Source organism: Dryobates pubescens, chromosome 14 (genome assembly GCF_014839835.1).
Source record: "Dryobates pubescens isolate bDryPub1 chromosome 14, bDryPub1.pri, whole genome shotgun sequence".
NCBI lineage: Eukaryota > Metazoa > Chordata > Aves > Piciformes > Picidae > Dryobates > Dryobates pubescens.
Window position 1 is genome coordinate 27,074,457 of NC_071625.1, and position 282,265 is coordinate 27,356,721.

The 282,265-nt window shown below is 50.3% G+C and overlaps 6 protein-coding genes across 7 annotated transcripts; 2 read left to right on the top strand and 4 right to left on the bottom strand.

The window, feature by feature from the left end:
* The first annotated feature begins 17,201 nt into the window (after positions 1-17,201).
* Positions 17,202-26,720, top strand: TP53INP1 (tumor protein p53 inducible nuclear protein 1). 2 transcript variants are annotated; one of them, XM_054167385.1, is made up of 4 exons: positions 17,202-17,313; positions 20,476-20,759; positions 21,295-21,643; positions 26,436-26,720. In XM_054167385.1, the coding sequence occupies exons 2-4, from the start codon at positions 20,648-20,650 to the stop codon at positions 26,683-26,685; spliced, it is 711 nt and encodes a 236-aa protein (XP_054023360.1). In that variant the 5' UTR covers positions 17,202-17,313; positions 20,476-20,647; the 3' UTR covers positions 26,686-26,720. The 2 variants fall into 2 exon arrangements, with proteins under 2 accessions (XP_054023360.1, XP_054023361.1); XM_054167386.1 differs by lacking the exon at positions 26,436-26,720 and adding an exon at positions 22,724-22,920.
* Positions 26,721-43,235: 16,515 nt separating this feature from the next.
* On the top strand, positions 43,236-54,505 carry CCNE2 (cyclin E2). Its single transcript, XM_054167312.1, has 11 exons — positions 43,236-43,353; positions 43,447-43,555; positions 43,720-43,779; positions 45,687-45,838; positions 47,134-47,269; positions 48,611-48,757; positions 50,096-50,191; positions 51,521-51,655; positions 52,384-52,495; positions 53,175-53,329; positions 54,148-54,505. The coding sequence occupies exons 1-11, from the start codon at positions 43,340-43,342 to the stop codon at positions 54,247-54,249; spliced, it is 1,218 nt and encodes a 405-aa protein (XP_054023287.1). The 5' UTR covers positions 43,236-43,339; the 3' UTR covers positions 54,250-54,505.
* Positions 54,506-55,419: 914 nt separating this feature from the next.
* Positions 55,420-93,943, bottom strand: INTS8 (integrator complex subunit 8). The gene is made up of 27 exons (XM_054167355.1): positions 93,805-93,943; positions 91,908-92,082; positions 89,401-89,541; positions 88,342-88,413; positions 86,914-86,965; positions 84,412-84,594; positions 83,404-83,511; positions 82,420-82,575; positions 81,720-81,820; positions 80,276-80,417; positions 76,193-76,263; positions 75,833-76,008; positions 73,630-73,763; positions 71,920-72,030; positions 70,610-70,811; positions 69,787-69,908; positions 68,389-68,573; positions 65,003-65,036; positions 63,664-63,720; positions 62,830-62,891; positions 61,678-61,796; positions 59,927-60,030; positions 57,106-57,156; positions 56,410-56,483; positions 56,272-56,336; positions 56,128-56,171; positions 55,420-55,646 (listed from the first exon to the last, which is right to left on the bottom strand). The coding sequence occupies exons 1-27, from the start codon at positions 93,932-93,934 to the stop codon at positions 55,530-55,532; spliced, it is 2,988 nt and encodes a 995-aa protein (XP_054023330.1). The 5' UTR covers positions 93,935-93,943; the 3' UTR covers positions 55,420-55,529.
* Positions 93,944-100,769: 6,826 nt separating this feature from the next.
* Positions 100,770-159,884, bottom strand: LOC104302451 (neural-cadherin-like). Its single transcript, XM_054167391.1, has 32 exons — positions 159,687-159,884; positions 158,075-158,300; positions 157,348-157,552; positions 156,998-157,109; positions 153,792-154,041; positions 151,684-151,826; positions 150,013-150,185; positions 149,494-149,662; positions 148,079-148,249; positions 143,568-143,740; positions 143,275-143,442; positions 141,952-142,201; positions 139,801-139,928; positions 139,532-139,718; positions 138,800-138,943; positions 135,453-135,736; positions 129,954-131,571; positions 128,308-128,401; positions 126,446-126,630; positions 124,970-125,202; positions 115,293-115,570; positions 113,869-114,083; positions 112,605-112,732; positions 111,365-111,492; positions 111,106-111,238; positions 110,845-111,025; positions 107,908-108,074; positions 106,521-106,785; positions 104,863-105,043; positions 103,277-103,530; positions 101,836-101,990; positions 100,770-101,203 (listed from the first exon to the last, which is right to left on the bottom strand). Exons 1-32 carry the CDS (start codon positions 159,817-159,819, stop codon positions 100,802-100,804), a joined length of 7,533 nt encoding a protein of 2,510 aa, XP_054023366.1. The 5' UTR covers positions 159,820-159,884; the 3' UTR covers positions 100,770-100,801.
* A 3,445-nt stretch (positions 159,885-163,329) lies between these two features.
* LOC128897785 (protocadherin-16-like) lies at positions 163,330-169,424 on the bottom strand. The gene is made up of 4 exons (XM_054167208.1): positions 168,224-169,424; positions 167,855-167,942; positions 167,627-167,736; positions 163,330-163,382 (listed from the first exon to the last, which is right to left on the bottom strand). Exons 1-4 carry the CDS (start codon positions 169,422-169,424, stop codon positions 163,330-163,332), a joined length of 1,452 nt encoding a protein of 483 aa, XP_054023183.1.
* Positions 169,425-176,501: 7,077 nt separating this feature from the next.
* On the bottom strand, positions 176,502-232,443 carry DPY19L4 (dpy-19 like 4). The gene is made up of 19 exons (XM_054167378.1): positions 232,245-232,443; positions 226,693-226,800; positions 224,945-225,069; positions 222,129-222,219; positions 221,271-221,392; positions 220,288-220,433; positions 215,209-215,332; positions 214,521-214,655; positions 211,358-211,489; positions 211,170-211,268; positions 208,454-208,527; positions 204,333-204,491; positions 199,489-199,608; positions 196,708-196,828; positions 194,122-194,178; positions 186,329-186,411; positions 182,150-182,282; positions 180,444-180,602; positions 176,502-176,703 (listed from the first exon to the last, which is right to left on the bottom strand). The coding sequence occupies exons 1-19, from the start codon at positions 232,381-232,383 to the stop codon at positions 176,539-176,541; spliced, it is 2,292 nt and encodes a 763-aa protein (XP_054023353.1). The 5' UTR covers positions 232,384-232,443; the 3' UTR covers positions 176,502-176,538.
* Positions 232,444-282,265: the final 49,822 nt, after the last annotated feature.

Consider the following 282,265-nt stretch of genomic DNA (forward strand, 5'->3'; position numbering starts at 1 on the left):
AAATTTGCTGATGACTGCCTCAACCCCCTCATCCAGATCATCAATGAAGATGTTAAAGAGGATGGGGCCCAGCACTGATCCCTGGGGGATGTCACTGGTGACTGGCCGCCAGCTGGATGTGGCACCATTCACCACCACTCCCTGGGCTCAGCCCTCCAGCTGTAATGATCTGTGCTGCAAAACACTCTTGGAGGATAGAGTTAATAAAATAAGCAGCTATTAAGCATTGAGTCTTTAATTTAATTTTAGTGTGTGGAAAGAAGCATACTTCTCTTGCATGAGAAAGGCACTGCTGTTGTCTGGAAAGTTTCCATAGAGCTCTGCAGCTTTCAGATTGCTCCAGTCAAAGCAGTCAGTCACTGGCTGCACTTTCACTGTTGTTGAGTTGTACATGGAATCACAGAATCATAGAGTGGCTCTGGTTGGAAAGGACTTCACAGATCATCTGCTCCAACCCCCTTGCCATGGTCAGGGACACCTCTCAACTACACTTGGTTGCCCAAGGCCTCATCCGACCTGGCCTGGAACACCCCCAGGGAGAAGGCATCCACAACCTCCCAGGTGCAGCCTATTCCAGAGTCTCACCACCCTCATCCCGAAGAACTTCTTCCTCAGCTCCAGTCTAACCCTGCTCTCCCTCAGCTTCAAAGCATTCTGCCTTGTCCTTTTGCTAGACACCCTTATGAGAAGTTCCTCTGCAGCCTTCCTGCAGTCTGCCTTGAGGTCTTGGAAGGCAGCTCTAAGGTCCCCCTAGAGTCTTCTCTAGATGTGCATCTCCATGTATGGCATAGATTGGTTTTATCTGTAAAGTATGTATAGCTGTAAGGCAGTAGTCATTCACCTGGCAGTGTTTAGCTGCAAACTATTGATCAATAGTCTGGTTACACACTGGGTTTGCATTCTCAGTTCCTTTGTCTTGATTTGCAAGCAAAATGCAAGCTCACTTTTTGTTCCCTCTGGTCCAGAGATGCATTTCAGAAGCTGCCTCTTGTGCTGCTTTCCACTGAGAAGCAAGCAAACCTGCCTGGCCCAACAAGGCACTGCAGTGCTCCTCGCTGGCCATAGCCAACACAATGACACCAGAAGGCAGTTTAAAATCATTTCATCATTGTTTGGAGCATGAGGTTCATCTTCAGCTAGACTCAGACTGTGCTTTCCACAGCACTTGGATCACTGAGCTGCTCTTATCCAAGCCTAATTGACACCATTACAAGAATGACTCCTTATAGATGTGTGTTGCTGTAGCAACCTGTGAGGAGGGCAGCCTAAGTGCCCTCCATGTTTAGCAAAATAATATTAATCACAATAGGTAGAAGCACCTTATCCTCTTTATGAGGCACTTGCTCAGGAGCCAAGTGCCTTAGCTTGTTGCAACAAGGATCCCTGTAATGGGGAGCTGAAATCATTTGAGAGCAAGCTAAAATTCTCTCAGTAATAACCAAAATTACATGGAGACAGAAACATAGGCAAATGGTGCCCAAATCCCCCCAGACACAGGAAGCAGGATTCAAGGCTAGGATTCTGCTGCTGGAAGAAAACCACCAAAGATATCTGTGGAACAATGAGGAGGCCTAAATCTCTGCACTTGTCTCAGGTTTATCCTACTCAAGGTCCCAGTCATCCAGTGAGAACAGAGTAGGCACCCCTTAAATCCACCTGCCACCTCCTTTGTGTTAGAGAGAATCCCAAGTGGCACTGTGTTGTAGGCACTGCTTATGGATGCAAGTGTGGATGGGCAGCTGCAGTGTGCTGGAATGCTCACAGAATCACAGAGTGTTAGAGGTTGGAAGGGACCTCCAGAGATCAGCCAGTCCAACCCCCCTGCCAGAGCAGCATCACCCAGGGCAGTCTGCACAGCAATGCATCCAGGTGGGTTTGGAAAGTCTCCAGAGAAGGAGACTCCACAACCTCTCTGGGCAGCCTGCTTCAGGGCTCTGCCACCCTCACACCAAAGAAGTTTCTCCTCATGTTGAAGTGAACCTTCTCTGTTCAAGTTTGTCTCCATTGTTCCTTGGCTTACTGCTGTGCACCACCCAAAAGAGCTTGGCCCCCTCCACTTGACACCCAGCCCTCACATATTGGTAGACATTGATCAGTTCCCTCGCAGCCTTCTCTTCTCCAGACTAAACAGCCCCAAGGCTCTCAGTCTCTCTTCACAGGGGAGATGCTCAAGTCCCTTAACCATCCTTGTGGCTGTCCCTTGGACTCTCTCCAGCAGGTCTCTGTCTCTCTTGAACCAGGGAGCCCAAAACTTGACACAGTATTCCAGGTGTGGTCTCAGCGGGGCAGAGTAGAGGGGGAGGAGAACCTCCCTAGCCCTGCTGGTCACAATCTTCTTGCTGCACCTCAGGATGCCCTTGGCCCTCTTGGCCACAAGGGCACTTTGCTGTCCCATGGAGAACTTGCTGTCCTCCAGGACTCCAAGGTGTGTCTAACATGGAGCTGCTCTGTCTCCTGCTTCCCTTGTAGCCCACTGCAGCAGGGACAGCTGCTTTGCAGAGTGGATCCAAATGGGTTTTCTCCTGACTCTGTCTTGCCTGCCCCGGTAAACTTGCACATTTCATCCAAGCAGCATAGTCTCTTTGAAGTGTCAAAAGGACCAGGGGAATTAGCTGAGACTCACAACTTAGGACTTGTTTTCAGGAGACCTTTTGATTTGAAGCCAGTGATAAATGTTTTGCCTGCTGTGATTGTGGCTTCAAAGTTATTATTTTAACTGACAACGTTTTAAACTGTGTCTTGATGTCTTTGCAGCTTGAGCAGTCACATTGTGTTGCCACAGAGTACAAGAAAAACCTGAAGTCAGTGCTGACTGGGGTTGGATAATGGGATTTCCATTTCCAAGATGAAGAAACCAGTGAATAGCATGAATAAACAAGCAAGCCTGAAAAAAACAACCAAGACACCCAAACACTCATCTTTTGGAGGATCAGGGAAAATAGGGATCAAAAGAGATCTCAAGAAGTCATCTCTACCATCCCACTCCCTTCAGATGGGTGAGTTTTACCTCTGTCATTCCCAAGTTTTATCTGATCTCTTTTCAAAACAGCTTTACAATCCCCAGGCAATCTAGCTCCATGCATTAGCAGCCTTGTTTTGAGAAGGTTTTTCCTAATGCCTACCCAAGGGCTGCTCCTGCTGCCATGGAATGTCTCCTTAATCTGCAATAACTTTATTGCTCTCAGGTTGTGCTTCACTACAGCCAGCAGCCCCTATTTCTCCAATCTTCCCATCTAAGTTGTGCTTTTCTAGACCTCTGATCACACACACTGCTCTCTTCTGCAGCCTGATGAATGCTTTATCTCTCCCAAGGATCACGCCCCAAGCCAGGCTCACTGAGCTCCAGCTGAGCTTTGCCAATACTGAGAAAAGTGGAAGAATGACTTCACACATTTTACAGCCTCTATTTATATTTGTACTCCCAGTGTGTAGTTTGTCTTCTTGGAAAGTGCAGGCAGCTTCCAGAATACTTCTGCAGGGCTGCTCCCTACTCACTTGCTCCTCAATCTGTCTTGACCAGAGTGAAAATCTTGGATTTCCTATTCTCAAACAGCATTTTATTTTTCTCCACTTGTAATCTCAGCTATGTAGTTAACTAATGTGACATTGCTCACTTAGACAGTAAGCTCCCATCACTGCCAACTTGCTTTCTAATTTTTGGAAGCTCTGTCGTGCTGGTTTGTGCCTGGGATTCACAGATTCATGGATTCGTGGAATGGTCTGGGGTGGAAGGGACCTGAAAGATCTAGTTCCAACCCCCCTGCCACAGGCAAGGACACCACCCCCTAGGACAGGTTGCTCAAGGCCTCATCCCACCTAGCCTTGAACACCTCCAGGGAGGGGACATCCACAGCCTCCCTGGGCAACTTGTTCCAGTGTCTCACCACCCTCACTGCCAAGAATTTCTTCCTAATCTCCAGTCTCAATCTGCCCTCCTCAAGCTTCAATCCATTCCCTCTCATCCTATCACTACAAGCCCTTATTAAATGTCCCTTCCCTGCTTTCTTATAGTCCTCTTCAGGTACTGGAAGGCTGCTCTAAGGTCTCCCTGGAGCCTTTTCTCTTCTTCAGGCTGAACAGCCCCAGCTCCCCCAGTCTGTCCCCACAGGGGAGGTTCCTCAGCCCTCTGATCATTTTGGTGGCCTCCTCTGGACCTGCTCCAGCAGCTCCCTCTTATGCTGGAGGCCCCAGAACTGGAGGCAGTGCTGCAGATGGGGTCTCATGACCTATAAACCTTCAACTTTGCTTTGAGGATAGTTCCAGAGCTCAGGTTCATGTGCAGCCTGCACGTGGCCCCTTCTCTTAGCCTGTTGCAGTTATGGTGGCATGATTGTAGCTGTTTGACCTGTTGCACCATTGGGAGCTCAGCTCGTCCTGATAATAGTGCAGCTATGTTTACTGTCCTTGCAGCTCTGGCAATTACATCTCATTACACCACCTTAATTATTCAAGCACTGACTTTTGAGTGATAATCTGTCTTAAACTCAGGCAGAGAGAGAAACAGGGTTCTTTCAACTTGGGTGTCTCTTGTTCAGCTCTCCTTGAGCTGCCTGGTTCCTCACAACACATTCCTCCCTCTGTCACCACCAGTCATGATCTTTTTCCAAAAGCCCTGGAAGACACTCTAAGGCCCTGCTTCTGCCAGGAATTTTTTAATAGAGAACATTTCTAATATGTGAGCACTTTCCCCACAGCAGGATGAAAGGCTTCTCTTTTATAGTGGAGCAGGTACCATGGTGTGAAGCACTGGCACAGGTAGGTAGGCAAAGGGCTTTTAGCACAGCAGCTGGCGGAGCTGGGGGTTACCAGGTGCTGGGAGACTGGTGAGTTGTCACATTCTGTCACACTGTCACTCATAGCCAAGAAACTGCTGTGCTGGTGGTAGTGTGTGTATTTAGGAACTGAAGCATATAGAGAACCAACCCCCACCTGGCTACAGCCTCCCTTCAGGTAGTTGTAGGCAGCAGTAAGGTTTCCTCCAAGCCTCCTTTTCGCTGGGTTGCTTAGCCTGGAGAAGAGGAGGCTCAGGGGAGACCTTCTTGCTCTCTACAGCTGCCTGAAGGGAGGTTGTAGCCAGGTAGGGATTGGTCTCTTCTCCCAGGCAAGCAGCATCAGAACAAGAGGACACAGTCTCAAGCTGTGCCAGGGGATGTTTAGGCTGATGTTAAGAAGAAATTGTTCACAGAGAGATTGGCCATAGGAATGTGCTGCCCAGGGAGGTGGTGGAGTCACCATCCCTGAAGGTGTTTCAGAGGAGCCTGGATGAGGCACTTGGAGCCATGGTTTAGTTGATTAGATGGTGTTGGGTGAGAGGTTGGACTTGATGATCTCAAAGGTCTTTTCCAACCTGGTTAATTCCATTCCATTCCATTCTATTCTATTCTATTCTGACTTTCTGTAGGTTTGGGTAGTTCTTGGTTTGGGGAGTCCCTTCACACCAACTGGGTTTGGGAAATTCCTTCATGCCAATTCTTTCCACACCTACCTCTTTCCTTCACACCCCAGGAGCACCTCTACTTCTCCTAATCCAAGAACCTTTCCAGCACCTTACTGCTATTTGAAAAGTGCTTAGACAGCCCAGAGTCAAAAGGGTTAAGTGCAAACAACTCTCTTGCCTCATCCCTGTTGAGTTCTTGACCCCCTGACCACATCCTACATATGAGGAACTGGGGCAGAGTTAGGTAGTGTGCCCAAAGTCACTCAGACTGAAGCTCTGATGGCTGGACAAGACAGCCTTGCTGGCAAGTTCCACTCAAATCTTTGCTGTCAGCTGGGGAGTTGTATTGCCATACCTTGCTGTGAACTCCAGAGTTTTCCAGACTGGAAGTGCATGTGGCAGGATCAGTCTCTTGCCTGCAGGTTTCATTAGCACAGACCTTGCAGAGACTGAGACCTCATGAAATTGTCACTGTGCAGAGCTGGTTTTTAAGTGCTGTCTGAAAAGAGCTCTTCAGATGACTGCAATGCCAGATTCTGAGCTGCAGCCATTCCAGTGATGAGGCTTGCACCTGGCTTCTATGCCCTGCTTAGCCCAACAGACAAGCCCTCCCATGCTATTGATTCATGCAGAAGAGCTCAGCTGGCACAGAGTGCTGGCAGTCATCATGTCTGACCAGAGCACGAGAGGGATCCTGTCTATAAGCCCTTAAGATCCCAAGTCCATTCCTCCATCTGTAAACTACCTGGGCATACACACATACTGCAACACACTGTATACATCAGTGAGGAAACAGACAGACACACAGAGATGCTAGATATACACCCTGCTGAAATGAGGTTTGAACATGCAACCCAAGGACCTTGTGAAGTATTGATTGCCCTGGTAACCGATGCAGTGCCTGAGACCTGGGAGCAGGAGAGATCATTTCTTTTTTAATCCACTGGGATCACCTCAGCCCTCACTGCAGCAGACATTATTGGATCTTCTCTCAGAAGTATTAAAAACAAACAAAAAAAGGCTGTTGGGCTGATCTGATCCATGCCAAGAAATGTCAGCCTCAGTGCTTGCAGGAAACATCCATGGCTGAAAAGAGCAGCGGTGCAGAGTCGTGGTGGGTGGGTTGGTGCCCTGCAAAGCCTGAGAGAGCTTTCCAAAACAACAGGAATTTGTGGTTGGATGGAGTCTTACAGTTGAGATCCAAACATATGATGTGATTCATATTACTTGGTGCTAACCTGATGGTGCTAATTCTTTCCTAACTCATCACACCAGAGCAAAGATAGTGCTCACTATTTTAGGAAGCGTGTGAGCCAGTGGGAGAGACCAAAGGAGGCAAAGGGTGAGACTAGAACGGCCTCAGAGATATGAGCAGTGTGTCTGCTGACTCTGCAGTTGGGCAGAAAGATTCAAGGGAGGGTTTTAAGTATGGCTAGCCACACACCAAAACACACTTTGGGCTGACAACTTCAGGAGGAAGCTCTCTTGCACACTGTCTGTAGTTCCTGCATGATTGAAAGCACAGATATGCCACAGACACAGAAGCCTACTTAGCATCTCACTCAACATTGACTGACAGGGATAAAGCCACCATAGGAAAATAAGTCGTGGCACCAAGAGCAGTTCCTCCTCAAGGTAACCTGTAACAGTTGCTCAAGCAGATTTGCCTGTGTGTTGACTAAAGGATGCCCATCATCCTGACATTGCCACTGAAATAACAAATCCTGAGGAGGGTTAATAACCATCAAGCATCTGAAGGGTGTAGGGAAGTCATCAATGTGACAAATGCAGGTTCAGTGCTGTGGTCAAAAAGTCACAGCTCATCTCTCCTTTGGATGATCGAAGACTTCACTGGAATGTCCTAGTTGGGAGGTGTGCTCCTGGGAAGCCTCTCTAATCACAGGGCAAAGAAGGAAACCACAGAAGAGCACAACTCCTGGTTGTACCCACAGCTGCAGCAGGGGATTTTAGTGCTGAGTGCTGAAGGAGAGGACAGGTTCAGGCAAGAGCAGGGAAAATATGCTGGACTTTTCCTGGTACAAGAGACAACCTGATCTAGTGTGAGGTGTCCTGCCCATGGCAGGGCGTTAGAATTGGATGCTCTTTGAGGTCCCTTCCAACCCTGACAATTCTTTGATTCTGTGAACTGTGAAAGAGGACAGATAATCCCTATGGAAAATGTCTGGTGCAGCCCTCTGGGTTCAGGAGAAAAATCACTCAGAGTCACACAATAAGGGGCATCTGCCTTTGGCTCTCTGCTGGCTGTCACTGCAGTGTGGCACTACCTGCTGAGGCGCCCAACACGCTCCAGCCCAAGCTGACGACTCAAGGGCTGTCACTGAAGGTGTGCTAGAGAAAAACCAGAGTTATTCGGAGCATGGAAAGCTGCAGTGACTTCTGAGAGGAGTTTTATTTAGATGGAAGGGAGGAAAAGAGCTCAATGTGTGGGTTGCCATTATTTTTTTCTAATCTGGCTATGATTTACAGTGGCTTCCTGCCAGGGGCAATCTGAAGAAAGAATTATACCTGGGTTTGCTCCTGAACAATATGAAAAACAGGAATTGCATTTTGACAGTTTCTAAGGGAAACAAAGGGGGGTTGGGGAGGGAAGAGGTGTTTTTTTTTTCTAACCAAGGACTCTTTTCTGAAGAGGACAACAGCTTTAACTTGTGAAGACAACGGCTGTTCCACAGAAAATTGAATCCCCCTCCCCTCCAGCTCTTTCAGTCTGGTCTGGAGGATCATACCCAGTAATTTCTGCTTGCTTGGATCTGGCTCAGACAAATCATGAGGCTCCTCGTCACGTCAAAATGGGATTCTTGAATTTGCTGAGTTCATGCTCTAGCAATACAGAACCAAGGCTCTAACACCTGTTTTGCATGAAAGTCTGGGAAGGCCTGCTCTGAGTCAAAACTTGAACTTGCTGTTGGGGAAAATAGCATCAGAAACTTGTGATTTACAGCAGGAGCAATCCATCTGGCATCTTCAAGCCAAGGCTGCAGAAAGCTTTGCACTAACTACAGTCAGAGGAAGAAAAGCAGGAAAGGAAGGGCCCATTTGCACTGAAGCTGGTGTTTAAACCTGGAAGTTCACAGTCAAAAAAAAAAGAGATGGACATCTGTCTGAGGACTCAAATGTCAGGCTGTGCTTTTCTTTTAAGCTGTTCAGACTGCTCATGGTTTTAAACAAGAGGTTTGAAGTGTTTGCATCTAAATTTGGCCAGAAAAGCTTGGGCTTTGGAACAGCAGCCACAAAAAGAAGAAGTATTTCATTATGGTTGAATCATAAGCTTGAGACATTTTTTAAATGGCAAACCCCCACTCTTTCTGAATATTGCATTCAGCAGGCCAGACCAAGAGCTATCTGACAGCAATCATCCTGCAGGGGCACACAGAATCCCTTGCTATACAGCACAGGACTTTCAAGAGGACACAGTCTCAAGCTGTGCCAGGGGAGGTTCAGGCTGGAGGTTAGGAAGAAGTTCTGCCCAGAAAGAGAGATTGGCCATTGGAATGTGCTGCCCAGGGAGGTGGTGGAATCGCCATCACTGGAGGTGGTTAAGAGGAGCCTGGATGAGGTACTTGGTGCCATGGTTTAGTTGATTAGATGGTGCTGGGTGATAGGTTGGACTTGATCTCAAAGGTCTTTTCCAACCTGGTTAATTCTATTCCATTCCATTCTATTCTATTCCATTCCATTCCATTCCATTCCATTCCATTCCTTTCCATTCTATTCTATTCTATTCTATTCTATTCTATTCTATTCTATTCTATTCTATTCTATTCTATTCTATTCTATTCTATTCCATTCCATTCCATTCCATTCCATTCCATTCCATTCCATTCCATTCCATTCCATTCCATCTTCCACAGAATCATAGGATGCCCTAGGTGGGATGGCCTTTAAAGGCCATCTAGTCCAACCTCCCCTCTGCAGTGGGCAGGGACATCTGGGGCACCTCCAGTGCTGGGTGGGAGGCAGCAGCTTTTTGAAGGCATGCAGGGGTTTGCAAGCCCCACTCAATATCTGTGTGGGTCCAAAAGACATGCTGTCCCTTTCTTGCTGGATTTGGGGAACCTTTATGGAGGGTGTGTGTTACCTTCTTTAAATGAACCTACCTTGGCAGGGGGCTTGGACTCAGCGGAGCAGAAAACACCAGACTTGGTGTTAACCACAATTAGCTTCATCTGCTTGTAACTGAGCATTAAACTGAAACCTTGGTTTTGGTAGCTGTGCTATAGGGACCTTAAGCCAAGGACACACATATCAGCTGAGGTGGGTGGTGTGGAGGTTCCTGTACTGATATGCCAGGTTCACACTGCATGGGAAGGATGGATTTGTTCATGCAAATCACTCGGAGTGCTGTAAGGAGGCTTGGAAGGCATCATTTGGAAAGAAGGATTATTTCTCTTTGTGTGCTGCATGTATCTTCTCCAAAGCTCAGAGGCAGTTTAGTCAGAGGGCTGTTTGGTCTTGCAAGGAGAAGGCTGAGAGGGGATCCTATCAACATCTATCAGCATCTGAGGGGTGGGTGTCAGGATGGAGGCAATGGTCATCATAGGATCACAGATCACAGGATGTTAGGGGTTGGAAGGGATCTTCAAAGTTCATCAATTCCAACCCCCCTGCCAGAGCAGGACCATAGAATCCAGCTCAGGTCACACAGGAATGCATCCAGACAGGGCTGGAAAGTCTCCAGAGAAGGAGACTCCACAACCTCTCTGGGCAGCCTGTTCCAGGACTCTGTGACCCTCACAGTCAAGAAGTTCCTCCTCATGCTGAGGTGGAACCTCCTGTGCTGGAGTTTACATCCATTACTCCTTGTCCTATCATCAGGGCACAAGTGAGCAGAAGCTGTCCCCTCCCTCTTGACCCCCAGCCCTCAGCTATTGATAGACGTTGATCAGATCCCCTCTCAGCCTTCTCCTCTCCAGACTAAACAGCCCCAGGGCTCTCAGCCTCTCCTCACCAGGCAGTGCTGCAGTCCCTTCAGCATCCTGGTAGCCCTCCCTTGCACTCTCTCCAGCAGATCCCTGTCCCTCTTGAACTGGGGAGCCCAGAGCTGGATGCAATATTCCAGGTGAGGTCTCAGCAGGGCAGAGTAGAGGGGGAGGAGAACCTCCCTGGCTCTGCTGGACACACTCCTCTGGATGCAGTCCAGGATCCCCTTGGCCTTCTTGGCCCCCAGGGCACATTGCTGTCCCATGCAGAACTTGTTGTCCACCAGCACTCCCAGGTCCTCCACAGGCCTGCTCTTCAGGAGATCACCTCCTAACCTGTAGTGCTGCAGTTTATTCTTCCTTCCCAGCTGCAGGACTCTGCACTTAACCTTGTTGAACCTCAGCAGGTTCTGCTCTGCCCAGCTCTCAGTCTGTCCAAGTCTCTTTTTGGTGGTGCTCAGTAATAAGACAAGGAACAATGGGTACAAGCTGGAACACAGGAGGTTCCACCTCAACATGAGGAGAAACTTCTTTACAGTGAGGGTGGCAGAGCCCTGGAGCAGGCTGCCCAGAGAGGTTGTGGAGTCTCCTTCTCTGGAGACATTCAAACCCCACCTGGATGCGTTCCTGTGTGACCTGCCCTGGCTGATCCTGCTCTGGTAGGGGAGTTGGACTGGATGACCTCTGGAGGTCCATTCCAACCCCTAACATTCTGTGATTCTGTGGATGTGTTCCTGAGCAATCTGCCCTAGGTGATGCTGCTCTGACAGGAGGGCTGGACTGGATGATCTCTGGAGGTCACTTCCAACCCCTACCATTCTGTGACTGAGTTCATTTCTCACTCTGTGCAAGCTCTCTGTGGTGCTACTCAGCATTTCTAACGCAGAGGTGGAGCTGCATTCTCACCTGCCATTTAAACAGGCACATCTGCAAAGCAGGGCCCCTCCAAGAGGCACAGCACGTGGCAGGTTCTTTGTTGTAAGCTCCATGTGCTCATTGTAAGTGTCAGATCTTGTGCTAGCAGGGTCAGTGTCTCTCTACTCCATTGTGCCTGCTAAAGGCTGCTGCAGTCTCTGGTGGCAGTGGGAACCCAGACAATAGGTCATGTCCTGCATCAGTGCGTAGGATCTTGACAAATCAATACAGGTCAAACAAGAGGGGACAGCTGTCCCTGTGCTCCTATGTCAGACAGAGCACTCTGGACACACAGGGCAGTCTCTGCAGGCACAGCATTGGCTGTGCCATTAAGCTGTCACTAGGCACACAAGAAGTACAAGACACTCTCTGCTAACTCCTACCAGTAACTCTGATCCATGCAAGGGCACCTGATTGGGAACACGAATGGTTCTTCTAGTCCAGAGGTCTCCTCAGAAATGTTTACCCATACAAAAGTCAAATTCCTGGAGGTTCTCCTCCCCATCTACTCTGCCCTGGTGAGGCCACATCTGGAACATTGTGTCCAGTTCTGGGCCCCTCAGTTCAAGAAGGACCACAGGGAACTGCTTGAGAGAGTCCAGCGCAGAGGCACAAAGCTGCTGCAGGCAATGGAACATCTCCCTGTGAGGACAGGCTGAGGGAGCTGGGGCTTGGAGCTTGGAGCAGAGCCTGAGGGGTGCCCTCATTGTTGTGCAGGGCAGTTTGGGGAGGACAGAGCCAGGCTCTGCTCAGGGATGTCCAAGGAGAGGACAAAGGTCACTGGGTGCAAGCTGGAGCAGAGGAGGTGCCACAGGAACAGAAGGGGAAACTTTGTCACTGTGAGGGTGGCAGAGCCCAGGAGCAGGCTGCCCAGAGAGCTTGTGGAGTCTCTTTCTCTGGAGACATTCAAAACCCACCTGGATGCATTCCTGTGTGCAGGTGATCCTGCTCTGGCAGGAGGGCTGGACTGGGTGATCTTCCAAGGTCCCTTTCAACCCCTAACATTCTGTGATTCTGACTCAGCTGTTGTGTCCAGCAAGACTCAGATCAAAGTGACAGTATTTCTCTGGCTCGAAGGCTTGAGCTAACCATTGGAATCAACTGAAAGGACAACTGATTTGAAAAACTTTGGATAAAGCATCCAAGGCCACAGCCTGCACCACTGCAATCACCAGAAAATGTGGTGTTGACCTCAGTGAGTGCAGGATGAAATACCTGGGCTTGTGGTCAGCAGACACTGAAATCCACACGATTTCTTTCATTTGAAACCATTCATATGCCCAAGTCAGGTCTGGAACAACAGCATGCTGGTTGCCAGGCTAAGAGAGATACCTGTCAGATCTGCCCCTCTCCTACCAGCAGTGACATGACTTGGGGGATAAAATAAGCAAGCCCATGGTTTCCAGCATTTGATAGGGAATGAAGGAATAAGATAGCTGAAAGGAAGCAGTGGTGTCCCTCAGGGGTCAGCACTGGGACCAGTGATGTTGAACATCTTTGTCAGCAACATGGGCAGTGGGATTGAGGCACCCAATGGATGACACCAGGCTGTGTGGTGTGGTTGACAGGCTGGAGGGAAGGGATTGCATCCAGAGGGACTTGCACAGGCTTCAGAGGTGGTCCCAAGCCAGCCTCATGGAGTTCAACAAGGCCAAGTACAAGGTCCTACACCTGGGCTGGGGCAGTCTCAAGCACAAGTACAGGATGGATGAGGAGTGACTTAAGAGCAGTCTGGAGGAGAAGGACTTGGGGTGTCAGTTGATGAAAAACTCAATGTGAGCCAGCAGTGGTCCCTGGCAGCCCAGCAGGCAGCTGTGTGCTGAGCTGCAGACAAAGCAAGGAGAGCAGCAGCACAGGGAGGGGATTCTGCCCTTCTGCTCTGCTCTGCTGAGACCTTGCCTGCAGCACTGCCTCCAGTTCTGAGCCTTCCAGCATAACAGGGACATGGAGCTGCTTGAGAGGGTCCCAAGGAGGCCAGCAAAATGATCAGAAGCTGGAGAACCTCCCCTATGGGGGCAGGCTGAAAGAGTTTGGGCTGTTCAGCCTGGAGAAGAGAAGGCTCCAGGGAGATCTTAGAGCAGCCTTCCAGTACCTGAAGGGGGCTACAAGAAAGCAGGGAAGGGACTTTTGACAAGGGCTTGTAGTGATAGGATGAGAGGGAATGGATTGAAGCTTGAGGAGGGCAGATTGAGACTGGAGATTAGGAAGAAATTCTTTCCAGGGAGGGTGGTGAGACACTGGCACAGGTTGCCCAAGGGAGATCATGGATGTTCCCTCCCTGGAGGTGTTCAAGGCTAGGTTGGATGAGGCCTTGAGCAACCTGGTCCTAGTGGAAGGTGTCCCTGCCCATGGCAGGGGCGTTGATCCTGCCAGTGACAGGATAACCTTTGAGGTCCCTTCCAACCCAAACCATTCCATGAACCTATGAAATGCAGAGCAACACTACAAGAGGAGGAGAGCTTCTAAGCCTTTAATTACTTCTCAGGGGACTTAAAATATATATATATATATAAACAGTGGCCTTTTAATTTCATTAGGAGTCTGTCTCAAACACAACCCAAGCCTCCCTAGGGCTTGCCTCCTCTGATAAAAAGCATTATGCTAATTGATTAATGCACAATGCTTAACAGGACAGTCAATACAAACAAGGACTACTATGCTTAACATTCTGCTTTTGCTGTCAGCCCAAGGTAACCCAGCTGCCAAACATGACAGTTCTTGCCTCCACTAAGTGCTTTGTATCACCTTAATTAACGTGTTCTAGCAGAAGGTAATTTTGCAATACAGATAAATCCTTTGAGGCATTTATTCTGCACAGTTAATTGTCTGTCTCACCCATCTTGACTTTGCAGACAAGGGCTGCTTCTGCCATCTCACATCATCCCTTCGAGCTTGGAGCCACTCTTGTTGAAAGTCAGAGAGGCTCTGTAAACTCATAAGCTGGACAGGCTGGACAGCTGGGCAAAGGTGAACCTGATGAAGTTCACCAAGGGTAAGTGTAGAATCCTGTACCTTGGGGGGAACAACACAGAAACCAGTACAGGTTAGGGGCTGACCTGCTGGAGAGCAGCTCCTCAGAGAAGGGCCTTGGGGTCCTGGTTGATAGTGAATTCTCCATGGGACATCAATGTGCCCTGGTGGCCAAGAAGGCCATTGGCATCCTGGGGTGCATTAAGGAGAGTGTGCACCGAGGGTCGAGGGAGGTTCTCCTCCCACTCTGCTCAGCCCTAGTTAGATCACATCTGGAATGTTCTGTCCAGTTCTGGGCTCCCCACTTCAAGAGGGACAAACTGCTGGAGAGAGTTCAACAGAGAGCTATGAGGATGGTTAAGGGACCGTCTCTTATGAGAAGAGGCTGAGAGCCCTGGGGCTGTTTAGATGGGGAAGAGAAGGCTGAGAGGGGACCTGATCAATGTCTACAAATACCTGAAAGGTGGCTGCCAGGAGGATGGATCCAGGCTCTTTTCAGTGATGGCCAGGGATAGGATGATGGGCAATGGACACATGCCTCAACATGAGGTGAAAACTTCTTTGGAGTGAGCGTTCTGGAGCCCTGGAGCAGGCTGCCCAGAGAGGCTGTGGAGTCTCCTTCTCTAGAGGCTTTCAAAACCTTGCTGCTGCCTCTGGGGAAAGCAATTCTGACAGAAGCAGAAGTCTGATCACAGTAGAGATCTGATTCAGCTTCTCACATAGACATCAGAGTTATACTTAGGCCCCTGCTCTAGAGATCTGCTCTAGAGACACTGCTGTGTAATTCAACAGAGCAGTGCTTCTCCCTGTCTGTCCCTGGCAGCACTGAGATCCACACGGATCCCATTGCCTCTGTATTCTCCCTGAGTCCCTTACAGGCTTTAAATTCTACCCACCTACCAGACTGCTGCCTCTAGATTTCTGCTAGGGTTTGATCCTAGTCCAAAACTGCTCCTTGTTCCTGTGTGACCTGCCCTAAGTGGCCCTGATTTGCAGGAGGGTTGGACTTGATGATCTCTGGAGGTCCCTTCCAGCCCCTAACACTCTGATTCTGAGAACACACAAGTTCATGCCCCTCACTGTCTTTATGTCCATGTTATAAAAATGAACTTGATCTCATGAGTCAGGAAAGGTTACTTCCAGCCTAGAAAAGCATCATCAGATACCAGGCACTGGTAGCTTCTGCAAAAGCACTGCAAATCAGGCAGCCAGGAAGTTTGTCAGGGCCATTACACAGCCTGTGCCCAGCCACAGGAAGACACTTTGCAGCAGTTTTCCAAAATTTGCTTTCTCCATTCTGTTCCACACAGAAAAGCTTTGTCCTTACAAGGGGAAAAAAAAGGAAAAAGAAAGAAAAAGGAATGAATTTACAGAGCAGAGATTATTAAAGGCCGAGCTTAAAAGATCAAGGCCTTTATCTGGACTTCAGCAACTGTAACACGCTTGTGTTGCACACCTTGTTGCTGTTGCTTGCTACAAACCAAGTTACTCACTGAAACCATGATAAAACCTGAATTCTTCACAGTCTCAGCATGCAGTCAGCATGCAGTCTGGAGTGGCTGGGAGCACTCTGGAATGTGTAGAGTTATATTAAGTGACTGGAGATGTGCAGCGTGGCTACAACACTGTAACTTACTGGAGTGTTACTAACTTCATCACCTCGAAATTCCTTTCCTTTCAGCTGCTCATCTCTCTCGGCAGGGCATTGCATTTATGTTCGTCTGTTTCTTCACTGCAAGGGTCACTGGGCACTGGAACAGGCTGTCCAGGGAAGTGCTGGAGCCACCATCCCTGGAGGTGTTTAAAAGATGTTTGGATGAGGTGCTCAGGGATGTGGTCTAGCAACTGTGTACAGGGAGAAGATAGCTTATGGTTGGACTTGCAGAATCACAGAATGTTAGGAGTTGGAAGGGACCTTGGAAGATCATCACCCCCCCCTGCCAGAGCAGGGTCACCTAGAGTAGATCACACAAGAACATGTCTAGGCAAGTTCTGAATGCCAGCAGTGAAGGAGACTTCACAACCTCTCTGGGCAGCCTGCTCCAAGGCTCTGGCTTTTTAACAGGGAAAAGGTTTTCCCTTCTGTTCCTGTGGCACCTCCTCTGCTCCAGCTTGCCCCCAGTGCCCCTTGTCCTGTCCTTGGACATCCCTGAGCAGAGCCTGGCTCTGTCCTCCTGACACTGCCCTGCACATCTTTATCACCAGCAATGAGGACATCCCTCAGGCTCCTCTGCTCCAAGCCCCAGCCCCCTCAGCCCGCCCTCACAGAGAGATGTTCCACTGCCTTCAGCAGCCTTGTGGCTCTGTGCTGGACTCTTGATCTTAAGGTTTCTTCCAATCAGGAGATTCTGTGATCACCTCATGTTTGTTTGGTTTTGGTTTTGTTTTTTTTCCTTGAAGGAAAACAAGGAACGACCTGCTAAGTGACCTTGGTGAGTGCCCTGCTATGTGACCTAATGTACAAGTTTTATAGCTTCAGGTGTGTGACTTGGAAACTTTACAGCTAAGTTAAGATGCTTCAGCCTAATAACTGTTGAGGGAAGCGATTCTCCCCCTCTGCAGTGCTCCTGTGATTCCCCACCTGGAGTCCTGCACCAAGTTCTGGGGTATAAGAAAGTCAGGGACATGTTGGAGCAAGCCCAGAGCGGGGCTGGAGCACCTCTGCTGTGGGGACAGGCTGAGAGAGTTGAGTCCAGCCTGGAGAAGAGGGGGCTGCGGGGAGTCCTCACTGTGGCCTTTCGGTGCTTAGAGGAGGCGTACAAGCAAGGCTCGATTTGCCCAAACTCCGCCGCTCTACCCCAGCCCCTGGCTCCGGTAGCAAGGGGGCGGGGGCGGGGCGGGGCGGGGGCGGGGCGGGCCCGGGCCGCGTGCCTGCCCGCCTGTCACGTGCGTTAGCGACAGCCGGCGGCGGCGCCCATTGGCGGCGGGGCGGGAAGGGGCGGGAAGGGGCGGCCGGGCCGTCAGCTGCGCGCCGCCGCTATAACAACAAAGGAGCTCCGCGGGGCGCGCAGCGGGCGCGGCGGCGGCGCCGGGAGCAGCACGGCCACCTGGGTGAGTGTAGCTGGAGGGGCTGGGGTCTGAGCGGCGCCGCCGCCGCCGCTTGTGTCCCGGTCCGCGCACGGCCGGGCTGTTGGTGGTGTCCTGTGGTCGGAACGCCCGGGCGGGGCGGCGGCGAGCAGCGGCGGAGCTCCCGTCTGCGCCGCTCATCCAGCGCGGTCTCTCGCTCCCCGGGAAACGCCGAGGACAGGAGGGTATTCCCGTTCCTTCGGCTGTCGGACAGCCGGCGGTCGCGTCCCTCCCCACCCCCTCCGCTCGGCCGGGAAGGTGCGCAGCTGCCGCGGGCTGTGCCGGGTCACTCGCCGGCCCCGCCGAGAGCAGCTCTTGGGAGCCTCCCGGTGGCAATGGAAAAGCTGCGAGCCGCCTCCCGTGGGGGTCAACAGCCAAACTCCCAACAGCTACAGAAGGGATTTTTGAGGGGCTGTGGTGCTAGGTTTTTTTGGTGGTGGTTTCTTCCCCAGTTGTTTTTGTCTTAGCCTGAATCCCACCTCCTGTGCTACTATAGGAAAACCCACGCAAACCAACAGAACACCCCAAACAAAAACACCTCTCTCTCTCTCTTTTTTTTCCTTTTCCCTTTCGTTATGTAGCAATCCACCGTTGTTGACATGCATCGGGTGTGTTATCTGTGACTGCCTCTTAATCACTGCTGTAGCTGAGTCAGTTGTCCCCAGTCTTTCCTTGCAGCTGGTGATTCCCAAGAGCTGGAGCACCTCTCTTCCAACCTCAGTCTCATCGGCCTCTCCCAAGGATGGTCCTTGATAACAAAATCCCTTCTTGGTCCCCATCTAACTCGCACAATAGCGTTTTTAAAGGCACTTGTCCAAAAGGATGTCAAAACATCAGCCGGTTTCAAAATGATTCAGATCGGGTTGTTTTTTTTGTTTTGGATTCTTCTGGGGGGTTGGGAGAAGGGGAAAACGGGACAAAGTGCTTTTGATGTACAGGGAGGCACTTAGGGGTCAGAAGCTGTAGTTTGTGTAGCTTACATTCTCAGGAATTGCAGTCTTTCACATGCTTGTTAGAGAATAGTTACTTGATGTTGCTGTGATGCCTGTGGAGCATTAAGGTTAGGAGTGTGAGCTCTCCTCTTGCTCCACTCTGTGCACAGAACAGAAAGACATCCTCAGCCTGAAGATCTGGGAAAGAGGCAACACATGTGTGTGGGAGTACAGGGTTAGCCAGTGCTGATCAGCAATTACATTATGGCTTGCTAGTTAGCCTAAAGAAAAGCTCAACTCTGTTGTTCCTAGGCCTTGTGCCAGAAGAGGGTTAGGGGTGGATGTGGAAGATAACTGAGAAGCTACAAACTTAAAGCTTTCACTTAGAGTCCATTTCCTTATCCGTGACAAGCCCTGTTTGTAGCTGAAGCACTCAGACCTTCTCAGGAAGGTGCTTGGGAAAGCTGTGGCCATTTGGCATTTCCTTAGGTAACCCATTCAGGGCTTAGCAGCCTTAATGGTTAAAAGTGTTTCCTGCTGGCAACCACTGAAAACTGAACTTTGCTGCAGTCAAAAGCCACGTCTGCTTGCTCTGATTGTAGAAAGGAACAAATGTTTAGCTTTCCTTACAGAGCCGACTGCTGTTTACACACACACACACACACACCCCCTCCCTTCTTTCCTTTAAAAACTTGTCATTTCTGACATGGTATCACTTTCCTTTAGGCTTACCATCATTCTTCTTGCTCCCTTAGAGTGAGCCCAGATGTTTCATTTTCAAGTGTGGTTCTTAAACCCTGCCCTTTCTGGTTACTGCAGCTGAGCCAGTTGTTCCTGGTCTCAGCTTTGCCTGCAGCTGATAGTTCCTGCTGACGAACTAGAACGCATGACTTCTTGAGTTACACTGTCCCTTTTTGTGTTGCTTCTGAAGACTGCTTTAAATTCCAGTCCTATCCTTTTGAATAAGGAGGTGGCTGCCATCAACGCCTGTTGCAAGCAGTTGCTCGTCCTTGCATTGACTAAGTAGGCAATGGTGGTGTCTGGTGTCCTGGGGTAAAATGATGTAGGAGGCCAAAATGACCCCTGAGTGTGGCCTGAGAGTTGGTGGGTGAAGCAGGGTATGCTGGCCTTAAATAATACTCTTTATGGGTTATATCTTCTTCTAATGGCTGAGTTTTTCTAGTGGAGTGTGTCTTACTCCCTTTCTCTTTCTGAGTGCAGGCTCGTGCCCTCTTACATGCATATCTTCTTCCCTATTTAATTATTGAGCAGGCATTTAATCTGTAATAATCCTGACATGCTGAGATAATTTAAGTATCAGTCTGGTGACATTTACCTTGTAAGTTACATTGACTATTTTCCCCATCCTTTTCCAGCTGCTTTAGTGGCAGCTATTTGTTGTCTCAGGTATGAATACTGAGAGGCTGTAAGCAGGCTGATCTGAGGCGGTTGAACATTCAGCTTCTTGGCACTACAGGGATTTTTCATCTTAATTACCAGATGTAGACTTCAGGCTTATGGTGGCTAATTATGTGTGCATTTAGGGAAGTATATTGAGAAATAAACATTGGGTTTAATTGTCTGAGTTACTTTTCCTTGGTAGTTAGACTTAACCATGCATGAGTAGTTGGGCACTGGCTGTGAAAATGATCCCACTGGTAACTCTCTTTGAACGTGGAGATGGGATGACCCTTCAGTAGGAAGTGTTGACTTGCAGGCAATGGCTCTGAACTGTGTGTAAAGAGGAAAAAAATGCCACCTTGGGCACCTCTGGGAGCCCTCAGAGGAGTCTCTTGGAGTTGGTGAGGCTGTCAACAGAGGAGATGTGCTGTCTGGAGCCAAAAAAAGGCACTTGCCCTTTCACATCTCTCTCTGACCAGGAGGAAGTTGGGCAGGGAGCTGAGGGAGGACCTTGGTGAGCATAGGCACAAGAGTCTTTCCCTTCCATAGGGGAAGGTGGGAACTGACAGTTGAACAGACCTTTGTACAGCAAAGGGGCTTGAGAGGAAGGCACTCGGCTCCAGGGAGAGACTTTGGCTTTTTGTGTATGTATCTAGCTGGCAGGGAATGGTGAATGCCAGTGAAGCTGCCTCTCTTCTTAAGGAACAATTTTCACTGGTACCTGCAAGCACACTAATGAGAGCATTTTTAATTTGTTCCCTAGGGATGTTTCCTGTTGCTGTCTCATTAAGACCCTTGTCATATTGTTTTGCAGGTTTTGCATAAACTGTTTACCAGTCATGCCTCTGCGTGTCCCACGTCTGAGCTGATAAAACACCTATGCACTTTAATCTCAAGTCTGTGCCACTCTGCTAGTACAGTGTGAGCTGTGCCTTGAACCTTGGATATAAAGACCTGCCAGCCAAAGTCTTCTTCCTGCCTTAGTAATGTTCCAGAGGTTAAATAACATGCTCATGGGAGAGATTGATAGCCTGTCCAGCCAAGAGCCAGAGTTCAGTGAGAAAGAAGATGATGAGTGGATTCTGGTTGACTTTATAGGTAAGAGATTTGTGAAGTGTAAAGCCCTACCTCTGTCCTTCTCTGGCCCTTAATTCCATGTCAAGAAGCCAGTAGCTCAGGTGAAACTTTACCTGAGCACAAGCTAGTGTGGGTAAGACTGCAGGGTGCTTTCCAAACAGATGTAGCAAAACGTGGTGCGTAAACCGAGGAGAAAAAGGGTCAGGTTTGTACACCTGACACGCGCTCCAGCAGAGCCCCTTGCACAAATGAAATGTTTGACTTCTTGCACAACTGTATTGCTTTACTGATAACAGATGTTTTACATGTCTAGCAGGGCTTATCAGGGAACTCCCTTTTCTCCTCCCCTTGCTTAAAAAAAAAAACAGAGGAAGACTTCAAGTTTGTGTACATGCTAACAGGGTTCTGTTTCTCTTTCTTTCTTGTTTTGTTTGGTTGGGGTTTGTTTTTTTTTTTTGGTCCATCTGGTTTCTGGCTCCGTGCCACCTTGTGTTGGTCCTGATCTGCTGCACTCACCAACACCCGTGGGCTCCTCTCCGCTGGCCACCTGCACCAGACGCTTGCACTAACTGCGCCGGGGAGGAAGCGAACGCGGCGGAAGCGGCGGCCGCGGACGGCTCGCCGGTCTTCTCCTGTCTGCCATCTCCCTTGGAACACTTGCCAGAGGCCAGCGAGTCCTGCTTCATCCAGTTCGAGTCGTGCCCTATGGAGGAGAGCTGGTTTATTACCCCTCCCCCATGTTTTACTGCAGGTGGATTAACCACTATCAAAGTGGAAACCAGTCCGATGGAGAACCTCCTGATAGAGCATCCCAGCATGTCTGTGTACGCTGTCCATGACACCTGCCACAGCCTTAATGAAACTGGATGTGGAGATGAGGAGTTTCACAGCCCAGGTAGTCCCAGGTATGTCTGGTTTCACCTTGCCAGGGAGCTGAAAATACTTGGTTTCTACTTGATCACATTAGACACCACATACTGAGTTTTCTGGCTTCCTTCAGAGCAAGTGAACAAAGCATGAATACTGCAGAAGGTGGGAAGGGTGGTCAGGGCCACCTGCCTGCTTAGCAAGGTGTTACTTAGGGTGACCATGTTGGGAAAGAGCTGGGAATGCTAGTCTGACACTGCAATGGATATTTATGGAGCCTAGGTATTCCTTTTGCAGAACATGCTCCAGTCCTGTTGAAACTGGTGGCACTTAACTGTGTAGCTGGTGACACAGATTTGACAGCACTTTGCCCCCTTCATAGCTCTGTGTATTTCTCATAACTGTTAGTCAGCAGCCTTTTAGTCACCTCCTGTGATGAAAAACACTGCTGTGATGACCCTGACAGGGAAGTCTGGGTTGGTATCTTGTTTGTTTTGCTTGGTGTGGGTTTGTTTTCATTTTGTTGTTGTCGCTCATAGATTAGGACAGGATTAATTTTCTCCACAGATACCTTGTGGAGCAAAAGCAAACTGGGAAATATTCCACACAACCTCCTTTTTTGAGGTAAAAATCTGTGCTGCAAACTTCTACCTGTTTGTAAGGTGAAGGTGGTGATGTGCTTTTTGCTTTGGGGTCCTAAGGCTCTGGCCAAGCAGGATTATTGCAGAGGCTCATTTGCTGTGCACTGCTTTGGTGTTAGCTGTCCAGTACGTGCAGCTGTACCAGTGTGGTGTAGGGAGATGTATACAAATAGAGTATCTCTTTGCCATCACGATTCAGCACTTGCAACACACTTCAGCTGTTTTAATATGTGAGGAAGCTAAAGGTGTGGTGTTGCGAGGTTAAGCTTCTTCAGGCCGATTTCTGCGCTGTTGCTTCGTCAGAGAACCGAAGCTGTTGTGTAGGTTATTTAGGGTGGCAGCGCTAGGAGGAGGCAAGTTTACAGCTGAGGTCAAGTAGAGAAGCTGGGACCATCAATTGCACTGATAATGCACTGAGTTTCAAAAGCTATTTTGCAGTCTCCAGTGGTTTAATGGTTGGCCGTTTAACATTTGTAGGGCCAAGAAAAGCTGCTTAAGGCACAATGGCACAGTAAGTACTCCTGTGTTGGGATATTTTTGATCAGGCTGCTGGCAATGCTGCTTCCTCTAGAGCCTTGTCTGCCAAAACAATCCTAGTTCTAGGACTAACCTTTGTGCCAAATGATGTTACTTGATCAAGCCTAACTACATCTGCTTTAACAGCCCAAAATGCTAAGCGCAAACAAAATGACTTCAGTATTAACTGGGACAGGGTCTGAAGCCTTTTATGTTTCTTGTGAGGTCTGGCTTGACAGCACAACTAGCAGGACACTTAAGCTTTCCAGCAGCCATCTGGCTTTAGGCACAGCCCCTCTAAAATTACACTTTGACAATATTGGTAGAGGCTCATCAGCCCTGTTCTTTTGGTGCCCAGGGCTCTCGAGTGCCAGGTTACCAAAGGCATCCACTGAGATCCCCAAATGCTACATTTTGGAAGAGTCTGTGGCCTTTCAGCTAACACAAACCACCTCTGCTATTGCAGTTTCACTTAAGATGACAAGTAGAAGAGCCTTGGTTTGGAAGCCAGTGTTGGAAGGGTATTTGAAAGAAGGGAGAAAAGCTTAAGTATCTTCAGCCATCAGTTTTAAACTTTCTTCTGTGGAGGAAACCTATTTGCTCTTTTCAAAGCCCTCTCAAAGCAGAAGGATGTTAGGAGGGCTCTGCAGAGGGACCTTGCCAGGCTGGACAGATGGGCAGGAGATTGAACACATCCAAGTGCCAGGTTCTGCACATTGGCCACAGCAACCCCAGGCAGAGCTACAGGCTGAGGTCAGAGTGGCTGGAGAACAGCCAGGCAGAGAGGGACCTGGGGGGACTGGTTGACAGCAGCAGAACATGAGCCAGTAGTGTGCCCAGGTGGCCAAGAAGGCCAATGGCATCCTGGCCTGGATCAGGAACAGTGTGGCCAGCAGGAGCAGGGAAGTCATTCTGCCCTGTGCTGAGCACTGGTTAGGCCACACCTTGAGTCCTGTGTCCAGTTCTGGGCCCCTCAGTTTAGGAAAGATGTTGAGCTGCTGGAAGGTGTCCAGAGAAGGGCAATGAGGCTGGGGAGGGGTCTGGAGCACAGCCCTGTGAGGAGAGGCTGAGGGAGCTGGGGTTGTTTAGCCTGGAGAAGAGGAGGCTCAGGGGAGACCTTGCTGTCTCCAACTCCCTGAAGGGAGGTTGTAGCCAGGTGGGGCTTGGTCTCTTCTCCCAGGCAACCAGCACCAGAACAAGAGGACACAGTCTCAAGCTGCACCAGGGGAGGTTTAGGCTGGATGTTAGGAAGAAATTCTTCCCAGCAAGAGAGATTGGCCATTGGGATGTGCTGCCCAGGGAGGTGGTGGAGTCACCATCCCTGGAGGTGTTTAGGAAGAGCCTGGATGGGGTGCTTGGTGCCATGGTTTAGTTGGTTAGATGGTGTTGGGTGATTGGTTGGACTCAGTCATCTGAAAGGTCTTTTCCAACCTGGTTAATTCTGTATTCTCCCTGTTCATCAGGTTAGTTATATTTTTCTGTAACCAACCACAACATTCTCTGTTATCAGTTGATGCCCTTTGCTACCTAATGACATGCAGCAGGGGCACACTTAGGAAACGTGGGTTCTGATAATTGATGTGGCTTCCTAGTTCCTTATGGCCTGCCCCAGAAAGGCTTCACTTGGGAGTTCCACCTCCAGCACTGTTGAGTGTGTTAGAGTATCCCCATTAGAAAAAGCCAAACAGTAGCCCTGTGTTTGCAGACACCCTCATGTAAATAAAGGTGGTGTCATCTGCAGAGAAAGTACTTGCAAGGCACTGAATTTCCTTGTGCTGGGCTGTGTTAATCCCTTGTTTCACATTCCAAGTGCTGAGTTTAGGACAATATCCAGCAAATAAACAGGGAAACCAGAACGTCACACGTGGCTTTTCTGGAGCCTGTAGGCCTCAGAGTCCTACCAAGCTACCCCAGGAGGCAAAAGCAGGTAGAGGTGGATATTTGGAAGGAAAAAAGGGAGGGAGTATTCCCTTGTTGCCAGAGAGTATTTCACTGCAGTGTGGAGTAGGGGGAAGTGGAAGAGCTCACTTCTGTGGCAGGCACCTGCAGCCCCCCAAGAGCAAGGCTACCACGGGCACAGCAGAGCAGACTTGTGTCTCCAGAAACATCCTACAATAAATGGAAGTTACACTCCTCAAGAAGAGAACTGATTATAGTCATGCTAGTGCTGAAAAGCAGACTTCCCAAGAGACCTCTTGCTCATGCCTGAGTAAGCTCTTGGCCTTGCAGACATTTCTTGTGGGCACCACCGAGCTGACGGCTAGTTGTTGGGTCCCTTGTGGGGAGAGGCAAGCAGCTCCAGTGCCCTTGGCCCCACACCAGCTGTGGCACTGGCTGGGGATTTTGCTTTGCTTTTAAAACTGCCAGGCTAATTTTAGCTTGGCTCTGGAATTTCCAGGAAACATCAGTGATTGTTCTGTCAAGTAGGGAAGTCCTTTTGAGATTAAGATTTGTCAGTCCCTGCTTGCATAGGCTGCTGGGGTTTTTTTGTTTGGGTTTTTTTTTCACCTAGTGCATGATGGAGTAAGGGTTTGCCAAAACTGCTGACTCTCTGCTCCTGAAATCTAGAGGGCTGGTTGTGGAATGATCCTTCTGAGTTATTTCCTGTGTGTGTCACAGCTGCTCTGTCTTTTCCATTCCTCTGTGTGAGCATTGTTTGGATCTACTTGTGTGGCTGGCTAGCCAAACACACCTTCATTACTGGGCTTCTGTTTCCACGCTGAACCACCTGTGTCCAAGGTGATTTTTAACCAAACTTTGCCTGGTGGGTAGCTCAACTCTTTCAGGGGCTTGGAGCAGTGTGACACACATTGCAATGCATTTGTGAGCTATGGTGCATCTTGGGCTGTGGGAGGTGGGGTGGTGAAGGAAGGGTGCAAGAATAGACACCAAAAGCCCAAAGGCTAACTCACACACAGTGAGGTAGCAGCACTAGGCAACATGGTTTTCCTAAACTGCCTTGACCTCTCCTCAGCCCACATGTCTACCAGTAAAATAAGGATGCCCTTTTGCAATGTTGGGTGTGGATGCCCATGTTCTGCCCTTTACAGTGTCATAGAATGGTTTGGGTTGGAGGAAACCTGCAAAGGTCATCTGATCCAACTCCCCTGCAGTCAGCAGGGACATCCTCCACTAGATCAGGTTGCCCAGAGCCCTCTGGAGCCTGACCTTGAATATCTCCAAAGGTGGCTCCTCAATGACTCCTTAGGCAACCTGTTGCAGTGTTCCACCACCCTCATGGTGCAGAACTTGTCCCTAACATCCAATCTAAATCTGCCCTTCTCTAGTTTGAAGCTGTTGCACTTCATCCTGTCACTGCAGGCCTGTGGGAAGAGTCCCTCTGCAGCCTTCTCACAGGCCCCTTTCAGATACTGGAAGGCTGCTCCCTGGTCTACCCTGAAGCCTTCTCTTTTCCAGGCTAAACACTCCCAGCTCCCTCAGCCTGTCCTCATAGCAGAGCTGCTCCAACCCCCTAATCATTTTCACGGCCCTCCTCTAGACCCTCTCCATCAGGTCCATGTCCTTCCTGTTTTGGGTGGCACCAGGGCTGAGCACAGTACTGCAGTTGAGGTCTAGGCAGAGCAGAGCAAAGTGGCAGAATGGCCTCTCCTGCCCTGCTGCTGGTCTGCGTGCTCCCTCGGGACTGACCGCTGGCCGCCTGTTGCGTTCGCAGAGCGGAGGCCCCAAGTGACGCTGGGCAGCGCCTTCACTGCTACGTCGCCGCTCTGGCCGCCGGTTCAGCTGCTCTGGAGAAAAGCAAGAGCCTGCGTCCTGCCCACTGGATCAGGGAGCACCACGAGAGGCACCACCCCGGCAGGAGCGGGCTGCGGCGCCACAACCTCGCCAGGGACTGCCACCCGCGGCCGCTCAAGCACAGCGGACTCTTTGTTCACCAGCCTTGCCAGCGGCCCTTCAATTACTGAGGCCTCTCCTGGGTTTAATCTAGGGGCTAAATCATTGGGGGGTGGGGTGTGTGTGTGTTGTTTGTTTGTTTGTTTTCCACTTTGCTCTTGTTTTCCTGCCTAGGTAAGTGTGGTCAATCTGCAGGTGGTCCTCAAACACAATCCCAACCTAGCCTTGAGCTCTTCTGAGACGCCACCAAAACGTCTCCCAACACCTCGCAGCGAGTCCTGGGCGTTGGTGTGAAATATCACAGCCTGTCAGGGTGATAGTTTGTGTGCTGGTTTTGTAAACTATGATGTAGGGATGGGATTGTTTGCTTTTTTTTTTGTTGGTTGTTTTTTGTTGTTGTTTTTTTAGTTGGTGTTTTTAAAGCAACTGAACTGAGATGGAAATCAGTTTGCATTAATCACAGTGGAGTTAGGAAGCGTTGAGGTTAGCCATGTGCTTTAATGCCCAGTGCTTGACAGCTTGTGTATCCCTGCCTGTGTTCAGCACAGATGATTCCCTGCTAACAAAGACATACTCTGGCTGCCAGGGGATGTTCTAGATTCTGTGCTCAGCTGTCATGAGGAGGACATCTAAGCTGCCCAGCACCTACTTGTGTTAGTGGAGTCTGTGTAGGTGTGTTGGGCACGGGGGAAATTATTGTTGCAGCACGATGTGGCACTGGTGTTACAGATGCAGTACCTCACAGTGGAGTGGAAGGAAAAGTGGACCTATGGATTATGTGCAGCTGCACAACCCAGAGAGCTGAGCTGGGTTTTACTTGGTACAGTTCAAGTTCTTACTCCCTTTAACTCTTCCTGTCTCTGAAACATGTATTTCCCTTACCCTATTTCATGTAATCCCTATTTAAAAGAAAGGGGTGGTGGATCCACCATTCTTTTAATCTCATCAGCAGCTGACTGCTCTTTGAAGAAGTTGGGCTGATGGATGGCTGTTTCTGAGCTGCTAATTGCTGTTAGATTCTCCTATTCACAGGTTGAATAGCTCCAAAGTAGCCGGAAGGAAGCCTTTATTAGAAGTTCTCCTAGCTCTCTTTTTTAATCTATGAAGATGAAGTCTGTGTTTAATTGTGACTGGAAATGAAGGGCAGTGTGTGGCAGGGAGAAAAGGATGCCGAAAAACAGTCTTAGAGAGCTAAACACAGTGATGACAGGGTCTCTAAAAGGTGAGATCCATCAGCAGTGGTTGATCTCCCGGCATAGCAGAACAATAGCAGTTCTGTGGGCCAAGAGGAAAAGAAAAGCCATTCAAAACTAATGAGCAGGGTTGTTTTAAACAGGGAGCAAAGTTGGCTTGGAAGTCGGCAAGCACTTAACAACAACTAAAGCTCACCTGGAAACAGTGCAGCCACATGACATGCCAAACCCTGATAGCTCAATCTGGGAAGTAGATGAAATGGCTATGGAGGGGAGGAGGAAGAAATCTGCACTGAAAGAAAGGAGGAAATGTAAGTGTTATTCCCCTTCCTGTCAGTGCTCAATGTGACACTGTGTTTTCCCTTGTGTTTAGTGCCTAGGGCATTCAAATGTTAACATTACACTCAACTATGTCTTCCAGTAGTCCTTATACAGAAATTAGTGTGAGGAGTCTTTGAAATTAGGCAGGATCAATAATGTGAATTATGCCAGACCTATGGAGTGTGTGTTTTAAATCCAGCCAAATGCTTCAGTGTCCCTGAAGCAAAACCCCAAGGGTTTGGACTGACCTTGCTGTGGGTTGGTACTGTTGTACATTCTGCAGCTGGAGCTGTGGAACATGTTTAGGGTCCAGGGAACAGCATTTCTAACCTCAGTTTCCCCATGGCTGTGCTGCTCCACTGGGATGAGTTAGGGCTGTCGAAACTGTATGAAAGCAAGAGGTGCTTTCCTGGATGCACTACTGTGTGTTTGCTTTTGAAGACACATTGACTTCATGTGGACAGGGGAAGGAAAACAAAATTGGTCACATGATGAGTTTCCAAACCAGATTTTGTTACTACTCTTCTTCAGCAGTACATGACTGTGTTCCTGCAGCAGTTCTTCTGTGGTCCAAATACTCTGCTTTGTGTGCAGACAGCTGCAGTTTCACCAGTTTCTCATCTCTTCATAGAATCACCTGAGTTTGAAGGGTCCTCCAAAGGTCATCCAGTCCAATCTAGTGTGGGGTGTCCCTGCCCATGGCAGGGGGGTTGGAACTAGATGATCCTTGTGGACCCTCCCAACCCTGACTGATACTGTGATACTATGAATCCCCTCTGCAGTCAGCAGGGTCATCCTCAACTAGATCATAGAATGGTCTGGGTTGGAAGGGATCTCCAAAGCTCATCCAGTCCAACCCCTTCTGCAGTCAGCAGGGGCATCCTCAAGTAGATCATAGAATGGTCTGGGTTGGAAGGGATCTCCAAAGCTCATCCAGTCCAACCCCCTCTGCAGTCAGCAGGGACATCCTCAACTAGATCATAGAATGGTCTGGGTTGGAAGGGATCTCCAAAGCTCATCCAGTCCAACCCCTTCTGCAGTCAGCAGGGGCATCCTCAACTAGATCATAGAATGGTCTGGGTTGGAGGGGATCTCCAAAGGTCATCCAGTCCAACCCCTTCTGCAGTCAGCAGGGGCATCCTCAACTAGATCATAGAATGGTCTGGGTTGGAAGGGATCTCCAAAGCTCATCCAGTCCAACCCCCTCTGCAGTCAGCAGGGACATCCTCAACTTGCTCATAGAATCATAGAATGGTCTGGGTTGGAAGGGATCTCCAAAGGTCATCCAGTCCAACCCCTCTGCAGTCAGCAGGAATATCCTCAACTAGGTCAGGTCACCCATCCCTGTCAAGCCTCACCTTGAAGATCTCCACTCTTACTTCCCTCACGTTGTCTACTTTTATCACTCCAACTTTTTGCCAAGCTTAAACTTCCTTCTCCTCACTGCCAACTTCTCTAGCTCAGGAAAATTCTGTGCTTTCCTGTATTTCTTTATATAAAAAGTAACTACTTTTCTTTCCTTCAGCTTTAATTTTCTTAAAGTGAAATGAAGGAAGATGGAGCCTCCACCTCCCCACGTTGGAAGGATGGCAGAAATCCTTTCACTCTCAAGAGGGAGATGGGGCTGTGAGTGTAAGGCTCCCAGGCAGTACAGTGAGAGCCTTGGTCAGTTCTTCTCAGCAGGCAAGTAAATGCAAGTTTAGACTGCTCCTAGCATTGGGAGAGACTGATCTGTTGTTGTTTTTTTTAATACTACATTACTAGATGACTTTCTGGTGATGAAAACCTATATCTTTCAGGATATAAACATTATTGTGTTGCACAAAGCTGTGCTTCTCAAGTTGTAATATTGGAAACCATGTTACTGTGTGAGATGAGTACTGCAGCAATGGCTTTTGTGGGGCTGCTTTGCTTTTTTTTTTTTACTACATTTGTTTTACACATTTGCTGTTGGTCTAGCCCTGTTGTCCTGCCTGGAGCTGCTGGGCAAATTAGATTGGGGTTTGGTTTTGCTGTTTTGGTAGTGAGCTGTGTGGCTTTTTATATGGTTTGCTTCTGGTTGGGGTTTGGGGTTTGTTTTTGGAGCTGTATTCAAGTGTGTGTGTGTGTTCCTTGTAAAAGTGGAGGCCTTGCACTGTCTCATACTGATTGATTATCAATGAATCTTGCTGAAACTGTATTTTCTTATGTATTGGTCAATAGACAGATTTTAGGGGGTGTGGGGGGAGGGTTGGGTTTGGGGTTGGTTTGTTTTGCATTTTAAAACTGTGCCTTCTACACAGCAAACTTGAAGATTCAAAAGGGACATTTCAGTAAGGATCAATACTGTACATCAGTCTATGCATACATGGCAGCTTCTCTCCAGAGCCACTTCTCTCTTTGTAGCAGTCCTTTGGATAATGGAAGAATGTCTGGCTCTTGGGTGGGGTGGGTTTTATTTTTTTTTGGTTTAAATAGTTGAACACAAGCTGGAAACAGACAAAATACAGCACTTTGCCAAAAAAAAAAGTAGCATTGCTTAACCAGTCTGTATTTACTAAAGCAGTCCTCTGTACTTGGGTTTCATGGTGTGCTCTGTGCACCCCAGGGAGATACCATCTGAGCTCTCAATAAAACAAAAAATGGCCTATTCAAAGCTCTCACTCTCTCTTCTTTTGGGGGCTTGGGTCAGTCTCAGTCCTGATGCCCAAGCACCCCATGCAGGTGGGGTAGGTACAAGTACTGAGAATCTGGAATGTTGGAGGCTGGAAGGGACCTGGGGGTGCTGATTGACAGCTGCCTAAACATGAGCCAGCAGTGTGCCCAGGTGGCCAAGAAGGCCAATGGCATCCTGGCCTGCATCAAGAATAGTGGGGGCCAGCAGGAGCAGGGAAGTCATTGTGCCCCTGTACACTGCACTGGTTAGGCCACACCTTGAGTCCTGTGTCCAGTTCTGGGCCCCTCAGTTTAAGGAGGACATTGAGATGCTGGAAGGTGTCCAGAGAAGGGCAATGAGGCTGGGGAGAGGCCTCGAGCACAGCCCTGTGAGGAGAGGCTGAGGGATCTGGGGTTGCTTAACCTGGAGAAGAGGAGGCTCAGGGGAGACCTTCTTGCTCTCTCCAACTACCTGAAGGGAGGTTGTAACCAGGAGGGAGTTGCTCTCTTCTCCCAGGCAACCAGCACCAGAACAAGAGGACACAGTCTGAAGCTGTGCCAGGGGAAGTTTAGGCTGGAGGTGAGGAGAAAGTTCTTCACTGAGAGAGTTGTTCGTCATTGGAATGGGCTGGAAGAGAGTGAATGTCCTTCCCATCTACAAGAAGAATAGGGGGAACTACAAGATGGCCTCCCCTGGTTACATGGGAAGGGGGTGGAGAAAATGGTCCTGGAAACCGTTTCCAAACATGAATAAGAAAGAAGGGGGTTAAGAGTTAGCCAGAATGGGTTCAGGCAAGGGAAAGCATGGCTGACTACCCAGTGATAGCCTTCTGCAATTCCATGGTTGGCACAGTGGATGAGGGGAGAGCAATGATTAATACCTTAACCTCCAGGCACTGGAATGAGCTGTCCAGGGAGGTGGTTGAGTTGCCAAGCCTGGATGTGTTTCAAGGTGGTTTGGATGTGGTGCTTGGGGCTATGGTGTAGGGGTGACCCTTGTAGAGTAGGGTTAATGGTTGGACTTGGTGATCCTGAGGGTCTTTTCCAACCTGACTGTTTCTGTGATCCTGTGACTGCAGCAAGGTTTTTCAAGCTGCCCCAGTAGCATCCTTCCAAGATGATGAATGCAAACAGATGGTGGAGCACTTGTGGTGAGAACTGACTCCAAGGTTGTGATCAGTTGTGTGAGGCCTAGCTGGAGGCTGGTTGCTGCTTTTGTCCCCTATCAATGCCACATCTCACACTGTTCAAAACCTTTGTTAGTGACCTGGATCCTGGGGCAGACTGCACAATCAGCAAGCCTGCAGAAGACAGGAGCTGTTTATACACCAGAGGGCTGGGTTGCCCCTCAGAAGGACCTCAGCAGGGCTCACAGGAACTTCATGGAATTCAACAAGGGGAAAAGTGGAGTCTAGTACCTGGAGGATAAATAACCTTAGGCCAACGGGTGGAAAGCACCAGCCAGAAAATGCCCTGGGGGCTGTGGTGAGCACCACGCCGAGCCAGCACTGCACCCTTGTGGCCTCGTTAAAAGCTTCCTGGCCTGCAGGAGGAAGGGTGCTGCCAGCAGGCACAGGGAGATGAGCCTGCTTCACTGTGCTGGTGTGACACATCTCGATGCTGTGTGCTGTGCTGAGCTCCTCGGTACAGGAGACACAGATGTGTCTGAAGACTGAAACAACTGGGGGAGGCTAAGGCTCAGAGGTGATCTTCTCAGTGTATAAGCATCTGATGAGGCACTAAAGAAGAGAGAACTGTTTGTTTTTTGTCTAGTGGTGCCTCATGGAAAGAGAAAAGGCAATAGGTGCAAGCTGAAATGTTTGAGATTCCATTTAAATGGAGGGAAAAGGTTCACTGCTCTTCTCCAAGTTGTTCTTTTGGCTTTTTCTGAAACTCTGTGGGTTTTGTTTTGTTTTCCTCTAGGCACCAGAGATTTTGATCTCTGGCTTTTCAAAGATCATGGAGAGTGGCCTTGCACAGGCACTGGATGCAGACTTGCTGGGCTCAGTTGTTGCAAGTAGTCCCTGACTTGGTTTTCACCCACTGAAGAAACTGGTTGACAAAATGAGCTATTTGACTGGCAGTGAGGAAAAAGAATTTGTGCAAGAAAGCTTCCACCTTCCCAGAGTGAGCACTGAGCAAGCCCTGTCCTTGTCAAAGGCAGCTTTTGTGACCTGTGCATTTATCAAAGCAGCAAGCCTGCGCTGAGAGCCGTGCAGGATGCTGCAGGAGAATGTTTAGCCAATTATGTCTCTATAATCTTATCCTTACAGATAAGCTAACATAGCTCCACTGATAGTGCTCCTTCTGGGGGTGTTTAGTTCAGGCTTAATGCAGCTTTTTAATTTGGGCTGGACATTTTCCAAAGCCTCCTTGACTAGGGCTTTTTAAAACCTCCTCAGAGCCAAAGCAAAATATGCCTTTAAAGGCTCAAATCAGTGTGAACACACTGGGGAACTCTCACTCTAACAATCCAAACCCCTAACCATTACAGCCTAACCCTAAAATCTAACCCTAAACCTAAGGCCTAACCATAACTCCTAAACCTTAACAGCCTAACCTTAGTGACCTAAGCCTAATAACCTAACCCTGCCCCAAACACTGCTCCTAACCCTTGTGTTGTCTATAATCCTAACCTTAAACTCTACTCTAGCCCTAACTGTAGTGGCCTAACTCTTAATAACCTAGCCCTACCCTAAATCCTAATCCTCACCCTGAGGTTGTCACTAACCCTAACCTTAAATCCTAAAACTAGCTCTAACCCTAAAGGCTTATCCCTAATAACCTAACCATACCCCAAACCCTATTCCTAACCCTAATATTGTCACTAACCCCAACCCCAACAATAATTCTGACCTTAAACCCTAATACTGCCCCAAACCCTAATGGCCTAACCATACTCCAAATCTTAATGTTGTCCCTGATCTTAAATTGTAATACTAGTCCTAACCCTTACCTTAATGACCTAACCATAATAACCTACCCATATCCCTAACCCTAATGTTGTCACTAACACTAACCCCAACCCTAATTCTGACCTTAAACCCTAACACTAGCCCTAACCTCTTACCTTAATGGCCTAACCCTAATAACCTACCCCTATCCCTAACCCTAATGTTGTCACTAACACTAACCCCAACCCTAATTCTGACCTTAAACCCTAACCTCTTACCTTAATGGCCTAACTCTAGTAACCTAACCATACCTCAAACTGTAATCCTAACCCTAATGTTGTCACTAAACCTAACCTTAAACCCTAATACTAGCCCTAACCATAACCCTAATGGCTTAACTCTACCCCAAACGCTAACCTTAATGGCCTAACCCTAAAGCCTAACCATAACCCCTAACCCTACCCCATGTTGGCAAGCCATGAGGAAGGTGCATCTTGTTATTTCTTTGAGCTGCAGCCAGGAGATCCAACATCTGGGCAGGTGAAGGCAGACTCAAAGCTTGGCTGTTAGTCCCTGGTGCTATTTGTCACTGCAGAGATGCTGTCCTTAGCCCAGGGTGTGACTGTGAGCTTTGCTCAGGAGATCAACCCTAAGGTTGTACTGTAAAGGTGAAGCCCTTTGGTGTGTGGAATGTGGGATTTTAAATGTTCATGTAGAGGAAAGGCTGTGGCTCTCTTGACAGGACATGGATAAGGTGTTTCCTGCGTAGAAGAACTGCCAGGACAAGCCAAGCCATGGTTTGTGCCAAGCTCCTTACTGCTGAGAAAGGTACTTCACCTCCAGGAGATGTAAAGAGGATACTCACAAGAGCCAGAAGGATGTGGTCTCTTGCTTTGCTTCATGACTGCTGGGGAGTGATGGCATCTGCAGAATGCAGCTCTAAAGGTTGGTAACTCATCCCCAGCTCAAGGGCAGGGAACTGCTTGAAAGAGTCTGGCACTGAGCCATGACAGTGATGAAGGCAGTCAACATCTTCCTGATGAGGAGAGCCTGAGGGAGCTGAGGGCTCTGTAGCTTGGAGAGGAGGAGCCTGAGAGGTGACCTCATTGCTGTTGATAAAGATGTGCAGGGTGAGTGCCCAGAGGCTGGAGCCAGGCTCTGCTGGGTGATGCCCAAGGACAGCACAAGGGGCAGTGGTGGAAGCTGAGGCAGAGTAAGTGCCATGGAAACAGGAAGAGAGATTTTTTTCCCTGTGAGGGTGACAGAGCCCTGGAACAGGCTGCCCAGAGAGTCTCCCTCTACAGATATTCAAGACTCTTCTGGATGAGTTCCTGGGTGACCTGCCCTGGGTGATCCTGCTCTGGCAGGGAGGCTGGGCTGGATGGTCCCTTCCAGCCCCTAACATTCTGTGATTCTGCTTCTCCCTGGCCCTGTTTTAAGAGCCAAAGGAGAAATCCTTGTATCGTGCTACATGATTGTAGCCCTGACTCTGCAGACTGTAAGGGGTATTACATTAATTTACTCTTGACATCGACTTGATGTTTTCTTCCTCTGTTATAGAACTGTTAGAACTGTTTGATCTGATTATCATACAGGCTGCTTATCAACAGCTGGTCATTGCCTATGCTCTCTGTTGCTGATATTAACCTTAGAAAAGCATATTCACAAGCTTGTGACTAAAAGGTTTACTCTATGCTATATTTTAGCTAATAGGTTCTTCACAGAATCACAGCAAGAATCACAGAAACATTCAGGTTGGAAGAGACCCTCAGGGTCACCAAGTCCAACCAAGAACCCTATTCTACAAGGTTCACCCCTAAACCATTTGGGAGCAGATGTTGGTCAGTTAGAGGGCAGAAGGGCTCTGCAGAGGGACCTCGACCGACTGGACAGATGGGCAGAGTGCAACAGGATGGCATTCAACAAGTCCAAGTGCCAGGGGCTGCACTTTGGCCACAACAACCCCAGGCAGAGCTACAGGCTGGGGTCAGAGTGGCTGAGAGCTGCCAAACAGAGAGGGACCTGGGGGTGCTGATTGACAGCTGCCTAAACATAAGCCAGCAGTGTGCCCAGGTGGCCAAGAAGGCCAATGGCATCCTGGCCTGCATCAAGAACAGTGAGGACAGCAGGAGCAGGGAAGTCATTGTACCCCTGAACTCTGCATTGGTTAGGCCACACCTTGAGTCCTGTGTCCAATTCTGGGCCCCTCAGTTTAGGAAGGGCATTGAGACACTTGAACATGTCCAGAGAAGGGCAACAAGGCTGGGGAGGGGTCTGGAGGAGAGGCTGAGGTATCTGGGGTTGCTTAGCCTGGAGAAGAGGAGGCTCAGGGGAGACCTCATTGCTGTCTATAACTCCCTGAAGGGAGGTTGTAGCCAGGTGGGGGTTGGTCTCTTCTCCCAGGCAACCAGCACCAGAACAAGAGGACACAGTCTCAAGCTGTGCCAGGGGAAGTTTAGGCTGGAGGTGAGAAGAAAGTTCTTCATGGAGAGAGTCGTTCATCATTGGGATGTGCTGCCCAGGGGGGTGGTGGAGTCCCCATCCCTGGAGGTGTTCAAGAGGAGATTGGATGTGGCACTTGGTGCCACAGTTTAGTCATGAGGTCTGTGGTGACAGGTTGGACTTGATGATCTTTGAGGTTTCTTCCAACCTTAGTGATCCTGTGATACCATATCCCCAAGCACCACATCCAGACCACCTTTAAACACATCCAGGCTTGGGGACTCCACCACCTCCCTGGGCAGCACATTCCAATGCCTGACCACTCTTGCCATGAAAAAACTGTTCCTACTGTCCAGTCTAAACCTACCCAGTGGCAGCTTGAGGCCAATCCCTCTTGTTCTTGTTTACCTGTGAGAGGAGACCAGCACAACCTCTCCACAAGGTCCTTTAGGACATCTAGGCTCTCTCCACACCAGATCAGAAAACAGCCCCCAGAGTAGTCACTCCTGTAAGGTCTTCAAAATATGAATGCTTCTTAACTGGAGCATGCCCTTGTTTCAAAAATCTCTGAAATGAAACAAGTAGGAAAGTAGCAGAATATTACAGGCTTTAACAGAAACCAAAGGTTTTGAACTCCTGGGGTTCCAAGTTATCCCATGCTGTTCAATAGGGGGGGGAAAAAAAGGTTAAAAATAGTAACAATTTAAAAGTATATCTATAAAGTTTGGGAAGGGTGCAACTTCCTCTGTAGTGGGGTATAAAGCTCTAACAGTGCTTTGCTTAGGCGGTGTAGCTGGAGCCTTTCTGCAATAAATAGGCTTAGAACTCCTCTTCATTGTTTTCACAATGAGGCTCACAGAAACATTCAGGTTGGAAAAAATCCCTCAGGGTCACCAAGCCCAGCAATTAACCCTACTCTGCAAGGTCCACCCCTAAACCATAGCCCCAAGCACCACATCCAAACCACCTTTAAACATATCCAGGGTTGGTGACTCAACCACCTCCCTGGGCAGCTCATTCCAATGCCTGACCACTCTTGCTGGGAAAAACTTTTCCTACTGTCCAGTTTAAACCTCCCCAGTCACAGCTTGAGGCCATTTCCTCTTGCTCTATCACTGTGAGAAGAGACCAGCAGCAACCTCTCCACAAGGTCCTTTCAGGTAGCTGTAGACAGCAATGAGGTCTCCCCTCAGCCTCCTCTTTTCCAAACTAACCATCCCCAGCTCCTTCAGTCTCTCTTCACAAGATTTATTCTCCAGGCCCTTCTTCAGCTTCCTTGCCCTCCTCTGCACTGGCTCCAGCACCTCCATGTCTCTCTTGTATTGAGGTGCCCAAAATTGGTCCCAATACTCAAGGTATGGCCTCACCAGAGCTGTTCATCCTGGAGCAAGCCTTTCCCTTCCCCTAAGCCACAGAACAGCCCTGACAACACGGTTGTGAGTCAAAAGGACAAAGCCTAACAGCATAAGCAAACAGTGATAGCAAAATATTTACTGCAACAAAGTAGGAGTGCAGAGTGTGATCTTCTGTGCTATTTTGTGCCTGGATCACAGCGGAGCTGTGCTGCAAATGTTCGTGCTGAACTACTGCTCCTATCCTTGGGAACAACCAGGTGGATGCAGAAGCTCTGGGAGAAGAGCAGTGTAAAGTACACTCAGTAAGTAGATTGATTCGTTTTAGGTTGGACTTGATGATCTCAAAGGTCTTTTCCAACCTAGTTCATTTGGTGGTTCTGTGATCCTCATGGCTTTCAATCTATGCTTTATAGATCCCTGATAGATGCTGGGTTACTTCACAGGGATCCGTGACAGGATAACCAAGAAAAAGGACCTCAGCTGTGTAAACCTGTGAGGAAGGCTCTGTAATTCCCACCTTCTTTTCCCTCTGTAATGTATCTGAGAGTGGTAATTACAAAAAAAGGGGAACAAACTAAACCAAAGCAAAACCACCAACCAAAGAAGCCCCAAAGCCACCACCCCCTGACTAACAAGACAAAAGCAAACAAATGAGATCCACTGCTCTAAAAGAACTGACTAGATCCCAGCCCAAATACTGCTCAGCAGTTGCAGTGTATTTTTAGGAGCTCTAAAAAACCCCCACACCTCCCTTTTGTACTCATCCCCCCTCAGGAGGCATCCACATAATGGAAGAGGATGTCCTGTGTGTCAGCTGGGTTGGAAGTGTCCCGGTGTGGACTAAGTCACTTCAATTTTGTCACCACATCCAAAGGGCAGCGTGTTAGTTTGCACTCAAATCCTAATTTCATTGTCTGCAGCTGAATTTTTACTGCACACCAGCTTCTGGGCAATTCTGGGTTTATTATTTATTACTGTTGTTGTTTTCTGTGCTGATGAAAATTTATGGAAGTTGCTGTCGGGGCAGAGAGTACTTGAGGGACCTGCTGCAGGACCTGGGGGAATGGTTGACAGCAGCTGAACATGAGCCAGCAGTGTGCCCAGGTGGCCAAGAAGGCCAATGGCATCCTGGCCTGCATCAGGAACAGTGTGGCCAGCAGGAGCAGGGAGGTCATTGTGCCCTGTGCTCAGCACTGGTTAGGCCACACCTTGAGTCTTGTGTCCACTTCTGGGCCCTTTCTGAATGCCTCCAGGGAGGGGGACTCCACCACCTCCCTGGGCAGCACATTCCAATGGGAATTCTTGCTGGGAAGAATGTCTTCCTAACATCCAGCCTGGACCTCCCCTGGCACAGCTTGAGACTGTGTCCTCTTGTTCTGGTGCTGGTTGCCTGGGAGAAGAGACCAAGCCCCACCTGGCTACAACCTCCCTTCAGGGATTTGGAGAGAGCAAGAAGGTCTCCCCTGAGCCTCCTCTTCTCCAGGCTAAGCAACCCCAGCTCCCTCAGCCTCTCCTCACAGGGCTGTGCTCCAGACCCCTCCCCAGCTTTGTTGCCCTTCTCTGGACACCTTCCAGCATCTCAACATCTTTGCTAAACTGAGGGGCCCAGAACTGGACATGGGATGCTTAGCAGAGCTGAAGAGGCTGGGTAACTGCAGTGTCTATCTTGCACATCTGCAGTGCAGGAAGTTTGCATGATGTGATTCTGTACACGGCACTCGTGAGGTCTCACCTCCAGCACTGTGTGCAGCTCTGGGCCCTCACTGCAGGAAGGATCTTGAGGTGCTGGAGCAGGCCCAGAGGAGTGTGATGAGACTCAGGAAGGGGCTGGAGGGAAAGTCTGATGAGGAGAGGCTGAGGCAACTGGGGGTGTTCAGCCTGGAGAAGAGGAGACTCAGGGGGGACCTTATCACACTCTACAACTACCTGAAGGTCAGGTGGGGGTCAGACTCTGCTCCCAGGCAACTTGTGACAGGATGAGGGGGCAAGGCCTGAAGCTGTGCCAGGGGAGGTTTAGGTTGGATGTTAGGAAGCACTTCCTCAGGGAAAGGGGAATTAGAGACTGGAATAGACTGCCCAGGGAGGTGGTGGAGTTGCTGTCCCTGAAGGTGTTTAAGGACAGATTGGATGTGGCACTTAGTGCCATGGACTGGTCAAGGTGGTGCTGTTAGGTCATAGGCTGGACTGGATGATCTCAGAGGTCTATTCCAGCCTCAATAATTCTGTGATTGCTCCCAGTCCATCAGGTTCTGTAAACATCCATGGTCAAGAGATGACCCTTGCTGGCCAAATCTTGTGACCTATTAAACAACTGTTAGTGACCATACAATAACTTCTCTGCCTGCATTGTTTTTTCTCTTGCCTTTTAAAATGGCAAAGCTATGAGAAGCTAATCACCCAAAAACCTGGTTTATCATGCTTAATGACTATAATTCATATCTGGAGGGGGGAAAAAAACCCAAACATGTTTACATGTTAATAGCATTACATTTGGGAAAAGAAAAAGCAGAAGTGAAAAAGAAACAACAGTGAGGGTGAGGTAAGTTTGCTTGAAGGCAGCTGTAGCTTCTCTGGGTGCTGTTTTGCAGCACTGTGCCCTGCACTGCAGGAGAGGGGAGGGAAAGTAGAAGTTGTTTCTCATCAGCAAAGCAGCTGCAGGTGCCCTGCCTTGAGCTGAGGAGCTAGCTGCCTGCCTCCATGTGGGTGTTGTAAAGAAATCAAGTGTGTGCTGGCAGCATTGTAAGTGCCTGGTGCTGTGGGGTTTGGTTGCATTTGGGGGAGTGTGGATTTGTTTGTTCACTTTTTAGGATATTTATTAAGCAAACTCCACATGACCCTTGATCTAGTCGAGGATGTCCCTGCTTACTGCAGAGGATGTTGGGCTAGGTGACCTTTGGAGGTCCCTCCCAACCCAGACCGCTCTGTGACGTTACTGGTGACCAAGGTGTGCCTGGCACTTTGGGCAAGCTTCAGCATCCTCTCTTGATTCAGAAAGGGAAGGTGAGGCAGTGGGCACTGCTGTTCTGGGCTCCAGAGGGCTGGCTGTGAGCATGGCCGATGTGGAAAGCTACCGGGCAGGGGACAGGGCCACCCGTGGGAGGCTATGGAGGCTGTGCTCTACGGAGTCTTGTTTTCCGCTGGGATGAATTTCTGTTTGGTTAAATACGCTGCAAAAATGGAGGCAGAAAGAGAAGGGTTTGGAGGGGGAGGTTTTAGAGGGGGAGGCCCATCCCCTTTCTTTCCCCCCGCAGATCTGTGTGCCTTTGGGGGCCATCCTTGTGCGCGGAGATGTGTGATACCCATCAGGCGGCGGGCTGAGGCGGGCTGGCACGGAACTGCTCCTACAGCAGTGGGGCGCGGGTACGTCAGGAGGCCGGTGCCAGAGGGTACAAACGGGATGGCGCCGAGGGGCTGAGAGCCGACACCCGCGCCCGCCAGGGGTAGCGGTGGGGGCGGGGGAACGCGTGCCGGCTGACAGGGGCTGCCGGTAGCGACCCCGGCCCGGCCCGGCGGCCGGCTACCCTGAGGCTGGCGGGCGGCAGCAGCCGGCCCGCGCCGGGGCCGGGGCGGGGCGCGCGTGGCGGGGCCGTGTTTACATTCCACCGCCCGCTGCACGTTGCCGCGGAGTGGCGCCCTCCCATTGGCGGCGGCGGCCGCCGGCCCCGCCCCGGGGCGGGCCGGCGGCGCTCTGCCGGGCGCGCGGCGTGCGCGGCGCGTGCGGCTGCCCCGGCGGAGCGGCTGCCCCGGCGGAGCGTGGGCCCGCGGCTTGATGCGGCCGATCGGGATGACTGTGGCGGAGGTGCTCCGCCGGCGAGGGGACGGCGGTGAGGGGAAAGCGGTCGGGGCAGCGGGCGGGCTCTCTCTGCATGCTGGCAGCGCTCCTGCCGGCACTGCTCTCCGCTCTCTCGGGACGCCTCCGCCAAGGAAACCTGAGTGGGCAGGTGGGACGAGGGGGGTGTCCGGTGGCGGGCGGGATTGCCGGTTTCTCTGGGGCGGCCCCGCGGCGAAGGGGCGGCGCTGGGGCGAGCGGGGCGCGGGCGCTGGCGGAGGGCGGGCAGGGGAGCTGTCTGCCGCCCTCGCACATGCGCAGCGCGGGCCCGGGCCGCGCTATATAGCGACTTGGCGCCGGCGCCAGCTGAGCAGCGCGGCCCGGGCGGCAGCGGCAGAGGTGCGCGGGGGTGGCGGGAGAGGGTCCTGTTAGTGAGAATGGGGGGCGGCGGCGGTGGCAGCAGCAGCAGCGATGGTAGCGATAGTGATGATGATGGTAGCAGTAGTGGTATTGGCAGTGGTGGGGATGATGATGATGATGGTGGTGGCGGTGGTGGTGGCGGTGGTACCGGTAGATTCATTGCCGGTATGAGGGGTGCAGTCGCGTTGAGTTATGAGGTGGCGCGGGGCGGCGGGCGGGAGCGGGGAGGCCGGCTGCCCGCCCTGGCAGTTTTGGAGGGAGAGTGGCTGAGGAGGGTTGTGGGTGAGTGTCCGCGCACAGCTTCATCCGTCCCTGCGGTGCCCTCCCGCCGGGGGCAGGGAGCTGTGCGGGAAGCCACTGCGAGGGGAGATGGTCCGGGCGGGCACCGCTGGCGGAAGGCAGCGCGGCGGGCTAGGGTGTCGGCGGGAACCTGCCATCGCCTCCCCCCCTATCCCGCCACCCCACCTCGGGGCCGCCCGGCGGCCGGCAGCCCCGTGGGGGTGGCGGGGGGCGGGCTGCCAGGTTTTGGAGGGAGCCGGGCACGGTGGGGGTGGGGAAGCCGGGGCTGAGCCGCTTGGCGGGCTGACCCCGATTGCCGGCCCGCGCTCACCCCACCCCGGCGGGTCCCGGCCGCCCCCGCCCCGGCCTTCAGGGCAGGGGCTCGGTGGGGAGGGTGCCTGGCGTGGACCCCCCAGCCCTCTGTCCTTGCACTGCCCCCGTCCCAGCCCGCGCTGGAGGGAGTCTCCCGTTGCGGGATTGCTCCCGACTGAGGGAGGGTGTCCCTGTGTGCCAGGGTTCCCCCGCGCCTTTTCCCCCAGGTTTTGGAGGGAGCCTGGCTCGCAGCAAGGCGGGAGCGCGGGGGAGGGGGCACCGCGATCCTGCCCCGCTCCCTGCCCCCTCACGCATCCCCTCAGCACCCCCCGACCGTGAAGGGGAGTGGGACAGGAGGCTGCTCGGCCCCTTTGGGAGAGTAGGGCGAGGGCGGGCAGCGGCGCTGCCCCCAGCCCGGGCTGACCTCCGCTGCGCCCCGAGGCGTCCCGCCGGCCGGGCGCAGCGCAGGCCGCCGCCTCCCCGCTCTCTGCAAATTGGCGCGGAACCCGCGCGGCGGGAGCGCGGGAGGCGGCGGGCGGGCGGGCCCGGCTCTGCGCGGCCCATCCCGGCAGGTGTGGGGGGCTGCCGCCGAAATCCCCCCAGAAGGAGCTGCTGCACTGGCAAAACGCGTGTCTGTGGGGGGTGCCCGGTGTCTGCGGTGTGCTGGATGTAGAGGGAGTGTGTGGGGGGATTAGGGCCCTAGGGAACCCACACCCCACCCCCACCACATCCTCTTGCTTTTGAAATCTCCCTCTACGGCTTCCTCCCGCCCCCTCACTGCTCTCCTCTTGGTCAAGGTGAGCCCAGCTACCCAGAGCCAAACTGAGCGCTAGCATACACGGACATCTCTCTGTAATCCTCTTTAGCAGTGTAAACCCCCACAGGACGTAGAGCTGCCTGTGGTTATGTACCACAGATGTCCTCTACTCAGGTGTTCCTCACACCAGTAGAATACCTGTGCCCTTCTCTTTCATCTGCATAAACCATGCTGCTCTTTGTGGTGTCTCATGCTGCCAGGTGCAGAACTTGGTTCTAGCTTCTTGAGAGTACATTAACTGAGCTTATCTTTATTCCTCTGATCCAGGTAGAGCTCTTGCAACCCAAAGATGTCAAGGCGCAGGTAAGCTGTTGGCATCATCATACACTGAGCTTATTTGTGTACATCTAACAACTGCTGCTCTCCTAATGCCCAGTCTCATGTTGCTCTTTGCAGTAGCCGTTTGCAAGCCAAGCAGCAGCAGCCACTGTCATGCCCAGAAGAGTCCCCACAAGAGCTGCAGGCACCAGAACATCTCCAAACCAGGAAAAAGAGAACGGCAGAGGTGATCACTTTGGGCAACTTGAAAAGTTTAATAACATGGAGAGTTCTCCAGTGCATTTGGGTGGGAGAAGATTGACTCTGCTGAGTTAGAAAGTGGGGGGCAGGAGCAGCAGTAAGGGTGTGCTGGTCGTTGGCAGTGTTACTGATGAGTGTCTCTCTTCTCAGCAGGAGATTAAGAAAAGAGAAGATGGGAAAATAGCTAAAAAACATCAATATGAGATTAAGGTAATTCAATCCTGAATGCTGGTTCAAACTAGGTGAAAGGAGTCTGTCTGGGTTTATGCTGATGGGTGTGAAGCTGTGTGTTCCACTCCAGAAAGCACTGAAGAGGGGAAGTGTCTCCCTTTGGTCAGTGGGAGCTCAGCCCTTTAGCATCCTTTTGTCTGTTTCTTTATGTGTTTCCACGCATGGCTTTGTTGCAGATAAAGTGCCTCTTCCCTGTGGAAACCACTGCAGGGTGAGGTTAGGTATAAGAGCATGAATAAACCCAAATGTTTCAGAATCATTTCATACCCAGAGCAGGTAAGGCCTAGAGGCAAGTTGAAACAAGATCATTGCACTTGTTACAACTCAGGGTGTGGTTTCACAGCCATTTAGCCAGGACGACTCATCCCTGTGTAGGCCTTCTTTAATGTAACAGTCCTTTTGATTACTGGAATTGGCTTTGGAATCTGTTTTAACTGATATAAGCTACTCCTAAACGAAGTGAGGGGTTTTACAGTTGTTTATTTTAGAGTGGATTAGTGAAATGATGTGACTGGCCTTTGCAAACCGTCTGGCTTGCAGCTTTGCTGTGTGTAAAGCAGGTGAGAGCACCGGCCATGGTGAAGCAAAACTCTCCTGACTGAAGTTAGTTGGCTCTGCAACCTCTGTGTGGGGGAAAAATGCCATGTAGAGTCAGTCAGCAGCTGTGCTTGGGGTGAAGCTGTGTCTCACAACCTAGCTTTTGCTGAAGGGGAGAAACCCTGCTCCTCTGTCTTTCCTTCCTTGATAGCTGGCTGTGCATTCCATGCCCTGTGTTGTTCCAGTTTCGGCTCTCACCCAGGGAAGCAGTATGCAGGTTTAACATGTAGCAAAAGTTAATGTTCTGCCAGGTTAGAGAGTTGAATTGACTCAGCAGAAGGTCCAACAAGCATCAAAGCTGACAAAAGCAGTGAGGAGTGGGACTTGGCCCGTGAGGATCAGAGGAGAGGAGCAGCAAGGTCTTCCTCTCCTCCTAGGTGTGTGCTGTTAAGATCAGTTCTGCTGGAACATCTAACATCAGCCTTGGGGTACTTTGGCTATAAATAGGTTTGGATACACTGAGGAAATCATTGGTTGTTTACCTTGTGGAGCAGATACAAGAAGAGTGTCTGTGCTCAGGGGCAGATGTTGCCATTCTTTGTGAATGGGATCCCCCTCTGACTCCACAGAGCAGAGAGTTCTGTGTCACCATTTTGAAGGCTGGCAGCCATTACAGTGCTGCGTGTGCTCCATGCATTTGATACCTCCTTACTTGTGTTGGTTGTGTACAGCCAAGTAAGTGTTAGCAAGTCAAGGTGCAGAGTTAACTAACATCCTCTAGGATTGCTTCTCTGAAGCTTGCTGCATGAGCTTTGTGCACTTCTCCTTTGGAGTCATCGCATCCCATACTTGGCACTGGCAAGCTGAGAGAGAGTTCACAGCTGTTGCTCAGTGGGTATCTAGCTCTGGAGCCGAGGTGGGTGGCTCCTCTCTGGAGTGCTTAGCTGGAAGATAACAAGTTGCTGAATTTCCACTGAGATACAGCAGAACCTCCACCCTCTCCTTTCTTTTCCCTTTGAGAAGATAAGTAGATAGGACCAGCAACCTAGTGTGCTGTGGTGGTGAGTACCTCTGCCTTATGTACTGAGCAGCTCCAACAGTGGATGGGTGACTTGTGGGTTCATAGAGACAGCTGCCTGTTTATCAGATTTGTTTCTTCCTGCTCCATCTTGACTGCAGAAGGCTTTGCTGGTATTTAATCTCTGTCTTGGTTTCAGTACTTGAAGGGATGCTGAGCTCCAGAAGGGCTCTGATAGGTTACATTTGCTGTTGTTACTGTAATCCCCTTCTTGGCTTTCCTGTTCCCTCCATAAAATCAGCCCTGAAGAGATACCTTGTTCTTGTTGCAGAGCTGTTGGCCACCCACAATAACAGGAGGCATCTCACCTTGCATCATTATTGAAACTCCTCACAAGGACCCAGTCACCACTGACTTCTCCAGGTTCAAAAAATACAGGTTCAGAAACCTCTTCATAAATCCATCACCTTTGCCAGAGCTCAAGTAAGTTTACCATTTGCAGCAGTTGATTGTGCTTTAGCAAATGTGCTGAACTACTGTAGTCAAACCTGAAGCTGTGTGGAGTTTAAGTGTGCAGCACTCAGCCCATGCCTCTACTTGTATCTTCATCCCACACAATTTGATGTCCAAACAGAGATGCAAGTTCTGTGGCTTCCCCCTGCCCCATTCCTGTTAAACACACCACAGAGGCACAGAAGGTTAAGGGTTGGAAGAGACCTCTAGAGATCACTGAGTCCAATCCCCCTGCCACAGCAGGATCACCCAGGGCAGGCCACACAGGAATGCATCCAGGTGGGTTTTGAAAGTCTCCAGAGGAGACTCCACAACCTCTCTGGGCAGCCTGCTCCAGGGCTCTGTCACCCTCACAGGAAAGAAGTTTCTTCTGTTGAGGTGGAACCCCCTGTGCTCTAGATTGTACCTGTTCTGTTGTTCCTTGTCTTATCAGTGAGCACCACTAAAAAGAGATCGCCTTCATCCTGACACCCACCCCTCAGTTACAGACATTGATCAGATCCCCTCTCAATCTTCTCCAGACTAAACAGCCCCAGGTCTCTCAGTCTTTCTTCACAGGACAGATGTTCAAGTCCCCCAATCATCCTCCTAGCTCTCTGTTGGACACTCCAGCAGATCCCTGGCTCTCTTGAATTGGGAAGCCCAGAACTAGACACAGTATTCCAGGTGTGGTCTCAGCAGGGCAGAGTAGAGGGGGAGGAGACCCTCCCTACCCCTTCTGGCCACACTTTGCTTGGTGTGCACCCCAGGATGCCCTTGGCCCTCTTGGCCACAAATACACATTGCTGTCCCATGCAGAGCTTGCTGCCCACCAGGACTCTGAGGTCTTTCTCTGGAGAGCTGCTTTCCAGCAGATAATTCTTGCCTTTCAGAGCTGCCCTTTTATGGCAGAGACTCTTAAGTGCTTCAGAGGTTAAACTAAAAACCTCTTTCAGTGCTACTGAAAGTGAGAAAGTTTTCTCTAAGAACTTGGAAGTGTACAAATAGGCAAACAAGAGTGTGGTGATCTTGCAGGGCAGGTAACTTGCTAGCACCAACACAGTGTGCTTGGTGCAGTCACACTTGGAGAAGGTTTCCCTTCTGCAGAGGGAGGGAGGGAGGGAGGGAGCTGACCCAAGCAGCTTTTTCTCTTTCTGCTTCCCTTAGCCATTTGGGTGCTTTAGATGAGTACCTTGGCTGCTCTCTGTAGCAGTGCTGGTTTTCTCCTCCTTTTGGTGAGGGGGCATGTCAGCTTAACAGTAGCTTTGTGTAACTTCCTTCCATAGCTGGGGAAACTCCAAAGATGTCTGGCTCAACATCCTGAAGAAGGAGAACAGATACGCTCACTGCAAACACTTCACGTCGCTCCACTCCAGCCTGCAGCCTCACATGAGATCAATCCTGTTGGACTGGCTCCTGGAGGTGTGTTCTCTTGCTGACTGTGCTGTGTGTTATGCTGGTGATGGAGCAGAGCCCAGCTTTTCATGAGGGTCTAACAGCAAAATGCACAGGGGTGACAAACGGCCAAACTAGTTTGCAGCAAAAGGCTTCCAGGCTACTGCTCTTGGGTGAGCTGCAGGCAGGCCTCCCCTGGCAGGGGCTGCTGAACCTTCCACCCAGGGCAATGAGCAACAGTACTGGATTTTTGCACTTGGAAGGAAGCACAGAATTGTTTAGCTTGGAAAAGCCCTTGCAGGTCATCCACTCCAAGCAATCGAGGCTGGGGCTAAACTCAGCACCACATCTCTGCCTCTCTGACACCCCTGCAGGGCTGGGGCTTCAGCCACCTCCCTGGGGAGCTTGTGCTAGTCCTTCACAACGCTTCCAGGGAGGGATGTTCTTTTAAGATCCAACCTAAACCTCCCTTGGTGCAGCTTGAGGCTATCTCCTCTTGTCCTGTCACTTGTTACTAGGGAGAAGAGACCAACCCCCTACCTCCTTTTGGGTAGCTGTAGCGAGTGATGAGGTCTCCCCTCACTGAGAGGGGAGGCCTGAGGAGGAGAAGGCTACCCCTGCATTTACCAGCAGGCTGGAGAGCACTTTCACCATGTGCTTTCTTAAACTGAGATGGTCTGGAAGAGATGGCCCCTGCAAGAACTGCTGAAGGCAGGCACTGCTAGCTCATGAAGCATACTGGGCTGGGAGGTCTCACTGACTGTGGGCCCTCTGGGACTTCTAAGAGCACCCTCATCTTCCCAGGGTCTCCAGCAGCAGCTCTGCAATCCTGGGGTGGTGCTGTGTTCTGTAGGTGAACCTGTAAGAGACCTCACTTGCCACAGTACTCAGAGGGAGGGAGAGGAATCTCTTTGAGACATCTGTATTGCAATTGCTAGAGACTGATTAGGTTTGGAGCTCTGAATTCACAGCTCTGTGTATTCACTGGGCTTACCAGCCTGGCCCTGTCTGATGGCAAGAGCTCTTAAAGGTCAGCCCCTGATGCTGTTGCTGATTTACTAGTGACTTTTTGTAATGAAAAGAGTAGAAGCAAGTCCTGCATCATTGGCTGGCAGCTGAAGGGTCTTGATGTGGACCCTTGGAAAGGGTTACAAATGCATCACATCCAATCTGTGCTTAGTTGGGAGGATGGGGAAAAAGCTTCTTCCAGTCTCATGATGCTAACCACAGCATCCTGACACAGCCAGCTGTGCAGCACTGGGTGTGTGCAGCAGAGGAAAAACTGTGTTACTGTTCCAGCCTGAATGCCTCCATGTGTGCACACAGGCCTTGGGTAGAGCAAACTGCATTCTCTTTGTCCTCCTGCAGGTATGTGAGGTGTATGCACTCCACAGGGAAACCTTCTACCTAGCTCAAGACTTTTTTGATAGATTCATGCTGACACAGAAGAACATTAACAAGAGCATGCTCCAGCTCATAGGAATTACCTCATTGTTCATTGCTTCCAAACTGGAGGTAAGAAGCTCTGCTATGGGGGAGGAGGCTGTGAAGTTTGGAGTCTCTAAAGAGGCAGTGCTGACATTTCACAGCATCACAGAGCCTTACTTCTGCTGCCTGAGTCTGCTGAACTCAGTGGTGGTCATGCAACACTTAAGGCCAGAAGGGGAAATTGTTATCATAGAATCAACAAGGTTGGAACAGACCTCAGAGATCATCCAGTCCAACCTATCACCCAGCACCTCCTGACTAACTAAACCATGGCTCCAAGTGCCACATCCAGTCCCTTTTTGAACACCTGCAGGGATGGTGACTCCACCACCTCCCTGGGCATCCCAATGGCCAATTACTCTTTCTGGGAAGAACTTTCTCCTCCCCTCCAGCCTGAACCTCCCCTGGCGCAGCTTGAGGCTGTCAATTTCTTGGTGTGCAGTCCCTGTCCTCCCTTTGCTCAGCAGCAGGGAAGGAGACAGCATGAACTTCAAAGGCATGCAGGTGTGCCAGGGAGAGCTGGGTTTGTTTTGTCTTCTTGCAAGCACGCAGCAGTTGTTGGTAAACAGCCTCAGGAGTGGGTGTGAACAAAAGCAAGCCCCGGCCTCCCTCCGCTGTAGGCCAGGCTGACATTGCAGTAAACCCAGAGTGGTCTCCTCTGGAAGTGCAGTGATGCTGGTGGGTGACAGTGTGCTGCACCTACAAGCCAAGAGTGGGCCTCTGTGTGGAAGGCCAGGCTGAGAGGGGAATCTGGGGTACTCCATTTTCATGCTTGGAATCCCACCCCAGCTGGCTGCTGCTCCTACAGCCAAAGCAGTGTGCAGTTGCCTGGCCTGTGAAAGTGCACAGGCTGTCAGCAGAGGAGCAGCTAGGTGGCCCCAGCTGGGAAAGGTCTTTAACCCCTTCTTCCCCATGGCTTCTGCCAGCTGCAGTGGGAGTTTCCCTCAGCATTGCTCTGTCTTCTGAAAGAGAAGGAATCTGTGCCAGCAGCACTGGCACTACAGGTGCCTGGGTCAGCAAAGCCACTTCTGACAGCAGTGGGCTCTGGGAGAGTTGGGACCATGTCTGCTCCCCATCAGATGGGATGGCTGAGCAGGAAGCAAGGTGTTCTGCTTGGCTGCTCAGCATTTGTCTCCCCCAAAGCTGAGAGCCACAATCAGCCTGACCTGTCCTGCTGCAAGTAGCTTGGCTTGAGTTGCTCCTCGCCTTGTGAGTTTCAAGTCCTTCATGGGCAAACCCCTCTGCTAGCATAGGCAATGTTAGCATTTCACTATGGACTGAAAAGTGTTTGCCAGTGATCTTTTCAGGCTTGCTTAGGGTTGCAAGGACCTCTGAGCTTCACTTCTCCTCTCCCTCTCTCCAAAGGAAATCTATGCTCCTAAAATACAGGAGTTTGCCTATGTCACTGATGGTGCTTGCAGTGAAGATGACATTGTGAGGATGGAGCTCATCATGTTAAAGGTAATACCTCTGCTCAGCTTGCTGCTTGAAAGCCTGCCCAGCTGAGCCTTTCACTTCAATGTCACCCACTTGCTTTAGAAAGGATGGGAAGGACATGGGGGTGTCAGTTGATGGAAAACCTCTCTCCATGAGTCAACAATGGTCCCTGGCAGCCCAGCAGGCAGCTGTGTGCTGAGCTGCAGCCAGAGCAGGGAGAGCAGCAGCACAGGGAGGGGATTCTGCCCCTCTGCTCTGCTCAGACCCCACCTGCAGCACTGCCTCCAGCTCTGGTGTCCCCGGGATAAGAGGGACCTGGAGCTGCTGGAGCAGGTATAGAGGAGGGTCACGAAGATGATCAGAGGGCTGCAGAACCTCCCCTGTGGGGAGAGGCTGAGAGAGTTGGGGCTGTTCAGCCTGGAGAGGAGAAGGCTCCAGGGAGACCTTAGAGCAGCCTTCCAGTACCTGAAGGGAGCCTACAGGAAAGCCAGGAAGGGACTTTTGACAAGGAGTTGTAGTGATAGGATGAGAGAGAATGGATTGAAGCTTGAGGAGGGCAGATTGAGACTGGAGATTAGGCAGAAATTCTTTGCAGTGAGGGTGGTGAGACACTGGCACAGGTTGCCCAAGGGAGGTTCTGGGTGCCCCCTCACTGGAGGTGGTCAAGGCCAGACTGGATGAGGCCTTGAGCAACCTGGTCTGGTGGGAGGTGTCCCTGCCCGTGGCAGGGGGGTTGGAACTGGGTGATCTTGAAGGTCCCTTCCAACCCAAACCATTCTATGAATCTCTGTCCTTGTTTCTGCCAAAGATCCAAGCCTTCACTGTATGTGCAGTGCAGTGCACTGCATGTGCACTTCACTGCAGCCCCTGTCTGAGGAGAAGGGCTTTCTCCTGTGGGGCAGACCAGAAAGCAGTCACTGTAATGTACTGCCCTTGCCAGGGTCCTTTGCTGCCCAGGAAGCCTGCAGGGGTGGCACTACTCAGTGGAAGGGGTCCATCTTTCCTCTCACAGAACTCCTTCCACTTGTAGCCTTCCTTAAGAGAGCTGAGCTAGCCTGAAGGCTTGGGGAAAGGCTCTCATTTCCCAGCTTCTGAAAGCACAGAGTCTGCATCTGTGCAGTGGCATCCTCCAGGGGTACCTGTTTGTGCTGCCTGGAGTTACAGGCTGCTGAAAGAGCAGGCAGGGTGCACTCTGCAGTGACTCTCCTTGAAACTGCACATACTCCTCAGGGTCTCTTGAGGAGCTGTGCAATAAGCTGAGCAAACTGGCAAGGGGAGGAGTGGGGAAACAGTTTGGAGCACAGAACTACCCTTGCATGGTTTCAGGTCCTTAACTGTGTTTACTATTTGCAGGCTTTAAAATGGGAGCTGTGTCCAGTGACAATTGTCTCTTGGCTGAACCTCTACCTTCAGGTGGATGCTCTGAAGGACATTCCAGAAGTGCTGCTACCTCAGTATTCTCAGGAACAATTCATTCAGATAGCACAGGTAGGTGGTGAACTGCATCAGGAAGTGGGTTTGTGGAGTGGCTGCAGCACAACTGAAGGTCCCCAAAGCCACTCCAGGCTGCTTGTCCTTGTTTCACCTCACCTGTTAACTTTGTTAAGGAAAGGGCAAGCTTGACTCTGCCCCAGAGCTTCATGCTCCACTGCAGGGGGGGAACCCATCTGCTGCTTCTCTCCTTGCTCTTGCCTGCTTGAAGGCTTTTTTGGACACTGGAATAATAAATCTCTCTGGGTGATTTTATTTGCCTAATCAGAGTTCTGCACACAGCTGCAGAGAGCCTCTGGACAGCTGGCTGCTTTCTACCCCCACTGTCTGCAACTGTGTCTTGTGTAGCTCCCCAAGAGCCTGAGCAGAGTTTTGACTGTGTAGAAACTGCTGTGGTTCTGCCTTTCTTTGTAGGAGGGTGCTGTGTGTCCAGCCTCAGAAAGGCTTCCTGAAGAGTAGGCTGGTGTCAGCCACTGAGCTGCTGGCTGATGCTTTAAGACAAGAGCTTCCTGGTGTGCTTCAGTCTGTGCAGGCAGAGTGCTTTGTGTGTTGCTCACAAAGTGGTTTGCAGCACCTCTCTGAGACCCACTGGTGCAAAAGTTAAAGCAGGGCCATGCCATTTCTGCCACCTTCTCCTGGAGGAGGGCTGCTGTAAGCACTGCCCTGGGAGTATCCTCTTGCTAAAGCCTGTAATGCTCATTTCCTCCACCCTTCTGTGTCCCCAGCTTTTAGACCTGTGTATTCTGGATGTGAACTCTTTGGACTTCCAGTACAGGACACTAGCTGCTGCAGCCCTCTGCCACTATACCTCAATTGAAGTAGTCAGGAAAGCTTCAGGTAAGAAGCCTTTGTATAGCTTGGGTCTTGCCAGGCAGGGAGCTCTGGAAGCTGTTAACTGTCTGAGGCTGCTGGGAGTGCCCTGGTTTGCTGCAGGAGCACCAGCAGTGCCTTCTGTTCTGGGCTTGGGTTTGGCCTGGCCAATTTCACTTCCACCGTTTGGGGTGTTACAAAGATGCAGGAAAGAAGGAAGCTGCTGGGGGAGCCCGGGGAGGGGCAGGGGCAGAGCCTTGGTTCAGGAAATGCAGCACATTCATTTACCCTTCTTGCTTTGGGGCTCACACTGCTCTAGGCCTCCCAGTTGTCTTGGGGATCATTAGCTGCCTTTTCCCCTAAGTGTTACCAAGCAGTCAGCCCTGGCTGTCAGCAGCACTCAGCCTTGGTGCTGTTTTCTACCAGCCTTAGAAAGCAGGGAAAAACCCCTAATAATAAAGCCCAAACAATCAAGCTCAGCCCTTGTGTGTTGCCTGAGGTACTACACTGCTGTCCCAGTCCTTTGGGGTCTGTGACCCAAACTATGACTCCCTTCATCCTCCCCTGGTAAGCAGCAGTCTCTGGGAGGGAGCTCCTGAATTCTTCCCTGCAGCATTGCTCAGTGTTGGGTCTAAAATGGTTTCTTGTTGACCACTCTGCACCTCCAGGATGGCTAAAGACAAAAGTCCTGTGCTCTACCCTCCAGGTTTAGATTGGGACAGCATTTCAGAGTGTGTAGAATGGATGGGTCCCTTTGTGAACGTGGCAAAGAAAGTCCCTGTGAAGCTGAAGAGCTTCAAGAAGGTTGCAGCAGAAGACAGACATAACATCCAGACCCACACAAATTACTTGGACATGCTGGTAAGTGCTTTGGGTGCTTGCTGTTGAGGCAGAGGACGGCACTGCACACTCTTCCTCCCCAGGTGCTGAAGGGTGGCCAAGCATCTTCCTACTCCTCCAGCTCTGGGCACCCCAGTTCAAGAGGGACAGGGAGCTGCCAGATGGAGTCCAAAGGAAGGCTGCAAAGATTATGAAGGGACTGGAGCACTGCCTGATGAGGAAAGGCTGAGACCTGGGACTGTGTAGTCTGGAGAAGAGAAGACTGAGAGGGGATCTGATCAATGTCTGAGGGCTGGGGGTCAGGAAAGGACAGGGACAGGCTCTGCTCAGTTGCACCCTGGGACAGGACAAGGGGCAATGGTTGTAAGCTGCAGCACAGGAGGTTGCACCTCAACATGAGGAGGAACTTCCTCACTGTGAGGGTCACAGAGCCCTGGAGCAGGCTGCCCAGAGAGGTTGTGGAGTCTCCTTCTCAGGAGCCTTTCCAGCCCTGTGTGACCTGTGCTGGATTCTAGCTCTAGCAGGGTGGGGTGGACTGGAAGATCTCCAGAGGTCCCTTCCAACCCCTAACATCCTGTGATGGTGGTCTGGCTCACCTCAAGCAGTGTGGTCAGTGGCTCTGGCTCCTGCTTGGTCTTGCCATAACCTAAATGTGCTTTACCAGGCCAAGACTGGGAGGAGCAGTACTGGTGATGTCTCAAAGGCCCTGGCACCTTGGTTTGTTACTCAGTATCCCACATCTGCAGCACCTGAACTGTGTGAGCAGAGAAAGCACTGCTGCATGCTGGTGGTTGTCAGCACAGGTATTAACTGTTGTCTTCTCCCCCCCCACTACACAGGAAGAAGTGAACAGTGGAGTAACCCCCACTGCCCCAGGTCAGTTATCACCTGTGTCAACAGGAGGAATAATAACCCCTCCCAAAAGTACAGAGAAGAAATGAAAGCTGGCCCCACAGCCACGATGAACAGTGCCAGAGACAGGACTTGGTGCTTCAGAACAAGACCACACTAAAGGTGACCTCATGCTCTTTACTGCTATTCAAGGCTTAGGCAGTAGAAGACTCAGCAACCAGAGCAGCAGCTGGAAATGGAGACTGGTGTCCTCCTGACAGACTTGATGAAAAAGACCAAGTCCCTCCCTGCTAGCACAGGAGTCTGGACTACTTTGGCCCATTCTCAGACACAACTCAGTCCAAGTCTGACCCTTCCTCACTCACAGAGCTCAAGAACTTTCCAAACCACAGCCTCGTGGCAGAGTTTGTCCACTCGGCTTCGGTGGCAAACCTGGGCCAGCCCTCCAGGTGACCTTCATGGCAGCTTGTGTTACCTCCTCTTGTTTCCTTTCCTTGTTAAGGTTAGAGCTGAAAGGCAGACAGCCCCAGGGAGCTCAGGTGCAGCAGCACAAAGGTCAGGGGCAAGCAGCTGCCTTTCCTGAAACCACTCAGCCCTTGCAGCCAGCCCTGCAGCCACATCTGGCTCCACAGCAGGCTGCTGCATTTCAGGTGGCCCTTTGAGGGCTGCCATAAAACTTCAGCTCTAGTGTCTTGCTGACCTCAAGTGAGAGCACAGCCACAGGCCCTGCAGCTGAAGCATCCATAACTGGAAGCAGCAGCACAGCCCTGAAGGAGGAGTTCTGCTTTGTAAGCCCAAGCTAGCAGGAATGGACATGAGAGCTGGGGAACAGGTGAGCCACTGGTGCTTCCCAACCACTCCCACCCTAGGAGCAGTATTGAAGTGTGGAGCTGTGCTTTGGCAGTGCTCAGAACCAGCATCAGCTAACTACTCTTTGCCTTGCAATGTTCACTACCTCTGCCTCACTTCTGTGGTGAAGGGACAAGCCCTGGCTTAAGATGGGCATTGGTCTTCCTCTTTTGAGCTGCTCCTCCCTGTGCCCCACAGCCAGGGAGATGATTTCCAGGAGCTTTGAGCAGTGCATGGAGCTGCACTTGGAGCAGCAGGTGCCACCCACACCTCCCCCTCCCAACTCTGCACACTTGAATTCTTTACACAAGCCATGGTGGAAGGAGCTGAAGTTGCTTGCAGCCTTCTGTACAGTGTGTAAAAAGAAGGTTTATGGGGAGAGTTCCTCTCTTGCTAACAAAGAAAGAGACTTAGCCTGTAAATGTTGTACAAAAGTTTAAATGAATTGAAAAAATAAAGCCTGGAGGCTTGGGGTTTGTTTTTTCCACTTTCCCCCCAGTTTGAGTCTCTCAGCAGGAGCCTAGAAGTAAAGTTTTGCCATTGCTTGGAGAAACTTCTTTTTCCTCCTCTGGGCAGCAAGCTGGAGGACTTCCTCAGGGTTACTGGCATTCAGCTCTGTCTGGCCAATGGCTTTTATCTGGGGACACAAGAGGAGACCTCTTGAGCAGCAGTGGTGGCAGTGCAGCCAGCCTTGCCTGGCTCATGACCAGGCCCTTGCAGCTCTACTTCAAGGGCTGGATTGATTTCTGTCAGGGGCTGTGCACCCCACCCCTGCCCCAACCACTTCCCCATAGCACCCAGGCACTGAGCCCTGCACAACAGAATCAAGACTGCAAGGGGGAATTCCTTCCAAGGAGGGCTGGGGCAAGGGGTGGGAGCTGGAGCAGAGGTCTACCTCCACCTGGAGGGAAACTTCCCACTGGGAGGGTGACAAAGCCCTGGAGCAGGCTGCCCAGAGAGGCTGGCCAGTCTCCTGGAGACCTTCCCAACCCACCTGCAGGCATTCCTGTGCAACCTGCCCTGCTGACCCTGACTGGCTGATCTCTGGAGGTCCCTTCCAGCCCCTAGCAGTCTGTGGCTGTGTGAGGGAAGGCCCCCAGCAGCCTGCGCTCACTCACCGCTATCTGCCGCTTGTCTGTCTCTCCTCTCTTGTGGTGGAGATCTGAGGCTGAGTCAAGGGAAGCCACTGGGGGACAAAATGGACTTTTTCTAGGCCCAAAGCTGAGCCTGAGCTGTGGGGTGGCATTCCAGTGAAAGGATACAGGTCAAATACTCCAAGATGGTGACATCCCAGATGTACTCGTAGTACGAATCCATGGCATCATGGCTGGAAGAGAGCAGAGGTTCTGTACCACCACCCCTGGGCCCTGCCTACTGCTCAGCCTCCTCCTCCCCTTTACCTGTTCTGTTCCTGCAGTGCCTTAAAGGCTGTTTTGTAGTCGACTTCTCTGAGGAACTGGCACAAAATAGCCACCTGTAAAACAGAAGAGCTGGCAGAAACCCAGAAATAGCTACCTGCCCCTCGGAGCTACCCCCCAGCCTTAACCCCAGGCAGCCCCCCAGCAGCCCCCCTGCTCCTAGAGCTCAGCAAGTGCTTGTTCCCAGAGTGAGCAAGCTGAGAGCTGTGCACCTCCTGCTGAAATACCACCTGTAGCTGAAGGGGGGCTGCACTAAAACCTGGAGAGGCTGACTCAGCACCCAGGTTTCTGAATGCATTTGGTAGCTCTTAAGAGGGTGCTCAAGCTAAGCCCTGCTCCTTCTGGGAGGATGAGCAATCCCCCTCCCCAGGGGGCACAGTGAACACCAGGCTGGCTTCCCAGCACCAGCCCACAGCTACTCTGACCTCTACAGAGCATAAAGAAAGGAACATCTGTCTCCTGAGAGAAAGGTGGGACAAGCTCCCCCTCCAGCTGCTGTTTGCAGCATCTCCAAGCTCAAGCTTGTTTACTCAAGGATTTTGTCTCTCCTGGTGTCCCAGAGGCAGCAGGGAAAGGTTCCCTGCAGGGAAAGCTGCCTTCATGTTCCACTTGAGAAGGTTCTCCCCCTTCCCTTACAAACACCTACACATGCATGCTTCACCTCATACCCCCTCTCACCTGGGTGTGACAGTTGAGCAAAGAACAACACTTGATCATTCTTTTTATCACCTGCAGAATGAGAACGATGGAAAAAGAGGAGGAAAAAAGAGAGCAGCAGTGAAATGGTTGCACAGGAGCACACACACACACAGAGCCACCTCTCAGGTGTGGGTTTGGGTTTCTTTAGCTAGCTGTCTGCATGCTCTGACCCCCCCCCCCAGCTCATGGGGTTTAGCACAGCCACTGCTCTCCTTCCCAGGGGTATCAGGTGTGCTACACAGCAAGGTGCTGGCTTTGGTGAACGCTTCACTGCTTATCTCATAGCCAGCAGGGCCAGGGAGGGGATTCTGCCCCTCTGCCCCACTCTGCTGAGAGCACACCTGGAGCTCTGTGTCCAGTTCTGGAGCCTCTAGCACAGGAAGGACCTGGAGGTGCTGGAAGGTGTCCAGAGAAGGGCCATGAGGATGAGCAGAGGGCTGGAGCTGCTCTGCTATGAGGACAGACTGAGGGAGTTGGGGCTGTGCAGTCTGGAGAAGAGAAGGCTCCAAGGAGACCTAACTGTGGCCTTCTACTATCTGCAGGGGGCTCCAAGAAAGCTGGGGAGGGACTTTTGAGGGTGTCAGGGAGTGATAGGACTGGGGGGGATGGAGCAAAACTAGAAATGGGGAGATTGAGCTTGGATGTTAGGAAGAAGTTGTTCCCCATGAGGGTGGTGAGAGCCTGGCACAGGTTGCCCAGGGAGGTGATGGCAGCCTCCTGCCTGGAGGTGTTTGCAGCCAGGCTGGATGTGGCTGTGAGCAACCTGCTGTAGTGTGAGGTGTCCCTGGCCATGGCAGGGGGGTTGGAACTGGCTGAGCCTTGAGGTCCCTTCTGTGACTCCTATCACCCACAGAAAAGGCTGGGCAGGGCAGGCAGCAGCACAGCCCCTGGGCTCCATCCAGAAGCTGGCCAGCCTGGCAGGCACAGCCAGCACTGGCCCAAGGCACAGCTTCAGCTCAGCTGTGAACAGTCAGGACCCCAGGGAGTGCCTGAAGCTCTCCCCTGCCACGTGGACAGGGATGTGGAAAGAGCAGCAGCTGGACAGGGCAGGTAAATAACCCTCCCCCTTCCCTGGGCCAGACAGCTCCTTCCTCTGCCCTACTTCAATGCAGTCTGCAAGCAACACAGCTGCTTCCTGCTGAGCAAGGCAATGCCTGGAGAAAGGCTGAAGTGACCAAGCTGTCACCAGAGCATGTGGCTGGCACTGGAGATACCCCAACACACACAGTGAAGGGGTTCTCCTCAGGGCACCTTTGCAAGTGACAAGCCACTTGCTACACCACCTTGCATGCACAGAGGGTCATGGTGTGTGCAGTGCTGTACCTCTGGCACCCTTCACAGCAGTAAGTTACAACTGCACCCATCTCCAGGGCACCCTGCACAGTGCTCAGCTCTGCCCTCTGCCAGAGTCTGGGAAACACACCAGTGTGTGAGGAGGAGCTGATGGCTGGGTCTCACACACTCACAGATAGCAGTGGGTTGGAAGGGAGCCTCAAAGGGCATCTTGTCCACCCCCCCTGCAGGGAACAGGGACACCAACTACAGCAGGCTGCACAGGGCCACATCCAGTCTCATCTTAAATGTTTCCAGGGATGGAGCCTCAACCTGTTCCAATATTTCACCACTCTCATTCCTGATGTACAACCTAGCTCTGCCCTGCTCCAGTTTCAAACCACTGCCCTCATCCTATCACCCCAAGCCCTTCTGAACAGTCCCTCCCCAGCCTTCCTGTAGGTCCCCTGCAGATACTGAAATGTAGCTCTAAGGTCCTCCTAGAGCCTTCTCAGCAGGCTGAACAGCCCCAGTCTCTCAGCCTGTCTTCACAGCAGAGGTGCTCCAGCCCTCTGGGCATCTTGGTGGCTCTCCTCTAGATCTGCTCCAGCAGGTCCATTTCTCATGCTGGAGGCTCCAGAGCTGGACACAGCTCTCCCCAACTCACTGCTCTTGTGTCAGCCAGAGCTGGCAGTACTGCAGAAGAGTTTAGACAATGCCCTCATGTTCAGCTGCACCATGGCTGGAGGCAGGCAGGCTCCAGCTGTGCCACCAGCCCCAGCTGGGTGTCTTCCCCAGCTGGAGGCTGAGGCCAGCACTGCACAGGGTGGGTGAGGCAGATCCTGTGCTGCTCTGCTGTCCTGAGGCAGGGGCTGCACTGAGTCCAGGACCAGCACTTCCCAGCTGGCAGCACTGCACATTCCATCCCTACAGTCTCACAGCAAAGGGTTCTCTGCTTCAGCAACTGAGAAGCTTCAGATTTCCCCTGGCCTTTGAGCAGCAAGGATTCAAATCCCTCAGTGCATCAAGAGAGGCTGAGGGAGCTGGGGCTGCTTAGCCTGCAGAAGGGGAGGCTCAGAGGAGACCTTATTGCTGTCTACAACTCCCTGAAGGGAGGTTGTAGCCAGGTGGGGGTTGGTCTCCTCTCCCAGGCAACCAGCACCAGAACAAGAGGACACAGTCTCAAGCTGTGCCAGGGGAGGTTTAGGCTGGAGCTGAGAAAGTTCTTCCCAGCAAGAGAGACTGGCCATTGGGATGTGCTGCCCAGGGAGGTGGTGGAGTCACCATCCCTGGAGATGTTGAAGATGGGATTGGATGTGGCACTTGGAGCCATGGTTTAGTAGTCATGAGGTCTGTGGTGCCAGGTTGGACTTGATGATCTCTGAGGTCTCTTCCAACCTTGGTGATTCTGTGAGGATGCAAAGTCTTACAGGCTGCCAGGATGGCAGCTTTGCCTCTCTGTAGAACCAGGCTGCTTGCCTGAACCCAAAGAGGTATTTTCCTGCCTCTAAATCCCAGCAGAACTCACCTGGTCTGTGTACACATCTGGAGGTACCATCTTATTGAAGAAGTCTGAGCACACAGCTCCTGCCTGCAGGTAATAGTGAAGGGCTGCTGAGTACTGATTTGTTGCTGCATAGAAAAAGAAAAAGGCAAAACAAGGTCTTAGAAGCAAAGCCAGCAGCTCCCTCCAGGCCTCACAGCAACTACTCCATTGTGCAGATACTTGTCTCTCACAGCAGAATTTTACTGGGACAGTGACCTGCATGGCACTGTTGAAAATGCACAGACACACAGGAGGGGATGAACCTGAAACACAACCATAGAATTAACCAGGTTGGAAAAGAGCTCAGAGGTCATCAAGTCCAAGCTGTCACCCAGCACCTCCTGACTAACTAAACCATGGCTCCAAGTGCCACATCCAATCGCCTCCTGAACACCTCCAGGGATGGGGACTCCACCACCTCCCTGGGCAGCACATCCCAATGGCCAATCTCTCTGTCTGGGAAATCCTCCTGTGGCCAGCAGGAGCAGGGAGGTCATTCTGCCCTGGACTCAGCACTGGTTAGGCCACACCTTGAGTCCTGTGTCCAGTTCTGGGCCCCTCAGTTTAAGAAGGACATCGAGACACTTGAAGGTGTCCAGAGAAGGGCAATGAGGCTGGGGAGGGGTCTGGAGCACAGCCCTGTGAGGAGAGGCTGAGGGAGCTGGGGTTGCTTAGCCTGGAGAAGAGGAGGCTCAGGGGAGACCTTCTTGCTCTCTCCAACTCCCTGAAGGGAAGTTGTGGCCAGGTGAGCACCAGAACAAGAGGACACAGTCTCAAGCTGCACCAGGGGAGGTTTAGGCTGGAGGTTAGGAAGAAGTTCTTCACAGAGTGATTGCCCATTGGAATGTGCTGCCCAGGGAGGTGGTAGAGTCACCATCTCTGGAGGTGTTCAGGAGGAGACTTGATGGGGTGCTTGGTGCCATGGGTTAGTTGATTAGGTGCTGTTGGATGATAGGTTGGACTTGATGATCTTGAAGGGGTCTTCCAACCTGGTTTATTCCATTCTATTCTCCCAAGGACTAACTGCACTAACAACAATGACTTAAAGTTCACCTGGCCCTACAACCACCACAGCTCAGTCTCTGTGTGAGCTCAGACAACCTCCACCAACTCTACTGCTTGGAAAGGTGACAGAACCACACAATGCTAGGGGTTGGAAGGGCCCTCCAGAGATTAAATTCAACCCTCCTGCCAGAGCAGGATCACCCAGGGCAGGCCACACAAGAACACATCCAAAAGGGTTTTGGAAGGCTCCAGAGGAGGAGACTCCACAACCTCTCTGGGCAGCCTGCTCCAGGGCTCTGGCAACTGTAGCATAAAGAAGCTTCTCCTGATGTTGAGGTGGAAGCTCCTGTGTTCTAGCTTGTACCCAGTGTGCCTTGTCCTGTCCCTGGGCACCACCAAAAAGAGACCATCACCTTCATCCTGACCCCCACCCCTCAGATATTGATAGACATTGATCAGATCCCCTCTCAGCCTTCTCTTCTCCACACTAAACAGCCCCAGGGCTCTCAGTCTTCCTTCACTGGACAGATGCTCAAGTCCCCTAAGCATCCTCCTGGCTCTCCCTTGGACTCTCCCCAGCAGGTCTCTGTCTCTCTGGAGATTTTAAGTTCCTGCATCACTTCAGCTTCTTCTCATCAGAGGAAATACAACAAGGAGGCTTAGGCCAAGCAAATCTCAGAGGAGCCAGGTCCCCCCACCTGCAGAACACAGACATGGGTTTCACTTACCAAAATAAATATCTGCCTGAATGATTAACCAGAAGTGGTTGTTGGCATTGATAGTCAGGGCATAGCTCACCAGCTCTTTTACTGTGACAGCCACAGCTTCAAAGTCCACTGATTGAAGACTGCAGGCAAAAAAAACACAGAAGAAAGAAAACCCAGTTCCCAGGTTGTTGTTTTGTTTGTGCTTTGTTGTTTGGTTGGGTTTTTTTTACACCAAGATGATTTCCTCTCTAGGTTAAGGCCCAAGCCCCTTGCATTATTAAGTGTCACTCAAAAACCAGCTCCAGGAAACAGTTCCAGGAGCACTGCTGAATTGTTTCAACGCAGCAGAAGTGGCAGAATCCAAATACCCTTCTCAGGCTTGGGCAGAAAGTCAGAACTTCATCTGTGTCTGACCCCATAGAAGAGTTCTGCTCAAGCACACAGAGGGTCTCAGTTGTAACAAGTGAGGGCCACACCTGAAACCACTACAGACTGATCAGAGCTCCTGCATCCATGAGCAGACAGCAATCTCTGGAGCCTTGTGGAACTGGCTGGGAATGCTTTGGAGAGCCCCTCCATGTGGAATCTCCAACCTTACACTTGCTTCTTCTCACCCTGCTGCTAAGTTCTGCTAACACTGAGAACAACTTTCTTCTGCTTGGTCTTGGACCATACACTGAAGCTTGTACCAGTAACAAGGAGGCTGCTCAGCCAAGCCAGGGAAACACCAGTTAAGCACAGCAGGCACTGCACACTCACCCAATGCACCCAAACCAGTGAGGATGTAGCCTCACAGAGCTGGAGATACACAGCTCAGTCCTGCCAGAACAAGGCAACACACCCCCTGTGCCACTCAGAACCTGGGCAACTGTTCAAACCCTCCTCAAAATAATGAGGGCTTGTTTTGTTAATGGTTCACATAGCTGCATACAGCTCAGTACAGCTCACAGCCATAAAAACCAGTTTCTTGTACCTGCATCTCCATCAAGACCATCAAATGAGCAGCAAAACCATTCATGGCAGCAGGGCAATCTGCCCACAGAGGGAAGAGGGGGCAGTGACACCCTCACCTGGCAGAGATGTCACCAACACTGGGCCACTAGCACACAGCACCTGGAACCAAACCAGCCACATCAACACACAGTTTGACAGTTCTAGTTCTGATTGTCTTACTTGGGGATGGATGAGGGCCAGATGGAAATGTGCTCTGCTGCAATATCATTCACAATATCTTCCTGGGAAGGGAAAGATGGTGTGAGAAATGACAGTGGGAAACACTTCAACAAACCCCAGTAAGATGTTTGAGTCACAGAGAGGTTCAGGTTGGAAGGGACCTGAGAGATCATCTGTTCCAACCTCCCCACCATGAGTAGGGACACCTCTCAGCTAGATTCAGCTGCTCAAGGCCTCATCCAAACCTGGCCTTCAACACCTCCCTGGGCAATCTGTTCCAGAGTCTCACCACCCTCATGCTGAAGAACTTCTTCCTAAGCTCCAGTCTAACCCTGCTCTCCCTCAGCTTCAAACCATTCCCCCTTGGCCTGTCTCTAGACACCCTCAGGCTAAGTCCCTCTGCAGCCTTCCTGGAGGACCCCTTCAGGTCCTGGAAGGCAGCTCTAAGGTCCCCCCAGAGTCTTCTCTTCTCCAGGCTGAACACCCCCAGCTCCCTCAGCCTGTCCTCACAGCAGAGGTGCTCCAGCCCTTCCATCATCTTTGTAGCCCTCTGGACTCATTCCAGCAGCTCTGTGTCCTCCTCCTGCTGGGGACACCAGAACTGGAGGCAGGATTTGATGTGGGGGTCTCAGCAGAGCCAAGGGGCAGAATCCCCCTCTCTTGCCCTGCTGCCCACACTCCTCTGGCTGCAGCCCAGCACACAGCTGCCTGCTGGGGAGCTTCTCATCAATCAGCACACCCCTGTCTCTTACTACAGGGCTACTGTCAGCCCACTCTGCACCCAGCCTGGATTTGTGGCTGGGACTGCTCTGACCCAGTCTGTTCTGTACTCACCCGAACGTTGTGGAGCTTGACAAACAGGGACAATATTGTGGTTAAAACCAATGGCTCCTGCAAGATAAACACATCCACATCAACTACCAACACTCCACCTTCCTCCCTAGGCTGCTGACCATCATCATTCCTGCTGAAATCAGGCAGGGAAGGATCCTGCAGCACAAGGATGCTGTGATAAAGTTTCTGCAGGAAGCCCTTTTATTACTGCAGATCCTCCTGAAGAGCTCCTTGGATAGAACCTTCAGAGCTTTAAACCTCTTTATGTTGTTTCTGCAGCTAGAGCCTAACCTTCAGCTAGGCCTACAACTTCCTATGCATTCACAGAGCCACAGGCTATAAACAATTTCCAGCACTCTGACTTCTGCTGCTTAGTAATGATGCAAACAGAGCCTCCAAGAGGGATGCTTTGCTTCCTGACAGCTGCAACAAGCCCCACTCCTGATGGGAACAGACCAAGCCTGCAACTCTGGCAGGGAAGTTCCCTAAGCTACCTGCAATGAAACCCACTCCTGATGGGAACAGACCTAGCCTGCAATGCTGGCAGGGAAGCTCCCTAAGCTACCTGCAATGAAACCCACTCCTGATGGGAACAGACCTAGCCTGCAACTCTGGCAGGGAAGCTCCCTAAGCTACCTGCAATGAAACCCACTCCTGATGGGAACAGACCTAGCCTGCAACTCTGGCAGGGAAGCTCCCTAAGCTACCTGCAATGAAACCCACTCCTGATGGGAACAGACCTAGCCTGCAATGCTGGCAGGGAAGTTCCCTTTCTAAGCTACCTGCAATGAAACCCACTCCTGATGGGAACAGACCTAGCCTGCAATGCTGGCAGGGAAGCTCCCTAAGCTACCTGCAATGAAACCCACTCCTGATGGGAACAGACCTAGCCTGCAACTCTGGCAGGGAAGTTCCCTTTCTAAACTCAATAAACCTCACTGCTCATTGGAACAGATCTACCCTGATTTCTGGCAGGGAAGTTCTCTTTCTGGGCTGCCTGCAATTAAGTCTCACTCCTGATGGGAACAGATCTACCCTGAGTAATTCTGGCAGTGGAAGTTCTCCCTCCAAGCTACCTGCAGTAAACCCCACTCCTGATGGGAACAGATCTGCCCTGAGTAATTCTGGCAGTGGAGGTTTTCTGCAAGCTATCCCACGCTGCTTTGTAGAGGGTGTAGCGAACTCAGAAGTTCCTCAGCCATACAAACTACCTCCACAGCTGGTAGATTGTCTGGATTTTAAGAGGATTGTCTGGAATTTAACAGGGGAAGCCCAGCAAAAGACTTAATCAAAGGGAGCAGCGGTTGTAGACACATTCTGAAGACCCTTGACAACTCACCCGAAGCTTTTTGATGAAGGACAGCAATTCACTCCTAAGTGAGAGAGACAAACACCACACCCAGTCAGTGATCATCCACAACAAGGAACGCAGGCAAGCAACACACTGGGAACGGGAGGCAGCAAAGCAAGCTCTTCACCTGCCAAAACACTCCTTCACCTCTAAGCTGACAAATGCAGGCTAAAGGAGCTGAAGTGCTCAGGCAGGTCGTTCACTTTTAATGGCCCACTAGCAAGTGTTACATTTAAAACAGGTTGGGCAAGGGGCAGCTGTTACTCATCAGGCTCTAAAAGGCAGGAAAACCACTTCCAAGTGAAGCCAGCCACTGACTCTAGAAGGGAAACCAACTGAACTGTGATTCCCCCGAGCTAGGACTGCAACACTGACCCTATGGGCTCACAGAGGAGCGTCCCCAGGGATCACTTGTAATGCACACTGCAGTCTTTCCTCATGCCACAGGAGAAACTGTCACCGTAAGACACGCAGAGTCTGTTTGGAAAAGGTTTCACTGCTTCTCTTCCATAGCAGTAACAGGCTCCCTGCCCTCCACTGCTTGAATCAGAGGGGTCAGGAAAGGCTCAGTGGCTGAGAGTGCACCTGGACTGCTTCCTCTTCCTGAAGTCTGCAGGCAGCAGGCACCCTCCCAGCCACGTCCCGCAGCAGTGCAAGCACAGGCAGCTGCCTTTCAGGCACACCTTAACCTGGCCAGCTCCAGCAAGGCAAAGGAACAGGCAAGGATACCTTTCCCAAGTTCTCATCACAGTATCAGTCAGGGCTGGAAGGGACCACAAGGATCATCTAGTTCCAACCCCCCTGCCATGGGCAGGGACACCCCACACTAGATCAGGCTGGCCAGAGCCTCATCCAGCCTGGGCTTAAACACCTCCAGGGACAGGGCCTCAACCACCTCCCTGGACAACCCATTCCAGGGCTCCACCACTCTCATGGGGAAGAACTTCCTCCTCACCTCCAGCCTGAATCTCCCCACCTCCAGCTTCATGCCATTCCCCCCAGTCCTATCACTCCCTGAGATCCTGAGCAGTCCCTCCCCAGCCTTCTTGGAGCCCCCTTCAGATACTGGAAGGCCACAATGAGGTCACCTCAGAGCCTTCTCTTCTCCAGACTGAGCAGCCCCAACTCCTTCAGTCTGTCCTCACAGGAGAGGTGCTCCAGCCCTCTGCTCATCCTCCTGGCCTTTCTCTGGACACCTTCCAGCACCTCCAGATCCCTCTTGGAACAGGGGCTCCAGAACTGGAGGCAGGACTCCAGCTGTGGTCTCAGCAGAGCTGAGCAGAGGGGCAGAATCCCCTCCCTTGCCCTGCTGGCCACACTTCTCTTGCTGCAGCCCAGGATCTGGTTGGCTCTCTGGGCTGCAAGTGCACACTGAGAGCTCCTGGTGAGCTTCTCCTCCCCCAGCACCCCCAAGGCTCTCTCCTCAGGGCTGCTTTCCAGCCAGTCCCTGCCCAGCCTGGATTTGTGCCTGGCATTGCCTCCACCCAGCTGCAGGACCCTGCCCTTGATCTTGTTGAACCTCCTGAGGTTGGCTTGTGCCCACCTCTCCAGCCTGTCCAGCTCCCTCTGGATGGATCCTTCCCTCCAGCCTGTCTGCTGCCCCACACAGCTTGGTGCCATCAGCAAACCTGCTGAGGCTGCACTCAATGCCACTGTCCATGGCACCCACAAAGGTGTTGAACAAGCCTGGTCCCAGGACTGATCCCTGAGGGACTCTGCTTGTCCCTGGCCTCCCCTGGGACATGGACCCATGGACAGCCACTCTTTGGCCATCAAGCCAGCTCTGTATCCATCTAGTGGTCCCCCCCATCTTTAACAAAAAAGCTGTCCAATATAACCACACAACCCAGAATTTACCATGGCAGGCAACTCACAATGGAGCTTAAGAAAAGGCTGAGATCCCTGACTTGAGTGGACAAATAAAGCCAAGGTAAGTGACAGGGCAATTACTCCATTCAAGAATATTTCCTTCCTCTCCCCATTTGAAGCAGAATTCCATTTCAGTATTGACTAACACTTAGCCTCAGGTTTCTGAGCCCAAAGCTAAGTACAGGGATTGGTGCTGGGCCCCATCCTCTTTAACATCTTCATTGATGATCTGGATGAGGGGGTTGAGTCAGTCATCAGCAAGTTTGCAGATGACACCAAGCTGGGAGCAGATGTTGGTCAGTTAGAGGGCAGAAGGGCTCTGCAGAGGGACCTTGACCGACTGGACAGATGGGCAGAGTCCAACAGGATGGCATTCAACAAGTCCAGGTGCCAGCTGCTGCACTTTGGCCACAACAACCCCATGCAGAGCTACAGGCTGGGGTCAGAGTGGCTGAGAGCTGCCAAACAGAGAGGGACCTGGAGGTGCTGATTGACAGCCGCCTAAACATGAGCCAGCAGTGTGCCCAGGTGGCCAAGAAGGCCAATGGCATCCTGGCCTGCATTAGGAATAGTGTGGCCAGAAGGAGCAGGGAAGTCATTGTGCCCTTGTGCTCTGCATTGGTTAGGCCACACCTTGAGTCCTGTGTCCAGTTCTGGGCCCCTCAGTTTAGGAAGGACATTGAGACACTTGAAGGTGTCCAGAGAAGGGCAACAAGGCTGGGGAGAGGCCTTGAGCCCAGCCCTGGGAGGAGAGGCTGAGGGAGCTGGGGTTGCTTAGCCTGGAGAAGAGAAGGATCAGAGGTGACCTCATTGCCCTCTACAACTACCTGAAAGGTGGTTGTGGACAGGAAGGGGTTGGTCTCTTCTCCCAGGCAGCCAGCACCAGCACAAGGGGACACAGTCTCAAGCTGTGCCAGGGGAGGTTTAGACTCGAGGTGAGGAGAAAGTTCTTCACAGAGAGAGTCATTCGCCATTGGAATGTGCTGCCCAGGGAGGTGGTGGAGTCCCCATCCCTGGAGGTGTTCAAGAGGGGATTGGATGTGGCACTTGGTGCCATGGTCTAGTTGTGAGGTCTGTTGGGACAGGTTGGAGTTGATGATCCTTGGGGTCTCTTCCAACCTTAGTTACTGTGATACAGACACCTATGCTGTGAGCTGTGCTTACTACAGCTGTACAAGTCAGTCACTGACACAGTCAATGGAGCCTGCAGAGCAATTCTCTTCAGTGCAGAGCACACCCCCCCAGTCCTCAGCTGTACTGGCCCTGGATGCTGCTGCCTTTACTGCAGACCTACACTAAGGGCAGCACAGACATCAGTGCTTTGGTGTCTGTGTGCTCACCTGAATCCCATACACTCCTTTCCTCTCTCTGCAAACGAGTCACCACCTCATTGCTAATCCCCACCACCCCCCAACTGCTCACTCAGAGATCTTCAGCTGCTGCCCCCACCCCAGCCCATTTTTGAAGGGAATGTGGGGTCAAACATACAACTGTGACAGCCATACCTGTACATAATGCCCAGGGTAGACTCCCTGTGTTTTATCAAACTGACTCTGCCATCATTCCCACGTTTGTGCTGGTTGGAGACACTGCAGATTTGCACCACCACTTCCCAAAGGTCTTTAGCTGTTCTTCTGCTTTCTTTGGGACCTGGAAGCTCTTTGCATGTAGCAGCCAGTAACTGTCCCAGCTATGAAATGCAAGAGGGGGGAAAAAAAAAGAAAGAAATCAAGCACTACAGCTTCTCTGAATGCTGAGTACAGCAATGGAACTGCTGGCAGCTGAAATGGCTAAGCAAGTGGTTCCGAGTTACAGACTGCAAAGGAAAGTGACTGCACATCAGACTGGTTGTGAGGAGGAAGTTCTTCCCCATGAGAGTGGTGAAGCCCTGGAATGGGTTGTCCAGGGAGGTGGTTGGGGCCCTGTCCCTGGAGGTGTTTAAGGCCAGGCTGGATGAGGCTGTGGCCAGGCTGATCTAGTGTGGGGTGTCCCTGCCCATGGCAGGGGGGTTGGAGCTAAATGATCCTTGTGTTCCCTTCCAACCCTGACTGATTCTATGATTCTAAGCTTTGCAGCAGGAGGAACCTGGAGGACAGGAACTACACAACAGATGGTTTTTCTCTTTATTAGTTTCCTTAGGGTGTTATTTCCTTATTACATGCTCCAGAAACCAAGCTTTACACTCTACTGAAATAATACTGCTTGAAACCCAAACCCCATCAAATGCAGTTTTACACAGGCTGGCTCCTTAGAAGTCCCTTTCATACACCTGCACTGCAAGTGGCATCCTCTGCCACAGAGGAAAAGCTGAACCTCACAAGGGAAATTAGGAAATTCCACAGGCAAGCAGGGCAGGCCCAGAATGAGTCTGTCCTGGATTCTGATCCACATTCAGCCTCCTTGCCTGACTCTGAAGCAGAAAGGTTGCTGCCAAACCATTTTGAAAGCCAAGTTCCAAACCAGGCAGTGCTGGGTTAGAAACTGGAACCATTACAGTGCATGTGGTGGGGGAAAGTCTTAGGAACAGAAAACACCAAGCAGCCATGAAGCCTGAGATCTGTCCACTTTTCATACAAGGATCTAGTCCAAGTTCCAGCTGAGAGATGAGTCCTCTATGGAAGAGCTACAGAGTTTCAGTCAGCTTATGGACCACAACCACATGCTCATGGAACAAAGCTCAGCTGGCAGTCAGCAAGGGCCTTATAAAACACAGTCTGTTCATCTCTTCTTGTGGCACAGCCTGCAGGCCTCCTGTCACTTAGCCCTGCTGTCTCCTACACCAAACTCAACTCTTCACAGCACCACTCTCGAGACACAAGGCAACGTGCTTTTAAAGGTACAGAAGACTTCAGGAGGGAAAAGGGAATTACAGCTGGCAAGCTTTGAGACTGAGCACTCCTTACCTTCACATAAGGATTAGTCTGAACCAGAGGCAATGGAACTTGCATGGTCAAATACTCATTCTCACACCAGTTTAACAGGAAGGCAACACATTCTTCAGCTATCACTTGTCGGAGAGGAATATCTGGAAGAAAAGAGGTCCCTTGCTTAAACCTTTGGTTTCCCCCCCCCAGAGACAAGAGTTAGATGAGCACAAGCAAAACCCATTCCCTCTCATCAGCCATTTCTGTTCCATAACAATCCCACAATCCCCTGGGTTGGAAGGGACCTCCAAAGGTCATCCAGCCCAACCCCCTCTGCAGTCAGCAGGGACATCCTCTACTAGACCAGGCTGCTCAGAGCCCTGATGAGCCTCACTTTGAGTGTCTCCAGCAATGGGACCCCAACCACCTCCCTGGGCAACCTGTTCCAGTGTTCCACCACCCCCCCAGTAAAGAGCCTGTTCCTAACATCCAATCTAAACCTGCTCTTCTCTAGTTTGTACCAGCCTCACTTCTTAAAGTCAGAAGCAACACCAGCTTCCCCTAACCACAACATGACTCCCCCAGTGTGAAGCCATGCAGACTGCTTTACCAACTGCTGAGCTTCATAGGCAGGAAGGTAGACATCTTCACCCTGTTCAAGTCCTTCAAATGGCACTGTCAGTGTTTTGCAGTATGTAGGCATCATTGTGCTGCTGCTCCCTGAAGACTCACTGAAACCAGTGCCAAACTCCACTCCTTTTCTGGCAAACAGTGAATCTCCAACACAAGGTTGGTTTCTCTCCTCTCTCCCTCTGAAGCTTTGTACTTCCCTGTGTCTCAGGCAGGACAGCAATGCACTTACCAGGCACTCTCATTTCCAAATAGCCACGGACTCTGCTGATAAGGTCAGAGGGAGGACGCTCCCCAGAAGCACCAGGCCCAGCTTCATGAGTGTAAATGTCCAGGAGCAGCATCTCATTCAGCATCACCTGGCGGAGCTTTGGAGAGAACTCCGTCACCAGCTCTAAGCAAGCAGCAAAAAGCTGCTTTGCATGGACAAAATCCTGCAGTGGCAAAGGATGTGCAAGAATGAGTCCCAGTGGATTCACAAAGGAAAAGCCTAAGAGCTCAAGTGCCCTATCCTGGCTGAACAAGCCTCCACACCCATCATCAGAACTGCTCAGGGATCTCACAGTTACTGTCTATATTGTTGAGTCCTTTGAACAGTTCACAGAACCACAGAAACAGTCAGGTTGGAAAAGACCCTCAGGGTCACCAAGCCCAACCACTAACCCTACTCTATGAGGTTCACCCCTGAACCACATCCCCAAGCACCACAGACAAACCAACCTTAAACACATCCAGGCTTGGGGACTCCACCACTGCCCTGGGCAGCTCATTCCAGTGCCTGACCACTCTTGCTGGGAAAAAAATTCTTCCTGCTGTCCAGGCTAAACCTCCCCTGGAGCAGCTTGAGGCCATTGCCTCTTGCTCTATCACTAATTACCTGTGAGAAGAGACCAGCAGCAGCCTCTCCACAACCTCCTTTCAGGTAGCTGTAGACAGCAATCAGGTCTCCCCTCAGCCTCTTTTCCAAACTAACCATCCCCAGCTCCTTCAGTTGCTCTTCATCAGATTTATTCTCCAGGCCCTTCACAGCTTCCTTGCCCTCCTCTGCCCTGGCTCCAGCACCTCCACAGCTCTCCTGTACTGAGGTGGCCAAACCTGGGCACAAGACTCCAGGTGTGGCCTCCCCAGAGCTGAGTACCAGGGGACAATCAGCTCCCTGCTCTTGCTGGACACAACATTTCTAATCCCAGCCAGGCTGCCTTTGGCTTTCCTCAGCCACCTGGGCACACTGCTGGCTCCTGTTGTGTTGCCTGTCCATTAGACAGTTTCAGATTGAACAGGGAGCTTTAAGCAGTTTCAGACTGAGCATGAAGTTTACACAAACCCATAGGAGAAGCAGCCACTGGCACTGGGTGCAGTTTGGTTTGCCTTGCAGTTTAGCAAGCTCCAGTATTGCCAGTTACAAGGAAAACAGAGCAGCGAGACAGACAACCAGAGCAGCACTTCACACCACTTCTCCAGCAGGCTTTTCCATCCATTCAGTCTTGTTTAAAACCCACTTGTCCCAACTAACTCACCAGTAAGGTCAGGTGGCTTGCTCACCTTAATGGCACAGCAGTGCAATCCCTTGGCCATGAGGATGTAGACCAAATCCCTAGTCAGACTGTCTTTGATTCCTAAAATAACATTGCCGTAAACATTTGGTACTTCCCACTGGGAGAGAAATACACACAGGACATTTGCACAGGAACAGCTTTTAGAATCCACATTCACTGCTTCAAATCCTACAAACAAAACTCAAACATTGAAAAGTGACTGACAGTCAGGAGGCAGCCCTTGCACCTAAGCAGAGGTTTAACGTGTCGCTTTGTGTAGTGGCACAGCAACGGCAGCGGCTACCCTGATTTGCTCTTACTCTGAATGTACAACAGGTGTGAGGGGGGGAAAAACACAGTGGGGGAGGAAAAAACCAGCAAGAAATAAACAAACAATGAAGCCTGATTTCATTAAAGAAAAAAGGAAGAATCTTTCTGCTCCCAGCTTTTAATGACAACAATTAAAACTGACCCTGCCGGCCGGGCGGCCGCCCGAAATTTAAGCTAATTTTGCCTACTAATCAGAATACTGAAAGAAATTTGAGCTGGTTTTGCTAACTAGTCAGAAGACTAATTAGAATAGAATAAACCAGGTTGGAAGAGACCTTCAAGATCATCGTGTCCAACCTATCATCCAACACCACCCAATCAACTAAACCATGGCACCAAGCATCCTGTCAAGCCTCGCCCTGAACACCCCCAGCGACAGCGACCCCACCACCTCCCTGGGCAGCCCATTCCAGTGGGCAATCACTCTCTCTGGGTAAAACTTCCTCCTAGCCTCCAGCCTTAACCTCCCCTGGCACAGCCTGAGACTGTGCCCTCTTGTTCTGGTACTGGTTGCCTGGGAGAAGAGACCAACCTCCGCTTCACTACAACCCCCCTTCAGGTAGTTGTAGAGAGCAATAAGGTCTCCCCTGAGTCTCCTCCTCTCCAGGCTAAGCAACCCCAGCTCCCTCAGCCTCTCCTCACAGGGCTGTGCTCCAAACCCCTCACCAACTTTGTTGCCCTTCTCTGGACTCGTTCCAGCAAGTCAACCTCCTTCCTAAACTGAGGGGCCCAGAACTGGACACAGGACTCGAGGTGTGGCCTAACCAGTGCAGTGTACAGGGGCAGAATGACCTCCCTGCTCCTGCTGGCCACACTGTTCCTGATGCAGGCCAGGATGCCATTGGCCCTCCTGGCTGCCTGGGCACACTGCAGGCTCATGTTCAGCCTACCATCAACCAGCACCCCCAGGTCCCTCTCTGCCTGGCTGCTCTCAGCCACTCTGACCCCAGCCTGTAGCTCTGCCTGGGGTTGTTGTGGCCAATGTGCAGAACCTGGCACTTGGATGTAGCTAATTTTGCCAACTGTCAATAGACCAACAGAAATTTCAGCTGATTTTGCCTACCCATCAGAATACTGCAAGAAATAAACTGGTTTTGCTAACTAGTCAGAAGACTAACAGAAATTTAAACTGGTTTTGCTAACTGAAAGCAAAAGCTACAGAAGTTTGTCATCTCCCAAGGGAAGCTGGTGATGCATCCACCAATTCCTTTAAGCAGAGGCTCTGGGTTGGCTTTAGGCAAGTATCTTGCTTATTACACAACCATTAAGCAGGGTGGGGAAGGGGGAGGGGAAGTCACACTGAGGATCTATGACAAAGCTTTGACTCTTCATTGCAGCTAACCAGTTGTTGAAGCCCTCTCCCTCATTAGCAGCTGGCATGGATTACCTTGTTTGAAACAGTCCAGAACTGGCGCTCGGAAGTCATCCCGTGCAGCTCGATCAGGATCTGGCGAATCCTCCGGGGGTCTACTGACAGGATCAGCTGATGCTCAAGCTGGCCAATATTGACACTGGCTGAAGCTAAGAGCAAAAGCAAAGCAGGTCTCCAGTGCACTCTTTCAGAATACAATGCTTACATTTCTTTAGTATGTAACATAGGAGGCCCTGAGGAGACCTTCTTGTGGCCTTCCAGTATCTGCAGGGGGCTCCAAGAAAGCTGGGGAGGGACTTTTGAGGGTGTCAGGGAGTGATAGGACTGGGGGGGATGGAGCAAAACTAGAAATGGGGAGATTGAGATTGGATGTTAGGAAGAAGTTGTTGCCCATGAGGGTGGTGAGAGCCTGGCACAGGTTGCCCAGGGAGGTGGTGGCAGCCTCCTGCCTGGAGGTGTTTGCAGCCAGGCTGGCTGTGAGCAAGCTGCTGCAGTGTGAGGTGTCCCTGCCCATGGCAGAGGGGCTGGAACTGGCTGAGCCTTGAGGTCATTTCCAACCCTGACAATTCTATGATTTTAAATGTAACAATGCCAACAGCAGATACAGCAATGCCTTCCTGGGCCTTGTACAACCTTTTATGCCCTTCCACAAACACCCTGTGCTAGCTTCTTAGCTCCCCCAGCCTAAAGGGCTGCTTGCAAGGCCCCTTCCTTTTCTCACATCAGCACCTCTAAGTATTCCCTTACTCTTGTTACAGTAAAGCAATAGGTTTAAGATCTGCACCACAAAGTCTTCCTATACTGCTACAGTGAAAGTATTAACTGGTTTAAGTCAATGCAAGACTGTGTTAGAGCTGGAAAGGGAAGCTCTTTCCAGCTTCAGTCACCACCTGGCACCTCTTCTGTCAGCTTTGACTTGTGCAGCTGCACAGCCAGCCAGCTGCACTGGGAAGTTAACTGGCCACCTTGGTAGGTTTAAAACTTCACCCAGATGGCACTCCTGGTCCAGCTCACCACACAGTCACAGAAACCTCAGTGCTGGTGTAAGTCCAGAGGCAGGGGGCTCCTTTCTGTGAGCAGCTGCCACAGCCAGACTTGGTTCAAACCAACTGCCACAACCTCTCTCACTTGGTCAACTAGGACACATTCATTTCAGCTTATCCATTACAGTCAGTTGAGAGATAAACAAAACACAAGCAAGGAAGAGCCAACCTCTTGAACAAGTGTGACATTCACCAACTAAAAATGGGAAGGAACAAGTTCTTTACTTAGGAACAAGTTCTTTACCATGAGGGTAGTGGGAATATTGGAAGAGGTTGCCCAGGGAGGTGGTTGGGGCCCCATCCCTGGAGATATTCAAGGCGAGGCTTGAGAGAATAGAACAGAATAAACCAGATTGGAAGAGACCATCAAGATCATCGAGGCCAACCTATCATTCAACACCACCTAATCAACTAAACCATGGCACCAAGCACCCTATCAAGTCTCCTCCTGAACACCTCCAATGATGGTGACTCCACTACCTCCCTGGGCAGCACATGCCAATGGGCAATCACTCTCTCTGTGTAGAACTTCTTCCTAACATCCAACCTAAACCTCCCCTGGTGCAGCTTGAGACTGTGTCCTCTTGTTCTGGTGCTGGCTGCCTGGGAGAAGAGACCAACCCCCACCTGGCTACAACCTCCCTTAAGGTAGTTGTAGAGAGCAGGATGCTTGGTTGTATGGTTTAGTTGATTAGGTGGTGTTGGATGATAGGTTGGACATGATGATCTCGAAGGTCTCTTCCAACCTGGTTAATTCTATTCTATTCTATAAGGTCACCCCTGAGTCTCCTCCTCTCCAGGCTAAGCAACCCCAGCTCCCTCAGCCTCTCCTCACAGGGCTGTGCTCCAAACCCCTCACCAACTTTGTTGCCCTTCTCTGGACACACTCCAGCATGCCAACATCCTTCCTAAACTGAGGGGCCCAGAACTGGACACAGTACTCAAGGTGTGGCAGAGCTCTGGGCACCTGAACTATAGGTGAGGATGTCCCTGCTGACTGCAGAGGGGGTTGGACTGGATGACCTTTGGAGGTTCCTTCCAACCCAGACCACTCTGTGCTAAGTATTCTTCTCTCTAAAAATATTCTCTTCTAAGCTCTGAGAACAGAGCTGCACATAGCATGGAAACAGGTGAACTGCCTGCCTACAGGTTACTGGGAGTGCTGTGAAGATCACCTGGGATGTCATAAAAAGAGGTGACAGGTTTTGTGCACAGGTTGATTCGAGGAGATCTCTTCCGCATCTGATCCACCAGCAGCTTCCGTTCGTCATCTTTCAGCAACTTCATGAACAGCTCATGAGATGAAACCATGAAGACAAGCTGAAGGTCTTCCAAACCCAAACACAAGTTTCTAAACACATCAAAGAAAAGGGGGAAAAAAAAAAACAAAGGAGAAAAAAAAGAGTAAAAAATTAGTATGAGAGCAGGACAAAACCAACCAATGAAGCAAGTAATGAAGCTCTCGAAGCGTTTCTTGTGCTTCGTCAGATGGCTCTCACAGGGGAAGCTGAAGCTCTCTTCAGCTGGGTACATACTTGAGAAATGCTGCCATTTTCCTCTTCAGTTCTTCAGAAGCATTTTCCAAGTCTATTGATCTTGAACAAACCTGGGAAAGAATGCAGAAAATAGTTAAGAAGCCCCTCAGAACTCCCTCAAGTATTTCGCTCCAGAGAGTGCTAGGGCCCAGGCCTCTGACTGCCAATTAGTCTCCACCAGAAGCCCTCTCTCTCAAGGGAGGCAACTAAGTTACCTGTAGCTATCACAGATGGGTCATAGAATCATACAACCATGGAATCAATAAGGTTGGAAAAGAGATCATCAAGTCCAACCTATCACCCAACACCTCGTGACTGACTAAACCATGTGCCACATCCAATCCCCTTTTGAACACCTCCAGGGATGGGGACTCCACCACCTCCCTGAGCAGCACATTCCAATGGCCAATCTCTCTTTCAGGGAAGAACTTTCTCCTCACCTCAAGCCTAAACCTCCCCTGGTGCAGCTTGAGACTGTGTCCTCTTGTTCTGGTGAGGAGAGACCAACCCCCACCTGGCTACAACCTTTCAGGGAGCTGTAGACAGCAATGAGGCCTCCCCTGAGCCTCCTCTTCTCCAGGCTAAGCAACCCCAGCTCCCTCAGCCTCTCCTCACAGGGCTGTGCTCCAGACCCCTCCCCAGCCTTGTTGCCCTTCTCTGGACAAGTTCAAGTGCCTCAAGATCTTTCCTAAACTGAGGGGCCCAGAACTGGACACAGGACTCAAGGTGTGGCCTAACCAGTGCTGAGCACAGGGCACAATGGCCTCCCTGCTCCTGCTGGCCACACTCTTCCTGATGCAGGCCAGGATGCCATTGGTCTTCCTGGCAACCTTGGGCACACTGCTGGCTCATGTTCAGCTGCTGTCAACCAGTCCCCCCCAGTCCCTTTCTGCCTGGCTGCTCTCCAGCCACTCTGACCCCAGCCTGCAGCACTGCATGGGGTTGTTGTAGCCAAAGTGCAGCACCCAGCACTTGGACTTGTTGAATGCCATCCTGTTGGACTCTGCCCATCTGCCCAGCCTGGCAAGGTCCCTCTGCAGAGCTCTCCTGCCCTCTAACAGATCAACTCCTGCCCCTAGCTTGGTGTCATCTGCAAATTTACTGATGATGGACTCAATCCCCTCCTCCACATCATCAATAAAGATACTGAACAGGATTGGGCCCTACACTGATCCCTGGGGCACACCACTGGTGCCTGGCTGCCAGCTGGCTGTGGCACCATTCACCACCACTCTCTGGGCTCAACCCTCCAGCCAGTTCCTAACCCAGCTCAGAGTGCTGCTGTCCAAGCCAGGGGCTGACAGCTTGGTCAGTTTCTGTCAACCAGCACTCAAAAGCAGCAGCTTCAGACAACTGTGACCTCCCCACCCCCCCCAGCACAATGCACACTCCCTCTTTCCTGTTCCTCTGATACTTAGGTGCTGCTGATGCTGGGTGTCTCAGTGTCAGCCAGCCTCACAAGATCATTAAGGACACAGTAACAAAGCACTTCTGTGTGAGCTTAAGAACGAGCCAACGCTGAAGTGCAAAGCAGTGAGGTTCACCAGGGATTCAAGTTGTGGTTTGGGTTCTAAAAAGCAGCAGTTGAAAGGCAATGAGATAGCTGAATGTAATTGCCAGCTTGCTAGGAGCCTTTTTGAGAAACCTGTTCCAGTCCCAGGATGGACTAGCATGGAAACAGCTTCTACTTACTCTGAAGGAGAGCACTGTCAGCCAGTTTTTGTCACACACTTGAGGAGACAAGCAAAAGAGAAGGCACAGATTTGGAAGAGAATGCTAGAATGGCTTAGCTTGGAAAGGACCCCAGAGATCATCTACTGCAACCTTCCCACCATGGGCAGGGATGCCCCTCAACTAAACTTGGCTGCTCAAGGCCTCATTCAACCTGGCCTTCAACATCCCCCCAGGGAGGAGGCAGCCACAACATCCCTGGGCAGCCTGTCCCAGAGTCTCACCACCCTTGGATTGAAGAACTTCTTCCTAAGATGCAGCCTAAACTTACTCTCCCTTAGCTTCAAACCATTCCCCCTTGTGCTGTCTGTAGACACTCTAATGAAAAGTCCCTCTGCAGCATTCCTGTAGGATCCCTTCAGCCATTGCAAAGCAGCTCTAAGGTCCCCCCCTGATCTTCTCTTCCCCAGGCTGAACACCCCAAGCTCCCTCAGCCTGTCCTCACAGCCTTTGGATCATCCTTGTGGCCCTCCTCTGTGCCCTCCTCCTGCTGGGGACACCAGAACTGGAGGCAGGATTGGAGGTGGGGTCTCAGGAGAAGATGTGAACACAACAGCAAAGCAACAGGAGCAGGAAGCTTAGTTTGAGCAGTAGCAGTTTCCTACAAAGCTTCACTGAGAGTAAGAATTCAGGTGTCTCACACACACCACCCCAGGGTCATTCCACAACAACTTAACTTTTACAACAAAGCTCTCCTTTTTTCCTAGTATCTCTCCCCATCTTGGAGATTTTTTTCCTCTGTTCCTTGAAAGCACACTTTCCATAGTACCTGTGACATGCAGTGATGGCAGCAGCAGCAATCTCAAACCCAAGCTGCACCACAAGCCAACACCAGCTCCTCCCCCCACAAGATGGAAGTGGAGCTATGCAAACAGACATGAGGCACTACTGACTCAGAAGAATAGGGAAGAGGTGATTTGGAACAGTCAGCAGGGCTTCACCAAGGGCAGATCCTGCCTGACCACCCTGGTGGCCTTCTCTGAACAGGTGACAACATCAATAGCTGAGGGGCAGCAGCTGATGTCCTTTCCCTGGGCCTGAGCACAGCCTTTGACACTGTCTCACAGCACAGCCTGCTCTCCAGGCTGGTGACACATGGGGTTGATGGGTGACCACTAGATGGATACAGAGCTGGCTTGATGGCCAAAGAGTGGCTGTCCATGGGTCCATGTCCCAGGGGAGGCCAGGGACAAGCAGAGTCCCTCAGGGATCAGTCCTGGGACCAGTCTTGTTCAACATCTTTGTGGGTGCCATGGACAGTGGCACTGAGTGCAGCCTCAGCAGGGTTGCTGATGGCACCAAGCTGTGTGGGGCAGCAGACAGGCTGGAGGGAAGGGATCCATCCAGAGGGAGCTGGACAGGCTGGAGAGGTGGGCACAAGCCAACCTCAGGAGGTTCAACAAGACCAAGGGCAGGGTCCTGCAGCTGGGTGAAGGCAATCCCAGGCACAAATCCAGGCTGGGCAGGGACTGGCTGGAAAGCAGCCCTGAGGAGAGAGACTTGGGGGTGCTGGGGGAGGAGAAGCTCAACAGGAGCTCTTAGTGTGAACTTGCAGCCCAGAAAGCCAATCAGAGCCTGGGCTGCAGCAAGAGAAGTGTGGCCAGCAGGGCAATGGAGGGGATTCTCCCTCTCTGCTCAGCTCTGGGGAGACTCCACCTGGAGTACTGCCTCCAGTGCTGGAGCCCCTATTCCAAGAGGGATCTGGAGGTGCTGGAAGGTGTCCAGAGCAGGGCCACGAGGATGAGCAGAGGGCTGGAGCAGCTCTCCTGTGAGGACAGACTGAAGGAGTTGGGGCTGTTCAGTCTGGAGAAGAGAAGGCTCCCAGGTGACCTCATTGTGGCCTTCCAGTATCTGAAGGGGGCTCCAAGGAGGCTGGGGAGGGACTGCTCAGGATCTCAGGGAGTGATAGGACTGGGGGGAATGGCATGAAGCTGGAGGTGGGGAGATTCAGGCTGGAGGTGAGGAGGAAGTTCTTCCCCATGAGAGTGGTGAAGCCCTGGAATGGGTTGTCCAGGGAGGTGGTTGGGGCCCCATCCCTGGAGGTGTTTAAGGCCAGGCTGGATGAGGCTCTGGCCAGGCTGATCTAGTGTGGGGTGTCCCTGCCCATGGCAGGGGGGTTGGAACTAGATGATCCTTGTGGTCCCTTCCAACCCTGACTGACACTATGATCCTATGATCAGATTAATTGTGCTAACTGCAAAGACACTGAATGCAGTTGGAGAAGTTACCTCTCCCAACTATTTTTCTGTGCTTCAGAAGCCTGAGCACTGCTTGCAGCAGTAATACAGTTGGGATGGGGAAGGAGATCTCCCTAAAGCCCATTTCCCCTTCTAACTTCAGAGGGTGTCTTACCTCGAGGAGGAAATCTATTTTCTCCTTGTTGGGTCTCAGGAACAGCTGGCAAAACCTGACATCGATTATTTCCCCCTGCAACACATCACAGACTGTGTTGCACACACAGACCTTGAAACAAACTTCCTCCAGAGCATCACTCCTGCATGGACACAAAAGCAGAGACGACAGAATGTCTCTGAGGAGCAGAGTCGGTGCCAGAGCCCCACCCAAGCCTGCAGCACATGCCTCTGTCCTCACTGACGTTTTACTCAGGCTCTAATTCAGTTTACCCACTTCCTTGGAAAGAAGATTCCCTCCCTGCCCACAGCTCTGGTTCACAAGCACATTTCACTATCACTTCAGCCTGGGCACAGGAATTCTAAGAGGAGCAGTATGACTGACACACAGTTGCATGGCTTCTTGCCAAGCATGCCCTGAGCATGGCTGTCAGCCCAGCAGACTTGAAGAGTATTTATGCATTTCACAACACCACTCCTTGGACTAAAATCAAGACAAATAACCACAAACCATGGCTTAATCCTTCTCTGTTTGTCTTGACTAGATTGCAGAGTCACACTCCACCCTTCTCTGCCCAGTACTCCTCACTGAAGGTGCTCCACAAGAGCCACACCAGAGATGAACACACCCACACGCAGTGCTAAGCTACACCCTCTAAGATCCTCTTCTGAGAGATATTTGGCTCCTTCCTGACTGAAGTGAAAGCTGAACTCAAGCTCTTACACAAGAAGCTGTCACCACTGAGCCTTCTTTTTCCTCACCCAAGCATCTGCAAAACTCAGGCTCTCTCAAGACCTGCAGGCACTTTCCCTTCAAAGAATGATTACCATCACTACTACCTGCAGAGGTTATCCATGGAGCCCTGATTCAAGTGCCTAAGCCCCAGAGAAGGTTGAACTTCTGATGCAGCCACATCATTAGCATTCCTCAGGTGGAAGCCATCCACAAGCTGCCCTTGTGATGTGCCTAATTCTTTTCACTTACTAGAATTATTGTTTTAATGAATGTCCCATCCTAATGCTTCAGCCCTGGGCTGGTTCAGTTCAGCAGGACATAAGGCTCCTAACCACAGGTATGTACATTCTGGGTGTACCCAATGAAGTACATCTCCTGCAATACAATAGTATGGTCAGCCTGACCAGCTTTGGCTTCAAGGTTTAGAAGCCTCCAAAGAGGCATTAACCAGCAGATCCTTATCTTGAACTGGGGAGCCCAAAACTGGACACAGTACTCCAGGTGTGGTCTCAGAAGGGCAGAGCAAAGGGGCAGCAGAACCCCCCTAGCCCTGCTGGCCACACTTTTCTTGCTGCACCCCAGGATGCTCTAGGCCCTGTTGGCCACAAGGGCACTTTGCTGTCCCATGCAGAACTTGCTGTCCACTAGGGGCTGCAAGGCCTTTCTCCATGGGGCCCCATTTAATGACTCTATCTATTTAATGACTCACCCCTGCTGAGCTCTTCGGAAGAGTTCTCTCTGCACCGATTGCCTGAACTGAACAGGTAAACTGAGGGTTACATTATCCTCAAGGAAGATCTTCACCAAGTCCTGTAACACAACCACAGCTGGATACTCAGTGGATAATCAAAAAGACAAGAGATGAAGTAATTTTGTCTGGTGAAATGGAGCAAACTGTCAGAAGCAGCTTGTCAGTAACACTGACATTCATCAACCCACCAGAAAGGGACCACAAGCAGTGAAAGAGTTCATCAGAGAAGCACAGAGTCAAACCACAAACTTGCCTCTCTCAGCAGCAACTGTCCCTGAAACCTAAAGGGTTGGATTCTGCCTGGAAATTCTACACATTGGCTAGCAGGAATTATTCACACTGTATATATTCTGAGATGTTTAAATCCAATGCCCAATCCTACACACATGTGCTCTGAAACAGTGTGTTAATGGTTAACTGGTGCCCTTACATCTACTAAAATCCCATACAATGGTCTGGGTCAGAAAGGGCCTCCAAAGGTCTAGCAGTCCAACCCCCTCTGCAGTCAGCAGCAGCTAGATCAGGTTGCCCAGAGCCCTGTCAAGCCTCACCCTGAGTATCTCCAGGGATGAGGCCACCACCACATCCATCATCCACCTGGAAGGACAACCCCACCACCACCCCCTCAAGTACATGTGAGTCTACTTAAGCATCCTACCTGATAGTTGCCAGACTTCATACAGCTATGGATTTGACTGTAAGGAGTTGCCTGTTGAGATGCATCATCAGAAGATGAGGTAAGAATTCCACAAGCTTGACAGTACCCAGCCAACCTTTCTTCATCTATGGTGAAGTGAAGTGATGAAGAACCATTCTGGAAAGTTAAAAGAGTGAACCAAATTTGAGTGGCCAAAACCACCACAAAACATCAGCTTAAATCAGAACCACAAATGGAGACTCTCAGTTTCCCCAGGTAACAGAGTACAGAATTAACCAGGTTGGAAAACACCTCAGAGATCATCCAGTCCAACCTATCCCCCAACACCATCTGATCAACTCAACCATGGCACCAAGTGGCTCATCCAGGCTCTTCCTAAACACCTCCAGGGATGGTGACTCCACCACCTCCCTGGGCAGCACATTCCAATGGCTAACAACTCTCTCAGTGAAGAACTTTCTCCTCACCTCCAGCCTAAACTTCCCCTGGCACAGCTTGAGACTGTGTCCTCTTGTTCTGGTGCTGGTTGCCTAGGAGAAGAGACCAACCCCCTCTTGGCTACAACCTCCCTTCAGGGAGCTGTAGAGAGCAAGAAGGTCTCCCCTGAGCCTCCTCTTCTCCAGGCTAAGCAACCCCAGCTCCCTCAGCCTCTCCTCACAGGGCTGTGCTCCAGACCCCTCCCCAGCTTTGTTGCCCTTCTCTGGACACCTTCAAGTGTCTCAATGTCCTTCCTAAACTGAGGGGCCCAGAACTGGACACAGGACTCAAGGTGTGGCCTAACCAGTGCTGAGCACAGGGCACAATGACCTCCCTGCTCCTGCTGGCCACACTCTTCCTGATGCAGGCCAGGATGCCATTGGCCTTCCTGGGCACACTGCTGGCTCATGTTTAGGCAGCTGTCAATCAGCACCCCCAGGTGCAGCTCTAATTCAGGCAAGTATTTCTAAGAGAGGTGAAGAGAGATGCTGGCAAGAGGCTCCTTACCTTTGCAACCAACTCCTTTGTTTTGAAAAACTTTTCTTTGGCATTTTGATGAACAGCTGCATTTGTAGATCCTTGTTGAAAATAGATTGCACCCAAGTCATAGCAAACCTGCAAATGGCATGGATAGAAATATGCAAGAAAATCTGGTTTAAGGCAAGACTGAGTGTTTCAGGTCAAGCTTTCCATGTACTTTAAACCACCCCTAGTTTTATCTGATGTACTGACATGCTGCATAGCTGTATACATGTACTTCATAGAATGGCTGAGGTTGGAAGGGAGCTCAGAGGTCATCTACTCCAAAATCCCTGCCATGGACAGGGACACCTCTCAATTAGGTTTGGCTGCTCAAGCCCTCAACCAACCTGATCTTGAACACCCTCAGGGAAGAGGCAGCCACAGCCTCCCTGGGCAGCCTATTCCAGAGTCTCACCACCCTCACACTGAAGAACTTCTTTGCCTAACCCTGCTCTCCCTCAGCTTTAAACCACTCCCTATGTCCTGTCTCTGGACACCCTCATGAAAAGTCCCTCTGCAGCCTTCCTGGAGGATCCCTTCATGTATGGGAAGGCAGCTCTAAGGTCCCCCCAGAGTCTTCTCTTCTCCAGGCTGAACAACTCCAGCTCCCTTAGCCTATCCTCATAGCAGAGGTGTTCCACCTTCAGTTGTTTCCTCTTTAACTGCAACCCCAGGGTGAGTTCAATTTGCACAGGCATCACCAAACTGCAGAAGCATTTCCACAAAGAACAATGCCATAAGCTGACCTTGCCATGGTTTAATCCAGGGGCAGGGAAGAGTGAGAGGCTGGAGATGGAAGGAAGCAACAATATTTACACTGCTGAAAGAAGTTCTAATAATGTAGGGACCAAATCAGTAATGTCTCACTGCATTAAAGAGAACACATGAAATGGACACAGAAATCACTGCAGTTTATCTCCAAAACATTACCTAACACTTCAGATAAAAAGAGAGAGAGAAAAATTGACAAAATCAGTACAGGATGTGAGCTACCTGGCACTGTATCTCCTCTGCAGTGATTTTCAGCCCAGCTGTGGAACTCTCTGTTTCTCCATTCACCATACCAGGCTCCATGGCTAGTAAATCCAGAGTTCTTATAGTGTGAACATAAAGATCCTTGTTTAATTTAAGTGCTCCTTCTAGGACCAGGATGGAATCAGCAGCCTGCTCCTTCAACTGGAAGAGTTCAAACACATGGAAGAGAAAAAAAATCACCTTTTAGTTTTGAGTTTATTCTGGGTTTAAATGAATACTGGAAATGCAACAGTACACTACAAAGAAAGGGAAAAACAGTAATCCACCTGTTTTAATGCTATGGACAAGCTGCCCCTGCACTTTATAGAATGGCTCAGGTTGGAAGGGACCTCAGAGATCATCCACTCCAACCCCCCTGCCATAGGCAAGGACACCTCTCAACCAGACTCAGCTGGCTCAAGGCCTCAGCCAATCTGGCCTTAAACACCCCCAAGGGAGGAGAAATCCACAACATCCCTGGGCAGCCTATTCCAGGGTCTCATCACCCTTGAACTGAAGAACTTCTTCCTAAGTTTGGACTAGATGATCCCTGGTGACCTGGTATTCTATGAAGATCCAGTCTAACCCTGCACCAGTCTAATTCCTTCAGCTTCAAACCATCCCCCCTTGTCCTGTCTCTAGACAGCCTTAGGAAAAGTCCCTCTGCAGCTTTCCTCTAGGACCCCTTCAGCTATTGGAAAGCAGCTCTGAGGTCCCCCCTAGAGTCTTCCCTCCTCCAGGCTGAACACCCCCAGCTCCCTCAGCCTGTCCTCACAGCAGAGGAGCTCCAGCCCTTGGATCATCTCTTGTACAACAATGAAAATGGTGATTTCTTCTTCAGCTACTCTAAGGACAAAACCCTTTCAGCTAAACCAAACATTTTTGTGTTTCATCTACACCTCTCTGGCCACTTCTGGAGCATGCAGCAGCCATATTGTGACTGCTGAGTTGTTTCCCAGCTGAAACCAACCCAGCTTCCACAGCAGGATTTTATAGTCAGAATTTTGGAAATTGGCTGCTAGAAAAATACTAACAAGCAAAAGGAGAGGCTGAGAGCCCTGGGGCTGTTGAGTCTGGAGAAGACTGAGAGGGGATTTAAGTGTCTATAAATATCTGAGGGCTGGGGCTCAAGAGGAAAGGGACAGCCTCTGCTCAGCTGCACCCTGGGATAGGGAAAGGGGCAATGGACATAAACTCCAGCACAGGAGGTTCCACCTCAACATGAGGAGGAACTTCTTCACTGTGAGGGTCCCAGAGCCCTGGAGCAGGCTGCCCAGAGAGGTTGTGGAGTCTTCTTCTCTGGAGCCTTTCAAGGCTCATCTGGATGCATTCCTGTGCGACCTGTGCTGGATTCTATGGTCCTGCTCTGGCAGGGGGGTTGGACTGGATGACCTTTAGAGGTCCTTTCCAACTCCTAACATCCTGTAATCCAAGTAGTACAAAAGGAGGGAAGTGAGCTAGGCTCCTTACAGAATAGAATTAACCAGGTTGGAAAAGACCTTTGAGATCACTGAGCCCAACCTCTCACCCAACACCATCTAATCAACTAAACCATGGCACCAAGTGCCTCATCCAGGCTCCTCCTAAACACCTCCAGTAGACAGCTTGTTCTTCCTCTTCCTTGTCTCTCAAAGGAAAGGCTTTAGGCACAACTGGCATCCTACTGAAAGCTACACAGAAACCACTTAGCTACTAAATCCTTTTACAACAGACAATGTCTTTGGTGCCATATGATTTCACTTTATTACTAATCATAGAATCAATAAGGTTGGAAAAGACCTCAGAGATCATCAAGTCCAACTTGTCACCCAACCCCTCCTGACAACTAAACCATGGCACTAAGTGCCACATCCAATCCCCTCTTGAACACCTCCAGGGATGGTGACTCCACCACCTCCCTGGGCAGCACATTCCAATGGCCAATTAGTCTTTCTGGGAAGAACTTTCTCCTCACCTCAAGCCTAAACCTCCCCTGGCATAGCTTGAGACTGTGTCCTCTTGTTCTGGTGCTGGGTGCCTGGGAGAAGACACCAACCCCAACCTGTCTACAACCTCCCTTCAGGGAGTTGTAGAGAGCAATGAGGTCTCCCCTGAGCCTCCTCTTCTCCAGGCTAAGCAACCCCAGCTCCCTCAGCCTCTCCTCACAGGGCTGTGCTCAAGGCCTCTCCCCAGCCTTGTTGCCCTTCTCTGGACACCTTCAAGTGTCTCAATGTCCTTCTTAAACTGTGGGGCCCAGAACTGGACACAGCACTCAAGGTCTGGATGTGTAGAGGCTGGATGTGTACAAGCTTGCCCTATTCAAGGATGGGTGGATGAAGGAATATTTCTATCACACAAAACAACCCCCAGTGCAGAGAGAACAGCATCCAAAACAAGGAGTGGAACGCTGGCAAGTATAAACTGACTGAATTCAACAACCACTTCCTGTCCATTCCTATTTGCATGTAAATTCAAGCAAAAAGAGGAGGGGGGAACACTCACCACTTTCAGAATATTTTCAGTTAGTTCCTTTTCTTGCTGCATTTGGCTCATCCTGGGAAACAGAGTGGAGAGGTGAAGATTTCAGTTACAAAGCAAACCTGTCTGTTATTTTACTTTATGATCTAGAGCAAAGCCAATTCATTCATAGGGAGTTTTAGTGGCATTTTAAACATCATTATGCTGGAGAACTGAGCTGTCTCTAGCTGAAACACAAGAGTTACAGAATGAAGAGGTGGTTTGGGATGAGACTGTAACTTTGCAGAGGGACCCTGCCAGGCTGGACAGATGGGCAGAGTCCAAGGGCATGAGACTTAACACATCTAAGTGCCCAGAGCCCTCTTGAGCCTCACCTTGAGTATCCCCAAGGATGGGGCCCAACCACCTTCCTGGGCAACCTTCCAGAGTTCCAGCACCCTCAAAGTGAAGAGCCTCTTCCTAACATCCATCTAAATCTGCTCTTCTGTAGTTAGAAGCCATTGTCCCTGTCCTGTCCCTGCAGGCCTTTGCAAACAGTCCCTCTGCAGCCTTCTTGCAGCCCCCTTCAGGTCCTGGCAGGCTGCTATTAGGTCTCCCCAGAGCCTCCTCTTCTCCAGGCTGAGCACCCCCAGCTCCCTCAGCCTGTCCTTGTAGCAGAGCTGCTCCAACCCCTGATCATTTTTGTGGTCTCCAGCTCCATCAGCTCCATGTCCTTCCTCTATTGAGTGCTCCAGACCTGCACACAGTACTGCAGGTGAGGTCTCAGCAGAGCAGAGCCAAGTGTCAGAATCCCCTCTCTGGCTCTGCTGGCAGTGCTGCTTTGGATGCAGCCCAGGCTGTGATTTGCCTTCTGTGCTGCAAGCTCACACTGCCTGCTCCTGTCCAGCTTCTCACCCATGAGCATCCCCAAGTCCTTTTCCTCAGGGCTGCTTTCTCTCTCCTCATCCCCCAGTCTCTATTGACAGTGAGGATTGTTCCAGCCCAGGTGCAGAACCCTGCACTTGCTCTTGTTGAACCTCATGAGGTTCACCTGAGTTCACCTCCCCAGCCTGTCCAGGTCCCTGTGGTGTATCAACAGCACCACTCAGCTTGGTGCCATCTGCACACTTGCTGATGGTTCCTTCAATCTCACTGCCTATAGCACTGATAAAGATATTAACCAGCACAGGTCCCAGTACAGACCCCTGAGGGACACCACTGCCACTGCTCTCCATCTGGACTTCAAGCCATTGAGCTCATGGAGATTACAACATGTTGAAAGATTGGAGTGACAAGAAAGTACACACATTACCAACTGTGTCTGATAGGAAAAGAAGAAGATACTCCACATAAATCAAGTTTTCCATGCTACAAGTAGCTACTTCAAGCAACTCCATGTTATTAATGTGACTTAATCCACTTAGAAATTACATTTCTGATCACAACAATCCAACTGCAGTATCTGTAACTTACACATTTAGCTGAGGTGGACCAGGTTTCACTTGCTTTACAGGAAAACTGCTTTGAACAATTGTCCTTATGGCCCTACAGAGAGAAGAACATTCAATGAAAGAACAGTATTAGCCTTGCAAGTATAATAATCAGGCTACAGACCTCTTCATAATAACAGTTTGCCATTTCAGCTACATTATGCCATGAAAATACATCCTCAAGAGAAAATCTGTTACTTCAGAAATGCTCTTATTGCCATCAACAGCTAAAAGACAGCATCAGGAACAGTGTGGCCAGCAGGAGCAGGGAAGTCATTCTGGCCTGTACTCAGCACTGGTTAGGCCACATCTTGAGTCCTGTGTCCAGTTCTGGGCCATTCAATTTAAGGACATTGAGACACTTGAAGGTGTCCAGAGAAAGGCAACAAGGCTGGGGAGGGGTCTGGAGCACAGCCCTGTGAGGAGAGGCTGAGGGAGCTGGGGTTGCTTAGCCTGGAGAAGAGGAGGCTCAGGGGAGACCTTCTTGCTCTCTACAACTCCCTGAAGGGAGGTTGTAGCCAGGTGGGGTTGGTGTCTTCTCCCAGGCAACCAGCACCAGAACAAGAGGACACAGTCTCAAGCTGTGCCAGGGGAAGTTTAGGCTCTAGGTGAGGAGAAAGTTCCTCCCAGCAAGAGTAATTTGCCATTGGAATGTGCTGCCCAGGGAGGTGGTGGAGTCCCCATCCCTGGAGGTGTTCAAGAGGGGACTGGATGTGGCACTTGGTGCCATGGTTTAGCTAGTCATGAGGTGTTGGGTGATAGGTTGGACTTGATCTCTGAGGTCTTTTCCAACCTTATGGATTCTATGATTATCTTCATAAGAAGGCATCTCAAACTACTACCTTGACTTTTTTTTGTTAAGGAATAAAACCAGCTATAACATAGCTTTCCAGACTCAACTCCTCACTAGAACCCCCTTACAGCCCACAAATTCATTATGACTCTTAGCTTCTTTCTCCTTCTATGTGCAAGCATATAGGCAGAAGAAAACACTGATTTGTTGTATCATGATTTCAAGATCAGTGCCTTAAAGCAGCTTTACCATCTGTTGTAGAGTATTATTGCCATTGCAGTGGTTGGGGGTAAGCTGGACAAGTCCACATCCACATGTTTAGTTCCTGGGGGAACCTTGCTGATACACAGCAGTTCATTCAGCAGCATGTTCAACACAGGAACTGACAAGCTGTTGAGAAAGAAAGGAAAGAGTGAATCAGATACTTCCTACTTTAATCCTACTTCTGGCATGTTCAGCTAGGACTGAACCTTCCCTGAGACAACAAGAAGGCATGCAGGCTAGACTGCATCACTCCAAACCAAGAATAATTGCACTCAATTACTAATTTAGCCATCATTGGAAATTTGAAGTGATCAGCTCCTGCCTGAGTGCTTTGGCTCTTGTGAAGTATCTGCATTCTCTGCAGCCAGCACTGAAAGCAGGCAGGGAAACAAAGGTCATTTGGATGTGGTGCTTGGGATTTAGAGGTGAACCTTGCAAAGTAGGGTTAATGGTTGGACTTGGTGATCCTCAGGGTCTGTGGCAGTTTGGGCTGGGTGCCTCCTGCTGCTGCCACACAAGATACACCTCTGGTGCCCCAGGTGTCCAGCCCAGGGTGGACACAGGAAGCTGTGTATTTCATACCCACAACATCCTGCACCCTATAAACCTATCAGCAAGGTCTCACACTTCCTCTTGCTTCCCTTGCTGCTCCTGTGGGAGATGCTCCCTATCTGCTAATGGAAGGGGAGTTATCTCAAGGCCTCTTGAGCCTGGCTAGGCCTCATGCCAAGAGGTGAAGGGCAAGCTCAGATCTGGCCAGCTGAGATTAGCCTAACAGTGGAGGGGGGAAGAAAGAGCCATGGGGATTTTGGGTATACCCTCAGGCAGGGAGAAGGGGAGCACTGGGAGGCTTCTGGGTATGCTATAAGGAACTTTGTATGCTTTGGGTTTGTCACTGTGTAAAACATTCACTGCTTTTCCATCTAAACTTTCCATCACTTTTGCAACCCATTTAAGTGAGTCTCATTTTTCTGCCCTGGTGAGAGGCAGGAGAGGATCTGCCTGGCCTTCTAACCCAGGACAGGGTCTTTTCCAAGCAGAATGTTGCTGTGAAACCATACTTTCAGCAACTAAAGCCAGAATTCCTGGTTAGCAGAATTTAGTTCCTGTGTCACACCAAACCACCAGGAAAAACTCTGTGTGTTAGTTGAAAAACATGTGAGGCCCAGTAATTTTGTTTTCAGTGGCAAGAGTGGACAGCAGCTCAAGCTGTTATTTCACTCTCTTTTAACTACCATGAGTGAACCTCTGGGTACAGTCAGTTAAAAAACAAAAGCATGTTTCTGAATTTAAAACAATCTCAGGCATCATGAGCTAAGAGAACAGGGACTACTATACAGAGATGCTAAATCACAGCATGTTAGGGGTTGGAAGGGACCTTGAAACATCATCCAGTCCAACTCCCCCTACCACAGCAGTATCAGCCAGGGCAGGTCACACAGGCACACATCCAGACAGGCCTTGAAAGCCTCCAGAGAGACCTCTCTCAGCAGCCTGCTCCAGGGCTTTGCCACCCTCACAAAGTTTTTCCTCATGTTCACATGAAACCTCCTCTGCTCCAGCTTGCATCCATTGCCCCTTGTCCTATCCCTGGACATCACTGAGCAGAGCCTGGCTTCAACCTCCTGACACTTGCACTGTAGATATTTATGAACATTAGTGAGGTTAATGAATGAGTTGAAATGGCTTCAGACTGGCTCTCAGTAAAACACCACAGGTGGACAACACTATTGCTATCAAAACCCACAACTAGTTCAACAGGCACAGAGCAGGGCTGATCAGGATTCTACCACATGGTTCAGTGGTGAACTTGACAGTGTTGGGTCAATGGCTAGAGTCCATGATCCTTAGAAGTCTTTCCCAACCTAAATGGTTCTAGGATTCTACTGAAGTTACAGCCAGAGCAAGACTGCCCCACTAAGATTTTACACTGCTGAAGTGCAGCTGCTTAATGTGCTTAGCACTGCCAGAGTAAAGAAGTTTCCAATTGTTCTACCTCAAGCTATTCAGCAGCCAAAATTATTTGGGTTTAAGAAATCCAAAGGATAAATGCAAAAGTGAAGTTTATGTTTCAACCTCAGTCTGTTGAATAGTCTAGTTCATAGATGTACAGAGAGCTCTTTACATCACCAAAAATGAAGCAAGACCTCCAGCTTGGGGCATATCAGAATGGGGAAACTTAAGCTAGTTTTGTCACTGCAGGAAATGTAACCTAAAATCCACCTTCATCCAGTTTAGATGTGCACATCTTACCAAGATCCACTACTCTGCTCTTCCTTTCTACGTTATAAATAGCATTGAGTTACTCACAGACATTGCCTTCACCGAACCCCTTTCCTAACTCAGATTAAATCCAACTCGATTTCAGTTGTTACACCCAAGATGACCTTTGAGGCTGCCTTCCAATCTGGTGCCATCTGTGAATCCCCCTTTGTTAAAACAAAGCTCTCAAGCCACTCAATTTAGCAATTTCAGCATGAAGATGTACAGACCTTTTCTCTAGCACATCCAAATCCCACCTCAGGTGAGCAGCAACTTTCAGGGCGAGAAGCTTCAAGATGCGGTTCCTTTTGTTATCAGGTGGTGGCTGGACTTGGTTCTGTTCGTTCACTGATGGCTTTGAAGCTTGCTCCAAGAACTGGACAATCAGCTGCACTGGTGGGGGATCTGCAAGAAACCACAGCCATGCTTCAAATTCTTTGTAAGCAGCTACGAACAGCCCTTGTCTGGTGGGTTGAAAGTCCTCCCCCACCACCCCATGCCCCAGCATTAACTTTGCCAGACCAGCTCAGTTGGAAGCAAATGGAAGCTGCATTTACAGGCAAAACTACAAGCTACAGGGGAATGCAATGAAGATGTACAAAATATACAGGATTTACAATTAATGAACAGCACAAGGAACCCTCCCCCCCAGCCAAGGAGCAGGGGAAGCTACTAGCTTCTCTCTCCTTGCCTCCCCCTTGACCCCTTGCACACTAAAGAGCAGAGGAGTTAGCACCAGTCACAACAAAGGCAGTGCAGCCAAGGTCAAGCAGAAGCAAGTTAGTATCTCTCCCAGAGCAAAGAAGAGAGAGAAGAGAAATTGGTTTGGTACAGCTAGTTTTAGTTCCTTATCTCTTCCAAGGGATCATTTAAAATCATCATCATTTTCCTTTTTACACCAAATAGTGATTTGTTTACATTTTATTACTTTTCTGCTCAAGATCTTTAAAGGCATAGCCTAAAACTATCACACCTTGGCATTGGTACAGCTGACACTTGCCAGAGTCTATTCACCCGATTCACACTATCAACCTCTCTTTAATGCTCAAGTCTACCTGACCACGGTAACCATATCCCCATAATTCTATCTTTGAATGAAACAGAATCAACCAGGTTGGAAAAGACCTTCGAGATCACCCAGTCCAACCTATCACCCAACACCATCTGATCAACTAAACCATGGCACCAAGTGCCTCATCCAGTTGCTTCCTAAACACCTCCAGTGATGATGACTCCACCACCTCCCTGGGCAGCACATTCCAATGGCCAATCTCTCTTGCTGGGAAGAATTTCTTACCACCCAGCTTAAACTTCCCTGGCACAGCTTGAGACTGTGTCCTCTTGTTCTGGTTGCCTGGGAGAAGAGACCAAGGCAGACTCGGCTTCTATTCATTCATTCCAGCTCTACGGCTGCGCAATTTCAGCCTTTACATCTCTTAGTTCCTGCCGCTAGCAAGACCTTAGGGGGAGAAAGCCAACTGCAAGCTGTAATGGTCCTTTTACGACCACCAAAAATAAACAACGCACTACCTTTCCATAAACACAAACTCACACGCCCATGGCGGAAAACAGATTAAACAACGACGTTCACCAGGGAAAGATAACGCTAAAGGAGTGAAACACGCCGTTTGCGTTAACCAGCTCGGCCGCACATCCACCGGGCTCGCCGTCCCCGTCTCAACCTGCGCACACACCGCGACCTCCCCACCACCGAGCCGCCGCCACCGCAGCGAACAGACTGCACACCGCCCCTCATCACCACCCCCTGAGGCTCCTCCTCGCCCCAGCCTGCCCTCCCAGCGGGCTGGCGACCGAGCTACCAGCGCCGGGGCAGCAGAATCCGGCGGCGCCTATCCGGGGGGCAAAGCCAGAAGCGAGGGAGGGAGCGGGGCCGGCCGCGGCAGGGCGGGCACAGGGGAGGCGCTGCGCGGCCGCCAGCAGCAGGCCCCGGGAAAGCGGAGGCAGCGGCCCAGCTGCAGGCCGCAGCGGCGAGGAAAAGACCCCGCAGAGCAACGAGCGGGCATTTCTTCCCCGGGGCCCCGGGAGGAGCCGGGGAGCGACACGCCAGGCTGCGCTCAAAGCCGAGGCGGGACGGCGGCCAGCAAGGCAAGGCCGCGCCGCACGCACCGGGAGAGGGCTTCTGCAGGTGCTGCTCCAGCAGCTCCTCCTCCAACAGGAACTCGAACCAGGAGGTCTGCGGCGGCGTGCAAGGCCGGCTGGAAGTGGCGGCTTCCCGGTCCGCCGCTTCGGCGCTCATCGCTGCTGCTGCTGCCTGCCCCGAAGGCGGCCGCGCAAGTCGCACCCTGCAGAACGGCGGCGGCACCAAGATGGCCGCGGCCGCCGCCCCCGTGGCGCAGCAGAGGGGAGGAGCCCCGCAAGGGCGGGGCGGGGCGGGGAGGAGCCCCGCAAGGGCGGGGCGGGGCGGGGCGGCGGCCGGCATGGCGGGGAGGGGAGCTGGGGAGAATGAGCCAGCAGTGTGCCCAGGGGGCCAAGAAGGCCAGCGGCATCCTGGCCTGCATCAGGAATAGTGTGGCCAGCAGGAGCAGGGAAGTCATTCTGCCCTGTGCTCTGCATTGGTTAGGCCACACCTTGAGTCCTGTGTCCAGTTCTGGGCCCCTCAGTTTAAGATGGGACATTGAGACTCTTGAAGGTGTCCAGAGAAGGGCAACGAGGCTGGGGAGAGGCCTTGAGCACAGCCCTGTGAGGAGAGGCTGAGGGAGCTGGGGTTGCTTAGCCTGGAGAGGAGGAGGCTCAGGGGTGACCTTACTGCTCTCTACAACTATCTGAAAGGTGGTTGTAGGAAGGGGTTGGTATCTTCTCCCAGGCAACCAGCACCAGAACAAGAGGACACAGTCTCAGGCTGTGCCAGGGGAGGTTTAGACTCGAGGTGAGGAGAAAGTTCTTCACCGAGAAAGTCGTTCATCATTGGAATGTGCTGCCCAAGGACGTGGTGGAGTCCCCATCCCTAGAGGTGTTCAAGAGGGGATTGGATGTGGCACTTGGTGCCATGGTCTAGTCATGAGGTCTATGGTGATAGGTTGGACTTGATGATCTTTGAGGTCTCTTCCAACCTTAGCGATACTGTGATCCTGTGAGAAGGCAAACGAGCACCAGCTGGTAGCTTCAGCACCCCCGCACCGCCGCTGCCTTCCTTCCACCTGAGTCCCCACAGTGGAATTCAGCGCTGAGTCCCAGCCCCGCCTGCAGAGGTGGCTTTTGCTACCCACACTCCCGGCAGCAGCCCGCAGGCTCCTAAACCCTCCCTTTTCTTACCGCTCCCAGCTTCCCTGCCCCTGCTGCTGCTTAATTAAATAAAGGTAAAGGATGGGTTTATGTTTGTGGTGAGCTGCAGCTAGCTGCAGAAGGGAGCAAGGAGGGAGTGCCCAGAGCTGGCCCTTGCAGTGGTCGGAGCAGGCTCCTGCAGCTCAGCCTAAAGTAAAACTCAAGCTGCCCCAGGGGAAGTTTAGGCTGGAAGTGAGGAGAAAGTTCTTCCCAGAAAGAACCATTGGGATGTGCTGCCCAGGGAGGTGGTGGAGTCACCATCCCTGGAGGTGTTCAAAAAGGGATTGGATGTGGCACTTGGAGCCGTGAGGTAGTGGGTGATAGGTTGGACTTGATGATCTCTCAGGTCTTTTCCAACCTTATTGATTGTTTGAAAACGGCTAAACCTGCCCCCTCCTCCTGCCCACACATACCTTAATGCTTCGTGAAAAGGCAAAGACCTCGATCCATGAAGAAGGGCAGACTCAAATCCAGTGGCAGAAGCAGCTACTTCCACTGTTGTCAAGATGTCCACATTTACACAGCTCCTATCTTTGTCTATGCTGCTCTAAGCTGCAACTTAGCCAGGAGCTGTTTCTCAAGCTTTTCAGATATCCTCCTTCCTAAGACATTAATGTCCAGGGGGGAAGGAAGATGATCAGCAGAAGCTTTTAACTGTTTCAGTCATTTGGCTGAATTCCTCAAATATTGTACCCAGAAGAGTTCATGAAGGCTGCACAGCAAATTTTCAGTGCAGATACACGTTGCAGATCCAAAGCAAATCTCTTTTGCCCCAGCCATTGCTGTAAGCAGCTAGGTTGGTTTTCCTTTCCTACAGGCAACCACAGCTTCTGCAGCAAGCAAAGCTGGGGATGCTGCATCAAACTAGTGCCTGGTGTGGCCCTTTCTCAGCCTCAGTCCACCTAACTATGTAGCTAGATAGTGACCCAACAGCCAGAAACATTCTGCACTTCGCTCTAAGGGGTCTAGGACACAGAACTGTTCTCTTTCTTGTTTTCCATGTAGCCCACTACACGATTTCACCACAATGCAATTTATCTTCTGTTGTGCAAAGAATCGTTGAATGATTCTCAAGCATTCTCAAGAATGAGTCTCAAGCTGTGCCAAGGGAAGTTTAGGCTGGAGGTGAGGAGAAAGTTCTTCCCAGAGAGAGTAGTTTGCCATTGGAATGTGCTGCCCAGGGAGATGGTGGAGTCCCTGTCCCTGGAGGTGTTCAAGAGGGGATTGGACTTGGTGCCAGGGGTGGCACTTGGTGCCATGGTTTAGTAGTCATGAGGTCTTGGGTGACAGGTTGGACTTGATGATTTTTGAGGTCTTTTCCAACCTTATTGATTCTATGATTCTATGATAGAATGGCTTGGGTTGGAAGGGACCTCCAAAGGTCATCTACTCCAAATTCCTCTGCAGCGAGCAGGGGCATTCTTAACTAGATCAGGTTGCCCACAGCCCTGTCGAGCCTCACCTTGAATATCTCCAGGAATAGGGCCCCAGCCACCTCCCTGGGCAACCTGTTGCAGTGTTCCAGCACCCTCATGGTGCAAAACTTGTTCCTAACATCCAATTTCAATTTACTCTCCTCTAGTTTGAAGCCATTGCCCCTTGTCCTATCAATTCTTCACTGTCTTCAGCTATTTGATGGGAGAAGATTAACTACTGCTTCAGCTTTCCTGAGTTTAATTCACCCATAGGTAACATGTTCAAGCTTCAGAATATGAATGACAAGATAGTCCTGTGGGAGATGGCAGTGAGCTTGTTGGCATTATTTGTAGCACATTGTTCAAATGAGTCTCTTTTGGAAGGGACAGTTTACCAATAACTAAGCTAAGCTTCACTTGCTACCAAATTCAGAAGAGGCAAGAGTAATAAAAATTACATACATTTTGTGCCAGCATACTAAGAGTCCAGGACTCAGAACAGTGGTGTTAATGAAGCTCTGGGCCTCAGCTGTTTTCACCTGCAGCAGCCACATTTGTAACATCCCCAGCTGTAAGAGACTTTCTAGGTTCTTACCACACATCTTTAGAGAGGAGGAAACCTTTACACCGAGCAAGATGTGGCTAGAGGTTAATGCAGCCTTTGTTTCTTTAATGAGTTTGCAAGACCAGTCGATTCCCAGCCACGAAGGAATGGCTCATCCTGACTCTTTGCTCCAAATCTCTCTCAGAAATATTGCTGCTTTGGTATCACATTATTTTTTTTCAGTGTATCACAGTAATTTTAGGGAGTGGATGCAGCTTGTTTATTCAGTTTACAGGCTGGCTTTGTTCAATCAGTTTTCAGTGCAAATTGTATTTATTCTGAGAGGATCAAAACCACAGAATTGTCAGGGTTGGAAGGGACCTCAAGGATCAGCCAGTTCCATCCCCCCTTGCCATGGGCAGGGATGCCTTCCAGTAGATGAGGTTGGCCAGAGCCACATCCAACCTGGCCTTAAAAACATCTCCTAAAACCATTTTGCACTTTTTATGCTAAGTAAAATGATGAATAGTGAAGAAAGATCTGATTTTAAAGCAGTATTGATAAATAAAATGATGTGTCAGCTCGTGGCATGGAGAGAAACACTCTGAACTGGGTTAGGAACTGGCTGGAGGGCCAAGCCCAGAGAGTGGTGGTGAATGGTGCCACAGCCAGCTGGAGGCGAGTCACTAGCGGTGTGCCCCAGGGATCAGTGCTGGGCCCCATCCTCTTTAATGTCTTCATTGATGATCTGGATGAGGGGGTTGAGTCAGTCATCAGCAAGTTTGCAGATGACACCAAGTTAGGAGCAGATATTGGTCAGTTAGAGGGCAGAAGGGCTCTGCAGAGGGACCTTGACCGACTGGACAGATGGGCAGAGTCCAACAGGATGGCATTCAACAAGTCTAAGTGCCAGGGGCTGCACTTTGGCCACAGCAACCCCAGGCAGAGCTACAGGCTGGGGTCAGAGTGGCTGAGAGCTGCCAAACAGAGAGGGACCTGGGGGTGCTGATTGACAGCCCCTAAACATGAGCCAGCAGTGTGCCCAGGTGGCCAAGAGGGCCAATGGCATCCTGGCCTGTATTAGGAATAGTGTGGCCAGCAGGAGCAGGGAAGTCATTGTGCCCTGTACTCTGCACTGGTTAGGCCACACCTTGAGTCCTGTGTCCAGTTCTGGGCCCCTCAGTTTAGGAAGGACATTGAGAGACTTGAATGTGTCCAGAGAAGGGCAACAAAGGTGGGGAGAGGTCTGGAGCACAGCCCTGTGAGGAGCGGCTGAGGGAGCTCCTCAGCCGCTTAGCCTGGAGAAGAGGAGGCTCAGGGGAGACCTCATTGCTGTTTACAACTCCCTGAAGGGAGGTTGTAGCCAGGTGGGGGTTGGTCTCTTCTCCCAGGCAACCAGCACCAGAACAAGAGGACACAGTCTCAAGTTGTGCCAGCGGAAGTTTAGGCTGGAGGTGAGGAGAAAGCTCTTCACTGAGCGAGTCATTCATCATTGGAATGTGCTGCCCAGGGAGGTGGTGGAGTCCCCATCCCTGGAGGTGTTCAAGAGGGGATTGGATGTGGCACTTGGTGCCATGGTCTAGTCATGAGGTCTGTGGTGACAGGTTGGACTCAATGATCTTTAAGGTCTCTTCCAACCTTGGTGATTCTGTGATTCTGTGTGATTCTTGAACACTTCCAGGGATGGGGAATCCACCACCTCCCTGGGCAGCCTGTTCCAACCCCTCACCACTCTCTCAGTAAAAAAGCTTTTCCTAATGTCCTCTGGCACAAGTTAAACCCATCTCCTCTCATCCTATTGCTGGTTACTTGGGAGATGAGAGCAACACCAGCCTCATTCCAACCTCCTTTCAGGAAGTTGTATAGAACAATGAGGTCTTCCCTCGGCCTTTTCCAGACTAAACAGCCCCAGCATACAAGGGTATGACAACCTCCAAACCTCTCACCAGCCTCGTTTCTCTTCTCTGACTTGTCCTGATTCAGTCCCAGCTTTGGCCTGGATGACATTCTAGCTTCTTTGCAATACCTGCTGTCAGCTCTTCTGTTTTCCAGCTGCAGACTTTGAAGAAGGCTTTCAAGTGAAAAGCAAAGCTGGAAATAAAAGCTTACTGAATAGAAACTTTTTCCAGGTCTTACAACTGCTTTTGAGAGGGTAAAACTCACAGCAGCCAAGTGCTACTCACAGCTAGGATCTTTCTACTCTTTTCACAGGCTCACAGGATGGCAGGGGTTGGAAGGGACCTAAAGAGATCATCGAGTCCACCCCTCCTGCCAGAGCAGGACCATACAGTCTAGCTCAGGTCACTCAGGAACACATCCAGACAGGCCTTGAAAGGCTCCAGAGAAGGAGACTCCACAACCTCTCTGGGCAGCCTGCTCCAAGCCTCTGTGACCCTCACAGTAACGAAGTTGCCCCTTGTGTTGAGGTGGAACCTCCTGTGCTGCAGCTTACATCCATTGCTCCTTGTCCTGTCCCAGGGAGCAAGTGAGCAGAGCCTGTCCCCTCTCTCCTGACCCCCAGCCCCCAGATATTTATAAACATTTATTAAATCCCCTCTCAGTCTTCTCCAGACTGAACAGCCCCAGGGCTCTCAGCCTCTCCTCATCAGGCAGTGCTCAGTCCCCTAATTATTCTCGCAGCCCTCTGCTGGACTCTCTCCAGCAGATCCCTGTCCCTCTTGAACTGGGGAGCCCAGAACTGAATGCAAGCAATTAGAATAGAATAGAATAGAATAGAATGGAATGGAATGGAATAGAATAGTGTAGAATGGAATGGAATGGAATGGAATAGAATAGACCAGGTTGGAAGAGGCCTTCAAGATCATCACGTCCAACCCATCAACCAATCCAACACCACCCAAACAACTAACCCACGGCACCAAGCACCCCATCAAGTCTCCTCCTGAACACCTCCAGTGATGGTGACTCCACCACCTCCCTGGGCAGCACATTCCAATGGGCAATCACTCTCTCTGTATAGAACTTCTTCCTACCCTCCAGCCTAAACCTCCCCTGGTGCAGCCTGAGACTGTGTCCTCTTGTTCTGGTGCTGGGTGCCTGGGAGAAGAGACCAACATCCATCTGTCTACAACCTCCCTTCAGGTAGTTGTAGAGAGCCATAAGGTCACCCCTGAGCCTCCTCTTCTCCAGGCTAAGCAACCCCAGCTCCCTCAGCCTCTCCTCACAGGGCTGTGTTCCAAGCCCCTCACCAACTTCATTGCCCTTCTCTGGACACCTTCCAGCAAGTCAACCTCCTTCCTAAACTGAGGAGCCCAGGACTGGACACAGGGCTCGAAGAGTCAGACAGAGAAAGCCTCACCTGTCTGGGCAGCCCTTAATGCTGAGTGAGGTGGTGTGTGTGCTGTCAAGACAAAAGCTGACGAGACAACTAGAAACTTGAAGTGTTTTGTACTTAACATTTGCAGTAATTATTCCATGACTGCAATTAAAAAATAATTAAATAAAGGCCCTACCCCTTGCAACCCACCTGATGGGATTCATAGTCATGCTAGGGAGAAAAGAATTCAAGTTCTTGCATCCAGGATAACTCTAGTAAGTCACACAAAGAACAAGGCATGCCATAACGCTATTGTCTACAAATCCTACGTCCCAGAGTTTCCCAGAAGATTCATGCTTCAAAAGGCCTCTGCACTTCTACCATGAAACAACAGTTTGTCCAGTGAATACAAAAAGAGGCTGCAGATGATTGCTCCTGGGAAAAGTGAGAATATTGTACTACTGGAACTAGCAACTTGCATCAAGTAAGTTCCTTGATGTACCTTAGATAAATACATATATATATATATATATATATAAAAAAAGGGGTATTCTTAGAAGTAGTGTCCATATGTCATGGCAATGTGTCAAGTTCCTTTAGATCCTGTTACAAGTGCTCATTTGAGACCTTATAGAGTTCTTTAAGCATGTCAAACTTTGAGCCCCACTCTTGGAGGCAATCATAATTCAGATCTTCATCCCCACTAGCGGAGTCTAAGGAACTAAGGCTCCCTGCTAGAGAGCATTGCCCTTCCAAGCAGTAAAAATGAATAGTGTCAGCTGGAAGATTCTGTAGAGCGTTGTCTGCATCCCAGATGATTTGAGACACATATTCCTTTAAGTCTGGGATGCTGGAAGCAGCTGATGGTGATGGGGTTTGATGTGCATGTTTTGGAAGCGAGTCTCTTTCGGAGCCAGTGGGTGTCCTGGAGTGTGGAGCAGCTGCGCTTGAGGAGAAGTGGGGGATGGTATGGAGAGGTTTCTTCAGTTCATCTATATCATAAGCATTCTGGAGAAAACAAACACACACACCCCAAAACAGGGCAGGGTAAACATCAAGAGAAACAACACAAAAAGAAGCAGGCTTAAAAACAAACAAACAAAAGTTATAAAACTCAGTGCAGGACCAAAGCGGATTCTGTGAGCTCTCTACAAGCTGAAGAGAGGGCATCGTTCAGAGGGCCAAGTTTTGATCATACCATTCTGGTCATTCTGACCATCTGCATAATGACAGTCTTCATAAGATTCATAGAATGATTCATAGAATGGGTTGGGTTGGAAGGGACCTCCGAGATCATCTGGTTCCACCCCTCCTGCCATGTGCCACTCGATCAGGTTGCTCAGAGCCACATCCATCCTGGCCTTAAACATCTCCAGGCAGGGGGCATCCACAACCTCCCTTCAGCTAAATCAAAAATGCTGTGTCCAGAGCAGCCCCATCACAGGTGGCTACAGCTGAGCAGCATCGAGAGAGGCACAGACTGGGTTAAACCAGAAGCTTCCTACTCAAGAGTACTCCGGGTTAAATTAAATCAAACCAGCAAAGCCAGTTGGGTAAGGACAATACATTAAATAAAGGTCTTGGAAAGGAAAGTGAGAAGAGGATGGATTTTCAAAGACCACACTGAAGCTGCACCATACCTGGTCATGTTCTCCACCTCCTTCTTCATTATAATTGAAGACATTTTCTCTAACATCCTCCCAGCTCTCACGTTCCTCAGGGATGTGGTAAATTCCTCCCTTCCGAAACCCTGAGCTTCCCCACTGACTCCACACTGTGTAAGAGACCAAGAGTGCTGGAAGAAATAAGGACACATAGTTGTTTGAGGTGACAAAGCCTAATGCATGGTAAACAAGTACTTATATGACTTCTGAGACATTAAATTAACTCTTAATGGGACAACCAAATTCCCAGGTAAGAAATGAGCCATTGTTAACACAACAAGCAATTTCTACTCAGCAATGTAAAGAATCAGCTATGGATATTACTTCATAAACTTCATTAAAAGGGTATTTTACTTACCTAAAGGAATCCATTTAAATAGAAGGCATTTTGGCCAATCTCTGGCCTTTCACCAATCCTGAGTAAATAAGATACCCAAAGTAAGTAAAACACTGTTTTAATGAAGGTTACCAGCGTAAAGAAACTGCAGAGTCTTTACTATTCTGAGAGGTGTCTGCAGGGTTTTATGGCGTTAGTAACTTTCCAACCAAGGTGCAGCTGAAACCTGACATGCTGTGGACATCTCTTTCTGCCCCACAATCTTAACTGAGGCTTGCCTGTTCAGATCAGAAATGTCTAGATGAAGATCTCTTCCTCCCCAGAACACAAATGGCAGGTACTAGCTGCAGGTCATAGAATGGTCTGGGTTGGAAGGGACCTCCAAAGCTCATCCAGTCCAACCCCCTCTGCAGTCAGCAGGGACATCCTCCACTAGATCAGGTTGCCCAGAGCCCTGTTGAGCCTCACCTTGAATATCTCCAGGGATGGGACCTGCACCACCTCCCTGGGCAACCCGTTCCAGTGTTCCACCACCCTCAAAGTGAAGAAGCTCTTCCTAACATCCATCTAAATCTGCTCTTCTGTAGTTTGAAGCCATTGTCCCTCATCCTGTCACTCCAGGCCTTTGCAAACAGTCTCTCTGCAGCCTTCTTTCCAGTGTTCCACCACCCTCATGGTAAAGGTCCTACTATTACAAATGGGGGGGCTCAGGGCAGGTGGGATTTCAGTTGGATGCGGCTGCACAAAGATTTGCACACAGAGATGGAAAGCTGTCACTTCAGAATCACAGTATCACAGAATCACCAAGGTTGGAAGAGACCTCCAAGGTCATCAAGTCCAACCTGTCACTACAGACCAAGAAGGACTGCAGAAAAGTGATTCTAAAAGAAGTCCTCAAACTACTAGAACTGGCCTCAGCTAGTGTGTGCTGATGCCTGTCCCTTAGCACCCTCAAATGAGCTCCCAGCTAGTGATCTCCAGAAAAAAAGTGAAACACTGATCACAAAATCCAAGGGGAAAGCAGACTTGAGTCAATGCAGCAAGGTATGAAAGAAAGAAATAATGTACTGGTTTTCCTACCTAGGAAGACAAGGAGGCACATGCTAATTGCCAGAATAGAGCCAGAGCTGAGTCCAACTGGTCTTGCAGCCTTCACCTGGCTTATTTCACACCATCTGCCTCTGTAACCTTCAGGGCACTGACAGATTGTCTTGTCTTGGGATTGAGCCACACAGGTACCCCCATTTCTACAGGTCCAGTGCCCACAAGGTGATGAGGTACAGTGTCTGAGCCCTGTAAGGTTGTCAGTCACTTCTACTTTCCCAGCTGGACACCTGAATAACAGAAGAAGATGACATCTTTTAGGCAAGCAGGGCACCTTGTAGCCCCCTTCAGGTACTAGAAGGCTGCTCTAAAGTCTCCCTGGAGCCTTCTCTGCTCCAGGCCGAACAGCCCCAACTCTCCCAGCCTGTCCCCACAGCAGAGGTTCTCCAGCCCTCTGATCATCTTGGTGGCTCTTTTCTGGACCTGCTCCAGCAATTCCATGTCCCTCTTATGCTGGGGGGCACCACAACTGGAGGAAGTGCTGAAGGTAGGGTCTCAGCAGAGCAGAGGGGCAGAATCCCCTCCCTGTGCTGCTGCTCTCCCTGCTTAGGATGCAGCTCAGCACACAGCTGCCTGCTGGGCTGCATGGGACCATTGCTGGCTCCTGGGGAGTTTGTCATCAGCTGACACCCTCAAGGCCTTCTCCTCCAGACTGCTCTTAAGCCATTCCTCACCCAGCCTGGGTTTGTGCTCAGGATTGTACTTGGTCTTGTTGAACTTCATGGGGTTGGCTTGGGGCCACCTCTCCAGCCCGTCCAAGAATGACCCATCTTGGTTTTTAGGACTGCAGAGACCAAGTGGTTTCTTCCAATAGGTAATTGAACAGAAATGGCCATATTTTAGCTGAGCTGAAGGAATTCAAGTGGCTCCTCCTCTCAGTCCTGCATGTATATCTGGGGGGTTCCAAACAGAAATACCTATGTTTTGATTTGCATGTTTTAACATACATTTTGGACATTTTCTTTAGAGAGTGGATCTTAGAATCATAGAATTGTTAGGGCTGGAAGGGAACCTCAAGGATCAGCCAGTTCCAACCCCCCTGCCATGGGCAGGGACACCTCACACTACAGCAGGTTGCTCACAGCCACATCCAGCCTGGCTGCAAAAACCTCCAGGCAGGAGGCTTTCACCACCTCCCTGGGCAACCTGTGCCAGTCTCTCACCACCCTCATGGGGAAGAATTTGTTCCTAACATCCAAGCTGAATCTACCCATTTCTAGTTTTGTTCCATTCCTCCCAGTCCTGTCACTCCCTGACACCCTCAAGAGTCTGCAGGAAGCAAACAAAGAGTTTTGACTGCTTGCAGTAGTGATACCGTAAGATATGAAATAGGTGAGGGAAACATTAGACACTACTGAAGTAAACCTGGCTGAGGGTTATGTTTCCTTAATCAGCATCTGCAACCAGAATTCTGGAAGAAATCTACTACTGGAGAGTCTTCAGTGTTTTTTTGCCCCTCTCTGGCAAGCAGCAGCAGGGAGGTTTGCTGTTGCCTGAAGTAAGGTGGCAAGAGAGAGCTTCCCAACCACCCAACCCCGGATGAAAAGCAAAGCTTCGTGTACCGGCACTCGTATTTTCTCCACAGGTCTACACACAGGAAAGGGCTGTAGCAGGGCTGGCTGCTGCAGGCACTGGAGTGGCAGCCCATGGTGACCCCTTGGCGCCTCAGAACCAGGCCAAACTCTGTGCTTCTGCCTTCCACCAGAAGTGGTTGGCCATTCAGCTGGACATCCCGCATACAACCTGCACCGGAGCAGGGGAGTGTGCAGAGAAATACATCAAGTTAGCATCTTCCCCACCTCATGCCCTGCAGCACTGCAGAGAACTAGAAGCATTCTTTAAAAAAGACCTTTATACTGCTTTATTTTACTATTAAGAGCAGCTACAGGGCCTCTGTGTGTGTGATCAATACTTCTTCAGGACAGCTTGGTTGTACCAGTGCAGTGGTTTGACAGAACTGTGCTATGAACCAGAACACCGCCACTAAACTGATCTAGATTTAAAACATCATAGAATCATAGAATTGTCAGGGCAGGAAGGGACCCCAAGGATCAGCCACTTCCAACCCCCCTGCCATGGCCAGGGACACCTCACACTACAGCAGCTTGCTCACAGCCACATCCAGCCTGGCTGCAAACACCTCCAGGCAGGAGGCTTCCACCACCTCCCTGGGCAACCTGTGCCAGTCTCTCACCACCCTCATGGGGAACAACTTCTTCCTAACATCCAAGCTGAATCTACCCATTTCTAGTTTTGTTCCATTCCCCCCAGTCCTATCACTCCCTAACACCCTCAAAAGTCCCTCCCCAGCTTTCTTGCAGCCCCCTTCAGATACTGCAAGCCCACAGTTAGTTCTCCTTGGAGCCTTCTCTTCTCCAGACTGAACAGCCCCAACTCTCTCAGTCTGTGTCCATAGCAGAGCAGCTCCAGCCCTCTGCTCATCCTCATGGCCCTTCTCTGGACACCTTCCAGCACCTCCAGATCCTTCCTGTAATAGAGGCTCCAGAACTGGACACAGTGCTCCAGGTGTGGTCTCACCAGAGTGGAGTAGAGGGGGAGAATCACTATCCAACATCTTAAAAAGTCCCTCCCCAGCTTTCTTGTATCCCCCTTCAGATACTGGAAGGCCACAATAAGGTCTCCTTGGAGTCTTCTCTCCAGACTGAACAGCCCCAACTCTCTAAGTCTGTCTATATAGGAGAGGTGCTCCAACCTCCTGATCTTCTTCATGGCCCTTCTCTGGACATGCTCCAGAACCTCCATATCTTTCTCATCTTAAAAGTGAGGCTGAATGAGAAGCAGTTAAATGGAAAAAGCTATCTACTTGCTGAGCCACAATCTCAGAGTCCCAGGACCTCATTCCAGGAGATGGAGAGTGCACCATGAATTTCCTTGCTAATCCTCCTCCTATCAGGAGGTGTTGTATCTGTCCCTTAAACTCTTCTGCAGCAAAAAGAGAATGAAGATCTCAACAGCAGTTCCCTGCTTGGAGCCTTTGGCAAGGGAAGTACAATTTTTAAGTGCTATTTTGAATTGCCTACAGGAAATCTCACTAGGACCAGATACAATGGCAAGTAGAGAGTTGAACAAGGGCTCTGAATTCCCTAGCAGAGGAGCTGGGATTTCTTGGCCATAGTAATCTCTTAACTGGGTTTTAGGCTCAAAATTGCCACTTTGAGGCTTTAATTCCCTCCTTTTAGGAACCCATCCTATCACTCACCTTGGAAATCGCTCTCTGAATGATTGGGAAGGCGGTTTCCTAGCACAATGCTTGCCCAGTCCATTTCAAACCATCTGTTGGTACCCAGGACAGAGGTCACTTCTTGATCACCTCCACCACTATTAACCCTCAAGGTAAACTCATTGTTGTAGCGCTCCATGGTCAGGAGAACCCACTGGCCGTTGTTGATCCGTGACGTCCTCATTCTCAGAGAGTGGGTTTTGTCCCCCAGGCTGAAGTTAACACTAAAGAAACCCTCAACCACCTAGAGGGAGATGATAAAGATCCTTGATAACAGAGAGGTACTTATGAATGTTGTTAACATGTCCTTCCTCAGGAAATGGACCTGAGTGATTAAACTGAGAATGGCACTCCTCTCTTTAAGTGCTTTAGTCCCAGATGAAAATGACAACAAATGCAGGTCCAGGCATTATCAACTCTTTTCACAGTGTCACAGTATCACCAAGGTTGAAGGAGACCTCAAAGATCATCAAGTCCAACCTGTCACCACAGACCTCATGACTAAACCATGGCACCAAGTGCCACATCCAATCCCCTCTTGAACACCTCCAGGGATGGGGACTCCACCACCTCCCTGGGCAGCACATTCCAATGATGAACGACTCTCTCGGTGAAGAACTTTCTCCTCACCTCCAGCCTAAACCTCCCCTGGCACAGCCTGAGACTGTGTCCTCTTGTTCTGGTGCTGGTTGCCTGGGAGAAGAGACCAACCCCCACCTGGCTTCAACCTCCCTTCAGGGAGTTGGAGAGAGCAATGAGGTCTCCCCTGAGCCTCCTCTTCTCCAGGCTAAGCAACCCCAGCTCCCTCAGCCTCTCCTCACAGGGCTGTGCTCAAGGCCTCTCCCCAGCTTTGTTGCCCTTCTCTGGACACGTTTTCCTTACAATTCACTTCTAATTCACATGAACCTTTTTATCAGTCTTCTCCCTACTGGTGTCTACCTCTAAGTTATCATGGAATGGCTTAGGCTGGAAAGGACCTCACAGCTCATCTACTCCAGCCTCCCCCAGCATGGGCAGGGAACCTCTCAACTAGACTCAGCTGCTCAAGTCCTCATCCAACCTGGCCTTGAACACCCTCAGGGAGGAGGCAGCCACAGCCTCTCTGGGCAGCCTATTCCAGAGTCTCACCACCCTCACACTGAAGAACTTCTTCCTCAGCTCCAGTCTCACCCTGCTCTCCCTCAGCTTCAAACCATTCCTCCTTGTCCTGTCTCTAGACACCCACAGGAAAAGTCCCTCTGCAGCCTTCCTGTAGGATCCCTTCAGCTATTGGAAGGCAGCTTTCCCACAGTTTTCTCTTCTCCAGGCTGACCCTCCTGTTACAATTGGAAGAGCACTGAGGCAGGATGGCTTTTTGACTGCTGACCTCCAGCCTGATGCATCCATTGCCATCTGCAGAGGCCAAGCTGAGGAGCGTGCTGTGTGAGATCCGGGTGCGCACCATCAGCTGGATCCGGGTGCTGCGAGTGCTGAGGATGCTTCTTGGCTCATAATGGATCCAACTGTCCCGTCCAAAAGCCCATTCTGGAAGAACTAAACACAACACACATGAAAACAAAGCCACAGGCAGAGCTCAGGGTCACACAAGTAGAAATCCAAAGAGCACCCAGCTTACCCTGGGGCATTTAGTTTGGTTCCCAGGACATGAAACATCAAATGGTCAAGGGGCTCAGTCTCTGCACTCTCTTTTCTTCTCACTGTTTCTCCTGTTTTTTCTCTCTGGAAGTGTGTTTTCTTTTCTCCTTTTTGTTATTCACCTCATATTATTATTCCTAGCCCACTGTTCCCTACTAGCTCTGCAGCTACAGGGTCTAGCTGATAAGCAGGGATGAGTTTTCATGGGACATTGCAGTGACTCCTGTCCCCCAGCCCGCTGCTCCTAGCTGCGAGCATGGCTCAGCCATTCAGTCCCACCTGAACACCAGCATTTTGCAGCCACATAGATCAGAGGAAGCTGGAAGCAACCAAATTTTTCCTGAGACACGAGGATATATCTGTAAGATTTTGAGTAATCACTTTTGGAGCACTTGGTTTGTCTCACAGGCATGAGGGGTAGGAGCCAATAGAGCAGTGGACTTGTGAACCAGCATCCCAAGACAATGCAGAAGAGAGTAAGATTTAAGTAAGATAAGAGAATAAGACTTAAATCTTGTCTTACAAGCCCTAGGAGGAGAAGCTGAGGGAGCTGGGGTTGCTTAGCCTGGAGATGAGGAGGCTCAGAGGAGACTTTATTACTGTCTACAACTACCTGAAAGGAGGTTGTAACCAGGAGAGGATTGGTCTCTTCTTCCAGGCAACCAGCACCAGAACAAGAAGACACAGTCTCAAGCTGTGCCAGGGGAAGTTTAGGCTCAAAGTGGGGAGAAAGTTCTTTCCAGAAAGAGAGATTGGCCATTGGGATGTGCTGCCCAGGGAGGTGGTGGAGTCACCATCCCTGGAGGTGTTTAAGAAGAGCCTGGATGAGGCACTTGATGCCATGGTTTAGTTGATTAGATGGTGTTGGGTGAGAGGTTGGACTTGATGATCTCGAAGGTCTTTTCCAACCTGGTTAATTCTATTCTATTCTATTCTATTCTATTCTATTCTATTCTATTCTATTCTATTCTATTCTATCCTATCCTATCCTATCCTATCCTATCCTATCCTATCCTATCCTATCCTATCCTATCCTATCCTATTCTGTTCTAAATCTAGGCAGATGTGGGGCACTGATGCTGATTACAGACTGTACCCAGAGGGAGAACGTGGAGATGCAGGGCAGGTAAAGTCCCAGTAAAAACACCTGTAAATCACTTCTGATTTCTGAATGGTGTTCAAATTTTGCCCTTCCTTGCAGTGTCCCCTGAGGTTTTCCCTACCCCTCCTTACACACTGCTGTTCTGTGACAGACAGTCCATGCTGATTGTGTGCAGGGTAAGGCGTTTGCTGGAGCCAGCTTGATGCTATGTCCCTGCATGCATCCAATGCTGTGGTCCAGGGGCACTGTGCATCCTTCAGCTCATCCTAATGATAGACACAAATGCAATTCTCTCTGGTTTGCAGATGGAAAATTTGACCTGACCATAGCTTGAGGGGTATGCCCCCAGGTTTCCCAGAGAGAACATCCCAAGCTGGCAACCTCATCACTTGTATAACCACTGCAAGGTGCTAATAGTGCCAAGTTCATTAAGCTGTGATCAGAGGAAGGGAGCACAATGTAGAATGTTTCATCTCTCACCACTGAGAGACAAAAGATGCTGTGATCAACAGGACCAAACCACCCATACAGCCACTTGACTCCCCTACAGAGCAAAGCAGATCTCAGGAAGACCCTTATAGAATCATAGAAACAACCAGGTTGGAAAAGACCTGAGCGATTATCAAGTCCAACCAAGTACCTAACACCTCCTGACAACTAAACCATGGCTCCAAGTGCCACATCCAAGCCTTTTATGAACACCTCTGGGGATGGGAATTCCACCACCTCCCTGGGCAGCACATCCCAATGGCCAATTACTCTTGCTGGGAAGAACTTTCTCCTCACCTCCAGCCTAAACTTCCCCTGCTGCAACTTGAGACTGTGTCCTCTTGTTCTGGTGCTGGTTGCCTGGGAGAAGAGACCAACCCCCACCTGGCTACAACCTCCCTTCAGGGAGTTGCAGAGAGCAAGAAGGTTTCCCCTGAGTCTCTTCTCCAGGCTAAGCAACCCCAGCTCCCTCAGCCTCTCCTCACAGGGCTGTGCTCAAGGCCTCTCCCCAGCCTTGTTGCCCTTCTCTGGACACGTTCAAGTGTCTCAATGTCCTTCTTAAACTGAGGGGCCCAGAACTGGACACAGGACTCAAGGTGTGGCCTAACCAGTGCTGAGCACAGGGCACAATGACCTCCCTGCTCCTGCTGGCCACACTGTTCCTGATGCAGGCCAGGATGCCATTGGCCTTCTTGCCACCTGGACACACTGCTGGCTCAAGTTCAGCTGCTGTCAACCAGTTCCCCCAGGTCCCTTTCTGCCTGGCTGCTCTCCAGCCACTCTGACCCCAGCCTGTAGCACTGCATGGGGTTGTTGGTGGCCAAAGGGCAGCACCTGGCACTTGGACTTGTTCAATGCCATCATGTTGGACTCTGTCCATCTGTCCAGGTCCCTCTGCATCTGTGAGACAATCTTCACTAAACAAGAATTAGAAGGCTCTTTACATAGCTGTAGGTCTAAATCATTCCCAGAGTACAGCATGGTCTTATTATGCTACTCAGTTCAAATTCAGAGCACTGTGTTTGAAGCTGTTCCCACAGACCCTCACCAGGAATTTCTCCCTAGCCCCTGCAGTACCTTTCTCACACGTTGGTCCCGTGTATCCTGGGGAACAGTCACAGTGAATGAAATCCCAACCACCAACACACTTGCCATGGGTGCCACAGGAGGACACCCCACCCCTCTGGCACATTTCATCCGTAAGGACACAGCCAGGAGTGCTGTTCAGGGACTCTGCAGGGTGCTCCAAATCATAGACCTGGAAGAGGATGAAGCAGCCTCACATCAGATGTCTGCAGTTCACAGCAGTGAACCCAAGACTGGTCTTAGGAGCCCTACCTGACTATCAACTATGACATTGCGTATGCAGCCAACGAACCCTCTGAAATGCCTTTGGGAATGGTGGTGAGGCAAAATCTTCTTAACTCCCCCCAGCTGCAAGGGCTGATGGCCACTGAAAAGTCTGTTCATGCTGTAGGGGAGAGAGGGAAAGAAAGAATTAGTGGCATGAAAAATGCAGCAACTCTTTCCTTAGCCCTTTGGACTAATCTTGTTTCCAGTTCTTGTTGCTGGTTGATGGGGTTGGTTGGTTGCTTACCTTTGAGATCCCCCAGTCTCTCCAGAGGCTTCACAGGCAGACAAATCTATCTGGGACATCTTCTTGCTGATGCTGTCATTGTCTCTAACTGAGACATTTACACAGTGGTCAAGAACCAGCTTCATTTTCTAGAGAAAGGCATCCAGAGACATGCACACATCTTAATTACTCATTTCACATAGCAGGAGAGAGAATGATGACTAACAGTTACAGAGCTGGAAACTTTATTAAAGTGAGAAAACCCTTCCCCACATACTAACCTGGAATGCTATTGCACTTGCTGTGCAACTAAGGAGCCACACAAAAGGAAGATCTAATTCTACTGTGACCATGCCAAGTCACTGACACAGCAGGAGGGCAGATGGGATTTTCTTGGGAGCTTTCTGCCAAATCAGAACCCAGAGAGGCAATCTAGCAGAGCAGACAGTCTGCCAGGCTCCCCATCTCACATCCTGGTATGCCTCTCAGCTTGTCTTATGTGGGAGAGGAAAGGGGAAGTCTAGCAGATGCCCTCACCATCAGCAAGATGTTCCCCTTACACAAAAGCCTATCTGCCTCCTTTGTGCTGCATGGCTAAAGTCACTTCTTGGGGCAAGGTTTCCAGCCCTGAGAAATTAAGGATGTTTTTCACTTCATCAGTCTAGGAAGAACTTAGCTCTTGGATTTGGGGAAGGACTATTTAGAAGGGCTTATAGGGATAAGGGGCAATGGATTGAAACTGGAGCAGGGCAGATTTAGGTTGGCCATCAGGAGGAAGTTCTGCACAGTGAGAGTGGTGAAATACTGGAACAGGCTGCCCAGGGATGTGGTTGAGGCCCTGTCCCTGGAGTCACTCAAGACCAGACTGGATATGGCTGTGGGCAGCCTACTGTACTTGGAGGTGTCCCTGCTGCCTGCAGGGGGTTTGAACAAGATGCCCTTCGAGAGTGCCTCCCAACCCAATGCAATCTGTGAATCTGTGAATCATCACAGCTCTGCAGTCTCAGCAACAGACAGGATCATCAAACAAAGCAAGCAACAGGACCAGTTTCAAAATTGGATTGAACTTCCCCAGGCCTTGTTCTGCTTCCTTGCTTCAAGGCTGAGGGGACATCTGAGCTGACAAACTTCAATCCCTGCTGTTGCAGAGAGGATGAAAGATTCATTGATCAAATAACTCTACAGAAGGGAGAAAGGACTTGGGAAAACAACCAGGTCCATGGATTAGTGCTTCCACAGGACTGCCCATATTTACACTTGCCTTTCCATCACTGATGACCTGGATGTGGTGCCAGCGGCGATCTGCAACCTGAGCTGTTTGTGACAGCTGCAGGAAGAGCTCCCCAGAGCTGTGGCTCACAGTCAGCGACGGGACACCCCCAGAGAGCTCTGCAAGGGAAAGGCTTATTGGAGACATGCCACCTGTGTTCCCACTCAAACTCAGCTGAAACAGCTGTTGCAGCTAGGTTTTACTTGAAGGAGTTTCTCAGTTTAAAAGAACCCAACTTCTAACACAGTGCTACAGGATGCCACAGGGACCTTGGCAGGCTGGACAGATGGGCAGAGCCCAAGAGCATGAGATTGAACACATCTAAGTGCCAGGTTCTACACATTGGCCACAGCAACCCCATGCAGTGCTACAGGCTGGGGTCAGGGTGGCTGGAGAGCAGCCAAGCAGAAAGGGACCTGGGGGTACTAGTTGACAGCAGCTGAACATGAGCCAGCAGTGTGCCCAGAGGACCAAGAAGGCCAATGGCATCCTGGCCTGCATCAGGAACAGTGTGGCCAGCAGGAGCAGGGAAGTCATTGTGCCCTGTGCTGAGCACTGGTTAGGCCACACCTTGAGTCCTGTGTCCAGTTCTGGGCTCCTCAGTTTAAGAAGGACATTGAGACACTTGAAGGTGTCCAGAGAAGGACAACAAGGCTGGGGAGGGGTCTGGAGCACAGCCCTGTGAGGAGAGGCTGAGGGAGCTGGGGTTGCTTAGCCTGGAGAAGAGGAGGCTCAGGGGAGACCTTCTTGCTCTCTCCAACTCCCTGAAGGGAGGTTGTAGCCAGGTGGGGGTTGGTCTCTTCTCCCAGGCATACAGCACTAGAACAAGAGGACACAGTCTCAAGCTGTGCCAGGGGAAGTTTAGGCTGGAGGTGAGGAAGAAATTCTTCCCAGCAAGAGAGATTGGCCATTGGAATGTGCTGCCCAGGGAGGTGGTGGAGTCACCATCCCTGGAGGTGTTTAGGAAGAGGACTGGATGAGGCACTCAGTGCCATGGTTTAGTTGATCAGATGGTGTTGGGTGATAGGTTGGACTTGCTGATCTCTGAGGTCTTTTCCAACCTGGTTCATTCTGCATACAAACTGGGCACACTAGCAAATTGTGCTGGATTCTCCTCATTCTCCAAATAAGTAACTTTCTGAACCTGTTTTGGGGGGGGGGGGGGGTGGGGGTGTTTGTCTCTTTGGTTATCAGATGTGAGTAGAATCTCACCTTCACATAGACACAAAGAACAAATACTCTCTAAGGTGCTAACCTAAAGCAAGGAAATCTTCCTGTTGTCCAGGCTGCCCTCGTGCCACTGGTCCATGGTACAGCAGAAGGCCATCGGAGACATCGGTGATGAACTCCAAGGAGATGTGGGCCTCAAAGCAAGGCTTAAGAGGAGGGAACCAGGCATAACCTTGGCCTCTGAAGCTGTGTTTTGTCTGCTGGCAGTCTGGTCCGTGGAAATTCACAGAACATTTGCATCTGTTGGAAAACATAAAAGCCAAATTCCACCACCCAAGCAGAAGCCATGAAGGGCTCCTTGTCACACTGATCAAGGGTGCTCAGAAAAGGCTGGACAGGTTTTTTTCTGCTTTCCTATATTGAGATGACCATTTTTAAGCAAACAGGCTCAAAGGCTTGACTCCTGGAAGGGCCCAGGCTCATTCTGAGCTAGTATAGTCCCACCTCTTTGTTTCATCTTCATGCTGCTTTACCATTTGTGGAGAAAAAGTGAGGCTAGAAACGTGGGGAAGAGGATAAGTGGCAGAAGTGATGTGATTAAGACATTTAACAGCAGTAAGGTAAGCTGCACCAAAAAAAACCCCACCAACATTTTGCAGGGTAGCATTAATGGAACTGGAACTGGTGCAGGCATCCTGGCCTGCATCAGGAACAGTGTGGCCAGCAGGAGCAGGGAATCATTCTGCCCTGTGCTCAGCACTGGTCAAGCCACACCTTGAGTCCTGTGTCCAGTTCTGGGCTCCTCAGTTTAGGAAGGACATTGAGACACTTGAACATGTCCAGAGAAGGGCAACAAAGCTGGGGAGGGGTCTGGAGCACAGCCCTGTGAGGAGAGGCTGAGGGAGCTGAGGTTGCTTAGCCTGGAGAAGAGGAGGCTCAGGGGAGACCTTATTGAAGATTCCCTGAAGGGAGGTTGTAGCCAGGTGGGGGTTGGTCTCTTCTGCCAGGCAACCAGCACCAGAACAAGAGGACACAGTCTCAAGCTGTGCCAGGGGAGGTTTAGGCTGGAGGTGAGGAGAAAGTTCTTCCCAGCAAGAGAGATTGGCCACGGGAATGTGCTGCCCAGGGAGGTGGTGGAGTCCCTGTTCCTGGGGATGTTCAAAAAGGGATTGGACGTGGCACTTGAAGCCATGGTTTAGTTTGTCATGAAGTGTTGGGTGACAGGTTGGACCTGATGATCTCTGAGGTCTTTTCCAACCTTATTGGTTCTAAGGTTCTATGATTCTAACCTGCAACACTTCTCAAAGTTTGGCCAGAGACTATGACCAACCCAAGAACCCACCTGAAAACAGAGAGATTGCTTTGCAAGACCTCTATGTGAAGTGTACCAAAACTCAGGTCTGCCACAGTGAGGAGACACTCAGTGATGCCTCCTCAAGCTTCCAGTCATCCCACTGACAGGCTGAATCAGCAGCACTTTGTTTGAACACCAGGCAAAGCTTTACCAACCTGTAGCCCAAATCAGTATCCATGCAGGTGCCACCGTTGAGACAAGGGTTTGTCGGGTACGAGGAGCAGGAGAGGCGAGCACCCTCCCGAGCTGCACAGCCACACAGGGCATGGCTCAGGACTGTCACAGACACCAGTGAGATGTTTCCAGCTGTGGTGATTGTTGGCACATGAGTCTGCTCGTGCTTGCTGGTGCATCCGCTACTGTGAGTGCAGTTTGCGGCCAGGCATTCATCGATGCCGATCTGGGTGATGTTTATACCCAAGATGTTTTCCAGCTGTGGAGAACAATTAGTTGCATTCAGCTGACTTTTTATAGCTGAGATACTAGGTGTAATTAGGAAAATTCCAGAGATGTTTGAGTGAAAGATAAATAATGTAAGGGATTGGACACTGAATGATAACAATAGATAGGTTAATATAGAATCTTAGAATTGTCAGGGTTGGAAGGGACCTCAAGGCTCAGCCAGTTCCAACCCCCCTGCCATGGCCAGGGACACCTCACACTACAGCAGCTTGCTCACAGCCACAGCCAGCCTGGCTGCAAACACCTCCAGGCAGGAGGCTTCCACCACCTCCCTGGGCAACCTGTGCCAGGCTCTCACCACCCTCATGGGGAACAACTTCTTCCTAACAGCCAATCTCAATCTCCCCACTTCTAGTCTTGCTCCACCCTCCCCAGTCCTATCACTCCCTGACACCCTCAAAAGTCCCTCCCCAGTTTCTTGTAGCCCCCTTCAGATACTGGAAGGCCACAATTAGGTCTCCTTGGAGCCTTCTCTTCTCCAGTCTGAACAGCCCCAACTCCTTCAGTCTGTCCTCATAGGAGAGGAGCTCCAGCCCTCTTGTGGTCGTTTGAGGCTGTGCCTTTAAGAACAAACACTGCTGGAACACACTGGCTAATGTTTTTGGTACTAGAACCAAAACATTCTGATATTCTAAACGAATTTCATTGGTTGATAAACAAAAATTCAGCTTTAGATTGTGAAGCGGTTGGAAAATTTTTTTCCTCAGTTCAGTTCGGTTTGGGAGTTGGGGGAGTTGGGTGTTTCAGCCTGTTCTCCCTGCCTGCTTCTTCTGCGAACTGCTGGACTTGGCCTTCAGATAAGCAAACACTAATCCTGCATGGGCTTTTGAAGCTTGCTAACAACTCTTTTCCTTAGTAACTTGCCTTTCTCTCTCTCTAACCCCTTTTTGGGGAAAAAGGGAGGTAAGGGGGGGAGAGAGGGGGTTCTAAAGAGGGGATCCCTCCCTGAGGGAGGGATTTTTGTTGTGTTATTTGTCTTTGCTGTGTATTTCTGTGTATATATTGTAAATACCTATATATATTGTGTTATATATAACCTGCTTTCCATATATGCTTGTAAATATATAGCTTTTGCTCTTCGACTGAGTTAGCTGTGGTTTCTTACTCTGTGGAGGAGGGAGAGCTAAGCCCTCTCTCAACCTACCACATTTATTGGCTGCCCAACTCGGGGCTTGCTGACAAATTAGTTTGATTTATTGCTTGCTTAAGTCGAACGAGCAAACATGAAGGTGTTTTGGCTTTTTGAGCGTCTGTTCTTCTCGGTCTTTGGTGTATTGATCTACAAGTATTGCCTGGGTATGATTATCAATAAGATAGGTAAATATATAATGCAAAAATTATATTTGTGGTTTAAGTACAAGATTCGGCTTCTGTATGATCAGTGCCTGGAATTCTTTTATGTTAAAAAGTACAGGAATGTTACATCTAGCACACTCCCTATTGAGATAAAAGAGTTTAAGATTCCGCTCAGTGAAAGGGTAATTTTAAGTGATGGCTGGGATCCAAAGCTGATTTTCTTGATGTGTGTAGTCCTGCTGCTGGTGATAAGTAATGTGTATTTGCTAGTGACACTGTACCGGGAGAGAAAAGTTTATAAGGCATGTTTTGTTATTAGACGGAGGACAAAGAGACGAAAACGCCACCCTAGCTCTGTTTCAGGAACATCCAGTGAGGATGATAATGGAGAATCTGTGTCAGTTAAAGATAAAGCTAAAAAGTCAATCGGCAAGGCAGCTCTGAATAGCAATGGTGATGATTCTGGCAAGCAGCCAGGGGCTACAGTAGCCCCAAACATGGCGGCTCCTGTGTCCCAGGCAGCCACCATTAACGAGGCAAAGTCATTTCCTCCTTCTTCCATGGCAGGAGCGGAAGCGTCCTCCAAAGCAACTAATCTGTCTCAAAGCTTATCAGCTTCTGATAATAAGGCAGCTGGAAACCCAAACACAGCTCCAGTAAAGCAAGTAGCAGTTTTAACAACAAGGAAGGGTAAGACTAAAGCTGATTCAGGAGCTGACGGGGATGCACAGCAAGGTTCTTCTGCTGGGGAGGAAGAGAAAATCTGTCTTAAAAATATAGCTGAGTTATTGAGATCATCAGAGGATCGAGATCCATCTCTTGGTAGGACAGCAGCTAGTGGTGGTGCCTCTCAGCTTAAAGGGATCCTTGAGAGAGTGACAGAAAGGTTGTTTGGACCACAAGTTGAGGAAGAGGAGGCGGAAGAGCAACAAGATGACATAACCGACTGCTCTTCACCACGTGAGGAGCTTAGAAATGTGAGAAAAGACTATCTCAGAGCAGATAAGGAGCCAGTTCTCGCTTGGCTTGGTAGATGCTATGATACAGGTGCTCCAGCTCTAATGGTTGGAGACAAGTCAGCAGCCCAGCTAGGAACTCTCTCGAAGGATAATGGAATAGATAGACATCTAGGCAAGGCTCTCGGTAAGGTTAATCTGTGGATACGCCTTCTAATGGCGGTTCTCATGAGATACCCTTCCCGAGATGATCTTCCATGGAATCCTAAGCCCTGGACTACCATAGATGAGGGAATCAAGCGTCTGAGAGAATTTGCTGTTAGAGAGGTACTCTATGGTGAACATGAATCTCTGAATCCTGATGATGTTCCTGTAGGAAATGGTCTTACTAAAAAGCTCATCAAGCTTGCTCCTTCCAATTATGCAAACATTCTGGCAAGCAGAATTGTAGCAAGAAATTATGGTGGAGCTCCTCTTACGGTTGGCCAATTCACTGATCAATTGAGACAATTGGATGATAGCATGACACGTGTTTCTTTGGTTTCAGCCATTGAAACTCTGTCTGGAAAACTGGAGAATTGCATGAAAGAGCTGAAGGATGAATTTAAAAACACCATCTCCCAATTGGTACAAAGAGATGATTCCAATTCTTCCTCCAGGTGGGTACAGGTTTCATCTGTGAGGAATAGACATCCTCCAAGGAGGTCATTCCAAAACAGATCAAACCAAAACAGACCACCAAGGCAGTCACGTAGGACTATTTGGATTACCCTGCGTGATCAGTTTGGTGAGAACATGAACAGGTGGGATGGTCAACCAACTTCTAATCTTTTCAGGAGACTGAGAGAACTGCAAAGTGGCAGAACCCGAGGTAGCAATACCAGAAGGGTAGCTGTTACTTCTACAGTTCCCCAGGACAACTCTAGTAGCTCCAACAGTGGCTCCAGTTCTAACACTGCACAGTGTGCTCGTTGCACCTGTGGACATGTTCCCCATAACTAGGGGTGCCCTGCCTCCCGCCAGGGGGAGGAGAGGGGTAATACAGATAACAGAATCTATTGGGATGTGTACATCCAGTGGCCTGGCACTTCACACTTTCAGAAGTACAGGGCCTTGGTTGACACAGGAGCTCAGTGCACCATATTGCCATCAAATTATCAGGGATCGGAGTCCATAACTATTCTGGGAGTCACTGGTGGATCTCAAGAGTTAAGTAAGGTAGAGGTTAATATAAGTCTAACTGGTAAACAATGGAAAAAGCATACAGTTGTGACCGGACCTGATGCACCTTGTATTTTGGGAATTGATTTTCTGAGAGAAGGGCGTTTCAAAGACCCTAAAGGTTACAAATGGGCTTTTGGAGTAGCTTCTGTAGAAATTGATGGACAAAAACTGAAGCTGTCTGCTAGACCTGAGCTTTCTGATGAATCTGCAGTTGTGGGACAACACAAGATTCAGGACATTAAGTTGCCGGTTGCTTCTCGGACTGTGCATCACAGACAATACAGAACCAACCGTGACTCTTTGTTGCCCATTCAGAATCTGATTCGTCAGTTGGAGAGTCAGAAAGTCATCAGCAAAACTCATTCACCTTTCAACAGTCCAGTGTGGCCTGTGCGAAAGCCGAATGGAGACTGGCGTCTGACAGTGGACTACCGAGCCCTGAATGAAGTAACTCCGCCTATGAGTGCAGCAGTACCAGACATGATGGAACTCCAGTATGAGCTGGAATCCAAAGAGGCCAAATGGTATGCTACCATAGACATTGCTAATGCCTTCTTCTCTATTCCCATAGCAGAGGAATGCAGGCCTCAGTTTGCTTTCACCTGGAGAGGAATCCAGTACACTTTCAACAGACTGCCAATGGGCTGGATCCACAGCTCCAGCATCTGTCATGCAGTAATCCACGATGCTCTGGAGGAAGGTGGTGCTCCAGAACACATCCAGTTCATCGATGATATCATCGTCTGGGGTAAAACTGCTGAGGAAGTCTTCGAGAAAGGTAACAAAATCATGGACATTCTCCTGAATGCAGGTTTTGCCATCAAGAGAGACAAAGTGAAAGGTCCTACCACAGAGATCCAGTTTCTGGGAGTGCAGTGGCAGGATGGACGCCGACACATTCCAGTGGATGTGGTAAACAGAGTCTCTACCATGGCAAATCCCACGAACAAGCAAGAAATTCCACGTTTCTTGGGGATAGTGGGATTTTGGAGACTACACATTCCTGGATACAGTCAGATTGTGAAACCTCTGTATGATGTGACTCGAAAGAGGAACAGTTTCCACTGGGGACCTGAACAACAAGCAGCCTTTGACCAGATAAAGCAAGAAGTAGTCCAAGCAGTGGGTCTGGGACCTGTGCGAGATGGTCCAGACATTAAGAACATTTTGTACACGGCTGCAGGTGACAATGGTCCAACCTGGTGCTTGTGGCAAAAAGCTCCAGGTGAGACACGTGGACGACCTCTTGGTTTCTGGAGTCGAGGTTACAGAGGTTCAGAGGCTAATTACACTCCAACAGAGAAAGAGATTCTAGCTGCCTATGAAGGAGTGAAAGCAGCTTCTGAAGTAATTGGAACTGAGTCACAACTTCTCTTAGCTCCCAGATTGCCAGTTTTGAATTGGATGTTCAAAGGCAAAGGTTCCACACCACATCATGCCACAGATTCCACCTGGTCTAAGTGGATGGCCCTGATAACACAGAGAGCTCGAATGGGAAATCTTGAAAGACCTGGTCTGGTGGAGGTGATCTCAAGTTGGCCTGAAGATACCAACTGTGCTAAACCTCCAGAGGAGAGAGTAACTCGTGCTGAGGAAGCTCCTCCTTACAATGACCTTTCTGATGATGAAAAGAAATATGCTTTGTTCACAGACGGTTCCTGTTGTCTCGTCGGGAACAAGCGAAGGTGGAAGTCTGCCGTGTGGAGTCCAACACGCCGAGTTGCAGAGGCGAAGGATGGAGAAGGAGAATCCAGTCAGTTTGCAGAGGTAAAAGCTGTCCAGCTAGCTCTCGACGTGGCTGAACGTGAGAGATGGCCAAAGCTTTATCTCTACACCGACTCATGGATGGTAGCCAATGCTCTATGGGGTTGGCTAAAGAACTGGAAAAAGAATGGCTGGCAGAGGAAAGGAAAACCCATCTGGGCAGCCGAACTGTGGCAAGACATTGCTGATCGAATCGAGAGAATTCCAGTGAAAGTGAGACACATTGATGCTCACATTCCCAAGAGCAAAGCTACTGAGGAACAGCAGCACAACCATCAGGCAGATCTAGCTGCAAGAGTTTCTCAAGTAGACAAGGACTCTGAACTTGATCTCGACTGGAAACACCGAGGTGAGATATTCTTAGCTCGGTGGGCTCACGATTCGTCAGGACATCAAGGCAGAGATGCAACATACCAATGGGCTCGTGACAGATCCATAGACATTTCCATAGATGCCATCACACAAGTCATCCATGACTGTGACATTTGTGCTGCTATTAAGCAGGCAAAGAGAATTAAGCCCTTGTGGTATGGTGACAGATGGTCCAAATACAGGTATGGTGAAGCTTGGCAGATTGACTACATCACTCTACCACGTTCTCGTTCTGGTAAGCAGTACGTGCTTACTATGGTAGAGGCAAACACTGGATGGCTGGAAACTTACGCAGTCCCACATGCAACTGCACGCAACACCATTCTCGGTCTGGAGAGACAGATCCTGTGGAGACACGGAACTCCAGAGAGGATTGAGTCAGACAACGGAACTCACTTCAAGAACAACCTTGTAAAGAGCTGGGCAAAAGAGCACGGTATTGAGTGGATTTTCCATATTCCTTACTATGCACCAGCTGCAGGGAAGATTGAACGCTACTACGGTTTGTTGAAGACCACTCTCAAAGCCATGGGAGGTGGATCTTTGAAAAACTGGGAGAAACATTTAGCACAAGCAACCTGGCTGGTGAACAGTAGAGGTTCAGTGAACCGAGCTGGACCTGCACATTCTGATCTGCTACAGAAAGTAGAAGGTGATAGAGTTCCTGTTGTTAGGGAAAAGAATCTGTTAGGTAAAACTGTTTGGGTATTTTCGCCCTCAGGAGAGGCTAAACCTGTCCGAGGGGTGGTTTCAGCAGAAGGTCCGGGTCACACTTATTGGGTAATGCGAGAGAATGGTGAAATTCAGTGTATTCCACAAAGAGATTTAACTTTAGCTGAGAGAGTTTAATTTCAGAATGTTGTACAGCTACAGCGCGTCCAAAGGAAAGAGTCCCTGAGGAATCTACGGTGCACGAACCCTGAGAACCCTGAGAGCCCTGAGTCAACTGAGAGTCCCTGGGTCCCTGTTTCCCTTTTTCTTCGCTTCGTCTGCGGAGAGACAAACTGTTTTCCATTTTCTTGATTTTGGATTTTCTTGGACTTCTGAATCATCTACATCTGAGTATAGCCGGAATGGACGATGAACTTAACTTACGAACTGTAAATATTGTTCTGGATTGGATGGACAGTACGAACAGCCAATGAAATTGTTTAGAAAGGGGTGGACTGTGGTCGTTTGAGGCTGTGCCTTTAAGAACAAACACTGCTGGAACACACTGGCTAATGTTTTTGGTACTAGAACCAAAACATTCTGATATTCTAAACGAATTTCATTGGTTGATAAACAAAAATTCAGCTTTAGATTGTGAAGCGGTTGGAAAATTTTTTCCTCAGTTCAGTTCGGTTTGGGAGTTGGGGGAGTTTGGTGTTTCAGCCTGTTCTCCCTGCCTGCTTCTTCTGCGAACTGCTGGACTTGGCCTTCAGATAAGCAAACACTAATCCTGCATGGGCTTTTGAAGCTTGCTAACAACTCTTTTCCTTAGTAACTTGCCTTTCTCTCTCTCTAACCCCTTTTTGGGGAAAAAGGGAGGTAAGGGGGGGAGAGAGGGGGTTCTAAAGAGGGGATCCCTCCCTGAGGGAGGGATTTTTGTTGTGTTATTTGTCTTTGCTGTGTATTTCTGTGTATATATTGTAAATACCTATATATATTGTGTTATATATAACCTGCTTTCCATATATGCTTGTAAATATACAGCTTTTGCTCTTCGACTGAGTTAGCTGTGGTTTCTTACTCTGTGGAGGAGGGAGAGCTAAGCCCTCTCTCAACCTACCACACCTCTGCTCATCCTCGTGGCCCTTCTCTGGACATGCACCTCCAGATCCTTCCTGTACTATAATTCCATTGGTGTACTGCAAACCTTTTGTCTTGCAGCAGAGTTTGTTTGCTCTATTTGCCTGCTCACTCCTATTCTATTCTATTCTATTCTATTCTATATTCTATTCTATTCTACTCCTATTCTATTCTATTCTATATTCTATTCTATTCTACTCTATTCTATTCTATTCTGTTCTACTCTATTCTATTTTATTGTACTCTATTCTATTCTCTTTGATGCTCTGCTTTGGACTGTGCTATTCTCCCTCTGACCTTTTGCTTCTCTGAAGGTGTGGTGGGGGGTAGGGGGGCAAAAGGGATTGTGTCATTCTATAGCTTTCTTGGAGCCCTTTGTTCCCAAGATGGGACAAGGAGCTGAATCAAAGGTACACGTGTTCCTGTGCTGTTGTTATGATAGATAGATAGATAGATAGATAGATAGATAGATAGATAGATATGTAAATACACTTTGTACCTGTTTCTTGCTTTTTATACTGTTAGATTTAGTTCCTTTTGTAAATACAATTCCATGTTCACTTCCAAGTCCTGAGTGTGGTGAGATTTGCTCTCTGGGGCAGATTTACTGGAAAATGTGCTACTGGGGGGGATCCAATTCAACCCATAACATTTTTTACCACAGGAAGAAAACCCAGAAATGACAGCAGTGAAAAGCCCACAGCTTATTCATTTTCCAAAGTGGTTGCTGTGACTCTTCCTTCCATCTGCCTCACCCTATCCAGCCAAAGGCAGTGCAGCCTGGCATCTGTTAAGGGCAAAGCCTTGGTATAAATCAGTTGTAGAATGAGGGAACACTTAGAAGACAAAACTATTGCCATATTCATCACAAGCTGAGTGGATAACCACTGATGGTTCTGATGCTTTCTACTTAGAAAGATCTGAGCTGGTTTTTTTTAGCTTGGACTTCTGGCTTAAAAATCCTGGGAAGGGTGGGCAGGCATTGGGCAGTGCAGACACACATTTTCTGGCAGAGTGAGTGAGTTGGTACTCCAGCACTGATTCTAAACATAACAACTATTTCAGCCTCTGTACCCACAGCCACACTGCCAACAGAGTCAGTCATTTGACTCTTAGCCATAGTCTCTTGTTTTGCAAGAGGGGCAGATGGTTCTTCCATGGATTCATAGAATAGTTTAGGCTGGAAGGGACCTTCAAGGTCACCTAGTTACAAACCCCATGCCAGGGGCAGGGACACCTTCCACTAGACTCAAAGCCTCATCCAACCTGGCCTTGAAAACCTCCAGGGAGGATGCAGCCACAACCTCACTGGGCAGCATAATTCAGAGTCACACCACCCTTGTGCTGAAGAACTTCTTCCTAAGATCCAGTCTAAACGTACTCTCCCTCAGCTTCAAACCATTCCCCCTTGTCCTGTCTCTAGACACCCTCAGGAAAAGTCCCTCTGCAGCCATCCTGGAGTCTCCCTTCAGCTACTGGAAGGCAGCTCTAAGGTGTGTCCCCACCCCCTGAATCTTCTCCAGGCTGAACACCCCCAGCTCCCTCAGCCTGTCCTCACAGCAGAGCTGCTCCAGCCCTTGGATCAGCTTTGTGGCCTCCTCTGGACTCACTCCAGCAGCTCTGTGTCCTCCTTCTGCTGGGGACACCAGAACTGGAGGCAGGATTGGAGGAGGAGAGGTCTTAGCAGAGCAGAGTCAAGGGGCAGAATCCCCTCTCTTGCCCTGCTGCCCACACTCCTCTGGCTGCAGCCCAGCACACAGCTGCCTGCTGGGCTGCATGAGGGCACTGCTGGCTCCTGGGGAGCTGCTCAGCACCCAACACCCCCAAGTCTTCAGGGTTATTCTCAGCCCACGCTACACTCAGCCTGGATTTGTGCCTGGGATTGGCCTGACCCCCACTGGGCAGTGGATATTACCTGAGCAGACACAATAAGATGCTGTGTTTCTATAAGCAATGTGGATACTTACCCAGGCTCTGAAGGCTGCTACATTGCCATTAAGTTTTTCTGCTTTATAGTAAGGTGGCCCAGAGACTGCAAACCAAACATCAACCCCTGGGGTTTGACTTGGGCTATTCATGACGCTGAAAATGTGAACATTTTCCACCTGGGCAGACAGAATTTCTGAAAGCAGCTTCTTCATCTGGTGGTATTTGCTCTGTTTTTCAGGGGACTGGGCTATGAATTCCTCTGGAGTGATACCTGCAATAGAAGTTAAAAGCCTGACAAACACAAACTTTGCAACTGCCATAGCAGCAACACAGACCACCGCCACAGAATGAATATTAAGCTCCTAAGAAATGGACTCAGTTCCCAGTTCAGGGGACACTTGCACTGGTTTAGGCTCTGAATTTTTCCATGGTGGTTTCTACCCAGGGTTTTGGCTCCTGTTAAGTTTCTTTTTAAAATATCTTTTTAATCAGAAGCACATTTAAGAAGATTTTACTTTTCCACAGAGGTTGAAACAATCAGGTGAATTTTACACCGGCACTTGCTCAAATCCAGGGGTTTTTCCCCCCTGGAAGATAAATTGCTGTTTAGTTTAAAAGTTGGTTTAGAATTCTTTCATCTTTGTCTTCTGCATCAGACAGGGACTTTTTGCTGTCCTTCCTCTCTATGGATGCTCCTTCACATGCAAACAAAACTGCATTTTCAAAGCCTCGCCTAGAATACTGTTAACTCTCATCGCACTTCAGAGTATCACAGTATCACCAAGGTTGGAGGAGACCTCAAAGATCATCAAGTCCAACCTGTCACCACAGACCTCATGACTAAACCATGGTACCAAGTGCCACATCCAATCCCCTCTTGAACACCTCCAGGGATGGGGACTCCACCACCTCCCTGGGCAGCACATTCCAATGGCGAACGACTCTCTCGGTGAAGAACTTTCTCCTCACCTCCAGTCTAAACCTCCCCTGGCACATCTTGAGACTGTGTCCTCTTGTTCTGGTGCTGGTTGCTAGAGAGAAGAGACCAACCCCCACCCGGCTACAACCTCCCTTCAGGGAGTTGGAGAGAGCGAGAAGGTCTCCCCTGAGCCTCCTCTTCTCCAGGCTAAGCAACCCCAGCTCCCTCAGCCTCTCCTCACAGGGCTGTTCTCCAGACCCCTCCCCAGCCTCGTTGCCCTTCTCTGGACACATTCAAGTGTCTCAATGTCCTTCTTAAACTGAGGAGCCCAGAACTGGACACAGGACTCAAGGTGTGACCTAACCAGTGCAGTGTACAGGGCAGAATGACTTCCCTGCTCCTGCTGGCCACACTATTCCTGATGCAGGCCAGGATGCCATTGGCCTTCTTGGCCACCTGGGCACACTGCTGGCTCATGTTTAGGCAGCAGTTTAGAACTTCTACAAGCATTGGGACTCTAAGTAACACAGCAATGAAATTAAGGAGGCAGAATTCAGTATTTTGATCCTAACACACTTTTCCCCATGCTGCTTACCTTTTATTTGTATAGAACCAGCATTATGGAGAGCATCATCTTTGATTTCCTTCACTATGACCTTCACAGTTGAGACAACATCTGGCCAGACTCCATCAATGACTCTAACTCTTATGTTGTATGTTCCTGGTGGGGTCCCTTCTTTAATAGTCAGTAAACCTGAGTTATCATTAAGGATAAAGTACCTGTAATAAGAGTTAAGTCAAGGAACAAGCTATGAGAAGTTCAAAAGCTAAGTAGTAATTGCCATCCCTGATGGTTTTTCTGACCCACTTCCTTTTGGGAAAGCTATGAAATAAACCAGATGTGTTCCCTCATGAAGGGATGAAGCAGAGCAGAACTTATTTACATTGCCTTCTGTTGGCTCTTAATGACTTTTTTCACCAGCAGATCAAGGTGGTTTCTCCCTGCTTCTATTCCATATTGACTGTGTAGGAAGTCTCTGGCTACTATAGCCACAACTTTGGAAACAGGGCAGACTCCTAGTTCAGATGTGGTCATTGACAGTGACTCCCCCATCAAAACCTCCAAATGGCACTTGCATATCTCAACCCAGTCAGAATCCAGACACCTGGGAGTACAAATAAGGTTTTAAAGCCAGTGGTGACACAGAAACACCATCTCTCTGGGAGGATGGAGGTTAGTGGGTGTTTTTTCTGCAGTACACTGATCCTGATTAAGGGGATGAATGTGGGCAGGAGTTTAGAAGATGCTTAGCCCATCAGGCAATGGGAAGCAAACTAATTTGACATGCAACATTATTTACTGTAGCCTCACACTTGGAAGGGCTTTCACACAATTTATTCTCTCCTCCCCCCAGCCCTCTAATAAAAAAAGGAGGGAGAAAAAAAAAGAGGGAGAGGAAAAAAAAAGGAGGGAGAGGGGGAAAAAAGAGAGAGAGGGGAAAAAAAGAGGGGGGAGAAGAGGGAGAGGGGGAAAAAAGAGGGAGAGGGGGAAAAAAGAGGGAGAGGGGGAAAAAAGAGGGAGAGGGGGAAAAAAGAGGGAGAGGGGGAAAAAAGAGGGAGAGGGGGAAAAAAGAGGGAGAGGGGGAAAAAAGAGGGAGAGGGGGAAAAAAGAGGGAGAGGGGGAAAAAAGAGGGAGAGGGGGGAAAAAAGAGGGAGAGGGGGAAAAAAGAGGGAGAGGGGCAAAAACAAGGGGGAGGGGCAAAAAAGAGGGAGAGGGGGAAAAAAGAGGGAGAGGGGGAAAAAAGAGGGAGAGGGGGAAAAAAGAGGGAGGGGGGAAAAAAGAGGGAGAGGGGGAAAACAAAGAGGGAGAGGGGGAAAACAAAGAGGGAGAGGGGGAAAACAAAGAGGGAGAGGGGGAAAACAAAGAGGGAGAGGGGGAAAACAAAGAGGGAGAGGGGGAAAACAAAGAGGGAGAGGGGGAAACAAAGAGGGAGAGGGGAAAACAAAGAGGGAGAGGGGGAAAACAAAGAGGGAGAGGGGGAAAACAAAGAGGGAGAGGGGGAAAACAAAGGGAGAGGGGGAAAGAAGAATGGCGGGAAGAGGGAGAGGGGAAATAAAAGAGGGAGAGGGGAAATAACAGAGGGAGAGGGGAAATAACAGAGGGAGAGGGGAAATAAAAGAGGGAGGGGGGAAACAAAGAGAAAGGAAAACAAAGAGGGAGAGGGGAAAACAAAGAGGGAGAGGGGAAAACAAAGAGGGAGAGGGGAAAACAAAGAGGGAGAGGGGAAAACAAAGAGGGAGAGGGGAAAACAAAGAGGGAGAGGGGAAAACAAAGGAGAGGAAAAGAAGGAGAGAAAAAGAGGAAGAAAAAAGGCAGCTTAAATATTTTTGGATGGCTTTGTGTGTGGACAAGTTTTCTATACATTTCCATTAGATCCCATCTTTCTCTCCAAATACCTTGGTGTTCTCCCTTCAAATTGGTAGATTTTGTGGTCCCAGTCATCATCATCAGGGGCACTGACCTGGCCCAGGACAGTGGTGGGGAGGATACCTGAAACAACACAGTATGTGAGTGATTTGTCTTAAGTCTAAAAGCTCTGCACAAATAGTTGTGAGAGAACCTGAGTTCCTGAGAGAAGGTGTGCACCAGTTTGCACATGGTGTCCTGCTCATCTGGTGTTTGATGTATGGCTACATAGATTTAATCACAGAGCAGCTAAGGTTGGAAGGGACCTCAGAGATCCAGCCTCTCAGCCGTGGGCAGGGATGCCTCTCAACTAGACTTCAAGAGGTGGCTGCAATGAAAAGCAATGGGCAGGAGAAAAGCAAAGCCACCTCTGAGGAAAGAGGCTTTTCCTGCTGCCATGTTAATGCTGCTGGCTGCTTGCTGATCTTGGCTGTGTTTCTTGGTTGTGGCCAAGTACTAACAGCCTACTCTCTGCTCTTCTCTTTCACCTTGTATAGGGTGGGGGAAGGGAGCAGGGAGGGGGAAGCTGTTGGCAGCCACCTGGTTTTGTCCAAGGGAGTTCTTGTGTTGTTCATAGATTGTAAATACATGTATATTTTGTACACATTACAAAATCACAGGATCAGCCAGGTTGAAAGAGACCTCCAAGATCATCAAATCCAACCAATCACCCAACCTTAACTAATCAACTAAACCATGGCACTAACTGCCTCATCCAGTCTCTTCTTAAACACCTCCAGGGACATCAACCCCACCACCTCCCTGGGCAGCACATTCCAATGGCCAATCTCTCTTTCTGGGAAGAATCTTCTTTCTAAGATCAAGCCTAAACTTCCCCTTGCACAGCTTGAGACTCTTGTTATTGCATTTCATAGAATCACAGAACTGTTAGGGTTGGAAGGGACCTCAAGGATCAGCCAGGTCCAACCCCATGGCAGGGACACCTCATATTGCATGAGGTTGCTCAGAGCCACATCCAGCTTGGTCTTAAAAAACCTTCAGGGATGGGGCTTCTACCACCTCCCTGGGCAACCTGTGCCAGTGTCTCACCATATTTCTGGATCGTAGTGTGCTGGTAAATACAGCTTAATTTGCTTTCAGCTGAGCTGGTCTGGCCAATTTTATGTTGGGGGTGGGGTGAGTAATTTCAAGCCACCACATGCCTCTGTGGGGGTTGGTGGGGGGATGTAAAACAGCCTTCTGTCCACTCAAACCAAGACAACCTCACAGCTGCTCCTTCGACCTCACTGCAGCCAGTACCAGAACAAGAGGACACAGTCTCAGGCTGCACCAGGGGAGGTTTACGTTGGATGTTAGGAAGAAGTTCTACGCAGAGAGAGTGATTGCCCATTGGAATGGGCTGCCTGGGGAGGTGGTGGAGTCACCATCACTGGAGGTGTTCAGGAGGAGACTTGATGGGGTGCTTGGTGCCATGGGTTAGTTGTTTGGGTGGTGTTGGATTGGTTGATGGGTTGGACGGGATGATCTTGAAGGTCTCTTCCAACCTGGTCTATTCTATTCTATTCTATTCTATTCTATTCTATTCTATTCTATTCTATTCTATCCTATCCTATCCTGTCCTATCCTATTCTATTCTACTGTCCGACTTGGAAGCAAGCATCAGGGAGTGACTTACCATCGTAGCTGTAAATGAGGCACTCCATGTAGCCGGCAGAATGCGGGTGGTCGTTCTGGTCGCCAATGTTGACGGTCAGCGTGTTGGTGGAGCTCATGGGGGGGACGCCGCTGTCCGTGATCAGGATGGGCAGGTAGAACACCTTGTGCACTTCCCTGTCGAAGGTACGCAGCGCGGTGAGCAAGGCACTGCCGTTGTGGCAGTCCTGCAAGCTGAAGTCAGTCAGGCGGTCTGAGTGGCTGAGGAGGTGAAAGGAGAAAGGCGCTCCGTGAGCAGCAGTGTCTCGGTCCTTAGCGTACAGCAGCGTAGAGGTCTCATTCATCTGGACTGCCTGAGGGGACGCTGTGTTTTCCCACACCACTGGGTTATAATGAGCCTCGAACTCCGGCCCGTTGTCATTTACATCCTGCAGAGTCACTAACACAGTGGCACTGCCGGTCAGAGAGGGCTGCCCCATGTCGGTGGCAACGACAATGAGTTGGTACTCTGTCACTGTTTCATAATCCAGCAGTTTTGCCACCATCACCCATCCATCATTAGCCACAGAGAACTGGCCATCTGGGTCAGACTCGTTCATCAGGTGGAAAGAAAACCTTCCATTCAGACCAGAATCCAAGTCAACAGCAGAAACCTGAACAACTTTGGTGCCAACAGAGGCGTCTTCCCCCAGGGCAGCCACTTCATACAGCTGGGGGTAGAAGACAGGAGCATGGTCATTAGAGTCCTCCACGTAGATCACGCAGTGAGCGATGCTGAAGAAGTCCATGTCCTCTGCTTTCACAGTCAAATTGAACACCCTCTCGTGAGGCTTCTCAAAGTCAACCTGTTTTCGGAGCCTGATAAACCCACAGTTATTGACTTCATCGGTCTCTATGGAGAATTTGTGGTCATTGTCCCCATCAAGGATGCTGAAGGTCACCATGGCGTTTTCTCCCTCGTCCCTGTCCACAGCAGACACCACTGCCACCTCAGTATTGATACTTGCATTCTCAGAGACAAAGGCAGTGTAGATCCTTTGCAGGAAGACTGGAGCGTGGTCGTTTACATCGGAGACCAAAATAGTGGCAGTGCCTGTCCCGGTGAGACCCCCTCCATCTCTGGCCTCAACCACTACTAGGTACTTGTCCTCCTTCTCCCGATCCAGGGCCCCAAGCACTGTATAGATGGTGCCACTAACCGAATCAATGGAGAACAAGTTCAGGTTGATTTCATTCTGGACGTTCTGAATGATGCTGTAGGTCAGCACAGCATTCCGACCGGCCTCGGGGTCATCCAGATCCACCGCCGTCATGTCCATCACGGGAGTGTCTGCCGGAGAGTCCTCAGGGATGTGGCCCATGAAGCACCCATCCAGCACGCAGAGGAAGAGAGGTGCGTTGTCATTCACGTCCCTCACCTCTATGATCACATCTGCAAAGCCAGTCAGGCCCTCCCCGCTCTCGTCCGTTGCAAGCACCAGGAAGCGCCACGTCGATCGCTTCTCCCGGTCCAACCTTTTATTGGCGCTGATCTCGCCTGTGTTCTCATCGATGCTGAACTCACTGCTGGCCCCCTGGCCATGCAAGGAATAGCTGATGGCATTTTGATCAGCTGCTTGGTCAGGGTCTGTTGCAGAAACCTGGAACAAGCCACAGCAGGTAAGTAGAAGGAAAGGGGAAACCACTGTTCCTGCACTGATGACACTTCACAGAATCACAGAAACATTCAGGTTGGAATAGACCCTCAGGATCACCAAGTCCAACCATTAACCCTACTCTAAAGTTCACCCCTAAAGTGCATCCCCAAGCACCACATCTAAACAATCTTTAAACACACCCAGGCTTGGGGACTCCACCACCTCCCTGGGCAGCACATTCCAATGGGCAGCACATTCTCCCTACTGTCCAGTCTAAACCTGCCTAGTTGTAGCTTGAGTCCATTCCCTCTTGTTCTATCACTAATTACCTGCGAGAGGAGACCAGCACCAACCTCTCTACACTATCCTTTCAGGTAGTTGTAGACAGCAATGAGGTCTCCCCTGAGCCTCCTCTTCACCAGACTAACCATCCACAGCTCCTTCAGTCACTCTTCATAAGTTTTATTTTCCAGGCCCTTCACCAACTTCATTGCCCTTGCAACTGGTTGTCATTAAACAAACCACACAATAAGTTATTAGTTTATAGGTATGGGTCCAAAAGATCCAGCCAAACACCCATGCAAGAGCTTGGAACTTTAGAGCCTTCAAAATTAACACCTCTACTTCCAATCCTTTCTTTCCAAATGAAGTATTACTGTTCAAACAAAACATTATTCTTCAAGCCCCACGTTGGGCACCAAAATACTACGGTGGTTTGAGCCTTAACTGGAAGTTAAGAGCTCAGATGGTAGCAAACCCAGAATTCCTCCCCTGCCCCCACTCCCCCTCCTTTTCCCTGATAAGGAAAGAGGAGGAAAAAAGAAGGGGAAAAAAAAGGGGTAGGGAAAAAAGAGCAGGAGGTAAATCTAACAAGGAATAATCTGGAGTCAGTTTGGAAGTAGAAGTAAATGTTTTAATAACATATATATATATATATAGCAGTAAGAGGGAGGGTTTACAAGGGTAAGGAATAAGGATGAATAGGAAAATATACAAAACCAAGCCTGGATGGCCTTGTATTTCCCCGGGTGTACGTGGATTTCAGACCTTTAGGGAAGCCTGGATGCTGTAGGGAGAGGCCAGGCCTGACCATGTGGCAGAACCAGTAGGCCAGCTGCAGCTGTTGGTTCTCTCGAGCAGGCAAGGCAGGAGCAAAAGAGAGCAAATGGCCACAGTGGCTTCCTTTTTATAGGCTTGCTGGACAGGAAGGGGGAGTGGAATAGACCCCCTTTGCCCTGGGGGACCCCTCCTCCTGGGAGGGTGTGAGAGACTAAATCTTGTCTCTCTCCATGTGACTCAACAAAGATAAAATCACCTTTGCTGCTGGCCCAGCCAATAGCTGATGTGTATTGGGCAGTTGTCACTGGATAATGACTCTCTGGAAGGTGCATAGGTAAAACTGCTCACCAGGCTGCAGCTGCCCTGGAAATAATGGACAGAAGCCATTGCTCTCCACACTCTCTGGAATATACATACCTGAAAACTGTACAAAAGATCTGAGCAACTACTGGCTCAGGAGAAGGAAAACATGGAAGGAAAAGACCTGGACAATGTCACTGAGAAGGAAAACCTGAGAGAAGGAAAAGCCCAGGGCAATGCGGCTCTGAAGAAAAACAGAGAGAACACCAGGACAGAGACATCACCATGTAGCCTGGAAGAAGCAGACCAAGAGGAACCCTCTCTCCATGTCCTAAGTTCTGCCTGCTGCAACTCATGGAGCTGAAGAGGCTGCTCAGAGGACCTCTCTTCTACAGCCAAAGCTGCAGCACCCTTCCTCTACAGACCCCAACATCTCCTCTACAGCCAAAGCTGCAGCACCTTTCCTCCACAGACTCAAACTGTCTTGGGGGGTGAGTGGTGTGGTAATATAACTCCTTTCCTCTTCTCTCTCCCTATTCTCCCTCTCACTCTCTATTCTCTCTCTCTCCCCTTCTGATCCATCCACTTTATTTGTGTAATAAATAGTCTAGCTGTTGATATTTTGGCCTCCTTTGTGTTTCATAACAAAGGAATATTCAAAAGAAGTGAGTCTCTCTCTCTCTGGTCTGAGACAGAGGGGGAACCTAAGTCCCTCTCTGTTCACCTGGATCAGGTTTCTTTTGTCCCCTAGGGAAAAGCAGGGCTCTCGCAGTGCTCTGCCCAGGGTGGGTGTAACCCAGCACAGACAGACTAACACATTCTACTTCCCACTGGAAAGGGGAAATAACTGCAGGAAGAACCAAGTGGAAGTAACAACAGATCTGCTGAAAAAAAATTTTCTGGTGAAACTCTTTGGAGCTGGAACACAAAGGCAAAAGGGCCTGGGTGAAGAGAAGGCTCTGAAATCAGGGTGGCCATACATCCAAGCTGCTCATCAGCACAGGCCAGAAAGAGCACTCAGCTCCTGATATGCATCCAGGGATTGTTTGGGAGACTACTAGTTGGGCCAGCCAAGCAGTCCTCTCTAACAACAGAACAATGAGGACAACCTAGCTCCAGAGTCAAAGAACAATCCCTGGTGATGTTTACTTGATAGTATTGATGTAGCCAAAGAATCTGTGACTTACATGCCGGAGCTATATGTACCAACCATGATATGCTTATGCAGTTACTGAAGCTACAGGGGCTCTGCTTTGTGAAGGAAGGACATCACATCTTTCAACATCTAGAATCATAGAATCATTCAGTTTGGAATAATCAAGTCCAGCTGTTACTTTTGCTGGTCAGAGGAGCAACCCCACCATAGATATTCAATCAGGCTTAATTTATTCACTCTTTTACAGCCCCTGATGCCAGGGCTCATCCAACCTAAAGAAATTGCCTTTCTGGATTTGTGTGAATGGATACATAGAATACATAGAATAGACCAGGTTGGAAGAGACCTTCAAGATCATCAAGTCCAACCCATCAACCAATCCAACACCACCCAAACAAACCCATGGTACCAAGCACCCCATCAAGTCTCATCCTGAACACCTCCAATGATGGTGACTCCACCACCTCCCTGGGCAGCCCATTCCAATGGGCAATCACTCTCTCTGTATAGAACTTCTTCCTAACATCCAACCTAAACCTCCCCTGGCGCAGCCTGAGACTGTGTTCTCTTGTTCTGGTGCTGGCTGCCTGGGAGAAGAGACCAACATCCATCTGTCTACAACCTCCCTTCAGGGAGTTGGAGAGAGCAACAAGGTCTCCCCTGAGTCTCCTCTTCTCCAGGCTAAGCAACCCCAGCTCCCTCAGTCTCTCCTCACAGGGCTGTGTTCCAAACCCCTCACCAACTTCGTTGCCCTTCTCTGGACTCGTTCCAGCAAGTCAACCTCCTTCCTAAACTGAGGAGCCCAGAACTGGACACAGGACTCAAGGTGTGGCCTAACCAGTGCAGTGTACAGGGGCAGAATGACCTCCCTGCTCCTGCTGGCCACACTGTTCCTGATGCAGGCCAGGATGCCATTGGCCCTCTTGGCCGCCTGGGCACACTGCAGGCTCATGTGCAGCTTACCATCAACCAGCACCCCCAGGTCCCTCTCTGCCTGGCTGCTCTCAGCCACTCTGACCCCAGCCTGTAGCTCTGCATGGGGTTGCTGTGGCCAATGTGCAGAACCTGGCACTTGGATGTGTTCAATCTCCTGCCCTTGGACTCTGCCCATCTGCCCAGCCTGTCGAGGTCCCTCTGCAGAGCCTCCCTACCCTCCAGCAGATCAACTCCTGCCCCCAGCTTGGTGTCGTCAGCAAATTTACTGATGATGGACTCGATGCCCTCATCCAGATCATCAATGAAGATGTTAAAGAGCATGGGGCCCAGCACTGATCCCTGGGGCACACCACTAGGGACTGGCTGCCAGCTGGATGGTGCTGAGCTGAACAAAACAGTCAGGTTTTCTCCTGCTTTGTACAAACTGCTTTACCTTTAGGACAAGCACAGGCAGATCAGTGAGCTCCTCCAAGACACTGGCCTGGTATTCATTCTGGGTGAAGACTGGTGCCTCATCATTCTTATTGAGAACATTGATGATGAGAAGAGTGTGGTTGTCCCATTTTCCGTCAGAAGCCACCAGCCGGAGCTCATAACGCTGCTCTTGTTCATAATCCAGAGGCTGAGCAATGAAGATGGTTCCAACCTCAGGTTCCACATCAAAAACTCCTTTCACATTTCCTGATGTGATCTGGTACCTTAGTCTGGCATTAGCACCTACAAGAGAAAGCAGAAGATCACTGCTTGTCCATTCTACCTAGAGAGGACGTGTGCCCAAGACAAACAATGTGTGGTGAGGGTAAGACATATCCACAGCCACCAGCTGAGTGACCCATGTATGGAATCTGAGGGAGTTGCATGGTGTAGACTGGGGGTTAGGTCTGCATTCCCATTCACCAATGGAATTTGCAGTCACAGATCAGCACCTGCTTGTTGACAACGAAGACCTGCACGCCTCTAACTTACTGTCAAAACACAATTATTTGCCAGTAATTTAAAAGGAAAAGGTTATTTACCATCAAAAGTACTAGAAACTATCTCTGCTCACTATTGCCTAAGCCTCCTATTTGAAATGGCAATTTATTTGTTTTAACCACTGGATGGTGCTAAAATATAACAGAAACCCTCTGCTTTGAGCAAGAATTCATCTTGGATGAATTGCTGAGTAGACACAGGGAATATGGAGAAAATGTTGTTTAAAGCAAACTCAGCTAAGAACTTTCCCCCTGTAACACAGAGAATATGGAGAAAAATATTGTTTAAAGCAAACTCAGCTAAGATCTTTCCCCCTGTAACACAGAGAATATGGGGAAAATGATGTTTAAAGCAAACTCAGCTAAGAACTTTCCCCCTGTAACACAGAGAATATGGAGAAAATGATGTTTAAAGCAAACTCAGCTAAGAACTTTCCCCCTGTAACACAGAGAATATGGAGAAAATGTTGTTTAAAGCAAACTCAGCTAAGAACTTTCCCCCTGTAACACAGAGAATATGGGGAAAATGATGTTTAAAGCAAACTCAGCTAAGAACTTTCCCCCTGTAACACAGAGAATATGGAGAAAATGATGTTTAAAGCAAACTCAGCTAAGAACTTTCCCCCTGTAACGGAGAGAACATGGAGAAAATGTTGTTTAAAGCAAACTCAGCTCAGAACTTTCCACCTTTCCAACCTGTTATGTGGCTGCAAACCATTCAGGAATGAACTAATAACAAATAACTGACTAAATAAAAAATGTTGGTGCTTCATGATTACTTGTTTGAAAAGGAAATAAAAGTAGATGACCCTCCCTTCCAAGGCAGAGAATCCCCTTTCTACCTCCACTCCAAACAGTGGCATCTACAAAGCTCTGTGGGTGAAGAGGTGAGGCTGTTCTAGGAGATCGTGGTGACATCCCTCCTCAGAATCCTATGATGGAGGATATTTTCCTCATCTCCCCTACTTCCCTTCTAAATCCCCTACTCCCTTATGGAAGGAATAAAACCAGGCCTTGCTTCAGCTGCCAAACTCCCTTTCTGCTGTGAGAAAGGAGAAGCTGAACTTGTGGCATTTACTAAACCATCACCTGCTAATATTTTCTCCAGTTCAGTACTCAAGTCTCAACTCTGCAGAGTGCTCTCACTTGAAAAGTTCAAGGAGGCAGAGAAAGGAGCCTTTACAAGGTGCCTTTATCCCTACTTGATTCCAGCATTCACTTAACCCCAAATGCTTTGATGGGGAGAGAAAGAGATCAGTTGTACAGGCAGAATACAACCTGGGGCTGAGTGTTCACAGCTACAGTGGAGGATTTAGAAAGATTCATGGGCAAATTAATTTTCTAGCCTTAACAAGCAGGTGATTTGTGTTTAAGACTGTGTTCAGCCAGTGTTCTTAAATGCCCTACTCAATACTTGCAGCAAAACACATTTGATTATTCCAGGAAGGCCTTACAATCTTCCAGACTGAAGGGGGCTGAAGGAAAGCTGGGGAGGGACTTTTGACCAGGGTTTGTAGCAACAGGACAAGAGAGAATGGATTGAAGCTTGAGGAGGGCAGATTCAGACTGGAGATAAGGAAAATTATTCTTTCCAGTGAGGGTGGTGAGACACTGGAACAGATTGCCCAGTGGGGTTTTGGGTGTTCCCTCCCTGGAGGTGTTCAAGGCCAGGTTGCATGAGGTCTTGAACAGCCTGGGCTGGTGGGAGGTGTGCCTGTCCACAGCAGGGGGTTGTAAGTAGATGATCTTCAGGGCCACTTCCAACCCAAAGCATTCTATGAAAGTAATTTCCCAAATTAAATAGGTGAACTGCTAGGAGTAGAAAGAACACTCAGCATGTTGAGTCAGCTGTGGATGAGAAGGCTGGAGCAGCGTGGATGGCAAGACAGTGGCGTGCTCAGCAGTAGTGCTTGGAAGAACTTTTGCAGCATGAGTTCGAGCATCCCTTGCTAGTCACTTTTGCCAAATACTCTCAAGTGCAGTAGCTGGTCTTAAGTGGCCTCTCCTGCATCATGGGCACTAGGAAGCAGAGAAATCAGAGCACACCACTAAAGGAATGGTCAACTGCCACCTGCTCCCAGCAGCACATTCCTTTGGTGCTCGCTCAGGCTCTGTCACCAGCACACCAGCTTTGTCTGACAGGTCTGTTTGTATCCAGCATGGACCAACTCATGAAAAGAGCAAAAAGCCACAGCAGAAGCAGTCAGGAACTGACTGGTGATGCATGCTGTTGGATTGGCTGAACCCATCGTGTCTCCCCATAATGCAAGAGCAGCTTCACACCACCAGAACTGATGGAGGTGTGAGCTCCCAAAACAAAGTCTGTCTTTGCCTTTTTTTTTTCTCCCCTCCTGCTTTCATTTCTGGCCACATTTGTTCTGCATTTTCCTCTGTCAGATTCTCCCACAGGCTGGTTCAACTCACTGACTCACCAAGAAGCACACAGGTTTGGTTCTCTAGCCATGAAGTAAAGCTGGTGCCCAGGGGGCGCTACAAAGCAAGCATGTGCTCAAGAGTGAGTTGAATTTCCATGTCACCTCCTGTGAAGTTACAGCAGAGTTGTGACTCCAGGTGGTTTCATTCTGCCCCAGAGGGACTGCCAGCTAGCTGAATACTTGCACTGCAGATCTGAGCACCTGCTACAATGAACTGCTCCCATGCACACAGAACATCCCTCTCACTTTTAGAGCTGCCTCAGGTTGCAGCTCCTGGATGCAGAGGTTGGTTTGCCTGTGAAATAAGTAGCACTGCACACAACAAACAGTAACACAAAGAGGACTTGAAAAGGCATGCAGGGTTCACTCACCCTCATCTTCATCCTCTGCTGTTGCAGTCATAACAGGACTTCCAACATCCCTGTCCTCATCTATGCTGACCTCATAGACTGCCTGAGGAAACGCTGGAGCATTGTCGTTCACATCACTGACAAAGATCCTTACGTAGGCTGTGTCTGAGAAGGAGATGCAAGAGGAACATGCAGACTAGAAACGACAGAGGTGGAATACCTCCAGGCAGCTCACACACCCTCCGAGTCTGGAAGAGTGAAGGAACCCAGTCTCTGATATCTTGTTGGAACAAGTCCAGAGGTGGGCCACAAAGATGACCTGGAACACCTCTGGAACACCTCTGCTACGAGGATAGGCTGAGGGAGCTGGGGGTGTTCAGCTTGGAGAAGAGAAGACTCCAGGGGGACCTTATAACTATCTTCCAATAGCTGAAGGGATCCTACAGGCAGGCTGGAGAGGGAATTTTTACAAGTGTCCACTGAGAGGACAAGGGGAAATTGAAGGAGAATAGGCTTAGGTTGGATCTTAGGAAGAAATTCTTCACTACAAGGGTGGCAAGACTCTGGGATGGATTGTCCAGGGAGATGTTCAAGGCCAGGTTGGCTGAGGTTTGAGTAACCTGGTCCAGTTGAGAGGTGCGCCTGCCCATGGCAGGAAGATCAGATTAGATGATCTCTAAGGTCTCCTCCAGCCTAAGCCATTCTATGATTCTGTGATCTTTTACCCAATATGCAATTCCTCACTACTTTTACCTGTGTTGGGCTGGCCACGAGCACCAGGTCTAGCAGACTCTGAGGAGTCATGGGACTGAACTTCAATCAAATAAGAGGCTCTTTTCTCTCTGTCAAAAGATGCACGGGTGGAAATAACCCCAGTCTCAGGCTCAATGGTGAAGAACTGATAATCCTCACTAGCATCTTTCAATATCAAGTAGTGAACCTGAAAAGGAAGTAGTTAAGAGCATGATTACAATCCCCAAACTTGCCTATTGGGAAGAAAAGAATTGGATCTAAGGTCAAACCTCTCCATGCAGGCCAGAATCCAAGTCTGTAGCTAACACCTGAACCACAGATGTGCCAACAGCAGCTCCCTCTGGCACAGACACCTCGTAGTTAGAAGACATGAAGAATGGAACATTGTCATTGACATCTGCAAAAGGAGGTGATGGGGACCATGGTAAGAAACTGTTTGCAGATATATTTTTTTTCTCATTATTGTTTTTCTATTTTTCCCTGTATTTAGTTCCACAGTTCCAATTTTGCTTGGAGAAAGAGATCACATTGCTCATAGGCAGAAGCAATCCTGCTTTGGGTCATACCATTTCCAGGGCAGCTGTCAGGAGGCATTTTATAGACCTTGGGAGACAGTGGCCTGATCTCAACTAAGATACTAGCTAATGATTTAACCCAGTGATCTTCTTATAAGACCATGAATACCAGGACCAGTGTTCTGAAGGGCCAGTTTATGACACCCTTTCTACTCTAAAACTGTGGTGTAGGAGCAAGTGAGCACAAGGGACAAGCAGGAGAACTGTGGCAGCACTGACTTGGCTCTGTTTAAACTGTTCTGCAATCACATCCTCCTGCTCAACCCATGACAAAGCAGTCCAGCTTCCTCTTTGTCTGTGAGATGACTGACCTCAGTCATTGTGGTAGTTTTAAGCTATGCCTTTAAAATTTTTCCCACAGCTCTTGAGCAGAAAAGTAGCAAAATGTAAATAAATGACTATTGGGTGTAAAAAGGAAAATAAAGACAATTCTAAACAATCCCATTGGAGAGCTATCTACCATAAGATTGGTTGTACCAAAACCAATTTCTCTTCTCTTCTTGCTTTTTTGCTCTGGAGAGATACTGACTTGCTTCTGCTTGACCTTGGCTGCATTGTTTTGGTACTAACTTCTCTGCTCCTTTCTCCCTTCTTTTGTACAGGGGAGTCAGGGGGAGGCAGAGAAGGAGAAGCTAGTAGCTTCCCCATGTATCACAGTAACTAAGGTTGGAAGAGACCCCAAGGATCATCAAGTCCAACCTGTCCCAACAGACCTCACAACTAGACCATGGCACCAAGTGCCACATCCAATCTCCCCTTGAACATCTCCAGGGACGGTGACTCCACCACCTCCCTGGGCAGCACATCCCAATGACGAACGACTCGCTCAGTGAAGAACTTTTTCCTCACTTCGAGTCTAAACCTCCCCTGGCACAGCTTGAGACTGTGTCCTCTTGTTCTGGTGCTGGTTGCCTGGGAGAAGAGACCAACCCCTTCCTGTCTACAACCACCTTTCAGGTAGTTGTAGAGGGCAATGAGGTCACCCCTGAGCCTCCTCTTCTGCAGGCTAAGCAACCCCAGCTCCCTCAGCCTCTCCTCACAGGGCTGTGCTCAAGGCCTCTCCCCAGCCTTGTTGCCCTTCTCTGGACACCTTCAAGTGTCTCAATGTCCTTCTTAAACTGAGGAGCCCAGAACTGGACACAGGACTCAAGGTGTGGCCTAACCAATGCAGAGTACAGGGCACAATGACTTCCCTGCTCCTGCTGGCCACATTATTCCTAATACAGGCCAGGATGCCATTGGCCCTCTTGGCCGTCTGGGCACACTGCTGGCTCATGTTTAGGTGGGTGTCAATCAGCACCCCCAGGTCCCTCTCTGTTTGGCAGCTTTGACCAGGGGGAACCTTGTGCTATTTGTTAATTGCAGATATCTGTAAATACTGTAAATGTTGTCTATTTTGTACATATTCATTGCATTCCATTGGGGATTGTAGTTTTGTGTGTAAATACAGCTTCCATTTGCTTCCACCTGGGCTGGCAAAGTTCATAGTATCACAGTATCAGTCAGGGTTGGAAGGGACCACAAGGATCATCTAGTTCCAACCTCCCTGCCATGGGCAGGGACACCCCACACTAGATCAGCCTGGCCACAGCCTCATCCAGCCTGGGCTTAAACACCTCCAGGGATGGGGCCTCAACCACCTCCCTGGACAACCCCTTCCAGGGCTTCACCACTCTCATGGTGAACAACTTCCTCCTCAGTTAACATTGGGAGGGGGAAATTTCAACCCACCACACATTCTTAGGTGGCTTGGCATGGCATGGTGCCCCCTTAATTCATGAAGCTATACTAAAAACAACAGGAGTAGTGGTCTGGGTGAGCTGTTCGGACAGCAGCAGAGCTTACCTGTCAGGTTCACACAAACAGTGGTAAAGGAAGCTAAAGGAGTCATGGCTACGTTTTGTGCCCGGACTGTCAGGGTGAAAAACTTAGTTGCCTCAAAGTCAAGTGGTTCAGCGACTAGAAGAGAAGCAGATCCATCAACTCTGTTTGGCTTCAGATAGAAACGAACTGGCATGTTAGTTTCTGGAACTTGACCCTCCTCCAGGTTATAGGTAACCCTGGGATCACCAAGAGGGGATGTGGCTTTGATGGTCTGAGGAAGAGAAGAGCCACCACACATGGTCATGAAGCACGGTGTTGCAAGGGTGGATATGTTCAGTTTGATGGCAATCACATACCTGCATGTATGCTCTCCAAGAACATACCTGCCTGTATGACACAAAGGACAGACAACAGAGAAGCTGTTTACAGAGGTGAGTTGCATTTCACAGCACTTAGGTGTGGTGCAGGTCTCCAACTAATGCTAAGTTTACCTGCCTGTAAATGTGCCAAGCAAGGACTGCAGCACTGGCTAAAGGAAATCCCTCCTCTCTCCTTCTTCCAAGACAAAAGCAATCCAAAACAAGAATATTTATCCACTAAATTGTACATTTTACCAGGCAAGATACAGACAAAAGCCAAATTGTTTGCAAGTGCTTGGATATTACGTGCATGAGGAAGAAAGCAGGAATTACCTGGAATCTCATGGGAGAGACTATCCTGAAAGAATGAGTCTGTACAGGTTAAAAAGCAACAGGATTGGGCTGGAAGAGCCCAAAGCAAACTACAACTGTTCCATGCTGTAGGGCTAAACTGAGAAAAGCTGCAGGAAAGATGTGGGCAGGCAGCACAGTCCACTGAGGACCAAGGAGTGAGGAGCTGGCCCTTGATGGCAACACTCAAAGGCTTCCCATGCAGGCAAGGCATGGGTCTTGCTTCTCATCCACAGCCTCTGCCTGTGCAAGCTACTGCTGTGAGAATCACACAATGTTAGAGGCTGGAAGGGACCTCGAAAGGTCATCCAGGCCAACCCCCCCCTGCCAGAGCAGGGTCACCCAGGGCAGGTCACACAGGAATGCATCCAGGCAGGTTTGTAATACCTCCAGAGAGGGAAAGAAGTCACCGGGAAAATCACTGCCAGCTGGGATTGGCCTGCTGTGTGCCAGGTACTGCTGACAGACACTGACCAGGGTGCCCAGCTGTGGAGGCTTGTAGGGGAACAGCACCCCACAGCCAGGCTGCGGGGTGGGCATCCATGCCCTCTGCACACAGAGACAGGGCACAGCAGAGGGAGAGGTTGTTGAGATGAAGGGCAGAGGGAGGGAATCAACCTCACTCCTCACATACCACTATCCTGGTGTCACGAATGGTGTTTTCAGGGATGGTTACCCAGTATCTGCTCTGCTCCCACTGTGGGGGCTGGCTGAGGGCGCTGGTGACGGTGACTGTCAGCTCCACAGTGCTGCTCCTGTTCCCTCCGTCCGTCGCGACGATGTAGCGACTGATGCGCGTTGCCTGTGACAGGCAGAAGGCAGAGGGTATTTGCAACCCCTTCCACACAAATCAAGGGACTGCAGGTAACCCTCTGCAATGTGCTGGAGGGGCTGGTGGTTGCCAGGTTCCAAGCAGAGTCACATTACCTGGGGTAGCAGGCGGTTCACATACACCCAGCCTGTGCTGGGGTGGATCTGGAAGTACTCCGGCTGGAGCTCTAACATCGAGTAGGTGACAGCAGCGTTCACACCTTGGTCGCTGTCGTGAGCTGCCACACGCAGGAAACTCGTTCCCACTGGAGTATCTTCACTGAGGAAGTCTTTGAAAAGACAAAGGTGTTGTCAGCAGGCCTTGTTCTGATTTACCAGGCTGGCTGTAAGAGCAACACTCCTGTAAGAAAACACCAGAGCTCTTCACGTGAGCTTACACGTTTCTGTAGCGATACCATCATCACTAGCAGTGCGTCCACAGCCCTCTTGTGGCTTCCCCCTCCCTTTCTCCTGACATGCTGGGCTGCTAAGTGAGCTGCTGGTGAAGAAAGGTCACTGACTTTGCTGCCACCAGCACTGTGCCTTCACAGCAGCACCAGCAAACCCCAGAGCTGCCCAGCTGCTGCCTCAGATCACAGCCCAAGCTGCTGAGCTCAGCTGCTGATAAAAGCAAAAGGAAGTTTGTGTGAAGGGGCTCAGTCCTGATGGTGTGCGGCGGCAGCAGGCAGCCACAAGTATGAAGGCTCTAGGTGATCATGAGGATCCCTCCAACACCTCAGTGTTTTGGAGAAGCTGCCCAGGGCAAGGGTGCAATGAGCATTTCGTTTGTGCCCTTTTCCATAGGTCTCATATCTTGCTCCCAGCAAGCCACCTGGGATAGTGTGCCCTTGAGCCTAGACAGAGAGGCTGAGGGAGCTGGGGTTGCTTAGCCTGACAAAGAGGAGGCTCAGAGGAGACCTTGTGGCTCTCTACAACTCCCTGAAGGGAGGTTGTAGCCAGGTGAGGGTTGGTCTCTTCTCCCAGGCAACCAGCACCAGAACAAGAGGACACAGTCTCAAGCTGTACCAGGGGAAGTTTAGGCTGGATGTTAGGAAGAAGTTCTTCCCAGAAAGAGTAATTTGCCATTGAGATGTGCTGCCCAGTGAGGTGGTGGAGTCACCCTTGCTGGAGGTATTTGGGAAGAGCCTGGATGAGGCACTTGGTGCCATGGTGTAGTTGGTTAGATGGTGTTGGGTGATAGGTTGGACTTGATCTCAAAGGTATCTTCCAACCTGGTTAATTCTATTCTATTCTATTCTATTCTATTCTATTCTATTCTATTCTATTCTATTCTATTCTATTCTATTCATAATCCTGCTTGGAACCTGCTTTTATTATCATCATCTAAAAACCAGGTGGCAGAGTCACACAGTAGTAGTACCTGTTGTACAGAAGATAATTCATCTGGACTTCCTAAAGCCTGATTCCTGGCAGGGACACCAACAAAATGATGGGAAATCATGAGCAGTTGCTTCCTGCTCCTGTCCTTTCTGTGAGGCACAGTTTGATATAAGGACATTATTGCATCCCTGCCAGCTGTGTCTTCTCCACACCCCAGTCTTTTGATTGCTCTGCAGTGACTTTGGTCCTGCTCTTCCCTCCATCCTCAGTCATCCAGACCCAGTTCCTCCCAAAGCAGCTATAGGTGCTTGCCTGGTTGGGTTTTGGAGAACAAATCTTATGAGGAATGACTGCGAGAGCTGGGGGTGGTTAGTCTGGAGAAGAGGAGGCTGAGGGGAGACCTCATTGCTGTCTACAACTCCCTGAAAGGAGGTTGTGGAGAGGTTGGTGCTGGTCTCTTCTCACAGTGATAGAGCAAGAGGGAATGACCTCAATCTACGACTGGGTAGGTTTAGAATGGACAGTGGGAAGAAGTTTTTCCCAGCAAGAGTGGTCAGGCACTGGAATGAGCTGCCCAGGGAGGTGGTGGAGTCACCAGCCCTGGAGGTGTTTAAAGGTGGTTTGGATGTGGTGCTTGGCAATGTGCTTTAGGAGTGAACCTTGCAGCGTAGGGTTAATGGTTGGACTTGGTGACCCTGAGGGTCTTTTCCAACCTGAATGTTTCTGTGATTGCTGTGATTCTGGTTTTGAGCCATTTCCATGTGCAGGGCTCCATCAGCTCAGTGAGCTGCAATGGCCCTGGCAGTGGGGAGGCTGTCACAGATCATTTGGACAACCCAGTCAATCCCGTTAATCACTTCTGGTTCAGAAGCTGTTTCATGTCTTGGATCTCCCTTCTGTGTGTCTCCTTTATCATTCTGAGGCAGGACAATCAGGCTGGCACACTATGAAGTGGAGTGGCCATGTTTTCTGTTTGAGTTTTTTTCCTTAATATCATAGAATTGTCAAGGGTTGGAAGGGACCTCAAGGATCATCTAGTTCCAGTCCCCCTGCCGTGCACAGGCTGTGCCAGTAAAACCTTAAACCACCACCACTGCTCGCTCCATGAACAGAAATTTGAGCTTTAATTACCATCCCTTGTCCCCCCAGGACATTTAGCTGGCCTAGGATTCATATCCCTGGTACAGCAGTAACAGCCAAGGCTGCTCTCAGAGGAGATTTACTGGCACTAAAAATAGATTAATGAAAATGGAATTTGCTGCTAAGAAATGCTGTAAAATGTCCCTTTCTGGGGGTTCAATTGATGTCTTTATAGTCAAATCCTGTTAAATCACATTATAAGAAAAAATATAAACCTACTGAGTGGAGCTGTTGATACACCAGAGGGACAGGATGGCATCCAGAGGGACCTGGACAGGCTGGGGAGGTGAACCCAGGTGAACCTCATGAGGTTCAACAAGAGCAAGTGCAGGGTTCTGCACCTGGGCTGGAACAATCCTCACTGTCAATAGAGACTGGGGGTGAGGAGAGAGAAAGCAGCCCTGAGGAAAAGGACTTGGGGATGCTGATGGATGAGAAGCTGGACATGAGCAGGCAGTGTGAGCTTGCAGCACAGAAGGCAAATCACAGCCTGGGCTGCATCCAGAGCAGCACTGCCAGCAGAGCCAGAGAGGGGATTCTGACACTTGGCTCTGCTCTGCTGAGACCTCACCTGCAGTGCTGTGTGCAGGTCTGGAGCACTCAATAGAGGAAGGACATGGAGCTGATGGAGCAGGTCCAGAGGAGGCCACAAAAATGATCAGGGGTTGGAGCAGCTCTGCTACAAGGACAGGCTGAGGGAGCTGGGGGTGTTCAGCCTGGAGAAGAGGAGGCTCTGGGGAGACCTAATAGCAGCCTGCCAGTACCTGAAGGGGGCTGCAAGAAGGCTGCAGAGGGACTGTTTGTAAGGGCCTGGAGGAACAGAACGAGGGGTGATGGTTTAAAATTGGAGAAGAGCAGATTTAGGTTGGATATCAAGAAGTTCTTACTGCGAGGGGGGTGGAACATTGGAACAGGCTGCCCAGGGAGGTGGTTTGGGCTCCATCCCTGGAGATATTCAAGATGAGGCTGGACAGGGCTCTGGGCAACCTGATCTAGTTGGGGATGTCTCTGCTGACTGCAGGGAGGTCAGACTGTATGACCTTTGGAGGTCCCTTCCAGCCCAGCCTGTTCTAAGATTCTACTTGGAAGGTCCACATTCTCATTCCATGTACTTCTGCTTGCTGCTGGCATCACTCTAGCACTCACTACCCCATCCCTACTGCACACAGGGAAGCACTCCTTTAATGTCTGGTTGGTGGGGAGGTGATGAGATGCATGGCTTAAATCTGACCAACATCCTAGTGCAAAGATATAAAGAGCCCAGCAGTTTGCAGGAAGAGCAAAAACCTGTGACTAATGGCATTTGATTTTGTGAGAGAAGAAGCTATTTTTAATGCTGTGACGTGCAAACATCGATTACTTCTGTACAGATGCTGGGAAAGGGCTGTGCATAAAGTGACCTTATTATCTGCCGCTTCAAATGGCTGCTGAGCAGCTTAGCTGAGAGCAGAGGAGGATGGGTCACTAAAAACCTGACCACTGTTCTAAGGAGCTACTCCTTGGTGGTCAAGAAGGCCAAGGGCATCCTGGCCTGCATCAGGAACTGTGGCCAGCAGGAGCAGGGAGGTCATTGTGCCCTGTGCTCAGCACTGCTTAGGCCACACCTTGAGTCCTGTGTCCAGTTCTGGGCCCCTCAGGTTAGGAAAGATGTTGAGATGCTGGAAGGTGTCCAGAGAAGGGCAACAAAGCTGGGGAGGGGTCTGGAGCACAGCCCTGTGAGGGGAGGCTGAGGGAGCTGGGGTTGCTTAGCCTGACAAAGAGGAGGCTCAGGGGAGACCTTCTTGCTCTCTACACCTCCCTGAAGGGAGGTTATAGCCAGGTGGGGGTTGGTCTCTTCTCCCAGCACCAGAACAAGTCTCAAGCTGTGCCAGGGGAAGTTTAGGCTGAAGGTGAGGAGAAAGTTCTTCCCAGACAGAGTAATTGGCCATTGGAATGTGCTGCCCAGGGAGGTGGTGGAGTCCCCATCCCTGGAGGTGTTCAGAAAAGGCTTGGATGTGGCACTTGGAGCCATGGTTTAGTTGTCAGGAGGTGTTGGGTATTAGGTAGTAGGTTGGACTTGCTGATCTCTGAGGTGTTCTCTAACCTGGTTGATTCTATACAACAGGTTGATGTTGCAGAGCTGGCACGGGTAGTTAAGGACCACTCACACTGGTAGCGACTGTTCTCAAACTTGGGGTCGTTGTCGTTGAGGTCGGCGATGAGGACGGTGAGCTGGCAGAGGCCGATCAGCGGCTCCTGCGCCTGGTCAGTAGCGGTGACAGACAGGCTGTGCTCCCTCTGCTTCTCCCGGTCGAAGCTCTGCGTGCTCCTGATGACTCCTGGGAACACAGACACCTCCTGTGCTGCGTGGCACAGCCTCGGGAAGGAACGCAGAAAGGGACCGGCAGATCTCCCGCACCAGAGCGAACCGCACGCAGCACAACCCTCCTGCCTCATAGTGCCTGGGGCAAGACCAGCACCAACTGCCCTGGCCCCCCTCACATGCTGCATACTGCCAGCCATCACCTGCTTTCTCTTCTGCTGCCCTGATCAAGAGCTCCAGTCTGAGTACCTTGTTACCTCACTCCTCGTGGAGCCTAAAAGGACTTTCTCATCCTCATGGAGCTCAGAAGGAGTTGGTCCTCCTCACAGAACCCAGAAGCACTTTCCCTTCCTCACTGAAAGGCATCTCTCAGGTTTACTCCAGTGCAACTAACTGAACAGTTCAAAACCAGCTCACTATTACTCTGGGGAAGAGTCACACCGCAGGTGTAAGTGATGTGACCAAAGTCATCTCCGCTATGGGAGCTGGAGGCTGCTTTGTTGATCAGATCGAAACAGGACAGAGCCACGTAGCTCAGTTGATAAATGGAACCATTTGCTCCCAGCATGCAGCACTTTTTCTCTCTACTGATTGGGTCTCTCCCTGTCCCAGATATTTTGTTTCTGTTTGGAAGATTTTAAACTGGATTCTTGGAGGCCACTTACAGAGCTATGTCTCTACAGAGCTGGGGGGCCAGGATTGTGCTGCTCTGTCCTTCCAGTCTCCTGTGCAGCCCTGGACACTCAAATATCACACCTTAACATTTTGACTATAGGAACATCATCAACTTTGACAGCTAGCTCACCTGAAATGCTCCTAGACTGTCAGTGCCCTCTTCTGGTATGAGGGTTTTGCCTCTACATGCATGGCACTGGACCTCCTATTTGTATGTGAGATGAGAAATGGCCACCCCGGAGGGAAGGACTAACTCCAGCTGTTAGAGTCACATTTTCTGCGCTGCATTTTTACAGCTGCGCTTGACCCAAGAAGAATATAACTGCTACAGAACAGCTGTCCATTTCCCTCTTTATCTGGGGTTTGTTTCCCCATTTCATCTGTCATTCAAGCCACTAATCTATGCACATGGCTATCCATATAGCTGGATTATTTTTCCCAGTGTCTGTTCCACAAGCTGGTGCAGTTCACCCTGCAGGTTACACCGTCAAAGCACGAGCCCAGTTGGGCACACTCATACCTTGGCATTCTCACCACAATTCCATGCCATTTTCACTGTATCTCAGCAAACTGAAAGTGACTGACCTGTGTCTGGGTCAATGCTGAAGCCTAGGGAAGCTCCATCTCTGTGCATGAGCCCATACTTCACCTCTCCATTAATGCCAAGGTCTGCATCATAGGCTTCTACCTGTAGCACATAGGTGCCTGGTGGCTGATTCTCCAGAACCCAGGTGCTGTCACTGTAGTAAGCACACTAAAAACACACCCAAACATCCAATGCTGCATATTACACAGAGCCACACCAATTTGCTGCACAGCAGCAGTATTTTTTCCAGCATGACTGAGAAGAACTCAGAAGTAAATCACTTCTATTACTTCTATTCATGAAGAAATCAAGCTTTAAGGGAAAAAAACAACAACAAAGGAGAATGAAGGCTTTACATCCTAGCTTTAAAGAAAGCTGGCTGCATGTTCACTCCCAGATTCATTCTTCTCTGCACACACACACAGTCCCTTCAGCCCACCAGCAAGCAGTGCCAGCCAAGGAGAGCCTATAACCCCAGTTATGGATGGGCAAAGGTGGGCTGCAGAAAGACATCTTACCTCTCTGAAGACAGGCTTGTTGTTGTTGATGTCATTGACTCCCACAATGACCTCTGCAAAACTGCTGAGAGGGGTGGGTCCCCCCGAGGCATTGTCATCTATGGCAGTGATGTTCAGGGTGTATTGAGGCCTTCTCAGGTTGGGTGGGGGGCTTCTGCGGAGCCTAATGAGACCTGCATTTGGAGGCATCAAGTGTCATTTGATTTTACCCTGTATCACAGCATCACAGTATCACCAAGGGTGGAAGAGACCTCGAGGATCATCGAGTCCAACCTGTCACCACAGACCTCATGAATAAACCATGGCACCAAGTGCCACATCCAATCCCCTCTTGAACACCTCCAGGGAACCTCCCCAGGAAAGGGGAAGAATTCTATCATTCATGCACCTGACTGCTTCATTTCAATATGTCCAGCCCTGCAGCAGGCAGGCAGCTCCTGCATCTGCTGCCAGACCTACAGTAATGGCAGTTATTGGCACAACTATTGAGAGAGAAGTCCAGCCACCACTAGCCCCTCTAATCAATCAGGACTGGCTAGAACACAGGGTTGCTGACCTCTTCTCACATCGATCTCTTCCCATATCTGCCTTACCAAATCCATCCATCACTAAACACAACAGCACAAACCAGTCAAACAGCCAGCATCACATTGCTCTGCTGCTGTCTTGCTGGTTCAGTTGGTATTTTGGTTGCACAGCACAGGACTGCATCATCTGCAATGGCCCAGTGCATGGACCAGCACCTCAGAAAATCACAGAATCAACAAGGTTGGAAAAGACCTCAGAGATCATCAAGTCCAACCTATTACCTAATACCCAACACCTCCTCACAACTAAACCATGGCTCCAAGTGCCACATCCAAGCCTTTTATGAACACCTCCAGGGACGGTGACTCCACCACCCCCTGGGCAGCACATTCCAATGGCCAATCTCTCCTGCTGGGAAGAACTTTCTCCTCACCTCCAGCCTAAGCCTCCTCTGGTGCAGCTTGAGACTGTGTCCTCTTGTTCTGGTGCTGCTTGCCTGCCTGGGAGAAGAGACCAACCCCCACCTGGCTACAACCTCCCTTCAGGGAACTGGAGAGAGCAAGGAGGTCTCCCCTGAGCCTCCTCTTCTCCAGGCTAAGCAACCCCAGCTCCCTCAGCCTCTCCTCACAGGGCTGTGCTCCAGACCCCTCCCCAGCTTTGTTGCCCTTCTCTGGACACATTCAAGAGTCTCAATATTCTTCTTAAGTTGAGGAGCCCAGAACTGGACACAGGACTCAAGGTGTGGCCTGAGCAGTGCTGAGCACAGGGCACAATGACTTCCCTGCTCCTGCTGGCCACACTGTTCCTGATGCAGGCCAGGATGCCATTGGCCTTCTTGGCCCCCTGGGCACTCTGCTGGCTCACGTCCAGCTGTTGTCAACCAGTACCCCCAGGTCCCTTTCTGCTTGGCTGCTCTCCAGCCACTCTGACCCCAGCCTGTAGGACTGCATCAAACTGGTGTTGGTATCTGGGGAATGAGCATCATCATTATCATCTCAAAGAGCTAATTCACCACCACACAAAGCACCTCCCCTGGCAGATTGTTCACACGTGGTGCTTTCAGACGGTTTCAGACAGGCAGGTGAAGCAGAGCCAGCACGGATTAGACAGTAAACAACAGTGTCCTACAACCTCTTCCCTTACCTTTCTGACTGTCCAGTTCAAAGTTGCCCTCCTCGTTGCCTCCTGTGATCAGATAGAAGAGGCCATCTCCATCAGGGTCCTTTGCCCGAACGGTAGCCACTAAGGTGCTGGGACCAGCATCTTCCGACAGGAAAGTTCTGTAACTGGTGGGCAATAAGGGATCAATGGTGGCACATTCAGCACCAGAGCAACCACCACCATTCCAGGACAGGTTGGGCTCTGAGCAAACTGCTTCAAGCTGTCCCTGTCTACTGCATCAGGGTTGGACTAGATGACCACTGATGGTCCCTTCTTAATTAAAGCATTCTCTGGTTCTGTGATTCTTATACACCTATCTACTTATGGAAGGCATCAGATACCACAGACATGATGTATGTCAACTAGTATATGATTGGGTAAGTTAAGGTATTCATACTTTGTATTTAAAACATAGCCACACTTCAAACTAAGGCAAAAAACCCACAAGACTAATTGTGTTCAGACAGAGAGCTGGGGTTGTTCAGTCTGGAGAAGAGAAGGCTCTGAGGAGACCTTCTTGTGGCCTTCCAGGATCTGAAGGGGGCTCCAAGAAAGCTGGGGAGGGACTTTGGAGGGTGTCAGGGAGTGATAGGACTGGGGGAAATGGAGCAAAACTAGAAGTGGGCAGATTCAGCTTGGATGTTAGGAAGAAGTTGTTCCCCATGAGGGTGGTGAGAGACTGGCACAGGTTGCCCAGGGAGGTGGTGGAAGCCTCCTGCCTGGAGGTGTTTGCAGCCAGGCTGGATGTGGCTGTGAGCAAGCTGCTGTAGTGTGAGGTGTCCCTGGCCATGGCAGGGGGGTTGGAACTGGCTGAGCCTTGAGGTCCCTTTCAGCCCTAACAATTCTATGATTCAGGAAAGGAAAGAACGAATTTCAAACTAACTGAATCTCATGAAGTTAGCTTATAATGCAGTCTGCTGATGATAAAATTATGCTGTAATGCCTGCTAAGTGCCATCTGTAGCTGTCATGTATTTATACTTGAACAGTATATAGAAGTCAACACAGTGAAAATAGTTCCCTATAGAATTAGGGCTTTTATTCATCCTGTTCTCTTTCTCTAAGTCTGAGAGGGGACCTCAGCAGTGCCTATAGATATCTGGCTGTCAGGAGGATGGAGTTAGGCTCTTTTCAGTGATACCCAGGGATAGGACAAGGGGGGATGGATGTAAATTCAACCACAGGAAATTCCACCTCAATATGAGACAAAACCTCTTGGCTGTGAGGGTGACAGAGCCCTGGAACAGGCTGCCCAGAGAAGTTGTGATGTCTCTGTCTTTGGAGACTTTCAAAACCCACCTGGATGTGTTCCTGTCTCTGCTGCCCTGGGTGATCCTGCTCTGGCAGCGGGGTTGGACTGGATGATTTCTGGAGGTCCCTTCCAACCCCTAACACTCTGTGATTCTCTGGTACTTACAGTTACACAAAACAAGAGACCATGTAAACTGGTGGTGTTAAGGTTACTCCTGGGAAGATCACAGGATGTTAGGGGTTAGAAGGGATCTCCAGAAATCATCAAGTCCAACCCCCCTGCCAGAGCAGGACCATAGAATCCAGCACAGGTCACACAGGAACACATCCAGGTGGGTCTGGAAAGTCTCCAGAGAGGGAGACTCCACAACCTCTCTGGGCAGCCTGCTCCAGTGCTCTGTGACCCTCATAGTGAGGAAGTTCCTCCTCATGTTGAGTTGGAACTTCCTGCGCTGTAGTTTACATCCATTGCTCCTTGTCCTACCATAGGGTGCAACTGAGCAGAGCCTGTCCCCTCCCTCTTGACCCCCAGCCCTCAGATACTTATTGATCAGATTCCCTCTCAGTCTTCCCCTCTCCAGACTAAACAGCCCCAGGGCTCTCAGCCTCTCCTCCCCAGGCAGTGCTGCAGTCCCTTCAGCATCCTTGCAGCCCTCCCTTGGACTCTCTCCAGCAGATCCCTGTCCCTCTTGAACTGGGGAGCCCAGAACTGGATGCAATACTCCCGGTGTGGCCACAGCAGGGCAGAGTAGAGGAGGAGGAGAACCTCCCTGGCTCTGCTGGACACAGCCCTCCTAAGAGAAGGTGCAAACCCCACAGCGAGCGTTGGAGGTGGCTTACACAGGCTGGGAGAAGACAGGAGCCTCGTCGTTGACGTTGGCCATCCGGACGCGCACGGCCGCGGTCCCCGTGCGCGGGGGGAGTCCTTTATCGACGGCAATCACCACGAACTCATACATGTGGTTTGCCCGCTCAAAGTTCAGCCTCTGGTTAGAATTGATGACTCCGTGACGTGTGATGGAAAAATCACTGCTCTGGATGAAGTAACTGATCTCGGAGTTGGAGCCGGAGTCACAGTCTGTCGCAAGCACTGCCAGGGAACACGCCCAAGGCAACAGTCAGGCTGCAGGAGAGCTTTCGTTACTCTGTTTCCTACCAAGTCAGCTTCAGATACTTTTTGTTTTGAGAGCAGACATCACCTACATCTGTTTTCTCCGTTAAAGTGTTTCCTCAGGGGGTGGGGTGTATGTGTGCGCGAATCTGGGAACTCAGCAGGAGGCTGGGAGTAGAAAAGCAAAGCAACACTTCCCCTCCTCCAAGCCAGGCTGGGCAAACGCAGCGAGAGAGCAGGGATCCCAGCGCGGCACAGCACCCTTTGTACAAACAGCAGCCGACGCTGGTAATTACCACAGGATCAATATGCATGTCGGGAGAACATTACCAGTCATAAATCGTGTCCCCACTCTCTCTAGGGATGCCATCAAATTTAATTAGCTCCCAGCTATGTTACAGCTAAAGCGCTTTTTAATTACCTAGGGCTTCAAGGTACAAAGAGTGATTAAACATTCCTCCCCAGCTCGTGTTTATTCAGTACCTCCTGTGTCCCATCTGCTCAGCAGAACAAAGACTTTGAGCTCACAGCGTAGTAGCAAAAGTGATTTCTAGGAGCAGGAGCTCACCTCCTTTAATCACCCTGCCTCTTTTCTAGCCAAACAACGAGGCTGCGGCTCGTATCCATGCTGGCGTTAAACTAACTCCTCCTTCTGCCAGGAAGATACCATGGCGGTAGCACGCAGCCTTTTGGAAGCAGAGCAGTGACTGCAGCGAATGGACACCCTGGCAGGGAGCTACAGCATTAATCCATAGTGTGAAGAAGAAGCAATCACCCACCACCACCAGAGCATGAACTCGAAATGGGAAAGGGGAGGAGAAAGATTTTCAGTAAGCACTGAGATGCTGTGCTCCTTCCCAAAAAACCCAACCCAAACCCAACCCAAACCAAAACACCTCTAGCCCTGCCCCTGGAAAGTTATTCATCTCGGTTGAAAAGGACACTTAGGACAGCTGTAAACATTTTGTGTAACATCTCCCAAACCACTGCTCTGAATCAGTATTTGGGTGCATTACAGAAGCAAGGGCTTTGGAGATCTCTCTCTTGTACCGAAGACTCAGGAAAGATTGAAATGAAAGTGACTTAGAATTGACACATTTAGCGGTCAAGTATTGGGTTGAGAAAGACATTTGATTTGAAAAGCTCTGCTCTCGTCTGCAGAGCCATTACCAAGACGTTGTAGCCACGCACAGAAACACATTTCACGTGCTTAAAAATCAGCCTTTGTTTTCCCCTAGATGCCTTCCCGCAAGCAGGGAGCACCACGCTGGCTTGCACATGGCAAAAACACATCCTACTCCTCAAGCACAACCGGGAATTCCATCCCCCTCCCAGCTGATGCCATCCTGCAAACAGCTCAGCATTGCAAAGGTACTCCAAGGGTCATGCAGCAACCACAAGCAGGGCTGTGCTGGCTCTGCCTGTGCTCTGAGCTGGCTTAGCGCAGGCAGCTAACTCCAGCTCAAAGCCTAGCAGGTTAGCAGGCAGCCTTGCTCTGCTGGCACAGTGGGGCAGCTAGACCCTGCTGAGAGCATCCCTCCACGCTCTTCAGTTCAGAGCTAGTTTGCATTCAGACGTGTCAAAGCACATGCAGGGAGCATAAATCTGCTGGTAATGACTGAGCAGGCAGACTGACTCAGCTAGCACCGCATCAGCACCACAAACACCATCCCAGCCGGGCTTCAAGTGTGTTAAAATAAGGGTTGACAACTCAAACAAATGGAGTCTGTCACACTGCCACTGGCAGCAGCTCAGCCAGCCACAGAACCACAGAAACATTCAGGCTGGAAAAGATCCTCAGGGTCACCAAGTCCAACTATTAACCCTACTCTATGAGGTTCACCCCTAAACCATAGCCCCAAGCACCACATCGAAAACAACTTTAAACACATCCAGGCTTGGGGACTCCACCACCTCCCTGGGCAGCACATTCCAATGCCTGACCAATCTTGATGGGAAAAACTTCTTCCTATTGTCCAGTCTAAACCTACCCTGGTGCAGCTTGAGGCCATTCCCTCTTGTTATATGACTAACTACGTGTGAGAAGAGACCAGCAGCAGCCTCTCCACAACCTCCTTTCAGGTAGTCAGAGACAGCAATGAGGTCTCCCCTCAGCCTCCTCTTTTACAAACTAACCATCCCCAGCTCCTTCAGTTGCTCTTCATCAGATTTATTCTCCAGGCCCTTCACAGCTTCCTTGCCCTCCTCTGCCCTGGCTCCAGCACCTCCACAGCTCTCCTGTATTGAGGTGCCCAAACTGGACACAGTACTTGAGGTGTGGCCTCCCCAGAGCTGAGTACCAGCGGACAATCAGCTCCCTGCTCCTGCTGGACACAGGAGAGTTCTGAAAGCATTTAACAGCAGCCAGTGAAACAGGTTGGAGAAGGGCACCTACAGGAAGGCTGGGGAGGGACTGTTTAGAAGGGCTTGTGGTGATAGGATGAGGAGCAATGGTTTGAAACTGGAGCAGGGCAGATTCAGGTTGGCCATCAGGAGGAAGTTCTGCACAGTGAGAGTGGTGAAATACTGGAACAGGCTGCCCAGGGATGTGGTTGAGGCTCTGTCCCTGCAGACATTCAAGCTCAGACTGGCTGTGGCCCTGTGCAGCCTGCTGTAGTTGGAGGTGTCCCTGCTGAGTGCAGGGAGGTTGGACAAGATGCCCTTTGAGGCTCCCTTCCACCCCAATGCAATCTGTGACTTTTCTCTTTGGATACCACAAGATCCCTCCCCGGGCACCGCACAATGGTCCTCACTTGAAGACACTCAAAACTCTCCTTCCAGGGTACCTAAACACCACCTGCAGACCTCCAGGAGAGCTACCATCCACATCTGACAAAGGCAGTGCCTGCTGTGGAACACGCAATCAGAACATCAAGGGGCAGCAGAAAGCAGCAGGTCTGTGGCCAAGAGCGAGAGGTGTGAGGATGGCTCTCACCTTGCAGCAGAGAGGTGCCGACAGGGATGGTTTCGGGAACGCTGTCCCTGCTGTAAATGGAGTGCTGGAATTCGGGGAAGCAGTCATTTTCATCCGTGATATGGACCATCACCTGCGACAAAAGGAGATGCTGAGAGGGGGCCTTGGTTTCTGCTCTCAGGAAGAAGGCTGCATCTCCACCTCAGAGCCTAGAGCTGAGCCCAGCTCAGAGCCCAGCCTTCTGCCTGCACCGTAAGGCCCCTCTGAGCACCTTCACCGGGGCTCTAGGCCACCCACAGGCATAACTGCTCCCACTGAGCAGGTAACAAAGGCTGCAGACACAGCAGGGAGGAGTGCAGGGGGGCAGGTACCTCAGTCACGCTGCTGAGAGCGCTCTCCACTTCCATGGCTTTCAGCAAGAGGTGGTAGAGGTGGTGCTCACTCTCGTAGTCCACGGGGTGGGTCAGGCTGAGCTCTCCACTCTCCTGCCCCACCCTGAAGAGCCCACTGGGGTTTGTCAGCAGAGTGTAGGAGAGAGGCTGGCTCTGGAAAGAAACAGCCTCAACCACTGCCACTCTGTAAAGAATGAGAGAAGAATCCTTTGGTTCGAAACGACAACCAGAGATGTCTCCTGAGAACTTAGAAGAGGAAGGTGAGGAGGAGGGAAAGTGAATTGCTCACTCTCTTTCAGCACTGGGCTCAGCATTGTAGTCAGACTGGAAATCCCTGTGCTGCAGGGATCTGAAGAGGACCACAGGAAGGCTGGGGAGGGACAGTTTAGAAGGGCTTGGAGTGATAGGATGAGAGGCAATGGTTTGAGACTGGAGCAGGGCAGATTCAGGTTGGCCATCAGGAGGAAGTTCTGCACAATGAAAGTGGTGAAAGACTGGAACAGGCTGCCCAGGGATGTGGTTGAGGCCCCATCCCTGGAGACATTCAAGCTCAGACTGGATGTGTCCCTGTGCAGCCTGCTCTAGCTGGAGGTGTCCCTGCAGGGCTGTTGGACAAGATGCCCTTTGAGGGTCCCTTCCAACCCAGTGCAAGCTGTGGATGAATCTGTGTGCGGGGAGGGAGCTCACCTAACAAAACCCAACTTACATTTCTCCTGCTGGAGTATTTTCAGGCACAAACACACTGTAGGACATGTTAGTGAACTGTGGAGGTCGGGAGCCTGCCAGGATGGAGATGGAGGCGTAGGGGCTTTTGTTGCCCTGCTCATCAGTGGCTTCCACAGTAACCACATACTCCTTGTTCCAGGTCAAAGGCAAGCCAGTGGTCATGATGATGCCAGAATCCTTATCTACTCGGAATCGTTCTTCACCACCTAGCAACATATGCACAAAGCTGCTCTGAAACATACCCCACAGTGAGAATGTTTGCATCAGCACTGCTCAGCTGTCCTCAAATCACAACACAGAACTATCCAGGTTGGAAAAGACCTCAGAGATCATCAAGTCCAACCTGTCACCCAACACCATCTAACCAACCGAACCATGGCACTGAGTGCCTCATCCAGGCTCTTTTCATCTACCCATGTCTTTGCCCATACTTCTCTCTGACTCCCCACCTTCTCTTTCACTCACACCATGTTCTGTTGACTGCAGCAGTATGAAAGAGACAAGAACAGGTGAGCAATTCAGTTGCACCCCGGGATAGGACAAGGAGCAATGGATATCAACTCCAGCACAGGAGGCTGCACCTCAACATGAGGAGGAACTTCTTCCCTGTGAGGATTGCAGAGCACTGGAACAGGCTGCCCAGAGAGGTTGTGGAGTCTCCTTCTCTGGAGCCTTTCCAGCCCTGTCTGAATGTTCCTGTGTGACCTGCACAGGATTCTCTGGTCCTGCTCTTGCAGGGGGGTTGGACTGGAAGATCTCCAGAGGTCCCTTCCAACCCCTAACATGCTGTGATCCTCTGATCCTGTGAAATGGAGCCTTGAGCTAACAGCAAAGCTGCAGTTGATTTCAGAATAGAAGCAGAGCAAAGGAAGTGTCAGCAAGAAAGAGTCTCATCCACATGATTGTTTTCATTTAAGCACCTTCAGCTCCTCCTTGCTGTACCTGTTCTCAGGGATTCCCCAAGGGGAAAAGCTGCTAATGAAGTGATAAAATGGGAAATTTTAAGGAATATTGCATCCAGCTCTGGGCTCCCCAGTTCAGGAGGGACAGGGATCTGCTGGAGAGAGTCCAAGGGAGGGCTACAAGGATGCTGAAGGGACTGCAGCACTGCCTGGTGAGGAGAGGCTGAGAGCCCTGGGGCTGTTCAGTCTGGAGAGGAGAAGACTGAGAGGGGATCTGATCAATGTCTATCAATATCTGAGGGCTGGGGGTCAGGAGGGAGGCGCAGGGACAGGCTCCGCTCAGCTGCACCCTGGGATAGGAGAAAGGGTAATGGATGTTCCACCTCAACCTGAGGAGGAACTTCTGCACTGTGAGGGTCCCAGAGCCCTGGAGCAGGCTGCCCAGAGAGGTTGTGGAGTCTCCTGCTCTGGAGCCTTTCCAGCCCTGTCTGAATGTTCCTCTGTGACCTGTGCTGGATTCTAGGCTCCTGCTCTGGCAGGGGGTTTGGACTCCATGATCTCTTTGGATCCCTTCTGACCCCTGACATCCTGTGAGCCTGTGAAAAGTCTGCAACTTAACAGAATGTTATCTTTTTGTGTTTCTTTGGTTTTGGTTTGGGGTTTTGTTGTTGTTTTCCAGAGCAGCCCTACCTGCAATGAGTGTGTAAGTTATCCCAGCAGCACTGCTGTTCTCACTGCTGCTGTAACATGCAACAAGCTGGTAGACGAGCGTGCCTTTGCGAGCATCTGGGTCCACACGTGCCAGGTAGGGGTATGGGTACATGCCCCAGGACAGGACCTCCTCTTCTGGGGCAAGGAGTGTCACGTGGCAGAGGTACCAGTCATGATCTGCAAAAGAATAGAATACAGAATTAGCCAGGTTGGAAAAGACCTTTGAGATCATCAAGTCCAACCTATCACCCAACACCATCTGATCAACTAAACCATGGCACCAAGTGCCTCAGCCAGGCTCTTCTTAAACACCTCCAGTGATGGGGACTCCACCACCTCCCTGGGCAGCACATTCCAATGGCTAATTACTCTTTCTGGGAAGATCTTTCTCCTCACCTCCAGCCTAAACTTCCCCTGGCACAGCTTGAGACTGTGTCCTCTTGTTCTGGTGCTGGGTGCCTGGGAGAAGAGACCAACCCCCACCTGGCTACAACCTCCCTTCAGGGAGTTGGAGACAGCAATGAGGTCACCCCTGAGCCTTCTCTTCTCCAGGCTAAGCAACCCCAGCTCCCTCAGCCTCTCCTCACAGGGCTTGTAAAACAAGATTTAAGGCTGCCCAACAGCCTTGCTGCCCTGCTCTGGGCACATTCAAGAGTCTCAATGTCCTTCTTAAACTGAGGGGCCCAGACCTGGACACAGTAGGCAAGGTGTGGCAAGGTGTGGCAAGGTGTGGCAAGGTGTGGCAAGGTGTGGCAAGGTGTGGCAAGGTGTGGCAAGGTGTGGCAAGGTGTGGCAAGGTGTGGCAAGGTGTGGCAAGGTGTGGCAAGGATTCATAGACAGCATGTTCACAGATATATCAGGTCTCATCCATTAGCATCTTGTCATGGTTTAAGAACTGGGATGTCTTAACCGTGGAGTTGCAAGTCCTCCAAGGACCAGAGAGGTCCAGGGGGGGACACTGGAAAGTGGAATCTTTTGTAATTTCATTCCCACCATGCCTGCATCTCCCCTTTATAAACAAACAGCAGAGGCTGCTCTCCCCTTTTGCCTCTCCCTTCTCCCAGCACACCGAGCTGGCATCTCCTTGGTGTTTATGGAGGAGCTGAGGCTTTTGGCCTTGTGGTGGGTTCAGGCTCTGCCTTTAAAATTGAGTTACAGATTTTGAGCAGAAAAGGAGAAAAACATAAACACATCACTGTGGGGTGTAAAGAGGAACACAAATTCATTGGGTAAATGTCTGGGATAAGAGGAGCTGTACCATAACAATTCTTCCCTTTGCTCTTCTCTTCTCTTCTGATCTTTGGCTCTTTTGCTTCGCTTGGGAGAGAGAATCTGTGTGCTTTAGGCTGGCCTTGGCTAAACCTAACTTCTCTGCTCCTTTCTCTTGTCCCTTTCATACAGGGGGCTAAGGGGAGAGGCAGGGAGAAGCTAGCAGCTTCCCCTGGTCCTTGGCCAGGGGGATCCTTGTGCTGTTTATTGATTGCAAACTTCTCTATGATAGTGTAACTCCTGTACATTTTGTGCCTATTCCTTGCATCCCATTGTAGAGTGTGGTTCTTGCTTGTAAATACAGCTCCACTTGCTTCTAACTGAGTTGGTCTGGCAAAGGTAATGCTGGGGGTGGGGGGGAAACTTTAACTCACCACAGGCCCTGAGCAGCCTGGCTAATTTTTCTTTCTGTGTCATTCAGGCCTGGGTTGGGAGGTATGGAGGGGGAGCAGGTTTTGGAGAAGCCCAGGCTGGAGAGCTGAGGCTGAATATGAATTGTTTAGTATAATAATAAACTAAATGAGAAAGTGTGGAAGTCTAAAAGGACCTACAGTAAGAAATGCCAGCAATCACCTTGTCAGCAAAGCCTGCCTCTAGGCAGGGACATGGTACCAGCAGCAGTGTTAAATCCTTTCCATCCCACTTTAATCCCCCTGCCCTTCAGCTTGTGTATGCCATTGATTTCTGAAGCTCCCATGTCCCTGTGTCCCTCGTTCCCCAGCAGCCTGAGGCAATTTCTAACATAAACATTCATTGGACCTTGTGTTTTCCTTTCCTGTTCACTTAAAGGGGGGAAGTGTGGGAAGGAGTGAATGCCCACTCTAGAAACAGGCAGCACCACACCTGAAAGGAAAAGCACAGGATGAGGCCAAGGCTAGAGGGCCATGGTACAGCAGCAGAGGGTAATAAACTTCAGCTATCAGGTGGAACATCTTTGTGCAGCTGAGAGCAGGCTCACTCCTTCAGCCCCCCAGCACTTAAGGCCTGAAGGAGCTGAGCTGTTCTCACTGATCAAGTAAAGAGAATGCAAATTGAAGCACCCTGAAAGCAGGGTGACAAGAGCCTGGGATAGCTGCCTACAGAGAGCAGAGCTGGTGGAGAATGAGTGTATGTGGGTGGGTGTTGGGCTCTTCTGCCACCTAGCAAGAGATGGGGCAAAAGAAAATGGCCTTATGCTGTACCAGGCAAGGATTTGATTGAATACTGGTCAAAAGTTCTTCACTGAAGGGGATGTGAAGCACTGGAACAGGCTGCCCAGGTGAAGTCACCATCCCTGGAGGTATTTAAGAGATGTGTAGATGTGGCACTTAGGGACATGGTTCATTGTGGGCTTGGCAGTGGTGTGCTCCATGATCTTAAAGGTCTTTTTCCAACCTAAATGATTCCATGACTCTGATTCTGTGAGGAAAAGATTGGTATAAAAGCCAGGTCTAAGCTGGAGCAAGTCCCAAACTCTGAAATGAAAAGTGTTGGAGAGTGTGAGCATGCAGCCCAGCAGGCAAATGGCAGCCTGGGCTGCATCCAGAGCAGCACTGCCAGCAGAGCCAGAGAGGGGATTCTGACAGAGCTCTGCTCTGCTGAGACCTCACCTGCAGTACTGTGTGCAGCTCTGGAGCCCTCAATATAAGGACAAGACCTGGTGGAGCAGGTCCAGAGGAAGGCCATGAAAATGATCAGTGGGTTGGAGCAAGGACTCCTCTGCTACAAGGACAGGCTGAGGGAGCTGAGGGTGTTCAGCCTGGAGAAGAGGAGGCTCTGGGGAGACCTAATAGCAGCCTGCCAGTACCTGAAGGGGGCTACAAGAAGGATGGAGAGAGACTGTTTGCAAAGGCCTGCAGGGACAGGACCAGGGGCAATGGCTTCTAACTAGAGAAGAGCAGATTGAGGTTGGATGTTAGGAACAGGCTCTGCACCATGAAGGTGCTGGAACACTGGAACAGGTTGCCCAGGGAGGTAGTTGAGGCCCTATCTCTGGAGTGATTCATTCAAAGTGAAGCTCGACAGGGCTCTGGGCAACTTGATCTAGGTGAGGATGTCCCTGCTGACTGCAGAGGGGGTTGGACTGCATGATCTTTGGCAGTCCCTTTCAACCCAGACCATTCTATGCACCAGAGACTAGCCAGAGGACACTCAGCAGCACTTTCTACCCTGCCATTCAGCAAAAGCCACTCAGAAGCAGCACTTTGAGTTGTCACCACTCAGCAGTGCAGACATTCCTGTTCTGTCTCCTCTTTGCACACACACCAGGAGTGAGAAACTCCAGGCTGTGAAGGTGTTGCAGATGCAAGGCACCCAAATACTGTGGAAAACAATCACACTGGCTTCAAGCAAGTCAGTGAAACACCACCAGTCCTCATAAGGTAGGGCTGGTTTCCACCAAGGCATTGTTTCTTTCAACTGTCATAACTGCAAAGGCATGAACAGATCAAGCCTCTGAAATCAATAGTGTTTTAGTTTGTTCCACTGGCTCAACTGCAGCATCCTATTAAATCAAAATGCAGCATCACCCAGTGATGTTACAGCTCACCCAGCCTGTCAATATGCATCATCTGCTGAAAGGAAGGAAATAATCAGGAAGGCAGGCTCTGTAGCCTGTGAAACAAGACTGGCAACAGCAGAAAACACTCAGCCTCTGCTCCACACCTTTGAACAAGAGCCTTGGTGTGATCTATCTGGAACAGAGTATCAGTGAGGGCTGATTTTCCTGGAGATACTCTTGCTTACATGTGAGAAAGGGATGGCATGGAAGGGATGTCAACCAAACACCAGCTGAGAGGAATCTAAGTAGAAAGGTCAGTATGTAGCAAGTACAAGGACAGAGGAACTCACCACAGGGCTATCTGCCCAATGAAGAGCTGCTTACTTTCTGTCTCTGAGGGCTAAACACACTTGAGCAGAGCAGAGCAGAGCAGAGCAGATCCTTGGACAAGAACAAGACAGCAAAGAAAGGCCTGGCAAAGGTTTTCAACCTGCAAGTGGCCATTCTTACAAGCCTGTATCAAGCCTGTGTTCCTTCAGTCGTTTATTTTCCACCCTGAAGGGGTGGAGGAAATGTTATAGTAGTAATGCTCTTTTCCCAAGAGCTGCACTGCCTGGTGTGGGTTTGATGGGACTGGTGTTGGGAAGATGAGAAGTAAAAAGTGTGCATTGAGGAACTTTGGTTTACTCATATCCCCTTTGGCAAAGCAAATCATTTGAATATGAGAGAGACAGAAAGATACCCAAAGGCATTTCTGAAGTACCCAGCATGGCATAGAACAGAATAGAATTAACCAGGTTGGAAAAGACCTTTGAGACCTTCAAGTCCAACCTACCAACCAGCACCATCTAATCAACTAAACCATGGCACCAAGTGCCTCAGCCAGTCCCTTCACAAACACCTCCAGGGATGGTGACTCCACCACCTCCCCAGGCAGCACATCCCAATGGCCAATCTCTCTCTCTGTGAAGGATTTCTTCCCAACATCCAGTCTAAACTTCTTCTGGCACAGCTTGAGACTGTGTCCTCTTGTTCTGGTGCTGCTTGCCTGGGAGAAGAGACCAACCCCCACCTGGCTACAACCTCCCTTCAGGGAGTTGTAGACAGCACTAAGGTCTCCCCTGAGCCTCCTCTTCTGCAGGCTAAGCAACCCCAGCTCCCTCAGCCTCTCCTCACAGGGCTGTGCTCCAGACCCCTCCCCAGCTTTGTTCCCCATCTCTGGACACCTTCCAGCATCTCAACATCTTTTCTAAACTGAGGGGCCCAGAACTGGACACAGGACTCAAGGTGTGGCCTAAGCAGTGCTGAGCACAGGGCAGAATGACCTCCCTGCTCCTGCTGGCCACAGGAGGATTTCTGATGCAGGCCAGGATGCTCTCTCATCATGTGAACAGCTCCCTATGTACCTTATGAAGAATACTTGTAACACAAACTTTACCTTTACCTCTGCAGTTCATCAGCTATTTGTTGGTTTCCCATCTGCAGACTATATCAGACATTCTTACCACTTATTTATGGCCTCAGGGTCATTCTATATTCTTGCACTCTCTTTGCAGAAAGATCCTTCCAAAGATACACACAGACAGGGTAACACAATCACCTTCATCCTGGAGCTTGCTGTTTTCCTCTAGTGATCCCTGGCCATTAAAACAGTTTCATGGTTTAAGTGAAGCAAGCTTTTCCTCTGCCAGCACCTGCATTTGAAGGCATAGCAATGATATCCACAGATGGTCTTAATCAGTCTGATGCCAGCAGGGGAACTAAGCCCCCAGCACATAATATGACCTCCAACCCTCACTGCCAGGTCAGATTTCTGTTTCTGGAGTCAGATTTACTTTGTTCAGAATAATCTCAGGGGGTGCCAGGAAGCAGTGGGCCATTTCTGCTTCCATAACCCCCCCCTGAAGTGCTGTCTTGATTTGCACAGACGAAGGGTACATACATGAGAGGAGAACTGCATTTTCACAGTGCCAGCTGGGGTATCCCTGCAGAACAGACAGCAGCCCCACACACCTCACTGCTCTAATTGCTACTGGCAGGTAGCACTCAGAAGGTCATTGCACCAAAATAAACTGAGTGTAGAGTATTTCAATCATGTCCATGAGTACTTTATCTTCCCAGGTTTACAGCTATAAGAAGCACTGCTCTAAGTTACTTTCTGACCTCCATTATTATAGATACATCCTGGGCAGCAGCAAGAGAAGTGTGGCCAGCAGGGCCAGGGAGGGGATTCTCCCCCTCTGCTCTACTTTGAGGAGACCTCACCTGGAGCTCTGTGTCCAGTTCTGGAGTCCCTCTACAAGAAGGATCTGGAGGTGCTGGAAGGTGTCCAGAGAAGGGCCATGAGGATGAGCTGGGGGCTGGAGCTGCTCTGCCGTGGAGACAGACTGAGGGAGTTGGGGTTGTGCAGTCTGGAGAAGAGAAGGCTCTGAGGAGACCTAACTGTGGCCTTCCACTATCAGCAGGGGGCTACAAGAAAGCTGGGGAGGGACTTTTGAGAGTGTCAGGGAGTGATAGGACTGGGGGGGATGGAGCAAAAATAGAAATGGGTAGATTGAGATTGGATGTTAGGAAGAAGTTTTTCCCCATGAGGGTGGTGAGAGCCTGGCACAGGTTGCCCAGGGAGGTGGTGGAAGCCTCCTGCCTGGAGGTGTTTGCAGCCAGGCTGGCTGTGGCTGTGAGCAAGCTGCTGTAGTGTGAGGTGTCCCTGGCTATGGCAGGGGGGTTGGAACTGGCTGAGCCTTGAGGTCCCTTCCAACCCTGACAATTCTATGATTCTATACATTTTAAGTGACAAAAAACCCCTTTGCTTTTGCTGAAAGAAACAAAGACCCAAGACACACTTCACTGGAGAAGCAGCTCCCAGGCCTACTTGCATTCATGACTTTTACATAAGAGGTGGCAATTAATAAGGGTCCAATAGTTTTGGTTTTCAGTCAATGAGAGAGGATGAAATGATTGGTACATGTTCCATAATATTGACTGCAATGGGATCCACTGTTAATTGTAATTGGAAAGAAGCATGAGGAGAAATGAGGAGCAGACCAAAGTTAATTCTATTTAGCTTTAGATAGTTCACCAGATTTCTTTGGATGAAAACCAACAAAGAGTGGATGCTCAAAGCCTGCCATCCTTTCACCATCTTCCTGCAAAGCAGCCACAAAGAGATCCCAAATTCATTACTGTAGGAAGTTATGAGAGAGGTTTTGTTTTCAAAGTAGCTTAAAGGAGTGTCTAAATGACCTTGTCCCGCTTGATCATTGAATTCCTTTCTCCCCGGGGCTCATCTCTTGTCAATACATCATCAGTGCATAGACAGGGGTGAAAAACATTGCTGCACAGCAGCAGACTGGAGAGGACAACAAGGTTTAATCATTTGTTCAACACTGCTCACAAGGTTATTTGCTTTCATTAGAAATGAAAGCAAGTTGGTCAAGCTTTCCAACAACACCACCAGCTTGAAAGAGAGGTTCTCCTTTCAGTGTTGGGTGATTTGGTTAAAGTTAGCACCTAGGACTCCTCTGCAGCACTTCCACTATGTTAAACGTTTCTGTGCACAGCACAGCCCATTCCTGCAAGAATTAGTTTCTCTGGCAGGTGGCTTCAGCCTGGTGAAGACCAAAGTGGTAAAGATCACAACCCCCAGTATGCTTTAACACCTTCCAGCTCCATTTGGCATTTCCTGAGCACTAGGCTGTGAAAAAAAAACACCAACATCTACAGAACACTGTGAATGTTCCTTCTGTAGTGAAGTAGTAAACATTCCAGGAAACAAACAAACAAACAGACCACAAACAATACCAGGGACCTTAGCAGGGACCTTAGCAGGGACCTTAGCAGGGACCTGAGCTACCGCTAAAGACACACCATAAAACTTACCAAGCAAGATGAAAGTGGCTCATGGCAATGGCAGCTCTTGTAGCCACAAGGCACCTCAAGCTCAGCACGGCTTAAGAAGTTTGCTAAACCAGCCATTCCCTTTGCTGTGTTATATGGAACCCACGCATAACACACAAGCTGTGGATGTACAGAGGAGTTGCAGAGTGGTACAATGATACCTCAGTTTAGTGTACACCAGCTCCTAGAAATCCAGGTTCAAATCGGTTCTGGTTTTGGCTTGTCCTAAGCTCACTGACACCTCCTTTGCGAGGGTTTCTCTGCCTTGCCGTACTGACTCCCAGCACCGCTCCGACGCGGCTCAGCCGCAGCAGGCTCTCGGAGAGCTGCGGGATGCGGCTGCTGCTCTGTGGGCTCACAGCCCACGGGCACCGCCGCCTCTCCCTGCCCAGGTCACAGCGAAGAGAAGAAGCTCTCTAGAAACAGCTACAAGAGAAGCTGGCTGCTGTAACGTGCCCCCGCCTTTGCCTGCTTGTTAACCCCCCAGCAGACCCCTCCGGACCTAACGAAGTGAACCTGCGGGGGTAGAAAATTCCTTACAACACGGCATAAAGCGATAAGATCACGGTCCCCTATGTGTTCATCAGTTCCTCCAAAGACAAAAGGCAAAAGCTCTGCAGGTGGTACCCGAGAAGAGGCGGTACATCCCAAACCGAGCCCGGGGGGCAGCTCCCACAGACACCGCGGCTCCGACTCCCGACGCAGGGCGACATCGTCCCACATCTCCCCGAGCGACAAGCGTTATGCACAGCGCTCAGTGTCTCCCTCCTTCGCGGGGGACTCCCCACCCCAAGCCGGCCACTTCGCAGCCATCCCCCCTCACCCGGGGCAGCGCCCCATCCCCGCCGCCCGGCCCTGCCCGGCTCCCTACCTCGTCCTCCACCACTGTGCACCTTGACCAGCACCTCCGCCCGGCCGCCCGCTCGTAGTTCTCGCCGGAGGTAGAGCCGCCCCGACGTCCTGTCGACTCCCACGGCGCTGGCACCGGGAGAGGCCAGCTCGAACCAGCCGCCCGCCGCCCAGTCGCGGCTTTGCGGGATGGTGAAGACGGTGTCGCCCACCCGCGCCCCGGGGGGCAGGCGGGCCACGTAGCTCCGGGAGCCGGGGCCCGGGGGCCGCTCGGGCGGTAGCAGCGAGCGCTCCCGCCGCCGCCTCCCCGCCCCGCCGCCGTCCTCCGCCCGCCGGCCGCGCACGGCGAGGCGCAAGCACCGCGCGGGGCTGCGCAGCGGCCGCGGCCGGCCGTGGTCCTGAACGACCACGCAGAGGCGGAGCCGGCGCAGCCCCAGCAGGGAGCCCACGGTCAGCACCTGCCCGCTGCGGGGCACCACGAAGAGCTGGCGGCTGCCGGCGCCCGGCGGCCAGGGCCGGTAGGTGAGCCGCGCGTTGGCACCCTCGTCGCTGTCGGAGGCGCGGAACCGGGCCACCTCCGTGAGCAGCGGGGCCAGCTCGTCCACCTCCAGCGGCCGCACCGGCGGCAGGCGCGGCCGGTGGTCGTTGCGGTCCAGGACGCGGACCCGCAGCAGCGCCTCCCGGAGGAACTGTCCCGTCCTCCGCCGCAACCAGAGCCCGTACTCGGGCTGCGCTTCCCGGTCCAGGCGCTCGGCCGTGCGGAGCAGCAGCAATCCCTGCCCGCCGCCCGGCCGCAGCTGGAGGAAGAAGCGGGAGGCACCGTCGCCTTCCAGCGCCCACTCCCCAGCCGGCTCCCCGGGGCCCATCAGCCTCCGCAGCGGCACCTGCAAGCCCCGCACCCGCGTCCCCGCTGGGCTGTTCTCGGGCACCTGCCCGGAGAAGCGGAGCAGGCGAGCAGCGCCGCCGTGCCCCAACCCCGCCGCCCCGGAGAGCAGCAGCAGGACCGGGAGCCACCCGCAGCCGCCCCGTCGCGCCCGGCCCATCCTGCCTGGCGGAGCGGAGCGAAGCGGTAGGAACGCCAGAAGCGGCACTGCGGTAGGCACGAAGCTGCGCACACGTGGAGCCCCGTCCCGACCCCGCCGTCGGTCAGAGCCGTGGGCGGGGACCGGCGAGCCCGCCCCCTCCGCGGCGGGACGGACCGTGGTCCCGGGCAAATCCCTCATCCTGACCCGTTCTGGACCTTTTCCGCCCAGGCCGCTCTGCCGTCTGCGCGTAAAGCGCCCGGGGGCTCCCCGCGCTCCCTCGCCACGGAGTGGCAGACAGAAGGAGGAGCGGCGCTGGCCCGAGAAAGCCAGCAGCCTCCTGCTTCCCCCAGCCTGTATGAAGCCCCTGGACCGAACTGAAGGGGCAGCCAGCAAAGAAAACGAGGGCAAAACACTCTTGCGTGGTTGTGAGCAAGGAGATTTATTTTCCGGAAGCCTCGGAAGCGTGGCCTCTCGGCAGCGCTCCTACATGTCGCTGCTCCTTCAGGGAAGATGCGGTTTTGGCAGCAGTAGGAAGAGCACAACGTGTCTCAGTGTACAACGTGCACAATAGCACCTGCGACTGCATTTAAAATGTCACTTTCTGGGTTGAAATACTTTTGGCAAAAGAGCAGAAGGAGCCGCTCTGGAGGGCAGTCCTGCAGTGGTCCTGCCCAAGCAGGCAAGCAAACGCATCAGCCCTGCTCAACAGGCACACAGCAGTCTGGCCATGGGAATCACTGTGCTGGTTATCCCGTGATCAGTGGAAGCACGAATTGAAGCCAGAGCACTCCTGAGCCCCATCGCTCCTCTCTGCTCATCAGACCAACCATCACTCATTTTCTCCTTGCTGCAGCGCAACCCAGCAAACAGGAACAACATCTCCCTTCACACCATGATGGCAACAGCTCAGGAGCAGCCTTTTGCTGACCCTCTGCATCCAGCTGGTCAAACTGTGTTGGCTTTTTTCCCATGAAGAACCCTGGCTCTTGCTGCTTGAACACTGGTTTGCTAGTTTTGGGAACAGTCTGTGAGGAAGGAAGGGATGTTTGTTGACAACTGTGTGGTAACTTCAGGGGTATCTAGGCTGGAAGTGAAGCTCTGCTCAAGAAAGCCAGAAACCATTTCATCAGCTTTGGTCGAATGTTATGGGCAACAAAGGTGACAGCCACCTGCTAGATCTGCACCTCTACCACCTGGGGAAGTACTAGTTTCAAGGAGAGGTTCACAGATTGCATTGGGTTGGAAAGGACTCTCAAAGGACATCTTGTCCAACCCCCCCTGCAGTCAGCAGGGATGCCTCCAGCTAGAACAGGCTGCACAGGGCAGGTAATGGCTGGGAAATCACATCACATCACATTATTACAAGCTGTCACCCTTTATTCTCACCCTAGCAAGGTGAAGGGATGACCACTTCTAAAAACCAGCACAATGTGAGGTCTCAGACTGTGAAGGCAGAAAGTGAACCCAAATACTTGTAAGGAATAGTTCACCACTACAGTAATCCTCAAGATCCATCCGTGGTTAGTGTGCTGTAGCAAGCTGTGAGTAAAAGGCACCTGCAGGAAGGCTGGGGAGGGACTCTTCAGAAGGGCCTGTGGGGATAAGATAAGAGGCAATGGTTTGAAACTGGAGCAGGGCAGAGTTAGGTTGGCCATCAGGAGGAAGTTCTGCACAGTGAGAGCGGTGACATACTGGAACAGGCTGCCCAGGGATGTGGTTGAGGCCCTGTCACTGGAGACACTGAAGATCAAACTGGCTGTGGCTCTGGGCAGCCTGCTTTAGCTGAAATAATTCCATAATTCCACCTGAATTCAGTAATTCAATAATTCCACCTGAAGCACCTCATATTTTGCCAGTCACCCCCACAACCAGTCTGTCTCAAGAGGTAGCCACAGTCAGCACAACACACAGATCCAGTCTGAGCAGGCTGCTAACTCTCAAGAGCTGCAGGAATTATTTGTGCTGCCCCCTCAAGCCAGGTCTTTGAGCTATGCTGTACAGTCCTCACCTGACTTGAGAACTGCAGATGCAAACAGGAAAACCATCATAGCATCAGTAAGGTTGGAAAAGACCTCAAAGATCATCAAGTCCAACCTGTGCAGTGTGCCCAGGCAGCCAGGAGGGCCAATGGCATCCTGGCCTGCATCAGGAACAGTGTGGCCAGCAGGAGCAGGGAGGTCATTCTGCCCCTGTACACTGCACTGGTTAGGCCGCACCTTGAGTCCTGTGTCCAGTTCTGGACCCCTCAGTTTAGGAAGGAGGTTGACTTGCTGGAGTGTGTCCAGAAAAGGACAACAAGGTTGGTGAGGGGCTTGGAGCACAAGCCCTACGAGGAGAGATTGAGGGAGCTGGGGTTGCTTAGCCTGGAGAGGAGGAGGCTCAGGGGTGACCTTATTGCTCTCTACAACTACCTGAAGGGAGGTTGTAGTGAGGCGGAGGTTGGTCTCTTCTCCCAGGCAACCAGTACCAGAACAAGAGGACACAGTCTCAGGCTGCATCAGGGGCGGTTTAGGCTGGAGGTTAGGAGGAAGTTTTACCCAGAGAGAGTGATTGCCCACTGGAATGGGCTGCCTGGAGGTGTTTGCAGCCAGGCTGGATGTGGCTGTGAGCAACCTGCTGCAGTGTGAGGAGTCCCTGGCCATGGCAGGGGGGTTGGGACTGGCTGAGCCTTGAGGTCCCTTCCAACCCTGACAATTCTGTGATTCTATAACTCAGGACATGAAAGAGCATTTTTAAAGGAGTAAGACAAAACTGGACCCATCAGTTTCGCTGTGGCTTGATTAAGCTTTAATCCACAACTCTTCACATGCCTGAAAAAATATTATATGCAACTCATTCCTTCAAGGTAATTTTGCCTTAACAAAGATGAAGCATATCAGAAAGTGGAAATGTGAAGGAAGAAATGTGCCAGCAAAACACCACCACCAATGGCTAAGCAAATTCTCACTCTTCCCAGTGAGCAGCATGTATCTTGGAATCACCACTCACTACATGAGCATCCCCAGGGGCTGGAGTATTAATCATAGAATCAATAAGGTTGGAAAAGACCTCAGAGATCATCAAGTCCAACCTATCACCCAACACCTCCTGACTAACTAAACCATGGCTCCAAGTGCCACATCCAATGCCCTCTTGAACACCTCCAGGGATGGTGACTCCACCACCTCCCTGGGCAGCACATTCCAATGGCCAATTACCCTTTCTGGGAAGAACTTTCTCCTCACCTCCAGTCTAAACTTCCCCTGGTGCAGCTTGAGACTGTGTTTCCCAAGTTCCTTTTCATCTCTGTGCTCTCTACAGCTGCACCAACCTCACAGCACATCAAGCAATTGCTGCAGAGGAGCTTAGAAGTCTACTTTGGGTGCAAATGGCTCAGCACAGCAGGAAGTGGCTGCAATGGTGATGCTCACAGACCTCCAGAGCTGGGCTTTGTGTGGGCACCATGCTGGTCCTTTTGCACTGTGAAATGTCACAGAATCAATAAGGTTGGAAAAGACCTCAGAGATCATCAAGTCCAATCTAGTATCTAATACCTAACACCTCCTGACAACTAAACCATGGCTCCAAGTGCCACATCCAAGCCTTTTATGAACACCTCCAGGGATGAGGACTCCACCACCTCCCTGAGCAGCACTTCCCAATGGCCAATCTCTCTTGCTGGGAAGAACTTTCTCCTCACCTCCAGCCTAAACTTCCCCTGGCACAGCTTGAGACTGTGTCCTCTTGTTCTGGTGCTGGTTGCCTGGGAGAAGAGACCAACTCCCACCTGGCTACAGCATCCCTTCAGGGGGTTGTAGAGAGCAAGAAGGTCTGCCCTGAGCCTCCTCTTCTCCAGGCTAAGCAACCCCAACTCCCTCAGCCTCTCCTCACAGGGCTGTGCTCCAGACCCCTCCCCAGCCTCGTTGCCCTTCTCTGGACACCTTCAAGTGTCTCAGTGTCCTTCTTAAAGACACAGCAGAAGCTGTAGACATCAGAGGGGACAGCAACTAAAAAAAATAATGAAGAACTAAAAATCAGCTCTTCCCCAAAAGAAACACAAACTGAGTTTTCTCTTTGTTTAATAAAAGCTTGCAAGGCACATTGTTTCAACTGAATTGCAACATCTACAGCAAAACAGATCCAAGCTTGCAACCCATTTCCCCCAGGGAGCCAAGCCTGGCTGAAAACCAAGCTGGGGTGGCGTGTGCGAGTCCAAGGTAGCTCTGCCCTGTCGATGTCCTGCTGAAGGGTATCGTGGAACTTCCTGTTTGCTTTTCCCAGGAGGTGGGGATCAGAAGAGAGAAGGTTTTTGCTAACCCATAGCTGGGGGAGCAATTCACTCCTCTGTTTGCAAGACATGGCTCTTCCAGCCTCTCAATTTGAAAGTGCTGCCTTTTGACCGGAGCCGCAGCGACGTTTCTCCCCGGTTGAAGAGCTCCTCCTGTTGCTTAAGGCTGCTGTGCCAACGGTGCTGCAATACAATTGGGTTTTGTCTTCTAATACAAAAAAAAAGCAAGGTACAAATTTTAAGTGATCCTCCTAGAAGCAGAATCAATTGAAGTATCAAGAATACAGCTTCGGAACTACGACCAAACTAATAACAACATCGACGACGACGACGTCACACTTCAAATGAAACCCCCACATGTTTGCCTCAAATATGTCTAAAAGGCCAACAGTGTGCTGCAGGACTCCTCCTCTGCAGCCTTTCAAGCCCCATCTGGATGTGTTCCTGTGCAACCTGTGCTAGGTTCTGTGGCCCTGCTCTGGCAGGGGGGTTGGATTCGATAATCTCCGGAGGTCCCTTCCAACCCCTAGCATCCTGTGCTCCCGTGACGGCGCTCTTCAGATGCACAGGTGGGCCTCCTTTGTGTTTCTCTTGACATGTGTGCTCTACATGCCAGTATTTAAATGACATTCTTGCATGGTAACATCCATACAGCATGTGGTGGGACACAACAGGCACTCAAGGACAGGGAAATGTTGCATCTTGGCACGGCAGCCTGAGGTACGAAGCCCTAAGCCGTGCGACCTCACCCACCCAAGCTGCAGTTGTCACCCTCAAGTTTGCTGCCTGGAATGCCTTATTGCTGGTTATGAAATGACACCCATGAATGATTCACTTCAGGCAAGCAAATGACTGACACACAGACTTGCCATTCCTTGACAGAGATCTGAACAAACTTCAGGTGTATAAAGGAACTCTAACCTGACTTCCACATCCTGCATCTCCACCCACCCCAGCACGTCCAGAGGAGCTTTCTGCAGGCCTGCCACTGCTCAGGTTACTACACTTCAGCTGCTGCATGGTGAGAGTCTGAACCAGCCCAGTGCAGTAAAACACATGCACTTGTGCACAAGGAAATAAATGCAGCCTGCATTTGGCTGGAGACACACACACACACACACACATACATACTACCCTCAACATAAGGGCTGCATCCCCTGAAAGGAGATCTCCTTTTAACTTGTTAGTCAGTTACACTGATGACACGTCACATGCATCACATCTCACAACCGCCACATCCAGTTAGCTGAATGCTGCCTTCAAATAAAATGCACCATTTAACATCTTGTCCATAGTCAAAATGAAAGTAAACCCCAAACCCCCAAGCCAAACAGGTTACAGACACGTTGGCTTTCACAACAATAAAGCTTTTCTTCCTTTAAATCACTTCAGCAGCGATAAGAGGTTTCCCAAAAGCTCAGCAACACCTGTCAGTGTAGAGTAAGCAACTGCACCTGCACAGAGCAGATAAGAATCTGCACATACACCAACATGCTGCAGCTCCTAACAGTTTCAGAGCTAAAATCTCTGCCTTTGTGGTAAGGATCGCTTTGGAGCCTTCCTTCTTCAGCTTCGTCAGTTGAAGCTTCATCCTATTTTGTCAGATCCTTCACTGAAGACACCTGGGCTCCACAGAATCATTCCCATGTGCCTGACAGAATGGTTTCTGGGCCAAGTGCAACTGCAGGGAGCTCCTAATGGGTGAATAACCACTTCCAAACACACATCCTGGCTTTCTGTCCAGCTACACCCAGGCATTACCCTTATGGTTTTTTGGCAGGGAGGTCAGAGCAGATGATCTCTAAGGTCCCTTCCAACCTAAGCCATTCTGTGATTCTATGAACTGAAGCATCATTCATACTCTTCAAAGTGCATCAACCAGCACCAAGCAGGGTGAACAGATCATTTTAAGGACAGCTGCAGAGGCAAAGGGGGGTCACATAGGGAAGACAAACCTTAAAGGGAAGCGAGATTGCAGGGCACTTTCCCACATCTCTTTTTAAGATCTCAGTGTAGCTGCATAATTGATAGAAAAATAGCTCTGAACCATTGTCCCATCATTTATTAATGGTGCTGATTAGAGTGTTTTAAGTTACAGTTATGGCACTGCCTAAATATAACTCTCATGTGGTCAGTTGGATGAAATGAGTCTCACACACACACACACACACAGAGACAGAAGGGTGAAACTGAAGTGCACAACTCTCAGTAGCAAACCTACTGTCCTGCTACACTTGTTCAAGCCCAGGCATGGCATACTGCTGGGTACTGGCCCATTCTGCTGGCTGCTGAGACACACACATGCACACACACACACACACAAGCATGGAAAAATCCTGAAGAGAGGTTCTTTCCAAGCTGAAGATATGACCTTGACAACTCCTACTGCTAGGACACTTCCATCAAGGTGTCTCCAGCAACACAGAGCTCAGTGGAAGTGCTGTTTAAATAGAATCTCCCTTGTTTATGGAAACACTCACAGCTACACATAAGCTGTATGGATGTGTGTTTGATGAACATAGAAATGTTTGGAGTGGAAGGCAAAGAGAACTAAACCAACAACAAACACCACCCCATCCCCCCCCCCAAAAAAAAAACCACCCCCCAAACACTTACTTGAAAGGCCAGGGGATACTGATTGCTTTCCTGCTAGAAAATAAAAGCTACTGTGTCTTAAATGAGCTCTTTGAAATAAGTTTCCTACTAAAGCCTACTCACATATCAGCTCTCTAAGACTAAAAAGAGTTAGAAATCTCAGTTACATGAAACCTGAAGACGATTTAGGATGGGAAAGGAAAATGCAAACCCATGGAAGACTGCCACACGTTGGAGAGGCTGGAGAACTGCCACAAGTTTCCCTGTTTCCCTCGAGGGTGGTGATCAGCAGTGCCTGCTGATCTGCAGCTGCAAAGAATTCCAGTGGGGCAGAATTCAAGTTGTCGGCGCACCGCCTGTGCGCACAGGTATCTGCAAGAAGAACTTCCTTGATCAGAAGGAACTGTTCCTAAGTGAGTTTGGCTCTCGGGAAGCAGCCTGGATGCTTCCTCATGACTGGAAGGATATCACAGTGTTGATTTTATACACAAAGTAGGACCTGTTCCAGTACACTCGAGTGAAGTAATTGACATAGGGGGAGTAGTTCATCTTGATCTCGTGGCAAAATCGGCCGTGTTTCGAGTAGGCATAGCTGTCACCTTCCTCACACACCACCTGCCAGGAGACAAGACCGCCTCATTAAACCCCTGAAGAGCAGGGCTCAAGTCTGGAGGTCTGGTTTACTTCTGTAACTCTCACCATTGTGGTGGTTTTAGGCTCTGCCTTTCAAATGCAGCGGCAGATTTCGAGCAGAAAAGTAGAAAAAATACAAATAAATCACTGCGGGGTGTGGAGAGGGAAACAGGATTATTCCAAACAAATTCACTGGATGAGTAGAATAGGAATAGAATAGGAATAGGAATAGGAATAGGAATAGGAATAGGAATAGAATAGAATAGGAATGGAATGGAATGGGAATGGAATGGAACAGAACAGGATGGAATGGAATGGAATGGGAATGGGAATGGGAATGGGAATGGAAGGGAACAGAACAGGATGGAATGGAATGGAATGGGAATGGAAGGGAACAGAACAGGATGGAATGGAATGGAATGGGAATGGGAATGGGAATGGAAGGGAACAGAACAGGATGGAATGGAATGGGAATGGGAATGGAAGGGAACAGAACAGGATGGAATGGAATGGAATGGGAATGGAACGGAACAGAATGGAATGGGAATGGAAGGGAACAGGATGGAATGGGAATGGAAGGGAACAGAACAGGATGGAATGGAATGGAATGGAATGGAATGGGAATGGAAGGGAACAGAACAGGATGGAATGGAATGGAATGGGAATGGAACGGAACAGAACAGGATGGAATGGAATGGAATGGGAATGGAAGGGAACAGAACAGGATGGAATGGAATGGAATGGGAATGGAACGGAACAGAACAGGATGGAATGGAATGGAATGGGAATGGAACGGAACAGAATGGAATGGGAATGGGAATGGAAGGGAACAGGATGGAATGGGAATGGGAATGGAAGGGAACAGGATGGAATGGGAATGGAAGGGAACAGAACAGGATGGAATGGAATGGAATGGAATGGGAATGGAACGGAACAGAACAGGATGGAATGGAATGGAATGGGAATGGAACAGAACAGAACAGGATGGAATGGAATGGGAATGGAAGGGAACAGAACAGGATGGAATGGAATGGAATGGGAATGGGAATGGGAATGGAACGGAACAGGATGGAATGGAATGGAATGGGAATGGAACGGAACAGAACAGGATGGAATGGAATGGGAATGGGAATGGAAGGGAACAGAACGGAATGGAATGGAATGGAATGGAATGGGAATGGAACGGAACAGAACGGAATGGAATGGAATGGGAATGGAACGGAACAGAATGGAATGGGAATGGGAATGGAAGGGAACAGGATGGAATGGAATGGAATGGGAATGGGAATGGAACGGAACAGAACGGAATGGAATGGAATGGAATGGGAATGGGAGGGAACAGAACAGGATGGAATGGAATGGAATGGGAATGGAACGGAACAGAACGGAATGGAATGGAATGGGAATGGGAATGGAAGGGAACAGGATGGAATGGAATGGAATGGGAATGGGAATGGAACGGAACAGAACGGAATGGAATGGAATGGAATGGGAATGGGAGGGAACAGAACAGGATGGAATGGAATGGAATGGGAATGGGAATGGAACGGAACAGAACGGAATGGAATGGGAATGGGAATGGAACGGAACAGAACAGGATGGAATGGAATGGGAATGGGAATGGAACGGAACAGAACAGGATGGAATGGAATGGAATGGGAATGGGAGGGAACAGAACAGGATGGAATGGAATGGAATGGGAATGGGAATGGAACGGAACAGAACAGGATGGAATGGAATGGGAATGGGAATGGAACGGAACAGAACAGGATGGAATGGAATGGAATGGGAATGGGAATGGAACGGAACAGAACAGGATGGAATGGAATGGGAATGGGAATGGAACGGAACAGAACAGGATGGAATGGAATGGAATGGGAATGGGAATGGAACGGAACAGAACAGGATGGAATGGAATGGAATAGAATAGAATAGAACAGAACAGAATTAACCAGGTTGGAAAAGACCTTTGAGATCACCAAGTCCAACCTCTCACCCAACACCATCTAAACCATGGCACCAACTGCCATATCCAGGCTCTTCCTAAACACCTCCAGGGATGGTGACTCCACCACCTCCCTGGGCAGCACATCCCAATGGCCAATCTCTCTTTCTAGGAAGAACTTCTTCCTAACCTCCAGCCTAAACCTCCCCTGGCGCAGCTTGAGACTGTGTCCTCTTGTTCTGGTGCTGGCTGCCTGGGAGAAGAGACCAACCCCCACCTGGCTACAACCTCCCTTCAGGGAGTTGGAGAGAGCAAGAAGGTCTCCCCTGAACCTCCTCTTCTCCAGGCTAAGCAACCCCAGCTCCCTCAGCCTCTCCTCACAGGGCTGTGCTCCAGACCCCTCCCCAGCTTTGTTGCCCTTCTCTGGACACCTTCCAGCATCTCAACATCTTTCCTAAAAGAGGGGTAAGGGGAGAGGCAGGGAGAAGCTAGTAGCTTCCCCTTTCCTTGGCCAGGGGGATCCTTGTGCTGTTTATTAATTGCAAATATCTGTATAATATTGCAACTCCTGTACAGTTTGTCCATATTCATTGCATTCCACTGTGGAGTGTAGTTTTGCTTGTGAATACAGCTTCATTTGCTTCTAACTGAGTTAGTTGGCCTGGTAAAGTTAATGCTGGGGGAAAACTTCAACCCACCACAACCATAGACATTCAATTTCCATACTTGAGGATTCCAGTTAGCTGAAAACTTGTATCATAGAATGGCTCAGGTTGGAAGGGACCTCAGAGATCATCTACTCCAACCTCCCCTCCATGGGCAGGGACACCTCTCAACTAGACTTGGCTGCCCAAGGCCTCATCCAACCTGGCCTTGAACACCTCCAGGGAAGAGGCAGCCACAGCCTCCCTGGGCTACTTTCCTGCTTTTGTAATAACCTCCTCAGGTGTTGCAGTCTAAACCATTTACACACAGCTGAATGGTATTTAATGAGTGGTAGAAAAGCAGCACTACTAGATACTAATGCATGAGGAGGCACTAGGGCAGTGAATGAATAAACACAGGGTTAAGATTATAGGAGTGTAAGAAAGAGACAACCCAGCACCTACTTGATCCCCTTTATACTCAGCTCTGAGGAGGCCACACCTTGAGTATTGTGTCCAGTTTTGGGCACCTCAATACAGGAGAGCTGTGGAGGTGCTGGAGCCAGGGCAGAGGAGGGCAAGGAAGCTGTGAAGGGCCTGGAGAATAAATGTGATGAAGAGCAACTGAAGGAGCTGGTTAGTGTGAAACAGAGGAGGCTGAGGAGTTGCTGTCTACAACTACCTGAAAGAAGGTTGTGGAGAGGCTGCTGCTGGTCTCTTGTCACAGGTAATTATTGACAGAACAAGAGGGAATGGCCTCAAGCTATGACTGGGTAGGTTTAGACTGAACAGCAGGAAAACCTTTTCCCCAGCAAGAGTGGTCAGGCATTGGAATGAGCTGCCCAGGGAGGTGGTGGAGTCCCCAAGCCTGGATGTGTTTAAAGGTGGTTTGGATGTGGTGCTTGGGGATACAGTTTAGGGGTGAACACTGCAGAGTAGGGTTGATGGTTGGACTTGGTGACCCTGAGGGTCTTTTCCAACCTGAATGTGTCTGTGATTCTGTGATCACTGTTAAAATTGATGAGTCCTTGTCTATAAGTCCATTACAATCAGAAAACATGACATCAGCATAGCAAGATTTTGTTTTAAATGAATGATTCATGCATTTAAAGATCCATTGTTATCTTACTTACATGACCATTAGCAACATCCAACAGATCTTTAACTCTGCATCCTCTCACAGGTCCCACCTCATTGCAGATTGAATCTTCAATAACCAGAAAATTGGCTTTGTAAGATGTAAGGATCTTATAAATGTCCTCTGCTGACCTCTTTGAATAGATCTGATATATCTAGGAATGAAAGGAAAAGATGCTCATGCAGTGCAAAACATCAGGGCTAAGTATTTGGGGGAGGGTCCCCTTATCTGAGAGAACAAACTGTATGAACACATCAAGCCATAGAATGCTGGGCTTTGCCATCTCCACAGCAGGTGAGGCAATGGCCAGCTGAATGGTCTCTGCTGATGGCAAGCTCTCATCTTCTATACTTCAAGTGGCCTGAAAAGTCTTCAGAAAGAACATTTTCATCTTTGTTTCTGTCCAGAGTAAAGCACTGATCACCTGTTCCATCATCTTCCCAGGCACAGAGGTCAGCCTGAGTTAGGTAGTTCTCAGGGTTCTCCTTTCTCCCCTTGTTAAAAATGGGTGCAACATTTCCCCTTTGCCACCTGCTTGGGACTTCATCTGGCTGCAGGGACTTTGCCAACGTCCTGGAGAGCAGCTTAGCAACTACATCAGCCAGCTCCCTCAGGCCTCTGAGAGACCTCTTGCCAGGTCCCACAGACCTGTGTATGTTCAGGTTCCTCAAGTGCTCTCAACACTGATCTTCTCTTACAGTGGGAGGGACTTTGCCCCTCCATCCCAGACGTCTGTCAGCGTGGGAGGTGTGGGAAGAGAGGCTGGCAGTGAGGACTGAGACAAAGAAGTTGTTGAGTATCTCAGCCTCCTCCTCCTCTGCTGCTACCAGTTTGCCAGTCTTGCTGATTGTGGAGGTCTGCTTTCCTTTACCTTCCCTTTCTGGGTGACATATCTGTAGAAGCCTTTCTTAGCATTAATGCATCCCTTGTCAAGGTCAGCTCCAGCCATGCCTTGCCCTTCCTAACTTTCCCCCTGCAAAACTGAGCACGGTCCCTATGCTCTTCCCAGGATGCCTGTCCCTGCTTCCACTGCCTGTGCATTCCCTTCTTGCCCTTCAGTTAGACCAGCAGGCCTCAACTCAGCCACACTGGTCTCTTGCCTTCCTTTCTTGACTGCTCTATGCCCTTAAAGACCTGCCAGTTCTGTTCTGCTCCCTTCTCCCCAGGGGCAGTTGACTCTCTCCTTCAACAGCTGACATTTTGCTTTCCTAGTATTCAGGGTTCTGACTTTGCTCAGGACTGTGAACTCTCCCAGTGTGTGATCACTGCAGCCTAGGCTGCCTCCAATCTCCTTGTCACAGCCTAGTTCACTTGCACTGCTGACCACCTTCACCATGAGTTTATAGCCTCTGCATTGGTCTTACTTTGTCATCTTTCTTCACAAGATGTCATGCTCTTCCCTAACCTCTTAAGACTGTAAACACTTGGGAGAAAAGGCAGCACTGGAAATGCCACTCACATGCAGTGCTCAGATGAGCACCAAAGAAAACATTTGCTTTATCAGGTGGCCTGGGTGGCACTGGAAGCCAGTGCAGACCTATGTGTCACAAAGAATGTTACAAGGTCATCTTTGGAGCACCAACATTCACTGTACTCCCACACACCTCAGCCAGGCCCTCCTGGCTTATGTAATGGGAGAGTCTATAAATCAGAGGTTACATACACACACACACACACAGAGTTCTGGAGGTGGATACTCACATTTTCATTTCTTTTTAGAAGGTCATCATCATTATATAAAGGCAAGCTGGAGACCATCCACCCAGTGCACAGCTTAATCACACCCATTAACTGCGGGCTGCCTGCAAACACAGCAGCCACAGGAGCCTGGCGCCTGCAGAAGCAACAGCAGCAACATCTGAGTATGGGAGGCACCTCCCACCACAATGCCTTTCATTGCATACTGTGTGACTCTCTTAAGGTGCTACAGAATTGGGATACATGAAGGCATCACTAGGGGTCTAGTTACAATTGGTGTTAATGCTGCAGCGGCAGTGGTTTCCTTGCCAGGAAGAGCTCAGATCTGGAGCAAACTATTGCTTTCCTGGATGGTTGCTGACTTCATGAAATCACACAACCACAGAATGTTAGGGGTTGGAGGGAACCTCCAGAGATCATCCAGTCCAACCCCCCCTGTCAGAGCAGGATCACCCAGGGCAGGTCACACAGCAATGCATCCGGGTGGGGTTTGAAAGTCTCCAGAGAAGGAGACTCCACAACCTCTCTGGGCAGCCTGCTCCAGGCCTCTGTTGCCCTCACTGTAAAGAAGTTTCTCCACATGTTGAGGTGGAACCTCCTGTGTTCCAGCTTGTACCCATTGTTCCTCGTCCTATCACTGAGCACCACTGAAAAGAGACCATCCCCTTCACCCTGACACCCACCCCTCAGACAGGTTCCTGACAAAGCAGGTGCAAGCTGCAGCAGAGGAGGCTCCATGAGAACACACAGCAAAACTTGTTCACTGGGAGGGTGGCAGAGCCCTGGAGCAGGCTGCCCAGAGAGGTTGTGGAGTCTCCTTCTCTGGAGACTTTCAAAGCCCACCTGGATGTGTTCCTGTGTGACCTGCCCTGGGTGATCCTGCTTGAGCAGGGGGGTTGGACTGGCTGATCTCTGGAGGTCCCTCCCAGCCCTTAGCATTCTGTTGTTCTCTGAAAACAGGCTTGGGAGGGAGGGTAGGCAAAGGGCAGAAACAACTCTGTGCTATCTTGCAAGGGAAAGACTTGAGATTATTTTCATCCTCCAAGAGTAAATAGTGTCATGATACAGGACAATGTCTACAGCAATCATGTTTCTGGGTTTGGTTTCACCTTTTAACTGTGTGTGTGCCTGTGTTAATGAGACACAATGCCAGTGCAAGTCATTGTCACCCTTTTATGGCACACTTCAGGCAGCTTTTCCTGCAGAGAAAATTCCAACTACATGCCTGCTATCAGAGGGAATATTTGTAAAGGCAATACACTGCAATCATGACATTCAATTAAAATTCCAATATGGATATCCTTGGGGGGGGGGAGGGGGGGAAATCATCTTTTCATTAAAAATGTGAGCAGCTGCTCCAAATAAGAGCAGTCAAATTGCTCTCAGCTGAGTGAATCCCAGGGCAATTCACCATGATTCATTATGTACTTGAAGGCTAATATGCAGACTAATGTAAAAGCCATTAGGCACTTGGCATCATTCCACTTGCTGCCTTGAAGAGCCACAGCAGTGCCTGACAACACACACTGCTATTAGCAGAGAGAAGAAACTGCCTGGAGCACCAACATGACCAGCCTTGCCTTCTCTGGGGAGGAGCAGGTTGACTTTAAAGACTACATAAATAGAGAATACCCTAAATAAACTAAATAAAAAGGACAGTTCAATCTGAGCACAGTGGATCTAACTTTCAGAGGAGTGCAGTTCTTAATGAGAGAGTTCAAAGTTGCATTGAATTGCAGCCCAGAGAGCCAATCACATCCTGGGCTGCAGCAAGAGAAGTGTGGCCAGCAGGGCCAGGGAGGGGATTCTGCCCCTCTGCTCCACTCTGCTGAGACCACAGCTGGAGCTCTGTGTCCAATTCTGGAGCCCCTAGGACAGGAAGGATCTGGAGGTGCTGGAAGGTGTCCAGAGAAGGGCCAGGAGGATGAGCAGAGGGCTGAAGCTGCTCTGCTATGGAGACAGACTGAGAGAGCTGGAGCTGTTCAGTCTGGAGAAGAGAAGGCTCCCAGGAGACCTTCTTGTGGCCTTCCAGCATCTGAAGGGGGCTATGAGAATGCTGGGGAGGGACTTTTGAGGGTGTCAGGGTGGGATAGGACTGGGGGGGATGGAGCAAAACTAGAAATGGGTAGATTGAGATTGGATGTTAGGAAGAAGTTGTTCCCCATGAGGGTGGTGAGAGCCTGGCACAGGCTGCCCAGGGAGGTGGTGGCAGCCTCCTGCCTGGAGGTTTTTGCAGCCAGGCTGGAGGTGGCTGTGAGCAACCTGCTGTAGTGTGAGGTGTCCCTGCCCATGGCAGGGGGGTTGGAACTGGCTGAGCCTTGAGGTCCCTTCCAACCCTAACAATTCTATGACTGAGGCCAGAATCCAGTTCTGAACCCTCTGGTGAGAAGGTAAAAAAAATGCACCTGTGACAATAACCTGACTTGGCTGACTCAGTGTGAACTGGGCTGTACCAAAAGTAGTGTGGCCAGCAGGTCAAGAGAGGTGATTCTGCCCCTCTGCTCTGCTGAGGCCTCACCTGCAGTACTTGTGTCCAGTTCTGGGGCTCACAACACATGAGAGATATGGACCTGATGGAGCAGAACCAGAGGAGGCTGCAGCACCTCTGCTATGAAGACAGGCAGAAAGAATTGGGGCTGTTCAGCCTGAAGAAGAGAAGGCTTCAGGGTGACCTTAGAGCTGCATTTCACTATCTGAAGGGGACCTACAGGCAGGCTGGGGAAGGACTGTTCAGAAGGGCCTGTGGGGATAGGATGAGAGGCAATGGTTTGAAACTGGAGCAGGGCAGATTCAGGTTGGCCATCAGGAGGAAGTTCTGCACAGTGAGAGTGGTGAAACACTGGAACAGGCTGCCCAGGGATGTGGTTGAGGCCCTGTCCCTGGAGACATTCAAGCTCAGACTGGATGTGGCCCTGTGCAGCCTGCTCTAGCTGGAGGTGTCCCTGTTGAATGCAGGGGGGTTGGACAGGATGCCACTTCCAACCCAGCATAATTTGTGACTCTGTGAACTGTACAACATAGCTCTGGATTAGCTATGCCCTGCCTAGCCAGACAGGAGCCCTCCAGCCTTCTGGTCAAAGGAGAAGGTGAATCACACTTGCTACACTGCACAGATCTTGACTAAAGCCTCCAAGTGCTCACATTCAGGCATTTCATTTTAGTGGCTGATGCACACAAAAGCATTCAGTGTTTGTGTTCCAGAGCAGCATCACAATCAGCATGAATCCTTCCATCTACTGAAAAGCTAACATGAAGAACAAAGAACTAAGACTCACAGATAGCATTAGACTGGAAGGGACCGTCAAAGGGCATCTTGTCCAACCCCCCTGCACTCAGCAGAGACACCTCCAACTAGAGCAGGCTGCACAGGGCCACATCCAGTCTGAGCTTGAATGTCTCCAGGGATGGGGCCTCAACCACACCCCTGGGCAGCCTTTATGTCTTTATGGCTTGGAGTGATTGGACGAGGGGCAATGGTTTGAAACTGGAGCAGGGCAGATTCAGGTTGGCCATCAGGAGGAAGTTCTGCACAGTGAGAGTGGTGAAATACTGGAACAGGCTGCCCAGGGATGTGGTTGAGGCCCTGTCCCTGGAGACATTCAAGCTCAGACTGGATGTGGCCCAGAGCAGCCTGCTCTAGTTGGAGGTGTCCCTGGTGACTGCAGGGGGGTTGGCCAAGATGACCTTTGAGGCTCCCTGCCAAGCCAATGCAATCTGTGCATATGCAAAGCCCAGAACCCATCCTTCAGCAACACCATCATTCCAGCTAATACAACTTTTGCTCTGGAGAAAGGAGAATAGCTCACTTGGAACAGGAAGCCCTTGCAGTCAGCAGGGACACCTCCAACTAGAGCAGGTTGCACAGGGCCACATCCAGTCTGAGCTTGAATGTCTCCAGGGCTGGGGCCTCAACCACACCCCTGGGCAGCCTTTATGTCCACCTATATCTGGAAATTTGGCCTACTAATAATATTAAACATGATTTGCTTGCATGTTTCAGTTCTTGTAACCAAGGGTAAACTCCTGTTCTCTGCCATGGGAATAACACCAAACCTTAACCACACCTTTCTCCTCCCATACCTCACAGAATGACCTAGCAAGGGGAAACACCTCCCCAACATGCTGAGATAAAAATCCCCTGACATAAAGCAGTGAAACAGAAATGCAGGACTTCATACTTACTTTATCCATGTCATAAGTTCTACTGTATCAGGATCATAAAATTCTTGTAACTCTGAAAGCTCTGTCATGATCCTAGGGAAGAACTGATGGGAACATGCTTTTAGTTATTTGCAGTCAAAAGGAATAAAGCTATAGAGCATTTCATTGCATTAAGGCCTTAAAGCAGCACAACAAAATAAATGGGTTTCACACAAGTTATCCCCTCCTGATTGGTTTTACTTAGCAAAACACAGATCAGATTTACCTGCTAGCAGATCTTCTCCAAAATCAGAATGGAAGAGAATTAATCAGGTTGGAAAAGACCTCAGAGATCGTTGAGTCCAACCTATCACCCAACACCAGCTAATCAACTAAACCATGGCACCAAGTGCCTCATCCAGGCTCTTCCTAAACACCTCCAGGGATGGTGACTCCACCACCTCCCTGGGCAGCACATCCCAATGGCCAATCTCTCCAGCCAGAACCTCCCCTAGCACAGCTTGAGATTGTGTCCTCTTGTTCTGGTGCTGCTTGCCTGGGAGAAGAGACCAACCCCCACAGAATCACCAAGGTTGGAAGAGACCTCAAAGATCATCAAGTCCAACCTGTCTCCACAGACCTCATGACTAGACCATGGCACCAAGTGCCACATCCAATCCCCTCTTGAACACCTCCAGGGATGGTGACTCCACCACCTCCCTGGGTAGCACATCCCAATGGTGAACGACTCGCTCGGTGAAGAACTTTCTCCTCACCTCCAGCCTAAACCTCTTCTGGTGCAGCTTGAGACTGTGTCCTCTTGTTCTGGTGCTGGTTGCCTGGGAGAAGAGACCAACCCCCACCTGGCTACAACCTCCCTTCATGGAGTTGGAGAGAGCAAGAAGGTCTCCCCTGAGCCTCCTCTTCTCCAGGCTAAGCAACCCCAGCTCCCTCAGCCTCTCCTCACAGGGCTGTGCTCCAGACCCCTCCCCAGCTTTGTTGCCCTTCTCTGGACACCTTCCAGCATCTCAACATCTTTCCTAACCTGAGGAGCCCAGAACTGGACACAGGACTCAAGGTGTGGCCTCAGCAGTGCTGAGTGCAGGGGCAGCAGTGTGTTAACACAAGTTCTCAGCTCTATCTTATTAGACCACTTGCAATAATAATGTATTTTTTTAACTGAAACAAACCAAAAGCAAAACACCACCAAAATATTTGCCAAGCAACAACATTCATCAGCTTTCACTGGCTTCAAATGCACCAAACCCATGGCCCAGGTTTTTAGGTGCAAAATCATACAAATCAGGATGAAGATTATGGGTTAGCTCAGACTGAAGAAACAACTTACTTTGGGACAGCCATAGTGGACAGACAGTGGGAAGAGGGAGACTGCTTTCAAATGAGAAGCTTCCACCCCCATTACCTGCACAATTAGCTGTCAGGGGAAAGCAGTCTACAATCAGATATGGTTGGGTAGCACAAAAACAGCTGCCACATCTGTCTATCAAGGCTAATACCTGAAGTACTGCATCCAGCTCTGGGGCCTCCAGCACATGAGGGGCACCTCCAACACTAGAGGGTCCCTTCCAACCCAATGCAATCTGTGATTCTGTGAAAGCTGTAGGATATTGAGACACTTGGAAGGTGTCCAGAGAAGGGCAACAAAGCTGGGGAGGGGTCTGGGGCACAGCCCTGTGAGGAGAGGCTGAGGGAGCTGGGGTTGCTTAGCCTGGAGAAGAGGAGGCTCAGGGGAGACCTTCTTGATCTCTCCAACTCCCTGAAGGGAGGTTGTAGCCAGGTGGGGGTTGGTCTCTTCTCCCAGGCACCCAGCACCAGAACAAGAGGACACAGTCTCAAGCTGCACCAGAAGAGGTTTAGGCTGGAGGTGAGGAGAAAGTTCTTCCCAGCAAGAGAGACAGGCCATTGGAATGTGCTTGGTGGAGTCACTGTCCCTGGAGGTGTTCAAAAACAGATTGGATGTGGCACTTGGAGCCATGGTTTAGTTGTCAGGAGGTGTTAGGTATTAGGCAATAGGTTGGACTTGATGATCTCTGAGGTCTTTTCCAACCTTACTGATTCTATGATACACCTCAACTGCCCCCAGAACAACAGAAAGAGGAACTGCTGCTGCCACCTCAAGGAGAACCAGCTGCACTTATCAACCAGAGCCCTCAGACAAATTTGGTTAGGTGAAGGACTGTGACAGACTGCAGCAGAACACAGCCAAGCAGAAAGATGCTGAGCTGCATGCTCAGCCACTTACAGCCATGGTAACAGATTAAGAGCCTCCAAGCACTTGCACTGTGTGGTGAAGAGGGAGGTTATTGCTTTATCACTTATGACTTATGATTTATGAAAATTAATTTTTTATTATAACTATAAAATTGTCAATAACCGATGAATCACCAACTTATATACATGTTCTAGTGCACGTTCGTGAAATATATCCCATAACTGGCTTAGTATTATGATTAGAACTTATTTGAGCTAATTACAAGCTATTTCTATATTTATATGCAAGAAAGGTGCAGTTCCGCCGCTTGGCCACTAGATGGCGACTCGACGGGACGTGCGCGGCTTCGGGTCGAGCTCAGACGGAGCTCTGTCCTGTGTGTCGCCGGTTCGAGACTGGGGTCTCGCAGAGCTGGCTTGCACGAGAGGACGGACTGGTAGGGCTGGTCCGGAGACGAGCTGGTCCTCAGAGTTGATCCGCACCACACGGCGGGACGGCGATCGCCGGCAGACTTGCCTGGGGGACGCGGCGGTGCACGGATCTGCAGGGGCGGCCCCGGGAACGAGGAATATCGGCGGGGCGGACCCGGCTCGGCAAACTCTCTCGCTTCTCGTCTGCTGGGCTCAAAGCAACAGCAGGATACCCGGAGCGGTCCGGGGGGAGTTCAGTGCAGTGTAAGCACGAATGCTGCTGAGTAATCCCTGGAGTTAACAGGGCTCGGAGCGGCACGTGGCGCTCTTCTCTCCACTATAGTAGGGTTAAGCAATTACGCGGGGACCTGGCACGGTCAAGTCCCTTCTCCCCGATAATTAGGCAGATCTTACCCTCGGGGGTTGATCCAGTCCACGCAGTAGCGACGGGGGGGTTCCTCTCCCGGTCGTGTGACTGGCTGTGACGCTAGCTTCTCAGCTTAGCGTGGTATCCTTCCTCTATGGAAATAATTCCTCCAGTCGCTTCTCACATGCAGATGCCTTGATATGCGTGCATGTATGTAACAGAAGCTAAACAATAAACTCAGTTGCAGAGGCAGTGGCTCGGACTTAACTCTCGAGCTAGCACAGAGACAGAAATGGAGGAGGAAGGCAGGAAGGCAGGAAAAAGCACTTGTTTACTCACTGGGGTAATACTTATAGAATACCTCGAGGCTGGGTTTGACCAATGGGCATTCTCATAAACAACTGGCTTCAGCCTATGGGAAAGCATGAAGCTAGAATTCTTCCATATTTGGAGAATGCACGAGCACAGCATGCACCAGCAGCGTGCTAGCCTGGCTTTTGTCTTCCTCCTGAGGGAGGGGGAGCTTGCCCACATGCTGGGGCAAGATTCAATGTCTCGGCACAATGTGCCTTCACCACATTACCACCCCCTTGCCCATGGGCATATAATAAGCCTCGAGCATGCATTACCCTTAACAAGGTTTATCCCATACAGGTTAAGTCATCTCACACCTGCTAGGTAGGTTACACATTCAAACATAGTGACTTACAATACCTTAGCACTATATGAACAGTATACAAACTTTGAACTGTACTCTTAACAGAGCATGCTGCCTTAACAGAATGGAACAAATGTGTGTTCCCCAAAAAATCAGTATTAGTACCCTCGACTATCTTCCACCACCCCCTTGACTGAGTGATGGGGTTTGACTCCCATGTGACACTGAAACAATCAAAGTGTCTGCGGAGTTTATCAATCTCCCACCCCCTTGATAGGATGGGCTCTGTCACTATGACAGGAATTTCTCAGTGTTGGGACAAGAAAGAATCCCTTTCCTTTGATGCTTTTATCAGGCTAGCAACCACAGTCTTCACCATTTTCTTTCTGAACTTCGGCTTCAAGGACAATACAGAGTCCTTGGGCATTTCCATATCGATGAGTAGCTCACACCATGGATCTAGTGAATCAGGTGAATCTTGCGAATTAAAGCGCTTCCTGTCACTGTCCATCTTTTCTTTCCCTCTACTGGGGTTACAGGGATCTCGTGAACGTTGTCTTCCAGTGCAGTGTTTATATCTGCGCGGGTTGGCAGAAGAAGATGCTTGGAAGAATTGCTCTTCCCTTCCGTGGGGATGCGGTGTAGCTTTATAGTTAGCAGTATATGCCTTTTGCTGATATCTCTCCTTGCTGGGTTTATGGTCCCTTCTGGAACTGTCCCTTTCGGAGATCTTTTCCTGCAGCTTTACTTTCAGGATGCTGCGGGGTTTAGCTTCATTGGCTTCTGTGGCAGCTTGGCTTTTCCGCCGTTTGCGGTGATGCCGTGGGCTAGACTCACATCCAGAATCTGCGTCTGATGTGGTACTCTGTGTGCCTCTGGAATCATAGTAACCTCTCTTATTGGGATGCTCTGCAAGCTGTTGTCGAGTTGACTTGGCAGCTTTATTGCAGGAGCGTCTATTCCCCTGGTTACCTCTCGGTCTGCTATGCTGTGGGAAACCTGGTCCTCTGACAGCTTGAGAGTCATTCAACGATGCTGTGCTGAATCTCACCCGCTTCTTGGGGATTCGTTGTTGGTTGAAGCTGGTGGCTTCATTGTTATCATCCAGTGATGTGGAGCCTGACTTGGCTTGCTGCACCGGGGCAGTAACTGCTGATCTGTCTGGAGTGGGTGAGCTAACATCGCTCACATGCTGATGCTGAGCAGCTGCTGAATCGAAGTCAGCTGGTTTCTGCTTGTCAGCCGGAACAGACAGTATAGGAGAGCCTGGCTCTCGTGGGTCATATGCCCTGGCTACTTCATAGGTAGCACGTGATTGCCATTGAGACTTAAAGACAGACATGGTCTCTTTTATGTGCAGCTCAAATAAATCATGCAGTCTCTGGCTTTGTGCCTCTGACTTTGCCAGTTCCCTTTCCAATTGGGAAACTTTTTGGTCAAAGAATTTTATTTCCTCCTGCATCTGTACAATACAAGATGCCATCAGGACAGCGTGTTCGCTGCTGGGTTCGCTTAGCTTTGCGAAAATGCCATCTATATTTTTGCAATTTAATTTCGCCCATTCCAAATCTGGGGCTGTAATTTTGTATCCCAAATTATGGAAATATTTCACAGCTGTACACCCTGCTCGCTGCGCCATTATTGTGGTGAAGAGGGAGGTTATTGCTTTATCACTTATGACTTATGATTTATGAAAATTAATTTTTTATTATAACTATAAAATTGTCAATAACCGATGAATCACCAACTTATATACATGTTCTAGTGCACGTTCGTGAAATATATCCCATAACTGGCTTAGTATTATGATTAGAACTTATTTGAGCTAATTACAAGCTATTTCTATATTTATATGCAAGAAAGGTGCAGTTCCGCCGCTTGGCCACTAGATGGCGACTCGACGGGACGTGCGCGGCTTCGGGTCGAGCTCAGACGGAGCTCTGTCCTGTGTGTCGCCGGTTCGAGACTGGGGTCTCGCAGAGCTGGCTTGCACGAGAGGACGGACTGGTAGGGCTGGTCCGGAGACGAGCTGGTCCTCAGAGTTGATCCGCACCACACGGCGGGACGGCGATCGCCGGCAGACTTGCCTGGGGGACGCGGCGGTGCACGGATCTGCAGGGGCGGCCCCGGGAACGAGGAATATCGGCGGGGCGGACCCGGCTCGGCAAACTCTCTCGCTTCTCGTCTGCTGGGCTCAAAGCAACAGCAGGATACCCGGAGCGGTCCGGGGGGAGTTCAGTGCAGTGTAAGCACGAATGCTGCTGAGTAATCCCTGGAGTTAACAGGGCTCGGAGCGGCACGTGGCGCTCTTCTCTCCACTATAGTAGGGTTAAGCAATTACGCGGGGACCTGGCACGGTCAAGTCCCTTCTCCCCGATAATTAGGCAGATCTTACCCTCGGGGGTTGATCCAGTCCACGCAGTAGCGACGGGGGGGTTCCTCTCCCGGTCGTGTGACTGGCTGTGACGCTAGCTTCTCAGCTTAGCGTGGTATCCTTCCTCTATGGAAATAATTCCTCCAGTCGCTTCTCACATGCAGATGCCTTGATATGCGTGCATGTATGTAACAGAAGCTAAACAATAAACTCAGTTGCAGAGGCAGTGGCTCGGACTTAACTCTCGAGCTAGCACAGAGACAGAAATGGAGGAGGAAGGCAGGAAGGCAGGAAAAAGCACTTGTTTACTCACTGGGGTAATACTTATAGAATACCTCGAGGCTGGGTTTGACCAATGGGCATTCTCATAAACAACTGGCTTCAGCCTATGGGAAAGCATGAAGCTAGAATTCTTCCATATTTGGAGAATGCACGAGCACAGCATGCACCAGCAGCGTGCTAGCCTGGCTTTTGTCTTCCTCCTGAGGGAGGGGGAGCTTGCCCACATGCTGGGGCAAGATTCAATGTCTCGGCACAATGTGCCTTCACCACACACTGTCCCCTTACTATTAATCAAAGCTTCCAAGCCGAGGGATGAGTTACGAACCTGGAAAGCCAACTGCTCACTGCTGTATCTGGAATGCTTGAAGCCCTCTAGAGTCCAAACCCTCACACTGCTTTTATTGAAGAGTCATCTGGAAAAGAACTATTTGGCCAACTAATCTAGGCTCCTCTGCTGTGAGAAATTTCCCAGCTCTTTTGAACAAGGGTAGCTCTTTTATTTCCCAAGAGAGTATTTATTGCTCAGGCAGAAAGGTGTGAAGTGTCAGCTGGCACTGCACCCAACGCTCCTACTGCAAACCCTGCTGAAACACTGTTGGGCTAGAGTGGATTTTACCTCTGAATTCTCATAACAAGTCATTCTGCCCTGAACTCAGCACTGCTGAGGCCACACCTTGAGTCCTGTCTCCAGTTCTGGGCCCCTCAGTTTAAGAAGGACATTGAGACACTTGAAGGGCAGCAAAGCTGGGGAGGGGTCTGGAGCACAGCCCTGTGAGGAGAGGCTGAGGGAGCTGGGGTTGCTTAGCCTGGAGAAGAGGAGGCTCAGGGGAGACCTTCTTGCTCTCTCCAACTCCCTGCAGGGAGGTTGTAGCCAGGTGGGGGTTGGTCTCTTCTCCCAGGCAAGCAGCAGCAGAACAAGAGGACACAGTCTCAAGCTGTGCCAGGGGAGGTTTAGGCTGGAGGTGAGGAGAAAGTTCTTCCCAGAAAGCGAGATTGGCCATTGGGATGTGCTGCCCAGGGAGGTGGTGGAGTCTCCATCTCTGGAGGTGTTCAAAAGGGGACTGGATGTGGCACTTGGAGCCATGGTTTAGTTAGCCATGAGGTGGTGGGTTATAGCTTGGACTTGATGACCTCTGAGGTCTTTTCCAACCTCACTGATGCTATGATTCTATGACCTCCAAAGGTCATCTGGTCCAACCTGCTCTGCAGTAAGCAGGGACATCCTCAACTAGATCCAATTCATAGTATCTGCATATAACAAAGCATTCCTTTAATTTTAAACACTTCCTCATTCCTGTGAGCAACCATTGACAACTCAAACTGTCAAATACCTAACACAGAAAAATGTCAACAGCTCTGCTTGAAAGTCAAAAACTCTCTGCAGTGGATGAGAGCTTTCACTTCACCACACATCTTTCATTCCATCAGGTACATTTCATTGTGCCTGCTCAGCACCCTGACTCCTATGGTGCCTACCTACAAACCCAAAGCCACAACCATGCTTTTCTTACCTCTTTCCACAAGCTGAATCCAATTATTGTGGGAACTGCCATACTCAGAATAAGAGCCTGGAAAACACAGGTTAGAAGAAATGGGTCATGCACCATTCTCTGTTCTCCAGCTTGGAGCATCTGCTGATTCTGCTCATACAGACAGCCACATTGGTGCCTGAAACCTTAGAGTGGTGAAAATGTGTGGCTTTCTACCAAGCCAAAAACTCCCCACAAAGAATTTGCCTTATTTAGCATGGAAGAACTTCTTTGATCCATGATAACCTTACCCTCTATATTAGACCATGGTTAATTGCTACTCCAATAGTAATGATGCAATGTGCACATGATGTAAGGAAGAGAAGTAAACACCTCACAAACAAATGCAATGAGATAATCTGAGAGAGGAAAAGGACTGTGGAACAAGCACTTCAAACCTCTGATCTTCTTGAGGCTTTTTTGTTTGGATTAATAACATTGATATGGGCTGCATCAAAAGCAGTGTGGCCAGCAGGTCACACTGAGGTGATTCTGCCACTCTGCTCTGCTGAGACCTCACCTGCAGTACTGTGGCCAGCTATGGGGTCCCCAACACAAGACAGACATAGACCTGATGGGGTGGGTCCAGAGAAGGGCCATCAAGATGCCCAGAGGGCTGGAGCACCCCTGCTATGAAGACAGGCTGAGAGAACTGGGGCTGTTCAGCCTGGAGAAGGCTCTGGGCAGACCTAAGAGCTACATTGCAATATCTGAAGGGGACCTACAGGTAGGCTGGGGAGGGACTGTTCGGAAGGGCTTGGAGTGATTGGACAAGGGGCAATGGTTTGAAACTGGAGCAGGGCAGATTCAGGTTGGCCATCAGGAGGAAGTTCTGCACAGTGACAGTGGTGAAATACTGGAACAGGCTGCCCAGGGATGTGGTTGAGGCCCTGTCCCTGGAGACATTCAAGATCAGACTGGATGTGGCCCTGGGCATCCTGCTCTAGCTGGAGGTGTCCCTGGTGACTGCAGGGGGGTTGGCCAAGATGACCTTTGAGGCTCCCTGCCAAGCCAATGCAATCTGTGCATATGCAAAGCCCAGAACCCATCCTTCAGCAACACCATCATTCCAGCTGAGACAACTTTTGCTCTGGAAAAAGGAGAATAGCTCACTTGGAACAGGACGCCTGTGGTAAGGACTGCACAAGGAGGTGCTCTCCTTGTAATAAGCTATTAACACATTTACTGTGCTAAGAGTAAAAATACAAAGCAGGTGTGCAGAGCAGAAAGCATGAGGTGTATACAAGAGTGTGTTTTCCACATGCAGGAACATATTGCTACTCCTTGAAGAACACTGTCACAGTGCATGGCATTTTCACAAGTTGACTTAGAGAAGCTTTGTTTCAGTATAAAAGTATTTGCCCCTATATGAAATGAAGGTACATAATATCCTGTCCTTGGTTTATTAATGAAAGTAATTGACAAAGCTGCTGGAAATTGCACAAACCAACTCTCAGCATACTAAGAATAAAGCTAGGGTTGGAAGGGGAGGGTGCACTGCAGCATAAGCTCCTCAGTCATGGAATGGTTTGGATTGGAAGGGACCTCCAAAGGTCAACCAGTCCAACCCTGCTGCCGTGAGCAGGAACATCCTCAACTAGATCAGGCTGCTCAGAGCCTTGTTGAGCCTGACCATGAACATCTCCAGGGATGGGGCCTCAACCATCTCCTTGAGCAACCTGTTCCAGTGTTCCACCCTTCTCATGGTGCAGAGCTTGTTCTTGACATCCAATCTAAATCTGCTCTTCTCTCATTTCCAATCATTGTTCCTCATGCTGTCCCTGCAGGCCTTTGCAAACAGTCCCTCTGCAGCCTTCTTGTAGGCCCCATCCAGGTACTGGCAGGCTGCTATTAGGTCTCCCTGGAGCCTTCTCTTCTCCAGGCTGAACACCCCCAGCTCCCTCTGCCTGTCCTTGTGGGAGTGGTGCCTCAGCTCCCTGATGACCTTTGTGGCCTCCTCTGGATCCTTTCCATGTCCTTCCTGCGTTGGAAAGCTTCAGATCTGAACGCAGTACCCCAGGTGAGGTCTCACCAGACTCACAATCACTTGTCCATAAGGGCCACACATGAACAAATCTTACCCAAAGTAATTCCACTTACCATTTCTTATGAATCAGTTTTCCTCTCAGTACTAAATCCACCTAACCACCACATTTATAGCCCCACTTCCTAGTGAAACCAGGCTCATGTTGATGCTTGCCTGTACTTTTTTCCTCCTGCACACCTCCTAAAATGTGCAGAACCTTCTTGGCCAATTTCAACTAAATATGACAGAGACTGAGGTCTCAAAGATTTGTTAGAAGAAGTTAAAGAGATTAAGTGAGAGCAGATGATAACAGCTCTGCTTCTTAGGAGCAAAGGCTGTAGTGTGAACACAACTGTTTTATTACCCAGGGCTGGAGAACATGAGAGAGTGTGATGTTAAGGGTGAAACACACAGAAAAAGTGACTGTATGAGACCCCCAGAACTACAGGGTCTTTTAATGGGTTCTTCTATAGGTCTTGGGTAATTCCAAAGTTATATGCTTGCTAGCTGGAACTCCCAAGAGCCTGGCAACAGCAACTCACCAGCAGGATGGGGTGCACAGCTTTCAGTCGCAGCCACTTGAAAAGCGTCATCCAAAGCTCGGGGGAGCACACACCAAATGCAGCAAGCATGCACACATAAGGTGTCCAGAGGTATTTCATTCTGAAAAACACTGCAATAACTGAGTTGGGACTCTGCACATGCCTCTGCATTCAATCTAGCCATGAAAACACTCAGATGTTTGGGGTTTTTTCCTAAGTCAGACATTCTGGATGCTCAAGCAGTCGGAGACCAGATTTGATGGTACTGAAGGGTAAAGCCCAAGGGAATCTCTAGCAGAAGAGCAGGCACCTGATTACCTGCTGCAAGATGAAGGAACAGGATCTGAGGTAAAAGATGACAAAATCCTCCAGAGAGTTCAGGGGAGGATGAAGGAAAAACAAAGAGACTAATAAGTCACTCAGCTGCTGCTGTTTTCCACCCAAGCAAGGATAAAAAAGCAGCTCCTCAGCAAAGCATGCTATACAGATACTACAGTATAATGGAGCTCCTGAAGAAAGGAAAACACTTCATAAACAGTTTGGGGTTTACTGGTACTGGCTGCTTTCTTAAGCCTAGACTAGCCAAGTTAAAACAATTTACATGGTAACCCAACACTCTGCTCACTAAGACTTAGTGACCGTCCAGATTTCAGCAGGATTCGGGCCCAGCCAGCATGGATTTAGGAAGGGCAGGTCCTGCCTGACCAACCTGATCTCCTTCTGTGCCCAGGTGACTGCCTGGTGGATGTGGGGCAGGCTGTGGATGGAGTCTACCTGGACCTCAGCAAGGCCTTTGACACTGTCCCCCACAGCAAACTGCTGGCCAAGCTGTCAGCCCCTGGCTTGGACAGCAGCACTCTGAGCTGGGTTAGGAACTGGCTGGAGGCTGAGCCCAGAGAGTGGTGGTGAATGGTGCCACAGCCAGCTGGCAGCCAGGCACCAGTGCTGTGCCCCAAGGATCAGTGCTGGGCCCCAGCCTGTTCAGTATCTTTATTGATGATCTGGATGAGGGCATTGAGTCCATCATCAGTAAATTTGCTGATGACACCAAGCTGGGGGCAGGAGTTGATCTGCTGGAGGGTAGAGAGAGGCTCTGCAGAGGGACCTCAACAGGCTGGACAGATGGGCAGAGTCCAAGGGCAGGAGACTGAACACATCCAAGTGCCAGGTTCTGCACATTGGCCACAACAACCCCATGCAGAGCTACAGGCTGGGGTCAGAGTGGCTGAGAGCAGCCAGGAGGAGAGGGACCTGGGGGTGCTGGTTGACGGTAGGCTGAACATGAGCCTGCAGTGTGCCCAGACGGCTAAGAGTGCCAATGGCATCCTGGCCTGCATCAGGAACAGTGTGGCCAGCAGGAGCAGGGAGGTCATTGTGGCCCTGTACACTGCACTGGTTAGGCCACACCTTGAGTCCTGTGTCCAGTTCTGGGCCCCTCAGTTTAGGAAGGAGGTTGACTTGCTGGAACGAGTCCAGAGAAGGGCAACAAAGCTGGGGAGGGGTCTGGAGCACAGCCCTGTGAGGAGAGGCTGAGGGAGCTGGGGTTGCTTAGCCTGGAGAGGAGGAGACTCAGGGGGGACCTTATTGCTCTCTACAACTACCTGAAGAGAGGTTGTAGCCAGGTGAGGGTTGGGCTCTTCTCCCAGGCAAGCAGTACCAGAACAAGAGGACACAGTCTCAGGCTGCACCAGGGGACGTTTAGGTTGGATGTTAGGAAGAAGTTCGATACAGAGAGAGTGATTGCCCATTGGAATGGGCTGCCCAGGGAGGTGGTGGAGTCACCATCACTGGAGGTGTTCAGGAGGAGACTTGATGGGGTGCTGGGTGCCATGGGTTAGTTGTTTAGGTGGGTTGGATTGGTTGAGGGGTTGGACGTGATGACCTTGAAGGTCTCTTCCAACCTGGTTGTTGTTTATTATCATTATTATAAACCTAACACCAAACCTGCTGCCTTTGAGCTGATTTGGCTGAAAGAGAAGATGGAATAACACCTTCCAAAGAGGGGCTCCTGTAGCTTTAAGGGCTAGCACAGTGCTTTTGAAAGCCATTCTGCTGCTGCTTTAACCTGAGCAAAGGTATAGCTCCTGCCAACCTACAGCCAGGAAGATAGAGGAGAGGTTCTCCACGTCCCAGTAATCCAGGACATTCACTGCTCATCACAACACCACACAAGATCTTGCTGGAATGCAGGGTTGGAAGAATTACAGCACAGTCCTACTACACTTTAATATACCATAAATAAAGTGATTAGCATTTCCTTCAGTTGATGCCTTGGAGTTTGGTTGCATTAAAACTTGGAAAACACACATGAAGGAGGCCAAGCACAGTTCATCAGAGACCTGCATCCAATTTACACTCAAAATCACCTTTTGCTTTCTCCCCTCCTAGCTAGCACCACCACAGCCCAAACCTTTCTGAGAAGAGGTGAATTTCAAAGGGGTGAATAGTATGCCACCTTGTTAGGAGCACCCCTGCTATGAGGACAGGCTGAGGGAGCTGGGGGTGTTCAGCCTGGAGAAGAGAAGACTCCAGGAGGACCTTGGAGCTGCCTTCCAACAGCTGAAGGGATCCTCCAGGAAGGCTGCAGAGGGACTTTTCATGAAGGAGTCTAGAGACAGGCCAAGGGGGAATGGTTTGAAGCTGAGGGAGGGCAGGGTGAGACTGGAGCTGAGGAGGAAGTTCTTAAGGACAAGGGTGAATTTCAAAGGGGTGCATGGTGTGCCACATCCTGTTAGGAGCTCTCTGTTGCTTTCAAAAGAGGTAGATCAAAATGAGACTTACCCTTCCAAGCACATGGCTAGGCAGCCAAGCAAAACTGTGTGAATGACATGATAAACTATTTCTGGCCTCTCTCCAATCCGACCATCCTCAAGTTTAACTGTCTCTTTCAGTGGCTCACCACTGCAGTTGGAGAAAATGAGACATCACTTAATTCAGACATCACCTCAGGCAAAGGTGCCAGCAACAAACACTTCTTATGACCATTAAGGCAGAAGCACACTGAGACCATTCTGCATCAGATCACACAACACTCTTGCACACCCTTATTTACTTTTGGTCAACAGCAATGAGATCTCTTGGGACCCACTGTCTTGATTCAGATACCCACTTGTTACAGGCTGTAAGCTCTCTGGAGCAACTGATGTGAATGAATACAGTGGGACCAAGCTGTGTGGTGCAGCAGACAGGCTGGAGGGAAGGGATCCATCCAGAGGGAGCTGGACAGGCTGGAGAGGTGGGCACAAGCCAACCTCAGGAGGTTCAACAAGACTAAGGGCAGGGTCCTGCAGCTGGGTGGAGGCAATCCCAGGCACAAATCCAGGCTGGGCAGGGACTGGCTGGAAAGCAGCCCTGAGGAGAGAGACCTGGGGGTGCTGGGGGAGGAGAAGCTCAACAGGAGCTCTCAGTGTGCACTTGCAGCCCGGAAAGCCAATCAGAGCCTGGGCTGCAGCAAGAGAAGTGTGGCCAGCAGGGCAAGGGAGGGGATTCTCCCCCTCTGCTCAGCTCTGCTGAGACCCCACCTGGAGTACTGCCTCCAGTTCTGGAGCCCCTCTTACAAGAGGGATCTGGAGGTGCTGGAAGGTGTCCAGAGAAGGGCCATGAGGATGAGCAGAGGGCTGGAGCACCTCTCCTGTGAGGACAGACTGAAGGAGTTGGGGCTGTTCAGTCTGGAGAAGAGAAGGCTCTGAGGTGACCTCATTGTGGCCTTGCAGTATCTGAAGGAGGCTCCAAGAAGGCTGGGGAGGGACTGCTCAGGATCTCAGGGAGTGATAGGACTGGGGGGAATGGAATGAAGCTGGAGGTAGGGAGATTCAGGCTGGAGGTGAGGAGGAAGTTCTTCCCCATGAGAGTGGTGAAGCCCTGGAATGGGTTGTCCAGGGAGGTGGTTGAGGCCCTGTCCCTGGAGGTGTTTAAGGCCAGGCTGGATGAGGCTGTGGCCAGGCTGATCTAGTGTGGGGTGTCCCTGCCCATGGCAGGGGGGTTGGAACTGGATGATCCTTGTGGTCCCTTCCAACCCTGGCTGATACTATGATACCACCACCTCTGAGTGTAAACCCTACTGTAAGGCAATTCAGCACCAAGAGACAGTGTAACTTAAGAGCATGCACACTCTGCATGCTGTGCATGCATTCTAACTAAGTGACTTCATATTATTAGCTTGGTGAAGAATTATGGGACCTGCAGGATGGTGTAAGGAATGTGTAGAGCACTTTGTGACAAAGGAAAACAATGAACCCAAATTCAGGTAACATGATTACAGATTCAGGTAATACATCATCAAGAAAATTCATAACCATGTATGCATATATTATCAAGCAATATCATAACCTCACAACAAATCTTTTGTCTGCAAATAAGATAGGAAGGCACACAATAGATGATTCTACCATGATGTGATTTTGGGTTACAGTCCCAGGCACAAACCCAGGCTGGGTGCAGAGTGGGTTGAGAGCAGCCCTAAAGAAAGAGACTTGGGGGTGTTGGGTGCTGAGCAGCTCCCCAGGAGCCAGCAGTGCCCTCATGCAGCCCAGCAGGCAGCTGTGTGCTGGGCTGCAGCCAGAGGAGTGTGGGCAGCAGGGCAAGAGAGGGGATTCTGCCCCTTGACTCTGCTCTGCTGAGACCCCACTTCCAATCCTGCCTCCAGCTCTGGTGTCCCCAGCACAAGGACTCAGAGCTGCTGGAGTGAGTCCAGAGGAGGCCACAAAGCTGATCCAAGGGCTGGAGCAGCTCTGCTGTGAGGATAAGTTCAGCATGGAGAAGACCAAGGGGGAACCTTATTGCTGCCTTCCAATAGCTAAAGAGATCTTCCAGGAAGGCTGCAGAGGGACTTTTCCTGAGGGTGTCTAGAGACAGGAGAAGGGGGAATGGTTTGAAGCTGAGGGAGAGCAGGGTTAGACTGGAGCTTAGGAAGAAGTTCTTCAGTACAAGGGTGGTGAGACTCTGGAACAGGCAGCCCAGGGAGGTTGTGGCTGCCTCCTCCCTGGGGGTGTTCAAGGCCACGTTGGATGAGGCCTTGAGCAACTGAGTCTAGTTGGGAGGTGTCCCTGCCCATGGCAGGGAGGTTGGAGTAGATGATCTCTGAAGTCCCTTCCAGCCTAAGCCATTCTATCATTCTGTGATTCCTCATGACAAATGTAAAACCATTTGAGATTACTAACTGCTTCAAAATGAAAGGAAAAGAACTGGAGAGGGGGAAAATGTTTGTATTAAGCTTTAAAAAGTTACTGGGCATACTGGAGCCCCTGTTCATCACAAAGGACTAAAAAGCTATTTCAGCCATAAAAAAACCACCAGCAGTTTGGTTCATTGCTTTGAATATACTCTCACACATCCCACCTAGCAAACATTTGCATTTAGAGCAGTCCAATCTTTATCTACTGGTCTATTCTATTCTATTCTATTCTATTCTTGGAAGGCCAGTGCCCTTCTGGGGTGAATTAGAAGGTGTGTGACCAGTAGCTTGAAAGAGGTTCTCCTCCCCCTCTATTCTGCACTGGTGAGGCTGCATCTGGAATATTTGTGTCCAGTTCTGGCCCCTTCAGTTCAAGAAGGACCTCAGGGCACTGCTTGTAAGAGTCCAGCACAGAGCCATGAAGATGATTGAGGGAGTGGAACATCTTCCATATGAGGAGAGACTGAGACTAGAGGAGACTGAGAGGTGACCTCATCAATGTTGATAAAGCTGTGCAGGGTGAGTGCCCAGAGGCTGGAGCCAGGCTCTGCTGGGTGATGCCCAAGGACAGCACAAGGGGCAGTGGAAGAAGTTGAGGCATAGGAAGTTTCACATAAATATGAGGAAAATTATTTCCCCTGTGAGGGTGCCAGAGCCCTGGAGCAGGCTGCCCAGGGGGGTTGTGGAGTCTCCCTCTCTGGAGGTATTAAAAACTCGCCTGGCTGTGCTCCTGTGTAATCTGGTGTAGGTGACCCTGCTCCAGCAAGAGGGTTGGACTGGATGAGCTTTGGAGGTCCCTTCCAGCCCCTGAAATTCTGTGACTGATCCTTGACAATTAATCCAGTGAGGAATTTGCCCAAATACCTGAGCAGCTACAGCATTCATCCTCCAGCAGGGAGAGGTGGATTTCCCAGCCGTGGAGTTTCCAAGTTACACAAGAGCTACGCTGCTGCTATTCTTAGTCTGTAAACAGCCAGCCTCACTACTCCTCCCCTCCAGGGAACCCTGAATCAATGTGAAACTAAAACTAATTGAGTCAGTTTCACTTCAGCTCTGCTCTGAGCAGCAAAAGCTGATGGACTTCATCATCACAGTAAACAAGACTTGTAGAAAATAAAAGCCAAACCCAAACCAGGGAAGCATTAGAAATCTGAAATCCTCTCAACTCCACCCCTCTCATCCTTTGCAGGAAAAAACCCAACAAACCCAAACCAGAGAAACAAATTCTCTAGCAGCAGGCAGATTGCTTTGCTGTTGGATGGGGAAAACAGACAAAACGTCTTGCTCCTTTGCAATGGGAATGGCCAAACATGTCACAAAACACTAGCCAGAGCTCTGCAGGAATGGCAGCTGTGGGGAAACAAACCAATGACAACTCACAGACAATTCATAGAATGGTTTAGGTTGGAGGGGACCTTAAAGATCATCTAGTTCCAAATGCCCTGCCATGGGTAGGGACACCTTATCCTGGCCTGCATCAGGAACAGTGTGGCCAGCAGGAGCAGGGAGGTCATTCTGCCCCTGTGCTCAGCACTGGTTAGGCCACACCTTGAGTCCTGTGTCCAGTTCTGGGCCCCTCAGTTTAGGAAAGATGCTGAGATGCTGGAAGGTGTCCAGAGAAGGGCAACAAAGCTGGGGAGGGGTCTGGAGCCCTGTGAGGAGAGGCTGAGGGAGCTGGGGTTGCTTAACCTGGAGAAGAGGAGGCTCAGGGGAGACCTTCTTGCTCTCTGCAACTCCCTGAAGGGAGGTTGTAGCCAGGTGGGGGTTAGTCTCTTCTCCCAGGCAGCCAGCACCAGAACAAGAGGACACAGTCTCAAGCTGCACCAGGGGAGGTTTAGGCTGGAGGTTAGGAAGAAATTCTACACAGAGAGAATGATTGCCCATTGGAATGGGCTGCCCAGGGAGGTGGTGGAGTCACCATCCCTGGAGGTGTTTAGGAGGAGATTTGATAGGGTGCTTGGTTGCATGGTTGAGTTGATTAGGTGGGTTGGATAACCTGGTCCATTCCATTCCATTCCATTCCATTCCATTCCATTCCATTCCATTCCATTCCATTCCATTCCATTCCATTCCAACCTTCCACTAGCCCAGGTTGCTCAAGGGCTCATCCAACTGGGCCTTAAACACCTTAGAATAAATCAGGTTGGAAGAGACCTTCAAGATCATCGCGTCCAACCTATCATCCAACCCCACCTAATCAACTAAACCATGCAACCAAGCACCTTCAGGGAGGTGGCCATCCACAACCTCCCTGGGCAACCTGTTCTCAAGAAGCTTCTCACCAAAGGACCTTCTTTAAGAGGCTCAGGCTTGGGCCTTTCCACCGTTGCTCACACCCTGGGCAAGTTCAGCGATGGAACGAACTTTGGAGCAACAACCACCCACTTAAGGCATCTATGAATCTCTCATTTTTAACTTCTCATTTTTTTTTCAGTGCAAAGCAGTTACTTACCAAATTCTCCTGAAAATGACCTGAGTTACAGAAAAAAGGCAGATAATTAATACTAAAATATAGAAAGGCAACAGGGAGGACTGCGTTAGTCGCAAAAAAAAGTCTTGGGAGGGTGCCTGGAGAGATTCTTGACAAAGGAGCCAATTCATTGTAAAATTCCTAGTAAGGCAAAAACATCCCATTAAAAGCAGTTAACAGTAACCCACAGATTAGAAAGAAAACCCAGCAGACAATGAATCCCTTTAACCCATTCATGCCACAGGACACCTTGTTTTCTCAATTCACCTTTGGGAAGCTCTCCTTTTATCGGTCGCAGCAGCGTTGCAAATACTCTTTTAGAGTACTTGGCCAAAGCTTCTCTTCCCCAAAGGGGTCTGTGAGCTGAAGAGACCAGACTACAACCCTTTTGTACCACAAAAACCCAACCCCCCCATCCAACTTCATCCTGGGGACCACAAAGCACTTCATTATCACAGTGGATTAAGACTTTAGAGATACTGATGCAAGAAGGTATGCTTGTCCTCATTCCAAACAGGGCCATGAAGAAGGGGAAGTGGTCAGCTGGGATCACAGACAAGCCCAAGCCACTCCCAAGAATAGAATCCTTAATTCTGCAATCCTGGTTCTGTGGCTGAACCCACTGATCATTCCTCTCACTCAATTAATGAGCAGAAAGATTACACACTCTGCCAAGAAGCACTACCAGTGTGTGTTCCCAACTGGAACTGGTGCAGCATGGGATGCTGTGAATGCATTCCTGCCTTACTTTGTTTTGCTTCCCTCCCTCTTTTGCTTTTCCTCTGCTTTGCTTTCCTCCCTCTTTTGCTTTTCCTCTGCTTTGCTTTCCTCCCTCCTTTGCTTTTCCTCTGCTTTGCTTTCCTCCCTCTTTTGCTATTTCTCCATGTTGCTTTCCTCTTTTTATTTTCCTCTGCTTTGCATTTCTCCCTCTTTTGCCTTTTCTCCTTGCTGCTTTCCTCTTTTGCTTTTCCTCCACTTTGCTTTCCTCCCTCTTTTGCTTTTCCTCCACTTTGCTTCCCTCCCTCTTTTGCTTTTCCTCTGCTTTGCTTTCCTCCCTCTTTTGCTTTTCCTCTGCTTTGCTTTTCTCCCTCTTTTGCTTTTCCTCTGCTTTGCTTTCCTCCCTCTTTTGCTTTTCCTCTGCTTTGCTTTCCTCCCTCTTTTGCTTTTCCTCCACTTTGCTTCCCTCCCTCTTTTGCTTTTCCTCCACTTTGCTTCCCTCCCTTTTTGCTTTTCCTCCACTTTGCTTCCCTCCCTCTTTTGCTTTTTCTCCCTGATGTTGCTTTCCTCTTTTTCTTTTCCTCTGCTTTGCCTTCCTCCTCCTTTTTCTTTTCCTCCAAGGCAAGGCTAAAGGACTAAACCACCTTCAATCAGACAGAATCAGCTTAAAGGTTAACAGCTGGGGACATCCAAACCGGCCTTGAAAGACAAATCTTGAGGCTCTTGGGCTGTAATCCAAAACTCCCCCAGTTAGACCATTTCCTAGGCGGAGCTGCAGCCAGTTTGTCTCAGTCACTGTCTTCACTGCAGAGTTTGACAGCCTGGAAAGTAACATGTAGCAAGTCCTCAGGGGAGTAAAAAAACAAATCCATGAATACCTTGTAGCTGAATAAACTGAAATCCTGACCAGAAGCAGCCTTCTCTTTTCATGAAAACCCCTTCAGAAGGTGTAGCTGTGTGTGTTAAACAATGTGTCTCAGCCAGCAGGAGCCCGGAGGTCATTCTGCCCTGTGCTCAGCACTGGGGAGGCCACACCTTGAGTCCTGGGTCCTCTTCTGGGCTCTTCAGGTTAAGAAGGAGGTTGACTTGCTGGAATGTGCCCAGAGAAGGGCAACAAAGCTGGGGAGGGGTCTGGAGCACAGCCCTGTGAGGAGAGGCTGAGGGAGCTGGGGTTGCTTAGCCTGGAGGAGGCTCAGAGGAGACCTTCTTGCTCTCTACAGCTACCTGAAGGGAAGTTGTAGCCAGGTGGGGGTTGGTCTCTTCTCCCAGGCAACCAGCACCAGAACAAGAGGACACAGTCTCAAGCTGTGCCAGAGGAAGTTTAGGCTGGAGGTGAGGAGAAAGCTCTTCCCAGAAAGAGTAATTTGCCATTGGGATGTGCTGCCCAGGGAGGTGGTGGAGTCCCCATCCCTGGAGGTGTTCAAAAGGGGACTGGATGTGGCACTTGGAGCCATGGTTTAGTTGTCAGGAGGTGTTAGGTATTAGGTAATAGGTTGGACTTGATGACATCTGAGGTCTTTTCCAACCTGGTTGATTCTGTGATTCTCTGATCCCGTTGATGTCCTTGCATCCTGTCTTCCAAACACTTCCCAACCAGTTCAATTCTGAGTGGTGGCATTTTTCCCTTCCCCTCAAAGGTTGCCATAAGTGGTGTTGTAAGAGAGATGCAGTTCCCAGAAGAGAGTCCAAATTCCTGCATGGAATTGCAAGTCTTGGCTTGGCTCCAGGAGCTGTCCCAGTCCTTACCAATACTCCTCTTGAAGTTTTCCAGGAAATCTGTAGCCGTGGCGAGGTCTGCTTGCAGCCCAACAGTCACGTTGTCATAGATGCAAACAGCTCTTAGAATCACAGCTACCCCTCTGGCTCTTTCAGTTTTCCCTTCTCCTAACTTCTTCCAAAGGTTGTGGTGTTTTTTTTTTTGGAGCGGTGCTATTCTTAGGAAAAAAATCCAACCTCCCCCATTTCAGCCTTGTTCTGAGCTAGCAGCAACATTTCATGGCTCTTTCATACATCCAGCTGGCAGCCAGGCACCAGTGGTGTGCCCCAGGGATCAGTGCTGGGCCCCATGCTCTTTAACATCTTCATTGATGATCTGGATGAGGGCATTGAGTCCATCATCAGTAAGTTTGCAGCTGACACCAAGCTGGGGGCAGGAGTTGATCTGCTGGAGGGTAGAGAGGCTCTGCAGAGGGACCTCGACAGGCTGGGCAGATGGGCAGAGGCCAAGGGCAGGAGATTGAACACATCCAAGTGCCAGGTTCTGCACATTGGCCACAGCAACCCCATGCAGAGCTACAGGCTGGGGTCAGAGTGGCTGAGAGCAGCCAGGCGGAGAGGGACCTGGGGGTGCTGGTTGATGGTAGGCTGAACATGAGCCTGCAGTGTGCCCAGGCAGCTAAGAGGGCCAATGGCATCCTGGCCTGCATCAGGAACAGTGTGGCCAGCAGGAGCAGGGAGGTCATTCTGCCCCTGTACACTGCACTGGTTAGGCCACACCTTGAGTCCTGTGTCCAGTTCTGGGCTCCTCAGTTTAGGAAGGAGGTTGACTTGCTGGAAGGTGTCCAGAGAAGGGCAACAAAGCTGGGGAGGGGTTTGGAACACAGCCCTGTGAGGAGAGGCTGAGGGAGCTGGGGTTGCTTAGCCTGGAGAAGAGGAGACTCAGAGGTGACCTTATTGCTCTCTACAACTACCTGAAGGGAGGTTGTAGCCAGGTGGAGGTTGGTCTCTTCTCCCAGGCAACCAGCACCAGAACAAGAGGACACAGTCTCAAGTTGTGCCAAGGAAGGTTCAGGCTGGATGTTAGGAAGAAATTCTACACAGAGAGAGTGATTGCCCACTGGAATGGGCTGCCCAGGGAGGTAGTGGAGTCACCATCATTGGAGGTGTTCAGGAGGAGACTTGATGGGGTGCTTGGTGCCATGGTTTAGTTGATTAGGTGGTGTTGGATGATAGGTTGGATGTGATGATCTTGAAGGTCTCTTCCAACCTGGTCTATTCTATTCTATTCTATTCTATTCTATTCTATTCTATTCTATTCTATTCTATTCTATTCTATTCTATTCTTTTTCCCTTATCAACTTTTACCCTATTTGCTTTCAAGTCTGCTTAGGAACAGCAGACAGGACCCAGACATCTTTGCTCTTCAAAGTCAAGGCAAACCAAAAACCTTTCACCCCAAGGCACAAAGCATATTGGGGTGCATCAGAAACTTCCAAATCCTAAATAAACTCCCTGTATGCACCTTCTTTTAAGTCCATTGTAAAAGCAATGAGAAACAGAGACTGCTTCCCTACCTCCTGCATCAAATTCTGACAAATCACTGAAATTTGACATTCCTCAGAGCAGTTTCAGATATCTTAGAAGGGGTAAAGAGTTTTAAAACTTACTTAGTTGTGTTTAAGCCAAGTTTTACTTCGATGAACTTCAGCAAATGTTGGTTTTCTTTGTGAGGAACAAGCATCTGGAAATGAATGTAGCAGAGGAGAAAAGCTTAGCCAGTGCTGGAAGCAGCTGTCACAGAGTCACTTCATTCAGATTAAAAGATGGCAGGGAACAGCCAATTATTTAACAAATTGGATTAAGCCTGCCACTTAAGGCACCAGTAGAGGATTGCAAGTCTTCACTTGAATATATCTATCCCTAGGGTGTCCTTGAGAGCACCATTTCATTCAGGTACCCCAACAGGAGAGCAAAAGAAAAGCTGTCAATAAGTTGTCCATAGAGCAGTATAAAAAGGATCAGGGCTAACAGACACAGATTTATCCCCCAAGGCAAGCCAAAGGACACTGTGCTTGGCTCCACTAAACAACAGGGCTGCAGCCTAGCTATGAGCATTTGTAAATCTTCACATAAATGGTTTGAGCAGCCAAAACTGTGTGGGATCTAACTCATCTTCTTCACAGTATCACAGAATCACCAAGGTTGGAAGAGACCTCAAAGATCATCAAGTCCAACCTGTCACCACAGACCTCATGACTAAACCATGGCACCAAGTGACACATCCAATCCCCTCTTGAACACCTCCAGCAATGGTGACTCCACCACCTCCCTGGGCAGCACATTCCAATGGTGAATGACTCTCTCAGTGAAGAACTTTCTCCTCACCACCAGCCTAAACCTCCCCTGGTGCAGCTTGAGACTGTGTCCTCTTGTTCTGGTGCTGGTTGCCTGGGAGAAGAGACCAACCCCCACCTGGCTACAACCTCCCTTCAAGGAGTTGGAGAGAGCAAGAAGGTCTCCCCTGAGCCTCCTCTTCTCCAGGCTAAGCAACCCCAGCTCCCTCAGCCTCTCCTCACAGGGCTGTGCTCGAGGCCTCTCCCCAGCCTCATTGCCCTTCTCTGGACACCTTCAAGTCTCTCAATGCCCTTCTTCAACTGAGGGGCCCAGAACTGGACACAGGACTCAAGGTGTGGCCTAAGCAGTGCTGAGCACAGGGCACAATGACTTCCCTGCTCCTGCTGGCCACACTGTTCCTGATGCAGGCCAGGATGCCATTGGCCTTCTTGGCCACCTGGGCACACTGCTGGCTCATGTTTAGGCAGCTGTCAATCAGCACCCCCAGGTCCCTTTCTGTTTGGCAGCTCTCCAGCCACTCCAACCCCAGCCTGTAGCTTTTCAAGGTTAGGCTTTATTTTCCTAGAGATACAGCAAGGTCAGCCAGTCTGAATGGCACAAGAAAACAATCAGGGCACTCTCTCAATCCTTTTAGGGTTCACTAGCTTCTTTATTTTCAGGCTGACACTGTTAACTAACACAAACAGAGTGAGTTTGAGGCATAGAGGAAAAGCACAATAAATGATGTAGAAGATGAGAGCCAGCAAAAGGGAGCTGCTAATCAAAATACAAGAGCAGGCTAAAATCCCTTTGTGTAATCTCAACTCCTAGCTGACTCCACGCTACATGAAAGTTGCTCTTCCCATGTTCTAGCTGGTATTTAATTGAACATCAACATCTGCCCTGAGACTAGAGCATTGTATGGCTGATGATACCAAACTGAGAGGGCTGGCTGACACCCCCTCAGGCTGTGCTGCCATCCAGTGATATCTGGACAGGCTGAGAGCTGGGCAAAGGGGAACCTCATGAAGTTTAGTAAGGACAAGTGCAGAGTCCTTATCGAGGACAACAGCAAGCATCAGTACAGACTAGGAGCTGTCCTGCTGGAAAGCAGTCCCATGGAGAAAGACCTTGGAGTCCTGGAGGACAGCAGGCTCTGCATGGAACAGCAATGTGCCCTTGTGGCCAACAAGGCCAATGGCATCCTGGAGTGCATTAGGAAAAGTGTGGCCAGCAGGGCCAGGGAGGTTCTCCTGCCCTTCTATTCTGCCCTGCTGAGGCCACACCTGGAATACTGTGTCCAGTTCTGGGCTCCTCAGTACAAGAGAGACAGAGACCTGCTGGAGAGAGTCCAACAGACAGCTACAAGCACGATGAAGGGAATTGAACATCTTTCCCATGAAGAAAGACTGAGAGACTTGGGGCTGTTTAGTCTAGAGAAGAGAAAGCTGAGGAGAGAGTGTCAGGATGAAGGTGATGGTCTCTTTTTGGTGGTGCCCAGTGATAGGACAAGGAACAACAGGTGGAACACAGGAACAACTCTCTTCCTAGTGAGGGTGACAGAGTCCTGGAACAGGCTGCCCAGGGAAGTTGTGGAGTCTCCTTCTCTGGAGATTTTCAATACCTGCCTGGATGTGTTCCTGTGTGGCCTGGAGTTGGATTGGATGATCTGTAGGGGCCCCTTCCAACCCCTAACATTCTCTGATTCTGTGACTACTAATACCTGTTCCTAGCTACTAGGTCTCCATGCACAAGAACATTGCTTTCACATTCAGAACAGTTTGTAGAGTCCTTCTAAGTTGTAACCCAGCTCACACTTATGAAGCAGCTGACCATTACAGTGTGTTTAACCTCAACCCACAAGACCAAAACTCCAAGATGCTGGAAGAGTTGCTAAAAGCTTTTTCTACAACCACAAAATGACTCAATTTTTGAAGCTATGAATCCTTGGATCAACAAGACAGGCAACACTCCAATAGATTCTTCCAGGATGTATCTGCAACTTTTCTGTTTGGACAATGAAAACCACTTTTCACAGAGGAATCTTACCTTTAGTAAGAAGTTTAGTGTCACTGTTATTGTAAGCACCAAATAAATGTACATTATTTTCAGCAACCTTGACACCAATGTCCCTTTCTTCATGTTCATCTGCAAAGACATGCCAAGAGTGCCACATCATTTGGAGCTCAGTTTCAATAACACAAATCACACTCAGGGTCAGAGGAGAGCTTAGTTACCTGAAGGCATTTAGAGAGCATTAAAGCTGCTACAAGACTCAGTAAAGGTGACACCAGTAAGGCTGAATTTTCAAACTGCAAAAGGTATCCCAAGAAGAGAGAGAACAAATAGATTTTGTATACTTCATGCACCTGTTGAAGAAACAAAGCAAAACACAGTCAGATAAAATTACCATAGGGATGCCTCCTGCTGTGCAGAGCAGCAGATAGCTCACTCCATCCCTCCGTTCATCATGGGATTAATGGATCTGTTAGAGGGCAGAAGGGCTCTGCAGAGGGACCTCCACTGACTGACAGATGGGCAGAGTCCAACAGGATGGCATTCAACAAGTCCAAGTGCCAGGTGCTGCACTTTGGCCACAACAACCCCAGGCAGAGCTACAGGCTGGGATTGGAGTGGCTGGAGAGCTGCCAAACAGAAAGGGACCTGGGGGTGCTGATTGACAGCTGCCTAAACATGAGCCAGCAGTGTGCCCAGGTGGCCAAGAGGGCCAATGGCATCCTGGCCTGCATCAGGAACAGTGTGGCCAGCAGGAGCAGGGAAGTCATTCTGGCCCTGTACTCTGCATTGGTTAGGCCACACCTTGAGTCCTGTGTCCAGTTCTGGGCCCCTCAGTTTAGGAAAGATGTTGAGATGCTGGAAGGTGTCCAGAGAAGGGCAACAAAGCTGGGGAGGGGTCTGGAGCACAGCCCTGTGAGGAGAGGCTGAGGGAGCTGGGGTTGCTTAGCCTGGAGAAGAGGAGGCTCAGGGGAGACCTTCTTGCTCTCTACAACTCCCTGAAGGGAGGTTGTAGCCAGGTGGGGGTTGGCCTCTTCTCCCAGGCACCCAGCACCAGAACAAGAGGACACAGTCTCAAGCTGTGCCAGGGGAAGTCTAGGCTTGAGGTGAGGAGAAAGTTCTTCACTGAGAGAGTCATTCGCCATTGGAATGAGCTGCCCAGTGAGGTGGTGGAGTCCCCATCCCTGGAGGTGTTCAAGAGGGGATTGGATGTGGCACTTGGTGCCATGGTCTAGTCATGAGGTCTGTGGTGACAGGTTGGACTCGATGATCTTTGAGCTCTCTTCCAACCTTGGTGATACTGTGATCTCTATCCTCCAACTCCTGAATCCAGCAGGGTCCCATCTGGCTCTAGGAAGTATCTCACATCATAGAATGGTTTGGGTTGGAAGAGACCATCGAGCTCCAACTCAGTCTGACACTGGGAGTACTCCACAAGGTCCCCTCAGCTCTGCATGTGTGATGCAGCACGAAGGACCAACCTCCATGCAAGAGCATGAACACAAGAGCTGCCTACTCTAACCCTCTGCTTTCCCTCCCCTCACAAGGCTTGCTGATTTAACCTCTCTCTGAAGTACACAGCCTGTTACTGATACTTTCTGTTATTTGCTAACTGATAACCACATCTTACAAAGCCTGACATCTGACACTTTTACCCAAGCACTCATCTTCTCCCTCATAAATTAAGGACCCTGCTTTGACCTAATATAGGTCAAAGACTTCCCACTGCTGAGGAACAGCAAAAAAAGGCATTTGAAAGAAGAGGTGACCTCCTGTGTGGGGACAGGCTGAGAGAGGTGGGGCTGTTCAGGCTAGAGAAGAGAAGGCTCCAAGGAGACCTTAGAGCAGCCTTCCAGTACTTCAAGGAGCCTATAAGAAAGCCAGGACAGGACTTTTGACAAGGGCTTGTAGTGATAGGATGAGAGGGAATGGATTGAAGCTTGAGGAGGGCAGATTTAGGCTACAGATTAGAAGACATTCTTTACAGTGAGGGTGGTGAGACACTGGCACAGGTTGCCCAGGGAGGCTGGGGATGCCCCCTCCCTGGAGGTGTTCAAGACCAGGTTGTATGAGACCTTGAGCAGCCTGGGCTAGCAGAAGGTGTTCCTGCCCATGGCAGGGGGGTTGGAACTGGATGATCCTTCAGGCCCCTTCCAACTCAACCCACTCTATAAAATATGAATTGCATGCAGTTTGAAACTGAAAACTTGAAGGCCCAAGTGTACAAAGTACCATAGCAGCCATGGCAACAGGTAGAGTAAAAAGGCCTTGTGGGTGCAACATTTCCAAGAGCCAGTTTGCAGAATAACTTCAAATGTTTCCTTGCATTGAAAACTCAACTGGCCTCCAGCATCTCTCACTGGCTAAATCAGAACAAGGTGAGCCATTCAGGGTGAAAATTACCCCCTTAACCTGCACAGAGCCAAGAGAGAACATTCTTGGTTGGCCTCACCCTGCTGTGAATATGGATAAGAGAAGGAAATTACCCCAAAAAGGATTAGAATTAGAATTAACCAGGTTGGAAAGGACCTTCAAGATCATCAAGTCCAGCCTATCACCCAACACCATCTGAGCAACTAAACCATGGCACCAAGTGCCACATCCAGTCTCTTCTTAAACACCTCCAGGGACAGTGACTCCACCACCTCCCTGGGCAGCACATTCCAATGGCCAATCTCTCTTGCTGGGAAGAACTTCCTCCTAACCTCCAGCCTAAACCTCCCCTGGCACAGCTTGAGACTGTGTCCTCTTGTGCTGGTGCTGGTTGCCTGGAAGAAGAGAGCAACCCCTTCCTGGCTACAACCTCCCTTCAGGTAGTTGTAGAGAGCAATGAGGTCTCCCCTGAGCCTCCTCTTCTCCAGGCTAAGCAACCCCAGCTCCCTCAGCCTCTCCTCACAGGGCTGTGCTCCAGACCCCTCCCCAGCTTTGTTGCCCTTCTCTGGACACCTTCCAGCATCTCAACATCTTTTCTAAACTGAGGAGCCCAGAACTGGACACAGGACTCAAGGTGTGGCCTAACCAGTGCTGAGCACAGGGCAGAATGACTTCCCTGCTCCTGCTGGCTACACTGTTCCTGATGCAGGCCAGGATGCCATTGGCCTTCTTGGCCACCTGGGCACACTGCTGGCTGAAGTTCAGCTGCTGTCAACCACTACCCTCAGGTCCCTCTCTGCCTGGCTGCTCTCCAGCCACTCTGACCCCAGCCTGTAGCACTGCATCAAACTGGTGTTGGTATCTGGGGAATGAGCATCATCATTACCATCTCAAAGAGCTAATTCACCACCACACAAAGCACCTCCCCTGCTCCTGAGCAGTATTTATGGCAAGCAGCTCTGATGTTGTACTGAAGTCCCCAACTCTGAGTATGTTGAAGAGTTCTAATACCTTCTCTGTCTGCGCCAGGGCAAAGCTGTCCAGCAGGAAAAGAGAAACAGCCTGGACAAAGAGGAGATAATGACTGTACTCCCACATCATCATGAAGGTGTATGTTGAAGCACTCACCAAAAGGTAACAAAACTTCTAGAGAACAAGAAGAAAACAACAACAGAGCAGCACATTAGTTGCATACCTATGTATCTCTGTCAGAAAGCAACTGAGAGGTCATTCAAGTATGTTAGGAAACAATTACACTACTGACCAGACCTAGTTAACAAGTTCTCAAATGGAAGAAAGTCATTACTGCAATGTCCAAACCCACTTAAAGCTGATCAGAAGAAACAGCTTTGACAGAGAGGCAGGGAAAAAGAAGTCACCACCATCTTCTCCCAGCAACAGGAAGAGCAACTGAAGCATCTGACACAGTGAGGACCAGTTCATGTTCAAAAGAGGGCATACAGCTCATCACCACACTGCCCTCCCTGAACCCTCATGGGGGCACAACAGGGCAGGGCAGGAGGCACTTAGCAAACCCTGCAGAAGCCTCAGTGAAACCTGAGTGGCTGTTTTGAAAAGAACAAATAAAACATCTACTGTTTTCTGCCCAGTGATAGGGGTGATGGTGAGACAAGCAACTACCCTAGAGCACAGTTCTACCAGCAACTCTTCATGGAGAGATGAAGGAGTTTTGCTTTACCTCAGCAGAGCAATTGAGGGTTTTTTTCAAATAGCCTGTGAGAGCTGCTACTTGACATGCAAAATATGGCAAAGCCCAGTTCTCCCTTGATGGGATGGAGTAATCAATTCTTGTGGTATCTGTCCTAGAATAAAGTACAAACAGAATTATTCAAAGATTTATGGATCAAAAATATCAAGGACAGCCTAAATACCAAGGAAAGCCTAAATGCCACTTCCAGTTAGCAGTGTGGCCTTGCAAGCAAACCAGTCCTGCATTTCACTGCTGACACAAGTCACAAATTTAATAGCAGCATGGAAGGTCCAATCTCCCCTCTTTTATTCAGCAAGTCTCCATATTAGGTGGTGTTTATAAGACTGAAGCCAATAATCATCTGCCTCCAGCCTTTCCTGACCCACCAGAGCACTGTGTGAGCTGTTCTGCTGCTGTCAACCCCACACTGTGACAAGAGAGCCTTCTTCAGCCATGGGCAGTGCTAACTGCTCTTACACCCATGGGCAGGGGGCCTGCTGCAACAGCAGCTTTTCACCATGTGATGGAAATCAGCTCATACCTGAGAGAAAAGGTTCCTTACAGTTCTCATACACCATGTTTTAAGTGATTTAGGTAGCTGAGAACAACCTACTCTGGATCCAAAGAGTGCTCCCCCATAGCAGAAGCACCAGCAGGTACTCTGTTCACAGGGAGAATTCTGCCCAGCAAAACAAGAGACTGAAGACCAGTGGGGAGCATGCAGGGCCTTCTCATGGAATGACTTGACAGGATCTGCACACTTAGAGTTGTAGGAGAGTTTAAAGAAGTGCTACAGTGACTTAGAAGCACAAGTCACACTTTCAAACGTGACCAAAGGCATCTATATAGTCTTCCTTGTGTCCACTATGCTTTTAAATAGGAGTCTCAAACTCCTTTAACATTTAGGGATCTGAAAGCTTCACCTTCCATTTTCACCTCTGAAGCCTCTCACAGAGGTGTATTTGGTGCTTCTTTAACTACTAAACCTTTCAATTTGTTACAGTGGTTTAATCTTCTTTGCTGTTGGGAAAAAAGAAAACACAAGAGATTTATTCCCAGTTTTTCTTGTTGCCCACTGTTCATTAGCAGTATTCCAGCTACTGATCACAGATTCAGGCATGCTGACTTGACACTCCTAAAAATGCTTCCCAACAAGTCCATTTTAAAGATATTATCTATAACATTTTGCTCCTCCATAACACTTTTCTTTCAAGTGCTCTCAAGCTCACAGAGCTGCTGGTGACAAATAGGAGCCTGAACACAAGCTTTCATTGGCCAAATGAGTGAGGCTCTCTGCTAATGTGGTGTTCCCTAAAGGGACATTTTCTTGCAAGAGAACTGTTTTAAAATACAACAACTTTGAGGTCAGGATCATCTAAGAGGATTCTCCTTTGTTTTTTCAGCTCACAGAGCTGCTGGGTCACAAATTAGGAGCCTGAACACAAGTGTTCATTGGCCAAAAGAGTGAGGCTCTCTGCTAATGTGGTGTTCCCTAAAGGGACATTTTCTTGCAAGAGAAATGTTTTTAAATACAACAACTTTGAGTTCAGGATCATCTAAAAGGATCCCACCTTGCTCTTCAGCTCACAGAGCTGCTGGGTGACAAACTAGGAACCTGAACACAAGTTTTCATTGGCCAAATGAGGCTTCCTGTTAATGTGGTGTTCCCTAAAGAGACATTTTCTTGCAAGATAAATGTTTTTAAATACAACAACTTTGAGATCAGGATCATCTAAAAAGATTCCATCTTGCTCTTCAGCTCACAGAGCTGCTGGGTGACAAACTAGGAGCCTGAACATGAGTTTTCATTGCCCAAATGAGTGAGGCTCTCTGTTAATGTGCTGTTCCCTAAAGGGAAGGGACATTTTCTTGCAAGAGAAATGTTTTAAAATACAACTTGGAGATCAGGATCATCTAAGAGGATTCCCCTTTGTATTTTCAGCTCACAGAGCTGCTGGGTGACAAACTAGGAGCCTGAACACGAGTTTTTATTACCCAAATGAGTGAGGCTCTCTGCTAATGTGGTGTTCCCTAAAGGGACATTTTCTTGCATGAGAACTGTTTTTAAATACAACTTTGAGATCAGGATCATCTAAGAGGATTCCCCTTTGTTTTTCAGCTCATAGAGCTGCTGGGTGACAAACTAGGAGCCTGAACACAAGCTTTCATTGCCCAAATGAGTGAGGCTCTCTGTTAATGTGGTGTTCCCTAAAGGGACATTTTCTTGCAAGAGAAATGTTTTAAAATACAACTTTGAGATCAGGATCATCTAAGAGGATTCCCCTTTGTATTTTCAGCTCACAGAGCTGCTGGGTGACAAACTAGGAGCCTGAACACAAGTTTTTATTGTCCACATGAGTGAGGCTCTCTGCTAATGTGGTGTTCCCTAAAGGGACATTTTCTTGCAAGAGAAATGTTTTTAAATACAACAACTTTGAGATCAGGATCATCTATAAGGATTCCACCTTGCTCTTCAGCTCATAGAGCTGCTGGGTCACAAATTAAGAGCCTGAACACAAGCTCTCATTGCCCAAATGGGTGAGGCTCTCTGCTAATATGGTGTTCCCTAAAGGGACATTTTCTTGCAAGAGAACTGTTTTAAAATACAACAACTTTGAGATCAGGATCATCTAAGAGGATTCTCCTTTGTTTGCAGCTCATAGAGCTGCTGGTGACAAATAGGAGCCTGAACACAAGTTTTTATTGTCCACATGAGTGAGGCTCTCTGCTAATGTGGTGTTCCCTAAAGGGACATTTTCTTGCAAGAGAACTGTTTTAAAATACAACTTGGAGATCAGGATCATCTAAGAGGATTCCCCTTTGTTTTTTCAGCTCACAGAGCTGCTGGGTGACAAACTAGGAGCCTGAACACAAGCTTTCATTGGCCAAATGAGTGAGGCTCTCTGCTAATGTGGTGTTCCCTAAAGGGACATTTTCTTGCAAGAGAACTGTTTTTAAATACAACTTTGAGATCAGGATCATCTAAGAGGATTCCCCTTTGTTTTTCAGCTCATAGAGCTGCTGGGTGACAAACTAGGAGCCTGAACACGAGTTTTTATTACCCAAATGAGTGAGGCTCTCTGTTGATGTGGTGTTCCCTAAAGGGACATTTTCTTGCAAGAGAACTGTTTTAAAATACAACTTTGAGATCAGGATCATCCAAGAGGATTCTCCTTTGTTTTCAGCTCATAGAGCTGCTGGTGACAAATAGGAGCCTGAACACAAGTTTTCATTGTCCACATGAGTGAGGCTCTCTGCTAATGTGCTGTTCCCTAAAGGGACATTTTCTTGCAAGAGAACTGTTTTAAAATACAACAACTTTGAGATCAGGATCATCTAAGAGGATTCTCCTTTGTTTTTTCAGCTCACAGAGCTGCTGGGTCACAAATTAGGAGCCTGAACACAAGTGTTCATTGGCCAAAAGAGTGAGGCTCTCTGCTAATGTGGTGTTCCCTAAAGGGACATTTTCTTGCAAGAGAACTGTTTTTAAATACAACAACTTTGAGATCAGGATCATCTAAAAGGATTCCATCTTGCTCTTCAGCTCACAGAGCTGCTGGGTGACAAACTAGGAGCCTGAACATGAGTTTTCATTGCCCAAATGAGTGAGGCTCTGTGCTAATATGGTGTTCCCTAAAGGGACATTTTCTTGCAAGAGAACTGTTTTAGAATACAACTTGGAGATCAGGATCATCTAAGAGGATTCCCCTTTGTTTTTTCAGCTCACAGAGCTGCTGGGTGACAAACTAGGAGCCTGAACACAAGTTTTTATTGTCCACATGAGTGAGGCTCTCTGCTAATGTGGTGTTCCCTAAAGGGACATTTTCTTGCAAGAGAAATGTTTTAAAATACAACTTTGAGGTCAGGATCATCTAAGAGGATTCTCCTTTGTTTTTTCAGCTCACAGAGCTGCTGGGTGACAAACTAGGAGCCTGAACACAAGTTTTCATTGGCCAAATGAGGCTCTCTGCTAATGTGGTGTTCCCTAAAGGGACATTTTCTTGCAAGAGAAATGTTTTAAAATACAACTTTGAGGTCAGGATCATCTAAGAGGATTCCCCTTTGTTTTTCCAGCTCACAGAGCTGCTGGGTGACAAACTAGGAGCGTGAACACAAGATTTCATTGGCCAAATGAGGCTCTCTGCTAATGTGGTGTTCCCTAAAAGGACATTTTCTTGCAAGAGAAATGTTTTACAATACAACAACTTTGAGTTCAGGATCATCTAAAAGGATTCCACCTTGCTCTTCAGCTCACAGAGCTGCTGGGTGACAAACTAGGAGCCTGAACACAAGTTTTCATTGGCCAAATGAGGCTTCCTGTTAATGTGGTGTTCCCTAAAGGGACATTGTCTTGCAAGAGAACTGTTTTTAAATACAACAACTTTGAAATGGATCATCTAAGAGGATTCCACCTTGCTCTTCAGCTCATGGAGCTGCTGGGTCACAAATTAAGAGCCTGAACACAAGCTCTCATTGCCCAAATGAGTGAGGCTCTCTGTTAATGTGTTGTTCCCTAAAGGGAAGGGACATTTTCTTGCAAGAGAACTGTTTTTAAATACAACAACTTTGAGATCAGGATCATCCAAGAGGATCTCACCTTGCACAAAAATCCACTACAAAAATCAAATTGAGAAAAAAAACCATCATCAGAAGAATGCCTTTGGTCATTTCCTTCTAAGCAACAAAGTATTTAGAGCTGGCCACAGAGTAATTGTGGTTTACAGCAACTGCAGATATATTGGGTTCATTCCCCAGCAGCATAAAGCCAGAAGCTTCTGAGGGAGCATTTTTGCAGACTGGAGTTGTGTGAGAATCCTCCTGTACTCTCACACACACACATAAAGGCAGCTCAGCTGGCAGCAGGGACTGTTTGGACAACAGGAGGCTTTTCCATTAACAAAAGTACCAGGAGGAAATCAGTGCAGCTCTGGGGAATGTTCTGTATTTGGCAGAAGACCTGGCTCTCAGGAGGAGAACACAGAGCTTAACAGAAAGCATTTCAAAGCCACTCTACTGTTTCAAAAGGCCTTATTGACAAACTAGATGGTATAAAGATGGTTTTCTTACCTGTTAATAATGAACCATGCTACAGTCAGCATTCCTGCCAGCCAAGTCCCACTCATAACCCAACTGGTTACAAACAATGCAGTCACATAAATTCCCTGCAGTCCAAAAACTATACCAATGTAGAAATACACTGGCTCAATAACTTCCTGAAATCACAAATAAAAACGAAGAGACATAGCGGCAACTGAGCTGAAGCGGGAAACGATCACTAGTTACTATTTGCATCCTGCTAACAAGTCTGCTAGGTGCTTTACAAACAAGAGACAGCTCCTATTCTAGGAAGGTTCAAGAATGCAAGGGACAGCTCCTGTTACTCTAGATAGGTTCAAGCATGCTAGTTTTGTTTTGGGCTGGGGGAGAACGAAGCAGCGTGAACGACGAGCACGCTTCGGGGCTCGGCTTGCTTGTGCCCTGCTTTCTGTATTGGCTTTAGCATGGGAATTGTATGTGTCAGGTTTAATAAGCCTGGACTCCTGGAGGAAGTTATGCAGGGGAGGAACCTGAAGAAGTAAAGATGTGGCCAAAATGGTTCCAAAATAAGTACATAACAAAATAAGGAAGATAAATGAGAGGGGACAGAAGTATGCGGCGTAAGCAGAACAAAGCCCGAGCAGAGCAGAAAGAGACAGAAGGCTTATCTGCAAAAGTGGTTTTCCCTTTTCTCTGGTTAGAGACAGGTACTGCTGTAAGATCCTTCTGCATTCCAAAGGAGCTAAGTTTCCTGTTTTTAATGGCTAGCACAGATACTCTCTACATTTATAAGCAGTTTGTAGGCGTAAAGAACAACAGACAGAAAAATTCAGCGCACATATAACCCCCCAAAATCCTATGCCAGAGCCTGATCTGAATTGAGGAGAACCTGGACCTGGTGAGAGGTTTAGCTGAATTCACTCAACACAAATGGCATAGAAAGTCTTTCACACACACACACACACCACACTCCCCCCTAAAGCCAGCACAGGAAGCAGGAGAAATGCACCTACTTCGCTGCCGGAGGCTTGATACAAAACACTGGCGATCAGCTCCGGGTACAAAGTCATTTGCTGGACTGCATTGATCGTCTTCAGTGATATGGTCTTGTTGTTGTGGGTTAACTCATAAACACCTGTGGACAAAAGGAATGGGGTGTTCTTGGGACCACTTACTATGGCTGGTCTTAAATGAAGTGAAAGGGAGAAACAGATCTGATCCTCACTGACTGATTGGCCTCTCTTGATGTTAAAGAAAGGAGGCATTTCTGTGCCAGGTGCCACCCCACCCCACTGATTCAGCATCAAAGGTATTACCACCTTTTGGGGCTGGCCTTTAAAGAGAAGACCCAAAACTAACCAGCTGATGCATAGTTTTAGCAGTAACATACCAGTGCAGCCCTTTAAACAGTTACCTACAGATCATCTTCCCAGGAGGCTCTTAAGGGCTGAGACAAAGATCTACCAGGGGTGAGCAGGATGCAACTGTTCCACCCTCTGAAAAAGGATGGAAGATGGAAATTTCCATTCCCCCCCCTCCCCATTCCCAAATTAAACATAAATGGCACAACATTTACTATGCAGCATAGGCAAACCCAGCAATAACTTCCACATGGGGCAACAGGAGAGCAATGCTAATCCTGTTCCAGAGCACTGATTAAAAAGCAATCTGCTGGAACAGAGGATGGTTAACTCTTGGGGCTTCAAAAGGCACTGAAAAGTTAGGACAGCATGCAGTGCTTAATTACCTGACCCACATTCCTACAGAGGAGCCTGAAAAAACTCACTCTCCCCAGCCTGCAGGAGTTTTTTTGCTGACTCCAAAAGGCACAAGAGACTTTTCAAGGTTAAGAAAACAAAGAGGGTTTGTACCTCTTTCAAAGGAAGGAGCCTTTAGCAGTTCTTTATAGAATGAGTAATAAATGGCACTGTCACCCTGAAAGGTGATTTCCCGTTCAAGTTCCTAGAACAACAAAACAGGAGAACAAAACATTCACCTCTTGCAATCTGTCCCCACAGAAGACTGCGTGTTTGCAGACTGGTGTTGCCATACAGCACGTGGCTATGACTCCACTTTACATCTTCCACCAAACCTCCACCCTCACAGCACCTCTGTCAGGCATAGAATGCTCCCTAGAACTCGGCAAGCATGCTTGGAATGCTCTCTGGTACTCAGCAAGCAGGCTTGGAGTCAGATCAACTCAAATCCACGTTGTAAGTCAGCACAAGTTCCACAGGGTGCTGTCACAGGATGTGAGGGGTTGGAAGGGATCTCCAAAGACCATCCAGTCCAATCCCCCTGCCAGAGCAGGACCACAGAATCTAGCACAGGTCATACAGGAACATTCAGACAGGGCTTGAAAGTCTCCAGAGCAGGAGACTCCACAACCTCTCTGAGCAGCTTGCTCCAGGGCTCTGTGACCCTCACAGTCAAGAAGTTCCTCCTCATGTTGAGGTGGAACCTCCTGTGATGCAGTTTCCATCCGTTGCCTCTTGTCCTATCCCAGGGTGCAACTGAGCAGAGCCTGTGCCCTCCCTCCTGACCCCCAGCCCTCAGATATTGATAGACATTGATTAAATACCCTCTCAGTCTTCTCCTCTCCAGACTAAACAGCCCCAGGGCTCTCAGCCTCTCCTCACCAGGCAGTGCTCCAGTTCCTTCAGCATCCTGGTAGCCCTCCCTTGCACTCTCTCCAGCAGATCCCTGTCCCTCCTGAACTGGGGAGCCCAGAGCTGGATGCAATATTCCAGGTGAGGTCTCAGCAGGGCAGAGTAGAGGGGGAGGAGAACCTCCCTGGCTCTGCTGGACACACTCCTCTGAATGCAGCCCAGGATCCCCTTGGCCTTCTTGGCCCCCAGGGCACATTGCTGTCCCATGCAGAACTTGTTGTCCACCAGCACTCCCAGCTCCTTCTCCAGGGGGCTGCTCTCCAGCGGATCCCCTCCCAGCCTGTGCTGCTGCAGTTGATTCTTCCTTCCCAGCTGCAGGACTCTGCACTGATCCTTGTTGAACCTCCTTGGTTTCCTCCCGCCCAGCTCTCAGTCTGTCCAGGTCTCACTGAATGGCCACAGAGCCTTCAGGTTGATCAGCCTCTCTGTCTGACCCCTCATGAAGATGTTGAACAGGACCAGACCCAGCACTGATCCCTGTGGGACTCCACTGGTTACATCTCTCCAGCTGGACTTGCCACCATTGACCACCACTCTTTGGACTCTTTCATATCCACAAAGCTGAATTTCAGTCAGCTCCCCATACTTCACAAAATTTGCTTCTTTAAAACAAATCCCACACCATGTATTCCTGTTGTCTAGCTGAGGCATTCCTAGTATGCTTCCTTTGGTTTTCCTTTTTTGCTCTCCAAATTTTAGGAAGAATGGCATGGAAAAACATACAAAAGCATGACAAGACAAGCCTACTGTTAGCAGGAGAAATGCTTTAACACAGAGAAAGAGAGAGAGAGAAAGAGAGAGAGAGAGAAAGAGAGAGAGAGAGAGAAAGAGAGAGAGAGAGAAAGAGAGAGAGAGAAAGAGAGAGAGAAAGAGAGAGAGAAAGAGAGAGAGAAAGAGAGAGAGAGAGAGAGAAAGAGAGAGAGAGAGAGAGAGAAAGAGAGAGAGAGAGAAAGCGAGAAAGCGAGAGAGAAAGCGAGAGAGAAAGCGAGAGAGAAAGCGAGAGAAAGAGAGAGAGAAAGAGAGAGAGAAAGAGAGAGAAAAAGAGAGAGAGAAAAAGAGGGAGAGGGAAAGAGGGGGAGGGAAAGAGGGTGAGGGAAAGAGGGGGAGGGAAAGAGGGGGAGGGAAAGAGGGGGAGGGAAAGAGGGGGAGGGAAAGAGGGGGAGGGAAAGAGGGGGAGGGAAAGAGGGGGAGGGAAAGAGGGGGAGGGAAAGAGGGGGAGGGAAAGAGGGGGAGGGACAGAGGGGGAGGGAAAGAGGGGGAGGGAAAGAGGGGGAGGGAAAGAGGGGGAGGGAAAGAGGGGGAGGGAAAGAGGGGGAGGGAAAGAGGGGGAGGGAAAGAGGGGGAGGGAAAGAGGGGGAGGGAAAGAGGGGGAGGGACAGAGGGGGAGGGAAAGAGGGGGAGGGAAAGAGGGGGAGGGAAAGAGGGGGAGGGAAAGAGGGGGAGGGAAAGAGGGGGAGGGAAAGAGGGGGAGGGAAAGAGGGGGAGGGAAAGAGGGGGAGGGAAAGAGGGGGAGGGAAAGAGGGGGAGGGAAAGAGGGGGAGGGAAAGAGGGGGAGGGAAAGAGGGGGAGGGAAAGAGGGGGAGGGAAAGAGAGGGAGGGAAAGAGAGGGAGGGAAAGAGAGGGAGGGAAAGAGAGGGAGGGAAAGAGAGGGAGGGAAAGAGAGGGAGGGAAAGAGAGGGAGGGAAAGAGAGGGAGGGAAAGAGGGGGAGGGAAAGAGAGGGAGGGAAAGAGAGGGAGGGAAAGAGAGGGAGGGAAAGAGAGGGAGGGAAAGAGAGGGAGGGAAAGAGAGGGAGGGAAAGAGAGGGAGGGAAAGAGAGGGAGGGAAAGAGAGGGAGGGAAAGAGAGGGAGGGAAAGAGAGGGAGGGAAAGAGGGAAAACCAGGACAGAGACTGTATCAAAGACAAAGGCCTGAGCAGCATGACATGGGGCTCCGCAAGCAAGTAATTGCAGCCTGACAGGGATAAGCTTTGAGTTCAAGGACACAATTTGGCTTTTGTTTCACCTTTTTGTTGCTTTACCTGCCTGCTGGAAAACCAGAATTTCCGTTCATGGTAGGTGGAGAGGTACACAGCATACATCATCCCACTGGTGACCGCAGCCAGACAGCCAAAGAACAGCTTTGCAAAGCGCTGCATTGCCACGTCTGCAAAAGGGACAGCGAGGAAGCTGAAACCGCTGCAGAGCAGGAAGAAACAAACAGGGTGCCCTGCACCTGCCTCCCCTCTGAGCAGCAGGCAAACTTAGCTGCCAGCACGACTAGCCCACCCCCAGCAGCACAGAGACGCTGAGAACTGGTTTGTTGCAACGCCTGTCTTGCAGCTCCCTGCCCCAGCTGCCAGGCTCCACAGGCCTCCCAGATAACGTAACACCTCTACACTGCAGAGTTCTCCCCTCTCTACTCAGTTTCATTTTCCAATGAATTCCAACAAGAGTCTCCCCATTAGAGAGAGCAAACTCTAGATTTTACCCAGAACACCACAAGGCATGAACAGAAAGAGGTGGCCTTACCTCATCATAGCCACAGAATCACAGTCACAGAATCAATAAGGTTGGAAAAGACCTCAGAGACCATCAAGTTCAACCCACCACCCACCACCTCCTGACAACCAAACCATGGCTCCAAGTGCCACATCCAGTCCCCTTTTGAACACCTCCAGGGATGGGGACTCCACCACCTCCCTGGGCAGCACATTCCAATGGCCAATCTCTCTTGCTGGGAAGAACTTTCTCCTCACCTCCAACCTAAACTTCCCCTGGCACAGCTTGAGACTGTGTCCTCTTGTTCTGTTGGTGGTTGCCTGGGAGAAGAGACCAACCCCCACCTGGCTACAACCTCCCTTCAGGGAGTTGGAGAGAGCAAGAAGGTCTCCCCTGAGCCTCCTCTTCTCCAGGCTAAGCAACCCCAGCTCCCTCAGCCTCTCCTCACAGGGCTGTGCTCAAGGCCTCTCCCCAGCCTTGTTGCCCTTCTCTGGACACCTTCAAGTCTCTCAATGCCCTTCAATCCTGAGACATTCTATTCTCCATTCTGTTTTTTAATGCAAGAGGAAGGAATCTGAATTCTACCAAAATCACTCAATGGGTGACTGCTTCACCTGTAGCTCCTTCAAGCTGCTATTCATTTTCAAGACAGGAGTTCACAGGCTCACAGGATGTCAGGGGTTGGAAGAGACCCAAAGAGATCATCGAGTCCAACCCCCCTGCCAGAGCAGGACCATGCAATCGAGCTCAGGTCACACAGGAACACATCCAGACAGGCCTTGAAAGTCTCCAGAGAAGGATCCTCCACAAGCCAGATTGCTCATCAAGCTGCCAAACTTTGCACTTGGTTTTAATTCTGTTTCTTGAAAAGCTGTGAGAGCATCACTTCATGCCTCTCAGCTTCCCAACCCAGAGACCATGCCAGGAGCAATTAAACTGTTTCTCTCTCCTCAAAGAAGCAACAGCAGCAAGATTCTGAACCCCTCTGCCTCTCCCCTTTCCTCTCCTCCTGCAACCTGAAACAATCCAGGGCTCCCATTTCACTCTGCAACACAGCAAATGTCATTCCTGAAGAATTCTACTCGGGGTTGTCTCCAAACATTACAACAAACTCCCCCCCCCCACCCCCCACCCCCTATACCCAAAAGAACTGCTATAAATTACTGTGCCACCAATGTCTTCCCATAAAATGTAAAAGAATCACGAAAACACAAAACAAATCAAAACCAAAGACCCCAAAACATCAAACAATAAAAATCAGCAGTTGGCTCAAAACTCTGCAGCTTACATTTTGGCGACCTTCCCGGCTTTGAGTTTTCTTTGTTTCCCTCCTCTGGAGCCATTTTGTCAGATCCTGTGCAGCTTTGCTTCTTCCTCTGTCGCAGGTCTGCTGCCCCTGAAGACATATTTTGTTACTTTTTGGTGGGTTTTTTAATGTTATGGCAGCACAACACCTAAAAGTGCACCCTGAGAAACGGGCAGTGACGGCTACTGATTGGGTGCCACAGCGGAGTTGAATCACAGAGTTGTCAGGGTTGGAAGGGACCTCAGGGATCAGCCAGTTCCAACTCCCCTGCCATGGCCAGGGACACCTCACACTGCAGCAGGTTGCTCACAGCCACCTCCAGCCTGGCTGCAAACACCTCCAGGCAGGAGGCTTCCCTGGGCAACCTCTACCAGTGTCTCACCACCCTCATGGGGAACAACTTCTTCCTCACATCCAATCTCAACCTACCCACATCTAGTTTTGCTCCCTTCCCCCCAGTCCTATCACTCCCTGACACCCTCAAAAGTCCCTCCCCAGCTTTCTTGGAGCCCCCTTCAGATACTGCAAGGCCACAAGAAGGTCTCCTGGGAGCCTTCTCTTCTCCAAACTGAACAGCCCCAACTCCCTCAGTCTGTCTCCATAGCAGAGCAGCTCCAGCCCTCTGCTCATCCTCATGGCCCTTCTCTGGACACCTTCCAGCACCTCCAGATCCTGCCTGTCCTAGGGGCTCCAGAACTGGCCCCAGAGCTCCAGCTGTGGTCTCAGCAGAGTGGAGCAGAGGGGCAGAATCCCCTCCCTGGCCCTGCTGGCCACACTTCTCTTGCTGCAGCCCAGGATGTATCTATAGTAATGGAGGTCAGAAAGTAACTTAGAGCAATGCTTCTTATAGCTGTAAACCTGGGAAGATAAAGTACTCATGGACATGATTGAAATACTCTACACTCAGTTTATTTTGGTGCAATGACCTTCTGAGTGCTACCTGCCAGTAGCAATTAGAGCAGTGAGGTGTATGGGGCTGCTGTCTGTTCATGCTGCAGCCCAGGCTCTGCTTGGCTCTCTGGGCTGCAAGTGCTCACTGCTGGCTCCTGTTGAGCTTCTCCTCCCCCAGCACCCCCAAGGCCTTTTCTTCAGGGCTGCTCTCCAGCCAGTCCCTCCCCAGCCTATATCAGTGCTTGGGATTGCCCTGACCCAGCTACAGGACCTTGCCCTTGGTCTTGTTGAATCTCATGAGGGTGTCAAAAGGACTCAAAGTTTGCCCTATGCCTAACAGAAATAACAAGACAACAGTGCAGAAATCAACTCCTACTCCCCACAAAATTCATAGGGAATATGCTCTGGAATTGCCCAGATCCCAAACTGGGAGGCAACTGGGTTACTCCATGATGAATGCATGACACAAACAAAGGAAAGCAGTAGTTTGGGTGAGTTGATAGAGGCCCTGGGAGAAATTGATGCCAGTTCCATTCTGCTCTCCTCCTGGTTTCAGGCTGCTGTAGTGCAGCAGTGAACTGAGCACATCCCTGTGACACAGGAATGGGGCTAGGCCATTCCTTTTAGAGTGAGCTGCCTCTTATTCATATGGGGAAATCTTTTATGAAGCAAATACATTCCCTCCCCTATCCTGCTCCCAGCATCACATCCCACAACAGAGTTTTTATTTACTTTGGATATTACTTTGAGTCTAACTCAGTCTACATTTAACTCCCAACTGTTAGAACCAAAAGAAACTAGAGTTAGTAACATAAATGAAGCTGGACATGAGGACTGAGTTCTTCCCCAAAAGGGCTGTCAAGGCTTGGTCCAGGCTGCCCAGGTGGAGTCCTCCTCCATGGAGAGGTTTCAGAGTGTAGATGCACTGCTGAGGGCCATGGTTTAGTGGTGAGCTGGCAGTGCTGGGTTAAAGGGCTGGGACTCGATGATCTTAAAGGACTTTTCCAACCTAAACCATTCTGTGAAATCACTGGGGGCAGGAGTGGATCTGTTAGAGGGTAGGAGAGCTCTGCACAGGGACCTTGACAGGCTGGGCAGATGGGCAGAGTCCAAGGGCAGGAGATTGAACACATCCAAGTGCCAGGTTCTACACACTGGCCACAGCAACCCCATGCAGAGCTACAGGCTGGGGTCAGAGTGGCTGAGAGCAGCCAGGCAGAGAGGGACCTGGGGGTGCTGGTGGACAGCAGCTGAACATGAGGCAGCAGTGTGCCCAGGGGGCCAAGAAGGCCAATGGCACCCTGGCCTGCATCAGGAATCCTCCTGTGGCCAGCAGGAGCAGGGAAGTCATTGTGCCCTATATTCAGCACTGGTTAGGCCACACCTTGAGCCCTGTGTCCAGTCCTGGGCCCCTCAGTTTAAGAAGGACATTGAGAGACTTGAAGGTGTCCAGAGAAGGGCAACAAGGCTGGGGAGGGGTCTGGAGCACAGCCCTGTGAGGAGAGGCTGAGGGAGCTGGGGTTGCTTAGCCTGGAGAAGAGGAGGCTCAGGGGAGACCTTCTTGCTCTCTCCAACTCCCTGAAGGGAGGTTGTAGCCAGGTGGGGGTTGGTCTCTTCTCCCAGGCAACCAGCACCAGAACAAGAGGACACAGTCTCAAGCTGTGCCAGGGGAGGTTTAGGCTGGATGTTAGGAAGAAATTCTTCCTAGAAAGAGAGATTGGCCATTGGAATGTACTGCCCAGGGAGGTGGTGGAGTCCCTGGAAGTGTTTAAGAAGAGACTGGATGGGGTGCTTGGTGCCATGGTTTAGTTGATGAGATGGTGTTGGGTGATAGGTTGGACTCAATGATCTCTGGGGTCTTTTCCAACCTGGTTAATTCTGTGTTCTGAAATAAACTTGAAGTGGTGTCTGCCTGTACCAGGACACCTGCATTTGTGTTTTAATAGGATTTTCAATGCAGGATCTCAGTGAGAACATTTGTCATGGAATGAACAGAAAATGGTCTGCCTTCTTAGGCAAGAACTGGAAAGGCATTAAACCAAAGGCAGGTTTAGAGTGTTCAGCATCACATCTGCAAATGTCAATCTGAAAGAAAATATACATCAGTAAGTCTTCCTGTCACATCCTGGGGAGGGACTGCTCAGGCTCTCAGGGAGTGATAGGACTGGGGGGAATGGAATGAAGCTGGAGGTGGGGAGATTCAGGCTCCAGCCTGAGGAAGTTCTTCCCCATGAGAGTGGTGAAGCCCTGGAATGGGTTGTCCAGGGAGGTGGTTGAGGCCCTGTCCCTGGAGGTGTTTAAGGCCAGGCTGGATGAGGCTGTGGCCAGGCTGATCTAGTGTGGGGTGTCCCTGCCCATGGCAGGGGGGTTGGAACTAGATGATCCTTGTGGTCCCTTCCAACCCTGACTGATACTGTGATACTATGCACATTAAGTTAATCAGCAATGCAACCACTGAGTGCACTGCAATTAAAAATCACTTGTACCACATCAAATAAATCAAGGGGAGACACCCTGGATTACAGGTGACACAGGGAGGTGGTGGGGACCCCATCCCTGAAGACATTTAAGGTGGGGCTTGACAGGGCTCTGGGCAGCCTGATCTAGTTGAGGATGCCCCTGCTGACCTCAGAGGGGGTTGGACTGAATGACCTTTGGAGGTCCTCTCCAAAGCAGACCATTTTCTCTGATCACCTGTATGAGCAGATGTGTGCTTGGAAAGACAACTGTCTGCCCTTGGCATTTCAGTCATCACCAAAGCAACAGCAGTGAGAACACTGGAAGAAAATAGAATTTTCCTTGACTTTTCTGGCAGGTAAGTGACTCACATTACAAATAAAGCACACTTCCAAAACCCAGAGTTAGCAGCAGGAATGGAAAACTCCCCAGGAAAGAACCATTTCCAATCCTAATTCTGAAACAACTACCTCTCAGTCAGCAAACTGATCATCACCTCTGTTCTGAAGGCTGCTCAACAGACTCCCTCCCTCAGAGCAACACCAAAGGCTCAAACATGCTGCTTCTGTTTCATTTGCAGCTGCCTCAAACAAGGAAAATGTTATCTCCACTTTTCCTTTAAGTGGGGTTGAAATGAAAGTCAAAGAAGGCAACAAATGAAAGCAGGCTTGGGTTTTGAACTGATGACAGAGCCTCTAGCACCTCCCTATCCAGCACATGCAATTTGTCACCTGAGATGGTTTTCTAGTTCCCTGTTAAACCCCTAGTACATTTTTTTCCAACTCTTCTTCAGCCAACATGCATTCCACTTCTCCTCCTGAGGCCACTGCAGAAAAGCATAACTCACTGCTCCTGTGTGCCACGACAGGAATCCAAGTTTCACCTGCAGATTGAGCACTGTCTGCAATCCTTTGTCCTCTCACCTACAGAAGGGTAAGACAGGGCTGGGAACCGTCCAGAGAAGGGCCACAAGGATGATCAGAGGTGTGCAATGGCTCCCATATAAGGAACAAAGAAGCAAGTTGAGGATGCCTCAGTCTGGAAAAAGAGGATGACCAGCAGAAACGTTCCAGAGGTCTACAAGCTAGTGAAGTAAACAAACAGGCTGAACAGAGGCAGTGATTCACCTTCTTTTCTAACGCTGGAACAAGAAGCTATCAAACAAAGCCAGTGAGTCAGGCTAAGGGGAACCAGTTCATTGTACTTCACCTTCTTGCAGACCACTCCTCCCCAAGGAATGTTCTGTAAATGAAGAATTTACAGTGATTAAAGAAGAGATGGACACATCTGTGGGGGACAAACAACCCAAGACCACTAAGTACACAGAAACCACGTTCAGCTCGGGAAGTACCCGCACTGAAAACAGCTGGGAGGTTGGGCCATGCCATGGGACAGCATCACATCTGCTTGTGATGCTCCTGCACCTCTCTCTGGGTGCTTACTTACAGTCTTGTTTCTGCTGGCTGCCCTATGAAGAATAAATGCCATCTCCTAGCCCCCAGAAGGGGAGAGACCTGGTGAAAAATGCTTGTGCTAAAAGCGAAACGAGAGAAGAGACAGGCTGAAATAGAGGAACGGGAAAACGGAGAGGATGCCAAACAAAACGCATCCGGAGCCGACAGATGCTGCCCCGGGGTGCTCTGTACAGAGACAGTGCCGGGCGGGGAAGAGAAACAGACTACAGGTTTCTGGGCTCCCATCCACCCAGCGTCCTCCTGCCAGCTGCTGCCCCGGATGGGCTGCCCCGGGCCGGCAAGGAGGCCTGGCCAGCGCGGCCCGAGGGGTCCGCCGAGGGCGCCTTGGTGTGGCCGCTGCCAGCCGCTGGAGCGGTGGGACCTGCGCTGCCGGGCAGGGCAGGCGACTCCGGGTCCGGCAGGCGGCTTCGTGTCCTGCGGGCGGGCGGTTTACCTTCGTACGTCCATCCCTACCCCGGCACGTACCCTGCTACACACCCGCGGGGCCCAGCCGCTGCCCCGCTGCCGACCTGCGGCGGGAGCAGCGACCCCGGCCCCAGCTCGGCAGGCACCGGCCGGGGCCGCACCGCCCTCCCTCCAGCGCCGCGGCCTAAGGCGGCAGCGGCCCCTCAGATGGCCCGGCCGGGCGCAGAACGAAGCACCCCACACCCCCTCCTGCTCGGCCGCGGCGGAGGAGGATAAGGGTGACACACGCGCCGCCGCCCCCCTCACCTTCCTCCATCGCCAGCCTGCGGCCGCCGCCCGCCGCCGGCGCCCCGCACCGCTCTCTCCGGGGCGACGCCACCCCACCCGCGCTGCTGCCGCTGTCGCCCGCTTCTCGTCGGCCCCGGGGGCGGGAGCGCTCTCGCATAACACAGCCAGCGGAGCGCAGCAGCCCCTCACTTCCTGCCGCCCCGCTACGGCTCCCGCGTCCGGCGCCTTCTCCAGCGGAACGGTGGTAGCAGAGCGAGGGGCGCGGCGGACCGGGGCGCGGGCGGACCGAGGCGCGGGCGGACCGGGGCGCGGGCGGACCGAGGCGCGGGCGGACCGGGGCGCGGGCGGACCGAGGCGCGGGCGGACCGGGGCGCGGGCGGACCGAGGCGCGGGCGGACCGAGGCGCGGGCGGACCGGGGCGCGGGCGGACCGAGGCGCGGGCGGACCGAGGCGCGGGCGGACCGGGGCGCGGGCGGACCCGGGCGCAGGCCTGCGCTTCCGGGCCGGCGGGGTGAGTCCTGCAGCCGGTAACGGTCTCCTGTCAGCCCGCTCCGCTCCGCAGCCGTCAAAAGGAACCTCACAGAGGCAGCGAAGCGCAAGTCCTAGGCAGCCCGGAACCAGAGGCGTGCAGCCGGGCCTCGGGGCCCTCGTCAGAGCATCTCCTGTGGGTTCCTCTTGTTCTGCACTCCATGAGCCCTCTGCAGAGGGTCTCCGTCCCGGAGGGTGGAGGTCTCCCACCTTGCAGAATCACAGAATCAGCCAGGTTGGAAGAGACCTCCACGATCATCAGGTCCAACTGATCACTCAACACCATCTAATCAACCAGACCATGGCACCAAGTGCCTCATCCAGGCTCTTCTTAAACACCTCCAGGGATGATGATTCCACCACCTCCCTGGGCAGCACATTCCAATGGCCAATCTCTGTTTCTGGGAAGAAGTTCGTTCTAAGATCAAGCCTAAACTTCCCCCTGCACAGCTTGAGACTGTGTCCTCTTGTTCTGGCACTGCTTGCCTGGGAGAAGAGACCAACCCCCATCTGGCTACAACCTCCCTTCAGGGAGCTGTAGACAACAAGAAGGTTTCCCCTGAGCCTCCTCCAGGCTAAGCAACCCCAGCTCCCTCAGCCTCTCACAGGGCTGTGCTCCAGACCCCTCCCCAGCTTTCTTGCCCTTCTCTGGACACATTCCAGTAACTCAACATCTTTCCTAAACTGAGGAGCCCAGAACTGGACACAGGTGTGGCCTAACCAGTGCTGAGCACAGGGCAGAATGACTTCTGAGCGCTCTCTGGAGAGTACAAGCATGATGATGGTCACACGAAATTCTGGGCTAGATGCAAGGGCCAAGTGAGAGAAATGGTAGGTTGAGCCTTGCTGCACACCTGCTTTGGGCTGTTTTGTTTTGCATGATGAACTCCTGGAGCATGGTGCCAACACCTGTCACAGAGACTGTACAAATGCAGCACAAAAGCATGTCCCCACCCTTGAGGACATGTCTGCTTTTGGGACAACAGGCTGTGTCTCTATAAAGGGAGGCCAGTGGAGGATCATAAGGAAGAGATAAAACATCCTTTAGTAGTAGAATAGGTGGGCATCTCAGCATACCAGCCACCTAATGATTATCACAGTCATTGTCAGCCCTGTGGCAAAAGAAGGATTTGGAGGGATCTTTAATAGGTGCTGTATGGAGCCCCATCCATTAAAAGTATGCTGAGCAGCTCCAGAGTGACAGGACCATGGTCTTGGCAGAGATAGTCTGGTAAAATTTGGAGATCTGGGGCAAGATCTGATGCTTAGCTAAATCAGCTTAGATTTTTCTTGGGTTTAGGTCAGACCTGTAATGTCAAGGATTTGGGATCTGTCTTGAGTAATCCAAGGCATGAGTCTGGAGATGCATCAAGGTTCACTACCAGGGCACAGAGAGTGCTCCCCTTAGAAGTGCTCTGGGCTGAATTCTGCCATCCTTTGAGGGATTATTGCCCTTAACATTAACTTTCAGGTTAGGATCTTCACCTATGGGAGCAGGATGGTGCCAACTAGGTAGTGAAAGGTTGAATAGAATAGAATAAACCAGGTTGGAAGAGACCTTCAAGATCATCGTGTCCAACCCATCAACCAATACAACACCACCCAAACATCTAACCCATGGCACCAAGCACCCCATCAAGTCTCCTCCTGAAAACCTCCAGTGATGGTGACTCCACCACCTCCCTGGGCAGCCCATTCCAATGGGCAATCACTCTCTCTGTATAGAACTTCTTCCTAACATCCAACCTAAACCTCCCCTGGTGCAGCCTGAGACTGTGTCCTCTTGTTCTGGTGCTGGCTGCCTGGGAGAAGAGACCAACCTCTGCCTGTCTACAACCTCCCTTCAGGTAGTTGTAGACAGCAAGAGGGTCACCCCTGAGCCTCCTCTTCCCCAGGCTAAGCAACCCCAGCTCCCTCAGCCTCTCCTCACAGGGCTGTGCTCCAAACCCCTCCCCAGCTTTGTTGCCCTTCTCTGGACACCTTCCAGTATCTCAACATCTTTCCTAAACTGAGGGGCCCAGAACTGGACACAGGACTCAAGGTGTGGCCTAACCAGTGCAGTGTACAGGAGCAGAATGACCTCCCTGCTCCTGCTGGCCACACTGTTCCTGATGCAGGCCAGGATGCCATTGGCCCTCCTGGCTGCCTGGGCACACTGCAGGCTCATGTTCAGCCTACCATCCACCAGCACCCCCAGGTCCCTCTCTGCCTGGCTGCTCTCAGCCACTCTGACCCCAGCCTGTAGCACTGCCTGGGGTTGCTGTGGCCAAAGTGCAGAACCTGGCACTTGGATGTGTTCAATCTCCTGCCCTTGGCCTCTGCCCATCTGTCCAGCCTGTCGAGGTCCCTCAGCAGGAGCCTCTCTACCCTCCAGCAGATCAACTCCTGCCCCCAGCTTGGTGTCATCTGCAAATTTACTGCTGATGGACTCAATGCCCTCATCCAGATCATCAATAAAGATGTTAAAGAGCATGGGACCCAGCACTGATCCTTGGGGCACACCACTGGTGCCTGGCTGCCAGCTGGCTGTGGCACCTTTCACCACCAGCTGGGCTGAAGATGCCCAGCTGTTTACTACCTCTCAGTTTAGAAGTAGCTGGAGTAAAATAACTGAGAAGTAGCCAGAGTAAAATACCTGAGAAGTGGGCAGAGTCTGTGCTGTTTGCACCTCATCATGTGTGTGTGTTGGGGGAGTTCCCCAGGTATGGTCTAACAAATGCTGTGCTGTGTAGTCTCAGTTTCATCTTGGGAGGCTGTGACCCTGGCAGTTCTCACCAGCCAACATTGTCCTGCTGCAGGGGTGCCTCACTGAGCAGAGCAGCTGGGCTTACCTAAACCTTTCAGAAGCAAATCATGGGAGGAGCTATCAAAGATGTTTGTGGGAACTGCCCCTTGGGGACTGGGCATCTTCTGGCCTGCAGTCAGGCCAGTGGCTGATGGACTGCAGGAAGAGGGCCGAGCCCAGAGAGTGGTGGTGAATGGTGCCACAGCCAGCTGGCAGCCAGGCACTAGTGGTGTGCCCCAGGGATCAGTGCTGGGCCCCATGCTCTTTAACATCTTTATTGATGATCTGGATGAGGGCATCGAGTCCATCATCAGTAAATTTGCTGACGACACCAAGCTGGGGGCAGGAGTTGATCTGCTGGAGGGTAGAGAGGCTCTGCAGAGGGACCTCGACAGGCTGGGCAGATGGGCAGAGTCCAAGGGCAGGAGATTGAACACATCCAAGTGCCAGGTTCTGCACATTGGCCACAGCAACCCCAGGCAGAGCTACAGGCTGGGGTCAGAGTGGCTGGAGAACAGCCAGGCAGAGAGGGACCTGGGGGTGCTGGTTGACGGTAGACTGAACATGAGCCTGCAGTGTGCCCAGGCAGCCAGGAGGGCCAATGGCATCCTGGCCTGCATCAGGAACAGTGTGGCCAGCAGGAGCAGGGAGGTCATTCTGCCCCTGTATACTGCACTGGTTAGGCCACACCTTGAGTCCTGTGTCCAGTTCTGGGCTCCTCAGTTTAGGAAGGAGGTGTCCAGAGAAGGGCAATGAAGTTGGTGAGGGGTTTGGAGCACAGCCCTGTGAGGAGAGGCTGAGGGAGCTGGGGTTGCTTAGCCTGGAGAGGAGGAGACTCAGGGGGGACCTTATTGCTCTCTACAACTACCTGAAGGGAGGTTGTAGACAGACGGATGTTGGTCTCTTCTCCCAGGCAGCCAGTACCAGAACAAGAGGACACAGTCTCAGGCTGCGCCAGGGGAGGTTCAGGCTGGATGTTAGGAAAAAGTTATACACAGAGAGAGTGATTGCCCATTGGAATGGGCTGCCCAGGGAGGTGGTGGAGTCACCATCACTGGAGGTGTTCAGGAGGAGACTTGATGGGGTGCTTGGTGCCATGGGTTAGTTGTTTGGGTGGTGTTGGATTGGTTGATGGGTTGGACGCGATGATCCTGAAGGTCTCTTCCAACCTGGTTCATTCTATGTATTCTATGTATTTGGTTTTGCTTCTCCAGCAGCTGCAAGGAAAAGACTAAACTGGCCTGGGTGTCCCATTGGAGCACAAAAAGGGATTTATAGGTTTCCTGGATTTTGTAATACAACCTAAAATCCTCCTGCAGTTGTTGATTTACTGGATACTTGAAACTGTTGCTTATGTTGTTAATGACCCATAAATTATCTGTTGCATTTTTAATGTAATTTAATGGTTTTGAGCTGCTTTATTTTCTTCATAATTTGGGTCTGTAAGAAGCTGCCAGCATAGGCACAAATAATCATTGCAATCAAAACAGCTATACTTGCTTTAAATATTCATACTCAGCCCATCAATACATGGACAGGAACAAACCAAATTATTGCTCAGAGTCTAAATTTTGGGTTTCCAAAGCCTTCTTTGTGCCTGCTCTTTATGCTGTGCCTTCACAGAAGCATAGAATGGTGAGGGTTTATGAATTGTGTATGGACATTGGTACCAGTTTGGCTCTGTCATGAAATCTAGTTTCATTTCAACCTGTGGGTCTTTCCCTTTCTGGTTCCCCCTTTCTCTGTTGGGGAGGCATCATTGGGTGATAGAGCTACAATCACAGATCACAGAACTGTCAGGGTTGGAAGGGACCTCAAGGCTCAGCCAGTTCCAACCCCCCTGCCATGGCCAGGGACACCTCACACTACAGCAGCTTGCTCACAGCCACATCCAGCCTGGCTGCAAACACCTCCAGGTAGGAGGCTTCCCTGGGCAACCTGTGCCAGTCTCTCACCACCCTCATGGGGAACAACTTCTTCCTCACATCCAATCTCAATCTACCCATTTCTAGATTTGCTCCATTCCCCCCAGTCCTATCACTCCCTGACACCCTCAAAAGTCCCTCCCCAGCTTTCTTGGAGCCCCCTGCAGATACTGCAAGGCCACAAGAAGGTCTCCTGGGAGCCTTCTCTTCTCCAGACTGAACAGCCCCAACTCCTTCAGTCTGTCCTCATAGGAGAGGACCTCCAGCCCTCTGCTCATCCTCATGGCCCTTCTCTGGACACCTTCCAGCACCTCCAGATCTTTCTTTTAATAGGAGCTCCAGGTCTTGTCCTTGTGCAACTCCAATTTTCTACTGATGCAGGTGGATCACCCCACACCTTGATTTGTGTTCAACTGTGAATGCACATCAGGTTAGTTACATCCACAACTGCACACACAGCAGAGAAGTGAGAAACCTACCCTGCTCACCCATTGTTTCCCCCCCCACCTTCCCATTTGAAGGTGGGAGAACTGAGAGAATAAATCAACCTCCCCCTCCCCCCAAATAATTCCCATCTTTCATGCAGGTCTCTTCCTCCACAAATGAATATGCCAGCTGGTGGAGAAGCTCACCAGGAGCTCTCAGTGTGCACTTGCAGCCCAGAAAGCCAATCAGAGCCTGGGCTGCAGCAAGAGAAGTGTGGCCAGCAGGGCAAGGGAGGGGATTCTCCCCCTCTGCTCAGCTCTGCTGAGACCCCACCTGGAGTACTGCCTCCAGTTCTGGAGCCCCTATTCCAAGAGGGATCTGGAGGTGCTGGAAGGTGTCCAGAGCAGGGCCAGGAGGATGAGCAGAGGGCTGGAGCACCTCTCCTGTGAGGACAGACTGAAGGAGTTGGGGCTGTTCAGTCTGGAGAAGAGAAGGCTCCCAGGTGACCTCATTGTGGCCTTGCAGTATCTGAAAGGGGCTCCAAGAAGGCTGGGGAGGGACTTCTCAGGATCTCAGGTAGTGGAGGTGTTTAAGGCCAGGCTGGATGAGGCTCTGGCCAGGCTGATCTAGTGTGGGGTGTCCCTGCCCATGGCAGGGGGCTTGGAACTAGATGATCCTTGTGGTCCCTTCCAACCCTGACTGATACTATGGTACTATATAATTCGTTGAGTGACGTCGGAACTGTGACTGCTGCACTTCAGTCTTCCCCAATGCTTTCTGCCACTGCATGAAAGTTATTCCACCTGACAGCTTGTTATGAGCCCTAAACATTGTGCTGTAATACATTACAGTGATTAAGCAGGGGGAGGCTGTGTTCCTGTGCCAAGCTTTCTCTGCACAAGCACGCATCATCTATTTCATGATACCATTTGCTCTCTATTTACATATAATTTCTGAGCCCTACAGACATGACTCTCCTCCCTGTTTACAAGTTCTTGATGCTTTCTATTTCAACCATTTTTCTCTCTTTCAGAGATGGCAGGAAGCAGACACAGCTGCACCTCAGTGGAAGGCATCGATACCAGGAGTATTTCTCACTGCTAACAAAAACATTGTACTTCTTTGCTTTGTAAACAAAGCAGGCCTGGGGGTTTTGTTGTTTGGTTTTGTAGGGTGGTTTGTGGTGGGGGTTTTTTTGTACATTAAAGATTCCATGCTGTCTACATTTGGACTCATATCTGAAGCTAAACTGTGGACAAGAAGCTCAAGAGGAGCCACCAGTGTGCACTTGCAGCCCAGAAAGTCAATCACATCCTGGGCTGCAGCAAGAGAAGTGTGGCCAGCAGGGACAGGGAGGTGAGTCTCCCCCTCTGCTTCACTCTGGTGAGACCATAGTTGGAGCTCTGTGTCCAGTTCTGGAGCCTCTATTACAGGAATCATCTGGAGGTGCTGGAACATGTCCAGAGAAGGGCCATGAGGATGAGCAGAGGGCTGGAACTCCTCTCCTATGAGGACAGACTGAGAGAGTTGGGCTGTTCAATTTGGAGAGGAGAAGGCTCTGAGGAGAGCTTCTTGTGGCCTTCCAGTATCTGAGGGGGCTACAGGAAAGCTGGGGAGGGACTTTTGAGGGTGTTCAGAGGAGGCCATGAAAATGATCAGTGGGTTGGAGCACCTCTGCTACAAGGACAGGCTGAGGGAGCTGGGGGTGTTCAGCCTGGAGAAGAGAAGGTTCTGGGGAGATCTAACAGCAGCTTGCCAGTACCTGAAGGGAGCTACAATAAGGATGGAGAGAGACTGTTTGCAAAGGCCTGCAGGGGCAGGACGAGGGGCAATGGCTTCAAACTAGAGCAGAGCAGATTTAGATTGGATGTTAGGAACGAGTTCTTTATGTGAGGGTAGTGGAACACTGGAACAGGTTGCCCAGGGAGGTAGTTGAGGCCCCATCCCTGGAGATATTCAAGGTGAGGCTGGACAGGGCTCTGGGCAACCTGGTCTAGTTGGGGATGTCCCTGCTGACTGCAGGGAGGTTGGACTGGATGAGCTTTGGAAGTCTCTTCCATCCTGGAGCATTCTATGATTCTGTGATTTTAAGTCAGAAAATTAAACTACACAAACCATCTCAGTGCAGCTTGCAGGGCTTGTGATTGCTTCAGCTTCTGCCTGCCTTGCCCAGGGTGGAAGTGAGTCAGCTTTTGTTGTCACCTGCTCCATTGTCACATTATCCATTAAATCAGTGGAGGTGATTGGGGTTTGCACACTGACTCTGAGCTGGGGACACACACGGAAATGTGCTTTGGCTCTGTTCTGTCCTTGCCTCAATCCCCTGGTGGGAAATCTGTGTTTTGCTTTCTACTGAGGCCCAAACAGAAGGCACTACTGACGTGATTGCCACAGCCCTCTTCCTCTTCTGTCTTCTAGCCTACCTGTTACATTTCCCACATCTCAATGATGCCTTTTCCAATGCTGACCTTGAAGCAGCATGAGATTCTGCACGCTCATTTTCTTCCTCCCCTCACTCCTGGTGCTTCCCTGTAATCTAGATCTAACTCACAAGTCAGCCTGTCTTTAGAACTGAGTGATGCAGTACAGCCTCTCATCCTGTCTGCTTTCTCTTCTACTTCCCTCTGACAATCTGTGGTGGGGTAACCCCCATTCTGAAAACAGAACCAAAGCAGGGGGGAGGGCTTGTGGGTGCTTTGCCCTCCCTGCAGGGCGTTTTCCCTCTGGGAAGCTGAGTCTGTTCCACTCCCCCCTGCCTGCCCAGCTAGGGTATAAAAAGCAGGGCATTGCAGCCATTAGCTCTCCTTTTGGCTCCTGCCTTTCCTGGAGGAGAGCTACAGCAGCTGCCTTCCTGCTCCTCTGCCTCAGGTTGGGCCTGACCCTTCTCCCTGCTGCCTCTGTGCCTCTTCAGAGAGAGACTGGTTTTGTATTCTTCTTTGTCCCCCTCCCATCCATCCTTGTTCCTTGCCCTTGTGAACCTTACCTGTTACTGTTATATATCTGTTGTTTAAAGAAAACTCTTTACCTCTCTACTTCCAGGCTGACTCCAAATTATTGCTTGGTGGATTTGCTCCTTCCCTTTCCTTTTTTTTCCTTCCCTCTGTTGGGAGGGAGGAGGAGGGGAGCAGGGGAGAGATTACAGTTTCACAGTATCACTAAGGTTGGAAGAGACCTCGAGGATCATCAAGTCCAACCTGTCTCCACAGACCTCATGACTAGACCATGGCACCAAGTGCCACATCCAATCCCCTCTTGAACACCTCCAGGGATGGGGACTCCACCACCTCCCTGGGCAGCACATCCCAATGACGAACGACTCGCTCGGTGAAGAACTTTCTCCTCACCTCCAGCCTAAACCTCCCCTGGCACAGCTTGAGACTGTGTCCTCTTGTTCTGGTGCTGCTTGCCTGGGAGAAGAGACCAACCCCCACCGGGCTACAACCACTCTTCAGGTAGTCGTAGAGGGCAATGAGGTCACCCCTGAGCCTCCTCTTCTCCAGGCTAAGCAACCCCAGCTCCCTCAGCCTCTCCTCACAGGGCTGTGCTCCAGACCCCTCCCCAGCCTTGTTGCCCTTCTCTGGACACCTTCCAGTGTCTCAATGTCCTTCTTAAACTGAGGGGCCCAGAACTGGACACAGGACTCAAGGTGCGGCCACAATACTCAGCCTTGCCCCCATCTGAGCTCTTAACTCCCAGTTAAGGCTCAAACCACCACTCAATCCCATTACCTTCTCCATCCCTTTTGGTGCCACCTTAAGTAATTCTTAGCCCCCACTCTGTGCTCTCACCTTCCAGAAACGCATTGATCCTTATCACGGTTGCCCTTATCTGAGTTGTAGTTTTCCCCTGTCACTTTCTTGCTTTTCATCTTTCTTCCTGAGACTGAGCCACCTCAGCTGGCTAATTGTTGTGCTGCTCCTCCAGCCCTTGTGCCTGTGGAGACCTCTTCCAGTAATAAAGTCCTGGTAAAAAGACTACAGGAGGGAAAAGCAAAGGTATTTGTTTGTTTGTCTATTTGAACACGCACACACACGCAGACAGGCTCCGAGTGACGTCATTTGCGTTCTGTACCACTTCCCTCTTTCCACTCTTGCTGTAGTTCTTGTTTGTGCTGTAGACAAAGTTCCCCAGGGCAGGAACCTGACCCTTGTATTTGTAAAACACACAGCATGTTATGTGCCCAGCCAGAAACTCCTCTAAAGGAGTGTAGCTGCCTGATAGCAGCCTTGCCCTCCCCTCGGCCCCTGCTCTGCAAGGAGCCCCAGTGCTCTGCCATTGCCTCTGTTCTTTCCATGCACTCCTTTTTTTCCTCCCTGAGCCATCTCTTTGACTTTTATCCAAGGATAAAGCCCTTTTAGGTGGATGACTCACTGCTCAGCACTTCCTTTGACTCACACATTGCCACCTAGGACATTGGTCAGCTCTTAATAAACTGCAATTTGTTTTTGTTTGTTTTTTTTTTCTTCTTTATTTATTTATTGCTTCTGATGACATCTCTTGCAGCTGGCATCTCTGATTTCACTATCACTTCTGCTGGGTCAGAGCTGGGCTTGCTTTTCTACCATTGGTCAAAGCTTTCTTCCTCCCCTTGGGTTTTTCATAGATTCATAGAGTACCAGGTGCAGAGAAGGGCAACGAGGCTGGGGAGGGGTTTGGTGCACAAGCACTGTGAGAACAGGCTGAGGGAGCTGGGGTTGCTTAGCCTGGAGAAGAGGAGGCACAGGGGAGACCTCTATGCTGTCTACAACTACCTGAAGGGAGGTTGTAGCCAGGTGGGGGTTGGTCTCTTCTCCCAGGCAAGCAGCACCAGAACAAGAGGACACAGTCTCAAGCTGTGCCAGGGGAGGTTTAGGCTGGAGGTGAGGAGAAAGTTCTTCCCAGAAAGAGTAATTTGCCATTGGGATGTGCTGCCCAGGGAGGTGGTGGAGTCACTGTCCCTGGAGGTGCTGAAATAGTGACTGGATGAGGCACTTGGTGCCATGGTTTAGTTGATTAGATGGTGTTGGGTGATAGGTTTGACTCAATGATCTCAAAGGTCTTTTCCAACTTGGTTTATTCTTATTCTTATTCTTATTCTTATTCTTATTCTTATTCTTATTCCTATTCCTATTCTATTCTATTCTATTCTATTCTATTCTAGTTCTAGTTCTATTCTTATTCTATTCTATTCTATTCTAGTTCTATTTCTATTCCTACTCTATTCTATTCTATTCTATTCTATTCTATTCTATTCTATTCTATTCTATTCAGAAGTGGCCTCAAGGATAATCTAGTCCAACCTTTCAGGGTAAGAATATAGTTTAAATGAGCTGGCCCAGCAGCCTGTGAAGCTGGGCCATGAAACTCTCTGATGTAGGGGAATCCACCACCTCCCTCAGGTTTGGTAGCTTTTGGTTTTTTAATCCATCCCCTGCAGATTTTGGAGCCTGCAGGCTGCCTCCACATCCCAGCTACCGGGGCTGCATTTCTGAGGAAGGTGGTGCTGCTCCCCGCTGCAGCCTGCCCTGCCAGCGCAGGAAGGCAGCCTGGCCCCTGGCTTCCCCGCGTGGTCACCGCTAACCAGCTGCTTGGCTCGGAGCAGCGCCGCTTCCCGGGCTGCCGGCGGCGTCCCCGGCGACGCTTGTGCGATGACAGCGCAGTTGGTGGCGCCGCACAGGTGCTGGGGAGGAGAGCTCAGCAAACACTCCAGCCGGTGCAAAACAAGTGCTAGAATCCAGGTCACTTCCCCGGCACTGTGTTGTCCCTGCAAGGCAGGGCAAGTATGACTGGTAGTTAGTGAAGCCTTGTCCTGGGCACTGACATCAGCAGGCATGACTGATCACATCCAGGAAATTGCTCCTGGAATATCCTGCTGGCCTTTATATAAGCACTCTTCAGGGAAGTGGTGCAATGAAGCCTCTGCTGTATTTGTGCCTTGGTGGCGTACTAAATACACTCATCAGGCACATTTCCCCATGCCTACACAGCCACTCCCTCCCTTAGCCCCATGTTCTTGTCCAGCTCTGCTACTGCTGGCAGAGGGAAGGGCAGTGTCAGTGTCACTGCTTTTGATGAGTTCCCAGCTCTAGGCAGGAAGGGGCTTGGCTTGAAGCTTATAGATCAGAAATACAACTTGTAGCCCTGACAGCAGATCATAGAATAGAATCACAGAATCATCAAGGTTGGAAAAGACCTCAGAGATAATAAAATCCAACCTATCACCCAACACCTCATGACTAACTAAACCATGGCTCCAAGTGCCACATCCAGTCCCCTCTTGAACACCTCCAGGGATGGTGACTCCACCACCTCCCTGGGCAGCACATTCCAATGGCCAATCTCTCTTTCTGGGAAGAACTTTCTCCTCACCTCCAGCCTAAACCTCCCCTGGCACAGCTTGAGACTGTGTCCTCTTGTTCTGGTGCTGGTTGCCTGGGAGAAGAGACCAATCCTCACCTGGCTACAACCTCCCTTCATGGAGTTGTAGAGAGCAGGAAGGTCTCCCCCGAGCCTCCTCTTCTCCAGGCTAAGCAACCCCAGCTCCCTCAGCCTCTCCTCACAGGGCTGTGCTCCAGACCCCTCCCCAGCTTTGTTGCCCTTCTCTGGACACCTTCAAGTGTCTCAATGTCCTTCTTAAACTGAGGGGCCCAGAACTGGACACAGGACTCAAGGTGTGGCCTAACCAGTGCTGAGCACAGGGCACAATGACTTCCCTACTTCTCCTGGCCACAGGAGATGCAGGCCAGGATGCCATTGGCCTTCTTGGCCAGCTGGGCACACTGCTGGCTCTTGTTCAGCTGCTGTCAATCAGCACCCCCAGGTCCCTTTCTGCCTGGCTGTTCTCCAGCCATTCTGACCCCAGCCTGTAGCTCTGCATGGGGTTGTTGTGGCCAAAGTGCAGCACCTGGCACTTGGACTCGTTGAATGCCATCCTGTTGGACTTTGCCTATCCACCCAGCCTGCCAAGGTCCCTCTGCAGAGCTCTCCTACCCCCTAACATATCAACATCTACTCCCAACTTGGTGTTGTCTGCAAACTTACTAATGGTGGATTCAATCCCCTCATCCAGATGAGGGTGTTGAGTCCACCATTAGTAAAGCTTGCATCCAGTGTTATTAACACCTCTGAGACTGAAGCAGCCCTCTGCAGCTGGTGCTGCTTTTCAGTGGAGCGTGTAGAAACAGACTCCAACATGGGCAAAACGTGCTCCAACCTGGCAGGTTAGAGATTACCAAGCTACCAAACTGTTTGTTGGCTGCTGGGATTTCCTAGACAGCAGGCAAAAAGAGGTGGACTATATGCTGCTCTTAATGTAGGGTGCAGCTTCCACCTGGGATGTGGATTCTCAGCTCCCAGGCAGCCTGAAAGTCCCAGCTGTAATTTCCTGAGGAGCAAATGTAATGCAGGCAGATTATTATGGAGAGGTGTGACTCCTTTAGGAAGGGCACTTCTGTTCCCTGAGCTTTTCCTGACTCCTGGCTGGTGTTGCCAGCCTTTGACTTCACTCCCAGAACTGATGGTTCCCAAGCCTGGAGCTATCTGAATGAAACTGCCTCTTTTGAAGTGGTTACTCTTACTGGCACATCCATTAGTCTGCATCAGTGCTTTTATGAGACATGGGGCCCAGTGAGGCAGCATCTGGAGCATTGTGTCCAGTTCTGGGCCCCTCAGTTCAGGAAGGACCTCAGGAAAGTTCTTGAAAGAGTCCAGTGCAGAGCCACAGAAATTATTAGGGGAGTGGAAGATCTTCCTTATGAGGAGAGGCTGAGGGAGCTGAGGGCTCTGTAGCTTGGAGAGGAGGAGCCTGAGGGGTGAGCTCATTCATTTCTAAATATGTAATGGGTGAGTGCCAAGAGGCTGGAGCCAGGCTCTGCTGGGTGATGCCCAAGGACAGCACAAGAGGCACTGGGTGGAAGTGGAAGCAAAAGAAGTTCCATGCAAACACGAGGAAAATTTCTTTTCATTGTGAGGGTGACAGAGCCCTGGAGCAGGCTGCCCAGGGGGGCTGTGGAGTCTCCCTCTCTGGAGATATTCAAGACCCACCTGGCTGTTTTCCTGTGTGACCTGCTCTAGGTGACCCTGCTCTGGCAGGGAGGTTGGACTGGATGATGTTTTGAGGTCCCTTCCAGCCTCTAACATTCTGTGATCATGTGAGTCTGAAAAGGGCATGGAACAAACAGACCTAGGAGGTGATCAGGACACACATCCCCGTGTGATGATGCTTCACTGCACAGTTACAGCAGTGCTTTTCCTGGGGAATCACCAGTGATGGCAGCAGGCTGTGCCTGGCCTGTTGGGGCTAGTTAAAAGCTCTGATTCATCATACTTTGAATACTTTGTTTCCTGCTTGTCCTACTGTAAGTGGATTGCTGCCTGCAGTTTCAGTAGTAATTAATGAAGATGAGAGATTGATCTGGTGATAAACCTGGCTTGTCTGAAGAAGAGTGATGAATTACCCCACGTGTCAAAGCTCACCATGTTACTAGAATCTCACCAGCTTGTTTGCAGGCCAGCTCTTCCTTCCCCTGACAGATGCATTTCTATCAGCTGAGGGAACAACCCTGATCACACAAGCCTTGATTTAGCTCTTTTGTTCCTCCTCTGTCTGAAGTCTCCCATCCTTCTGTTTGTGCCACTTGCCTTGGACTCCTTTTTGCAGTTCATGGAATCATAGAATTATAGAATGTTAGAGGTTGGAAGAGACCTCTGGAGATCATCAAGTCCAAACCCCCTGCCAAAGCAGGGTCACCTAGGCCAGGTCACACAGGAATGGATTGAGACAGGTCTTGAAAGTCTCCAGAGAAGGAGGCTCCACAGCTTCTCTGGGCAGCCTGCTCCAAGGCTCCAGCACCCTCACAGTAAAGAAGTTTGTCCTTGTGTTGAAGTGGAACTTTCTGTGTTCCATTCTGTATCCATTGCCCCTCATCCTGTCACAGGACATCACTGAAGAGAGACTGGCCTCTTCTTGACAGCCACCCTTCGGATGTTTGTAGACATTGATCAGGTCCCCTTTCAGCCTTCTCTTCTCCAGACAAAACAGCCCCAGGGCTCTCAGTCTTTCCTCATAAGAGAGATGCTCCAGTCCCTTCATCATCCTCATAGCCTTCCACTAGACTCTCTCTAGTATTTCCATGTCTCTCTTGAACCGGGAAGCCCAGAACTGGACACAATATTCCAGGTGTAGTCTTACCAGGGCAGAGCAGAGGAGCAGGAGAATGGCCCTGCCATCTGACATGTATCAAGTTGGTCAGACTTTGGGTGCAGAAAGCAGCACAGCTGCATTTCAGGAACAAGTTCTTTACTATGAGGGTGGTGGAGCACAGGAACAGGTTGCCCAGGGAGGTGGTTGAGGCCCCTTCCCTTGGAGATGTTTTATGGTTCTATGATTGCTGCAGTGCTCACTGTGCTCAAATTTGTGCTCTGCTTCCAGCAAACATCATCACAGCACTTCTGGTGCCCCCAGTAGTTCATTCAGCTAACACTGGATGAAATCTTATTGTATACCATGAATGTGCTGAAATAGAGAAGGGGGCAAAGGGAACAATGCAGTGAGAGAGAGGAGCTGACTAGGCAGGAGTCTCAGCTCCTGTGTTCAAATGGAAACTATGGAGGAGGTGCCCAAGCTGACTTTTGGAAGCATGGTGTGATTCCCTGAGGAAAGGCACTCTATTAGTGCCTGCCATTTATTAGTGGCATTGTTACCAGTGTTAACAGGGGCTGTGGCTGCAATACTTTATTGCACAAGCAGTGGCAGGTGGAGAGAGGGAAGGAAAGCTATGGGTTTGCTTCAAGCAAAAAAAAAATGCAGTCATCTCAAACCAAAAGCAGAGTCTTTGCTTCCTTGAAAACCTTTCCAGGCATTTTGGAGCTGATGATGCAAGTGCTGTGTGCACAGGTAAAGCAGAGAGCCTGGATGGCAGGTGGATGAGAGCTGTGTCACTAACGAGCAATTTACGAAGTGATTGATTTATGGGGAGTTGAGATGAGTGAGCTTTCGACATGTTGGTGCACATTGCATGTGGAAGTGCCAAATGTTTATGTGGTTTCTGTGAGGGGAGAATCTGGGCAAACTAAGCCTGGTGGTTGAGCTTAGTTGGCTGAGCAACCTTTTCCTGTGCACATCATGTTGGAGTCATTTGTTAAACGCTCTGACCTTACACAAGTGAGGAGTTTGGTCCTGCCCTAGGAATTGAAAAGAGAATGGGGTTTGTTGATGGAGGCAGATAATACCTTCCTCTCCAGTGAGTGGGGATGTCAACAGCAAAGACTTGGGCAGGAACTGACAGGAAATTTAGCCTTAGTCTTTGAACTCGTCATTTTTGGCAGAGAGGTGAAAGACCGAAACCTGAAAGACAGAAGGAGAAACCTGGATTCTCTCCCACAGAGAAAGTTTACTTGAATTGCTTGGTCATGGATTACCTCATCTCATTCACACAAAACACTCTGTATACCTGAGAGAGAAACTACAGAGGGCTGGAGCTCCTCTCCTATGAGGACAGACTGAGGGACTTGGGGCTATTCAGTCTGGAGAAGAGAAGGCTCCGAGGGGACCTCATTGTGGCCTTCCAGTATCTGCAGGGGGCTCCAAGAAAGCTGGGGAGGGACTTTTGAGGGTGTCAGGGAGTGATAGGACTGGGGGGAATGGAGCAAAACTAAAAATGGGTAGATTGAGATTGGATGTTAGGAAGAAGTTGTTCTCCATGAGGGTGGTGAGAGCCTGGCACAGGTTGCCCAGGGAGGTGGTGGAAGCCTCCTGCCTGGAGGTGTTTGCAGCCAGGCTGGCTGTGGCTGTGAGCAACCTGCTGTAGTGTGAGGTGTCCCTGCCCATGGCAGTGGGGTTGGAACTGGCTGGTCCCTGAGGTCCCTTCCAGCCCTGACAGTTCTGTGATTCTATGATACAGTATCCCATTGACATCAGGGACCCTGAGAAGCAGCAATCACATCACCATTCCCTGGATTATACTCTCTCTCTCTCAAAATATATAGAGTGCATATCTATATCTATATCAATATAGATATCTATATCAATATAGATATATAGATATATAGATATATAGATATATAGATATATAGATATAGATATAGATATATATATAGATATAGATATAGATATAGATATAGATATAGATATAGATATAGATATAGATATAGATATATTTATTACTGTCAGGGGCCCAGTGTGGCTTCACTGAATCCAAACAGCCCTGCAAATCACAGAATCACTGAATCAACCAGCTTGGAAAAGACCTCAGAGATCAAGTCCAACCTCTAATACCAATGAAACTTCCCTGATCAGTTTTATAAACAGGATTTGACTATAAATTTAACCCAAGCATAGATGGTTTCTGAAGTGGTCTGAATGGGGTGCATTCAGACTGCCACTTAATTTTAACCTGAAACTACTTCTTGTGTGCTAGAGCTTAAATATTTATTAGTTCAAAGAATGGACAGGATTTGATTTTATTGTTTTGGGGGGAGGGAGGGTTGTTTGGTTCTGTGGTTGTTGGGGTGGTTTTTGTTTTGGGGGGGGGGAGGGGTTGGTGTTGTGTGGTTTTAGTTGGTTGGTTTGGGGTTTTTTTCCCCTGTGTTTTTGGTTTGGTTTGGTTTGGTTGTGTTTCCTGGGTTTTTGTTTGTTTGTTTTTGGTTTGTTTGTTTGTTCACGTCTTCCAGATGTGGAGGGTTGCAAATCAATAGCCAGTCGATCACAACACGTTTTCGTTTGGACACTTTATGGGCAGGGCAAAGAGTCCCTGTCCAGACGGGAAGAAAACTGATAGGCTGGTAGAAAACGAGTGTGCCTGCCTAGAAAGGTTAATGGAAGCATCAGCCCTTGGGTATTTCCATGTGCTTGCAGAGTTTTCTTCCCTCCTCCTCCTCCTCCCCCCCCCCTGTTTTTTTTGCAGCTGGCATTTGGAGAAGTACCAAACTAAATCCAAGCTAATGTGTAGGTCATGTAACTCCGCTGACCTGAACGGAGGGGCAAGAATCTTGAGACCAGTTATGGGAGCTTCTGGCTGCCCTGTGTGCCTGCAGCAGGGAGCAGTGGAGGGAGCCGAGGGCATTATGAGAGCAGAGCCTAAATTAAGGCAGGCTCTGGCACGCTCAGCGGCAGGGAAGTGCAATTCGATAGACGTTGGGGCTCGGAGGTGAGCGAATGCCACCTACACCCCTCCCGGGAGGCTCCTGCTTCTCCGAAACGTTGTGGCGACGTGTTGCCACCTAGATATTAGTTGTACTTTTCAGTTTGCTTTGTCATTTTGATCAGCAGCCTTTGCTCTGACACAAGCCCATAGGAATAGGTGGTAATGTAACCGCAGTTAATAGGAATGTGCGTTTTAAGTGACTCAAAAGAGGTGGGCAGCTTTCTGGCACTCCCCCTCGCTGTTTCCAGGCTTGACTGCAGCGAGCAGCTCCTGCCGCCTTTCCATCATTACAAAGAAAGAATCCTCAGCAAATACAAAGCGGTTGAGTGCAGCAATTAACAGGCAGCGTTTCCCCCTCGGTTTAAACGCGCAGAAACTGTCAGGGCTCTTCGCTTGCTGGCCAAGTTCAAAGGTAAACACATACCCCCCACCCCATCCCCCCCAAAAGGGGCAAATTCAGACAGATAACCCCCCAAGTCATAAATTCCTGCTTCTACACCACCACCAATGAGCATTTCTTGCCCTGTGAACTGGTCAGTGATGGGGTGGGTGCTCTCCCTCAATGGACCCTGCTGAACAGACGCGTGCCAGGAGGCTTATTTTTGGCTCACCCCTATGTAGGATGCTGCTGTCCTGTTGCCAGCTCTCTGCTGCTCTCGTTTGACCTCATCCTTAGAAGGCTGAAACTTTATTAGTGTAATGAATCTGTGTTTCTCCTTCCCTGCACCTGGGGGGATCTACACGTGCTTCTGCCGTGGCACCATCCCCTTGCTCGGCACTGTATCATCTGGGATGCACGCAAGCTGATTTCACAGAGGAATTGGAGAGGATGGGAGAGATTTGTCACAAGGCATTTGTGACCCTCGTTGCATCAGCCTTGGGGAACACAGTACATCAGCCAAGATAAAGACTTACCCCGTGAAATAGCTTGTTAGCACTGATAAACAAGGCTTCAGGAGGAGCCGAGGGTCAGGCTAGTAGCCTGAAATACTGGAGTCATTTGGGTCGTTGAATGAATGCATTCACCCACAAACAGGTTCAGGGTGGAGAAGGGCAGGGCAGCCCTTTGTCATCTAGTAAACACCATGCCCCATCTGATGCCAGCCGTTGGGGGAGAACTTTGACCTCTGAACCCTCCCTTATCCCTCAAATTGCCACTTAATTTGTAGTAAATCGTTCAGTGTGGAATTCAGCCACGCTCCTGGCCTCTGTGTGATTCCCAATGCACCAGCCTGCAGTTCTCTAGTGATTTATTCATTTAATGGCTCTTGTCACATCTGATCTGATGCCATAATTGTGTTTTCCATGGGGAATCTGCCCTCTGAAGGGCACCAAACCCCTTCCCCCTTACACTGCTTTGTCAATGTGGGTTGCTCCGAATGAGACACAACTGAATGTTCTGCCCCATTTTTAGGGCTCAGATTACATTCCTTCCCTTGCCAGCTCTCAGTGGAATCAGATTTCTGCCCTGGTTGTTCTGGTTCCTCCTTTTCCACCTGTGCTGAACAGTTAGGCACAGTGTAATCCTGGGAAAACCAGGAAATGAGAGTTGCTGGGAAAACCAGGAGAGAGAGTTACTGAGAAAAGGGCTGGGATTTCTCTCCCCTAACTGAGGCTGCCATGCTGTTGCAGCTCATCATCCCAGCTCCAGCTGAGCTAAGGGACAGAGACAGACATCTCCTGGGGGGCATTCACCCCATCCTGAGAGACCTGGCTAGGAGAGATGTGAGGAACAACACCCAGCAAGCTGCTGTGGCCATGCTGAGGACTTGAGGTGCACAGGATGGATTGTGCCTGAGCAGCACAACTGTGGCAGATCCTCCCTTGCCTCCCACCAGGGCAAAAAAACCCGAGACTCACACAAACGGATTGCAGAAGTGATGGTAAGTTTAAATGGAAAAGCAGTGAATGTTTTACAGAGAACCACAAGCACAGTGACAAAAGAGATCCCAAAGCATATCCAGAAGCATCCCAACACTCCCCTCTCCCCACCTGGGGGTACACCCCAAACCCCCAGGGCTCTTTCTTCCCCCCCTCCACTGTTAGGCTAATCTCAGCTGGTCAGATCTGAGACTGCCCTTCCCCCTTCTCCTCCTGGCATTAAGCCTAGCCAGGCCTAAAAAGGCCTTGAGATAACTCCTCCTCCATTACCAGACAGGGAGCATCTCCCACGAGGGCAGTGAGGGAAGAAAGAAGAAGTGCAGGACTTTGCAGGTGGATTTCTAGGGAGCAGGACATTATGGGATGAAATACGCAGCTTCCCGTGTCCACCCACTGGGCTGGACCCTGGGGCACTGCAGATGTAGCTTGTGTGGCAGCAGCAGGAGGCACCCAACCTAAACCCCCACAGGGTATGAGAAAGAAAGAAAAAGGCTGAACAGCAAGAAGCACAGACTGAAGGGAACATCAGAGAATGAAGAGAGGAGGAAAAGGAGCAGCTCTGCTGGGAGGACAGGCTGAGGGTGTTCAGCATGGAGAAGAGAAGGCTCCAGGGGGACCTTGGAGCTGCCTTCCAAGAGCTGAAGGGATCCTCCAGGAAGGCTGCAGAGAGACTTTTCCTGAGGGTGTCTAGAGACAGGCCAAGGGGGAATGGTTTGAAGCTGAGGGAGAGCAGGGTGAGACTGGAGCTGAGGAAGAATTTCTTCAGTCTGAAGGTGGTGAGACTCTGCCACAAGCTGCCCAGGGAGGTTGTGGCTGCCTCCTCCCTGGAGGTGTTAAAGCCAGGTTGGATGAGACCTTGAGCAGCTGACTCTAGTTGGGAGGTGTCCCTGCCCATGGTGGGGAGGTTGGAGTAGATGACCTCTGAGGTCCCTTCCAGCCTGAGCCATTCTATGAGTTTTTGAATCATCTATTCTATCATTAAGAAAGTTCAGGAAACTTCTACTGACATCTGCAGTGGTTTCTTATTAAGACATTGTATTTTCTAATTCAATATAGAATGGAAATAAATGTACATTTGTAACATTTTCATTTACTTTATCTTTATTATTAGCTTAATCTGAAGCCCTTCTTTCACTTTTTCCCCCCCCCTCTTATGTTTTGTTTGTTTGTTTTATTTTCAGCTAAAAATAAGCTGAGTTACAACAGTACCAGCAAACTCCAGGAAAGCTAACAGTTAAATCCAGACTCCCTCTGCTCCTCTACAGTTTTCAACACACCACAGGCCAACCCCCTCCACCTGTGGCACCCTTCATGCATCATTAACTCTCGCCCGTATCAAAGCACAGCGCTGTGCACATCCACTGCAGGTGAACACCGACCTGGAGGTTTATTTACTCCACGTGGTACCATGGAGTTAAAGAGCTTTTCAAGCAGGTGTGTCTTAAACAGAATTCCTCAGACAATGATTTAGGCCAGGTTTACAAATCTGGACCCAACCTGGCACCTTTTACAGTGTGGATTGTCTGTCAGGATGTGACTTCAGAGTTCACTTGGGTAACACATTAAAAGCTACCCAAGATTTAGTCTTAGGCCACACCCTGAGTCCTGTGTCCAGTTCTGGGCTTCTCAGTTTAAGAAGGATATTGAGACACTTGAAGGTGTCCAGAGAAGGACTACAAAGCTGGAGTGGGGTCTGGAGCACAGCCCTCTGAGCAGAGGCTGAGGGAGCTGGGGTTGCTTAGCCTGGAGAAGAGGAGGCTCAGGGGAGACCTCATTGCTCTCTCCAACTCCCTGAAGGGAGGTTGTAGCCAGGTGGGGGTTGGTCTCTTCTCCCAGGCAACCAGCACCAGAACAAGAGGATACAGTCTCAAGCTGTGCCTGGGGAAGTTTAGGCTGGAGGTGAGGAGAAAGTTCTTCCCAGCAAGAGAGATTGGCCATTGGAATGTGCTGCCCAGGGAGGTGGTGGAGTCCCCATCCCTGGAGGTGCTCCAAAAAGGCTTGGATGTGGCAATAGGAGCCATGGTTTAGTTGTCAGGAGGTGTTGGGTGATAGGTTGGACTTGATGATCTTTGAGGTCTCTTCCAACCTCACTGATTCTATGATTCTATGATTCTGCTTCTTGTGACTCCTAAAGCTTTATATTTGCCTTCTGTTTTGCTTTTGACTGATGTTCTAGAAGTCACTTGCCTTGGGAGGAATCTCAGTTATCTGCCTGGCTTGCTGGGCTGTTTGTTTAGGCTCTCATTATTTGGCTTTTGTTTGTTGGTTGGGGTTTTGTTTTTGCTTGCTTGGTTTGCTTATTTGTTTGTTTGAAGAGCAAACTGCCAGCTCTCATGATTAGATAGAGACTTGGAAAGACTCAGAACCCTGAAGGCAAATGTATCCCTCATATATTACTCTTACAACTTCTAAGTTAATCCCCTGATGTGAGGTTTGTTAGTGCATGGGAAGCTCCATGCTATGCTGTGATTTATGAAACCCTTAGTGCTGCCTGAGTAAGCAAGGGAACAACAATTCCAGCCAGGATTTGGGGAGAGGAGGGAGGTTGCTTTCTATGAAGGCTGTGAGGTTTTTCTAACTGGGGAAAAGGAGAGGGACCTCAAAAGATCATCCAGTCCAACCCCCCTGCCAGAGCAGGGTCACACAGGACAGGTCACACAGGAACACATCCAGGTGGGTTTGGAATGTCTCCAGAGCAGGAGACTCCACAACCTCTCTGGGCAGCCTGCTCCAGGGCTCTGCCAACCTCACAGGGAAAAAGTTTTCCCTTCTGTTCCTGTGGGACCTCCTCTGCTCCAGCTTGCCCCCAGTGCCCCTTGTCCTGTCCTTGGACATCCCTGAGCAGAGCCTGGCTCCATCCTCCCCACACTGCCCTGCACATCTTTATCACCATCAATGAGGTCACCCCTCAGGTCCTCTGCTCCAAGCCCCAGCTCCCTCAGCCTGTCCTCACAGGGAGATGTTCCACTGCCTTCAGCAGCTTTGTGGCTCTGTGCTGGACTCTCTCAAGCAATTCCCCAAGGTCCATCTTGAACTCAGGAGCCCAGAACTGGACACGATATTCCAGATGCAGCCTCATCAGGGCAGAGTAGAAGGGGAGGAAAGCCTCTCTGGACCTACTCACCACAGCCCTCCCAACACACCTCAGGATGCCATTGAAACAGAACTGATGAAGAGAATTAGAAATGGTCTTTGCTTGTAATGTTCTCAGTGAATAGATGTTTTAGTTCAGTCAGCTGCATCTTACTGTGCATGGCCTCCTTGAAGCCTTCATGTGTCTGCTAGGTCCCACAAGTGCCAGTTTCCCTTACAAACCATGGGAAGATGCAGCTCCTCTGCTTGATTTGGAACTGAACTCACACATTACCTCTGTCTCATACATCTTGGCCTCTTGTACAAGGCAGATATTGGCCTCTTGCCAGGCTGAGAGAGTTGGGGCTGTTCAGCCTGGAGGAAAGAGAGTTCCAGGTGAGACCTCAGAGCAGCCTTCCAGTACCTGAAGGGGGCTACAAGAAAGCCAGGAAGGGAGTTTTGACAAGGAGTTGTAGTGACAGGACAAGGGGTGATGGCTTTAAGCTTGTGAAGGGCAGATTGAGACTGGAGATTAGGAAGAAATTCTTTCCAGGGAGGGTGGTGAGACACTGGCACAGGTTGCCCAGGGAGGTGGTGGATGCTTCCTCCCTGGAGGTGTTCCAGGCCAGGTTGGATGAGGCCTTGAGCAACCTGGGCTGGTGGGAGGTGTCCCTGCCCATGGCTGGGGGCTTGGAACTGGGTGATGTTTAAGGTCCCTTCCAACCCAAACCATGCTATGATTGTGTAATTCTCTGAATATGGGTTGGAACAAGGCTCCTTATTTTCCTTTGGCAGTGTGCTTGGTGACCTTAATGTGAGTCCACCGTAGGCTAGGTGGAGAAGGATGCTCAGGGCTCATCAGCAGGTGATGTGCTGACCAGTACCAGCACAGGGTTGTCCCATGCATGCTCCTGGCTCACTCCAGGAATGTCACTGGTACAGCAGTGAGCATCCCATTGCTCACCAAAGGGATGATTCACTCCTCTGATCGCATCTGAAGCATCAGGAGCTGCTTTGTTGTTGGAAGGGAGAAAATGAGAACAGTAACAGTGGGGCTGTAAATTAAAAGCCCTCCACTGCAGATGCAGATTTCATAAGCAAAGTTATTAAGAGTATTAGTATGCATATTAGAAGTAATTAAAAATGAGCAAACAGGAAGAATGCCAGGCGAGAACACACAGGTCAGAGGATTCTCCACTCAATTACAAGCAGTGCAAATTAATCTCCTGCAAAATAAATCCACCACCACCACCACTTCCATGGCTGAAGTTAACAGTCATGCTGTTGACAAGCAGCTTAAGCCAGAAGCACTGCACAGCCACACAGCAGCACACGAGGTGCAATAACAACCAGAAGACAAACAAAAAGAGATGGAAAACAAAAGCAGCTCGCCTGCCTGTCCTCAGCAGTGCCCTGCAAAGGAGGTTGGAATGGAGTGGAATGGAATGGAATGGAATGGAATGGAATAGAATAGAATAGAATGGAATGGAATGGAATAGAATAGAATGGAATGGAATGGAATGGAATGGAGTAGAATAGAATGGAATAGAATAGAATAGAGTAGAATGGAAAGGTATGGAATGGAAAGGTATGGAATGGAATGGAATGGAATGGAATGGAATGGAATGGAATGGAATGGAATGGAATAGAATAGAATAGAATAGAGTAGAATAGAATGGAATGGAATGGAATAGAATGGAATGGAATAGAGTAGAATAGAATAGAATAGAATAGAATAGAATGGAATGGAATAGAATAGAATAGAATAGAATAGAATAGAATAGAATAGAATAGAATAGAATAGAATAGAATGGAATGGAATGGAATGGAATGGAATGGAATGGAATGGAATAGAATGGAAAGAATAGAATAGAATGGAATGGAATGGAATGGAATGGAATGGAATGGAATAGAATAGAATAGAATAGAATAGAATAGAATAGAATAGAATAGAATAGAATAGAAATTAACCAGGTTGGAAAAGACCTCAAAGATCATCAAGTCCAACCTATCACCCAACACCATCTGATCAACTAAACCATGGCACCAAGCAGCCCATCCAGGCTCTTTTTAAACACCTCCAGGGATGGTGACTCCACCACCTCCCTGGGCAGCACATTCCAATGGGCAATCTCTCTTGCAGGGAAGAGCTTTCTCCTCACCTCCAGCCTAAACCTCCCCTGCCACAGCTTGAGACTGTGTCCTCTTGTTCTGGTGTTGGTTGCCTGGGAGAAGAGACCAACCCCCACCTGGCTCCAACCTCCCTTCAGGGAGTTGTAGAGAGCAAGAAGGTCTCCTCTGAGCCTCCTCTTCTCCAGGCTAAGCAACCCCAGCTCCCTCAGCCTCTCCTCCCAGGGCTGTGCTCCAGACCCCTCCCCAGCTTTGTTGCCCTTCTCTGGACACCTTCCAGCATCTCAACATCTTTCCTAAACTGAGGGGCCCAGAATTGGACACAGGACTCAAGGTGTGGCCTGAGCAGTGCTGAGCACAGGGGCAGAATGACTTCCCTGCTCCTGCTGGCCACACTGTTCCTGATGCAGGCCAGGATGCCATTGGCCTTCTTGGTTATCTGCTTGGAGGATGCTGATAAATTGCTGAAGACTTTGCAGGGCTGGGACTGGTCTCCAGTTTTTTGGTTGTTTTCTTTGTCAGTAATGTTGTGATTGGCTGGTTGCTGACCAGATATTTGTCTTGAGAAGGTTTCTCTGATACAGTTACTGGGTTTTAAAATGTGTTTGTTTGTTTGTGTGGGGTTTTTTTTTCAGCTGTAATTGCTCAAACTGTTCCATGGATGAACTTCTTCCCTTTTAAATTCCAGGATTCAAAGAATGGTTTGGGTTGGAAGGGACCTTAAACATCATCCAGTTCCAAGCCCCCAGCCATGGGCAGGGACACCTCCCACCAGCCCAGGCTGCTCAGGGCCTCATCCAGCCTGGCCTGGAACACCTCCAGGGAGGAAGCATCCACAGCCTCCCTGGGCAACCTGTTCCAGTGTCTCACCACCCTCCCTGGAAAGAATTTCTTCCTAATCTCCAGTCTCAATCTGCCCTTCACAAGCTTAAAGCCATCACCCCTTGTCCTGTCACTACAACTCCTTGTCAGAAGTCCCTTCCTGGCTTTCCTGTACCCCCCTTCAGGCACTGGAAGGCTGCTCTAAGGTCTTTCCAGAGCCTTCTCTTCTCCAGGCTGAACAACCCCAGCTGTCACAGCCTGTCCCCATGGGGGAGGTTCCCCAGCCTCTGATCACCTCCGTGGCCTCCTCTGGACCTGCTCCAGCAGCTCCATGTGCCTCTTGTGCTGGGGGCACCGGAACTGGAGGCAGTGCTGCAGGTGGGGTCTCAGCAGAGCAGAGTAGTGGGGGAGAATCCCCTCCCTCATCCTGCTGCTCACACTGGTTTTGATGCACACTTTTTGAGCCTGCAGGGTGGCCTCTGCTTTCTCAATCACAATTCCTTATTTGTGTGTGTGGTACAAACAATGCAGAGGAAACCTCCTCCTCCCATGTGATGTTTAGGAATGTTTAGTAGTTCAGCTGTACAATGCATCATTGTACTTGCTTCTGACCAGAAAATGCATACTTTTATCACCAGGTAGAATCTGCAGCAATGCTCTGTTGGTTAAAGCAAGCAAAATGTTGAGAAGTATCTTCACCCAACTGGGAAGCTTGGCTGAGACACCTGAAGGCTGTGTGGCCATTCAGTGAGACCTGGACAGACTGAGAGCTGGGCAGGGAGGAAACCAAGGAGGTTCAACAAGGATCAGTGCAGAGTCCTGCAGCTGGGAAGGAAGAGTAAACTGCAGCAGCACAGGCTGGGAGGGGATCTGCTGGAGAGCAGCCCTGGGGAGAGGCACCTGGGAGTGCTGGTGGACAAGTTCTGCATGGGACAGCAATGTGCCCTGGGGGCCAAGAAGGCCAAGGGGATCCTGGGCTGCACTCAGAGGAGTGTGTCCAGCAGAGCCAGGGAGGTTCTCCTCCCCCTCTACTCTGCCCTGCTGAGACCTCACCTGGAGTATTGCATCCAGCTCTGGGCTCCCCAGTTCAAGAGGGACAGAGATCTGCTGGAGAGAGTGCAAGGGAGGGCTACAAGGATGCTGAAGGGACTGGAGCACTGCCTGGGGAGGAGAGACTGAGAGCCCTGGGGCTGTTTAGTCTGGAGAGGAGAAGACTGAGAGGGATCTGATCAACATCTATCAATAGCTGAGGGCTGGGGTTCAGGAGGGAGGGCACAGGCTCTGCTCAATTGCACCCTGGGATAGGACAAGGGGCAATGGATGGAAACTCCAGCACAGGAGGTTCCACCTCAACATGAGGAGGAACTTCTTCACTGTGAGGTTCCCAGAGCCCTGGAGCAGGCTGCCCAGGGAGGTTGTGGAGTCTCCTTCTCTGCAGACTCTCAAGCCCTGTCTGGATGCATTCCTGTGTGACCTGAGCTGGATTCTATGCTCCTGCTCTGGCAGGGGGGTTGGACTGCATGATCTTTGAAGATCCCTTCCAACCCCTCACATCCTGTGATCAATGATCTTGTGATCTGTGATCCTGTGATACAAGAAGCATTTTAATACCTGAAAGCTGTCCAACCCATCAAATAGAAGATGACTCACAGATCCTACTAGGAAAAAAAACCCAACATCCATCTTGTTTGCCCAAATGGCAGCCAGGCTTTAATCCTCTTCAGATTAGTTTACTCCTGTGAAGTTGATATTTCAAGCTGCTGTGTTACCTGCCAGAGAAAACAAGTTCCTAACCAAGCTAGGCTGTATGGAGCTTCTTGCGTTCCATCAGGTGCCATTGGGAGCCTTGCCTGGGGGAATGAAGTCCAGGTGAAATGCCAAGCTGCTTAGTTCATCTGCTGCAGAGCACACTTCTGCAGTTGCCTGCTCAAGGCTTGTTATGGGAATGAATCCAGCATGCTTCTCTTACTAGGTCAGAGGGAGCCTGCCGTGATGCCTTGTGTGTCACAGGGGCTGGAACACCACCGGCCTGGGAAAGCAGGCACTGGAAAGATAAGAAATGCTGGAATCCAGGATGCTTACTCAGCTGCCATTTGTCTCTCAGTGGCCAATGATTTATGATACAATCTCTAGCCACATGATCACCCACAGCTGTCTGCCCCTCTTCTGGGAGCCCAGGATTCACGGATTGCATTGGGTTGGAAGGGAGCCTCAAAGGTCATCTTGTCCAAGCCCCCTGCACTGAGCAGTGACACCTCCAACTAGAGCAGGCTGCACAGGGACACATCCAGTCTGAGCCTGAATGTCTCCAGGGATGGGGCCTCAACCACATCCCTGGGCAGCCTGTTCCAGTGTTTCACCACTCTCACTGTGCAGAACTTCCTCCTGATGGCCAACCTGAATCTGCCCTGCTCCAGTTTCAAACTATTGCTCCTCATCCTGTCCCCACAGGCCCTTCTGAACAGTCCCTCCCCAGCCTTCCTGTAGGTCCCCTTCAGATAGTGAAATGCAGCTCTAAGGTCTCCCTGGAGCCTTCTCCTCTCCAGGCTGAACAACCCCATTCTCCCAGCCTGTCTCCACAGGACAGCTGCTCCAGCCCTCTGATCATCTCAGTGGCCTCCTCCAGACTCTCTCCAACAGATCCATGTCTCTCATGTCTTTGGGGCTCCAGAGCTGCACACAGTTCTGTAGGTGAGGGTGAGCAGTTTGTTTGCTCCCTGTTGAGTATGCTCAGCCCATGTTTACTCTACACCCTTCAAACCCAGCTTTGAAAACAGAGCTCTTTGTTGTTCCCTGGGTTTGTTCATGTGATTGTGTCTCTGGAATACCTTTGAAAAACAGAATATGTGCAGAGAGTTCTTGGCCTTTCCCCTCTGTGGATGTTTGACCTGGCAATTGCAATAATGCTCTCCAGGGGGAAGATGGCTTGGGGCTTCACCCAACCTTTTTGTGGGGAAAACAAACCAAGGACTCTTCCTTCAGATTCTACTTCAGTGAAGCTCATCTGACCCACCAGCAAAATGCAAAGTCTCCTGCACAGACACTCCATCTCCATCTGCAATTCCTTGCCCCTGTGTAGACCTCCTCATCCTTCTTTGGATGTTAGGAACAAGGTTTTGGATGTTAGGAGCAGGTTCTCTACTATGAGGGTGGTGGAACACTGGAACAGGTTGCCCAGGGAGGTGGTTGAGGCCCCTTCCCCTGGAGATATTGAAGGTGAGGCTTGACAGGGCTCTGGACAACCTGATCTGGTTGAGGATATTCCTGCTGACTGCCGAGAGGGTTGGACTGGATGACCTTTGGTGGTCCTTTCCAACCCAGACCACTCTGTGATTCTTTCCTATCCTATCAATCAGGCCCCAGATTTCCCACAGTTCTGTGTTCAAATTGGGTGACTTCTTCACAGCTGCATTCAGAGGCCATGCTAAGGACCTAAAATCACCATTTCCCCCTTCATTCTGACATCTGAACCCTAGCTGGACCAGCAGCACTTCCCAGCTGTAAGTGCAGGTAGTGTCTTGGCCATCTTTGACTGGAGCACCCCAAGAAGCTGGGTGTGATGCCCCAGCATCTTGACTGGATTTGTGCTGATTATTTTCCTCCCAGGGAAGGTAGTTTACCAAATGTCCCTCATTTGCCTGTGAAATTGGAAAGGTAGACCACTGAAAATGAATAATGCTGCCAGGACAGACTTCTGAGTAGAGGGAAATTAGGCTTCCTCCAAGAAAAATTAGCCAATGTCTTCTTTTAATCCAGGCCAAATGATGTCTTTGCCTCCAGCTTCACAGCTGGACACAGCTGAACTGATTTGCCTGAGATGCTCTGCAGCAATTCAGCAGGAAACAGAGGTTGGGAGTGAAAAATTTCAGTTCAAGCTTGGCAAACTCTCAAGCAACAGAAAACAAGGCTCCTAAATGGGACATGCAGGAGACCTTACTATCAGATGCTGTCAGCAGCTCTGCTTGTAATCAGCTGTGGGAATTGCTGGTGTTCATTTGGAAATCATTGCCAACATTTGAATTGTGATGGGGCTCACTGGTCAGACACTGTGTGCAGGGCAGAGAAAGCAAACAGTGCTGCTAAGTCAACAGCAGCCCTGTGGCACTATTTCAGACCAAACTCTCTTTCAGTGCAAAGGGAAGGAGGGGGTTTGTCTCCTGCAGAGCTGCAGGTTAGGGGAAATAGGTCTGTTCTCCTGCATGGTCAGTTTAGTGCTCCACTCAGAATGGCCTCTGGTGGTGTCCCATGTGTGACACATGCCTGTGCTCCATGCTTCTTCCAGACACCAATCCCCAAATGGCACACAGCCTTACCCTGTAGGCTGCCCAACCTTGCCTGCTTCCAGAGACCAGTTCCCATGAGGCTTACCCTGTAGGCTGCCCAACCTTGCCTGTACCCAGAGACCAGTCCCCATGAGGCTTACCCTGTAGGCTGCCCAACCCTGCCTGTACCCAGAGACCAGTCCCCATGAGGCTTACCCTGTAGGCTGCCCAACCCTGCCTGTACCCAGAGACCAGTCCCCATGAGGCTTACCCTGTAGGCTGCCCAACCCTGCCTGTACCCAGAGACCAGTTCCCATGAGGCTTACCCTGTAGGCTGCCCAACCCTGCCTGTACCCAGAGACCAGTCCCCATGAGGCTTACCCTGTAGGCTGCCCAACCCTGCCTGTACCCAGAGACCAGTCCCCATGAGGCTTACCCTGTAGGCTGCCCAACCCTGCCTGCACTCAGAGACCAGTCCCCATGAGGCTTACCCTGTAGGCTGCCCAACCCTGCCTGTACCCAGAGACCAGTCCCCACGAGGCTTCAGCTTTCTCAGGATGCTAGTCAATGAGGTGCTGGTTGGGAAGCTGGGTGGGCATTTTCCTTCTCCTGGCTGGGCAAAGCCAGGCTTCTCTCCAGTGTTTAGCAGAGGGTTGTAAACTCTTAGGACGTGACCTCAGCTGTCGAGTATATCATGTCCCTTCATTCTACTCACTCACAGCATTTACAACATCTCCCCATTATCCTTTAGACTTTTACAACTCTTAATGACCCTTTTATCAGAGCAGCCATAACCAATAAATCCCCTTTGTCACTTACTGCCCTCTCTCTAACACACAAAAGCTTCAGCTTGTAACATCTCATGAATGCTGAACGCCACTTTCCAAGCCGCTGGTTGCTGTAGCCCTTCTACCAATCTTGCTACCAAAGTAAATGCTCTGTTCCCATGCTGCACTCAGCATCAGCCCTCAGGGAAATCCACCCATAAATCCACCCATAAACTCTGTGGACTGGATGTTGTATGGCAGAGAGAAAGCAGCCGGCTAAGCTGCCGTCCCTGTGAGGAGGTGGTGTAGCCCATGCTGTGGTGGGTTGAAGTTTCCCTCACAACATTCAGTGTGCCAGACCAGCTCAGCTGGAAGCTGCTGAAAGCTGTATTTGCAAGCAGAACTGCCATCTACACTGGAATGCAATGAATATGTGCAAATATACAATATTTACAGATATTTACCATTAATAAACAGCACAACAGCCCCCCTGGTTGCAGACCAGAGGAAGCTACTAGCTGCAGCTAGAGAAGCATAGCCTGCAGGGCCAGGGAGGGGATTGCCCCCCTCTGCTCTGCTCTGGTGAGACCCCACCTGGAGTACTGCATCCAGTTCTGGAGCCCCTAGGACAGGAGGTGCTGGAAGGTGTCCAGAGAAGGGCCATGAGGATGAGCAGGGGGCTGGACCTCCTCTGCTATGAGGACAGACTGAGGGAGTTGGGGCTATTCAGACTGGAGAAGAGAAGGCTCCAAGGAGACCTTCTTGTGGCCTTCCAGTATCTGAAGGGGGCTCCAAGAAAGCTGGGGAGGGACTTTTGAGGGTGTAAGGGAGTGATAGGACTGGGGAGGATGGAGCAAAACTAGAAATGGGGAGATTGAGATTGGATGTTAGGAAGAAGTTGTTCCCCATGAGGGTGGTGAGAGCCTGGCACAGGTTGCCCAGGGAGATGGTGGAAGCCTCCTGCCTGGAGGTGTTTGCAGCCAGGCTGGAGGTGGCTGTGAGCATCCTGCTGCAGTGTGAGGTGTCCCTGGCCATGGCAGGGGGGTTGGAACTGGCTGATCCCTGAGGTCCCTTCCAACCCTGACAATTCTGTGATTCTATGATTCTCCTTCCCCCACCATGACTCTTGCCCTTTCCCCCCAAAACTGGGCACACAGTGACACTGCCCTGCTGCCAGCAGGGTTGTGCAGAGTGAAGAGGCGAGGACTCTGCCACCCTGCTCCCTATCCCCTCACCCCACAGCCAGATCAGTCTCCTCTGGGCTGACATGAAGAGCCCAGCTCCCCAGAAACCCCACTGGCACTCCTTCTCCAAAGGGCTGCCGCAAAAGCTGTTCTTGGCGGAGCAGAGGAGGTCTTTGGTATCAGCTGCCTGCTCATGCACACAAACCCCTGGCTCTGAGAAGAAGAGTGATGCCAGCAGTGATAAACTGCACATATTTGTTGGAAGTGGCTGATCCTTGAGGTCCCTTCCAACCCTGACAATTGTAGGATTCCATGCTTCTCCCTCTCTAACCCCATTACCCCCCCATACAAAAAGGGATGTTAGGCATAACCAAACCAATGCAGCCAAGGTCAAGCAGAAGCAAGTTAGTATTTCTCCCAGAGTGAAAAAGTGAGAAGAGAAATTGTTTTGGGAACAAAATCTTATGGTAGCTATCTCTCCAATGGGATTTAGAATTATCTTTCTTTCCCTTTTTACACCCAAAGGTGATTTATTTCCATTTTTACTACTTTCTGTTCAAGATCTGTGAAGTTTTTTTACAGGCACAGCCTAAAGCTACCACACGTGCCCAGCTTTGTCCTTAGCTGCCAGGAGGAGTTTCAGCCCCAGGCACATTCAGCCAGAGCTCTGGGCATAGAGGACAGAGCTTTGGTTGCCAGCAGCCATCCCAGACAGTACAGGTGGAGTTTGTATGCCTGACATGGTCCACTCAGAAGGCAGGTAGCTGAAATCTGTTGCCAGGGCTTGCTCTGTAATGGGGGGAGAGAAACAGGCACTGCCAGGTACGGCTTTGTCCCACCCTATGAGAACTGCCCAAGAAGGACACCTCTGAGGTACATGGACCCAGCTGCCTCCTCTCTTCAGCACGGGTGGAGCTATGTCCCTGGCTGGAAACAGCCATCTAGCTCCAGAGCAGATACAATTACATGTCACAGATCTCTAGGCCTTCATTTGCACTGATGACAGCATAAGTTTGAAGTTCTCTCTCTGTTGTCACAGGCAGGGACCAGGCTCCCAAGGTACCTTTGTTTGCTCATCCCTGTAACTTTGTGCACCCAGCAATGTCCTGCCTTCTCTGTAGGGCATGGAATGAATTGCCACCAGTACCATCTGAAAGTGTGCCTTGCCTTGGGCTCACCTGCAGGTACCCCATCATGCAGCCCCTGGGCTCTGCAGAAAGGAGCAGATTCTCTGCTCTGCACTTGCTGAGTCCTTCCCCTGCGCTTCCATGCCCCAGGATTGAAGAGCCCCACAACTGAGTCCTCAGGAGCTGTTTGCAGACTGAGCTGTTGATGAAGGCAACCCAAGGATACTATGTGTTCCTGGCAAGGGTTTCAGGCTTGCTAACTCTATTTCTAGCCCCCAGGCTGGAGCTTGGTTGAAAGCCCAGTGCCAGGAAGGCTTGGTGTCAGCAGATTTTGGCCAGGCCCGTTGATATTTCTGTGCAGTGAATGCAATGCTGTGTGCAAGCAGCCAGCCTAGGTCTAAGTGACCTACTGCCAGGGCTGGGGGCTGGCATTGCTCTGCTGCTGAGACACCAGATCCCAGCTGATTCACCTTGATGAGAAACTGCCTGAGCAGAGAGCTCAGTTCAGGCAGTGGTTTTCCTCCTGACTTGAGCTACCCCAAGAAGCTCTGTGCCATGTGAGGACAGTTTCAGTGCCAGTGCAGCCAGGTCTGTGTTGGAGGGAGCAGCATGGCTCAGCTCACCGTGTTTCCCACCCTCTGGGCCACCCATTCATTGCTCCACCCAGGTCTGTTGCCAGGGCCTGTCTCTAGTCACTCACTTTTCTCCTGGCTCCCACTGACCCTCTTCTCCTCTGCACAGCTATAAACCCAACTGCTCCCTAAAGAACGTTTCATTAATGTTATTTATGAGCTAAATCATTCCTCTGCCCTATTTCCCATCTGACCAGCGTGCCTCCCCATGCACTGAGTGGAGCTGGTAGAGCACCTGAACCCTGCTGCCAGGGTTTAAATGGCCTGACACACATCACTGAGTCACAGGATATTAAGAGAAAGGTGAGAGGGCTTTTGGCATGCTGCCACTGGAATCAGATTGGGTTTCTTGTCCAACCACCAAAACATGCAGTTGTATAAAGAGAGTTCATGCAGGCTGGGTTTAGTCCTCGCTCAAAGCAAGCAAGCTTTGAGGTGGGGGTTGGTCTCTTCTCCCAGGCAACCAGGGACAAAACAAAAGGACACAGTCTCAGGCTGTGTCAGGGGAGGTTTAGGCTGGATGTTAGGAAGAAATTCTTCCTAGAAAGAGAGACTGGCCATTGGGATGTGCTGCCCAGGGAGGTGGTGGAGTCACCATTACTGGAGGTGGTTAGGAAGAGCCTGGGTGAGGCACTTGGTGCCATGGTTTAGGTGATTAGATGGTGTTGGGTGATAAGTTGGACTCAATGATCTCTAAGGTATTTTCCATCCTGGTTAATTCTGTGATTCTGTGATCATAGAATTATAGAATCATAGAATCAGTAAGTCCAACCTGTCACCCAGCACCTCATGACTACTAAACCATGGCACCAAGTGCCACGTCCAATCCCCTCTTGAACACCTCCAGGGATGGGGACTCCACCACCTCCCTGGGCAGCACATTCCCATGGCCAATCTCTCTTGCTGGGAGGAACTTTCACCTCACCTCCAGCCTAAACTTCCCCTGGCACAGCTTGAGACTGTGTCCTCTTGTTCTGGTGCTGCTTGCCTCAGGGAAGAGACCAACCCCCACCTGGCTACAACCTGCCTTCAGGGAGTTGGAGAGAACAAGAAGGTCTCCCCTGAGCCTCCTCTTCTCCAGGCTAAGCAACCCCAGCTCCCTCAGCCTCTCCTCACAGGGCTGTGCTCCAGACCCCTCCCCAGCCTTGTTGCCCTTCTCTGGACACATTCAAGTGTCTCAATGTCCTTCTTGAATTGAAGGTCCAGAACTGGACACAGGACTCAAGGTGTGGCCTAACCAGTGCTGATGCTGTGATTCTGCTTGGAAACAAAGTGGGATGTTCTCTAAGGACCGAGGGGTTGGCCGTGTGAGGAAGCCCTCCTTGTCCCCATCGTCTATCAGTCTGTGCAAGGCTGATGCCCACTTGCTCACTGGAACTGGAGACACAGCAATGCTCTCCTAGTGCCTGGCCGTGTGTGGTGGGTTGAAGTTTCCCCCCAGCATTAACTTTGCCAGACCAACTCAGTTAGAAGCAAGCGGAGCTGAGTTTCCAAGCAAGAACCACACTCTACAATGTGATGCAAGGAATAGGTACAAAATGTACAGGAGTTGCAATATCATAGAGATGTTTGCAATCAATAAACAGCACAAGGATCCCCCTGGCCATGGACCAGGGGAAGCTACTAGTTTCTCCCTGCCTGCCTTCCCCTTACCCCCTTGTACAAAAGGGACAAGAGAAAGGAGCAGAGAAGATAGACTTAGCCAAGGCCAACCAAAAGCACACAGGTTCTCCCTCCCAAGTGAAGCAAAACAGCCAGAGATCAGTAGAGAAGAGCAAAGGGGAAAAGTGTTGTGGCACAGCTCCTCTTATCCCAGACATTTACCCAATGAATTCGTTTAGAATCATCTCTTGTTTTCCTCTTTACACCCAACAGTGATGTGTTGATCATTTTCTACTTTCCTGCTCAAAACCTGTAACTCAATTTTAAAGGCAGAGCCCAAGCCCACCACCCCATGCCAGCTGGTTGGAAGTGCTGGTGCAGACAGGCTGGCTGTGCCTGCCAGCCCACACATGGCCCCGGGTGCTCCCATCGCTGCGGTCTCTTCTGTCACCCAGCGGCTCTCTCCCCTCTCATCCTCTTCTCTCTAAATGAAAGGAAGCATTAAACTCTGGGCTGGAGGTCTGTCACTGACAACTAATTTTGTTGCACACTTTTCTCCCCCACCCCCCTTTGGAATCATGACACATCCCAAGGTGCCAATGGCAGGCACCATCTCTGCCAAGAGGCATCCTCTCTCTGCCGCCTTCTTCTTCTTCCTGGGGAGAAAAAAGCTTGCTGACGTCCCCTGCCTTGCTCAGGAGCTTTGCAATTAGCTCCAGTCTCTTTCCTTTTTGGGCTCCTCCTTCTCTCCCCTCATCTTCTCTCACTCCCCACCCCATACCAAGGGGTAACCAGGGAAACCAGGAACCATGGCAACCCAAAGCAGCAGAATTTGTCTCCGAGGGAAAAAAATACAAGCATACAAAATCCCTTTAATGTTTACACCAGGCCACTGGGTTCAAATCTTCTCTTTTCCCTCCTCTTTGGAGCAGAGGCTGCTGCTGCTGCCATGATGTGGCAGCAGGGTCCCAGTTTCCATCAGCATCATGGTCCTGTGCCACCAAGAGGAACTGGACACACTAGGACACCTCACAGGATCACAGATTCAAGCAGGTTGGAAGAGACCTCCAAGATCATCAAGTCCAACTCATCACCCAACCCTAGCTAATCAACCAGACCATGGCACTAATTGCCTCACACAGGCTCTTCTTAAACACCTCCAAGGACCTTTATCCCACCACCTCCCTGGGCAGCCCATTCCAGTGTCCACAGAAGCTTGTTCCCTGCTATAGACTTGGTTGTCCCAACTCTAAGTGCTCCTCACTTTTGAGCATGAAATAAATTCCTCATGAGGACACAGGGAGGTACTTTTATCAGCAACCAGAGTGATGAGAAGCTTAGGCACAGAAGGATTAGGGTCCAGTTTTCAAAGGATGAGCCAAATGGACACTTCACTGTCATGCTAAACACCTTTTAGAATAGAATAGAATAGAATAGAATAGAATAGAATAGAATAGAATAGAATAGAATAGAATAGAATAGAATAGAATAGAATAGGTTGGAAAAGACCTCAGAGATCATCAAGTCCAACCTCTCACCCAACACCATCTGATCAACTAAACCATGGCACCAAGTGCCTCATCCAGGCTCTTCCTAAACACCTCCAGGGATGGTGACTCCACCACCTCCCTGGGCAGCACATTCCAATGGCAAATCTCTCTTGCTGGGAAGAATTTCTTCCTAACATCCAGCCTGAACCTCCCCTGGCACAGCTTGAGACTGTGTCCTCTTGTTCTGGTGCTGGGTGCCTGGGAGAAGAGACCAACCCCCACCTGGCTACAACCTCCCCTCAAGTCTTACTTGGCACAAAATGAGTTTGCAAGGCAGGGCAGGAATGTGGCACTTTCCAGTCCCACCAAGCCATTCAGCCTCAGGTTCTGAACTCCATGGATGAGGCTTTCTCCTTGCTGGACATGGCCAAAGACACAGACTTCCAGAACTCACAATATTTATTTGTATGGCTAGTTTACTTACTATAAAGTAATGGCAGGAAGAGGAGGGCTGACTGGGAGGAAGGAGCATGATGGCTCCCTTCTCTCTGCTGGAACATGTCCAGAGAAGGGCCAGGAGGATGAGCAGAGGGCTGGAGCTGCTCTGCTATGAGGACAGACTGAGGGAGTTGGGGCTGTTCAATGTGGAGAAGAGAAGGCTCTGAGGAGACCTTCTTGTGGCCTTCCAGTATCTGAAGGGGGCTCCAAGAAAGCTGGGGAGGGACTTCTGAGGGTGTCAGGGAGTGATAGGACTGGGGGGAATGGAGCACAACTATAGAATAGAATAGAATAGAATAAACCAGGTTGGAAGAGACCTTCAAGATCATCGTGTCCAACCTATCATCCAACCTGATCAAGTAAACCATGGCACCAAGCACCCTATCAAGTCTCCTCCTGAACACCTCCAATGATGGTGACTCCACCACCTCCCTGGGCAGCACATTCCAATGGGCAATCACTCTCTTTGTGTAGAACTTCCTCCTAACCTCCAACCTAAACCTCCCCTGGTGCAGCCTGAGACTGTGTCCTCTTGTTCTGGTGCTGGTTGCCTGGGAGAAGAGACCAACCTCTGCCTGTCTACAACCTCCCTTCAGGTAGTTGTAGAGAGCAATAAGGCCACCCCTGAGTCTTCTCTTCTCCAGGCTAAGCAACCCCAGCTCCCTCAGCCTCTCCTCACAGGGCTGTGTTCCAAGCCCCTCACCAACTTTGTTGCCCTTCTCTGGACACGCTCCAGCAAGTCAACCTCCTTCCTAGAAATGGGTAGATTGAGTTTGGATGTTAGGAAGAAGTTGTTCCTCATGAGGGTGGTGAGAGGTGACAGGTTGGACTTGATGATCTTTGAGGTCTCTTCCAACCTCAGTGATACGGAATACTGAATACAGACACTGGCACAGGTTGCCCAGGGAGGTGGTGGAAGCCTCCTGCCTGGAGGTGTTTGCAGCCAGGCTGGAGGTGGCTGTGAGCAACCTGCTGTAGTGTGAGGTGTCCCTGCCCATGGCAGGGGGGTTTGGAACTGGCTGAGCCTTGAGCTTCCTTCCAACCCTGACAATTCTGTGATTCTATGATTCTCCTTCCCCCACCCTCTTGCCCTTTCCCCCCAAAACTGGGCACACAGTGACACTGCCCTGCTGCCAGCAGGGTTGTGCAGAGAGAAGAGGCGAGGACTCTGCCACCCTGCTCCCTATCCCCTCACCCCACAGCCAGATCAGTCTCCTCTGGGCTGACATGAAGAGCCCAGCTCCCCAGAAACCCCACTGGCACTCCTTCTCCAAAGGGCTGCCGCAAAAGCTGTTCTTGGCGGAGCAGAGGAGGTCTTTGGTATCAGCTGCCTGCTCATGCACACAAACCCCTGGCTCTGAGAAGAAGAGTGATGCCAGCAGTGATAAACTGCACACATTTATCTTTGAGCCTGCAGATGTGTGAGCGTCGAGCAGCGGTTGGGAGGCAAACAAACAAAGCCTGGCGAGCAGCTCTTTTTATAGGGTAGTTTTGTTTTGAAATGCCTAAGAAGTTGGCAAAGAATCACCATGAGACCTTTCATCCAGATAAGACCATGCCAGAATCTTCAGGAAACATCTTGTGCCTTTAATGATTTCATTTATTTAGTTATTTATTTATTTATTTACAAGCAAACAGAGGGAGGGAGGGAGGGGAAGGAGGGCCTGGGGGAATGTTTGCAGTGTCTGCTCTGCAAGGCACCTAATACTTTTTGCCTCCATAGATGTAAATGGGACTTCTTCCAAACATGCCACTTGCTGCATTCAAATCTGGGGTAGCTCCAAGCCAGGCCTTGCAGAGGATTCACTCTCAGGCTGGAGGGAGAGTTGTCACCAGGCAGAGTAAGCAGAAGTTCGTGACCCTTAAGGACAAGGGCTGGGATGTATCACCTTTAAGGTCAATGAGCCTGTTGAGAGAAGACTGACTCTCCAGTCTCTCCAAGAACTGTGGTTTTAAAAAGAAGGCAAGCCTCTGCCAATTTTGTTGCCCCTGCCTCCTAGCCTCCCTGCCAACACCCAAACAAGGTCTGCTCACAAGAAGTGTTGAGCCAAGAGGATGTCTGCTGGCTCCGTGGCTGCAGCTCCGGGCTGGATCCTCTGGGAAGTGACTTCTTTATCAACGTTTGCTGTTTGTGTTTAATGTCTAGGAAGTGCCTGGACTTTCTTAGACTTCATGCTATGGGGTGAAAGTGTTGCTGTGTGCATGCATGCATGTGTCCATCCCTAACATCTGCACGAGGAAGAAAGTATTTTAGAATGAAATGGTGCCTCATAAGGAAAAATAGCTAAAGAATAGCAAAACCTTTCTAGAGCCCTCACCACTGCCCCAACACTGCTCAGTGAGACACAAGCCAGTCCAGGGGAGGGCCACAAGGATGATCCAAGGGCTGGAGCACCTCTGCTATGAGCACAGGCTGAGGGAGCTGGGGATGTTCAGCCTGGAGAAGAGAAGACTCCTGGAGGACCTTAGAGCTGCCTTCTAAGAGCTGAAGGGATCCTCCAGGAAGGCTGCAGAGGGACTTTTCATGAGGCTGTCCAGAGACAGGCCAAGGGGGAATGGTTTGAAGCTGAGGGAGAGCAGGGTGAGACTGGAGCTGAGGAAGAAGTTCTTCAGTGTGAAGGTGGTGAGACTCTGGAATAGGCTGCCCAGGGAGGTTGTGGCTGCCTCTCCCCTGGGGCTGTTCAAGGCCAGGTTGGATGATGCCTTGAGCAGCTGAGTCTAGTTGAGAGGTTTCCCTGCCCATGGCAGGGGTTGGAGCAGATGATCTCTGAGGTCCCTTCCCACTTCAGCCATTCTATGACTCTATGTCAAAATTCTGTTTACCAGAGTTGTTCTGGTGAAATCTGTCCCTGTGTCTGCCTGCAGAGGGGAGGAAAGGGTTAAGCTACTCTGTGAGAGCTGAACTCCAGGACTGGAGGTTTCTAACTGACTCTGTGATGTGAACATTAGATAGCAATGCCTCAAAACTAAGCTATTTAAGCAGCTCCACTTTCTATGTTCAATTGGCTTCAGCATGTTTGTATTCAAGGAGACAGCTGCTTCCTGAAGAGCCTTTCTTAGCATTTATAAGGATTAACTGTTTTCATGTTGAGATTATTGAGATCATCTTGGTGTGTTCATTTGATTCTGCTTTGTGGTCCTGTAATGTTCATGGCTTTGCTTTGGGAGCATCTTCTCCTTGATTTTTTTACTCCCTTTATGTTTAAACTCAGGGCTCTGGGGGAAGGGGTGCTGAAATGAATGCCAGTTGGGCATCTGACAGCTTGATCATCTCCTCCAAGTCTGACCACAGCTCCCTCTCTAAGGATTCACAGCACATCCCACAGCTTTCATCCACGTGTGCAGTTACAGGTAGCCCTCCACTGTGCCCCATGGAATCTGTTGCAAGTTCAAGCACTGAGAAGGATTTTCTGAACAGTTAGCACACAGAATCACAGAATGGTAGGGGTTCACAGTATCACAGCATCACAGTATAACTAAGGTTGGAAGAGACCCCAAGGATCATCAAGTCCAACCTGTCCCAACAGACCTCACAACTAGACCATGGCACCAAGTGCCACATCCAATCTCCCCTTGAACACCTCCAGGGACGGGGACTCCACCACCTCCCTGGGCAGCACATCCCAATGATGAACGACTCGCTCGGTGAAGAACTTTCTCCTCACCTCGAGTCTAAACCTCCCCTGGCACAGCTTGAGACTGTGTCCCCTTGTTCTGGTGCTGGTTGCCTGGGAGAAGAGACCAACCCCTTCCTGTCTACAACCACCTTTCAGGTAGTTGTAGAGGGCAATGAGGTCACCTCTGATCCTTCTCTTCTCCAGGCTAAGCAACCCCAGCTCCCTCAGCCTCTCCTCACAGGGCTGTGCTCAAGGCCTCTCCCCAGCCCTGTTACCCTTCTCTGGACACCTTCAAGTGTCTCAATGTCCTTCTTAAACTGAGGGGCCCAGAACTGGACACAGGACTCAAAGTGTGGCCTAACCAATGCAGAGTACAGGGGCACAATGACTTCCCTGCTCCTGCTGGCCACACTGTTCCTGATGCAGGCCAGGATGCCATTGGCCCTCTTGGCCACCTGGGCACACTGCTGGCTCATGTTTAGACAGCTGTCAATCATCACCCTCTCTGTTTGGCAGCTCTCAGCCACTCTGACCCTAGCCTGTAGCTCTGCATGGGGTTGCCGTGGCCAAAGTGCAGCCCCTGGCACTTGGACTTGTTGAAAGCCATCCTGTTGGACTCTGCCCATCTGTCCAGTCGGTCGAGGTCCCTCTGCAGAGCCTTTCTGCCCTCTAACTGACCAACATCTGCTCCCAACTTGGTGTCATCTGCAAATTTGCTGATGACTGACTCAACCCCCTCATCCAGATCATCAATGAAGATGTTAAAGAGGATGGGGCCCAGCACTGATCCCTGGGGTACAACACTGGTGCCTGGCTGCCAGAGCTGGATGTGGCACCATTCACCACCACTCTCTGGGCTTGGCCCTCCAGCCAGTTGGAAGAAATCAGCCAGTCCAAGCTCCCTTGCCAGAGCAGGATCACTTAGGGCAGGCCACACAGGAGCACATCCAGGTGGGTTTTGAAGATCTCTGGAGGAGAGTCCACAGCCTTCCTGGGCAGCCTCACATTAAAGAAGTTTTTCCCTATATTGAAGTGGAATTTTCTCTGTTCCAGTTTGTCTCCACTGCCCCTTGTCCTATCACTGGGCACCAGTGAAAAGAGACTGACCCCATCTTCTTGGCACCTACCCTTAATGCGCTTGTAAACATCAATATGATCTAATCTCAGCCTTCTCCAGACTAAACAGCCCCAGGTCTCTGAGCATTTCCTCATCAGACTCATGTTCCAGTCCCTTAATCATCTTCACAACCCTCCACTGGACTCTCTCCAGCAATTCCCTGTCCCTCTTGAACTGGAGAGCCTAGAACTGGACACAATACTCCAGATGAAGCCTACCTAGGGCCAGACTAGAGGGACAGGAGAACCTCCTTTGACCTGCTGGTCGCACTCTTCTTGATGCAGCCCTGTAAGTCTTCTGAGTATTTCAGAGGCTGTCTGCAGAGGTCAGTGCCTGGGCCTGAGCAGCAGATTGGTCTCCACTGAAGAGCTCTCAAAGGATCCCACATGCTTGCCCAAAAGCTTGCACCTTATTTACATTCAAGGCATGGCTGCATCACAAGGTTCAAATTAAACCCCTGAGGCTTGAGTTACTAATTGGCTTCTGCACTCACTGCCTGTCTATGGAGCCCACTCTAGGAAGATGAAAGACATATGCCAAGCTCTGTGGAGAATGAGAGAGAGAGAACAGAGAGAACAGAAGTTGGGGCAGAACAGGAAGAAGGAACATCGTTTATAGCCAGGTCTGGGATGAGGAGGGGTCAGAGGCCCTGAGGGATGGAAAAAGGCTGTCTGGAATGATCAGCAGCTATTAGCAACCACCATAACACTGTCCAGGATGAAGGGCCACAAAGAGCAGGTGAAGATAAAGAGAAGGACAAGAAAAGATGCCTTAGGAGATGTCCATGTGCTCCACCAAGGAGCTGAAGAGGATCCAACTCGAGCTTGGCAGTTGCCAGGACTCAGTTGCCTCTGATGGACTCATGTCCCTCAACATGCATCCTCCTAAATACCTCTGAGAATTTTCTTCAGGATGTCTGGACACCTTCCTTTGAGGCTCCTTTTCCCTCAGAATCTCTTCATTCCATTCTAAAATAGATCTAATCACTCTCTAGGCTGCTGACACTGCTTGCAGCTGGGGGTCTTGTGTCTGCGTTTTGTACCGAGCTACAAGTGGTTGGGATGCCAGTGTGTGATCACTGGCTGGGGCTTCTGCCTCATGCAGGAGGCATGGGTGTTTCCCATGCAGAGGACTCAAGTGCATGCTCCCAGTGAAGAGTAGGTGGAGGAATTCATCCCCTGATGAGAACTCCTGGAGCTTTGCTGCTGGAGCTGGAAGGCGTGAGAAAGGATTAGACATTGATTAGGTCTCTGAGTCAGCGACAGGCACACCCTCTTCATGCTGCCTGCTGGACTAGCCTCTCTCCCACTTTGTTCCCTAATTTCACAGTATCACAGTATCACAGTAACTAAGGTTGGAAGAGACCCCAAGTATCATCAAGTCCAACCTGTTCCAACAGACCTCACAACTAGATCATAGCACCAAGTGCCACGTCCAATCTCCCCTTGAACACCTCCAGGGATGGGGACTCCACCACCTCCCTGGGCAGCACATCCCAATGACGAATGACTCGCTCAGTGAAGAACTTTTTCCTCACCTCGAGTCTAAACCTCCCCTGACACAACTTGAGACTGTGTCCCCTTGTTCTGGTGCTGGTTGCCTGGGAGAAGAGACCAACCCCCTCCTGTCTACAACCACCTTTCAGGTAGTTGTAGAGGGCAATGAGGTCGCCTCTGATCCTTCTCTTCTCCAGGCTAAACAACCCCAGCTCCCTCAGCCTCTCCTCATAGGGCTGTGCTCAAGGCCTCTCCCCAGCCTTGTTGCCCTTCTCTGGACACGTTCAAGTGTCTCAATGTCCTTCCTAAACTGAGGGGCCCAGAACTGGACACAGGACTCAAGGTGTGGCCTAACCAATGCAGAGTACAGGGGCACAATGACCTCCCTGCTCCTGCTGGCCACACTATTCCTAATACAGGCCAGGATGCCATTGGCCTTCTTGGCCACCTGGGCACACTGCTGGCTCATGTTTAGGCGGGTGTCAATCAGCAATTTACCTCCTTGACTCATCCCAAGCCCAGCTGATACCAGAGATAGGCAAATTGCACACCGTGTCCCCTTTGCCAGGCTGTGGTGCACCTTCTGCCGCCATGACTCTCTGGCATCAGGAACAGCAACACAGCAACAAACATTCCTGTGTCAGACTGGAAGGGAAAAACCACTGCAAACACTGGGAGTGTAACGAGGAGAGGGGATCCTGACATCCCTGAGGCTGTTTAGTCTGGAGAAGAGAAGGCTGAGAGGGGATCTGATCAATGGCTCTCACTCTCTGAGGGGTGGGGGTCAAGTGGAGGGGGCCAAGCTCTTCTGGGTGGTGCACAGGAATAAGCCAAGGTGGTTCAAGCTTTAACAGAGAAGATTTCACCTCAGCTTGAAGGGAAGTTTCTTTACAGTGAGGGTGACAGCCCTGGAGCAGGCTGCCCAGAGAGGCTCCTTATATAGAGCCTTTCAAACCCCATCTGGATGCATTCCTGTGGGGACTACCCTGGGTGATGCTGCTCTGGCAGGTGGGTTTGACCTGGTGATCTCTGGGGGTCCCTTCCAACCACTAACATACTGTGATCCTGAGAGGAAAAGTGAGTTTTGAGAGCTACTGGGAGAGGAAGAGAGGTGTTTTCTAAAAGAACACATTTCCCTTTCATGCACTTCCACTAAACATGAGTCAGACTGGCACCAGTCCCGTGTTCCAGTGATGGTGATGTGCTCACCACGAGTGGAGCAGCAGCCTCTGAAGCAGCAAGGGCATATCTGGTAAGTTTTAATCACTCTCTGCATAGGAGAGGCCTGTCAATGCTTACCTTTCATTGGGTTGGTTTGTTTTGTCTTCTGTTTTCTTGCCAGCAGTGTGCCCAGGGGGCCAAGAAGGCCAATGGCATCCTGGCCTGCATCAGGAACAGTGTGGCCAGCAGGAGCAGGGAGGTCATTCTGCCCCTGTACTCTGCACTGGTTAGGCCACACCTTGAGTCCTGTGTCCAGTTCTGGGCCCCTCAATTTAAGAAGGACATTGAGACACTTGAAGATGTCCAGAGAAGGGCAACAAAGCTGGGGAGGAGTCTAGAGCACAGCCCTGTGAGGAGAGGCTGAGGGAGCTGGGGTTGCTTAGCCTGGAGAAGAGGAGGCTCAGGGGTGACCTTATTGCTCTCTACAACTCCCTGCAGGGAGGTTGTAGCCAGGTGGGGGTTGGTCTCTTCTCCCAGCAAGCAGCAGCAGAACAAGAGGACACAGTCTCAAGATGTGCCAGGGGAGGTTTAGGCTGGATGTTAGGAAGAAATTCTTCCCAGAAAGAGTAATTTGCCATTGGGATGTGCTGCCCAGGGAGGTGGTGGAGTCCCTGTCCCTGGAGGTGTTCAAAAACAGATTGGATGTGGCACTTAGAGCCATGGTTTAGTTGTCAGGAGGTGTTAGGTATTAGATACTAGGTTGGACTTGATGATCTCTGAGCTCATTTCCAACCTTATTGATTCTGTGACATTTCACAGTGCAAAAGGACCAGCATGGTGCCCACACAAAGCCCAGCTCTGGAGGTCTGTGAGCATCACCATTGCAGCCACTTCCTGCTGTGCTGAGCCATTTGCACCCAAAGTAGACTTCTAAGCTCCTCTGCAGCAATTGCTTGATGTGCTGTGAGGTTGGTGCAGCTGTAGAGAGCACAGAGATGAAAAGGAACTTGGGAAAAGGTGAAGAACACTTCCATTTCCTTCCCTGGGATCAGGTAGGTTCAAAGAGTCATGGGCACCTTTGAAAAATCAAATGATTTCCCTCTTTCCCTGAATTTGCAAGGGAAAACCAGGACAGACACCACATGCTGTTGGGGAGCAGATCTCACCTCCCAGCATAGTATCACAGTATCAGTCAGGGTTGGAAGGGACCACAAGGATCATCCAGTTCCAACCCCCCTGCCATGGGCAGGGACACCCCACACTAGATCAGCCTGGCCACAGCCTCATCCAGCCTGGCCTTAAACACCTCCAGGGACAGGGCCTCAACCACCTCCCTGGACAACCCATTCCAGGGCTTCACCACTCTCATGGGGAAGAACTTCCTCCTCCCCTCCAGCCTGAATCTCCCCACCTCCAGCTTCATTCCATCCCCCCCAGTCCTATCACTCCCTGACATCCTGAGCAGTCCCTCCCCAGCCTTCTTGGAGCCCCCTTCAGATACTGGAAGGCCACAATGAGGTCACCTCAGAGCCTTCTCTTCTCCAGACTGAACAGCCCCAACTCCTTCAGTCTGTCCTCACAGGAGAGGTGCTCCAGCCCTCTGCTCATCCTCCTGGCCCTTCTCTGGACACCTTCCAGCACCTCCAGATCCCTCTTGCAATAGGGGCTCCAGCACTGGAGGCAGTACTGCAGGTGTGGTCTCAGCAGAGCTGAGCAGAGAGGGAGAATCCCCTCCCTTGCCCTGCTGGCCACACTTCTCTTGCTGCAGCCCAGGCTCTGGTTGGCTTTCTGGGCTGCAAGTGCACACTGAGAGCTTCTGTTGAGCTTCTCCTCCACCAGCAGCATGTGCTGCAGGAGCTCAGGCAGAACTCAGACAGGTCCAGTGAGGACACAAAAGGGACTTGGCAGCAGAGGGAGGTGGGGATGGGCTTGATCCAGGGCATGAGGAAACTGGACCTGGGACAGAAATGTCCTAGAGGAGATGTAGCAGGAGAATAGGAGCTGTGAACATGGGATCCTGCATGAGAAATTGGGATGTGCAGTGGGAAGATAGGGGTAGAGGATGAAGATATTAATGATGGGGATGGAAGGTGAAAACATAACAAAGCAGGGTGAGGTGGGCAGTGTGGGTGTGCCTCCTCCAACATCCACACAGGCTGGCTTGCAAAGAGATCATCAGAACCCCCCCTTTTCATAGGATCACAGGATGTGAGGGGTTGGAAGGGACCTCCAAAAACCATCCAGTCCAACCCCCCTGCCAGAGCAGGACCATAGAATCCAGCACAGCTGGCACAGGAACACATCCAGGTGGGTCTTGAAAGTCTGCAGAGAAGGAGACTCCACAACCTCTCTGGGCAGCCTTCTCCAGGGCTCTGGGACTCTGACAGGGAAGAAGTTCCTCCTCATGTTGAGGTGCAACCTCCTGTGCTGGAGTTTATATCCATTGCTCCTTGTCCTATCCCAGGGTGCAACTGAGAAGAGCCTGTCCCCTCCCTCTTGACCCCCACCCCTCAGCTATTGATAGACATTGATCAGATCCCCTCTCAGTCTTCTCTTCTCCAGACTAAAGAACCCCAGGGCTCTCAGCCTCTCCTCACCAGGCAGTGCTCCAGTCCCTTCAGCATCCTGGTAGCTCTCTGTTGGACTCTCCCTTTTGCTCTGAGGGACCCTAAGTTTCCACCACAGCTGGGCCTGAGGACCCCTGTTGCAGTGGCACCTCTCCCCTGGTGTGGTGGCACCTCTCATGGACCCACCAGCTCTCCTGGAAAGAGTGTCTATGCTGTGGTCCCCTTGCTGTAATGAAGCCAGGAGAGACATGATGTGCTCCAGCAGGTTGCCTTGGTGGGGAAGAGTCAGGTCATTCAGAAGCTGTGGGGTCACTACTGGAACCTGCCCCATGGTCACTGGCCCTGCTCCACACTCATCTGCTGGTGTCACACCCCCCCCCCCCCCATCAACATGCCTGTTGCTAGCAGTGCCTAGTCCCAAACAATGTCTGCAGCCTCTGCTTTCTGAGATAAATTCAGTGTCTCAGCCTGTGCTGGCTCCAGCCCTCACTTGGGGTGGCACCATGCCCAGCTACCAATGCTTGTCCCCAGTGGCACCAGCTAGAATGGTGGTGTGCTGAAGGATGCTTTCTGGGCTTTGCACATTCACAGATGGCACTGGGCTGGAAGAGAGCCTCAAAGATCATCCTCTCCAACGCCCCTGCACTCAGCAGAGACACCTCCAACTAGAGCAGGCTGCCCAGGGCCACATCCAGTCTGATCTTGAGTGTCTGCAGGGCTGGAGCCTCAACCACATCCCTGGGCAGCCTCTTCCAGTGGCTCAAGGAAGCTTCCTCCAGAGCCTGAAGCTGCCAGGTGCCAGAAGAGGCCTGTTTGGCCAAGTCCCCCCCAGCTTGGTGGGACGAATTTAGGCCCTTAATGCCTACAGAAAAGCTCTGGAAAGAAAAGTTTATGTTTCCATAGTACATTTCATCCCAAAGGACCCTAAATCACACTGCACAAACTTTACACAAACAACAGAACTGAGCTGCAGCTGTGTCAGGCATGGAGGGTGGCAGCCAGCTGGCATAGGTTAGCAGGACAAATAGAAGCAAAGTGACTATTTTTGGCCAAGGACAACAGGGCAAACCCCTCTGCTGCAAAAGTGCCTTCAAAACTTCAAAGTGCAGCACTCTTCTAACCAGGGACTGTGAATAAAGAGATCTTTTGTGGCCAGCTGCCTCGCACATCTGGGGATCTCACTCACCAGAAGAAGGGTTTGCGACGTCGTGTGCCTGCTGAGGCTGCAGAACCTCCTCACCCAGGACAGCACATTTCCACGCAGCTCCAGCCCCAGCCCCACACTTGCCAGCCTCATGGCTGAGGCTGGAAGCCCTCTGGCTTTCCCAGCTGAGCTCACCCCGACCTGGCCAGTCTGGCAATGCATGTATTTCAGCTGCTAGCTAGCTGAAGCTGTGAGTGGATTAGAAAGACAAACTTCCACTGTGCCTGTCGAGGAAACTGTTCAGAATACAGCTGACCCTTAGATATCAGAGTGGGGCAGCCAGGACATCTGAAGTTCTTACCCTAAAGCCTGTGCAGCCCCTCCTGGGCTCTCTTTGGGCTACACAAAGGCTCCCCACCAGGGAAAGGAGCAGCTCTTGACAGCGATGGCCCTGGTGCAATGCAGGGTATTTTTACAGACACATAGTTACTTTGGGGCCAGGGGGTGTCTCTATTTACAGAGCTTGGAGGACCCTGAATAACCCTTCAGGATAAGTTGCCCTGTGCCAGCTGGTGGCTCCCTGTGGGCCTCCTCCCATATCTCCACGCTGGGTTGCAGCTGGTCCTTGGCAACTGGATCTTTGCATGAGAGCCATCCCCCTGCTTTGGCATCCACCTTTTCAAGCCATCTCATGGCATTGCCATGCCATTTAAGTGCTGCTAGAGCCTTCCCTGGCATGGTTTTATCTCCAGACTACAGTCTAGCCCACTTTGGGGCATATGACCAACACAAGAACCATTCCCCATGAGACAGGATGGCCAAAGAGAGCTCAGCCCTGCCACTCGCCCTTAGCCACTTGATTTAGCAACAAAACTGTGGGCTTTGAGACCAGAGCACCCCTGCATGCTGCACGTTGGATGGACAAGGAAGAAAGAAGTTGGCCAGGAGCCAGATGTCTTTCAAGGAGCCATGCAAGCTCTGGGATCCAAGGGATACAACTCTGCTGGACCTCAGTTTGACACAATTTGGGCCTGCAGCCATCACCCCTGTGTCCCACTCCTGGCAGCAGCACTGGCACCAGTGCAGCCACACAGTGCCTGGGTAAGGGAGCTGGTTTGCCTGAAGACTGACCATTTTTGCCTTTCAGCCAGCTCAGCTCCCTGCACTGGCTCCCTGCCAGCCCTGGGTGTGCAAGGCTAGTGCAGCTCTAGCTGCAGAGGAGGATGAGCCTGCTAGCAGCCCCAGTTGGGACTGATTTATAGCAGGGTGGAACAAGCCCACGCTGCAAGCTCCCTTTCTGCAAACGAGGGATGCCTGCCTCAGAGCCATCTTCCCAGCCTCAGAGCCATCTTCCCAGCCTCAGAGCCATCTTCCCATCCTTTTCCTTGCCTGCCTCTCCCACCACCCTGTCACCAGGCTCAGACCTTATGTCGCCCACTTGCCTGCCAGCCAGCCCACCTTTGCCAGTGCCAGCCCATATAAAACTGAGATTTCCTGCTGCTAGCAACTACAAAGTGGCATTTTCCTGTCAGAAGAACTGGAGGAAGCCCAAGGGGGACACACACTACAGAGTGCTGCTAACAGCACTAATAAGACTAAAAGAAGGTTAGTTCATTGCCCAGCAGTGTTAAAGATCTCTGGGACTCAGAGAAGCCTGCAAGGGAGATAGGATGGCATTTCAGAT

What these genes read in the sequence shown, in the direction of transcription:
- LOC128897785 (XM_054167208.1), bottom strand. Translation starts at nt 169,424, where the DNA reads ATGAGGGATTTGCCCGGGACCACGGTCCGTCCCGCCGCGGAGGGGGCG. An exon ending in GCACAGTGGTGGAGGACGAG is followed by an intron (nt 167,943 to 168,223) that starts GTAGGGAGCCGG and finishes TTGTCTTTGGAG; the next exon opens with GAACTGATGAACACATAGGG. An exon ending in CCGCAGGTTCACTTCGTTAG is followed by an intron (nt 167,737 to 167,854) that starts GTCCGGAGGGGT and finishes TGACCTGGGCAG; the next exon opens with GGAGAGGCGGCGGTGCCCGT.
- LOC104302451 (XM_054167391.1), bottom strand. Translation starts at nt 159,819, where the DNA reads ATGTACCCATACCCCTACCTGGCACGTGTGGACCCAGATGCTCGCAAA. An exon ending in CTCTCAGCAGCGTGACTGAG is followed by an intron (nt 157,110 to 157,347) that starts GTACCTGCCCCC and finishes CTTTTGTCGCAG; the next exon opens with GTGATGGTCCATATCACGGA. An exon ending in GAGACTGGGGGATCTCAAAG is followed by an intron (nt 111,239 to 111,364) that starts GTAAGCAACCAA and finishes TCTCCCCTACAG; the next exon opens with CATGAACAGACTTTTCAGTG.
- CCNE2 (XM_054167312.1), top strand. An exon ending in TCACCTTTGCCAGAGCTCAA is followed by an intron (nt 45,839 to 47,133) that starts GTAAGTTTACCA and finishes TTCCTTCCATAG; the next exon opens with CTGGGGAAACTCCAAAGATG. An exon ending in TCATTGCTTCCAAACTGGAG is followed by an intron (nt 48,758 to 50,095) that starts GTAAGAAGCTCT and finishes CTCTCTCCAAAG; the next exon opens with GAAATCTATGCTCCTAAAAT.
- INTS8 (XM_054167355.1), bottom strand. Translation starts at nt 93,934, where the DNA reads ATGAGCGCCGAAGCGGCGGACCGGGAAGCCGCCACTTCCAGCCGGCCT. An exon ending in ATAATACTCTACAACAGATG is followed by an intron (nt 88,414 to 89,400) that starts GTAAAGCTGCTT and finishes TTCTCTCTGTAG; the next exon opens with GGCCATAAGGACAATTGTTC. An exon ending in CAGAGGAGATACAGTGCCAG is followed by an intron (nt 83,512 to 84,411) that starts GTAGCTCACATC and finishes TGCCATTTGCAG; the next exon opens with GTTTGCTATGACTTGGGTGC.
- TP53INP1 (XM_054167385.1), top strand. Translation starts at nt 20,648, where the DNA reads ATGTTCCAGAGGTTAAATAACATGCTCATGGGAGAGATTGATAGCCTG. An exon ending in GATTCTGGTTGACTTTATAG is followed by an intron (nt 20,760 to 21,294) that starts GTAAGAGATTTG and finishes CACCTGCACCAG; the next exon opens with ACGCTTGCACTAACTGCGCC. An exon ending in CACAGCCCAGGTAGTCCCAG is followed by an intron (nt 21,644 to 26,435) that starts GTATGTCTGGTT and finishes TTGCGTTCGCAG; the next exon opens with AGCGGAGGCCCCAAGTGACG.
- DPY19L4 (XM_054167378.1), bottom strand. Translation starts at nt 232,383, where the DNA reads ATGCGAGAGCGCTCCCGCCCCCGGGGCCGACGAGAAGCGGGCGACAGC. An exon ending in TCTGGTTTTCCAGCAGGCAG is followed by an intron (nt 222,220 to 224,944) that starts GTAAAGCAACAA and finishes TTGTTGTTCTAG; the next exon opens with GAACTTGAACGGGAAATCAC. An exon ending in CACTAAACTTCTTACTAAAG is followed by an intron (nt 208,528 to 211,169) that starts GTAAGATTCCTC and finishes ATTCATTTCCAG; the next exon opens with ATGCTTGTTCCTCACAAAGA.